This window comes from Perognathus longimembris, chromosome 12 (assembly GCF_023159225.1).
Source record: "Perognathus longimembris pacificus isolate PPM17 chromosome 12, ASM2315922v1, whole genome shotgun sequence".
Lineage (NCBI taxonomy): Eukaryota > Metazoa > Chordata > Mammalia > Rodentia > Heteromyidae > Perognathus > Perognathus longimembris.
This window is the reverse complement of record NC_063172.1, coordinates 1987489-2235453: the sequence shown is the minus strand read 5'-3', so window position 1 is coordinate 2235453 and position 247965 is coordinate 1987489. Positions and strand designations below refer to the sequence as shown.

Here is a 247965-nt window from a genome sequence, read left to right as displayed (position 1 = left end):
AAAAGAAGTAGCAATTGCTCACTGTTCCAGGATTCAGTTTTTCTGCATTAATTTTGTTCAACCATTTTATTGTCTTTCAGTTTTCCCATGTAAGAAATTTTTTATTGTTTTCTTATCACTATTTCATATATCTATAATTTTCTCTACTTTAATTAGCATAAATCAGTTGTAAAAAGGAATGCGATTGTAATATTTGCAACACATACACATTTAGATCAGGACTGAAAGTCGATGTCTGACACTTGCATGAAGTGTCTGCACTATACCACCTGAGACATGTCTCCAACCCCCAACACTTACTATTTTAAAGTAGAAGTGGCAGCTTTGTGCTTTCTGTCTCTCCCTGAGGCTCCCTCCGCCTCTGGAGACTGCCAGGGCGCTCACCAGTGCCAGCCTCTGGGGTCACCAGCAACACAAACCCTTACTCTTTAAAAAACCTTTTTCAGGGATACCTGCTCATCGTGGTGGATCTAGAACATGCAGAAAACCCCAGGTATGGAAATAAAAGATCACCCCAATTCTCACTGTCCAGAAATAACCATTCTCATTTGGCAAACAGCATTTTGGACATTTTGATCTGCAAACACACAAACAAGAACAGATGGGTAGAAACATTTTCACAGAATCAGATTTTTGGATACTATTTTTAATTTATAAGAATTTAACAGAAGGAAACAAGGGGAAGTTAATGGAATTGTCAAATTCACATAAAATATTTCCTCCGTATAAGAGTTTCCAAAAACCATCCCTGGGAGTCTAGGAAAGAAAACTCTGGAAACATTTACTGGTTGAAGTCATTCTTTTCAGAGCAGGGCCTCTATTGTTTGCATAGACGGACTTCCTGCTGCATGAAGTGACCTTTCAGGCCCCTCTGGTGACCAGGTTCAGTTCCTCAGCTCTCAGAATCCTTCCTCGCCAGCTGACCCTGGCCAGGCCTCTGCCGATCTCTCTCCCCAGGATCCGGGCAGATGGGTTCTCTGGACCTGTTTCCTGATCCGCCTTCTTCAACTACTGTCTCAACCAAAGGAACTAGCTCTGTTTTCTCTTTTTTTTTCCTTTTCTTTTCTCTCCCCTGTCCCCCCTCACTCCCCTTTGGTGCCAATTCTCATTCTCTCTCTCTCTCTCTCTCTCTCTCTCTCTCTCTCTCTCTCTCTCTCTCTCTCTCTCTCTCTCTGTCTTGGCTTGACCTCAAAATCTAGTGTTCTTGCTTAGTTTTCCCGCTTAAGGCTAGTGCTTTACTACGGGAGCCGCACTTGCAGCTGGTTGCTGGGTTAGAGATTAGAGTCTCCTGAAGTTTTCTGCTGGGGCTGCCTTCCAAGCCTTGAGCCTCCGATCTCAGCCTCTTATTTATTTAATTTGGCCAGTCCTGGGGCTTGAACTCAGGGCCTGGGGCACTGTCCCTGAGCTTCTTTTGCTCAAGGCTGGCCCTCTACCACTGGAGCCACAGTGCTACTTTCAGCATTTTCTGATTATGTGGTGCTGAGGAATCGAACCCCAGGGCTTCATGCGTGCTAGGCAAGCCCTCTACCACTCAGCCACATTCCCAGCCCACAGATCTCAGCCTCTTGAGTAGAGAGGATTACAGGTGTGAACTCTGTGTGTGTGTGTGTGTGTGTGTGTGTGTGTGCTTGTGTGCACAGCTGGAGTTCTACCGCTTGAGCCGCGTATCCAGGTGCACTCAGTTTTTGCCCACTTTATGTACAGAGAGCACGGATTCTCTGTGAGGCAAAAGGGATGGCAGAACAGCGCGCAGGCCCAGGTGACATTTGCGCTCTACTATGCATGCGGGCCCTTGCAGCTCGGGGCCCCTGACTCTTGCCAGCACCCAGCCCTGCCTGCCTAAGGCCTGATGGGAGAAGTCAGAGCGCATTGTCTGGAATCAAGGTATAATTACCTTGCTTTCTAATTGGCAGCAGATGCAGGGCCTGTGGGTATGGAAAGTCCCGGTGAGCTGGCACGGAATCGGTGGAGGAAGAAGGTGCCAGACTGGCACGCGCCCGGGCTGCGGCTGGAAGGGAGTGCGCTCCCGTCGGGCCCCGGACCTCAGGATCGCGGAGGGGCGTGTCCTCCTGCTCACAGAAGGGGAAACGGAGGCTCTGGGGTGTCCACCCCACCGGTGCCTGCGTCCCCGGCGGCAGGGCGGGGCACCGAAGGTGCGCTGAACAGACCAGCTTGGGGACTGGGGGGGCAAATGCAGCCCCACCGGTGTCATCAGAGAGGACCTAGGGTGGGAACCAGAGCGCCCTGGGTTCGAGTCCCAGCTCTGCCCCCTTGCCCTCGCAGCCTCATGACCATCGGTGCTTTGTGGAGCCTTGGCCTCTTCCTCCACACAGCCTGCGAGGCTGGGCCGGAGTGGGGTTTGGAGACAGAAGCAGCCGTCCTGGGTGGGCTTCAGCCACGCTCCCGGGCAAGGTCTGCGACTGGTGACACGGAGACAGCGTGAGATGCCCACTGTCTCTCTGCCTTGGGGTGCTCCTCTTTATGGTCCCAGGCGAGGAGGGGGGGTGCCTGTGGTGCGGCGAGTTCAGGGGTGTGCGTGAGGGGGTTGGTAGGATGTGATCTATTGGCCGACGTGACTGTTGATGGGCACAGGTGAACCGTGGATCACTCGGGCCTCCTCGTGGGCTGGCAGAGGGCAGCTGTTTCCCTGCGTGGGCGAGGCGGTGCGTCGTTCTGCCTCGGCACTTAGACTCAAGGTGGACTGGCTTAGGCTAAAAGCCTCCCCTTGCGAGCCGCAGTGGCCAGGGCCGGGCCCGGCCCCTTGGGGACCCGATGAGGTAAGGCAGGTGTGGCCCCTTCTGGATGACTGACGTGCCCTTGTGTACAGTTCAGCATGAGTCTGACTCACCTGTTAAGATGAAGGAGAGGCGGTGCAAAATGAAGGCACGGTGCCAGCCTTTTCTCCCGTTTGGAGGAGTTCGCTTTTTAGCACAAGGAGCGTCCAAGCCAGTCACGGGTGGCTCACACCTATAATCCTAGTTATCTGGGAGGTCTGAAGATCAAGGTTCAAAGCCAGCCTGGGAAGACAGATCCTAGAGGCTCTTTTTTATTTTTGTCGGTCCTGGGACTTGAACTCAGGGCCTGGGGACTGTCCTTGAGCTCTATCAGCGCAAGGCTAGTGCTCTACCACCTTCCGTTCCCGGGAAGTGGCTAATTCTCATGAACTTTTCTGCTCGGGCTGGCTTTGCACTGTGATACTCAGATCTCAGCCTCCTAAGTATCTAGGGTTACAGGTGTGAGCCACCAGTGCCTGGCCTTAAAGGCTCTTATTTCCAATTAACCAACAAACAGCCAGAAATAGAAGCATGGCTCAAGTGTAGGGCGCCAACTAGGAGTGGAAAAAGCTGAATGAGAGCCCTGACATCCGTAAAAACAAAACAAAACAACACACGCAAAAATAGGGATGCTGGTGTGGTAAAATGTCAATGTAACAAATGCAAGACCCCTGTACCATTCTCAGTACTGCCAAAACAAAAACAAACAACAGAAAATAGTATCTAGGTACCTGTTTCGTAACCAACCACCCCAGAGGGGCAGAAGGTTCCAGGAGAGAGCTTAAGTGGCTAAGGTTCTCTTCTTTTCCTTAAAAAAAAAAACAAACAAACAAGAAGACAAAAACAAAACAAAACAAAAAACATTTAGCTCCTTTAGCTGGGCTCCCATACCGCACGCCCGTCATCCTAGCTACTTAGGAGGCTGAGATCTGAGGATCGTGGTTCAAAGCCACCCCTGGACAGAAAAGTCTGTGGGACTCATCCCCAATTAATCACCAAAAAGCTGGAAGTTTGAGCTGTGGCTCAAGTGGTAGAGCGTTAGCCTTGAGCAAAGAAAGCCCAGGGACCGCACCCAGGCTCTGAGTTCAAGCCCCAGGACTGCCACAAAAATCAATAAATAAACAAAATTGGCTCATTTAATTGAACCAGGGAGTTTCCATTGGACATATGAATTCAGACAGCGCACCTTTACCAGACTCATCCTGCAAGGTTCACTCTTATTCCATTCAAAAAACGCAAATACAACCCGTGTGCTTGGTAAAACTCGCAGGGCCGTGGGGCTTGGGCAAGGGGACACCGCCCGCGCCCCGCACCCCGGCCCTTTTTGGTTTTCTGTGGGAAGCCGAGGAGGATACTTGTTTTCAGTGGAAAATTCCCAGAGCTAGCAGCCAGACAGGCCTGACAGGTTTGTCCCCACACTTGAGCTGGGGCCCTGCGTGCTTGTGGGAGGGAGGGTGGAGGGGACGGTTTGGGCGGGCCACCTGAGGCCCAGGGCGTCCTGAGCCAGGCACACAGCACCTGACCGGGCGGCTCGTGGTCCTCCCCGCCCCTTGCTCTCAGCTGGGCGCCGAGGCCCTTGCCCACGGTTCGCCCGCCCTTGCCCCAGCCTCCTGTGTGTTCAGAGTCCCGGGAGGTTGGACTGTCACTCTGAAGGCCACCAGGCCACCCATAACCCAAGGCGTCCCCAGACAATGGCCGAGCTGGGGCTGGGGGCAGAGGCGGGGGCTGCGGGAGGCTCTGGGACGGGGCTCGGCGGAGGCAGGGGTCTCTGGCGCCTTCCCTGGTCCGGCTCCCTGCTGACCGCTCCTGGCTGTGACCTTGGCCTTTGCAAAAGGAGGCCTGAACTTCTGAGGGCGTCGGGAGGGCGGTGCAGGAGCTTGGGATGCCTCTTGCGAACGCCGCCCTCCTCCTCCTCCTCCTCCTCTTCCTGGTCCTCCTCCTCCTGCTGCTGCTCCTTCTGCTCTTCCTCCTCCTCCTCTTCTTGCTGCTGCTTCCTCAGCGCCATGGCAACCATGCAGACGCTCCAGCCGCCGGTCTTGCCGGTCTGGGGCAGGACAGCTGGGGCTTGGGGTGCGGAGCGTGAGTGCCTGGGCCCAGGAGAGGTAGAGGACGGCTCTGTGGCTCCAGGCAAGTGCCCCCTCCCCCCCCCAGCCTGCTGGGGCAGCTGTGCTAGCATAAGGACACCGGCAGTGGGTGGTGACAGCCCACCAGGGAGCAGGCACGGCGTGGGAGGACACCGAGCGGCTCCTCCCCGGGAGGCAGCACCGCCAGCCAGGAGAGGACCGAGCGAAGCAGGGAGGGAAGGGCTGGGACCCGGGCGCCCCAGGAACCTGCCTGCCTGGGTGGGATCAGCCTCACTCCGTCCTGGCCAGGGGACCCCCTGGGCTGCAGGGGAGGAGGCCCTGCTAGAATTGGAGGTCTCTTCTCATCACCCCACTACCAAACCCCACCCTGGGGCTCGGGCTGCTTCTGGAACCCACGCAAAGCTCACATTCCCCACAGCTGTCGTACACAAATTTGCCACCAACTGACAGCATCAGTCCCGGGGGCCGGCAGGCTGGGGTGGAGGTGTCCGCTCCCCTCTAAAGCACCAGAGGAGGTCCTGCCGGCCCCATCCAGCTCCGAGGGCGCCAGGCCTTCCTCGGCTCTACCCCTCTGTGTTGGTGGCTGTTGGTTTTCACTAGCATGCCAGCCACGGGTCCCATGTGAGTTCGGTGGCACCCACACACCTGGCTATCTGGGGGAGGGGGTTGTGTGTGTCTTTGCCGGTCCTGGGGCTTGAACTCAGGACCTGGGTGCTGCCCCTGAGCTTTTGTGCCCAAGGCTAGCGCTCTACCACTTGAGCCACAGCGCCACTTCTGGCTTTTTTCTATATATGTGGTGCTGAGGAATCGAACCCAGGGCTTTGTGTATGCGAGGCAAGCGCTCTTGCCACTAGGCCATATTCCCAGCTCCCCCCCCCCTTTTTTTTCTTTTCTTTTCTTTTTCTTTGAGGGGCTTCATTGAGTAAGTAAGACAAGCGGGCAAGGAGACAAGTGGACACACAGACAAGCAGAAAGGCAGAGACACGCTCTAACAGAGTGGGGGTCCTCGAAGGGGGAGACGCCTCATCTGTGTTTCTTCAGCCAGCCTGGGAAATGGGCAGAGGACCTGAGTGTGGATGTCCACACTTCCTGAAGAGAGAGAGAGAGACAGAGACAGAGACAGAGAGAGACAGAGAGACAGAGAGAGACAGAGACAGAGAGTGCGAGCTTGAAGCTCACCCCTGACTGTCTGGGCGACTTCGGGTGGCCTTTGTTTCGGGGGCGCCATCTCCCCAGTTGGCTCTCATGCTTCCCAGCAGTCACTTTGCCAAAGTCCTTCTAGAAACTCATTTGCATGTACCATCTGTTTCCTGCCGCGCCAGCGACAGACAGACATCCTTGGGAAGAGAAGTGAGGAGAGGCAGAGCCGGGCGCTGAGCGAGTGGGGTCCACAGGGGAGTCCTCCGCTGTGCTCCCCCCCCCCCCCCGCCAGGCAGCCCCGGCCCACACCCCACACCTCAGATCTGCGTCCTGTCTAGTCACAGGTGTCTCGGCACCAGCGCAGGCCTCCCGGGCCCCGCCAGGGAACCCCTCGCCCTGCCATCGGCGCCCCTTCCCCCCACGGGGCCCCTCCCTCCATGACCTTGGGTCATGCCGGGTGGGGGCGGGGCGGGGCCCAGTGGGGAGCCCCCTGCTCCTCTCTGCCATCTGTGTGTGGTTTGGATTACAAAAGCCGTGGCTCATCATCGTCGGCGGCTTCTTCCCGCCCACCCGCCCGCCCGCCGTCCGCAGCCGATACTTTGTTTTGTTTTTCCACCTTGAAAAGCACCTTGATCTCGCCCGCCGCGGGCCTCCCGCCTGGCTTCCGGCGTCCACGCGAGCCACGGCCGAGCCACGGCCGAGCCGGGCCCACACCCGCCGAGGCCACGCCGGGCTCAGCGCCCACAGGTCCCCCCGCACCCTGACTGAACATGGGCCCCTCAAACCATCCTGTCACCCCTCACTCCACCAGCCTGGGGCCCCAAGACAGCCAGAGAGGGGCAGGGTGAGGGTGAGGGGCCCCGGGCGGGGACTCAGCATCAAGGGAGCCTTCGGAGCCAGGCGCCGCGGCCTGAGATCCTAGCTACGCGGGAGACTGAGGTGTGAGGATCGCGGTTCAAAGCCAGCCAAGGCAGGAAAGTCTGGGAGACTCTTATCTCCAATAACTCCCGAAAAGCCAGAAGTGGAGCTGTGGCTCACATGGTAGAGCACCAGCCCGGAGCAAGAAAGCTCAGGGGCGGCGCCCAGCCCCCCCCCCATGGAGTCTGAGCTGGCTGCACCCCGGCTGGCACAGGGGCGGGCAGCTGCGCGGCCACCGGGAGAGGGTGACCGGGACCGGGGCTCTGCAGGTCCTGGCAGAGCTGCGGGTCTGGGGAGACGCCTGGCGGAGTTCCTGGGAGTCTGGGTCCCTGCAGTGGCACCCCGAGCGGAGCAGACCACCTCCCCGGGCGGGGAAGAGTCCCGCAGGGCAGCGGGGGGGGGGGGGCGGGGGTTAGGGGTACAGTCTCTGTACAGCGGGTCCTGGGGGGGGGGTGTGGTGAGATGGAAAGCTGGCGAGAGCCTGCGCTGTTGGGGGTCGCTTGGCCGCAGGGATGGAAGGGTCGCTTTAGCTGTTCTTGGGGAAATAGGGTTTCCTGCAAAAGGAGGCGGAAGCGTCTGGAAGAGGAAGTAAATCCAGCCGGGCCAGGGGCCCCGTGGGACCCACGGAGGAAGGCCGCCCACGGGAAGGGGGCTTGGAAGGGTCAGCACCTGCCATGGGTCCTGCACGGGACCACGGGCGCAGCACCTGGGGCCCGGCCCCATCGCGCCTTGGGTTCGCGTCCAGCACACAGGGCAGGGCCCGTGACAGGCCCAGGAGCAACAGTCGCTCTCGGTCTTCGCTTGTCCCCGCAGCAGCCGGCGGGGTGCACAAGCTCCCCACTTTGCTCTTCATGTTCTGAGAGAGGGTCTCACCATGTGTCACAGGCTAGCCTTGAACTTGCAATCCTCCAGCCTCGGCCTGGGGGGGTGGGGGGAGGCGTGGTTCAGGGAGCGTCAGTTCTTGGGCAGTTTGATTGATGGGTGGAACAACCCGCAGCTTGGCGCCTTAGCTGGCGAGCAGGGCGGCGAGGCTGGCTCTAGGCCTTCCGCACAGCACGGCAGCAGGTCCGGTGGGCGGGTCCTCTCACAACCAGGGCATGTGGGCAGGGCAGGGCTCTTCCGGTCCCTGGGGTCCTCTCTCCAGGAGCCACCCATCCCTGCTCCGTGGCACCCATATGCCGGGCAGGTGCCGCGCGGAGGCGCACTCAGGAGAGATGGGCTCCAGCCTCCTGGGGCCACCTCCGGGCTCCTGGGGGGCCAGCTGTGTGGCACCCTTGGGGACACGCAGGCATCTTCTCTCTCGGTTGTCCTTCACTGGCAGGAGCCCCGACTGAGGAGCCAGTTCCCAGCAATCCAGAGGGCCCAGAACCTTCCGCTGCTGCCTCCCTGAGCTGGCCTTCCTGCCTGCCATCAGATCCCTCGTCAGCCCCAGGCACCTGTAACCTGACCACCTCACTCACTCCCCGAGACCCAGGGCGGCTTTCCGACGCCACTGGTCCCTTCCACCCGCTGGCTCCCGCCTCTGGGACTCCCCTTTTGCTCCTTTCGACCTGAGCGATTGCTCCTTGTCGGTCCCCCCCTACCTGGCCAGGAAGCCCAGCAACTTCTCTGCGCTATCCCGCACGTCACCCGGTCTCAGCCCTGCCGTTCACTCGCTCAGGCGTGCTCCCAGCCCTCTCGGCAACGTGTCTCCGTGTGCAAGATGCCCTCGTGGTCCTCTTGCTTCTCAGGGCCGAGGGGAGGGCTAAGTGGGCTCAACCTGCGCTCAGATCAAGAAGTGCCACGAAGCCCTGGGTCTCATTGCCGTGGGCCCCCCCCCCCCGGCATATCAGGCATGATCTTACCCAGTGCCGGGACGGCACAGTCTTTGGGGGGGGTCGCAGCTCCGCGCGGTGAGCTCTCTTCTTGGTCTCCCTGGTGGCCGTGCCGCGCCCCCTGCCGGCCAGCACGGTCTCTGCAGGGGGGCCGCGGCAGGCGGGAGGGCGGGAGGCAGGTGGACCCGGGCTGGGGCTGACCAGAAGCGGAGCCGGGACTCGGAGCCGGCACTGACTCTTGCCACCCTTGCTGCCCAAAGCTGGCCCGCACTCAGTAAAGGCCTCGGCCGCAGCGGGCTGAGGTTGAGCCAGGTGGCCCGTGGCTCCAGAGAGGGAGGCGGGGAGAAGCCAGGGGCCCATCCGGTGAGCAAGCCAGTGCAACGGCTGCGGAGTAAACGCGTGCATGGCAAATACGGGGACTCGGCGTCCGAGACCGCGCGGCCAAATCCTTAGTCAGGTAGGCAACTCTTTTTATTTTGTGCCAGTCCTGGGACTTGGACTCAGGGCCTGAGCACTGTCCCTGGTTTCTTTTTGCTCAAGGCTAGCACTCTGCCTCTTGAGCCACAGCGCCCCTTCCGGCTTGTTCTGTGTGTGCGGTGCTGGGGAAGCGAACCCAGGGCTTTGTGCATGCTAGGCAAGCGCTCTCCCACTAAGCCGCATTCCCAGCCCCATCAGACAACTCTTATTCATCCCTCAGAACCCCTGGCCTCTGCCAGTCAGGACAGGCAGTGGCTGGTTGTACTGGCAGAAAGCACGTGGGGGGCGGGGGAGGGGGCCTGGTGCGGGACGGGCAGGGCGGAGGCAGGGAGCCCGACACTGACATGGGAAGATGAAGATGGTGTGGTTCTGGGGCAGGGGGAGCCCCGGGACTGGCTGCGGGGAGGGGGGTGGGTACCCTCACTAGTGTTCCGAGGCCACGTGCCTACCGGGAGTAGTGCCGCCAGGACCGGAGGCTCGGGGAACCCCTCCTGCCACCTCCTCGTCCTGCACTCGCAGTCATCCCGGGGTCCCATGGCCTCTGGCTGTGCCTCTGAGCCCCACTTCCTCAGGACTAAGCACCCCGCTTCCCCCAGGGCCCCCGCCTTAACCTGATCCGAGTTGCCCCAATCCGGTTCCCAGTGGCTCCAGCCACGGGGTGTTGTCTGGGGCTCGGGCGCATCGTTGGAGGGGGGTCCCGGTGTGGCTCACCACTGCTGTGAGGCTCACATGGGGGTGACCCATTTCGGTCTGGAAAGTGGGGAGGCCTGCTGGGGAGCTCCGGGGGCTCAGAGGCCCTCCGGGGCCCTGTGTGGCACAGAGCTGTCCGCGTGCTTGGTTGCAGCCCCCCGGGGTGATGCTGGGGGCCTCTGACGTCATGTGGGGTGCATGCTTTTAAACTTGCTGCCGCCGTGGAGACTTGGGGTCTCGTTGGCTGCATGTTGCTCGAGGCTCCACGCTCCAGCCTTTTTTTTTTTTTTTTGGCCAGTCCTGGGCCTTGGACTCAGGGCCTGAGCACTGTCCCTGGCTTCTTCCCGCTCAAGGCTAGCACTCTGCCACCTGAGCCACAGCGCCGCTTCTGGCCGTTTTCTGTATATGTGGTGCTGGGGAATCGAACCTAGGGCCTCGTGTATCCGAGGCAGGCACTCTTGCCACTAGGCTATATCCCCAGCCCCACGCTCCAGCCTTTTTGGTAGTTAGTTGGAGAGAAGAATCCGGTGGCTTTTCCTGCCTGTGCTGGCTTCCAATCCTCATCCTCAGATGTCAGCCTCATGAGGAGCTAGGATCGCAGCCACGAGCCACCGGTTCCCAGCTCTAGCAAGTTCTCAGCGGAGGAAGTCGGAAGTCTCCAGTTTCATTCCCCGCCACCCCGGCCCGGATTGTTCTGGTTCCCTTTCATTTCCATATGTGACTCTCAATCTGTCTGAAGTCAGCTGGATTTGGGAATGGAGGAGATAGAATCTAGAGGTCAACACAGACATGTTTCCTCTTTTCTTGCTGTGGTCCTGGGATTAAAGTCAAGGCCTCCAGCTTGCCGGGCAAACGTTCCTCCACTTCAGCTCCTGAGTCTGGATCCTTTTGTGATGAGTTTGCTTTTCATTTGGGGTCTGGCTGTTTGCCTGGGTTGTCCTAGAACCACAAGCCTCTGCCTCCCGAGTGGCTGGGACGACGGGTGTGTGCTACCGTGCCACCTGCACACCTGTGCCTTGTGTTCCCCGCGTGCCTTTTCACCCGGCTACCACAGCAGGCAGTCCCCGAGAGCACGGCCGGGACGGGAGCTCTTTCCTGGAGACTGCCTGTAGCCACTGTGTACACACACACACACGCACGCACGCACACACGCACACGGGGTCGGAAGTGGCTGGGAACGCGCCTCTCCTCCACATCCCTGAGGCAAAGGCTGAGCAGCTGGGGTGAAGGAAATCCCCCCGCTTCCTTCCTGACTGGAGCGCTGCTTAAGGTCAGGCTCGGCCTCTTCCTGTCGGTCCCGGATGGGGCCGCCCCACCCTGCAGCTCCTCCTGGCAACGCTCTGGGAGACCACCTAGCACAGCAACCCGGTGTGGTCCGCTCCAGTTCACAAGGAACATGCTCACAGGCAGGGCATGGTGGGGCACACCTGTAGTCCCAGCTGTTTCAGACAGAGGCTGAGGCAGGAGCGTCACTTGGGGCCCAGGAGACTCAAGACAGCCTCCGTATCCGAACCCATGAAGCCTCCCCAGCCCAACAGTGACCCGCAAACCTGGCTCCCAACCTGTGGCCGCACGGGATGGCGGGGTTCTCCCCGTGGCTGTCCGAGGGTCAGCTCTCTCTCCAGCTCCATCGTTTCCCACGTGTGTGTGTGTGTGTGTGCGCGCGCGCGCGCGCTCGCAGACGAACCTCCACAGGAGTCTGCGGGGCCACGGTCCTGCTGGCTGACCGTCCCCAGAGCGTGCGGCGATGAACCTTCCAGACGGCCTGCAAAGAAGAGATGCTGAGAGATGGAGACAAGGTGGCAACTGTTCACCTAGGGAGCCAGAAGGTGGGGGGGGGGGGCAGCCCGGTCATTCCCCTAGAGTCCCCCAGGGGGCGCACGCAACCCACCGCGGGAAGACGGGCGGCCTCAGCCTCCACGGCTGGGCCCTGGAAGGAACGGCTGGAGGAAGGGGGTGGGGGGGACGGGACAGGGGGCTTCCTCCCTGTTGACAGTGGGAGAGATGCGAAGGTCCCGCCATGCTGTGAGCAGCCCAAGCTGTGTTCTTCTTGTCCGGTTTTCCCCTGTTCTTTACCCACCTGCATTGCCCTTCACCTGGGTTAGGGCCTCTTCCAAAGGTGGGCAGAAGGTGACCCCTGAGCCGAGGAAGGAGGGACCCCAGATGCCACTGCTGGTCCTGAGGGATGGGGATGTGGAAGGGGCCTGACCTGGGTGGAGGGGGTTGTGGGAGGGGCCTGACCCCGGTGGAGGGGATTGTGGGAGGGGCCTGACCTGAGTGGAGGGGGCTGTGGGAGGGGCCTGACCCCAGTGGAGGGGGCTGTGGGAGGGGCCTGACCCCAGTGGAGGGGGCTGTGGGAGGGGCCTGACCCCAGTGGAGGGGGCTGTGGGAGGGGCCTGACCCCGGTGGAGGGGATTGTGGGAGGGGCCTGACCTGAGTGGAGGGGGTTGCGGGAGGAGCCTGACCCCGGTGGAGGGGGGCATGGGAGGACCTGACCCCCGCCCGGGGGAGGACATTATTTGCTCCATCTCTCCTCCCGCTGGCCAGGCAGTCGTGGGGCCCACTGGGAGCTGGTTGTTGTGTGTCCCACCGCACACCCCGTCCAGGAACATCCGCGGTCATCCTTCACGTACACAGCGGGGCTGGGAAAGGGGAAGGAAACGCGGTGGTGGTCCCCTCGGGGCGAGGACGAGCGGGGAGGCCTGTGCAATCACCCCATCTGACCAATGAGGAAACGGAGTCGGCCGGAAGTGGAATGGCAGCCCAGACTCTGGGCCCCTGGCTCCGCTCCCCGGGCCTCTGTGATCCGCTCCCCGGCCGCCCCCCAGCCTGTCCTCTTGCGACTTAACTGATCGTGCCAGTGGGGTGCTCCTCATGGAGGAAATGAGCTGGACCAGGCAAAGCCCCAGCCCCGGCATCTGCCACAGACTTCCCTGAGCATGACCCCGTCGTGGCCGGGGGTGGGGGTCGTGGCCGGGGGTGGGGTCGTGGTGGTTACTGCTGCACTGCAGGGGCTGATTTCAGCCCACAACGAATGGTGGCTGTCTGAGCTTTAAGGTGTCAAAGTTTTAAAAGAACCGCTTTTCTCGTATTAGCAGTTACATATAAGTTCTGCTCTGTGTGTGTGTGCACGCGTGTGTGTGTGTGTGTGCACGTATGTGTGTTCCAGTATTGGGGCTTCAAGCGCTGTGGTCTCTTTGCTTTCCCACTCAAGGCTGCTGTTCTACCGCCTGAGCCACTGCTCTACTTGTGGCTTGTGGCTGGTTCATTGGAGACAGGATTCCCATGGTCTTTTCTGCCTGGGCTGGCTTTGAAGCCTCCTGAGTAGCTAGAAGGATGGTTGTGAGCCGCTGGTACCCGGCAGGTATTGGAATTAAAGTTCCCCGCGACCGTTGTGGCGTGCGTACCTGCCGGGCTAGGTTTACCTCCCCTGGCGCGGGGATGCTAAGCTTACTCTCTTATCTGCGCTCCCTTTCTCACCTTCTCCCCTGGCTTCCCGACCTGCAGGCAAGGCCAGGGTGGAGTGGGGGGCTAGGGCAGGCCTCAGGTGCACGTGGCCGAACGAGATCCCCTTTCCTCCCTCCTTACCCACGAAGGAAGCCAGGAGCACAGAGTCTCGGAGACAGCTTCAAAGAGCAATCTGGTTTAATAGGGGAGTGGCTAACAGTTAATATAGTAATGCTGACGAGAAAAGGAGTGATAGACCAGGAGCTGGCGATAGGCTGGCGAGCTTGTCTTAAGACCCCTTCATGGGCTAACGTCACTCCCATAGCACCACCCCTGGGCAAAGCCCGCGAAAAGGGGAGCACACGTGCTAGCTGGCGAGAAGTTGGGGGGCTGGTCACAAAGCTACCCCTTCTGGTTCCGGACCCAGAGAGGTATGGCCTGCTTCCGCACTGCCCCAGGGCTGGGGGAAGGGCAGCGTTTCAGGCTAGCTCTCCTTGCCCTTCCCCCCTCAAGACCAAAGCTGAATCCCCAACACCTACCCAGGTAGGCTGCCCCACTGCGGGCTGGGAGAAGTTGAGGCTTCCCCCAAGACTCTGGCCCCTGGGAGGCTGGCCACGTCACTTTCTGATGTCATGGGGGGGTCCCTCCCCAGCCCAGGTGCACCCCAAGACATAGCAGCGGGTGTGGCCAGATGCTTGACTTGCCTCTCCCCGTGCAGTTCAGGCTCTGCCCACCCCAGCCTGGAGCCTGAGGGGCCGGAGGGGCCTGAGGGGCCGGAGGGGCTGGAGGGGCCGGAGGGGCCTGAGGGGCCGGAGGGGCTGGCACCAGCACTGCGGCAGTGAGGGCCACAGCCAGGAGGCAGAGCAGACCCCGGGCCACAGCCCCCGGTGCAGATGAGGGAGCCACCGTGACCCCCAAGCTCTCCCAACACACACACACACCCCACACACGTACATGCATACACAGAGGTACTTACACACATGAACACACAGGCACACGTATATATGCATGCACGTCCACATCCACATATCCCCAGGTGCACAATCACACCCCCCCCCAGAAGTACTTACACACATACCTACACACAAATGCAGGGGTGCATATATACATGCACACAGCTGCACACAGCACACAAATGCAGGGGTGCATATATACATGCACACAGCTGCACACAGCACACAAATGCAGGGGTGCATATATACATGCACACAGCTGCACACAGCACACAAATGCAGGGGTACATATGTACGTGCACGCACCTGCACACAGCACACAAATGCGGGGTACATATGTACGTGCACACACCTGCACACAGCACACAAATGCAGGGGTACATATGTACGTGCACACAGCTGCACACAGCACACAAATGCAGGGGTGCATATGTACGTGCACACAGCTGCACACAGCACACAAATGCAGGGGTGCATATGTACATGCATGCACCTGCACACAGCACACAAATGCAGGGGTGCATATGTACGTGCACACACCTGCACACAGAAACAGACACACGTGGGCCCACAGCTACACACAGCAACACACATGAACCTGTATTTACATGTACGGTCACGCACGTGTATGCACACAGGTATACACGCAATCTGCATGTGCACCTGGAAATGCAATGCATACATGTACATGCAGGGGTATACACAGAAACCCACGTAGCACACACAACACAGGGACGCGCAGACGTCCCCCTGCCCGGTGCCGCCTCTGGCTCTGCTCCGCAGCCCCCTGGCTCAGAGCTGGGCCTGGAGCGGGTTGGGCTGGGTGACCCCAGGCAGCTGCCGCGTTCCTGTGCACCTCCGCCTCCCCTTCTGCAGACCAGCGTCCCCCCCATGGTGGGTGCTGTGGCTGCATGTGACTTGCTGTGAATAAATGCAGCGGCACCTGGCAGTCATTTTCCTTGGCGCTGCTCTCGCCCGGCGCCGGGCCTGCCACACGGCTGGCTCCCCCAGCGGCTCACGCTTTGCTGCCCCCATGCCCGGAAGGGCGCCCAGCACACTCGGCAGGTGCGCGGGCCACCCGCTGGGGCTTGAGCGGAGAGGGGGAGGGGCCCCTGGGGGCCAGGACGCTGCTTCCAGGACGGCAGGCCCTGGGGAAGCAGTTTCGAGATCCCTCCATTCCTTCTGGTGAGCCTGAGGTGGACCCACAATCAGGGAAGCCCCTGTTCTGGGGGCGCACCCCTTTGCTGACACCCCTGAAAGCTGGGCCGCAGGGCGGTTGCGCAGGCCTCCACCCTCTCGGGGCTCCAGGGAGGGGCTGAGGCTGGTGACAGCCCCCCTCCTGAGGGGAGCCCGCACCGGCTCGGGGCTCCAGCCCAGCTGAGGGCCTGGCAGGGACAGCCCAGGGGAGGGCTGGGGGCATCAGCTTCGAGAACCCCCATGTCCGCCCGCTCTGGCTGGGCGTTGCGGCTTGTCTTCTCTGGGTCCTTGGCCTGGGGTTGAGGGGGCCTGCTTCCCGGGAACCCCAGCATCTGCACCTGGCCTTCTTCTGAGCAGCCCCGCGGCGGGCGGGCGGGGCCGGCGGGGGTGGGGGGGGGCAGGTCTCTGGGGAATATCAGGCCACCCTGGTGCAACAGAGACCAGCAGGAGGGGAGGAGACAGCAGGTGTGGGGAGGAGGTCCTTGGGGGCCACACCAGGGGCTGTGGGTCCTGTCTGTGTGTGGGGAGGGGGTGGGGCTGGAGGGCTCTGGATGGTTTGGGGATGTTAGAGGGGGTGGGGCAAGCCCCTGGACTTGGGCAGCGGCTGGACCATGCAGTGTTTGGCCACAGGCCAAGGGGCTGACGTGATGGCCTCCCGGGGTCCGGGGGCTGTAGCCTGTCAGTAAGGGAACACGTCGCGTCCCCCGCGACTCAGGAGGCTGAGCTCCGAGGATCACGGTTTGAGCCCGGCTGGGGCAGGAAAGTCTGTGGGACTCTCAATGAACCACCAGAAAACCAGAAGTGGCGCTGTGGCTCGAGTGGTACAGCGCTAGCCTTGAGCAAAAAAAAAGCTCAGGGACAGCGCCCAGGCCCCGAGTTCAAGCCCCACGACCACCACCACAGAAAGAGAATGAGAGCCAGATACCGGCCCTCCGGTAAAGCAGACTAACGGTGCCGCCCAGCCTTAGGACTCAGGGAGTTATTTCAGGGCTGAGGGCCCTCAGGGTTGAGCCTGACAACGATCCCGGGCAACCAGGAGCCACGGGGGGGGGGGGGGAGGGCGAGAAACACTGAGCGGAGGCTGCCGTTGGCAGGGAAGAAGGGACAGGGCAGAGTACAGGGACGAGCCCATTCTCTGACGAAGCTACAGTGGCTGAGTTGTGGACAGTGGAGGCAGGGAGGCTCCAGGGGCGAGGCCGGTGAAGGGCCTTTGGTTGTTTCCAGAAATCGTCCTGGAGCGTGAGCAGCTAGTGCTGCCATCCCAGGACTGTCGAGTGAGTGTGTGTCCGGAAGCGGAGCACACAAAACAACCAGGAGATGCGGTTGCTATAGGATGAGTTCAGTTGTGTGTGTGTGTGTGTGTGTGTGTGTGTGTGTGTGTGTGTGTGCTGGTCCTGGGGCTTGAACTCAGGGCTTAGGTGCTGCCCCAGAGCTTTTTTGGTCCAGGCTGGTGCTCTACCCCTTGAGCCACAGCTCCACTTCTGGCTTTTTGGTGGTTCATTGGAGATAAGAGTCGCACAGACTTTCCTGTCTGGACTGGCTTTGAACTTTGATCCTCAGATCTCAGCCTCCTGAGCTGCTGGAATTACAAGCGTGAGCCACCAGTGCCCGGCTTAGGGCTGTGTACCGTGGGATGCTGAACGGAGCCCCGAGTTCAACCTACTCAATGCCAGGCCCCACCCATCCACCCAAGGCGATGAAGATGGAAGAGGTTTCCAGAAACTGCAAACTACCCCCAGGGACCTGATTCCTCCCCGTTGAGAGCCCCCGGGTTCCAGGAGCATGAACAGGGGGGGAGTGGGGAGACTGTGGCCCCTCTCTCAGAGAGGGTCTCTACCCATGGAGGGCCTTCTCCTCTCTAGATTCTGGGCCAAGAGAGACCAGCTGGCTCGGGACACCCCGGAGTTCAGCCCCCGCCCGGCACCTCTTGTACCCAGTCCTGGCTGACACCCGTCCTCTCCAGAGGCCCTGCCCCCTGCCCGGGCTTTGGCTACAGCCAGGACTGGGTGGTCAAACGATCTGATGTCAGAGCCTGTGACCCAAACCTTCCCAGACAAAGGATCCTGGAGCCAGAGAGGGACGCCCCCTGCCTGTGGTTCCTCGGGGCCCAGACCCCAGGCTACTGCGGGGCCATCGGCACCTCATAGGGGGCCGGGGGGCCACAATGTTAGTCCTGGAAGGAACCCCAGAGCACTGACTCAGGCCCCTTACTTCACTGCTGTGGAAATGGAGGCTTTGGAGAGAGTCCTGGCTAGTTAGACCAGACCTAGGATGTGCAGATTCCCGAGAGAGCTAGGACTTGCCCTTGAGCCAGGCATGGCTAAGCGCCTGCTATCTCCTAAGAACACCCAGGCTCTGCAGGCCCCACAGGGCAGACGGCGGTCAGGGTTGGTGTCCAGAGGTGTGAGTAACCCGTCAGGGAGTCCGGGGGCCCCTGAGGGGCATGGTGAACCGGAGGGAGAACATGAAAGGTAGGTGAGGTGCCAAGAATCTGAGGAGCCTGCCTCTGTCACTGTGGCCCAGCTACTGTGACCGGCTGCTGCGGGAGGAAAGCAAGGGAAACCCCTGCAGGGCCAGCAAGGCGCTCCCAGGGGAGGGGGGCCACCGCCCTGCCCTTTTGCAATGGAGGGAGGCGGGAACTGCGACCTCACCAAAGGAGGTAAACAGCAGGACACTTCCTCTTTCGCTTCTGCCTGATCCAGAAACTTCTCCATGCGGCAGAACCATGTCCTGTCCGGGCTGAACAGGGGCCCAGAGAGATTTGCTGGGCTGTGCCCCCTATGGGGAAGAAAGGGCTGAAAGCAAGCAAGCAAAGCAGTGTTGGAACTCCGGGACTGGCTGAGACCCCCCCCCCCCCATGCCATCCCGGGGCAGGTGGCTCAGGGCCCTGGCTCTGCAGTCCTTACGCCGGGCTTTTGGGAAGCCTGGAAGCTTCTCTGATTTCTTGTTGTCCTGTTGTAGACCTGGTGTTTCCTCTGACAAGCGCTGGCGTGGCTTGGGACCTGCTCTGTTAGGAGTCCACCCGGCCAGGCCGCACCTTCTCCCCGGGAGAGGGACTATGCGGCCCGCGTCCAACACCTGACACCGGGCTGAGTGAATAAGAGCTCCTGCCAGCCGCTGGGGACCAGGGGCTCACGCCTGTCACCCTGGCGACTCAGGGGGCTGAGCTCAGGACTGTGGCCCGGAGCCAGCGGAGCAGGAGAGTCCCAGACTCTTATCCCCAATAAACTACCCGAAAGAGCTGCAAGTGGTGCTGTGGCTCAAGCCGCTCCCAGCCAGCTATGAGGAGAAAAAAAAAAAGAACCTTTGGAAAGTAAATTAAAGCATAGTCCCCCTTTCTAACCGCAGAATGTGAGCTTAACTCCTTGACCGGAAGGAGGCACAGTTTAGACTGGGATTAAAAACTAGCCAACTGTGGCCAGACACCAGCGGCTCACCTGAGATCCCAGCCACGCAGGAGGCTGAGATCTGAGGAGCTGGGTTTGAAGCCAGCCTGGGCAGGAAAGCCTGTGAAACCTTATCACCAATTAACCAGCTAAAACCCACAAGTGGAGCTGTGGTTTACATGGTAGAGCCCTAGGCTTGAGCAAATAAAAACCTCAAGGAAAATGCCTAGGCCCGAGTTCAAGCCCCCTAATGGATAAAACAAAAACCTAGCGAGCCGTCTTGCCTGGTGTGCCTGCCTAGCTCTGGGTAGAGTAATGGTACTGTACCCCTTTGCCTCTGTGGATTCTCCTCTATCTCCTGTGTGTCTATTCATCCTCAGGAGAGTTGTTAGGAATCCAGATGTGGGTGGCTCACCACTGTGATCCTAGCAGCCTGCATCCTCAGGGTGAGCGCCGAGGATGACAGGTCAAAGCCAGCTCCAGAAAGACAAATCTGACATTCTTATTTCCACTCAGCTAATAAAAAAATCCAGAACTGGGGGCACGGCACCAGTGGTAGAGTCCAGCCATGAGCACAGAAACCCAGAGGGAGCATGAGGCTCTGAGTTCAAGTTCCAGTGCTAACTGATGCAAAGAAGAACGTGGCTGCTTGCTGCTTCTATGAGTGCTTTTCCCAGTTAGGCCATCAGTGAGCACTGGTCTCAACTCAGGCAGGGGCCGAAAACCTGGGTGTGGGGAGCAGGTGTCGAATCCCCACGATTAGATATTGAAAATCAAGTAGGAACAAAATGCTTTCAGGAAAACGAAGCCCGAGAACTTGGTGTCCATCCTCAAAGCATTCATCTCCTCGGTGAAGGCACAGGGACGGCCCTTTCCTCTTGGTATTATTCATTTACTCTATGGTTACTGCGGAGGTGATTTACAGAGGGGTTGCATTCACACAGTCAGGTAACAAAGGCATTTCCTTTTGCAGGGTGAGGGACAGCCCTTTCTGAGGAGCTTGAGGATGCAGAAGGTGGTGTAGGGATCAAGGACTGAAAACACTTGGGTTGAGGCTTACTTTACATAAACGGACTTGAGTCTAAAGAAAGATTTGTTCAAAGGGAGAGCAGAAGGACAGGATGTCTGGTACTTCATTTGCATTTCTTTAAGAAGCGTTCGGTAACAATGGGTCCAAAATGATTGTAAGGAAAACCCCACCGTAAATACAAAACCATAGAAGGCTTCTTGGTAAATCCTTCTCCCAGACTGGTCTGCCTTGGAACTGGGGTCGTGACCCCAGTGGGCCCAGTTTCCCCCCTTCAGCAGACCTCAGTCTGACCTAGAGAAGAGCTGTGGCTTGTGAAGGTCACCGGCTCGAGAAGGTCGCCGCATTGGGCCTGGCTCCGCCCAGCTCTGGGCTCTCCTGGTCCATCACAGTCACTGGCTGGCTCCGGAGCTAGCATACGGGGCTCCTAACCTGGGTGTGGCCCTGTGGCTCTTGACCCTGGGGTGTGGCCCGGAGGCGGCTACCTGATCCCTTGGGTGGCTGACCTGTTTCCAGATCATTGACCCAGAGAAGATGCTTGATGCATGACAGGTGAGGGACATGGAGAATTGATCTCTGAGGCTTTCTTTTCCAGAGACTCGTTAAATTCGGACGGGTGCTGCCCAAAAGATACAGGATTTGGCCACCAGTGCAATTCTAGCAACCATATGAGGTAAAAAGAAATGGGGTTGGGCACAGTTGCTCCTGCCTGAACATGAGGACGTCAGGAGGATGTTAGTTCAAGGCCAGCTGGGTAAAAAGTTAACAAAGACCCCCTCTCTCCATCAAACAACAGCTGGGGGTGGCGATGTGTGTGTATCATCCCGGCTCCAAGGGGAAGCCTAAATAGGAGGCTTGCTGTCTAGCTGACCTCCAGGACAGACAGTGTGGCACTGTGTGGTAAATAACCAGAGCTCAGGGCTGGGAATGTGGCCTAGTGGCAAGAGCGCTCGCCTCGCATACATGAAGCCCTGGATTTGATTCCCCAGCACCACATATACAGAAAATGGCCAGAAGTGGCGCTGTGGCTCAAGTGGCAGAGTGCTAGCCTTGAGCACAAAGAAGCCAGGGACAGTGCTCAGGCCCTGAGTCCAAGGCCCAGGACTGGCCAAAAATAAAATAAATAAATAAAAATAAAGTGCCTTCAGGCATCAAAATCTTAAAAAAAAAAATAACCAGAGCTCAAAGGTCTAGAGGATTGATTGGTGTGAGTGGCACAGTATCTGCTTCGTGAGCAAGAACCTGTGAGCTCGAACCCCAGTACCACAAAAAGGGAAAGAAAAAAAAACACATATAGCAAATGGGAAAAGTAACTTGAATTTTCCGTTTGGTTTCACCCCATATGTGAGCTATTGTCAGCTGGGCACCAGGGGCTCACGCCTTTAATCCTAGCTACTCAGGAAGCTGAGATCTGAGGACTGCGGCTCAAAGCCAGCCTGGGCAGAAGAGTCCTCTTAAGACTCTCATCTCCCATTGACCGCCAGGAACCCAGAACTGGCGCTGTGGCTCCGAGTGGTAGAGTGCTGGCCTTGAGTGAAGGAGCTCAGAGACAGACAGCACCCAGGCCCTGAGCCAGCGCAAGTCCCACGACTGACCCGAAAAGGAGATATTGTCATGTCACTACGTCATCGATATATAGATTAGTTGTGAGGTAGACTCTCTCTCTCTCTCTCTCTCTTTCTCTCTCTCTCTCTCTTTTTCTTTCTCACATGGTGTATGTTTCACCCACACCCACACATACTGGGCAGGGAAGGTCTCTCGCTGTGATCATTTCTGATTTTTTTTTCTTGCCAGTCCTGGGGCTTGAACTCAGGGCCTGAGCACTGTCCCTGGCTTCTTTTTTGCTCAAGGCTAGCACTCTGCCACTTGAGCCACAGTGCCACCTCTGGCCGTTTTCTATATATGTGGTGCTGAGGAATCGAACCCAGGGCTTCCTGTATACGAGGCAGGTGAACACTCTTCCACCAGGCCATATTCCCAGCCCCTCCCTGTGACCATTTGGCTGTGGTGTCGTGTGTGACTGGGCGGGAGGGGGCAGAGGAAGGTGGCAGGGATGGGGAGGCCCCCGGGCAGTGCCTGGCCTGGGAAAGGCAGGGATGCCTCCCCTGGGGATGAGGAAGTGGAAGCCCTGGGGGATGGTCCCTTGTCCGGCAGGTGGGTCAGGGGCCCACAGATGAGCTGACATGCAGCCACGCCAGGGCTGTGAGGGCCCAAGGGTGCCTCCTACCCCTCCCCTGAGCCCTGTAGCTGGCCAGTCAGCCAGACCAACCTGGTACCTACGCCCCTGTCTATCACTGGGGCTCCGTGGCTGTCTCTGTGTCCCAGAGCCTGGTGCAGCCTCTGGTCAGAGAAGCCCTGGCGGCTGCCGAATAAGTAGCCTTTGCCAACTGTGATTTACGCAAAATAATACAAGAATAAGACTCATCCACTCATCTATTCAGCCATCCGTCTGTCTGTCCATCCATCGATTCTCATTCTCCATCACAGCTCTAGACACACCCGTGAAGAAAGCCAAAATCAAGGTGTCCACGGGGTGTGTCCCCCGAAGTCTCTAGTGGATGGGGTTGTCGCCGTCTCTTCCTGTCTCTCAGCTGCTCTCCTGGCCCCACCTCGGCCTCCACACGGATCTCCGTGTGTCTCTGCATGTCCCCTCCTCTGCGAGGACTCACCCCTGCAACGACGTCAATCCAGTGTGCTGAGTCCCAGGAGCACCTATCCCTACCGTGGGTCCTCAGGGGCTTCCTTCCCCCTCGCTCCTGACCCCGACAACCTCACAGCCGCCCCCTCCATACACGGGTGCCTTCTCCGTTCACAGGTACCCCTCCATACGTGGCAGATCCCTTCTTGGTGCTTGCAACATGGAGACCTGGCTCAGTGTGTAGTGGGTGTCTGGGGGTGCAGGCTTGCAGGAGGTTAGGATGCTGAGCCTCAGGAGGGGGTGATGGGGTCCATGAGGACAGGATGTGTCCTGGCCTCAGAATCCCTGCTGGCCTTGACCTACTGTCCCTCACCAGCGTGGAGGTGTGGCTGGCTCCCTGAGGTAGCGCTGGGGGGGGGGGAGGTGCCCACTGCTGGGGGGGGGGGCAAGGAGGGAGCGAGGCCTCGTCCGCTGTGCCCTGCCCAGTGGGAGACCCGTCTCCTGTCATGGAAGCCACAGGGCACCCCGAGTGCATTCCCTTCTCCTTCCAGCCCCAACCCCCAGCGCAGGAAGGAAAGTTAGGAATAGCAAAGGCGGGTCCGAGCCGCCGCAGGGCGGGGCCGGGCTGTCTGTGGGGTCGTGGATGTGTCTGAGGCTCAAGGCCTCACTAAACACCAGCCTTCGTGGACTCTCCACTCCGAGCTTTTCCGTCTGCCCAGGGAATTTCTCTAAGGCGGAGGTGGCGGTCCCCCCTGCAGCCCCCCTTCTCCTGGCCTCCTCCCTCCCAGAGTTCCTAGAGGCACGAGGACGTGAGCCGGGCACAGTTCCTGGAAGGGCTGGCAGGACAGCTGTGGGAGCTGGCATTACCTGGGTGCCAGCTCGACTGCTGACCAGGCTTGGCCATCCACCCGGCCACCAGACCTCTGCTGTCTGCCGAGGGTCCTCCTGGCTTGGAGTTGGAGGCGGGGGGGGGGGGGGGGGGGGCGGGGCAGGCAGGAGCGCGGCTTGGGTGGAGGCTTTGGCTGCCGGGACTTCCCAGCTTCCCCCTTGCCTCTGGGACCCAGGGAGGCCAGCTCCCCGTGGGAACAGAACGGCCTTCGGGGCTCTGCCCAGCACTACCCCCCCCCCCGCAAGGAGGGACACTTCAAGGGCCCCCCCCCTGGCTGTAGGCTGGGCATATGCTGGCAGTGTGGGCCTCCCCAGAATCTAGGACCCCCCGCTGGAGCTCCCATTCCACAGGGCCAGGGAGGGGTGCGGCCCTTCCCCCTCCGCCCAGTACCCTGCCAATAATTCATGGGGACACAGTAGGGTGACTGCCACCCACTATGGGAATGAATCAGAGGAAGCTGCTTTGAACTTACTCTGGGCCAGAAATGGAGTTGTCTGAACTTGGGATGGCCGGACACTCCTTTCGAACAGTGACTTTCCAGTGTGAAGCAAGTCTTGATTATTTTTTTGTGCCGGTCCTGGACCTCGAACTCAGGGCCCGATTACTGTCTTTGAGCATTTTTGTTTCCATTTTTGCTCAAGGCTAGCACTCTCCACTTGAGCCACAGCTCCACGTTTGGCTTTCTGGTGATTACTTGGCGATAAGAGTCGCATAGAACTCCCTGCCCAGGCTGGCTTCAAACCTTGATTGGTCCTCAGATCTCCTGAGTGGCTAGCATCACAGGTGGGAGCCACCGGGAAGCAAATTTGAGAAGTCCCTGGGGGAGGGGTAACAGCACAGAGGCGGCGGGGGGGGGGGGGGGGGGGAGTGGTCCAGAGGGAAGGGCTCTGGGCACACCTGGAGAGGCACCTCTGGGGGTGCAGTCTAGGATTTCTGCTGTGTGGGGTGTGGATGGCTGTGTGCTCTCGGCTCTGTGGCTGCGTTGGCTGAGTGTCAGGTACCCCCTTTGTGAAGTGGGGCGACATGTCCTCGTAGGGCTGTTGCGCAGACCCGCGCGTGCCAGGCTCAGTGGCGTATGCCCGTCATCCTAAGCAGGGGGCCGAGAGTGAGAGGGTTATGGTTGCAGGCCAGCCTGGGTGGAAAAGTAGTTCGAGGGACCCGCTGTTAAGGGAAGCAGCTGGGCAAGGTGACATATTCCTGTCACTCCAGTTATCAGGATCGTAGGCAGTAGTTCCAGGTATAGGCCTAAGGGCGGGCGGGGTGGGGGGGGGGGAGGAAGCAAAATAACCAATGCAGAAAGGGCCAGGGGCATGGCTTAGCAGTGCAGCTCCTGCTCGGCAAGTTGGTGACAACTTCAACCCCCAAGGGAAACGCACCGCTGTGTGCGTGCAGCACCTTGCCTTGCGGTGGGAGCCGGAGGCGGGCCCACCAAGGCCTCCTGGGGCGGCTCCTCCAGCCCAGCCTCATCTCGAGGCTCCTGAGGGGCCCCTGGGCGCAGCAGAGGGGGCCTGGAGCACGAAGGGCTCAGGCCAGCGTCCCCAGCCTGGGTGGAGGAAGGAGGGTGGTCCACCGAGGTGCCCCGAGCCAGGGAGCCGTCCCTTGGGACCGAGGGGATGGGGTGCTCCTGCTGCAGAGAGCAACCTTGAATAACCTTGGGGAGCCTCCCGCGCGGCCTCCGTGCCCTCCTCTTTACAGCCAGCGGTCTATTTTTATTGGTCTTGGTTCCCAGTCCGGATGGACGAGCGAGTTCTCACCTCCGTCCTCTTCCTCTCTGATGGAGCGCCACGGCCCAGACAGACCGCAGCTTCCTGTCTCTCCTCACCCAGGGGAAGACGAGAGGGCTGAGGACGAGACGGGCCACCGCCACGCAGACGCTGACCCCAGAGCCAAGGCTGTGACGCACACCACAGGCCCCGCTGCCCATCCGAGCCAACTCCATTCCTAGACGTCTCTTGAAGCAAAACCTTTCCTAGGAGACAAAACCCTTCCAGGGGCCCCGAGGCAGCCCAGCCTGCGGGCTTCCACACCTGGGGAGGGGGAGGCCCGCCTCCCCGTCCGTCTCAGTGCTCTGTCCTCTGTAGCCCAGTCCCGTCGAGGTCATCTTCTTGGGGGTGGGGGAAGCCACATTGTTTTAAGCACAATAGGTTCCATAAATAGGTCTAACCACTGGCTGCCTTGACTCTTTATCCTGATAAAAAGAGTTCCTATTTACAAAGCCCCTCTCTGGCATTATGACACGAACACCCCTGACCCACCCACAGGAGGGAGCGGCCAGCGGATTGTGCCCTACACCCCGTCCCTCCCCACGCTGACACCCCAAACGTGTCGTGTTTCCCGTGATTTCTCTTCCTAGGTTCACAAAGCATTCATTTGTACTTCTGCACAGAGCTAAGCACAGGGAACCCACGGCCACTGGGGTGAAGCCTGGGCCGGGATCGCCCAGCTTGCGGGTGCAGCTGTGTCAACGTAGGTTCTACGCTCCTCAAGTGTAGCCCCACTGTGCGCTGGGATCTTCAGAGGCGAGCCTGGCGCACAGTGTAGACCCGAAGTGCTTGCGCAGCTTGCGAACGGGGACAGGAAGGACTTCGGCTGCACCCGCGACAGCACACGTCACCTGGGAGGCCTCGGGACCCTTGGGACTTGGGGTCCCAGTAGTTTGAGGCAGGGCCCGCAGCCATGTTGGGTGTAGGACCAACACATGCCTTCTTCCTAGCTGTGCTTGTCATACTTTTTCAGTACTGGGTTTTGAGCTCAGGGCCTGTGCTTGCTAGAAGAGCAGGGCTCTACCATTTAAGTCACACCTCTAGATTTAAAGAAATAAAAGCATTGTTATCATAAAGGTGATGTTCAGAGGGGTTACAGTTACCTAAGTCAGGTAACTTTTTGGATAATGTCACCTCTTCCGTCACTCTGTCCCAGTTTTTCCCTCCCATCCCCACCTACAAGCTGTATAGTTCATTTTCAATGTAGTGTCCAGTGAGTACCATTGCATGCTTTTGTGCATGTGCCAGTCCTGGGGTTTGAACTCGGGGCCTAGGTGCTGTCTGTCGCTGAGCTCTTTATGCTCAAGGCCAGCACGCTACCCCTTTGAACCACAGCTCCACTTCGGGTTTGTTTCCTGGTGGTTAATGGGAGATCGGAGTCTCCTGGACTTTGCTGGCCCTGGCTGTCTCTGAACTGTGATCTTCAGATCTCAAGCCTCCTGAGTAGCTAGGATTTCAGGCGTGAGCCACCAGCACTTGGCTCCTATTTTATTTTAAGAGAAAATAAGTTCTAACAAGTGGGGCAGGCTGGCGGCTGGTGCTCTTGGCCAGAGCCCACACGGGTTTCCCTTATGACTGTCTGTGATTCCCCCTCCTTTCCCACCACAGGGGAGGGAAGAGGCCAGACCTCCACGCACTCACACAGCTGCTCAGTGCACACACACACATACACACACACACTCACATTCTCACACACTCATGTGCACACATGAGCCCACCCCACAGCCCTGACCATGCGGCTTACCTGCCTTCCGGGCTTCCCCCCTACCTCACTGCTCCCCCATAAGATAGATGCCCCTCGCCCTTCATGGCTCGGGCCTCCTCCTCCCCCTCCCCCTCCCCCTCCCCCCTCCCCCTCCCCCTCCCCCTCCTCCTCCTCCCCCTCCCCTTCCCCCTCCCCCTCCCCCTCCTCCTCCTCCTCCTCCACCGCAGTCTCTAGCTTTCTATTTCTGTCTCTGAAGCAGCACTCTGGATCGGAACTAACAAGTCCCCCTGTTTTCTAGAGCCGGGAGGGGTGGGGACTCCTGGGGTTCTGTAGCCGGCCACCGGGCGCCGGGATGGATGCGCCGGTGAGCGCGGGCCGGCCCGGGGGAGGCCCACGGCCCACCCAGGGCGCGGCCTCCAGCTGGCCCCGGAAGGACCCTGCCCATCCTGCGTCCGGAAGCCGCCTGGCCGCCCCACTTCCCGCGGCCTTGCAGGCCGGCTCCCGCGGCACACCGCCGGCCTTTGGGTGGACCGGGTCGTGGCAGTCCCGCCCCCATCAGCCCCAGCGCACCGTCCGGGCGCGGGAGGCGGCAGGCTCGCCGAGCGGGGACCCCGGAGCGCTCCTAGGTGGCCGGGACTCGACCCGCCGAGCCCCAGGGGAGGGATGACGTGGCCGGCCGCCCGGGACCCCGCCCATCCCTCCCGCAGACCCGAGGGGGCGGGGCTCCAAGAGCCGAGCTCCGCCCGGCGCGCGCGACCCTGACCACGCCCTCTTGGGCAGGAAGGAGGGCCGCGCGAGGCCCCGCCCCGCCCCGCCAGCCCCGCCCTCGTCCCCGCGGAGCCGGCTCGCACGCTACAGGCCGCGCCCCCCCCAGCCGACGCTCGCCAGGCCCCGCCCCTTCAGGCCCCGCCCCCTGCAGGCCCCGCCCCCGCCGGCCCCCACCTCACGGGCGGCGCTAGTCGCGGACCCGGCCGGCCGGAGGCGGCTTCGAGGCTCCCGCGGGCTCCGCCGTCGCTCCGGCGTTGCTCCGCCGCGGGCGGTGAGGTCCCCGGGGGCCCGGGGGCCCCGTGCTCGGCGGGCTGCGGGGCGGCCATGGCGGAGGCCGCGCCGCAGCCGCTGTCGCTGCCCTCGGGGCTGCTGGAGCTGTGCGCGCTGCTGGGCGCCCCTCAGGACAAGCTCCGCGGCCTCGAGCAGGTAGGGTCTGCGGGGGAAACTGAGGCGGGGCTCGGGGGACGGTCGGAGAGCGGGGTCGGGGGCACCGCGAGCTGCTGGCGCGGGCCCCGGCCTGCCATCCGTCCGCGCTCGCTTCGCTGGCCGCCGGGGCGGACCCTGCGCGTCCGGGGCCGGGCAGGCCTGCCGGCTCGCCGGTGCCCACAGCGGCCTCGCCAACCGGTGCGGGGAAGGGGTCGTCCTGCGTTCCCGGGGCCCCCGGGGTCTGGGTCTGTACGTGGGGTCCTGGAGGTGGGGGGGCGAGTGCAGGCTGGGTCTGTTTCTGGGGTTCTGGGGGATGTGGAGTGCAGGCTGGGTCTGTATCTGGGGTTCTGGGGGACGAGTGCAGGCTGGGTCTGTATCCGGGGTTCTGGAGGATGTGGAGTGCAGGCTGGGTCTGTATCTGGGGTTCTGGGGGGGATGAGTGCAGCCTGGGTCTGTATCTGGGGTTCTGGGGGGGATGAGTGCAGGCTGGGTCTGTATCTGGGGTTCTGGGGGGATGTGGAGTGCAGGTTGGGTCTGTATCTGGGGTTCTGGGGGGATGAGTGCAGGCTGGGTCTGTATCTGGGGTTCTGGGGGGGTTGAGTGCAGGCTGGGTCTGTATCTGGGGCTCTGGGGGATGTGGAGTGCAGGCTGGGTGTGTATCTGGGGTTCTGGGGGGATGTGGAGTGCAGGTTGGGTCTGTATCTGGGGTTCTGGGGGGATGAGTGCAGGCTGGGTCTGTATCTGGGGTTCTGGGGGGATGTGGAGTGCAGGTTGGGTCTGTATCTGGGGTTCTGGGGGGATGTGGAGTGCAGGCTAGGTGTGTATCTGGGGTTCTGGGGGGGTTGAGTGCAGGCTGGGTGTGTATCTGGGGTTCTGGGGGGATGTGGAGTGCAGGTTGGGTCTGTATCTGGGGTTCTGGGGGATGTGGAGTGCAGGCTGGGTGTGTATCTGGGGTTCTGGGGGGATGTGGAGTGCAGGTTGGGTCTGTATCTGGGGTTCTGGGGGGATGTGGAGTGCCGGCTGGGTCTGTATCTGGGGTCCTGGGGGACGAGTGCAGGCTGGGTCTGTATCTGGGGTTCTGGGGGGATGTGGAGTGCAGGCTGGGTTTGTATCTGGGGTTCTGGGGGGATGTGGAGTGCAGGCTGAGTCTGTATCTGGGGTTCTGGGGGATGTGGAGTGCAGGCTGGGTCTGTATCTGGGGTTCTGGGGGATGTGGAGTGCAGGCTGGGTGTGTATCTGGGGTTCTGGGGGGGTTGAGTGCAGGTTGGGTCTGTATCTGGGGTTCTGGGGGGGGCGAGTGCAGGCTGGGTCTGTATCTGGGGTTCTGGGGGATGTGGAGTGCAGGTTGGGTCTGTATCTGGGGTTCTGGGGGATGTGGAGTGCAGGCTGGGTCTGTATCTGGGGTTCTGGGGGATGTGGAGTGCAGGTTGGGTCTGTATCTGGGGTTCTGGGGGATGTGGAGTGCAGGCTGGGTCTGTATCTGGGGTTCTGGGGGGCGAGTGCAGGCTGGGTCTGTATCTGGGGATCTGGGGGGGGTGTGGAGTGCAGGCTGGGTGTGTATCTGGGGTTCTGGGGGGGATGAGTGCAGGCTGGGTCTGTATCTGGGGTTCTGGGGGGATGAGTGCAGGCTGAGTCTGTATCTGGGGTTCTGGGGGATGTGGAGTGCAGGGTGGGTCTGTATCTGGGGTTCTGGGGGGCGAGTGCAGGCTGGGTCTGTATCTGGGGTTCTGGGGGGGATGAGTGCAGGCTGGATCTGTATCTGGGGTTCTGGGGGATGTGGAGTGCAGGCTGGGTCTGTATCTGGGGTTCTGGGGGGATTATGCAGGTTGGGTCTGTATCTGGGGTTCTGGGGGGGATGTGGAGTGCAGGCTGGGTCTGTATCTGGGGTTCTGGGGGGGATGAGTTCAGGCTGGGTCTGTATCTGGGGTCCTGGGGGGCGAGTGCAGGCTGGGTGTGTATCTAGGGTTCTGGTGGGATGTGGAGTGCAGGCTGGGTCTGTATCTGGGGTTCTGGGGGGTTGAGTGCAGGCTGGGTTTGTATCTGGGGTTCTGGGGGATGTGGAGTGCAGGCTGGGTCTGTATCTGGGGCTCTGGGGAGGTTGAGTGCAGGCTGGGTCTGTATCTGGGGTCCTGGGGGGGATGTGGAGTGCAGGCTGGGTCTGTATCTGGGGTTCTGGGGGGATGTGGATGCAGGCTGGGTCTGTATCTGGGGTTCTGGGGAGGTTGATTGCATGCTGGGTCTGTATCTGGGGTCCTGGGGGGGATGTGGAGTGCAGGCTGGGTTTGTATCTGGGGTTCTGGGGGGCGAGTGCAGGCTGGGTCTGTATCTGTGGTTCGGGGGGGTTGAGTGCAGGCTGGGTCTGTATCTGGGGTTCTGGGGGGGTTGAGTGCAGGCTTGGTCTGTATCTGGGGATCTGGGGGGGATGAGTGCAGGCTTGGTCTGTATCTGGGGTTCTGGGGGGAATGTGGAGTGCAGGCTGGGTCTGTATCTGGGGTTCTGGGGGGCGAGTGCAGGCTGGGTCTGTATCTGGGGTTCTGGGGTGGGTTTGGACTTTCCTGCTGGGTTTGGCTTTGAACCACAATCCTCTGATCTCAGTCTCCTGAGTAGCTGGATTACAGGTAGGAGGCAGCCGAGTTTCTTTTGAACCTTTCTGTGGCCCTCTTTTTCTCCAAGCCACTATGCCCAGGACACTGTCATTTTCCCGAGTGTTCCTAGTGTCCAGCCAAGGTATGTGGGCAAGTATTGCCTTCCTCTCCATGTAGAGGAAGGCCTGATTATTTTAGTGACCACTGCCTATCATTCAGATGAGCAATGGAGGCACAGGGGTTGACAATGAGAAAAGCTAAGCTACTCAAAATAACCAAATATTTGTTCATGTCCGGGGACTTTCTTCTGGTAGGTTTTCCTACAAAGTCAATTTTGACTTCAGTAAAAAGTGTCACTGAAGGTGGAAACGATTCTGCTTCTCCTTCCCGCCTTTCTTTTCCCTCCCACCCCATGTCAGCAGATCCCTTTGGGTCTCCTTGTTCTCTAGCCCTGGCCTTCTGGTTGGCCACTTGACCGCTGCCTTCTTTTTCTTGGAATAGGAAATCACCTGGTTTCGTGGGTGCCTCCTCGCTTTGTGCGCACTGCGGCCTGGCCCCGGCCCCCTCTGTGAGTTGTGTGTCTGAGAGAAGACAGGTGCATTTACAGTGGTGCTTTCCTCGCCTGAACAGGCTGCAGCCTACGTCCCCTAGGTCAAGTGAGCCTTTGCTCCTCTGTATTTAACTTTAATCCTCCTTGTTCTGCACTCTGATTCTGGTAGGGTGTTGGCAAAGAGTACTGAAAAAATAGTCCAGGATAAGGTAAAAAAAAAAAAAGAAAAGAGGAGATGGAATTGGTGGTAAACTACTTTTAAGACAACATCAACATTGCGATTAACTAAACACGGTTTTATCTTTTTAGTTTAATAATTGTTTTTGGTGGCACTTGGGTTTGAACTGAGGGCCTTGCAGCTCACTTGGTGAGTTTGGCTGGAGCTCTACTACTTGAGCCATTCCCCAGCCTTGCTTTTTTCTTGGCTGTTTTGTACATGGAGCTTCACAGACTTTTCTGCCCAAGTTAGCTTCAAACTTGAACCCCGTGGATCTCAGCCTCTTAAGCTAGCCAGCATTACAGATCTAAGCCACTGGCTTCAGGCTGAGATTTATTTCTTTAGCAATTCTCTTTGGAATGCCTAATTCTCTAAAAATAAATTTGCATGTTCCTGAAAAAAAAGCACACAAAACCGAAGAGCCCAGGTAGGAGACGTACTCAGCGTCAGGTTAAGATAGAGCCTCACTTACCTCTGTGTTTTCTTAGTTGTGGTCGTGGGCATTGAGACAGAATTCCAGAATAAGAGAGCCCCATGTGAGCTATTGAGGTGGGTTACATTTCCCCCACCTCCCCACTGTACGGGACGCCCTTTATGGGGACCCCCCATCGTCGCTTGCTGTCTCCTGCGTGGGCATCACCTTGTCCTGGGCGTGGCGGTGAGCACCGGGCTCTCCATTCTTAGGGCCGCACCAGCCAACAGGACATGGTGGATGGTGCTGCCCGTGGCCTCCCTCTGCCACGAACGCAGGAGCCACTGGCCACCTGGGGCCCCCCGAGACCTTGAGGCGTGTCTGCGTGCGGAGAAACCCTAAACCGTGTTTTACCTTCCACGGAGTTCTAACTGGTACACATCAGTACCCACGTGCCGCAGCCGTGTGCGGGGCGGGGGTCCTGAGCACCGAGAAGGGATGGATCTCTGTCGTATTCCACTAGTCATGGCCGATCCTAGATCTGTAACTTGAGTTAGGGTGTTGTGGTTTTAACTTGGTAATTAGGTCTTTATTTTTTTTTATTTTTTATTTTTTTGGCCAGTCCTGGGCCTTGGACTCAGGGCCTGAGCACTGTCCCTGGCTTCTTCCCGCTCAAGGCTAGCACTCTGCCATTTGAGCCACAGCGCCGCTTCTGGCCGTTTTCTGTATATGTGGTGCTGGGGAATCGAACCTAGGGCCTCGTGTATCCGAGGCAGGCACTCTTGCCACTAGGCTATATCCCCAGCCCAGGTCTTTATTTTATTTCAAGAAAACAGGAAAGCTGGATATTGCGGGGGGGGGGGGGGCTGGCTTAGTAAGTTAGCGTTTGGGTCAGAAGAGTCCTGGCTCAGGCTGGTAGAGGTGGCAGTTCCCGTGTTGGCACAGTCTGTGGGCAGCCGTGTCTTCTCAGTTGGAGGGTAAGGGCAGTGTGATGTAGGATGCCAAGTGATCTGTGAACATTATCTTTTTTTTGTGTGTGTGATACTGGCGTTTGAACTCAGGACTTTGTGCTTGCTAGGCAGGCATTCTACCACTGGGTTATTCCTCTAGCAATTTTTTTGTGTATTTGTTTTGTTTTTGTTGCCAGTCCTGGGGCTTGGACTCAGGGCCTGAGCACCTTCCCTGGCTTCTTTTTGCTCAAGGCTAGCACTCTACCACTTGAGCCACAGCGCCACTTCTGGCTTCTTCTGTGTATGTGGTGCTGAGGAATTGAACCCAGGGCTTCATGTATACAAGGCAAGCACTCTTGCCACTAAGCCATATCCCCAGCCCCTGCCTCTAGCAATCTTTAACAGTGGTTATTTTTGAGACACGGGTCTCACTTCCTGCTCAGACTGGAACCTGGATCGTGATCCTCCTATTTTTTGCTTTCCAACCTAATTGGTTTGAATCGCATGCACCCACACCCAGCTTCTGTTGAAATAGAGTCTCACAAACATTTCTGCCCTGCCTGGCCAGGAACCAGGATTTTCTCTCTCTTAGCTGCTATGTTGCAGCTATTGGTTGAGAAGGGGGTCTCAAATATGTGCCCAGTCTGCTCTTCAACCTTGATCTTCCTCATCCCAGCTTCCCAAGTAGCTAGTCACCGGCCTGAGTCACCGGCACCTGGATCGCCTCACGAACCCTCTTCCCGGGCCTTCCATTTCCGGGAAATTTGATGTTGGATAGATGGAGCTGTGTATTGGTGAGACTCTGCATTTATTTTGGTTAGTGTGAAGAGTCTTCAGAGCTACCCTGATGCCTTGGAAAGGGGATGGGGAGATGACTTCCTGGATTGAGACACCGCGAAGGCTACTTAGCAGTGAAAGGAGAACTCTGATGCCTTGGGAGCTGTTTTAAGTCTGCTGACTGCATTGTGAAAAAATGTCAGAAGTTTACATTTGCATAGAGAATGAGAGGAAGTCTCGGGGTGGGGCTGGTAAAGCCACCTTTGAGTCCGGAACTCAGGGGAGGGCTTTCCCATTCTGGTAGGCCTTTTCTTACCCGTGTACATTATTACTCTTCCTGGATGCATCTTTCTCCCCACCCTCAGAGCAGGGCTCCAGCTGCGTGCTTGGCTCATTGGCTGGGCGCCATACAACCTGAGCCAGGCCTTGGTGCCCGCTGGGGTGCGTGCTCTTTCCACCGGGGATGCCCCCTTGGGAGAGGATGATGCCCTGGCTCTGGGCGGGAAGCTCGGGCGAGGGGGAGCTGGGGGTCCTGGTTCTCCTGCCTCCTGGTTTGTCTGAGCCACAGGCCGGGTGGTGCTGGGTGTTTGGCGCTCTAGGCCCTGCGGGGCAGGGAGCTGGTTTGTGGGACTTGCTCTCTGCCCCGAGGCCCGGTGTACAGACTGCCGGTGGAGGTTGAGTTCCGGGTCTGCAGACGCTGTGGTGTCTTCTCCTGTGGAGAATCCGGTGGAGTTTTTCATTGCACTTTTAAAACACGAACCCAGGGCTGGGGATACGGCCTAGTGGCAAAGAGTGCTTGTCTCGTATACATGAGGCCCTGGGTTCAATTCCCCAGCACCACATATACAGAAGTGGCCAGAAGTGGCGCTGTGGCCCAAGTGGCAGAGTGCTAGCCTTGAGCAAAAAGAAGCCAGGGACAGTGCTCAGGCCCTGAGTCCAAGGCCCAGGACTGACAACAACAAAAACCACGAACCCAGCAGGAGCATAACCTTTGAATGACCGCGAGCCCCCGATGGGCCACAGGAGTGGGGCAGGCGCTGGATTCCTCTCATTCTTACTGACACCCTGGCTGGCCCAGGGCCCTGCGTTCCTCGAGAGTGCGGCTCTCCTTCCTCCCGTCTTCTCCTGTGCTGTGGACCCAGGCGATCCTGGCTGAGACCGTTCTGTGTTTAGTTAGCCTAGCATCTGAGCCATTTCCTTCGTTCTCATGAATGACATTTGGTTTTGATTTGAGACAGCCGGGTCTACTGTGGAGCCCAGGCTGGCCTCGAACTCCCCACCCCCCTGTCTCAGCTTCTTGAGTTTTGGGGTCACAGGTGTGTGCTCCCACACCGTGCTTATGGGCTTGCTGCATTTCCCCCCTGCTCATTGGAAAACCTGAAACCAGCAGGCAGTGCCGGTGCTCAGCGAGCACTGGGGACCCATGACAGCACCGTTGGCAGGGAAGCCGTCCAAAGCTCAGCCTTGCCCTCTACCTTCCCTTACTTGGGGAAGAATGAGCAGGCAGAAGGCTAACAAAGACATCCTGAGCCGCGCGCAGATGGCTCACGCCTGTCTCCTAGCTACTTAGAAGGCTGAGATCTGAGGATCACAGTTTGAAGCCAGCCTGGGGCAGAAGAGTCCTGGTGAAACTCTTTTCTCCAACTGGAAGTGGCTCTGTGGCTCAAGTGGTAGGGTGCTAGCCTTGAGCACAAAGAGGCTCAGGGAAAGTGCCCAGGCCCTGAGTTCAAGCCCCACAGCTGACCAAAAAAAAAAAAAAAGACAACATATCCCAACTTGCAGTTTAAGAGCACATCACTGAGTTCTCACTGGTTCTGCTGAGGCGGCTGTGTCTGCCCTGATGGGGACTGGATGTCATTGGAGGCACACTCTGAGGTGGGCACACAAGGGCTCTGGGCCGCTCTGTGGGCGGAGTGCTGGACCTGGCGGTCCTCCCCTGCGCTGGGCCCTGGTCAGGGAAGCTCAGAGCGCAGGGCGTCCTCCTGGGAGGACTGGGATCTGAACTCGGGTCTTTGAATGGCTTTGCGCTTGGAAAGGGCTGGAGGAGGCAGCTGACGTCCAGTCTCTGAGCAGCTGCATAAGGAAGGGCCCCCGCAAGTTCTTTGTTGTTGTTGCTGTTGTTAGTCCAGAGCTTGAACTCAGGGCCTGGGCGCCGTCCCTGAGCTCTTTTGCTCAAGTTCTACCACTTCAGTTTTTGAGTGGTTAATTGGAGGCGAGAGTCTCCTGGGGATCGTTCCCGCCCAGCTGGCTTTGAACTGCGATCCTCAGACCTCAGCCTCCAAAGTAGCTAGGATGGCAGGCGTGAGGCGCCGGTGGCACTCAGCTCCAGTGAGTTCTTCGGAGAATCTCCCCGCTGCCCTGGCCCCCTTCCCGGGCCCGTGCGGAGGTGGGGGGCCTGGGTGCAGGGCGGAGGCAGAGAGGGCGTGCCGAGGGTGCCCAGGTCGGGAGGAGGTCAGAGACCCGGAGCGGACCCCTGGCCAGTTGACGCTCCCTGCCCTTTTCAGGCCACCCACACGAGGGGAGTCAGAAGCCTCTCTTCCCTGGAGCCAGAGGTGCTGTCGGTGTTCGTGCCTCCCTTCACGAGCCGAGAGGACGGCCCGGCGGCGGGTGCGGGCTGCGGGACGCTGGGCAAGGGCCGGCTGCGCTCCTTCCGGAAGAGGAGGGAGAAGCCGCGGGCCGAGCCCTCCCGCGACCTCCAGGGGCACCGCCAGAGGCCCGACTCGGAGGATGTCAGCATCCCCGGCGGGGTGGACCTCCTGGCCCTGCCCCAGCTGTGCTTCCCAGGTGCGCTGCGTGGGGGTGGGGGGTGGGGGGAGGCGGCGTGGGGGCGCTGGCGCGGGGCGGCCTTGTGCTGGAGGCCCACGCGCGGAGGGTGGCCCGTCCCAGCCATCGCCCTGGTTCCTCCTGCGCCCGGCGGGTGGCACGGGTCACCTTGGGGGTCCGCACTAGAAGGGGCTTTGGGACCGGGAGGACGTCCTGAGGGGCCTGCGGGTGGTTAGAAGTTCGCCCATCTCCCCGGGGCGATTGGGCCTGGGGTGCCTGAGCCTCTCCCGTCCGGTGTCTGTGTCACTGGGACAAGCGCGGGGCCGCCTTCCGTCCCCACGCGGGCTTCCTGTCCTCCTGGTCTCAGGAAATGACCACGTGGCTGGTGTTGGACCTCAGGCGAGGGGTTTGGTTCAGAGGCCTCCCTGTGCCCTCTCCTGCCTGCAGGGCTGATTCTGGGGGGACCCTGGGTGGGTCTGCTGCCCCTCCCACGGGCACCCATCTGGTGGGTCTGGGCGATGGCCGTGAGGCTTCAGAGGGGGGTGGGGGAGAGCGCCCGTGGGCGTCCAGGGCGGACGGGGTGCGGGTGGGGCTGGGTCCGGTCCTCCCCTCTCTCTCTGCTCCCGCAGGGGGCGTGTGCGCGGCCTGGGAACCCCAGGAGGACCACGTGCACTTCCTGGTCCTCACCGACGTCTGCGGCAACAGAACCTACGGCGTGGTCGCCCAGTACCACCGGCCCCTGCACGTAGGTGGAGTCCCCCATTTTAAACTGTGTGAGGAGTCCAGCGCTTGTGTATTCACCATGTTGGGCCACCACTGTCGAGTTCCAGTTCTTTCTCTGTGTGCCAGTCCTGGGGTTTGAAGTCACGTACTGTCGGTTAAGCTTTCTTGCTCAAGGCTAGCATTCTCCTCCTTGAGCCATAGCTCCACTTCCAATTTTCTGGTGTTTAATTGGAGATAAAGGGTCTTTCCTGCCTGGAGTGGTTTTGAACCACGGTTCTCAGATCTCAACCATTCTGAGTAGTCAGGATTACAGGCATCAGCCATCCATGCGTGGCTAGCTCCAGAACATTTTTTATCACCCCTAGACCCCATGTTCATACAACCCTCACGCCTAATCCAACAGCCCCTCTCCCCCCCAGCCTGGGCAAACTGCTCAGCTGCCTCCTATTTCTGGATTATGTTCTTCTGGACGTTTCAGTATGTGGAATTGTACAGCATGTGGCCTTGTGCTGGTTTCTTTCCCTTAGCATTATTATTATTTGCCAGTCCTGAGCACCATCCCTGGCTTCTTTTCTGCTCAAGGCTAGCACTCTGCCACTTGAGCCACAGCGCCACTTCTGGCCATTTTCTATATATGTGGTGCTGAGGAATCGAACCCAGGGCTTCATGTCTACGAGGCAAGGACTCTTGCCATTAGGCCGTATTCCCAGCCCCAGTTCTGGGGCTTATCTGTGTCCTGGTATGCGCTGAATTCCTTTTTTTTATGGCTGAGTAATATTCTACAATGTGTGGGCCTCGTTTGGTTTCTGTTTCTCCATGAATGGGTGTCATTGATCCATTGATGAGTGTGCTTGGCTCGCATCTTGCCTGCTGTAACAAAGTGCTTGATTTTAGACTTTCAAGTGCTTTTCTTTCCTTACGGCTGAGGGTATTGTCTGGCCAAGGCTGTGTTTGCGAATCTGTCTCCTCCCCTACGCAAAGCCTCGAATAACCCCTTCTCCTTGGGCCAGCGGATGCGGGGACCCAGGCTGTGCTGTCAGCCAGGCTGGGATCCCCTCAGACGGCCCCAGGCACAAGTGGCCTCGGCGTGTCCCCTTAAGGTGGACCCTACCCAGCCCGGGGCGGTGTGCGCCTGGCCACCGGTGACGTGAAACCCCAGGCCAGGAGGTGGCGCTGTGGCTCAGAGTGGTGGAGCGCTAGCCTTGCGCCAAAGCGCTCAGAGACAGTTCCCAGGCCATGAGTTCAAGCACGGTGACCGGCCCCCCCCCCAAAAAAAAAAAAAATTAATGGGCTAGGATGCAGCTCAGCGGCAAAGCGTTTGCCTAGCAAGTGCAGTGTCTTGGGTTTGATCCCCAATACCAAAAAAGAAAAGACACACACACAGACACACAGACACACAGACACACAGACACACACAGCCCCAGGGCACCCACGTCCCTTGGGCTGGCGCGTGACGGGGCTGGCCTGTGTGGGGGTGACTGGGCGATGGCCGGCCTTGCTCTTCTTTAGGACGAGTACTGCTTCTACAGTGGGAAGACTCGCTGGGAGCTGCTGGGGCCCAGCGCGGGCCCCGCCGGCTGCTTCGTGCCCTTCGCCGTGTGTGTGGTGTCCAGGTTCCCCTACTACACCGCCCTCAAGGACTGCCTCTCCTGGTGAGTGTGGGTGGCGCCCGGGCCGCTGGAGGATTCTCCCCTGGGACCCGGGCTGCGGGCTGGAGAGACGGCTGCGACTTGGCACTGCAGGCGCTCGAACTCTCCTTCACCGAGGCACGCCCCGTGGACGGAACTGAAGCTCCCCGCTCCAGCATTCTGTACACGCTCTCAACACGCGTGCGTGCCTCCGTGGGACTCCCTGCTGCGGAGGAGGAGCGGGCTGGGCCTGTCCCCGGGGGACACCGCTCACCCGTTCACTCCCTCTTTCATTCAGGGGAGGGTGCTGAGCTTGCCAGGCAGGCACTCTGCCATTCTCCTCCCCCATCAGTTGTTGGCTTGAGACAAGATCTTGCTCTGTAGCCCGAGCTGGCCTCAAGCTCACGATCTCCCGCGCCCGTTCCGTTTCAAAGTCTTATACTTAAGTCAGGATGCGTTCTGGAGACAGGCTTCTTCTAGTTCTCGCCTTCAGGGTGGCCATGGTCTATTCCTTACTGAGGTCTTAACACAGAAAAGCACCATGTCCAGCCAGTGTTTCACACATTGAACAGACCCCTAGGACACGGACACACCTGCCCCCGGCCCTCACCCCACTTCAGGTCTCTCCCCCCTGGAGTCTTCCCCTGTAACTTGGGGAGGAAAGGCCCCTGGTTGTCCACGTAGACTTCATCCTAGTTAGCAATGCTGAGGGGCAGCGCTGGGAGGAGCTCAGCCGCCGAGCGGAGGGCGCGTGCCTGGCACGGCTCCGTCTCAGCCCTGAGGGTGACAATGGAAATGTTACTTGGAGCCAGGTACCCATGCCCACACCTGTCATTCTGCCTACTCAGGAGGCTGAAATCCGAGGATTGCGGTTCAAAGTTAGTCCAGGCAGGAGAAGGCCTGTGAGACTCTTATCTCCAACCACCTGCCAAAAAAACCCGGCAGTGGAGCTATGGCGCAATTGGTAGCGCACTAGGTCTTGATCAAAAAAGTTCAGGGACAGTGTCTAGGCCATAAATTCAAGCTGTAGGACCAGTGCGCGTGTGTGCGCATGCACACACACACACACACACACACACACACACACACACCTTTGATTTTTGACTTGAATCTTGTGTTTTGATTTCAGCTTATTGACGCATCTGAAACTCTGTAAAGACTTTGAAGTGGACAATCATATCAAAGATTTCGCTGCAAGGCTGTCGTTGATCCCCAGCCCCCCACCTGGGCCACTGCACCTGGTGAGTTAAACCTGGGATCATGTGACCCGAGTAGCTTGGGTTACAGGCATGAGCCCCTAGTGCCCAGTGGTTTTGCTTTTCTAAAAAAAAAAACAAACTTATTAGCCAGGTGCTGGTAGCTCAAAGCTGTAATCATAGGGTTACTTGGGGGCTGAGATCTGAGGATAACAGTTAAAAGCCAGCCTGGGCAGAAAATTCCATAAGCAGGGCTGGGAATATGGCCCAGTGGTAGAGTGCTCGCCTCGTATACGTGAAGCCCTGGGTTCGATTCCTCAGCACCACATATATAGGAAAAGCTGGAAGTGGCGCTGTGACTCAAGTGGTAGAGTGCTAGCCTTGAGCACAAAGAAGCCGGGAACAGTGCTCAGGCCCTGGGTTCAAGCTCCAGGACTGGCAAAAAGAAAGAAAGAAAGAAAGAAAGAAAATTCCATAACACTTCATCACCAAAACAACCAGCAAAAAGACAAGTGGCCAGTCTAAATGGAGTGGGATAAAGGAAGCCCGCTGCACTGTTGGTGGGCCTGTCAACTGGCATAGCCACGCTGGAAGGAGGTTTGGAGATGCTTCACAAAACTAGACATAGATCTTCCCTATGACCCTGCCATTCAACTTTTGGGCTTCCACCCAGATCATCACAAGTCAGGATGCGGTAATGACACCTGCACTTCCATGTTCATTGCTGCACTACTCACAACAGATGAGTGGATTAATAAAATGTGACATGCACACACACATACACACACACAGTGGAATTTTACTCATCCGTGAGACAGAATAAGCTTAAGAACAAATCACGCTAAGTAAGGTAAGCCAAGTCCAGAGAGCCAAACGGCACATCTAAAATCTCACTGGACACGATAACCTATAGGGGACTGTAGGCATTTACCTACGCTCAGACTAAAGGAGGATACCCTTAGGGGAGGAGCACAAAAGGTGTTACTTCTCTGGACATTTAATTATTTAATTATTGTCAGGCATCAGTGGCTCACGACTGTAATCCTAGCTATTCAGGAAGCTGAGATCTGAGGATCACGGTTTGAAACCAGCCCCAGCCCTTATGAGACTCTTATCTCCAATTAACCACTCAAAAACAAGAAGTGGCTGTGTGGCTCACAGTGGTAGAGTGCTAGCCTTGAGCAAAAGAAGCTCAGGGACAGTGCCCAGGCCCTGAGTTCAAGCCTCAGGACCAGCCACCCCTGTTGGGATATGACGGATCCCTTTCTCCCCGATCCCCTGGGGAAATGCTTGAACCCCAAAATCTATGAAAGAGCACTTGGCCTTGCCTTACGCCGGCAGAAGGCCAAGGCGTACTCTTATGGAAATATGCTAAGTTGAGGAAAGGTTGCGGAAGCCTCCCCTCCCCCCATCCCCTCACATGTCAGGAGCGGAGGCGGAAGAAGGCACCAGGGAGACGCTGTGATGGTTGAATGAGTCTCAAAGGCTTTAATTTGGGAGGGGGGTTTATATAGCGGTCATGGTGGGATTGGGAAGGACTTGGGACATTGGCTAAGCTGGGCTGCCCATCAGGTGATGTCATGAAACTTCCTTTGTGGGCTGGACAACCCCATCATGGTGGCACGCACGTGTTCGCCCCCCAGGGGCGGGGGACTTCTTTTCTGGTTGAGGCCAGAAGGTGGGTGGGGCTCCCTCCCACACTGTCCCAGGGCTGGGGGAAGGGCATCGTCTCGCTCTTGGTGCCCTTCCCCCACCAAGGCCAAAACTGAGTCCCCAACACCCCCCCCCCAAAAAAAAAGGACCTGTCTCAGATGTTTTGAAGTGTTTGATGAATGCCTAGTTTTGCTTTACTGGTCCCTTCTGGAAGATAGTATGGGGAAATCATTACTTTTTATTGTTATTATTAAGTAGTTGTACAAAGGGGTTGCAATCCCAAAAGTCGGGTTAGGGACCCGATGCTTTTTGGTCACTGTCACTCCTTCCTTCCTTCTCCCCCATTTTCCCCTTCGGTCTCCACCCACAAGTTACATAGCTCATTTTCTACATGGTATATATCGAATACCATGACAGCGCTTGTCTACCCTTCCTCCCTCCATTCCTGTGCCTGCCCTACGCCCTCCCCTCAAAACACGTGTCCCTGGGTCCACTTCCTCGAATCCCTTTGGATAAACAGTGCGTTAGCTGTCAGAGGCGTAGCGCCTAGTGGGGGGAGCCTGCCCCGTGGTCCGTCTCCTCTCCGGGCCCGGCCGGACGCCGACCCAGGAGGAGCCACTCGCCCCATCTGTCTCTACTGCACGGCATTCCGAGGAAGTGGAACGGAACTGATGAGCTATGTCAGAGGGGGATCACTTAGGAAAATAAGTCTTTAAAAATTTTTTTTCTATGTTGAAAATGAACTCTATAGTTGTGAGTGGGGACGGGAGGGAAGAAGTGGGAGGGATCAGGGAATGGGTGACATTGTCCCAAAAGAAATGCACTCTTTACCTGACTCGTGTAACTGGAACCCCTCTGTGCACCTCCTGTATAATAACAGAAATTAAAAACAATCTTTATAATACAGGTGCTCTACCACTACAGCCACGCCTCCAGCCTAAAGGTCTTTTTCAAAATGTTTTGAATGACAAGGTTTTTAAGGAACTTTGGCTATCTAATGGAAGATACTGATAATACGTAATTTTAATAACTATATGACATTATCATCCAGAATGCTTGGTTGTTGTTTTTTCTGGTGCTAGTCCTTAGGAGGCTTGAACTCAGGGCTTGGGTGCTGTCCCTGAGCTTTTTTTGTTCAAGGCTGGTTCTCTACCACTTCTGGATCTGGGGTGGTTAATTGGAGAGAAAAGTCTCAGGAACTTTCCTGCCCGGGCTGGCTTTGAACCGTGATGCTCAGACCTCAGCCTCCTGAGTAGCCAGGATTCCAGGTGTGAGCCACTGGGCCTGGCCCCAAGAACACTCCCTTTGAACCAGCTCCCTTGAGGACTCGAGGCAGTTGGCACACATGTGCGGGTTGGGGCTTGTTCTTGTCTTGCGATGAGCCTTGTGCTGGTGGGCCTCGGAGCTGGAGGGGTCCCGCCGCAGGGGCGAGGGCGCTGGGTGTGCCGGTTATGTGAGCCTTGGGGCGGCAGTGCCGCCTCTGGGGACGTGCTGTTCTGTGACGCGGCGGTGTGAATCTTCCAGAATGGTTCCACATGCGAATCTGCACCGGGTGGAGGGAAAGTAGGCATTTCGGCCTCCGCAGGGAGCAGCTCTGAACTGACGGTAGTCTTGGTCCTCGCAGGTGTTTAACATGAAGCCACTCCAGGTTGTGTTTCCCTCGCGGGCGGATCCTGAGAGCCCCATCATCGACCTGGACCTTCACCTGCCCTTGCTGTGCTTCCGGCCTGATAAGGTGCTGCAGGTAGGGGCCTCGTGCTGAGTGGCTTAATGGGGCATCAGCAGTGTGGAGCCAACCGGGCCTAGTAGGCCATGCCTGTAATCCCAGCTCTGTGGGAGGCCGAGTGAGGACAGGCAGACGTGAGAGACTTTATCTGGAAAATGGCCAAAGCAAAAGGGTCGGGGCTGTGGCTCAGGTGGTAGAGCGTGTGCCTGGCAAGGGCGGGGCTCTGAGTTCAAAACACCATTATTGCAGAAACACTCAAAACAACCCAACCTATAGAACCAAAATCTTGGAAATGTTTATTATTGCGTAGCGCCGCCTTCCACAGCTGCTTGCAACTAGCAGCTTTTAGCGCTTCATCTTCCCCTTGGGACTCAGCACCAGGCTTTCCAGTTCTCTGCCCCACCTGATCCCGACACCTTGTGCTTCTTGGTCCAGTGTGGTGCTGTGCTTAGTTCTGAGATAGGATCCGACTCTGCTCGGGCTGGACTTGGTCTCAGGATCCCCCCGTGTCCCAGGTCGCTGGGATGACAGGCCTGAGCCACGGTGCCCTGCTCTGCGTGTTCTGTGGGATCTGGGGGGGGGGGGGGGGCGGGGCGTGGTTTTGATGGTGGATCGTGGAGACCGGGTCAGACGGCGCTCTGGTCGTACGGAATGGTGGCTTACAGCGTTTTCAGTTCCTCGTGCCCGATCGGAAGGGTGCGGACGGCGCTGTCGCCCCCAGATCCTGACCTGCCTCTTGACGGAGCAGCGCATCGTCTTCTTCTCCTCCGACTGGGCCTTGCTGACGCTGGTGGCCGAGTGCTTCATGGTGTACCTGCACCCGCTGCAGTGGCCGCACACCTTCGTGCCCATCCTGTCCCGCCACATGCTCGACTTCGTCATGGCGCCCACGTCCTTCCTCATGGGCTGCCACCTCGACCACTTCGAGGAGGTCAGCAAGGTGAGCGAGCGCACGCGGGACCGGGAGGCCCCCGCGCGGGGGGTGGGGAGGGGGGGACGGCAGGGCCTGGCTCCTACCTAGTACCGCAGAGAAGAGGCGAAGGGAAGGGCTCTGCAGGGCGGGCAGCGCGCGCGTGCCCTCGATCGCTGTGGTGCTTTGGGTGCCCCGTGCACGCGCCGGGCCGTCTCCCCCGCCCCGGCCCCGCGCACACCCCGTGTGTGGGCTGTGCCACTCGTGCTCATGCCGTCCGTCCCGCCGTCCGTCCGTGGCGGCCCCTGCCCGGTGAGGAGCCGGGCTCCTGTCCTCTCTCAGTCTGCTTGGTGGTGGAGCCGCTCGGAGGGCCCCCGGGACCCCGGCGGGGACACTGCAGGCCCCGAGTCACTGCACGCTCCGAGTCCGCTGCCGAGTCCCCTGCCCGCTCGCGGTGTGAACGTGGGCCAGCTCTTCCCTCTACCCCGCCTCCGGGCTCTCGTCTGTGAGGCGCGGTGGGACGAGTCCCTGCACGCAGGGCTCTGCACTGAGGAAGGCCCCGCACCCCACGCGGAGCCAGACACAGGGCTGGGGGTCGCAGTGGCCGCTCCACCGTCATCGCGGTAAACTCCCTGGGGTTGTTCCGTTCATCTGCTGCAGTTGGTTGGCACCACACACCTTTTCCCTGGGGCCATGCTAGGGCTGCACCCTCCGCGCTCACAGAGATCCGTTGTCATGGCGACCTGTTACCCTAGTAGCCGTCCGTGTGTGGTGATCTGTTGTCATGCGGATCTGCTGGTTGTGGCTGTCCTGTAGTAGAGATCTGTTGTAGATGTGATCTGTCCCAGTGACCCCCTGTCTCCGTGGCCATCTGTTGTCATGGTGACCTGTTACCATGGAAATCGGAGGGTGTGCTGCTCTGTGGTGGAGGTGAACTGTTGGTATGACCGCTGTCTCCACAGCTGTCTGTCGTCATGGCAACCCGCTGTGGGTCCGTGATGATGTCAGCAGGTAGCAGGCACCGGGGTTGCTCTGCCTCTGGCCCAGTGAGGAACGGTGCCGTGGCCACTCGCAGACAGGCTTCGAGGTGCAGGTGGCCGAGGGCGGGGGCCGAGTGGGCTCCCTCACCGCGGGGCACAGCCTGCTCTGGGGCGAGCGGCCGGGCGCCGCGTTCCTGGGCAGCGCGGGGTGCCGTCGGGCTTGTCTTCAGTGCCAGCTCCTCCCCGGGGGCTGAGCGGCCGCTGCTGGTGGCTTGGTGGGTTTGCTTCTGGTGACTCGGCTGGCGAGCCTCTCTGCACCCTGGCCGGTGCACCCGGCAGGGGCGGGTTTGCTTGCTGCTCCCTAGAGCGGTCTCACGGCGGTGCCCAGGTTGGCCTTGAACTCCTGGTCCTCCTGCCCCAGCCTCCCGAGGGCTGGGATGGCAGGCATGAAAGACTATGTACCACAAACATGGAAGAAAAGAAAGGGAGCCTGTCACGCCCCGCACCTAGCGCAGCACCTGACTCCCTGTCCCCCCAGCTCCACTTCTGGGGGGGGGGAGGCTAAAGCAGCCCTTCCCCCAGGGGCTCAGAAAGGTGGCAGCTCCCGATGGCCCTGCCCTTCCTGCAGGGGACGGCGGATTCTCTGTTCTTGCCAGGCCGGTGAGTCAGCAAGGGACAGTGGCGCTCTCGGAAGAGGCCGCCGAGCCCTCCGTGGAGGGAGCGGAAACCGCCAGCCGCGTGCCTCGTCCCGGCTCCTCAGCAGGGGCACTGCCTTGGCACGTTGGATTAACCATTCTGGACAGCTGTCATGCAGGAAGTTCACTTAGTGATTTGTGTGTTCTGGAAAATTCCCCGAACGGCAGCTGCTCCGCAGTGGGAGCTCTGGGGTGTGTCTGGACGTTCCGTTTTTCAGGCTGATGGTGGGGTTCTGGGGGGAACCCGGAGTGGGGTGCAGAGTCCTGCAGCAGACACTTGCGCCTGGGTTTTGTGTGTCTGCCCCGTGCCGCACGCCCCGGGGGAAGCTGGTGTTTACACGCCGCCGCAGCCCCGGGGAAGTGCCCGCTCCCTGTGGCTCTTGCCACAGATAAGGCTTGATGAGTAGCCACTCGCATAGTTCTGGAATTCCACTTGTGCGCCGGCTTGGCCCGGGACCCTGCCTCTGCTCTGGTCCCGTGGGCTGTCGGGCTGGCCGGGCATTTGGGGGACACGTCGGGTGTTGAGTGTGGGTGGGGTTCCGGAATGTTTGCTAAGATTTCCCGAAGCTGTGTGCGCGGCGTCTGGATGGGGGTCACCGAACGCTTGAAGCACGCCTGAGCGGCGAGACGCGAGCAAGAAGGGCTGCGATGAGGACAGGGCTCACGTGAGCCAGCCGACGAGCCAGACACCGCGCCCTTCCACCCGGCGGGGCCCCCGGAGGAGTCCGCCCCTGGAGACAGAGGGGTGGCGGTGACCAGGGGCCGGAGGAGGGCCAAGGGGGCATCCGTGTTGGGGCGGTGTGGGGTTTCAGTGCAGAATCAGGAGAAGCTTCTAGAGAAGGTCATGGCGAGGGTCGTGCAGCTAGACGAGCGTAAAATGACTGCTGAACGGTGTCCTCAGACGGCCAGGGCCGTCGGTGGCAGGTTATGAGGGCCTTAACACCCAACGCAGTGAGAGAAGACATTTAGTCAGATGTGGCCACTCCTGTTCTGCGTACTGTAGTTGTCGCTGCGCGTGCACGCGCGTGTGTGTATTGAATTCAGGGCTTGGCTGATTCTAGGCAAGAGCTTTGCCGCTGGGCCCCGGCCCTGCCCTCCACTGTGCGTCTTGTGGGTAATGCGTACACACTACATGGGCGAGCACGCTCACGCCCTCCTGGAACAGTAAGAGGGCACCGGCGTGTGTCCCGAGGCAGCTCTCACGCCTGTCCTTGCTTTCTAGGAAGCCGATGGCCTCGTTCTGATAGATATTGACCGTGGGAGCGTCACCGGCCCCAAGACCCCGGACGGCAGCCTGGGCATTCCCGAGGTGCCGCTGGCGGCGGCGCAGGCGTTCATTCAGAGGTAACGGGAAAGGTGCGCGTGCGCGCGAGCATCCTGGCACACCCCGCATTCGCCACCGGGGGCCCCCTGTCCACTGTCACACTGCCACTCTGCATGCTTAGTTTGGACACTGTGGACATTTAAAAATAGATAGTTTCATCTTGTCTAAATATACATGGTGGCCCAACAGAGTCAGGGGACAGTCATGACCCCTGAGGAACCTCCCACCTTCGGCTCAGAATCCATACTGAGATGTTCTAGGCTCTTTATTCATTTGTCCATTCATCTATCCCTCTATCATCCTACCATCTATCCGCCCATGAATTCACTCGCCCACCATCCATTTTACTTACTCATCCATCCATCATCTGCTCACTCACTCATCTCCTCATCCATGCGTCCATGTGTCTATCCACTCATCCATCTGTCCGTCCACGCATCCACTCATCCTCCTGTCCATCCACTCATCTGTCCATCCACCCATCCATCCATCCACCCACGCATCCACTCATCCTCCTGTCCATCCACCCATCCACCCATGCATCTATCCACTCATCCATCTGTCTACCCACGCATCCACTCATCCTCCTGTCCATCCACCCATGCATCCACCCATGCATCCACTCATCTTCCTGTCCATCCACTCATCTATCCATCTACCCATCCACCCATCCATCCACCCATGTATCCACTCATCTTCCTGTCCATCCACTCATCCATCCACCCATCCATCCATCCATCCACCCATGTATCCACTCATCTTCCTGTCCATCCACTCATCCATCCACCCATCCATCCATCCATCCACCCATGTATCCACTCATCTTCCTGTCCATCCACTCATCTATCCATCTACCCATCCACCCATTCATCCACCCATGTATCCACTCATCTTCCTGTCCATCCACTCATCCATCCACCCATCCATCCACCCATCTACCCATCCATCCACTCATCTTCCTGTTCATCCACCCATCCATCCATCCATCCACCCATGCATCCACTCATCTTCCTGTCCATCCACCCATCCACCCATCCATCCACCCATACATCCACACATCTTCCTGTCCATCTACCCATCCATCCACCCATGCATCTACTCATCCACCCATTCTTCTCCTCATACATCTGTTCATCCATCCATCCACCCATTTGGTCATTGATTCCCCCATCCATCCCACCACTGTGCCAGACATTCGTTAAATACTGGTGTTGGCAGGGTCTATGCATTCGACACGGGCTTCTGTCGTGGGACGCCGGCTCTTTTCAGCTGAGCATTCTTAGTACTCTTTTTCTTCCCAAGTTCTGTAGCTGTTTTTGTTTTCTTCCATCTTTGGTACTCAGCTTTGTTGGCCACAAGAGGGCCTCAGCACAATGTTCCCAAGAAAGGGCAGATGACAAAGCGCAAAGAGCGTGAGGTCTGTGGGACCGAGGCCGGAAAGGCATTTGTCCCCCTGTGCTCTCGGGGGTGAATGAAGGGTGAATTGCACGTGGGGTGTGGCCTGTGCTGGGGCTCCGGCCACCCTGGCCCTGGTCCAGGCGGGGGCTGGGCTCCTTGTGTGGCAGTCACTCACGCTGTAGACCCGGCACCCCCTGCTGGCTCACAAGGTGCTGTTTTCCCTGGGACTGTAGTTTAAAGGGTAGCAGGAGCGATCCTGCTTTCAGTCCTCCGTGCCGGGGGTCGGAAGCCCAGTGAGCGGAGCTAGGGCCAAATCCTCGGCGCTCCAGACTCGGAAATCGGTGGAGCTCTTCATGATGCCACCGTGGAAAAGTTCTACGCCCGGCCTCCTGGGACAGGTCACACAGCAACTCGTGTCCCTCACAATTACCGTCAGTCTGTGTGTGTCCGCCATGGTGACACATAACCCAGAGTCGGCCTCCATTCCCGGGGTGTCTCCTGCCGCCCATCCGAGCGCCCAGATCTGACATCTCGTTTTGAAGCCCTTGGGGCCGCGGGCTCTATTTGTGGGTGGTGCTGGGGATGGAACCCGGGGCCTCTCTTAGGCAAGTGGCTGCCACCGGGTCACCCACACAGGTGCTGTGGTGAGCCCACACAGGGGGTACACACTTCCCCTTGTGTCAGCGTCCTAAAGACTTCGGGGGGCCCCAGACTGAGATCGAGAATGGAGAAGCCCGGGGCTCGCGTCAGGCTTCCCAGAGGGGTGCTTGGTCTGGGCTCTGGGCAGGCAGCTCTGCGAGGGACTTCCCTGTGGGCGAGTGGAAGGTGACAGGGACGTTCTGCTTGCCCGCTTACTTCCTGGTGAGCGGTGGCCGCCCCCGGTGCTCACGCATTCCAGAACAGCCCGGCCGCCTTGGGTGCACCTCGTCTGGTGGTTCTTTTGGCCGAGGATTTAAGCAAAGGCACACAAGGGCGGGGTTGGCTCCCCCTTTAGTGGGGCGCACCCCGGGCTGTGGTGGGGGTCCCCCTGCAGGTGAGGGTGTTTGGCCAGAGGGGAGGAGGCACGCCGGGTTCCCTGACCCTCACTTCAGGAGCTGTGGCCAGCTTTCGGTCCAAGCGATGGAGACAGGCGGGCAGCGTCCCGGCTTCCCAGCGGGGAACGAGGGGCTCCGCACGTGGGGCTGCAGGGGTTCCCGCGGCCTTGGGGACCTGGTCCCACCGCAAGTTCACTGCGCCCTCTTCACGGCCTCGGGTGCGGGGAGCGGGGTGCCCACGAGCATTTGCCTCTGCCGGGCAGGGCGTGTGAAGAGAGAGCCGGGAGCCGGGCATGCCCCTCGGGCGGGCAGCCGTGAGGGGGAGACAAGAGTAGCCGGAACCGGAAGCTCCCGTAGTCTTCAGGAAGGGAGTCTGCTCTCTGCAGGCAGGCCCTGGGGGGGGGGGGGGTCCTAAGCCGGGCGTCGGTGCTGTGACTTTTGGAGGTGGACAGCCTTGGAGTGGGGGGGGGGGGCTGGCCTCCTCCGTGGACAGACGTTCCCAGCCTCCTAGAGGGCCCCCCCTCCCGCCGCGGCCGTTCCCGCTGGGGAGCCCCCCCCCCCCCCCCCGTGTGCCGGGCCCTGTAGCCGCGCCTCCCCTCCGCAGGGTGCAGAGCCTCCAGCTGCACCGGGAGCTGCACCTGGCTCACCGGAGCGCCAGCACCGACCTCAACGAGGGCCGGGCCCGCCGGCGGGCGTGGCAGCAGACGCTCAACTGCCGAGTGCAGCACGTCGCCCTGCACCTGCTCGTCAGCATCTTCAGGTACGGCACGCCGCGCTCCGGGCCGCGGAGGGGGGGGGAGGCCGGCCCCGGAGCCTCGGCCGCCGAGGTCTCGCAGCAAACCCAGAGGCGCCGGCCGGCCCGCTGTAGTCGTTGCCGTGGTGAGCCGCAGGTGGCCGCGTGCGGCATGCGTGTGCGTGTGTGCACGTGCGTGCGTGCGTGCGCGCGCGCGCCGGCCACCGCGGGCCTCCGTGGGTCCTCGAAGGACTTGCATGGCACGTGGGGCTCGCTCGCTCGCTCCCCGCGCCCCACGCCCTGTCCTCTCTCTTCTTGCAGCGCCCTCTCTCTCTGCCTCCGCTTTCCGCTGGCCCCCGTCCGCCCGGCGGCGCTGCCCACGCCCCCGCGCTCTGCGTGGCTCTTTCTACACCGGATTGGTAGTGACTGTGGTCTTGGGCTGTCACTACTAACGTAAAGGAGACGGTGTGCTCCAGGCAGGTCTCCTTACCTCTGCTCGCCGTGGTGTACTGAGCGTGGTCCTGTTTGCGCGTGTTCTTGAGAAACAAATCTTCCATGACACGTTTGGTTTTGGTGTTGGTGTGTTTAAGCACTTTACAGTGTGGATGAGCTCATTAAAGAGCAAGAACGTGTAATTAGAGGGCTCCGAGGGCGTGGCTCCGTTGGTAGAGCGGTAAACAGTGAGCGAGAGTGGCAGGTACTGAGATTGAGTCCCAGTCTTGGACCTAAAAAAAAAAAAAAGAAAATATAATTACATTCCACCCCCTCCCCCCCAGGCCTGGGGATTGAACTCAGGGCTCCACACTTGCTAGGCAAGCGTCCTGTCACTGGACCCAGTCCACAGAATTCTGATGATCGTGGACTATAAGGCTTCGAGCTGGGAATGTGGCTTAGCGGTAGAGCGCTCGCCTTGCAGGCATGAAGCCCTGGGGTCGATCACTCGGCACCACACATATGGAAAAAGCTGGAAGGGGCGCTGTGCCTCAAGTGGCGGAGTGCTAGCCTCGAGCACAAAGAAGCCGGGGACAGCGCTCAGGCCCTGAGTTCAAGCCCCGGGACTGCCCCCACCCCCCCAAAGCCAGAATGATTTGCTTGCTTGTAAAAGAAGGGAGACATGGGGCTCACACTGACTACGTCCCATTAGGTATCACTCTAGACCTGGGAGGCTGCACCCGGAGACCCCAAGGTCTTAGCATCCTGTGAGGAGATGGGGCACGGGGCGGGGGAGAGGGGGAAACCTGTTGGGGTGGGCTGCCGGCCGGGGGTCGTGACCCCATGCCTCCCCTCGCGATCCACTGTTAGCACAAAGCAGACACTGCTCAGCAAGGGGAAGAAGGTGGCGGGCTGGGCTCCTTCGCTGGGGAGAGTCCTGTCTGACCGCACAGCGCAGCTCACCGGGCCGCGCCGGGGCTCCAGCGGCTCCCAGAGTGTGCATTTCCTGCCATTGTTCTCGCCGCTTATGGTTTTTTTTTTTTTTTTTTTTTGCCAGTCCTGGGCCTTGGACTCAGGGCCTGAGCACTGTCCCTGGCTTCTTTTTGCTCAAGGCTAGCACTCTACCACTTGAGCCACAGCGCCCCTTCTGGCCGTTTTCTGTATATGTGGTGCTGGGGAATCGAACCCAGGGCCTCATGTATACGAGGCAAGCGCTCTTGCCACTAGGCCATATCCCCAGCCCTCTCGCCGCTTCCGGAAGCCACGTGTTTGTCTTGTGTTCCGGCGTCTGGCGCTCAGGCTGACCTTGTCTTCGATAGGGAGGTGAAGAATCATCTGAACTACGAGCACCGGGTCTTCAACAGCGAGGAGTTTCTGAAGACGCGCGCGCCCGGGGACCAGCCTTTCTACAGGCAGGTGAGCGGTGCGCTCTGCCGAGACAGTTCTCAAATACAGGTTTTCAAGATCTGTCCATCGTTTGAGAAGTAGCTTGCTTTTCCAAGAAACTTGTTTCCACGCGGTTCCTTTTGATCTTGTTATGATCTTCCTTCTGGCGGTCAGGTTTGAACTTAGGGTTTGAGCACGCTTGCTTGGCTTGCTTGCTTGGCTACTCCCTTACCACCCGCACCACGCCTCCGGGCCAGCTTTTTGCTGGTTATCTTGGAGATGGAATCATCTCATGAACTTTTCCTGCCCAGGCTGACTTTGAACTGTGTTCCTCTGGAGCTCAGCCTCTCGAGGAGGGAGGACTACAGGCAGGAGCTACACGGCTCCGCGTCCCACGTTCTAAGTCTTCAGAGCAGCACGCACGGATGATGAGATAGGCCGTTTCCAGGGCACAGTGTCTTAGACTGCGGCAGGTGGGCTCACCTGTGCCGTGTCCTCTGGCGGGACATCCTTGCGTCGTGTCGCCTGCTCTTCCCTGCCACTGGGGCTGGAGCAGCCCATCCCTGGGGACAAGGTCGGCCCTCGGCCCGTGCCACCCGGCTCAGCGCCCTCGGGGACCGTGTCTCCACTTTGCCCGCACAGCCCACGGCTCCACAGCCGTACATAGATGTTCTCTGCTCTCCCTCCCTCCACCCGGGCCCGACCCCATGCCGTGGACAGGTCCACAGGCCATGAGAACTCAGGGTACGGCCCCCCAGTGCTCACACAATGGGTGCTGGGGGACCCAAGGAGACCCGTAAGAGCGCCGGGCAGAGCCCCGTCCCGCCCGGGCCTCTCCTCTGCACCATGCTCTTGATGGGGTCTTCCGGCCCCTCATGGTCATCGACGCCAGTCCATGTTGCCCCTTGCTGGGCCTCACACCCACCAGGCACCCACCAGGCAGGGCACACCTGTGTCCCGGGCCTCACGCCCACAAGGCAGGGCACACCTGTGCCCCGGGCCTCACACCCGCCAGGCAGAGCACACCTGTGCCCCGGGCCTTACGCCCACAAGGCAGGGCACACCTGTGCCCCGGGCCTCACACCCGCCACGCAGAGCACACCTGTGCCCCGGGCCTCACACCCACAAGGCAGGGCACACCTGTGCCTCGGGCCTCACACCCACAAGGCAGGGCACACCTGTGCCTCGGGCCTCACACCCACAAGGCAGAGCACACCTGTGCCTCGGGCCTCACGCCCACAAGGCAGGGCACACCTGTGCCCCGGGCCTCACACCCACAAGGCAGGGCACACCTGTGCCCCGGGCCTCACACCCGCCAGGCAGAGCACACCTGTGCCCCGGGCCTCACACCCGCCAGGCAGAGCACACCTGTGCCCCGGGCCTCACACGTGCCAGGCAGGAGCAGAGCACACCTGTGCCCCGGCCTCACACCCGCCAGGCAGAGCACACCTGTGCCCCGGGCCTCACACCCACCACGCAGAGCACACCTGTGCCCCGGGCCTCACACCCACAAGGCAGGAGCAGAGCACACCTGTGCCCCGGGCCTCACACCCGCCACGCAGAGCACACCTGTGCCCCGGGCCTCACACCCGCCAGGCAGAGCACACCTGTGCCTCGGGCCTCACACCCACCACGCAGAGCACACCTGTGCCCCGGCCTCACACCCGCCAGGCAGAGCACACCTGTGCCCCGGGCCTCACACCCGCCAGGCAGAGCACACCTGTGCCCCAGGCCTCACACCCGCCAGGCAGAGCACACCTGTGCCCCGGGCCTCACACCCACCACGCAGAGCACACCTGTGCCCCGGGCCTCACACCCGCCAGGCAGAGCACACCTGTGCCCCGGCCTCACGCCCACAAGGCAGAGCACACCTGTGCCCCGGGCCTCACACCCACCACGCAGAGCACACCTGTGCCCCGGGCCTCACACCCACAAGGCAGAGCACACCTGTGCCCCGGCCTCACACCCGCCAGGCAGAGCACACCTGTGCCCCGGGCCTCACACCCGCCAGGCAGAGCACACCTGTGCCCCAGGCCTCACACCCGCCACGCAGAGCACACCTGTGCCCCGGGCCTCACACCCGCCACGCAGAGCACACCTGTGCCCCGGGCGTCACACCCGCCAGGCAGAGCACACCTGTGCCCCGGCCTCACGCCCACAAGGCAGAGCACACCTGTGCCCCGGGCCTCACACCCACAAGGCAGGAGCAGAGCACACCTGTGCCCCGGGCCTCACACCCGCCAGGCAGACGCAGAGCACACCTGTGCCCCGGGCCTCACACCCACCACGCAGAGCACACCTGTGCCCCGGGCCTCACACCCACCACGCAGAGCACACCTGTGCCCCGGCCTCACACCCGCCAGGCAGAGCACACCTGTGCCCCGGGCCTCACACCCGCCAGGCAGAGCACACCTGTGCCCCGGGCCTCACGCCCACAAGGCAGGGCACACCTGTGCCCCGGGCCTCACACCCACCACGCAGAGCACACCTGTGCCCCGGGCCTCACACCCACCACGCAGAGCACACCTGTGCCCCGGCCTCACGCCCACAAGGCAGAGCACACCTGTGCCCCGGGCCTCACACCCACAAGGCAGGGCACACCTGTGCCCCGGGCCTCACACCCACAAGGCAGGAGCAGAGCACACCTGTGCCCCGGGCGTCACACCCGCCAGGCAGAGCACACCTGTGCCCCGGGCCTCACACCCGCCAGGCAGACGCAGAGCACACCTGTGCCCCGGGCCTCACACCCGCCAGGCAGAGCACACCTGTGCCTCGGGCCTCACACCCACCACGCAGAGCACACCTGTGCCCCGGCCTCACACCCGCCAGGCAGAGCACACCTGTGCCCCGGGCCTCACACCCGCCAGGCAGGAGCAGAGCACACCTGTGCCCCGGGCCTCACACCCGCCAGGCAGAGCACACCTGTGCCCCGGGCCTCACACCCACAAGGCAGGGCACACCTGTGCCCCGGGCCTCACACCCGCCAGGCAGGAGCAGAGCACACCTGTGCCCCGGGCCTCACACCCGCCAGGCAGAGCACACCTGTGCCCCAGGCCTCACACCCGCCACGCAGAGCACACCTGTGCCCCGGGCCTCACACCCGCCACGCAGAGCACACCTGTGCCCCGGGCCTCACACCCGCCACGCAGAGCACACCTGTGCCCCGGGCCTCACACCCACAAGGCAGGGCACACCTGTGCCCCGGGCCTCACACCCGCCAGGCAGAGCACACCTGTGCCCCGGGCCTCACACCCACAAGGCAGGAGCTCCGCCACGTGAGCCACGTCCCACCCTTTTGCTTGAGTTTACTGTCACACCGGCATCTGGGTGCTCGCGAATGTGGGGATTTCCCGCTGCAGAGCAGCCGCGTAGCTGAGACCCGCAGGTGGGCGTGGGTGGGAAGCGAGGAGCCCAGCGCGTGGACGCTCCTGTCCCTGGGGTTTCTGTCCCCGGGGGCCGGCGGAGGCTGCTGGGGTGGGAGCAGCAGGAGGAGGGGCGCAGGAGGCTATGGGGACCTCTTCTCGCCCCCGCAGGTCCTGGACACCTACATGTTCCACTCCTTCCTCAAAGCCCGGCTGAGCCGCACGATGGACGCCTTCGCGCGGATGGACCGCGACACGCGGCCGGAGGAGGACAGGTGCTCTGCCCCGGGGCGCCGCGCTCCCCATCTCCCTTCCCGCGCTCCCCGCCCCGGGCGCCCCGGCCGTGAGACCCGCCGGCTGTCCGTCCCCCACGACCCGTGGAGGTGGACTCGGTCCGCAAGGCCCCCCCCCCCCGTTAGGGAGGGACGGGGCGCGGTCTGGGAGTCTCCGGAGTCTCCCGAGGGCAGCCTGGTTCTCTCCCGCCCAGGGAGGACGGGGTGCTGATCAGCCCCAGGAGGCCCACGGTGGAGAAGATGGCGCTGCGGAAGCCGCCGGCCCTGCCGCTCGCCCAGCGGCGCATGGTGGTGAGCATGCCCAACCTGCACGACATCGTCCCGCCCGAGCCGCCGCCCCGGAACCTGTCGCTCCGCGTCACGGGCACCTCGGACGGCCGCGGCCGCAGCCTGGGTGAGCACGCCCGCGCGTGTGTTCACGGGCAGCTCACACCGCCTGGGCAGCAGTCCCGGTGGGGGGGGTGCGCGCGTGCCCAGGAACGTGTGTGTGCTGAGGTACATGATCAGGCGTGCAGATGCCAGTGAGATACGGCAGGGCCCAGCGAGTGCCCCCCTCTCCTGTGCACGTGTGGGGTTCAAGGCCGGGGTGCCGTGGGGTGGAGCCGGGGTCCGGAGGGCTCCCAGCGCAGGAGAGGCGGATGGAAAGGCCACCGTGCACGCTCACCAGCGGGAGGCCGGCACTGGGAAGACGTCAGCCCGGAGGCCAAGTGCACGTGGGGATGTGTGCACGCGCCTGTCTCATTGCCACGTGTGTGTGTGTGTGTGTGTGGTCCTGGTCCTCAGGCCCTCCCGTGCACTTCCCGGGTGCAGCTCTGCCCCATCCTCTGAGGACAAGACACGTCGCTAGGGGCCAGGACCCCTCGGAGGCCCCGCCTGGGGGCTTCGCGCGGCCGCTGGCCCTGGCGGAGGGCTCAGTGCCCGGGGCCCCGCGGCTGGCCATCGGGGCTGAGGAGGCTTGCGGTTCAGCAGGGCAGGGCGTGCAGCTGAGCGTCGGAGTTCCAGTGGGGGGGGGAGGAGAGCGGTGGTGCAAGCCCTCCCCCAGTTCCTTCTTGGCTGTGGGTGACCCTGAGCGGGTCGCCTGCGGGATTCCTTGCCCGCTTGGGGAGAGCCTGCTGCTGTCTGTGCCTCCCCAGGGAGCGCCCGGCCCTTGAGGGCCACACCACAGCCAGCGCCTCCCAGAGCAGCTGCTTCAGGGGCTTGGCCCCACCGGGCGCACGCACACGCGGCACGCGTGCCTTGGCCTGGCCAGCTCTGCCCTCAGGCCCTAGGGCAGTGGCTCAGCGTGGCCTTGATAGTTTTACAAATTCAGTTGCCGAGTGGAAGCTAGCGCGTCCTACTCCGGAAGGGGAGTGAGGGGCTCTTGGGTACTCTCGAGGTACACAGAACGTTCTGGAAGAAGTGCTGTGTTCTGGATTCAGGACCCGGGGAAGGGATGACAGGGCCGGTGCACACGTTCATTTTGAAGGTCGTGCGAGTCACTGCTTATTGCCCCTCCCCTTTTCAGCCTTGCACGTGGCCCCCAAGTCCACGTACACCTTCAAGATTCCCGAGATCCACTTCCCGCTGGTGCGGCAGTGCGTGCAGGCCTACTACGCGGACTTTGCGGGGCTGCTGAGCAAGGCCATGGGGCTCCTGGGCCCCGACAGCTCGCTGCTCCTGGCCAGGTATTTCTACCTGCGGGGCGTCGTGCACCTGATGCAGGGCCAGCTGCTCGGCGCCCTCCTGGACTTCCAGAACCTGTACAAGACGGACCTGGGCATTTTCCCGGCCGACCTGGTCAAGGGGACAATGGCGGCCTTGTCCACGGCCGAGCGTGCCCAGGCCGAGCGCACGCCCGAGCTCAAGAGGCTCGTCACCGAGGTCCTGGACAGGCCCGGCGACGCCCCGAAGGCCGACGACGCCGTCAAGAACTTCGAGCTGCCCAAGAGGCACATGCAGCTGGAGGACTTCGTGCAGCGGGTCCAGGAGTCCGGCATCGTGAAGGACGCCGACGTCATCGGCCGCCTGTTCGCCGCGCTCACTGTCGGTAAGCTCGCCACGCCGCCGGCCTCCGGGTCGAGCACAGGCGCGGGGTGTGGCCCGCCATGCTGCTGGCCTCTCTGTGGAGCACAGGCGCGGGGTGTGGCCCCCCACGCCGCCGGCCTCTCTGTGGAGCACAGGCGCGGGTGTGTCCGCAGGTCCGGCGTCTGCGACTCAGCTGCACGCCGCAAACAGTCGATGTAAAGAACCCAGCACCACACAGGAAGAGAAGATGTATTCTAAAATATCGTGTGTGTGGGGGAGGGGGGTATAGCTCAAGCTGTAGAATATCTTCCAGCACATTCAAGGCTCTGGGTTCAAGTCCCAGTACTGCCAAAACAAAGATCCCAAACTGCAGCCATGCCTAGAGTGGCTTGGCCTGCTGTGTCGCTCGCCCCCGGAAGCCCAGATCTTCGGGATGCCGGAGGGACTCGGTCCCAAGCCAGCGGCGGGCGAAGCCGTGCCACCCCGCCCGTGACATAACTGACGCGGAACCAAAGGGTGGGAGGTGTGTCTCAAGCGCCCAGCATGCCTGCCTGGCGAGCCGGAGGCCCTGAGCTCAAACGCCAGGACCACCACCGAGACCCCTGCGTGTGCTCACGCGAGCGGCATGCGGCCCCACGGCGCCCGCCGGGGTGAGAGGGCAAGGGAGACACTGTGTGTGTGTGTGTGTGTGTGTGCGTGTGTGTGCGCGTGCGCGCGCGCAGCTCGTTGCGTCTGAACAGCGCGCGGGTCTCGTCTGTGGGTTGGGTGGCGGGGTCTGCCAGTTCTCACTTTCGCCTCATTCCTCGCTGATCCGAGTTTCCCCGTGTGTCCTGTGGGCCGGCCCGGCAGCGCCCAACACTGGAGACCACGCAGCGGCGTGGCACGTGGCCTGGGCGACCGCGGTGCCGGAGTGCGTGGGGGGGCATGTGGCCCCATCGCCGGGGAGGGGCGTCAGTGAGGTGGGGCTGTGGAGGCCTGGCGCCGGTCCCCACGGGCACGGCGAGCAGTCACTCCCCCCCCCCCCCCCGTCCCAGGCTCTCTCGAGTGAGACGCCACGTCCGTCTGGCCAGGTGGGGGGGCACGCCCTGTGCAGGCCATGCCGGACGGGGGCCAGCGGTCAGGCGCAGGCAGCACGATGCTGGACAGAAAGCCCTGGAGGCGTGGGGCTCCGGGGCTCCCGGGACGCGCCCCCCGCACCTCTGCAGGGCTGGCGCCATGAGACCAGGCTCCCGTCAGCCATGCTGCCCGCGCGCGGTCACCGGACGGGCAGGGTGTGCAGGAGGGCACCCGCAGACCTGGCCAGCAGGGGACCTTCTGTGGTCCCCACCGCCCCTGCCGCCCCCCCGGGCCTCGCTTACATCATGGATCGGGCCAGAAAGGCTGTTCCTTTGGGCGCCCGGGTGCCCGAGGCCACCGGATAGAGCAGTGTCTAATCTGTGTGTTGGCCAAATGGCTGCCTGTTGAACAATCTTCAGTGCCAGACATCCCTGGCTTAGGATAAACTCGTAAAGGCTGCTGGCTCAAGTCTGTAGTCCTTGCTGTTCGATTCCGTGTCCCCCTCGGGCCATGGCTGGGGGCAGTGGTGTATGGGGGGAGGGAGGGGGCACAGATAGGAGGGCGGAGTGCGATTCCTGTGGCGCAGTGGTGGCCACCAGCAGTGGGGCTGTACGGAGGTCCCAAACCATGCTGATCCCCACGGTTAGAGCTGGCTGGGCTTCAGTGGGGGGTCCCTCTCGCCCCGGGGCGTGGCAAGTACTTGGTGCTTGTGATCCTGCCTGCAAGCGAACGCGTCATTCACTTACCAAGAGCAGAGGAGGCTGGCTTCAGGCAGGGCGTGATCCTAATTTCCCTGGGACTCCGGGCCAACGGTCTCAGCACCACAAGCAAAGCGCCCTGAAGTCACCGGTCCCGCTCAGCCTCAGGGTTACCGTGACAACCCATCCCCTCTGCTGGCGGGGAAGGCCAAGGTGGCGAGGTCGGAGCGCCAGCGCCACCTGCTGCCCGGAGGCCGTTGCGCTGTTTCTTAAGGCGAGGCCTGTGGCCCGAAGTCATCTTTTCTTCTTCCCACCAAACACAGGCCAGCAGAAGCAAATTGACCCGGAAACATTCAAGGATTTCTACACCTGCTGGAAGGAGACCGAAGCCGAGGCCCAGGAGGTGAGCCTGCCCTCGCTGGTGATGGACCACCTGGACAAGAATGAGTGCGTTTACAAGCTGTCCAGCTCCGTGAAGACCAGCCGTGGCGTGGGCAAGATCGCCATGACCCAGAAGCGCCTCTTCCTGCTCACCGAGGGGCGGCCGGGCTACGTGGAGATCTCCACCTTCAGGAACATAGAGGTGAGCGGGCCCGGGGCGGCCCGGGGTGGGGGCTGAGGCTGGCCTTGCCGCCTCCCAGGGGCCCGGGGTGTGGTGGACAGGGAGCAGGCCCAGCCAGGCCCGCCGCGCCCTCGGGGGAGACGGGAGCTGGCGTCCTCACGGCGGCGGGGCTTCTGCCCGCACAGGAGGTGAGGAGCACCACGGTCGCCTTCCTCCTCCTGAGAATCCCCACCTTGAAAATAAAAACGGTGTCCAAGAAAGAAGTGTTCGAGGCCAACCTGAAGTCCGAGTGTGACCTGTGGCACCTGATGGTGAAGGAGATGTGGGCCGGGAGGAAGCTAGCCGACGACCACAAGGTCAGCCGCTGGGGGCTCAGGGCGTGCGGGGTGCGGGCCCGGGGTCCGGCCGCCGTCCTGGGGTGGGGGTGGGGCTCGGCGTCCGGCCGCCTCCCCGGGACCAGACGCTGCTGTGCCCCTGGCCTTCGGGAGCCTGGAGAGGGGGGTGGCGGAGCGCGAGGCTGTCCGCCAGCCTGGCTGGGCTGCGCGGCCCTGTCCGTGTAGGCGGATGGGTGGCCTCAGCCTCCCACATCATGGGGTCAGGACCGGCGTGGGGGTGGGGCTGGCGTTGCCCTGAGGACCCAGTCACCCGAGGGCGGGTTCACAGTGGCGAGGGGGCTGGGCACCGAGGAAGCGGGTGTGGGGGCATTGTGTCATCCGCCGGGGGTGGGGGGGAGCCGGGTGTGGGCAGCACAGTGGGGGGAGGCTGCCCCCCCCCCCCGGCACACACGGGGTTTTGTAGCATGAAGCTGTGGGTGGGGCCTGAGCCCGTGGCGCCCGCGGCTCCGGGAGGCCTTCGTGACGGCAGACGCGGTGCGGTCACAGCCGCGGCGCCCCTGCCTGGCTGTCCACACAGCGCGTGACCGTCCCCCCCCCCCCCCCCGGCCGGCGCTGAAACGCGGCTTCCACGCAGGACCCTCAGTTCGTCCAGCAAGCGCTCACCAACGCCCTGCTCATGGACGCCGTGGTGGGCGCGCTGCAGAGCCCGCGGGCCATCCACGCCGCCTCCAAGCTGTCCCACTTCGACAGGATGCGGACGGAGAGTAAGAGCGCCGCCCTGCCCACCCCAGCGTTCTTCCCCCCCCCCCCCCCCGCCACTTCCTTTCATTTGAGGCCGGGCCTCGCTCTGTAGCCCATCCTGCTGCCTCAGTCTCCCGAGCGCTGGGCTTACAGGCACGTGGGGCCGCACCCGGCAGTCCTCCTCCCTGCTCCTCCTGTCGGGCTCGAGTCGCCTCTCCCGGCGTGGGGATCAAGGCTCAGCTAGGTTTCTTGCCACCCCTTTTCTCATCCTCTCTCCTGGTCACCGGGCCGGCAGATAGCCAGGATGGGGCGGAGGGGTCAGTGCCGACCTCACGTGCGCGCGGCCTAACGAGAACGCCTGCCCACCTCCTTACCGGTGAAGAAAGCCAGGCGTACGCGAGTCTCGGAGAAGCTTCCAGAGCAATCTGATTTATTAAGGCGGGGGTAAAGGGAAGTGATAGCGAGAGAAGGCGATCGCCAGGACGCCGATAGGCTGAGAGCTGTCACCTGATCCCCTCTTGAGCTAATGTCACTCGAAAGCGCCGAGCCAGGGCGAGACTGGGAGGCGCCTGGGCTGGCGAGAGTTGGGGGCTGGGTGCAAAGCCGGTTCTTCTGGTTCCGGACCCAGAGAACCGTAGCCTGCTTCCGCATTCCCCTAGGGCTGGGGGAAGGGCGTCAAGTCCAAAGGCTGGATCCCAACACTCCTCCTCCTCCCCAGTCCTTCCTCCCCATCCTCTCCAGTCCTCCTCTCCATCCTCCCCATCCTCCTCCCTGGTCCTCCTCCTCCCCAGTCCTCCTCCGGAGGCCAGTGCTGACTGTGCGTCTTGCGCCCCAGTGCCCCTGGCGGTCCCCAAGACCACCGCGGAGACCCTGAAGCACAAGATCAACCCGTCGGCCGGGGAGACGGCGCCGCGGGCGGTGGACGCCCTGCTCTACACGCCGGGTGAGCCGCTCCCGCCGCCGTGGGCAGGCGGACCCGGGGCGCGGGCCGGTCCTGCAGCGCAGCCCGGATGGCACGCGGGGCGTCCCCGCCCGGGACGGGGCCTCGCGCACCGCGCTCTCGCCGAGGGCCATGGGAGGCGCTGAGCCCGGCCCGGGGGGCGGGGGGGGGGGAGGGAGGGGACGTCTGCGGGGTCACAGCCGTCTGACCGCCGCCGCTGGCTCTCAGGGCACCTGGACCCCGCAGAGAAGGCGGAGGACGCTCACCCCAAGCTGTGGTGCGCCCTGGGCGAGGGCGAGGTCATCGTGTTCGACGCGTCCTCCTGGACCGTGCACCGGCACTGCTTCCGCGTGGGCTCCTCCAGGGTGGTGAGTGAGCCCGGCCGCGGGAGGCTGAGCGCGTGTGCTGGGGCTGGCACTCCCCGCCTGGGCGCGGGAGGCTGAGCGCGTGTGCTGGGGCTGGCACTCCCCGCCTGGGCGCGGGCCCGGCCCGGCACGCTGCCCCTTGAACCCGACCTGGCCTTTTCTGTGTAAGTGGTGCTGAGGAATCGAACCCAGGGCGTCGTGCGTGCTGGGCAAGTGCTCTACCACGAGGCCACACTCCTGGCCTGCAGGGGGAGAGGAAGGGGGGTGTTCGCGGTTCCATTCCCACTGCCTGCGTTGGCCTAGGACACCTGACGGGTGTCCTTTTCGGGGCACAGTGCGCCCCCCAGCTTCTCATGTTCTTGTTGGTGGTTTTACCTCTTAACATGGGCCAGGTGAGGTTGTGCACGGGTGCAGTCCCAGCCGCCGGGAAGGCAGAGACTGGGAGGACTGGGGTGCGAGGCCCGCGCGGGGCGGGTGTCACCGGGGCTCCTCCCCTAGAACTGCATGGTGATGGCGGACCAGAGCCAGGTGTGGCTGGGCTCGGAGGACGCGGTCATCTACATCATCAACGTGCATAGCGCCGCCTGCAACAAGCAGCTCACCGAGCACCGCGCGGCCGTCACGGGGCTCGCGGCGGCGCCCGCCGGCGGGGGGCCCAGGTGCGCGGGGCGGGGCCGGGGGCGCGGGGCGGGGCCGGGGGCGGGGCCTGCCGACGTCAGCGCGGACGGCGTCCCGGCGTGGCCCCGCCCCCTCCCGGGTGGGACGCGGCGCGGGGTGACTGACCGCCCCACCCGCAGCGAGGTGTACTCGTGCAGCGCGGACGGGACGGTGCTGGCCTGGGACGCGAGCCGGCTGCGCGTCACGCGCCGCTTCCAGCTGCCCTGCGGGGGCCTCTCGGCCACCAGCCTGCACGGCGGCCACCTGTGGTGCTGTAAGTGACCCCTCGCCCCGGCCCCCGCCCCCCGCAGTGGGGTGCCGCGTGCGCACGCGCGCTCCTGCCCGGCCGGGGCTCGAACCCAGGGCCCCGCCACGCGAGCCCCCCCGCCCCCCTCTCGTCCACTTGGGGATGAACTGGAGGGCCTGGTGGCCTGGGCCCGCACCCCTCCGTCCCAGGCCTCTGTCCCGTGGCCGGGCCCCGGCGCCCGCTGAGGCTCCTGGCCGTCACACGGGACAGGGGACACGCGCGGGGCCCTGGCAGTCCCCAGGACCGGGGCCACTGCAGGGCACGGGGGGCCGCGGGGGGCCAGCGGGGTGGGGTCAGGAGCGGCCCCTGGGCCTCGCGGGTGAGAACGCGGCCTGCGGCGGGCGCCCCTGTGCAGGCGCGGGGAGCAGCATCGTGGAGGTGACGGCCCAGGGCGCGCTGCGGCAGGAGCTGAGGATCGACGGCGGCCGCGGGGGGGCGCAGGCCTCCTTCCTGGGCCTCCAGCTCCTGCCCGAGGTACCCGGGGCGCGCCGGGCGGACGGGCGGGCGGGCGGGGCGGGCGCCGTGGGCACGGCGGCACGGCGACCTCGGTCCGTCCAGCAGGAGCAGCTGTGGGCGGCCTGCGTGGGGCGCAGCGAGGTCTACATCTGGAGCCTGGGGGACCTGGCCCAGCCCCCCGAGATCGTCCACCTTCCGGACTGCTCCGAGGTCAGCTGCATGATCCGGGTGAAGCGGCAGGTGAGGCCGGGCTCCGCCCTCCCCTCGTGGGACGGGCGTGGGCCCCCGTGTGACCGTGGGGTGCGGGAGCGGGTGCCCCCCGGGCGTCGCCGCAGACCGCCGCCGCCTCCGCCTGCCCCACGGAACCTTCCTAATCACCGGCCCGAAGCCGCCAAGTTCAAATCCCAGGGCGGGCGCCGTGGGAGACCCTGCCCGCCTTTCTGAGAACCCAGTGCTGCCCACGACCCCGGTAGCGGGCCGGCCCCCGAGGAGACGCGGGGAGGAAGGGGGAGACGCGGGGAGGGAGGGGGAGACGCGGGGAGGAAGGGGGGAGACGCGGGGAGGGAGGGGGAGACGCGGGGAGGGAGGGGGGAGACGCGGGGAGGGAGGGGGAGACGCGGGGAGGGAGGGGGGAGACGCGGGGAGGGAGGGGGGAGACGCGGGGAGGGAGGGGGAGACGCGGGGAGGGAGGGGGAGACGCGGGCCCTTGTGCGCCCCTGTGTTCCACCCGATGCTCGGCCACACCTGGCCCCGCCTGAAGGCCACAGCCGCGTTCTCGCGTGCCCCGCGTGCGTGCGTGCCCCGCGTGCGTGCGTGCGTGCCCCGCGTGCGTGCGTGCGTGCTCCTGTGGCTGTCCTCTTAGCAGCCCCCGGGCCCCGTCGGCGGGAGGCCCTGTCGTCCAGGCCCGGCCCGCTGGGCCGCAGAGACCCGGCCGGGAAGGACGCGAGTTCGGGGGTGTGCTGCGGAGCACGGGGCGCCCCCTCCCTGCTGACACCCCGTCCCTCCTGCAGATCTGGGTGGGCGGCAGGGGCCCGTGCCAGGGGCGGTCCTGGGGGAAGATCTACGTCCTCGACGTGAACCGGAGGACGGTGGCCAAGGAGCTGCTGGCGCACGCGGACTGCGTGCGGACGCTGTGCTCGGCCGAGGACCGCTACGTGCTGAGCGGGGCGGGCCCCGAGGAGGGCAAGGTCGCCATCTGGAAGGTGGAGTGAGCCGCGGCCGCCCCCGCAAACCCCGCGAGCCGCGCGCGGGGCGAGGCCGTCGCCCGGGGCCCGGCGTCTGGCTTTCCTCTCCTCCGCTCGCTCACCGTCCACACACTGCATCTCCCCGGGCCGCGGGGCCGGCCGTGTCCCGGCAGCCCTCACCGAGGGCACCGAGGCCCTGGAACTTTCTGTGAGAGCGCGCGGGAGCACCGCTGTGGTGCCGTCCCCGCGGGGAGCGCGCGCCAGGGAGGACGCGGCGCTTTGCTGTTACCCGGCACGCTGACACCAGCGTGGCACCAGCGTTGCACGGTGCTGACACCAGCATGGCACCAGCATTGCACGGTGCCTACACCAGCGTGACACCACTGTGACACCAGCATTGCACGGTGCTGACACCAGCGTGACACCAGCATTGCACGGTGCTGACACCAGCGTTGCACGGTGCTGACACCAGCGTGACACCAGCATTGCACGGTGCTGACACCAGCGTTGCACGGTGCTGACACCAGCGTGACACCAGCATTGCACGGTGCTGACACCAGCGTTGCACGGTGCTGACACCAGCGTGACACCAGCGTTGCACGGTGCTGACACCAGCATGGCACCAGCATTGCACGGTGCTGACACCAGCGTGACACCAGCGTTGCACGGTGCTGACACCAGCGTGACACCAGCATTGCACGGTGCTGACACCAGCGTTGCACGGCTGACACCCGGGCTGCGGCAGGAGGAGGCTGCTGGCTGCCGGGTGTCGCGAGGGCCCGTGCGCGTCCCCGGGGCTCCCCGTGGACTCTGCCCGCAGTGGGCGGGACTCTGCAGACCCAAGCGGAGCTGCGGGAGGACTCACCCTGCGGGAGGACTCGCCCGGCGCTGCCCGTCCCTGGACCAGGCACTCAGTGCCCGCAGGGGGCGCTGCGGGCTGTGGACGGTGCCTGTCGCCCACCCCTCGGGGCACCCTGTAGCGCCAGGGCAGCTCTGTGCTTGGGGGTGCTCCTGGGCGCATGGGGCCCCCCCGCACCGCACACGGGTCAGAACTCACACAGAAGTTATTTAACGCCAGTCCACACGTCCCCAGAACGCCCAGCAGCCCCCCCCCCCGTCCTCGCCGCAGCCCCTGCGCAGGGCCGGTTGAAGCGCTCGCTCCCTCATCGCGTCACTGCAGGGCCGGCTGCGGGGCTCCCCCCCCCCCCCCGCCTTCCCAGCAGCGGAGGCAGCGCTGCCACCCGAGCCCCCGGGAGCAAGAGCCGTGCGTGTGGACTCCAGAGTCCCCCACGCAGGGCCAGTCTCAAGCAAAGATGGATTTATTGGGGAGGCAAAAAGCGGGCTGAGCGGCCAGGGACGCAGCGCAGACTGGGGCGCTGACACTGTGCCCCCCAACAGCCCTCGAGCTGGGGTTTATAAAGGTAAACGCGGAGCACAGAAGTGGGGGTTGGCGCAGGGGGCAGAGCACGCAGCAAACAAGCCCTTTACAGAAGCAGAATTTGGGGGTCAGGTTGACCTAATATTTAGCTTCATTTTAACAATTGCCACCGTGTTTCCTAATCAAGATGGAGTCAGCTCCGCTCCCCACAGCACCGCACTCCGCCCGAGCCACCCCTCCATCCTAGCCTTGCTCCTGGTCCGCTGGCCATGGCGCCTCACGGGCCGTTCTTCTTGGGCTGGCTTTGAGTTGCCATCCCCGGATCTCAGCCCTGGAGTGGCAGGCGTGGACTGAGCTCTGGGGGGTGGGGGCGGTCCCCTGGGGGGGGTCAGCTAGTGAGGCCTCCCCGCCTGTGGGGGGCAGGGGCGGTCCCCTCCGGGGGTCAGCTAGTGAGGCCTCCCCACGCAGGAGCACGCCTCTCAAACCCAGGAAGCCGCTGAAGAGCTGGAAGTAGAGCTGCGGCTCAAGTGCGAGAAACCCAGATTCGAGCAGAAAGGCCAGACAGAAGCACGCGGCTTGTGCTCTAGTCACACACACACACACACACACACACACACACACGAGTTTAGACTTTTTTTTTTGGCCAGTCCTGGGGCTTGAACTCAGGGCCTGAGCACTGTCCAGCCACAGCGCCACTTCCAGCTTTTTCTGTGTATGTGGTGCAGAGGGATCGAACCCGGGGCTTCCTGACTACTTGTTAAAAGATCAAAGTACCTGGTTAAAGTACTAGGAGCTCCCGAGGCGAGCCTCCTGCGGGCACACGGAGCAGCCGCTGGCCCAGGCCTGCACCATCCTGCAGAGCCAAAGCCAGGACCCTCCTCATTGCCTGGAGTGTTCAGGGGTAACGAGCTGCGGCAGCGCCCCCAGGAGGCGGGACAGGGAAGCTCAGCCTTCAGCCTGTACAACTTCATTCGAGGGGGCTCACAGGCCTCACGGAAGCCACAGGGTCAAGACCCAGCACACCACGACACCTCTGCAACCTCGGTACAACCTTCCTTTTCTAGACAGTGCAAAAGCACAACACCAAGGAAAGTGCTTAGACTTCATTGAGAAAATAGGAAGCCAAGGACAGCATAGCATGGCAAGCTCAGGAAGACGGGGCGGTGTGGATCTGCACGCACCGCGTGCGTGTGCGGGAAGAGCACACGGAAATCCCCTGCTACGGTGAGCAGACACCGATTTTAAAAAATGGAAAAAGGAAAGAAAGCCTAGACGAGGGCAAATCCTACATCTGTAAAAATAAAGGATTTTAAAGGAGCGGATTTTGATCCAAACTGTACTAAGAGCTTCCACGCACCACGGTAAATACGACAGACAGCTCAGGTCACGCAGGAGGACGGCTGCAAAGACACAACTCAAGGTGAGACCCACCTCTTCATGCACACCAGGCCCCCTCCCACACCAGAGAGACCACCAAGAGCTGCACAGCTGGGTTAAAATAAACACAGCACATTCCCCTCCCCCCCCCAGCTAGCTTCACCATTCCACAGCCACTCAGGCACCACAACACTGGCAGCGGTGTGCACGGTGCCTCAGCACTTCCACACGCGGAAAACATGCGTGTTCAAGAGGGCAACATGTGTGCACGCTCACGGTGGAAGGTGTGCAGCAGTGAGAAGGAACACGGCTCTCGTGGCTCCGAAACAGCGGTGCTGGGCAGGGCCAGGCAGACACAAAGCTGTGAGCTGCCTGGTTCCATGCGTGGGAAGGTCAAGGTCAAAGCTGACCTAACTAATCCCTGACAGCGGCTGCTTGTTTGCGGGAGGCGGCGGGCCGGGTGCCGGTGCTACAGCTGCGCACATCTGTCAAATCCCACGGGCACAATACCTGTTCCTGTGTGACGTGGAAAGTATCCAGTCCAAAAACAACCCAACTGGCTCTGGAAGGGGTCCCTCCAATCGGGAGAAGGGGAAGGGACTGGAAGGGGGGCCCAGCCTGTGGCCTAACCCCATCCCAGCTCCTGGTCACTGGAGCCAGAGGGTCTTCAAACACGTGGGGTCTGGGTTCAAATCCCACTCAGCTGTGTGACCGGTCCCTCGTCTCCACTGCCAGCTAGCTGTGATGGCAACAGGGTCTCGGCAGGCCACAGTGGCCCAGGAAGGCAGGAGTGACCTCAGCTTCTCTGGGGCCCCGTGTGCGGCGGGCCAGAGCCCCTCCTGTGCCTGCGGTGGACGCCAAGTGCCCCCCCCCACGTAACCACACTCGGTGACTCCCCAGCAGAGTGGGCATCCTCTCCCTTTCCCGCCTCCAACAGGTCGGGCAGGGCCGGCACCAAGCCACCTCCAGGCAGGACCGGCGGTGGGGGCCCGGGGCCCAGGTTTACGGTGGGGGACGAGGGAAGTCGCCCTCCGCGCTGGCGTCCAGGGCCGCCGGCCCTTCGCCTCGGCTTCTCGGGGGATCCCCAGAGTCCCTGGCTGGCGCAGTCTTAGACTCCTTCCCCGGGGAGGGCCTGGAGCCTTGGGGTGCGGGGGGCGGGCTGCGGAGGAGACAGCCACGGCCTCCCCCTCGCCACGCTCGGCTGCCCCAGTGCGTGAGTGCTGACTGCGAGCCAGCGAGACCGCGCTCCATCCGGATGGGCCTGGTGGGGGTCGTGCCCCCCCCCGCCCCCCTCCAAGTCTGGTCACAGCTTAGGCTTCAACTCCCGGGCAGCACAGAGACCGGCGGGGTCCCCAGGGGGCAGGGGCCGGGCCCACGCTCCACTCCCCACCCCCGCCCCCACCCCGCACCCCACCCCGCGCCACGAGGGGCAGGCGGCGCGCAAGCCCAGCCCCGAGGCCTGCCAAGGACAAAACAGCCACGTTCCACATCCACAGAAAATTCAAGTAATTTATTTAAAAACTGCGTCGTTTCAGCTTGAAATATACGTATGTATACATTTATATAGATATTTGCTTTAGAATGACCATATTGCAGCATGATTCTCATGCATATTAAAGTTCTTTGTTTAAGAAACATCACGTGGAGGCAGCCACAGTGTTTCAAGGCCTGACTTCGTGGGGAGGGCGGCCCCGCTCCTCCTGAGCCCCCCGCGGGCTGGACGGGCGGCCCCCCGAGGGTGGGCTGGAGTTTGGAGCGGGACGTGGCGGCCGGGCGGCCTGCGCGCTCGCTGAAACCCACAGAACTCGGGGCCAGGCTCTGGCGGGGCCCCGGGCGGAGGGGCTCGCCTCGGGGTGCGCGTCCGCTCCCGCAACCGGCACGGGGAGCCAAGGAGCCCCCGGAGTTCAGGTGGGGTCCAGTTCGGGTGGCCCCGTGTGGCAGAGAGGGGGGCCCTCGGCGCCCCCAGACCCGCTCAGGGGCCTGGTCCGCCACACGTGCGAGGTAGCCTGGCGGCAGGACTCGGGCTCCGGCGCCTGCCTGGAGCTCTGGGCTCCGGATTCCCAGCAAACGGTGTAGAGACAAAGTGCAAGTGAGAGTGGGGGGGCGGAGCGGCCCTCCCGGTGCGGGCGGGGCCTGGGGGGCGCGCGATCACCCCTCCTCGGGTGCTGTGGCGCCACGCTTGCCCGCACACAGCCCCCCCCCCCCCCCCCGCTTTGGTGTGTGGCCGCCCGGGCGCGGGCCCGTCCAGCGCTCAGAGGGAAAGACGAGGCGCCGCCCTTCCGACCGAACCACAGGTAGGAAAAAGAAAACGCTTCTAAAAGAACCAGAGGGGGCGCTGCAAAGGCCGAGCGAGCGGTGCCGGGCCCGGGGCGGGCGGCGGGCGCTCGGGCCCCGCCCGCGCCCCGCGCCCCGCCCGCGCCCCCCCGCACAAGCCGCCGGGGACGGCCCAGGTTCCGCATTTTCCATCTCAGAAATGCAAACTCTTCTTCTTTTTCTCTAAATTGCTTACTGAGTATACTGTAAATGTCTTACAATTTAAGAACATGCAGAATAATACACCTGCGGAATAAGACAGGAGTTGAAATGGAAAGATTTTTTTCAATTAAAAAAAGATTTCAAATGATTTTTTAATTGTGGAGAAAGTAATTAGTGCGATACGTTGCCTAACAGCTCAAAGCTACCCTACACCTACGGGGCCCGGCGGGCGGGCGGGCGGCGGGCCGCGCCTCACACCACCGACTCGGCCTCCGCGGGCCCGGGCGGGCCGTCCTTCCGAGACAGCTTCAGGACCGTGGGCTTCTCGCTGCCCCTGCGGCCGCCCTTCCCCTCGTCCTTGGCGTCTTCTGGCGCTTTGGGGTAGATCACCAGGAAGGTGGCCGTGAGGAAGCCCAGGAAGGAGCCCACGGACGCCACCATGGGGATGACGCGCACCGTCCGCACGGCGTCCACCACGCCGCCCAGCGCCGACGCCACCAGGATCTGCGAGACGTAGACCTGGCAGGAGAGGATGGCGCAGTCGATGCCGAACCCGCGCTTGGAGCTGCCGGGGCTGTGCTGCACGTACTGCAAGAGAGGGAGACCGGCGTGAGGGCCCGGAGCAGGCCCGTGCCTCCCCGCCCCTGCCGGCAGCCGGGGTTCTGGCTCTGCAGAGCCGGGAGCAGAAGCCACTCTGCATGCTGGCCAGGGCCGAGCGGGGACAGCCACAGGCTCAGGACACCCAGCTCAGGACACCCAGGCTCAGGACACCCAGCTCAGGACACCCAGCTCAGGACACCCAGGCTCAGGACACCCAGGCTCAGGACACCCAGCTCAGGACACCCAGGCTCAGGACCTCAGGCTCAGGACACCCAGGCTCAGGGCCTCAGGCTCAGGACACCCAGGCTCAGGGCCTCAGGCTCAGGACACCCAGCTCAGGACACCCAGCTCAGGACACCCAGGCTCAGGACACCCAGGCTCAGGACACCCAGGCTCAGGGCCTCAGGCTCAGGACACCCAGGCTCAGGACACCCAGGCTCAGGACACCCAGGCTCAGGGCCTCAGGCTCAGGACACCCAGGCTCAGGACACCCAGGCTCAGGACACCCAGGCTCAGGGCCTCAGGCTCAGGACACCCAGGCTCAGGACACCCAGGCTCAGGACACCCAGGCTCAGGACACCCAGGCTCAGGGCCTCAGGCTCAGGACACCCAGGCTCAGGACACCCAGCTCAGGACACCCAGCTCAGGGCCTCAGGCTCAGGACACCCAGGCTCAGGACACCCAGGCTCAGGGCCTCAGGCTCAGGACACCCAGGCACGGCAGGGTGGCGGGGACTGCTGGCCCTGGTGTCCAGCAGGGGGCAGGCGAGCACAGTCTCAGGTCCACGTTGGCCAGCTTGGTGGCTTTCTGGTTTTGTTTGGCAGTACTGAGGTTTGAACTAGGGCCGTGTGCTTGCCCGGCAGATGCTGTATCGCTTGGGCCACACCTCCCACGCTTTCTGAGCTTGTCGTTTTTAAACAAAGGGGCTCACACACTTCTGCCCAGGCTGACTTGACTGCTACCTTCCTGGCTAGACTCAAACCACGATCTTCCTACCTCGGCCTCACGTGTGGCTAAGGTTACAGGTGTGAGGTACTGTACTTGCCTTGTGTTTTTTGAACAAGATACAAAACAACACCAGTGCTGCTACGTCCCGTCTGCATAGAGGCCGCGGCCCCCCGGACGCGTCCTCTGGGCACGCACCTGCTCCCCAAAGGCGCCTCCCGGAACTTACAGACCAGAAAGCCCAGCCAGGCGTGCCCTGCGTGCCAGAGGCACGGTCGGGACTCATCAGCGCACTTGTCATTTAGGACTCAAAATTGAAATCATGAAATCCCATCTTTTGCTGGGACTCAAAGTTAAGATGCAACACGTGGTAACTTGCAGAGGGCAGCTAACGGTGCACAGAGAGAACAGGTGGCTGCATATGCACACGGCAGGCTGAAAACCCAAGATATTTGAACACAGCCAACGAGTGCGCAAGTGCCGAGGGGGTCCCCGAAGGGGTGGACAAGCAAGTGCACCAGGCAGGGCGACGGCTCCCAGACGGCTCTGCACCCGCAGACGGCCCTCAAGGAGCTCGTGCCCGCACGAGGGGCAGCCGGGAGAACCAGGTCTGTTATACTGGCTCAGAAGGCAAAACTATCAAGAATTTTGGGTCATGAGTCTAAAAGTTCCCCAAGTCCCGCCCCAAAGCCCGGAGCTGCGGCTGCAGTGCGAGGGGGGCAGCGGGCCGAGAGGAGCCTGGGATCCGAGCTCAGGAGGCCGCAGTTCCAGGCCAGCCGGGGCCATGGTGCCCCATCTCAACTGCAAGCCCGGCACAGCGGCACACGGGGGGCCGGGGCCCAGGCTGGGCCGGGCAAGAATCCGGAGACTCCGTCTGAAAAGCAGCCGCAGCAAAGACGGCGGGAGGGCGTGCCGTGGGTCAGGGCGCCTTCTCCCGGGCTCCGGGTCCCGAGGTCACATCCCCCAAACGCCAAAAGTAAACCCAAGCCCAACAACAATCGCGAGCACAGCGGAGGACCAAGCCCGCACGGCGCGCACGCAGGCCGCAGGGGCGGGGCGCAGGGGCGGCAGCGCGCATGCGCGGGGCTGGCGCGGGGCGGGGCGCGGGGCGGCAGCGCGCGCACGCGCGGACGCACCTCCTTGATGTCGTGGTAGTGGCCCAGCAGGGCGTAGGGGCAGTAGGAGACGCTCATGGAGACGACGCCCATGGTGCTGATGGTGACCATGGCCACGTAGACGTTGGGGAACATGGCCATCACGGCCGTGCCCACCGAGAAGCCCAGCGTCCCCAGCACGTAGATCACTCGGATGCTCAGGTCGTAGTGGTCCAGGTACTTCTGCAGCAGGGCTGCGGAGGGCGGCAGGCGGTCAGCGCCCGGCCGGGCTGCACCTGCAGGGGCCCGCCGCCCTCCCCGCCCCGCCCCGCCGCCCCCGCACAGCTGCCCCCTCGCGAGCCCCGGGGCGCCCAGGGAGTCCACGGCCGGCTGCTGCGCCCCACTCCTGGGGTGCCCCGGTGCTCTGCAAATTCCCACGAAGGCGGCGGCAGGGGCGCCACCCATGCGTGCGTGACCGGAGGGCGCTCGTCCGGCCACACCCCTGCCGGGCCCCGCTGTGCTGCCCCGGCGGAAGTCCAACCACCTCCCTCCGGGCGCGCGGGCCAGCCGCTCCACCCATGCCGGGCAGGGCACGGGCGCCCCGGGGCTCCAAACACCGCTGCCCCGTGGGCCCAGGAAGCCAGGCGCCATGGGGTGCACATTCCCTCGCCCTCCCCACTCGCTGATGGCTTGGGCTGGAGTGCGGGGCTCGCCCGGGGGTGCGGGGCGGGGCTTGCCCGGGGGTGCGGGGCGGGGCTCTCTGACTGGCACTCCTTACCTGAGCAAATAGCACCGGTAGCAGCATAGATGACCAGGCCCCAGCAGCCCATCTTCACGCCGGCGTTGTAGGCGTGCCAGGCGGTGGAGTTGGAGGACGCCTGTTCCGGAGGGGGGGCGGGGGCGGGGTCAGCGGGCACTGTCCGCACCTCAGGCAGAGGCTGCTGTGTGCCCAGCATTCTAGTGGGAGGGGTCAGCCCCGGGTCCCGGCCTGTGGGGGGGGACCCTCGCGGGCCGTCTCCGGGTCGTGGCCGGACCCGTGGCCCTCCCGCAGGGGCGCGTGACTACTCCACGAGGACGGGAAGAACGGCCCGCACACCCGCGCCGTTCCCCGGCTGCGCGGCGTCTCCGGGGTGCGAGCCCGCCGCCCGCCGCCCTCCACGCGCCCTCCCCCACGGAGGCGGGGGCGGCGGCGCTCACCTTGGGGTCCCCCTCGAAGATGACCTGGCCCATGAAGTCGGTGTAGAAGACGGCCTCGGCGATGACCGAGAACCAGGTGAGCAGGTGGCAGAGGCACAGGCGCGTCAGCTCCCGGGGCATCTTGAGCATGGACAGCCACAGCAGGCGCACGGTGGTCTCGCCCTCGCCCTCCTCGCTCTCCGTGTCCCCGCTGGAGGTGGTGGCCCCGCTCTGGTGGCGGCGGCGGCAGCGCCGGCGCTGGCGCTGCTGCAGCTCGTACAGGTCGCTCATGCTGCGGGACGGCTTGATGAGCACCACGGCGTTGGCGCGCCGGTAGCGGTAGCAGTGGGAGCCGATCTTGCCGTAGTACGAGAAGGTGCTGGAGGCCTGCCGGCGGAACGTGTGCCGGCGCCGCCGCACCGAGCCGCCCGGGGCCGGGGCCTTGGCCGCCGCCCTGCCGGGGCCGCCCGGGGCCCCCCTCGGCGGGGAGCCGCTCCCGTTGGGGACCTGGGCTTCCTTCAGGTGACCGTCCAGCAGGGTGTCGTCCTCCCCGGCCTCCCTGAGGCAGGTGGACAGGCGCGGCAGCCGCGCCCTCGGGAGCTCCTGGCTGGTGCTCCGCGGGGTGCTGGGGTAGGAGGCGTCGTGGAAGATGGAGGGCTCGATGTCGTGCAGGAAGGGCAGCTCCGGCTCCAGGTCCAGCGTGGCGTCCGGCACGTGCAGCACCGAGTCGCTCTTGCTGCGCACGATGTCCACGTCCAGGCAGTCCAGGGACAGCTCGTGCTCCGACTGCACCTCGTCGGGGAACGGGGCGCGGCCGTCCTGCAGGGCGTTCAGGGCGCTGGCCCGCCGGGCGCCCGGCGGGGCGGGGGCGTCCTCCGCACCGCGGTCCTGCTGCGGGCTGTACTGCTCCTCCTCGATGCTGGAGAGGTGCAGGGCCACCGACACGGTGAAGATGATGGCGGCGAAGAAGAAGAGCACCTGGTTCTGCGTCCGGAACCAGCCGCCCAGGAAGGTCTGCGTCCAGTCCAGCCCTCCCAGCACGTAGCCGATGGCCCCGCCGAGGCCTGGGGGAGAATGGCGGCTGAGACGAGCAACCAGACCCATTGGGGGGGGGGGTCCCCACCGCCGATTCTCCGATAGGTCAGGACACGGGGTTTGGGGCTGAGTCCTGGCCTCACAGAGTCCCCACTGAATCCAGAGCAAACGGACCCCAGGCCCGATGCGCCTGCCCGCGCGCCGATCCCTCGGTGTGGCTGGAGGCGTGGTCACTGCCACACGGGCCACACCCACCGGCAGGCAGGTCCCCCGGGCAGCGCTGACCCTCCCTGTCCTGGACCCTTGGTCCCTGTGTCCTACTGGTCTCGATGGTGGGCAAGGGCTGGTCACCAGACCTGGGGGGGGGGGGCTGTGTGCTCTCCGGGGGCCCCGCACGTACCTGCCGAGAAGGCGTGGATGTTGAGGGCCATGTCCTGCTCCTCGCTGTCCACCACGTCCAGCAGGTAGGCGCGGATGGGCCCCTCGGTGGCGTCGGCGCTGAAGTCCAGCACCACCACCCCCAGCACGGTGAGGACGATGCCGATGGGCTGCTGGGTGGGGACATCGCCAAGGGCCAGGCCTGCGCAGAGCGAGGGAGGGGGCGGCTGTGAGCCCGGCTTCCCCGCGGAGGGAGGGCCAGCCTTCCCACCCCGCGTCTCCGTCTCCCTGCCCCTTCCCGCCGCACACCCTCGCTTCTTCACAAACATGGGTCGACCCCCACAGGCTGAGGGCCTGCGGGAGCCGGGGGAAAGGGCAGCCCAGCCTGGCCCGTGCACCCCAACGAGGGTGCCCCATGGCTGCCAGAGGCAGATGCAGCGGCACAACGTCCGCTGCTCAGGGGAGTCCCACCTAGGCCTCGGGATCGAGCGTCAGCCCCAGCACAGCACGGCCCGGCCGGGGCCTGACTGCTCAGGGGAGTCCCACCTAGGCCTCGGGATCGAGCGTCAGCCCCCGCACAGGACGGGCCCGGCCGGGGCCTGACTGCCAGCAAGAGGGCCCGCGGCAGCCAAACACAGGCCTGAGGTGGCAGGCGTGGGGCAAGCCCGGGCCCGGGACAGGGCTCCCAGGCTGCGCCCAACTCCCGCGAGGCCCCGCTGGCCTCAAGCCCGAAGCCGGGGCTCCCAGGACGCAGGGGCCCCGAGGAGCCGAGCGCTCTCCACGCGGAGGGTGTTTTCTGGGCGCTCTCTGCAGCACCCCTGGCTTCCCGGGGCTCCGCGGCCCAGGGGCAGCTCCCAGGCTCAGCTCCCACTCAGGCCGGCTGAGGTGCCAGAAAACCAGCTCGGATGGGCGCCTCAGGGCAAAAATACTCCCCCACCCAGTCACTCCAACCCCAAACACAACAACAGAGAAGGGCCAAACCACACACGGGCCCGGGACCGGGAACACACCCCACGGGCCGCGCGCTGGACGCTTCCAGGACCACGGCTAAGCAAAGGAGGAAAAGAGAGGAAAGGAAAGCTAATCGCTGGGCTAGAGCTGGAAACAGGACGTGGTGAGAGATCCGCGCTGGCCGCGGGCGCGCACAACAGGAAGCGTCTGCCTGTGAACGGGTTCCTGCGGCGTTCCCACGTGGGTGGCCCTGCGCCCGCCGGACGCCTACCGATGGCCGAGCCGTTGAGGAACAGGGCCACGCCGAAGAGCACGCCCACGCAGAGCGCCAGGATGAAGGGCCGGCGGCGGCCCCAGCTCAGGGTGCAGCGGTCGCTGGCCGAGCCGATGAGCGGGGTGAAGATGAGGCCGAGGATGGGGCTCAGGAACCAGGTGAGGCTGTAGTACTGCTCCGGGAGACCTGCGGGGACACGGGCGTTACCGCGGAGCCCAGGCACCGCCGCCGCGGGCCGCTCGTCCTCCGCACGGGCCGGGTCACGGGGGCGGGGCGGGGCGGGGCGTCAGAGCCCGTGGCCGCGGGCCTCGCCGGTGAAGGCCCGTCACGGCGGTGCCGGCCCTCGAGGGGCTCGGGCACCCCCAGACGCGGCTGCACAGCGGAGGGGAGGCGCGAGCGGGGCGTCCAGCTCGAGGGCTGCAGCCTCCACGCCCCCTCTCCCACGGGGCCCTCCTCACTGCCTGGGGAGGTGGGGCGCCGAGGACTCGGGGCGCCAAGCGACCTCCCCCACCCACACAGGGAGGGGTGGCGGCCCCAGAACGTAAGCCCAGGCAGCCGGCGATCAAGGTCAGCACCCCCTCATTCTGCACACTGCCCCCCGGCTGGACAGAAGGTGAGAGAAGGACCGGCGGGAGGGGTGGCGGGGGCTGCGTGGACGGCGGGGGCCGCGTGGACGGCGGGGGCCGCGTGGACGGCGGGGGCTGCGTGGACGGCGGGGTCTGCGTGGACGGCGGGGGCTGCGTGGACGGCGGGGGCCGCGTGGACGGCCGCGCAGAGCCGCGGACGGCGAAGGCTCGGGAAGGCTCTGCGGCCACCACTGGGTGCCGCTCAGGCCGCGGCTCTGGAGGCCGATGGCGGCCCGGGGTGTGGACAGGCGGTGGACTTAAAGCCTCAGCCGGCCACGCCTGTCATCCTAGCTACTCGGGAGGCCGAGATGGGAGGACCACAGCTCGAAGACAGCCCGGGCAGAAGAGTCCACGAGAGTCTCAGCTCCCACTAACCAGAAGCGGCGCCGTGCTCGTGAGCACAAAGAAGCTCAGGGACAGTGCCCAGGCCCTGAGTTCAAGCCCCGTGAATGACCAAAAAGAAAAAGGCTCAGAGGCTGAGAGCTGAGGATCACAGTTTAAAAGCAGCCTGGGCAGGAAAATGCAAGAGACTCTTATCTCCAATTAACCACTAAAAAGCCAAAAGTGGGGGCTGGGAATATGGCCTAGTGGCAAGAGTGCTTGCCTCGTATACATGAGGCCCTGGGTTCAATTCCCCAGCACCACATATACAGAAAATGGCCAGAAGTGGCCAAAAGTGGCACTGTGGCTCAAGTGGTAGAGCCTTAGTCTTGGGCGAAAGAACTCAAGGACAGCATCCAGGCCCTGAGTTCAAGCCTCAGGACCAGCACAAGAAAAAAGAAAAGGCTCAAATGGACAGGAGGGGGAAATGCGGGGATGCGAAAGGAGCGACGTGGCCCGAGATGCACTGTATTTATAACCTCACTCGGCACTGCAGCCTATTCGTATAACTCCTTAACAAATTATGAAAAGAAGAAAGGCTCCGTCTGGCCCAGCACCTCATCAGGCTAGCATTTTACACTGCTAAAGGCACTGGAAAAAAAAAACAAAAACGGTGTTGTGTGGAACTGGCAGGAAAAATAAACTTGTGTGGGAGGACACAGTACACACGTGAAGGAAGCACCTGTCCAAAGCACGGCTGCTCCGCTGCCCGGGCCGGGCAGGCCAGGAGACACGCCCGCCCGTCAGTGCACTGTCCCGGGGGCTCAGCTCCACCAACAGGCGCGGGGCGGGCGGGGGGGGGGGGGGGGGGGGAGGACTTAGCTGCTGCCATCGGCCCAAGCCCAGTGTACTCCCTGAGAGGTCTTGGTCCGAGCTGTCTGGATTGGGCCACAGCTGGAGGTGCAGACATATGGATGCCACTGCCCCAGGCCTCCCACACCCACAGGGCTGGGTGTCTTCAAGCCTCTGCCTCTGAGTGGGGGCCCCGGGGCTTCTTGGTGAGTGGTCCTCCTGGGGCTCAACTCCTGGTAGAGAGGGAGGAAGGGCCAGTATCCACCAGCCAGCTCATGATTCTGCCTCAGCACAGGGGGAGACCCTCAGACCCCAGGCCCCCACGGGGCGTCTGCATTACCGGGACCCCGGAGCCCAGGCCCCCACGGGGAATCTGTGTTACGGGGACCCCGGAGCCCAGGCCCCCACGGGGAGTCTGCGTTACCGGGACCCCGGAGCCCAGGCCCCCACAGGGAGTCTGCATTACGGGGCCCCCAGAGCCCAGGCCCCCACAGGGAGTCTGCGTTACGGGGACTGCAGTTCCAGGACCCCGCAGACCAGACTCTTCCCTGTGAGGTGGCAGAGCCGCCCCGCCGCAGGGCCTGGCTGTGCACCAGCCGGCATGTCTGCCGTCCCCGCGGCGGGTCCGGCCGCCACCACTCGCCTTGCACTTCTTTTGAAATCTGTTCTTCCTTGCAGATCATTCCTGATTAATTTCAAAGTCCACAGACTATTCTGTCATCTCCAGCGGGCTCTTAATCAGTTAACCTTTTATTTTCATAGTGTAATTTTGAAGAATTTCCACTTCCAGTAGACTCCTTCTTCTTACTACTGCTGCTATTTACTACTTTTTTCCTTCCATGCTGGAGATGGAACCCAAGGCCTTGCCCAAGCCAGGTAATCGCTGTACCGCCCTCGAGGGTGTGTGCGTGGGTGGGTGCGCGCGTGTGTGTGGGCGCGTGCGTGTGTGTGCGCGTGTGTGTGTGTGTGTGCGCGCGTGTGTGTACAGGATCTCACTGTACACACAGCACAGGCTGTCCTAGCGCTCACGATCTTTCTGCGTCTGCCAGGGCTAGCGTTACGGGAGTGGCCACCATGGCCGGCGGCGCGCCTTGCTTGGTGTCCCCAGTTCCTTCAGATAAGATTTGCTAAGAAGCTCCCCTCGAGCCGCCATCCGCGTCAGTCTCAAGTCCAGGTCACATCATCGTTTCTCCTCTCCTTTCGAGCGTCTGGTAACGGAGTACGGTGTGAAGGAGAAGCAGTTTGAGTGGCGGATCGGAGGCTAGCCTCGGCTTTTCCCCGGAGTGTCAGTTCTGGGCGCTCTACGCCATGCTGCCCGCCCCCTGCACACGTCCAGGAGTGAGCCCCCGTGAGGCGCTGTGCGGGGGCGGCCTGCCCCCGCAGTGGGAGGGCAGCTGGCCATCAAGTCACAGAGAGCAGCGAAGGAAAAGCTCCAGGCCGAGAGTTGTAATAGAAAAAGAGAGCAGGATGCAGGGCCCGTTTCTGTGACCTTAGCACGGAAGAGGCTGAGGCGGGAAGATCCTGAGTTTGGGGCCGGTCTAGGCCACGTCAGGAAACTCCGCCTGGAGGGTTGTGGGGAGGGAGGCGGTGAAGAAGGGAGGAGGGCGGGGAGACGGAGAGAGGGCTGCGTGTTTTACGTGCGTGCGCTGTGTTGTCGCCCCCAGCTTTGCTGTCCCCAAACGTGAAGACGACAGGGGCGTGTGGTGCCCTGCTGTGACTTCACGAGGAGCGGGAACCGTGCAGTGAGCCCCCCGAGTCCTCCGGCCACTGCCCTGCGCGCTGGCGGGGGGGCGGGGGTGAGCGATGGGCAGGCAGGGCGAGCTGGGCATGGCATGGCGAGACAGAGGCTGGGGCGGGCACAGCTCGGGGTCCCACGCGCAGGCGCCCTGGCCACCGCCGCCCAGCCTCCCAATGCCCCTCGGGGGCTGGTAATCCGGTACGCGCGTCGCGGTCTTCTACCTCTCATAGTACCTCAGACCTCTACCTGTGCTGCGGTTCCACTTCACTGGCGAGGGGCTGGCGACTCAGTCCGATGACAGTTACTAGTGACTGGCCACCTGACGGGCTGAGCCCAGATACTGCCTGCGCCCTCCCCCTCCACGGTATCGCAGGCCCAGGGCGGCCAGCTCTGGGTTCGGTCCTGTCCCTGCTCCTGGCTCCATGGCCTGCAAGAGGGGCCGGTGGCAGCTCCGGGGCTGGCGAGGGTCCTGGGCTGGGGTCTGAAGGCATCCTCTGCTGCCCAGCGAGGCCTCCCCTGTCCCGCTGGCCTCCCAGGAGCTTTGAGACCTGCTACCAGCTGGGACTTGGAGCTAGGAGCAGCTGGCAAGACAGATGGAAGAGGTTCGGGCAGGTGCTGCCTCGGCGCGAAGACCTCCAAGGACCCAAGGACACTCCTGCCGTCTCCTGACCCAATTTTCCCGGGCGCCCGGCCTCACAGGTTCACGAAGAGATGTTTCAAGCACAGAGAGATGGCCCAGGCCGGGGTCCCCAGCGGCCTACGCCCACCGTGAACGTCAGCAATGCCACCCCAGCCAGCGTAGCCAAGCGAGAGCTGGTCACAGCGCCAAGCCCTTCAGGGCCGAAGTCACAGGGAGCACCTCGCTTGGTGTTCTTTTTTTTTTTGGCCAGTCCTGGGGCTTGGACTCAGGGCCTGAGCACTGTCCCTGGCTTCTTTGTGCTCAAGGCTAGCACTCTGCCACTTGAGCCACAGCGCCCCCTCTGGCTGTTTTCTATATATGTGGTGCTGGGGAATTGAACCCAGGGCCTCATGTATACGAGGCAAGCACTCTTGCCACTAGGCCATATCCCCAGCCCTCGCTTGGTGTTCTATCTGGTACAGCAGGTGCCATAAGCACCAGTCAGTGACAGTGTCCTGGTGGGTGGGTCCTGCTGTCCCCCGTCTTCCCGGGAGGAGATTCCCTTCCTCTTCCCCCCTCGCACTCCCAGCTTTGCATGGGGCACAGCAGACCGTCGTGGGCCTGGGATTCTGCTCTGCTAAGTACTTCCAACTGGAGGCTTGCTCTCACGGGAAGCCTGGACCCCGACATCACCAGCGGATCCGTGCTTGGCCGCCTGATCTCCTCACTCACCATCTGGGGCTGGGGTGACCTGCTCAGTTACCTCGGTGTTCAACAGCCTTCGATGGCTCCTCCTGGTCTGACACTGGGACTTCACTGGTCTAGGTGGCAGTTACTGGGGTTTGAACTCAGGGCCTCTGACACTGGAGCCACCATCTTAGCCCCAACTCCCCACGCCACGCGGAGTCTCACGTCACCCTCCTTCCCTGCCTGGGGCACTGGAAATCAGAGAGAACCCAGGGATGCCACGCCGCAGAGCCACCCGAGGCCACCGGTGTCAAGAGACTGGGCACACCTCCACGCAGGGCTGCGAGCCACCCATCCCTTCCCGCGGCAGGGCTTCAAACTCCGCGTGGCCGGGCGCGCTGCTGCCCGTGGTCCCCGCACTCGGGAGGCTCGGCCACAATCAGCAGGGGGGCCCAGAGGGTTCAGACCTGCCCCACGACCTAGTGGAACCCCACCTCACACGCAAGCCCCGGCAGGGCGCCGGCGCCTCGCACCTGGAACCCTCGCTACTCAGGGGGCCGAGATCTGAGGACTGCGGCTAGAGGGCACCCGGGCAGGAGAGTCTGCGAGGTTCTTACTGCCAACTCACCGGCAGAAAACGCCAAGTGGCACTGTGGCTCAACGTGATAGCGAGCTGGCTCTGAGCAAAGAGAGAGATCAGGGACGGCACCTGGACCCCGAGAGGAAGGCCCTACGACTGCCAGAAAAGAAAGGAAAAGCAGACCCCGCAGTGGGCATCCGCCAACCCTCCCAGCGCCCCGTCGGGCGGCGCCCTGAGCTCGTCCTCCTCCAGGGCCACACGGCGGCCACTCGGCCTGGCCGCGGAGGCTGTGCCCCAACCACGTGTGGCGCCCACCATGACACGCCCCCCCCGCCCCCGCCCCCGCCCCCGCCCCCCCCCCCCCCCCCCGTCAGGGCCCTCCCAAGACCCGGCTGCCGGGTCCTGCCAGGTGACTGCTACGCCAGCACCCAGCCGACGTCTCTGCCTGCCAGGGGCGAGGGCCCGGGGAGGGACAGCCACGGAGAGAGTGCTGAACACCTGCGCACGTGCGGGGGGGGGGAGCGGGGTCGGGGGGCTCCCCTCCCACTTGCTTCTCCTCGCTGAGGAGCTCACTTGGGCAGTGCCGTCCAGTCACACGGGGGCAGACCCGGAAGAGCCGCGGAGGAGCTGGCGACAGTGCTCTTTGTTGTGAAACGTTGGCAAGTCAAGCAAGGACTTCCCTATCACGTCTCCAAAGCAGGTCCCCCCCGCCCCCCCCGCCCCCGGCGGAGCTGCCCGGGGACAACCTGATCGGGCCATTCCCAGCCCAGGGCTCAACAAACACAGCGCTGGCCCTAGTAAATAATTTTTGTTTTCTTCCAGGCCAAAGCTGAACAACAATGGTGGGACCCGGAAGACTCCCCGTTCACAGGAAATACTCGCTGTGTCACCCCGCGTCCGTGGGTGTGAGGTCACGGCGACGCTCCATCACAGGCATCGTAAGCCTCTATTCACAAGGACACTTTTGATAAAGCGGCACAGGGGGAGGGGCAGGGCACTGGGAAAGCGGCCTGTGAACGTGGAACAAAAGGCCCGCGGTGGGAATAGGAACTCACATTCTTTCTCTCAATGGACAAAGCCGGCCCGGTCCAGATAGGTTTGTATGCTGGGACAATTCATGACAACACAAACTCCTGAGAACAGAAGCTCCGAGTTCTTGGTGGGAAACGCCGGCGTCCTTGAGTGACCTCTGCAGAGATGCACACCGTCTGCGGGGGGGGCGGCCCCTGGAGCCGCCTGCGTCGGGGTGCAGGGCGGGAAGCCCGAGGCTCGTCTCACGGCACTGGCTCTGAGCACGTCTGCCCCTCATGCAAGGCCGTCCCGGGACGGAGGGACCGGGTGGCACCCCGCCTGCCCTTTTGGTCACTGCCACACTTGGCCGCCCACTCGGGGACCACTCGCAGCGTACCTCACCCTCATCCAAACCGGCCCCCCACCGCCTGTACCGACGCCTCCCGGCGGAGGTGCTGGGGAGATCCGCAGCGGCCCCCGCGGGCCACCTGGTCCTCGAGCAGCTGCAGCAGAAACCTGAGATGGCCCGACACGCTTCGGGCTCTGTGCTGCCTCCACGCGGGCCGGGCGGCTTCATTCCGGGCCCACCCACCCCCTTTCCGGACACGGCAGCGACTCTCCCCGCGTGCACCGGCACGGCTGTCCCCGTGGACGGCCCGCCCCCACAGCCGGCCCTCCTGAGCGCGGAGGGACCGGCGCACCGGGTGCTTCCACGAGGCCCTCAAGGTGAACTCTGCCTCACCTCCAGCCAAGGCCAGACGAGAGTGCAGGTGACACGCGGACGCCGCGCTGGGCTTCTCAAGGTCACCGTGGGGTGGGATGCCCTGACCTGCGACAAGCAAGGAGGGGCACTGCCTGACCCCGTGGGGCCCGCTGCCGATCCCGAGCACCTGAGGAAGGCGGGCGAGCGCTGGGGGAGGGCCACTGGCGGCAGCAGAGGAGCACAGGGCGAGGGGGCGTGGAGCCGCCGCGCGAGGCCGCCAGGCTCGGCTGGGAACGGGGAAGTGTGTGGGGCTCAGCCCCAGCACGGCAAGAGGAAGACGGGCAGGCACCGCCCCAACTTCCTGCGCAAGCTCCCTTCTTTGTGAAGGGAAGGAACAGAATACTGCTTCTGAACCTCTCTAGACAGGAGGGCGCCCAGCCAGCTCCACCACCTTTGCCCAGGGCCCAGACAGTAGTAGTGCCCAGCACACACAGCCCCTCCACCCTGGCCAGGGGAGCGGGGGAGGGCCGGGTTCCCACTCACTCCTTCCCCTCCCGAGAACCTGCCCAGGCCAACGCGCGAGCCCCGAGCTTCGGGCTGCCCCTCGACCTCCACAGCAGGCAGGTGCTCGGTGAGGAGAATAGCCTGATTCCTTGGGAAAGACGACTAGTGACATTGTTTGTAAAGTACAAGGATCTGAAGGAAAGGCAAGGAAACCCACACTTCCCAACCCAAACAACATTGTGCACAAGCAGCTGACCACTGTTTCCAGCGCTGCCTTTCTCTCCGAGCACTGCACCCCGGCCCTCCCGGTGGGTCGGCCCACCCTCGGGGTCAAATGGTGAAAAAGGAAAAGCTCCGGGTAGGAAGCCTGTGGGTGCCCCACAACACCGGGCCTCTCTGGGCCGGGCACGGGGCTGGGCGTGCTAGCCCGGCCCTCACACGGGGTGTGGAGTGCAGCAGGGCAGAGATGATTCTAACTTAAGAGCTCTTTCTGCCAAGAAGGAAACGGTCTGAGCTCTGGGGTCTGATTTCCCTTCCTTCCCTTGATTTCTGAAATTAAGTTTGTGCGGCTCAGTGACCGCATGCTTTCCTGACACACAATGAGGCACTGGTTTGATTCCCAGCACCACAAAGACAAAGAATGTTAGCTGGGGGAGGGAGGCTTCTTGCTGTCCAGGCTGGTCTTGAACTTCTAGACTCAAGCAATCCTCCCCTGACTCCTGAGAGGCTAGGACCATGCAGAAGTGTGCACCCAACCAAAATACACAAGACAAAAATACAAAATCTGTTTTGGGGGAGCTCTGGGCCTGACACTCAAACCACACGCGTGCTACGCGGGTGCTCTACAACCGAGCTGCACCTCCAGCCTTGATTCACAGGTAAACAAAGCAAAGGCTGTTTGGCGCCTCCGGACAGGCCCAGATCAGCTCCCGGGTATCACCCGGGGCCCTTGAAAGGCGTGGGGGGCGCTGTGGGAACAGGGTGTGCGCCTTCTGCAGGACCACAGTGTCCCCCAACCTGGCCAGGCCTCTGCGCTCCACCCAGGCCCCAGTGCCCAGCCGTCACCATGGTGCCACGGCATGCATGTCAGTGTGCAAGCACACTCACCTACTTTTAGGGCCACTCTAATGCAGACACAGACACGTTTCTCAGTTCTCCCCAGAGGCCTGCCGTGGAGAGAGAGAGAGACAGACAGACAGACAGACAGACAGACAGACAGACAGACAGACAGACACCCCATTACTGGGGCGTAAGTCAAGGCCTGACACTTGCTAGGCAGGCACTCTAAACTTAAGCCAAGTCCCCAGCAGCAACAGATGCTCCGCCGCTTGCACCCAACCATTACCCAGGTGTCTCAAGTGCAGGGGGCAAGGAGCTCCCCCGCCCAGGAGGTGAGCGGACAGTGTGCACAGGCCCGGTGTCCCCCGGCGGTGGCTCAGCGCCAGGCTGCCGCACTAGCCGATCGGCACCCTGTTCCTGGCCATCACCCGTCCCCAAGTGACCTGGGAGTGGGGGTCCCACGTGAAGAAGAAAGGGGGGCATCCAGTGACCACTCAGGAAGCTGCCTCAGAGTCAGGTGTGGTGTGTTTAACCCAAGGGCCATTTACAAGGTGATGCAGCAGCTTTGTTCCTCTGCCCCGGCCACCCCTGGGGATAGAGGACAAATCTGACTCCCCCACGGGTAGATCCCAGGACACCCCTGCCGGCTCCTCGGTGCCACGGTCGGGCCTTCAAGAGGATGGAGCAGGCGGAGCAGGTAGGATCCCACGCTAACCCAGCTCATTCATGAGTCAAGCCCAGAGAACAAGAGGCACCCTTTTCCTCCGTTATCTCCTCTTCCTTTTCCCTTGAGAGTACTTTCTGAGCCAAGAGGGAAACAATAAACGGGAATGGAAGGCGGGACTTCTCCTTCCCAAGGGAAAACCGCGACATGGGAACAAAGCACGGGAGGGCGCCCCACAGGGTCCGGCCTGGTGACTCAGCCGGCTGGCTCTTCACGGGGACGTTCTCACAGGGCTGGGGGCGGCTTCTCAACCTTCCTCTAGAAGGGTGGACCAGGGCAGCGGCGCTCACTGGGCACTGTGGAAAACGACTGCCCCCCCGCCCCCCCCCCCCCGGTTGGACCAAGGCAGGAGAGGTGCTCACTGGGCACTGTGGAAAATTAACTATGCAACTGGTGGGTGGGAATGGGAGGGAAAAACTGGGAGAGAGCGAGGGAAGGGAGCGACTGTCTAACAAGCAATGGACTCATTACCTGACTTCCGTAACGGTAACCCCTCGGCACATCGCCTTTACAATAACAATAAGAAGGCCCCCATGGCCTTCTGCCCCCTACGGTGATGGCACAGAGGTGGCATGGGCGCCTGCCACCCGCCACGGAAGGTGGGCGGCACACAGACCTCCCAAGCTCGGCGCCTCTGCTCTCCCCAAGGGGCTGCCATGTACCAAGGCCTCCATGAGCTGGCGCCACGCCATGGGACCTGAGGACCCGTCTCCCCTCCTCAGCAGCGCAGTGGCAGGGTCTTACCACTGAAACCATGCTAGCCCTAGGATTGGCCACCCCTACTTCAAACTTGGAGCCCGGGTCTGAGATACCATACGCCCTTAAGAGTCTTTCCCAAGTTAGAGCTGAAATGCACTGGGATGTGACAAATGCTACAGGACTGTAGATTGGCGCGCACGGTGAGGTCAAAAGAGGGTAGGTACTCTTAGGGCAGAATCACCACGGTGCAGTGCCCAAGTCCTCTTCACCTTTGTATAAAATAACATACATGCTGAAGTGAATGCCAGGTATGGAAACAAGCCTTGAGTTCTTTACCTTTTGATGATTCTGTCTTCTTTACCTTATGCATGATGTGTTCAAGTGTACGTCTTTGGAAGGACCGGGGGGGAGGAAGGCACAGAACTCAAGGGGAAAAGGGTGAAAAAGTGCAGCAGTGGAGCCCACTGGCCACGGGTGGAAGTGAACTCTACAACTCGTGGGTGGGGACCGGAGGGAGGGGCTGGAGAGAAGGAGGGAAGGGGAGACACTGTGCGAAAGGAAGTATGTAACTGCAATCCCTCTGCGCATCACCTCTACAATAACAATAAAGCACTTTTTTTTTTTTTTTTTTTTGGCCAGTCCTGGGCCTTGGACTCAGGGCCTGAGCACTGTCCCTGGCTTCTTCCCGCTCAAGGCTAGCACTCTGCCACTTGAGCCACAGCACAGCTTCTGGCCGTTTTCTGTATATGTGGTGCTGGGGAATCGAACCTAGGGCCTCATGTATCCGAGGCAGGCACTCTTGCCACTAGGCTATATCCCCAGCCCCAATAAAGCACGTTTTAAAAAAAAGTATTTTCTAAAAGTTGAACTATTCAACGAATGGTTGAAATTTGGAGCCTAGTGAAAGGAGTAAGGAAGCAAGAAGCAGAGGATCTGAAGGGAAGAGAGCCTCATGCAGGACAGCCAGGGGCGCCCGGCAGGACCTGTCACCCAGCAGATGTGAGGCTCCCGTCAGTCCCCTGCCTCTCCACCTCCCCGCCCCCTGCACGCGCACGCGCACACGCACGCACATGCGGACGAAGGGAGCATTTCCTCCCCGCCACGCGCAGCCTGACAGATGCTGGAGGAGCGGTGTAAAGGGCAGCTCTCGGATCTAATGTGGAGTCAGCTTAAGGTCTGTTGGGATGCTAAGAGACAGACACAAAGATGCTTGACTAAGAGATGCTCCACGTAGGAGCCAGGAGCAACCGGGACAGAACCTGGGTGCCTTGGAGACGAGCGGGAGATGCTTCGCTGTGCGCTTGCAGGCAGCTGATGAACGGAGTGGAAACACTGTGGAGTTCGGAACACAGCGCTGGCAGGTGAGCCCTCCCCCCCCGCAGGAGGGCCTGGGGAGGGCGGGCGGGCACCCCATAGGCCGGGCCAGGGCTGCTCTCCCTCCAGCTGGGTGGACTGTCCCTGCTTCCCAGCACCCTGCTCCCCTCCCCGGCCTTCCTGGTCCCCAGCATGCGGAAGGAGCACTCTCCACAACACATCCGCCTCCTCTCTCCCGTCACGGGCTCCTCCAACACCAGCGCAGACAATGCCGCTGCCCGGAGCTCACCAGGGGCAACGGAGAGGGAGCCCGCTGCCGGGCTCAGCGGGCAGCAAGAGCAAGCACCCATCCCCCAGGGCGGAGACGGCAGCCCCAAAGCGTCTGGGAAGCGTCTGGGTTGGGCAGACACAGCCGGATTTCCACTCTAAGACCAGAGAACAACGAGGTGACCTGCCGCTCCTATGCGCTGAGCACCCGCCCTGGAGCTCCTTCAGATGATGCGAAAATTAGGCAAAACATATGAGATTTATACACTGCCAGCTACAAAACATCACTGGGAGAAATTAGAAAAAGCCGTATTAAGGAGACATGCCACAACCAAATATTGGAGGGCTTAATAATATTACAATTCTCTTTAATCCTCACTGCAGTTTTTTAAAAAAGCTTTTCCATAGAAATTGGTAATTCTAAAATGCATATGGAAATGTGACCGGCTGAGATAACCACAAGAGGAACTCAAGTAGAGGAATCAGTTTCCTAATTCAAGGATGCTCCACCCAGCTAGGCGAGGTATCACCGCCCTGGCACATGCATGGCAGAGCGCCACTGACAACACAGACTCACAGGTGGGAGTAGCGCAGGCCAATAGGGGCCACGGAATTCACTCAGTGGGAAAGGGCGGTTCTTTTGAAAAGGGATGAAACAACTGGGCTGCAGGCACATGCAAGGGAGAGGAACTCCTAATTCGCATTATATACACAAATTAATTCAAGACGCATTAGATCTAAAACTGTAAAACCTCTTGAAGAACGTCTAAGAGAAAAAACCCATAACCTTGGCCTCAGCAGCTCTAAAGCTTACTGTATAAAGAATAAAGGGAAACACCGATAGGCCAAATTTCATCAAAGTTTAAAACTTCTTTTTGAAAGATACTGACAAGGAAAACCACAGGACCGGGGAAACGTGTGTACACGTGAGCACATGGTGAGCACTTCCCACAGGGTGGAGGAGGGCTGGCGGCTGCCATGGCTCGCCGGGCCGGGCCGTCAGTGCTGCTCCATCCTGCCCTCCACGTTCAGCGATGCTCTGCCCAAGCTTGCGATTTGACAGCAACATGGGAGGACAGGCCTTCCGTGCTGGGCCGCACGGGCCGGGGGAGAAAAGGGCAGGGCAGGACCCTGTGTCTGGGCCACTCGGCCCCAGCCCCGCCCACAAGAGGCGCACTTACCAATCTGTAACAGTACAGGTGTGACCAGCGCTGTTTCCATGGCGTAGCAGAACTCCCTGCCGAACATCACCGCCCCGTGCATCACCCAAAGACGCACGGGGATCCTGTCGATGGACCCCTCGCTGATGGTCTCGTCGCGGTTCTCCGCCTCCGTGTCTCCGGGTTTCTGCGGGTCTGGCAGGGGCACGGGCAACTCCTGAACTTGCATAGATTCTGAGTCGGCATTCTGCGGAGCCATTTTCATTACCACCAAAAATATATATATATTTATTCTATCTATATAAATAATACTATCATCTCTCTTCAGTGATAAATTAAGACGTCTTCTTGTTCTGCTTCAGGTGCGCGTGCCCTCCTCGGCAAGTGACACTTATATTCCTCCTTGTACTTCTCACAATCGCAGGAGACGTGCAGCAAAACAGAAGGGATTTTGGTTGGACTGTAAACATATGGCTTGCTGGCTCACTGTGAGTTAGAGTTAAAAATCCATAAGTGCCACTCAGTTAATACCAGTTTCGTCATCATGACTGTGGAGGCGCGGCAGGCACTTCTCTTGCTACAGAGAGGTGGGAAGGTGACACACACAGGAGGTGCTTGGTGAATCCCCATCGAGTGGCTGGAGGATCTGCAAGACAGGAGAGACAACCCGGCAGAGTCAGGTGCGGCCTCGGCGCGCTGCTGCTCCCGGCTGCCCCCCGGGGGCTCCGGCCTCTCTAGACTCTCGGCCCTGGCTGGTGTGTCTGTGACCCTGGCTCATGGGAAGTTTAGTCCTGGGGATGGATATGCATGGGACTGGCAAGGGAGGCAGAGCAGACACGAACGCTTGGCCAAGGCTAATTCCATCACCTCTGTCTGTCAGGTGCACGCACCAGGAGCGCCCTTCCTGGCCGGCGGCATGGTGGTGGTGCGGAAAGGTGGAGGTGGTGGAGGCTGAAAGAGAAGCGCAGGAAGGACTCTTTGGTCAGCACCTGGACCTTGGAAGGAAGGTGGAAGAGGGGAGATAGGTGAAGAAGGGCTGCGCAGTGGGAAATTCAGAGTCTGTCCTGACACTGGGTCTCTGTCAGCCTCTCCGGCAGTGGGCTGGTTAGAATACACACTGGTGATCACGTGGAGCTACAGGCCCTGTGGAGTGGGAAGGATGCTCATCCATGCCAAACAATGCCTCTAACGCGGAGTCCACAGACCCCCAGGGGGCGAGGGAGCCCATAGCACCAGTCCTAAAATCTGCTCCAACCGTGCCGGAGCAGCCAGCTCGGGACCGGTCTCCACCCAGACAAACACACCGCAATAAAGTAACCAGCCCCAGCCCCTTCGGAATGCCCTGGGCAGCTGGGCGTGGTGACAGGTGCTGCAGTCCCACCACTCGGGAGGCTGAGGCAGGAGGCTTCTGAGGCCAGTCTGGGCTCACATCTTGTTGCAAAATACAAAAAGGAGGGGAGGGGAGGAAGGGAAAGGAAGGGAGGGGATATAAAAGGAGAAATGCTCTAAGAGAGTGAGGGCAGTGGTCCCTAACACAAGGTAGGACCTGGGTTGTGTGGCACCCCATCTTCTTCTGGAGGTGGGTCTCCAAATACTGGGCTCCACCGCAGTGCTTTAAAGGAAGGACTGAGAGCCCGCACTGGTGCTCACATCGTGCATTAAGGCAGGTCTAGGGGCTGATAGCTTAATGGAAAAATTTCAACTGCTTTTGATAAAATGTTTCTAGTAATAACCACTTCACCAAAGATGAACTCTTACTTAGCCACGCCCTCCCTGGGAGAGAGGACAGAAACGTCTCCATTCTTCCCTCCCAGTCCCCAAAGGGCAGGGATAGCACAGCTTCACAGACAATCACCCGGCTGTCCCATCCCCGCTCTTGCTACCTCCACCGTCAGCTGAGCCGAGTCCCCGTAGTCCAGGCCCCTGAAATGCTTCCACCACACCACTGTCCTTTACCCTGCCAGCTTCTCCGCCACAGCAGGCCCTAAACTGTGGCCCGCCTGCAATCTTCCTTCCAAAGACCTTATTGCAGAATTGCTTCCCACTGGGGAAGACCCAAGGAGGACACCTCCCTCACCCCACACCCCAGATCCAAGGAGGACACCCCACTCACTCCACACCCCAGATCCAAGGAGAATACACCACTTACTTATGTCCTCATCCTTGTCTTTACTGAATCATTGCTGAAACCCTGTTGATACCACACCACAGTGGTTGTCATTTTACTGCCTTCTCCCACCTGACCAGAGGGGATTCCCAGGAAACACAGCCACAGGCCTGTGATGGAACAGCGGCCACTCACTGTACAAGAAATCCTAACAACATCATTACGAAGAGCAAACCCTTTCCTCGGTCCAGCCAACCCTCCGTCCCACCCTGTTGCTGTCCTGGGAGACTGACTCTGAAAAGAAGACCAAGCCTCAGCTCCAAGGCACATTTCAGCAACAGCTAAAAACCAGGCAGTAGACAAGCAGACCTGAGCTACTCCACGGCAGTGTCCTCAGCCAGGGGCAAATCCAACGGTCACGGCTGGAGGAAGAGTTGGTCTAGGAAAGCTGCCCAGCACCCCCTGTGCATACCACAGCCCTGAAGCACAGAGTGTCTGGCCTCGAAGGCCAATAGTCGAAAAGCCGAGACAGTCTGCTCTAAGGTTTTGCGCCAAAGTGCTCAAGTCCTTGGTTCTGAATGTTCTGAACCAGTCTACCAGGCAAGACGTGGCTAGTTTTCCCACCAAGGTACATGGTAATGGCTTAGGCTCTGAGTCACGTACAGTCTGCGCTGGGGATGCTCCTGTCTGGTTGCTTTGTGACCACTCTTAAAGTGTGAAAACTAGCTGGGCGTCGGTGGCTCACACCTGTAATCCTAGCCACTCAGAAGGCTGAGATCTGAGGATCAAAGCCAGCTCCAATTAACTACCAAAAACCCACAAGTTGCGCCGTGGCTCAGATGGTAGAACACTAGCCTTAAGCAAAAAAGCTCAGAGACAGCACTCGGGTCCTGAGTCTGTCAGGTCTCAGGAATGTCGTGTGTGCATTAGCACATGCACACACACGTACGCACACCAGCCTGCTGGTCAGTCCAGCCAATCCAGGGCTCAGAGCTGGGTCGCTGGGTGAGTGTGCCAACCTGTGCCCTGGACGGGGGTGAGGGAGCAGCTTCCTTTGTAGCTGTTCAGATGGGAGGGCTGCCAGGCTCCCAGCACCCACCCAACCTGGCCCCGCCCCCCAGGGGCAAGCCACGTGCTGGCAGAGAGGCAGCCCGAGGACGGCTGCTGGAAGGGGTGCTGCAGACTGGCCAGCCCTGCTCTCCCCCAGCACAGCTGTTCCTAAGCAGCTTTGTGGGAAGGCTTGCTGGGAGTCAGCAACGTGCAGTGGTTCCTGTACAGAGCGTGGCCTCTGGCCACAGCCGCCTTCAGGCCTATGGGGTTGGCTTCAGCTGTTTGGGAAAGGCCAGAGTTTGTGTGTGTGTGTGTGTGTGTGTGTGTGTGTGTGTGTGTGTATGTGTGTGTGTGTGTGCGCCATAGCAGTGGAAGTGTGTGAAGAAGCGGGTTCCAGGCAGGGCACTGTGGAGTCTTCTGATAAAATGTCTGGACTTGGCCGGCTGTGGGGCAGGGAGCACCCCAGGCACTGTGTGTGTGTGTGTGTGTGTGTGTGTGTGTGTGAGCACACACACACACTTGGGGCTGTGCGCTAGGTGCGGCCTCTGAGGCAAAGGGCCTGCTCCCTCTTCAGATGGGAGCCCCTGGGGGGAAGGGCCCCACAGCAGCGGCACCTAAGGCCCTTGGAGGCGCTGCCAGGGGATTTGGCCTCCCTCAACTGGGTTCTCTCGGCCCCTCCCCACCCCTGGCCTCGTGGTGGGACTGGACTCAGCCAAGCCCAGTGAAGTGAGGAGCTGCATGAGCGGGTGAGGACGCCCAGCTGTCTGCCCTGGGAAGCTATTCCCACCCTGATCGGCCATGAGCCGCGAGCTGGGGGCAGCACAGCTCACAGGCCCCTGAAGTCCTTGTGAAGTGAACGGTGTGCATGCGGCGTGGCTGCCTCCCTTTCTGGAGCAGCACACCGAGGGCACACACGGACAGACTTCACGTGGCACGCTGGCTGTCGATACTGATGCCAGTGACATGCACCTTCAGGGTCGTTCTTATGTAAAAGCCTGCCCGCGTCCCTTGCCTCTGAGAAGTCACCTCCGGGACACTGGGTGGAGGTGCTCCTACCACGGAAGTGATGTCCACCACAGGCCGGGCGGAGCTGAGGCTAACTGCCAGGACAGAACCAACCTGCTCATCCTCAGGTGCCTGAGGTTTGGTTTGAGCCATCGGTACAGTCACAGGCCCAAATCCAATTTTTTGCAAAGCTCTGGGGAGAGGGGCACAGAATAACATACAAAATTAAGCTTACATATCTTACTCCCCCAAAAAAGGTCACAGCACCTCATGGAGGACTAAATACGGGGACCTAGGATCTAGACAGAGCTGCAGAGGGAGGGAGATGAGGGAAGCCTGCATTCTCAAAGGAGGGCTAGCGGCTCCAGCTGGCACGTGACCACCGTGGACACTTCTGCTTTGGAGCAGAGGTCAAAGGATGGGTGCCTAAGACCACAGGGTCAGGGAAGAAGGGTCAGCAACTGGACACATCCCAGAGTATTACAAGGGTGTGCTGCATAAAGACTTGGGTCAGAAAATACAGAACCTGCTACGGGGTACGTGACAGGGTTGGCTTCCCATGGAAAACCATGCGGATGATTTTAGACCTGATCTATATTCTCACACTTGGCGTGAGGTAAAGGTGCCTTTTCATCTTTTCTTGGCAGCCACTGGGAGCTTTGTAGGGCTGGTGCCCCCCACGTGCCTTACCACACACCAGGTTGTGATGCTCGGGGCTCTTCCCCGCTCCCCACAGGTGTTCACTCGCGTCCGACACACCTGCTGTCAGCAGCTGCAGCCGGAGAGGGGCAGCCTCTGCGGGCTCAGCACTGGCTCGCCACCTCCGTCCCGCGCAGCATTTCCCGAACTACCCTCCCATGTCCCAGGAACTTAAGGAGCGAGTGGAAGTAGGGCAGGGTGCCCAGCTCGGGGACGCCAAAACGTCCTTGGTATTTTTATGAGATTCCATTAATTTTACAAACCGGCACAGAGAGTGCTGATTGTAAGGTCCGCCCGGGAGGGCTCCATGCAGATGCCCCCCCACCTGGCTAAGTCTCCACCCAGTTACCTGGGTAACCCACATACCTGGAGGCAGTTCCTCCCCCTTCCCCGGGGTCCCATCCTAACCCCCCTGCAGGGTCGCCCCTTCTCTCCAGCCAGGCATCACCTGGGCCGCAGGCCAGCAGCAGTTTGGTAATAAACTTTCTCTCCTGCCTGAATACCGCGTGGCGGTCTCCTTTATTGGTTACCTACTGTAAAAACCTAACCCTGCTCTCCAACACAGCTGTGTCCTGTTGTCTTCTCTGCTGTCCAGGCCGCCCTACCTCCCAGGGCTCAGCAGGAGGCCAACATGGCTTCTGCACACTTCCTTGTTTCTTCCAGGCAAACGTCTGACCACCAGGCCATGTCCTTGCCCGGGGTCTGCGCCTCCAACCTCTTCATCTCTCGTCGTGGTCACACTAAACAGACTTTCTCTTTCCTTGTATTTTTAACTGGTCAGTAGACATTAGGCAATCGTTGCCCATTTACTCTAGTTCCTGAGTCCCTCCCCAGCTCATTTTTATTTTCATGTTTTAATTTGTAATCTAATCCTTGTGTCTGAGAATAGACAAAACTATAAACTGACAGCAAGTCTCCTATCCACTACCAAAACATGGAGGGCCCCACACGAAGCTGATGGTAGATGGTGCCCCCAAGCTCACAGGCAGAGAGAGCGCTGAAGACGTGTGGTCTTGTCCTCCAGACTGAAGGCAAGCTCAGGGCTCGTTTGGGGACTTGGGCAAAGCTCGCGTGGCACAGGGCTGTGCCTCTCCTGGGCACCCTGACCTGGAGGGTTCAGACTCTCCTTTCCGCAGCCACCTCCCCCACCCCATCTCTGGCGTCTCATCAGAGATGGAAAGGTAGGAAGCCATGAGAAGAAAAGGAAGAAGCCAGAGGGGCAGGGCTGGCGCCCGTGGGGTCAGCACGTGCCCATCAACTGACCTCGGCGGGCGTCCTCGCGGGGCACGTCTACAGTTCCCTGAAGGAAGCCTGACGCGTGGCGGGGCCCGTGCACGTTACAGGCTTCCTCTGAAGGACCCCGTGGAAAGCTCCTGAGCCACAGCAGGACGCCCCGTGGGAAGCGCAGGGAAGGACAGCCTGCTCTGGCTCCGGCTCCAGGCAGACAGTCCTGCATTCCTGAGCGCCCCCTCTGGGCCGCTGAGAACATGGAAAAGCAAGGACCTCTCCAGCTTCTGCCCCGCTCAGGCTGCCAGCGAGGGGTCCCGCACAGGTTTTCCCCAGCAAAGAAAAGCCCGTGGCCTTGGAGCCTCCTCCAGCAACGCGGAGCACTCAGACAACACACCACGTTGTTAGATCTGCAGATGCACTCAGACAAGTGCAATGACCATTGTTCCGACCAACAACTTCCTCTATTGTCCTGTTTCTAATTCGAGGGGGACGGATGCCAAGACACGTGACTTCCTTCAAGCTGTTGTGTGGGAATGCCGGCCGTGCACCAGTCTCCTCAAAAAGGTAATGGACAGTGACCGCTGACTAGCCCTCCACGCCCGGGCAGTGACTGCTCCCTGGCACCCCGCGCCCGGCTGCGAGCTTTAGGCGGGCGCATCGTCCCAGTACTCAATGGCAACACGAGCTTGGCAGAGGAGGATCTGACGGGCACTGGCAACCCACGCCGCCCTTACAGTGAGCCCACGGCCACGCAGACACGCTGCGCACGTGCGCAGTCCTATGCTCCACAGCCCGCACACGTGCTCCTGTACACACTCCCACACGCATGCACACGCACAAAGCACACGCACGAGGGGGCACCCACGTGAAGTAAGGACTCTGAGTGATGACGACACTAGTTCCAGGAAAGGGCACCCACCATGTGCTACAGGGTTCTTACAGGGCTGATGGGGGGGGCTGTGTGTACTCAGGGGGAGTACAGGAACTCTCGGTACTGTCCTTTCCATTTTGCTACAAATCTAAAAGTGTTCTAAAAGGTAACGCTTATTAAGCTTTTGAAAATCCATCAACTATCATTATATTCAAAGTAAGTAAGTAGTCTGATGACATACCTAGAAACAACTAAAAGGAAACGGAGGTCCAGAACTAACAAGGAGGCACAGGACAGCTGCACAGTGGCCAGCGTTCACTTGGCTCACACGGGTGACAGGTCAGGTGTGGACTTCTCCACCCCTGGGTGCTAAGCGGGTCACTTGTAGAAAGGGCACCCCTAGTTCAAGACATAACAAACACAAATTAGGCATGTGATTCTGTGGTCTCCCCAGAATTGTCACTGTTGATGAGGAGCAAAAACCGTTTTGCTAAAAATAAAAAAATTTTCCCCTGTGCTGTGTGTAACTGGAACTCAGGGCCTTGTGCTCTCACTCAGTTTTTTCATTCACAGCTGGTCCTCTACCACTTGAGTCACATCTCTACATCCAGCCTTTTGCTGGTTAACTGGGGAGTCTCTTGCTGAGCCTGTCCAGGCTGGTTTTGTTTTGTTTTTGTTACCAGTCCTGGGGCTTGAACTCGGGGCCTGAGCACTGTCCCTGGCTTCTTTTTGCTCAAGGCTAGCACTCTGCCTCTTGAGCCACAGCGCCACTTCCAGCTTTTTTCTATCTATGTGGTGCTGAGGAATCGAACCCAGGGCTTCATGTATACGAGATGAGCACTCTACCACTGGGCCCTATTCCCAGCCCTCCAGGCTGGTTTTGAAGTGAGATCCTCAGCTCCTCAGCAGCTCCTGAGTAACTAGGATTATAAGGTGGGAGCCGCCAACACCCAGCTTTCTTTATTCTTCCCCCAGTACTGAGGTTTGAACTCAGGGCTTCAAGCTCATCAACCGCACTACCACCTGAGCCACACCCCCTGTCACAGACTGTCAAGGACACTTTAGCCGTGGACTTGTGACATCCCTCATACCTGCCCCGACTCCAGTTCACTCAGCTTGTGGACCTGGAGGTGGAGGAGGCCGGGGTAGGGTGGTGAGGGCTGGATGTGTCTGCCTTTCAAGCATAAATAAAACAGGGCCCACAGGGACTTCCAGGTACCCTCGTGCCAAGAGGGAGCCCTTCAGGGTCTCCATTGCTAAGAGTGGTAGGAGTCCTGCCTGTCCCTCCTGCAGAACCAGTTATGTGGCGTCTCCACACCCCGCTGCAAGATGGGAGCCGGCTGCGGACAGAGCTGTGACCTGCCACCTGGGTTCAGCAGAGCTGAGCTCATGGAGCCATCTCTCCCCCAACACAAACCCCAGGCAGGGTGCCACAGGGGACCCATGGACGCCAGCCTCGTGGAAAGGCTGAGCCCCTCTGGGCACAGCACGCCCGCTTCCCCTACACATCAGTGAGCCCAGCCTTTTACTGCCCGGGAACCTGGGGTTCTGTGGTGAAGGTGAGCCTGCTGGCTCACGTGCATGCACACACGCACGCACACACACACACACACACACGCACACACCTATACTAGACGGCCCTGCACACTTACAGACTTGGCCAGTGTCTCTTTAAACCTTTTCATGGATTCCCTTGTCTGCCACAAAGATGGCTAGGAAGGCTGCTAAGGCTGGCAGGGAAATCCTCAGAGCACCAAGGCCAGAATCTCACCTGGAGTTCACCTGCGACTTGTCCATCAGCTCACCTGGGGTCATAGTTGAGGTCCTGTGGGGCCCTGTCTTCCAGTCACTCAGAATCCTACAATGCCCACCACCTGTTTGACTTTGTCCCACACCACCTGGCCCCAGCCTCCCTGCCAGGTCAAAGCAAATGCAGAATATACTCATTACCCGACTGACTTTCAGTGGACTGCTTGCGTAAGAGTAGATGTCAAACCCGAGTACTTTCTTCTCTACCTTTTAAAAGACAAGCCAGGTGCAAGGTGCACATACCTGCGGTCCTGGATATTCGAGAGGTTCAGGCGGGACGCTCACTTGAGCCCACAAATCTGAGACAAGCCTGGGCAACACAGTAAGACACCATCTCTCGAAAATAACAAAAACAAACAAACAAACAACAACAAAAATACGGCACTCAAAGAATTTAGGGGACAAGGATTTAAAATGAAATTCCTTTTTTTCTTTGAGATAGTCTTACTAACCAGCAGGGGCTGGCCTTGAACCCACAATTTTATAGCTACAGGCTCCCAAGGATGACAACATCACTTAAAATAGAACCTTCTTCATGTCCTACTAAAACAGTTTCCCAAATATCAAGGGGAGCAAGGTAGCCTTAGAGAGCCTGCAACAAAAGCTCACTTACAATGAAATGATGTCAGAACACAGTCAAATGGCCCCCAAGAGAACACGCTCTGCGCCCATGAGCTTCCTTACCTCGGGTCTTCTCAAGCCTCTGCCACCCCAGCAATCACTGAATAAGAACGACATTGTTCTTTACTTAATTGGAAGGCAATGAGGGGGGCTTTCCTCACTTTCCTAACTGTTCCTAGCACCAGTGCTTTTGCTGTTTGGGCCACTGGAGTCAGAATGCAGCTCTGGCTACCATGGAAACAGCAGCGAGCTTGGAATCCAGGCGAGCCCAGGAAATGCCCGTTGCAGCTTCCGTTGACAACGCCAGTGGGCATCGCAGCCTGGGTCCTCAGCGGGGCAGCGCTCTGCAAGGCTCGCCACCCCCAGGCAGACTCAGCTCCCACGGACTCAGCCTCTCTCATCCACCACACACCGCCAGACAGGGACACGTCACAAGCCACCTAACGCCCCGAACAATCCAAGGGGCTAAAAATGAAACTCCCCACTCTGCACAGAGCCATTCGGGGGCTGATCCACAGCGTGGAGTAGGACTATCAAAATGGGATGAAGTCCTTTGATGGGGGCTTACACAAAAAATAAAATCAAAGTGGTTTTCAGGTCCTGAAGGATTCAGGGCTACAAAAGTAGAAATGGAGATGGGATTCCTAAATTACCAAGCACACGGTGCTTTCACAGAGGGGAAACGTGGGGTGGACACCAGTCCCTTGCCATCAAGGGACAGATCTCAAGACACGGGGTTTACATGCATGGCTCCTTCCTATTGACATGGAAACTTTCACCATCTAACCTCATGGCCTTTTCCAAATTTGGCACATGTGAACTGCCAATACAATGACCTATGTTTTGGGGCTACTGTGAAGGACATTCAAGTTCCCACGATCAGGAGCGCTGTGGTACTGCCAGTCACTGACCACTGAGGAAGTTAGGTGACTCACAAGTGGACATCCGAGTGTGCACACCCTGGACAAAGAGGACATGAGTGCAAGTGGGAAACGGGGAAGACCAGATTTCACTGCACTACTTGGAAAAGTGCACCATTTAAGATATTAAGTTTGGGGGGAGGTTGGTGCTGATTCTAGGGCTTAAATTCAGGGCCTGGGTGCTATCTTTTAGGTTTTTGCTCACAGCTGGTGCTCTACTACATGAGCCGTAGCTCCACTTCCAGCTTTTTAGTAGTTAACTGGAGATAAGAGTCTCATGGACTTTCCTGCTTGGGCTTCAAACCAGGATCCTCAGATCTCAACCTCCTGAGTAGCTAGGGTTACAGGCATGAGCCACAGGTGCCCAGCTTATGGATTGTTCATTCTGGAATTTTCCCTTCAGTATTTTCAGACTTTGGTTGATGGCAGATGGCTGAATGTGTGGAAAGCAAAGCCATGGAGGGTGGGTACTACTGTGTTAAAAGTATTATTAAAGTCAAATATAGTCTGAAAAAACTCAAGTTTAGACTGATGAAGAAAACTTACATATGGTTATCGCCTAGAGCTAGATCTGCTCTCATTTCCTTTGTCCAATAACAAAATAACCCCCCCCACACACACACACACAAACTACCAACAAAAGGCAGCCACCAGCTCCGGTATCACACGCCTGACAAGGTGTGACTTGAGCCGAAAGCCCAGGCCAGAGAGTGAGGACGCTGGGGCCAAGCAGCCTGCCACTGCCAGCGCCCCGTGAGTCCACACAGCCCTTCCCAAGTCCAGGCCCCCCTACTTCCTCGCAGGACCCCTCATCCCCCCCACTCCCAAACCCGCCCAGCCAACCCCCTGCAGCAGGGAACAGGGGACACACAGCTCTCCAGGACAGACACTTTCCCTGCCCTGTGGACAGTGTGGCTTGCTAAGGCTTCGTTTCCTGGACTTCCAGGGCGAAACAAAGCCACAGGGAGCCACCCGAGGATCCACTGGAAGCTAGCTGAACTGTGGCATGTCCATATACAATCATGCTGAAATACCTGACGCTGGCTGTGAAAGTCAGATGTACACTGTGACCATACGAATGGATTTTTAAAGGCAGATTCACAGAGATGTGACTTGGGAACAGGAGTGTACCTAGGTAGGAGAGCACAAGGCACTGGGGTTACATTCCCATGGGATGTTTTTTCTGCATGCTTCATAGTTCTGTTTCCATACTACCTAACTACTTTAAAGTAAACCAGGAAATTATTTTTAAATAGAATTTTTTGTTGTTGTTGTGGATGATCCAATCCTCCTCCCAAGACCCAGAGTATGAGATGACACTCTGGAGTGGTGAGTCCCTTCGTGAGCACTCTTTCCTAGCCTGAAATCAGCACTGCTCTACAATGCTGCCCAGAAAACAGCAGGCTCCCCCCGAGTGGGGGGCCCATGGTCTCTCTTCCGCTAGACCAAGGGGCTGCTCGGCAGGACCCCGTGGCCCCGACGGTGCCCTGCTCCCTGCTTTCCCCCTAGACCCATGGAAGCCCTCCACTGGCGTTCTCCTCTGCATGCTTACCAGGTTTTCCCACAAGGCCCTGCACTTGTGAGTGTCCAGGGTCAGCCTAACTGCAAGGCCTCAAGCCTACAAAGAGGCTCTCCTCCTCCTCTCTCCTGTCTAGTATGCAGAAAATAGACAGAGGAGGCTGTAGCTCCTGTGTCCTGGACGGGACTACTTGTAGTCGAGAAGCACGACTCAAGCCCTGTGGTTCCAGCCTGGAGCCTGAAGCACTGACTTCTTCAAGGCCAGCCTGAGCTACATGTCTAGACCTTGTCTCAAAGAAAAAACAAAATAAAACAACAAACAAAATCCAAAAATGCAGCCCTACTTGTTTGGGTGCCGTTCAGCTTACTCCTGGCCTGAGGCCCACAGGTGGATTAGATTTCTCAGCCAAAGACATCAGTAGGTGCTTTTCCAGTTCAGTAACTCACGGATACTGCCTCGCAGGACCCAAATTTCGGCCTAGGAGCCAGTGAATAATGCTGCTACCACACTGCTGGCCAACCAGCCATGAGGCCAGAAGGCCCAGCCACCTCCAGCCCTGGGTGGGCATCGGTGGCAGGGCAGAATGGCTCATTACAGGCCAGAGGCCTTCCACAAAGCTGCACAGTACACTAGGAATGTGAAACTACCTGTCAATCGCAGGTGCAGAAACATTTCCTCCGCTGTTCTGGAAGGCTGGGACGGCTATCAAATCCTCCACATCTGAAAGCTTCATATAGATCCAGATAGCTATCAGAGGGCTGGGGACATGGCTCAAATGATGTAACACCTGCCTAGCAAGCACAAGGCTTTGGGTTCAAACCCCAGTACCATCAGTAAATAAGTAGGATCAGAGCACAGCTAATAGATCATGATCCATTTCAAAGAATATCAACTGAGATTTGTCCCTGTATGAAAACCCCTGTATGAAAACAGAAGCATAAGAATCCTTAAAACCCAGAAGAATAGGTGACCCAAGCAGCCATGGGCACAGCAGGCCACTCTCATAAATACACCATACTTTCTGTAAATATCCAGACAGGCCCTGTGTGCTAAGGTGAACATGAGTGGATATGTTTGTATTTAACTCTTCTGGAAACAAAGGGAAACTCACTGCTCTCAGATACAGCACTTCTGCCCAGTCCGTCAGGCCCATAGTACCCTGGGACACAGGCGTAGCTCTGACAATCCTTCCTGGGCGGTGGGCCCTGTATGCTAATGGTCCTGTACCATGGGGGGCGGGGGACGGACATGCTTTCCCGACTACAGGAGCTCAATACATTGCAAACACAGCCTATCAGGAGTTTTACACACAGGCTGTGGTGTCCACCTGGGGTCTCACACACGGCGGGGGGTGGGGGGGGAGCCCACTGGGGGACTATAATATAGCATAGCAGACATAAACACCTGTAGGGGGGTTGGGGGGTTGGAGGCAGGCCACAGGGCCTCTCACACAGCCCCAAGCTACAGAAAACCAGCTCAGGGTGCAGTGCAGGCCACACCTCACGGGATGGTGGGGGGGGGGGGAGTACATGCCCAGAAAACAGTAGAGTCAGCTGATGAAAGAGGAAGTCCCGGCATTCCTCACTAAGGTCTCCACAGGGCACACACACGTTCCACACACCCGAAAGTCCAGGCAAGGGGGTTGTGGCTTCTCTACTGCACCAGGCTGGGCCCCGCCACTGACCCCTCACGGCCAAGGCACCGAAGGTGGGGGCCGCGGGAGGAGGGGTTCTAGCCTCCAGCACGGCCACCTGGGCCCCTGGCTGTCCACGGGCCCCTCCCTCACCCCGCCCTGCACCCTGAGCCTAGAGAAAGCAAGGGCTAGTGAAAGCAAGAGGGTGGTCCACGGGCACGGAAGGCAGAAGGCAGCTCCTGCTCCACACCTGCTCAGAGGGGTGCAGCCAGGCGAAGACAAGGATTGGAAGAAAGCCAGACGTGGCTCCTTGTACTGCACTTTAGAATCCTCAGCCAGTACTTTCAGTTGCTTTACGGTTGTTTTGTGAGGTTTGTTTTCGTTTTTTGAGACAGTCTCACTGTAAACTCCAGGCCGGCCTCCAGGTAACATTTCTACTGCCTCAGCCTCCAGAGTGCTGGGATTACAGACCAGTACCGCTGTACCCGGCGCCCTTGTTTCTAGGGAGCAAGTTGACCTCCAGCCTCTCTCCTGCACATGCTCAGGGTGCCCCAGCCCACCCTGCCGGGGCCGCCTGCTCACCTCCCTGGCTCCTGCCTGCTCCCTCTAGAGGAAAGTCCCTCCAGCTTTAGCGGGGGTCATAAAAGGCAAGCCAGGGGCTCCCAGCACAGCAGCTCTGCATTCCTGAACACCCACCCGCCCATCGGAAGGGAGTGACACCCAACTGTGTCTAAGGAGGGCCACACCTGATCCTGGCCCACAGCAAAACCCACACAAGGAAGGCAGCTTTTACAAGAACAGCCAGAACAATTCCATCTGTTAACAAAAACCAACTGTTGAATTTAAAGGCTGTGAATTCAAACACAATCTGGCTATTGTAAACAGGGCCTCGGTTTATCAAAGTAACAATAATCTTCTTTCAAAGACTCATGAAGTTCTGCACAAGTACTGTGCGTGCCAGCATTTTTAGGATACTTTGCAGCATAAATATTAGCTTAGGACCTGCCTACATGGGAAGTGAGAGCCGCCAGAGCAGCAGTTTTAGAAAAAAAACAGAAGCTGCAGCACTGTTGCAGGGCGTCGGGGCGCCCGGCTGGGCTGATGACAGCCGCTGCCGGAGGGGACTCCCTGCGCCCGCAGTGCCAGGCCCCTGCCTCGCCCTGTTAAATCTCAGCTCACTGCCGGCAGGGCAGCCCCCCGAGCCCCTGCCCACACAGTCCTGGCCGCTGTCTCCCGGGGTGAGCTCAGCACCAGCCGCTCCACAGATAAACCAAGCAGGAGGAGTGGAAAATGGAGTTAATTAAAAGGAGAGATTTTAAGGTGCTTTGGGGGGATCAATGGAACTTGGGGGCCGCCAGGCTTTCTGTTGCAGCTCATTCTTGAAGGGCACTTAGCGGCAGTACCCAGCACCGTGGTGGGATGGGGAGCACCAGCCTGGCCCCCTGCACCGTGGCTGGGGAGGGAGCCACCTTCTGCTGTCCTCAGCAGCCCCAGCGCTGACTCCGCACAGCCAGGCTGGTGTGCAGATCTCCACTGCAACTTCACCTGCAAGTTCAAGACGTAGCTAGCTCACAACTCAAGTGGGAACTGCAGACAGCCAGGTCACACTTGGCTCGGTGGACCAGTAAGTCAGCGTGCTGAGAGCAGCTGTCCTGACAGGGAGGCCCAGGCAGGCCCTGTGCATGCAGCTTGCATCTCATGGCGGGGGGGAGGGGGGGCTCAGGCGTGACTCCTGAACCCTGTTCTCCCCACACCACACTGCTTGCTCCTAACACATGTAAACCAGGTGGGCTCCTGAGAGTTTACTAGGGAACACACTGGACATCAAGTGCAAACAGGGGCCCCGTGCATGGCCTCCATGACAGCTGAGGCCCAGTCAGCCCCAGTCCTTGGTCACTGAACATACAAATGGGACCAGGCCCACGGCAGGGCACCCTGGGAACCCACGAATGCCCTCTGACCAGCTGAACCGTGTCCCAACTACGCAGAGCTGCAGCCACAGCAGAGCACAGACGGGGCGGCATGGCGGCTGCCTCCCATGACAGCTAAGCTGAATCTCCTTAGGCAAGTCCAGCCAAGAGATGCAAATCTAGCTGAAAAGGTAACAATGACTGCAACTGGTCTGTTTATTTAAATGGCCAAAAGGAATACAAGAGGAACAATGGCAACATCACTGGTTTCGTGAGGATTTTTACCCAGTCTGATTTGAAAACACGGAAGCTGCAGGACGTGTTCTGGACCAGTTATCAGAAGCTAAGTGCAGGTGACGTCACGAGGTCCATGGACACTGGAGTGCTGCCCGTGCTGCACTCCAAGTCCATCAGGCCTTGTGCTGCCAGCTCCTCCCTCCTCCGGGGCAGGGAAGGGGTGGGGCGGGCTTCTGCAGGAAAGCCAACCGTCAGCCAAAGGGCCTGGGCCCATCACGGACAATGGAGTGCCCTACACACCTCCTGCTCTGGGCACCTGGCGCCGTGGGAGCCCCACCCCACCCAGCATCCCAAGACACAGCCTGCCCTCAGCTAGGATCTGGGGGTAAATTGCCCTCAACATAACTTTTGCTACAGAACTACCAAGTGTGAGCTGGGCGCCAGTGGCTCACACCTGTAATCCTAAGGAACCAGGAGGCTGAGACCTGAGGATCGTGCTTCCAAGTCAACCTCGGGGGGAAAGTATGTGACTCTTCAATTAATCGCCAAAAAGCAGAAGTGGAGCTGCGGCTCAAGTGGCAGAACTCTTCTAACCTTGAGCAAAAAGGCTCAAGGATAGTGCCCAGGTCTTGGAGTTCAAATCCCAGGACACGCACAAAAAAAATCGTTTTTTTCCCCAGAACCCATATGTACACTTGGAAGTGCCAAACCATCTCTTCAGGAACAGAGCAGGAAGAAGAGGAAGAGGAGGAGAGGGGGAGAAAAAGGAGGAGGAAGAAGAGCCATCTCAATTCTGTCTCTACCCCTCACTCCTTAACCCTAGGCGGGAACATTCAAACTCAATACTTCTCTGTCCCTCCACCACACAGTAATCCTGTGGCCCAGGTCAGGCACCATGGACTCTTGGGGGACCACCATGTCCCAGGAGGCAGCAATGCCTGGAGGACTTGGAGCAGGGTCACAGCCTGCCATATTCCTCTAGGGCCTGCACTGGCTCCCTATCCCCCCGGACTCCACGTCTACTTCTCCAGTGGGCAAGCCTAACGGCCTAGAATCAGAGGGCAGGTCCAGGCCCAGTCTACCAGGAAAGTGATCCCCAGGACAGGGCTCTCACAGACCACTGGCACCGCTGCCAAGGTCGAGTCAGGGGCAGAAGTGGGGCCAGCCCTGTGGGTCTAAGGAAGCAATAGTAAACCACCCATCTCCTGGATTTGTGTTATTGTACACAGCTTACTGTGTCCAAAAATGCAGTTCCTGCCTGTCTTATCCCAGGGCCTCCTTCAAAGGTCATCCTATGCCCCAGCTATGTGCTTCCTGGAAGCACAGTGCTTCCAGGGAGCCAAGGCCAAGACACTTCACAGCAGGTGCTCTGTGCTGGAATGAGCTGTGCCCAGTCCTTCCTCTGTGGGGAAATAGCTGGGGGTGCCCTCAGGGCTGTGCCTGGCTTCCCCTGGGAGGACATTCCTCCTTAGCCTGGGGTCCCAGACCCATTTCTTTGCTTCTCACTAGGGTTCTGGGACGTGCAAGGAAAGGTCGAATGGAAGAAAGATGAAGATGCTCTTGAACACTGCCTCCTCAGATGTTTCAGCCTGCATAACAACTTCCATATGTCTATGTCGGCTCCAGCTCAGCCTCACTTTAGATGGTCCCAGACCAAGATGCACCAAGGGCACCAAAAGGGCACCAGCTTTCTGCCACCGGAGTGCACAGCTTCAGGACTGGCCCTAGTCATTGCTGGACAGCCTTAAAGCACAAAAGAATTGGCAATAAGGTCGCAGGTGACGACATGCTTCCACTGGGGTCTAGAACAGATCATATAAACGCTAAGCCGGCTTCTCTGGTGCACATACCACTGACAGAGACTCACGAAGTCAGACAGGCTGTGTGCCAGTGGGTCATACCTAGAATCCTAGCTGCTCTGGAGGCCAAGATCTGAGGATCGTGATTAGAAGCCATCCTGGGCAGGAAAGTCCATGAGACTCTTACCTGCAATTAACCATCAGAAAGCCAGAACTGGAACTGTGGCTGCTGGGGGCTAGCCTTGAGTACAAAAGCTCAGGACAGCGACCAGGCCCTGAGTTCATGGTCCAGAGCGGGCACCAAAGAAAAGTCAGAGATTGACCTTGACAGTGTGACCCTGCTGTATGTAACGCTGGCCAAACTAACAGCTCCGAGGTGGACGGTGCTTACCTCCAAAACTGCATGATGACACCTGACTGTAGCCAAGTCAGAACTCTAAGTCTGTGACAGAAGAAAAGGAGTTCAAGGCTGGCACCGTGGCACTGTCTGGGCAAGAAGATGGAGATGCAAGCAGATTGGTGTGCTGGAGCAGCAAGGACAGCCCCGAGTCCTAGACGTCTGCAGCTCCTCATGCCAGCCCAGGACGCACTCCAGCCCCTCAGAATGGAAAGTTGGCAAGGGCTGTCTGGTGTCTATAAAAATGTTCCTCCCGGGAGACTGCTGGAAACAGACGCTTCCAGATACTTTCATTCTTTTCCTTATTTGCCACTCTGAAAAATAAGCCATTCTTCCTATTCTAAACGGGAACACAGGTCAAAACCTTCTGCAGTGAATAGCGGCCCAAAGAGAAAAATCCCCAAATCCAAAATATTCCTCATTTGGCCAGTGGCCCCCAGTAACCCAATTCTGTTTACACGCTGAGAGCAGAACTCGCCTGGAGATAACACCTAATCCCATGCCTGGTCAGCTCATGGCTGAGGTGCGCCAGAGGCAGGCTCGTGTGTGGCAGCTTCCCTCCTGCCCCCCACCCAGACCTGCAGAGGAAAACAACCCCAGGGTCCCTATCCCAGTCTCCTACTGGTCATCCCTCAAGAGTGATCACTCCTGGTCCACCATGGCATACAGAGTGCCCAGCACTTCTCCAGAGCCCTGGCCATGGCCACCAGCCAAGGCTGACCCACCATGGCAAAGGCCAGTGCAGAGCCACGCCCAGCCGGCCTGCTCCAGGGAGGTGCCCGCCCACAGCACGGCCCCCCTGAGCTCCCCACTTTCCCCTGATGGAGTAGGGCCTCCCCTTGCCTTTGCTCCAGGCTGTCACCACAATCACAGACCAGCCACCAGGACAAGGAGAGCCACTCCCACCTCCGTGGACCAAGACTGGGTCGGGCACTAAGGCCCCAAGGACCATTTCCACACATCCAGCTCAGGCTGCACACAGGCAGTGCGCCTAGTTTCCTCCCAGTACATAGGTGATTAACTTCGCCAAACCAATACTGAGCCCCCATTCCATGAGATCTGATGGGCCATTGTCCCAAGGCCACTCCTGGGTACATGGTCCCCAGAGCAGCCTGCCCAAACAGACTCATGATGAACACCACCTCCAATGAAAGCCTTCCCTAGGACCTGTGCCTAGTGAGGTAAACCCCGGAGGGCAGGCCAACAACCAGGATAGAGGCAGAAACAGACACACGGGTGGAGTGGCCAGGCCCATCTTTCCCCAGAGAATTGTAAGGAGACTAAGTAGGGGCTCATGCCTGTAATCCTACGTGTCCCCCCACATTTCCAAGCCAGCGAGGGGCTTCCAGACTGCAGTGCACCTCCTAGATAGAAGGTGGGCCTGGGTGGACTGCACAGGTCAGTGAGCAGGGCACCTTGTGGCTTCTTTCTGGCTGAACACACACTGACTTTGGTGGCCAAGCCACCTGGGAGCTCTCCATCTGGTCCACCCTGATGATCTAGTGGTGGCGGCTTCCAGGAGCGACAGAGGCACAAGGGGACACTTCCCTTGGGAGCCCACTGTGCCCTCACTGCCACCCCTGTTTTCCAGGAGGGTGGCTCAGAGCTCATGGCTCCTCTCCCTACCTTCCTGCCTGAACTGTGGGTAAAGAGTAAGTGGCAGGGTTTATGGTCTGTTCTGGAAAGCCTGCTTCTGCACACTGTACCTCCAGCGAGGGTACAGGCCTGCAGAATGGAAAGAGCCCCTGTGCTGTCCAAGGCTAGAGGTGTCCTCAGCGTATGGGAAGCCAAGGCCGCACAAGGCAGCACACAAGCCTGCACACAGATCCCAAATGGGCCCTAAAACACTTTAGGGGGCTGGGGCTGTGGCCAGTGGTACACTAGAGCTTGTCTAGTATGTGTGAGGCCGCGGCTTTGGTCACCAGCACTGCCCCTAACGAAACGATTATAAAGAATGGCTTTCCAATATATTCTCTCCTCAAACCACCTGCTTTTTGAGACAGGGTCTAGCTAGATAGCAGAAGATGGTCTTGAACCCCTGATCCTCCTACCTCAGCCTCCTCAGAGCTAGGGTTACAGCTGTGTGGCACCACTCTGGCTTACTCCAATCACTTTCAATCCTTCCCAGAAAATCCAAGTCCTCTTTCAAAAGCAAGCACTTTCCCACACAGCACACCTCAACACCAACGACGACACTGACCTACACTGGTTCTCTGTTCCTGTTCATGGGTCTTTGGGGGCTCCCCTATACATGAGCCCCTCCACTCCTGTCCTCTGCCTTGGCCTCATCCACCCTTCCCCAGGGGGAAAGGGGTAGTGCTCTTTACAACCTCCCGCCTGTGCCACCCCCCCCCCCAACCAGGCCAGCAGGACCACCAGCAGGTCCTGTAGCCACTGCAGACCTGAGCACGACTGGTACAAGCCGAGCAGCTCGGCAAGGCCCGATCTTCCCAGCTGGACCTGCAGGGCCAGGCAGCAGGCCTAATAGACAGTTATAAACTCAACACCTCACTCTCTTCTCAAAAGACTAATTTTAACAGGAAGAAAACATGACCACAACTAACAAAACCTCCCTGGCAGATCCTGATTCATAACGGAATGACTCAGCCACCCTGGTGGTTGACAGGTGAGCTCACTTAGGCACGGAAAGGGCTTTCTAGGAGAAAATCGCCGGTCAGGACAGAAGAGCAGACTTGCGCTTCGCTTGTAGAGGCGGGGCAGCCTCCCACCCTGACCAGCCCTTCTGTAGTGAACAGCCCCCACCGTGCCAGCAAGCTGCTGGTTGTCTGGTTCAGGCAGTGGACCAGCTATGTTAAGTCAGACAATTACTAAGGGGAACATTATTTATTTCGTCGAAGACTGTCATTAAAGACACAAGGATAAAGGTGCCTTTCACCCACCACCTTCCTGAAGGACTGCCATGGGTAGGAAGGCTTCCTGTGGGGCCAAAGAATGCTGGCGGGGCACTTAGACTGGTGGCCAAGTACTACTGACCTCTAGAGGCTCTGTCCATGGGCCCTGGCGCAGACCTGTGACGGCAGGTGGGGCTGACTGCCAGCACTCCCAGGGTACAGCCTCCAAGGCTTCATGAAGTAGCACTGCCTAAGCCAGGGAAGGAAGGAGGTCACGAGAGAGACTGCCTAGCAACAATTCCCATTTCCTCCTCTACAGGTGGGCTCCTCCAGCCAGCCCCCATTTGGTTTGCTTGTTTGTTGCCAGTCCTGGGGACTGAACTCCGGGCCTGAGCACTGTCCCTGGCTTCTTTGTGCTCAAGGCTAGCACTCTGCCATGTGAGCCACAGCGCCACTTCCAGCTTTTTCCATATATGTGGTGCTGAGGAATCGAAGCCAGGGCTTCATGTATAGGAGGCGAGCGCTCTACCACTAGGCCACATTCCCAGCCCCCCCATCTTTGTTATTGTAATTGTTCCCAACTCCTCCGACCCTTCCAGGTAGGGTGATCCCTCTCCTGCTCCGGCCCCTGGACCTGGCTCTGCACAGGAGGGGCCCAGTGCACCGATGAGGTCCCCAGTAGCACACGTCACCTGCTAGAACAGGTGATCGACCACCTGTGTCCTCCTCGTGGCCCACCTACTTCACCAGCCACACACTGGGCCCAGCCTGCCGCTCCCCCGATTCACTCTGGGACACACAGTTCAGAGTGCTCAGTTCTGCCCCTGCTATTCCAAGCCCTCCTGAAACAGCCATTCAGAAGCCTCCAGACAGTCACAAGTCACTCCAGGTCTCATGCTCTTCTGCTGTGAACAGCAAAGCCTTGTGTTTGGGTGCGAGTCTTCAGCTCTCTGTAGACACCGCCTATTAAGCTGCATCAAGTGGGTGTTCAGCAACTGTAGCTGAACTTGCAAGGCACTTCCTATGAGCCAATTTCAATTCTAGAAACTGCATCCATATTAATGCATTTAACAATCCAGTATGGAGGAGGGGATCTTATTAGCTCCATTACAGATGGAGAAACTGAGGCAGGAAAAATTCAAGAATAGAACCAAGGCAGTCTGGCACCAGAGCCCCAACTCCTCATGTGTCTCCATTACCCTAGCAGAAAAGCAGGCAGCCTGACAAGTGCAGGAGAGAGAACTAGAGGAAAAAACTGTCAGGCCCTCATTTAAGCCCTGCTGCATGATGAACTGAACAGGCACAGACAGGGCCTGGTCTGGATTCTCCAGCAGCCTTGGCCTTATGGGTAAGAGGACAAAGTGTTTCTAAAGTACTTCAGAAAGGATAACTAAAAAGGGCGGGGAGTGTGGAGAAAGGGGAGGGACAGGCAGTCACAGAGCCCAGCCCCTTCTAGAGTTGCCAGGACATCTCAGTCAGCAAGCAGTCACTGTGCACACAGGAGGCAGACTGCTACAAAGCAAGAAAAGACCCAAACAGACCCAAGCAGCACACAGTGGGACATGGCTGGGTACCGAGGTCTGCCAATCTAGCGGATGCTATCATACGTAATCCCCAGCAGAGAAGCCCTCTGGCTGCTCACAGCCACCAACAACAGAGGCCACAGAACACCCTTAGCCAAGGCGGCACCAAAAGACAAATGGCATGAGCCCTCCCAGCCCGTCTCCAATGGCAGTGGTGCTGGCTGGAAGCCTTCCGGAAAAGCTGATACTAGGAACCAGTCACAGGTGTGGAGGAGGAGCAAGTGCTCTTAACAGTGTGCACATAAACCTTGGCTACACCCAGATGCCACTTTACATATGCCCAGTGACCCCGCTGCCATAACAAGGCTTTGTCCAGGGTGCTACAGCTCTATGCCAGGGACACCTCAGTCCCTCTCCCACCCTGCCCACCCAGCAGGAGTCCAACAGGACCACCCGTAGGCACGCCTCTGTGCTCAGCACAACAGCAGCTATCTACTGTTACAGTTGGCTTCTGGCCCCAGCCCTCCTCAGAGCAGCACGACTGCTGCCTGGCGTCCAGGCTAGGTACCCAGCAGGAACTAGGCGGCAGTTCTGCCCCTGCGATGCCCATGTAGCTACCTATCACAGTGCCACTGCTGGGCAGGGGAAGGTGGCAGGAGGGTGGGACACGCAGGTAAGGTGTGAGCTGGACGTAGGCACCAGAGTATCAGGAAGCACTGTGGCTGCGGTGAGCAATCTGCCCAGTGACCTGCAGGCGCGAGCGAGTCCTGGGACAGAGCGGCAGAGGTTAGAGGGAAGGCACAGGCAATGCAGCTGAGGTGGCAAGCAAGGAGACACTAATGATCCCCAGAAAGGTGGCTTCACAGAGTGGTGCGTACAGTGGCCAAAGCCAAGAGGATGGAGGGTGCAAGGCTATGCAGGGTCTATCCATGATGCTTCTGAGATGGGTGACCATGAAGGAAGGCCGCCCTGGGCTGCTAACGACAGCCGTACTCTTGCTCTCCCACAGAAGACCATGCAGAGCAGGGTCTGAATGCAGGAAGACTCAAGACAAGGAAGCCTGTCTCATCATTCAAACCAAGTTCCACACACAGGGCCACACTCTAGGCCAGACTGCTGCAAACCCATGATGGTCCAAGCCAAAGCCAAAGAGCACAGATCTTTGCGGGGGGGTGGGGGGTGGGGGGGTGCGGGGGAGAGGGGCAGTACTGGGGTTTGAACTCAGAGACCCAGGACAGGTACTCTACCACTTGAGCCATGTTTCTAGCCCTTCGTGCTCTGGTTATTTTTCAGGGACTATCTTTCAGTTTTGCCCCTTGTGCTTTAATCCTCCTGTCTACTGTCTCCTGCACTCTGGGATTGCACGTGTAAACCACCATGCTCAGCCCTGGAGAGGTGATCCTCGTTAATAAGTGTGACCCTGAGGTTCTCTTGGCCTCACAAGAGCTGGGCCAGGCTGCTGAGAGGCCTGATGTGACATCAGTAGCAGCCTGGCTGGACAGGATCAGACTTCCTGTCTCAAGAGGAACTCAATGGCCATATGCCAGACTTTGGGGCTCCCCTAAGCCGTGGCCTCTGCAGAGGGGCCTCGAGGGAAGCTGGTGGTCAACCCTGGTGAGAACCAACAGCCCTCGAGTCCTCTGCCCAGCCAGGGAAGTGGCCACAGTAAGCAGCACCTGCATCTCTCCAACTCCTGCACTGTGGGAGCCAGCCAAGCACCAGCTGTGCCGTGCGGGCTGGGCTGGGGCCTCCAGAGGGACTCTGGGCATGGCAGGCTCAGATTCCAGGTCAAGAGTCCACAGCCTTCCCCTACCAGCCCTCCACAATGAAAATGAGCTACTGCAGAACTCGAACCCTAACAGCCAGACATTCCCAAGGAACTTCTTAAACAAGATGCAGAATGTAATCATGAATCATACCCAGTCAGTACAAAATACTACATGTAATAAGATGCGACTATACACGCATATACACGACATAGTGTACAACGTGAACCATATTACACAAATGCAAAACACAGTCTACATCTTCTGTGGTAACATCATCTTCATCATATGGTTTCACACTGTGTATAAAGGGGTGCTTGTACAGTCGGGCCTCCATATTCCTGGGTTCACATTCACATTCACCAACTACTGACAGAAAATATTTAGAAAAAAATGCAGAGTACTGCAGCGTCTGACACATCATTTACACTGCATTAGGGTTTTAGTGGTCTAGAACAAGCAAAAGCAGGACCTACGTGGGTTCTATGCAACCACAACATTGTACCCAAGGAACTTGGGGCCACAGGGGTCCTGGAAGGGCCAGCTCCACCTTTTGGGTCTCAGCATGCTCTGTGTGGACATGTGGCAATGGGCAGCCTCACCCAGGCGCCTCTCCTGGGGCCCAGGGCCTCACAGCCTGCAGCTCCAGGCCGCCTCCCACCTGGCCCAACGCGGCTGCAAATTCCACCCGCAGCTTCTTTACTGCCAAGTCTTATCTCTGCCACATTTTTCAATGTGACATTGCCTAGTTCTTTTGGACAACCTTGACTTTCTGTGGCACTCACTGCTAATTTTAACTCCTCTACTTTTCTCAGCAAAGTAAGTTTGAGACACCAAAGTGACCATCACCACAACCATCAGCAGTCATTCTGTGTTGTGGTAGATGCGGGAGCGCCTGGCGCCAATGCCAGTAAAGACAATGACAGTAAGAACAAAGCCACCCTAAAAAGCTGTGAGGTCAGCTGCCTGGGAGGTTGAGTTATGATGGGGCAGCAGAAGCCCAGCCCCAGCACACAGAAACCCTCCAGTGGCTCAGCAGCTAGGTTCAGCAATCACCAACTAGCCAGCAGGCACCAGCCCTAGACATAGAGCCTCACCGGCAGTTCACGGGCCCAGAGATGGGGTAGCAGGCGCCTCCCTGGTGGGTACCAGGACACAACCCTCTAACATGCACCCAGAAATTATGAGACTACACTGCGGAGACAGGGGCATAGAGCTTTCTTTTAGCAGAAGATCCCACCTGCCTGCAGGAAGGCCATGCAATTAAAGGAGTTTTTGTTGCAATTCAGTTGTGACATAATCTTTCTATGAATTTGGTAATGTGGGCCCTACCTTTTGTTACTTTCTTAGGACTTACTGGAACAATTTAGTTCATACAAAAAAAAAAAAGACACAAAATGGCAGGAGAAACATGCCAAGTGTAATGGCAGGCTGCCTGGACACAGAGGGGGACACTTGATCTCAGGAGCTCAAGACCTAGGCAACAAAACGGGGGGCGGGGGGGGGGGGAGAGGGACCAGCCTGTGGCATCAGAGCAGAGAACCCTGTCTCTCAAAGCACATATCCTTGCTGATGGCAGAGATTCTTGGTCAGGCCATATTTTCTAGAACTGACTCCAGAGGAATGGACGTGTTGTTCTATCAAGTAAGACAAAGACTGTAGGGCAGGCAGAGGAGCTGGCACTGGCCCTGGCAGAGGTTAAGTGCTTGGCAAGTGGGGTGATGGTGAGCCTGCTTGGGGTCTGAGTCTGAGCAGAGACCCTGAACAGACCCAGTGGAGGAAGACTGCGCTAGCAAAAACAGACTCAGCAAAAATCTGCTTTCACATTTCATAATCAACACAAGCCATATCCAGATAAAATGCTCATCTAATCGATAAGTGTAAGCACCGCCTCCTTCCCAGATTCCAGAAGGCAACCCTGTTCTGTCCCGCTCTGAGAGCCCTAGGTGCTTGGGGCCACACTGAAACCCTCCCAACAACTGCTCCCCGGTCCCCTGCCTCTCACTGCCCAGCACTGCCCTGAGGAGCCTACAGGCCCCTTGGGGTGTGCTCTCCAAACACACACATGGGGACCTGGAACCTTCCCCGTCACCAAACCCTGGGCTCTTCTTTTTCAGCTCTCCTGGCTGAGGCAGTTCCCTTCTGTCCTTCCCAGAACCACAAGCTACCATCAATGCAACTGGCAGTGGAGTCAGCTCCACCAGGCAGGAAGCCCACTGGGAGGGGGCAGGGCAGAGCCCTCCCGTGCCTGTCCAGGACAGCCAGGCAAGGCCACCCCGCCTACCTCACCACTGCTGATGGCCAAGCCCTTCTTTATTGGGTGCATGGTGGGAGCTCCCTACTGCCGGGCACAACCTGAGCTGCATGCGGTGTTCTTGACCACATCCCTAATCTGCCAGTCCCTTCTCCTGCTCCTCTGTTACCTTTCCTTCTCATCCTTCCACCTGCAGGTGTTCTGTGCAGCCTGGAATCGCCAGGGGCTGTATGACATAGCAAGGAGCAGACCCACACCACCACCACACCTCCCACACAACTGCTAGTGGGCCTTGATGCTGCCGTGATTAAAAACTGCAACCCAAGGATGCCCACTCTCCCCACTTTTTTTCAACATAGTGCTGGAATCCCTAGCCATAGCAATAAGGCAAGAGGAGGACATCAAAGGGATCCACATCGGCAAGGAAGAAATCAAGCTATCCCTATTCGCAGACGACATGATCTTATAGCTGAAGGACCCAAAAAACTCAGTCCCCAAACTCCTATACCTAATAAACCATTTTGGCAAAGTAGCAGGATACAAAATCAATCCACAAAAGTCAGCAGCTTTTCTGTACACCAGCAATGTACAAGCAGAAAAGGAAATTATGGAAACTATTCCATTTACAGTAGCCAAAAATAAATAAAGTACCTAGGGATCAACCTAACCAAGGATGTGACGGACCTATTTAATGAGAACTATAAAAATCTAATAAGGGAAATCAAAGAAGACACAAGGAGATGGAAAGACCTCCCATGCTCATGGGTAGGCAGAATCAATATAGTGAAAATGGCCATATTGCCCAAATTGTTATACAAATTCAATGCAATCCCTATCAAAATCCCAGTTACATTCTTCAATGAAGTAGAGAAAGCAAGCCATAAATTCATATGGAACAGCAAAAGACCTAGAATAACCAAAGCAATTCTAGGCAAAAAAAAGCAGTGCAGGAGGTATCACAATACCAGACTTCAAGCTCTACTATAGAGCCATCATAACAAAAACAGCCTGGTATTGGTATAAAAACAGATTGGAAGACCAATGGAATAGAATTGAAGATCAAGAAATAAAACCGCACTCTTACAGTCAGCTGATATTCGACAAAAGAGCTAAAGACATACAATGGAATAAACATAGCCTCTTCAACTACTGGTGCTGGGAGAACTGGGCAGCCATATGCAGAAAACTCAAAGTAGACCCAAGCCTATCACCATGCACCAAGATCAACTCAAAATGGATCAAGGACCTCAATATCAGACCTGAATCCTTGAAACTACTGAAGGACAGAGTAGGAAAGACGCTAGAACTTATAGGCACAGGAAGAACCTTCCTGAATAGAGTCCCAGGGGCACAACAAATAGGGGAGAGACTCGACAAATGGGACTACTACAAATTAAAAAGTTTCTGCACAGCTAAGGACATAGCCACCAAAAGAGAAAGACAGCCAACCATATGGGAAAGAATCTTTACCAGCACAGCAACAGACAAAGGCCTGATATCTGTCATCTACAGAGAACTCAAAAAACTAAGCCCCTCCAAGCCCAGTAAACCAATTAGGAAATGGGCAAAGGAGCTAAAGAGAGACTTCACAGGGCTGGGAATATGGCCTAGTGGCAAGAGAGCTTGCTTCATACACATGAGGCCCTGGGTTCGATTCCCCAGCACCACATATATAGAAAATGGCCAGAAGTGGTATTGTGGCTCCAGTGGCAGAATGCTAACCTTGAGCAAAGGAAGCCAGGGACAGTGCTCAGGCCCTGAGTCCAAGGCCCAGGACTGGCAAAAAAAAAAAAAAGAGAGAGACTTCACAAGAGAAGAGATAAAAATGGCAAAGAAACCTATGAGGAAATGTTCAACATTCCTGGTAGTAAAGGAAATGCAAATAAAAACAACCCTGAGATACCACCTCACTCCAGTTAGAATGGCCTATACTCTGAACTCAGGCAACAACAAATGCTGGAGGGGGTGCGGGGAAAGAGGAACCCTTCTCCATTGTTGGTGGGAGCGCAAATTAGTACAACCACTTTGGAGAACAGTATGGAGGTTTCTCAAAAAGCTCAATATAGACCTACCCTATGACCCAGCCATACCACTCCTAGGTATCTACCCTGAACAGCAGGTCCCAAGATATCAAAAAGACATTTGCACTTCCATGTTTATTGCTGCACAATTCACAATAGCCAAAATATGGAATCAACCCAGATGCCCCTCCACAGTTTAATGGATCCAAAAAATATGGTACCTATACACAATGGAAGACTACATAGCGATTAGGAATGGTGAAATATTGTTATTCGCAGGGAAATGGTCAGAACTTGAACAAATAATGTTGAGCGAGACAAGCCTAGAACACAGAAAACAAAGGGGCATGATCTCCCTGATATATGACTGTTAAGATGGGGTAAAGGGGAGACAGTAGAGACCAGGTCTGTGAAACCAAAAACTTCTTGTCAAATGGTATTTCCCACAGGATTGGGTCAGCGACCCAACATTATGTAACTAAAACCAAACAACTACTCAACATATAAAGGTCAAAAATTGACCTCTCAGTGGAATACAATAGCTCAAAAGCTATGTATGTACGTTCATATAAGACTATTGTCGACATATTGTCTAATGTCGACATTACATTTAAAGCCCTAGGCGAATTTTCTTTGGCGTGGCCACGTGGCTACTGTATATGTTCTTATTTATTTATTAATTTATTAATTTATTTTTATTTTTTGCCAGTCCTGGGGCTTGGACTCAGGGCCTGAGCACTGTCCCTGGCTTCTTTTTGCTCAAGGCTAGCACTCTGCCACTTGAGCCACAGCGCCACTTCTGGCCATTTTCTGTATATGTGGTGCTGGGGAATCGAACCCAGGGCCTCATGTATATCAGGCAGGCACTCTTGCCACTAGGCCATATTCCCAGCCCCTGTATATGTTCTTGATACATTGTGTATTGTATATATGTCTACCTGACCTAGAGAAGGGAGAGAAAAACAGGGTGTAAGATATCACAAGAAATGTACACACTGCCCTACTATGTAACTGTACCCTTTTTGCACAACACCTTGTCAAAAAAATTGTGTTTAATTAATAAATAAATTACAAAAAAAAACCCAACTGCAACCCAGCTAGCTGTGGCCGGGGCGCAGGCTTATAATTCCACCACTTGAGAGGACAGTGAGTCTGAGGCCAACCTGGGCAATACAGCAAGACCCTGTCAAAGATAGACAAACAGAAAGGCAGAAGAGAAAGGGAAGAAAAAAAGAGCTGGGCACTGTAATTCTAGCTGTTCAGGACAGCAGCTGAGATATAAGGATAAAGGTTTAAAGGCAGCTTGGCCATCATCCCCAATTAGCTAGCAAAATGCCAGAAGTGTAGCTATAGCTCAAGTGATAGAGTACCAGCCTTGAGAAGAAAAAGCTAAGCAAGAATGAGAGCCCCAAGATGGACACACAGATGGAAGGATGGAAGAGAGGAAGGGAATGAGGGAGGGGAGGGGAGGAGGGAAAGATTGAAAGAAAAGAGAGAGAGAGAGGAAGAAATGAAGGAAGGAAGAAAGTAAAAGAGAGAAAGAAAAAGAGGAAGGAAGGGAAGGAGGAAGAAAGAGAACAAGAAAGAAAAGGAATGAAGGGAGGGAAGATGGGAGAAAGGGAAAGAAAGAAAAGAAAAGCTGGGTACTGGTGGCTTAGCTACTCAGGAGGCAGAGATCTGAGAATTATGATTCAAAGCCAGCCTGGGCAGGAAAGTCCATGAGACTCATTTCCAATAAACCACCGGAAAATCAGAAGTGGAGTTGCAGCTCAAAGTGGCAGAGCACTATCCTTGAACAAAGAAGCGCAGAGACAGCACCCAGGCCCTGAGTTCAAGCCTCACAACCGGCAAAAAAGGGGGGGCGGGGTGAACACACTGGTGGCTCACACTGGTAATCCTAGCTACCCAGGAGGCTGAGATCCAGAGGATCGTGACTGAAAGCCAGTCAAGGCAGAAAGTTCTATAAGACTCATCTCCAAAATAACCAGCAGAAAGGCTGGTTTAAGTGGAAGAACACCAGCCAAATGAGCAAGCCTATCAAGCACAATGACCTGAACTCAAACTCCGGTACTGGGTACTTTAAAAAAAAGAAGAAGGAGATAGAACTTACAAGTCATCTTCTATTGGCAAAGAAAAGGCCTGACATTCCAAAGGTGGCAACCTGCCCACACGGGGCAGGGTAGGGGCTGTGGGTTGGTACAGGGCCTCAGGTCAGAATGTAGGTGACCACCAGAGGCCCACAGGGTTGTAGAGGAGTAGGAATGCTTGGCCATAGGCTGTGTGCTCTCTGAAGGCCAAGAGCTGAAACAGCTTGGGCAGAAACACAGAGCCCCAGAGGCCTCAGGGAGAGGTACCCGAGTCCAGCCACTGCGAACCTCCAGCCCAGTGGGCACCAATGGGCACGCCCAAGGCCCGAGTCAGGGCCACCACTTAGGTGATGAGGAGAGTCCCTGATCCAGGAACAGAGGGGATCTTTTGCATTAAACCTGGGCACAGCAGCTCACATTTAGGCTGAGATGCTATCACAAATTGCAGCTGCTCGATGCAGGTGATGCCTAGGTGAACAGAGGTACAGTGGCACCCATCTGCAGACCTTCCACCTGCTCTATACATGGAACCAGACACTGCATCACAGCCCCCTGCTACGCTCAGAAAGAAGAGCTGTCAAGCAGCCCCACTTTCCAGTCTAGTCTTCTAAGCTGCGGGGGAGGGGGGGAGACTACAGCATGGGGATGAGAGAGAAAGCAGCACACTCACTGTATGGATCGCAATGCTAGGATGCACTTGAGTTAGGCAGGAAAGGCCCCCAGGATGGAGATGCTGGGCTTGGGTGACTGACTTGGGATGTACTGCAACTATTCTTCGAGGGCTGTTCCCAGGTTCAGATCTATGAACAAGCAGAATGAGAGGCTGACTAACTCTCCACACTAAATGCCTTCGAGCCCCTGCAATGAGACCTCTTAATGCTCAAGGGGTCTCTCCTGGGGCTGCACAACTGTCTCCAACACAGCCAGGCACAAGCTGTGGAAGGCTCTTGGAGCAGGGCAAGGCCCCCACACGCAAGCCAGGGGGCCTGGGACCTGCTCAGTCTCTCCTGGTATCTGGCTCTCAGGCAGGTACTCCTGAATCACGTGACAATACCCAGGCCTGGCCCTGAGGAAAGATGCCAGCCAGGCCCTGCCCTCCCTGTTCCAGCTCCACCTTTCTGAACAGCAAGTGCCTACGAAGGTGCAGTCCCATAGTGGCTCAGCTTGACCTGGGTTTTGTTTCTTCTTGAGTCTCAAATTTTGAGAAGCCCTCCCTGGCTGGCCTCTTTACAACCGAGGAACAAACCAACAGCTCTCGTCCATGTGTACCCTCAAGGTCAGGGCCGCGTCCTCACCTCCGCAGAAGCGGCCTCACGGCTCCCCCTCCCACAGGCCAGGCGTGCAGTGCCTTGAGGGTGCTGAGCCTGTTTTCTCATTCAGCAATGTGTACACCCAATCCACAGTGTGGTCGTCATGCTCACAGGCTCATTCCAGCCCACGTGGCACAGCAGACCTGCTCAGAGAAGCCCTTATTTACCAGAGCCGGCTGGAGCCGCATGGGGATTTCTGAAGGGCTCCATACAGGAGAGAGATAATTTCAAGGTATACTCACCCTCTAAGTGCAGCACCAACTGGGCTAACAGTGATTAAACCACCACAACTGGTAATTACTGAGTACTGTGGTCTGAATGTGTCCCCTCCAGCCCACATGCTGAAATCTCACCTCCCAAAGCAGAGGAACTGGCAGGCGACTCGATGATGAGGAACCAGAGTGGGACCAACACCCTCATGAAAGCGGTGGAGAGAAGGCCCTGCCCAGGCCCCTACGTGCAGGCCAGCGAGCAGCGGTGTCAGTGAGGCAGACTGCAGGGTACAAAAGGCCTTCTGGCCTCCAAGCCCCCAAGTCTATGGTGTTCTGCACGGCAGCCTGAGCTGCCACCAAGTTGGGCAGGTGCACTGCTGCAGAAACGCGCCCGGCTCACCTGAAAGGCCTCGGCAATAAGAATCACTCACTGCAAAACCATTTGGTGTAAACCAACTGAACAACTCATGGGGGGAGAGGGAAAGGGGGAGGGGGGAGGGGAGGATGAGGGAGGAGGTAACAAGCAGTACAAGAAATGCACCCAAGGCCTAACGTATGAAACTGTAACCTCTCTGTACATCACTTTGATGATAAATAAGAAAAAAAAAGAAAAGAAAAGAATCACTCATGATCGCCAAGACTCTGACCACAAAGGGACAGAGGAGCAGCAGGTGTTCTGAGGTGAAGGCAGGCCGGAGGTCCCAGCCAAGTGCAAGGGACCCAAGACTAAAACGGGACCACAAAGGCAAAGGCAATCCCAGGATGGGTAAGCACTGAGGAGAGCACAAGAAAGCCCACATTGAAATGTTGAAACCCTATTTCCCCCCAAACTGTAGCATGCCCAGGGAGGAGCCACAACCTGCCCTCTCTTGGCTTCCAGACTCTCATCCTAGACCCACAGAACATAATCAGAAAACTATCTGGACTTGTCACCCCAAACCGGTAACTCCCCCAAGAGCCTTATCGGCTTCCAGCCGCAGAGATGGTGCAAACCGTCAACCTGACCGGATAACCGGCCAGAGACAATGCCACAGGCTTGCCTGCGCCCATCACAGAGGCTTGCAGAGCACCGGGCTCTCCTCCCTCACCTCCTGCTTTCACACACAGTCATGGTGTTAGAGGGACACTTCAAACTGTGAACAGGCCTGGGATGCAGCTCAGTGATTGAGCACTTGCCTAGCATTCTGAAAACCCCGAGTTCCAAGTGTGGTAGCACACGTCTGTAATCTCAACATTCAGGAGGTGGAAGCAGATTTGAATCCAGTCTGGGCTACAAAGACCCTGTTTCCCCACACACACGCCCTACCCCCTGCAAAACAAAAACAAAAACTGGTAAGAACTCAGAGGCCCTCCACACTGCTGGTCCCACTTCACCCTGAGAAGAGGCTCCCAGACTGAGCACTGAAACACGGAACACGGGAGGCCAAGGCCCAAAGGCAAACCCTGTCTAGACTGCTCCTTGAAGAGCCAGTGCAGACTGGAGGCCTGTGTGCCAAACTGAGAACACGGGGCAAGGAGCCTGGGATGACCCTACCTTACCCCATGTCTGAAAAGATCTGTAATAACAAGTCTCAAGACCCTCTGATCAGCGCAGGCAACACCTGCTTGGCATCTTTCAGGACTGGCACCGAGTACTTGGGAACAACTCCAAAGCAGAGCAGGGCACAGCCCTTCTTTAGCTCCCAGCCTGACTCCACAGCCAAGGCTGAGCAAGCCCACTGACCCACGACACACAAAAGGAGGGAACTAAGGCAAGCAGCGGCACTTCTCCCTAAAGCTGCAGGGACCAGAGGAAGCGATTCGAGTGCTGAGCCAGTGGCGGGGTTTGTCCTCTCATGTGCCTGGCTGGGGGGTGAGCCTGGGGGTTGGGGGGCTAGGGATGGCAGCTCTGGTGGCAGAGCCTCCAGCAGCCAAGCACCGTCAGTGAGACCCATCTGGTGCGGACTGTGACCACAGAGGAGCCTCTGGGTAGGACATAGGGACGAAGGACATCTCCACATTTCTCCAGGTATCTGTAAGGAGCAGGGAGGAAGTGAGCAATGTAGTCTGTGCCCCGGGCGTGCTGCAGGCCTGGCCACCTGCACACAGCCACCTGTCCTTGGGGGCTCTGAGAGCTCAGCACTGTGTGAGCGGCTCTTGCCACTGTTCCTCAAGGGTCCAGTGAGGGCTGGAGACAAACACCCATTGTACTGCTGCTATACCACGCAAAGCTCTGGCAGTGGCAGCTTCTAGGCCAAGGTCACAGAGCCAGGGATGGCTCAGCGGAAGTATGACACTCACTCCCTGCATGGCTGGGATCTGCTCTGCTTCCCCTGCCCCTTTACCCCTACAGTCCTCTTAACATTAAACCCAAATGGCTCTTCAGAGGCTGCCCGCAACAGCACTGCCCTCCAGAAGGCCCTGCACTTGCTCCCCCAAAGCCTGCCCAGGCCCCGGTCCTAGGGCACCCACTCCTGTCTGCACATCTGGAGTGAGGAATAGGATGACCTCCACCACCGGGGCCCGACTTCCCTCCACCTGGACTTTCTGGGCAGCTACGGGTGGAGGGAAGGGCACTTGGGGCCGGATGGGGCACTTCCTACTCCAAGCTTTTAATGCAAACGCTTCTACACAAGCACTATGAAAACCAGAACGGATTTTCCCAGGATTCCTGCCCCATGCTGCCCGACCAAGCCTGAAGGAGATTTGCATGCTGGGAATGCCCACCCCACCCCACTGAGCTGCTCTTTCAACAGAGTGCTTCTACCATGCTCCAGCGCCGGCAGCTGCGACTTCACACCGCTGCCCCAATGCCATAGAAATGTAGAAAAGGTGGGCAGGCAGCGCCGGAAGAGCCAGGACCTCTGCCCGCTTGTCCAGTCTGTTCTCTGTGGTCCATATGAACCACGGGCTTCCCTGAAAAGCCGAGACTGGGTTCCCATCTTCACGTACCCCAGGACAAAGGCAAGCCTTGAACTCAAGGACACATCCCCTCCCTCCCTACACACGCTCACAGCCATCCTGTCCAGGCCCACTGCCTGACCTCTCTTCACTGGGTCCCACTCTCCAGAGAACAGGGAGAAGCCCCAGGGGGCCAGACTGCCCACAAAACTGAACCCTACCAGGGACCCCTGGGTCCTTAAGCTGCCCTGAGGTCACAAAACTATTGAGCAACACCAAGTTCTGCTCTGTAGCCTCAGCCTGCTGTTTCTGAGGGGTGAGATAGGACCATTTATTTAATTACTAAACTTTCTTACCAAATTCCTTTGACTTCTAAATTAAAAGCAGCCAATGTTAGCGGCTCAGACAGGACACCCAGAACTGGCCACCAAGTGTGTGCAGATGCTCCTGGCTCTCCCAGAGAAGCCTCCTTGGCACCCCTTCCTGGCAGGATGCGCTTACCTGCCCAGCCTCCCCGAGGCCTCGCCCAGAGACTAGCAGACAACCCCAGGCTGCGCCACCACCTGGGAGACAACACCAGTCTGGGCTTCTTACACATCTTCCTGGCAAATTGAAGTTTAACTCAAGGCACAATTCCACAAGCTTACATTTTAATCCGACCACATAGAAATGCACAGGCCCAACAGAAGCAGGCCTGTTCAAGACATCCATCGTCTTTTTGCTGTTTCACAGCACATTTAGAAAGCAAGCAATTAAATACTAAAGCTAAGATGGAGCAACGGTGGTGTCGTAACTTGGGAGCACAGGGCTCTACCACTCAATGTCAGAGAAGCCCCACACACAGGCCAACAGTGACAGCTCAGGCTGCCACACAAGGCGTCCCAGAGGCTCCCAGAGGTGGGCTATGCACAACCCCGAGTTCCCACACCACTACACACACAAACTTTCCTAAAACTGAGCTCTCTGAGAAGTCACCGTGGCCCAGTGCCAGTGCCCCGGAGGTCCCAGCCACAACCCAAGGTCACCTTCACTCTCCTTCCCTATCTAGAGCTAAGGCAGGCTCTCTACTGGGAGAGTCCTGGCCAGAGCTATGTGCTGGTTCCCAGGAACAGGTCACAATACCTTTCTCTGAGACACCTTAAACGGACCCCACCCAGCCTGGAGAACTCCTGGCAAGGCATTTTTTTACTTTGTGCTTTTAGTAACAATTTATCCAAATCAATTTCCTACGAATAATTCTGAATAGGTAATAATTGTGACAAAACTATTTTCTGGATCAAATTAGCATAGCTTAATGATTACAAAAATATTGTAAATGACAAATTCTGTTACGGAAAAGAATGAAGAATAACCAATGAAAATATTTTCAAGCCAGTGGCTCATGCCCATAATCCTAGCTACTAAAGGACAGAGCCAAGTTCAACTCTCAGAACTGGTACCAACAACAACAACAAAAAGGCAAAAGAGCAGTTACTTTTATTGATTGTTTTAACAGTTATTTTTAACACTAGAAATTAAGTCTTTGGGGGTGGCATACTGAGGCTTGAACTTAAAGCCTCACACTCTCACTTGGCACTTGGGCCTTTTCACTTTACTACATGAGCCACACCTCCACTTTCAGTGTTTTGCTTAACTGTATATAACTGAGCCTCAAGGACTTTTCTGCCCTCACTGGCTTCAAACCACAATTCTCAGATCTCAGCCTCCTGAACAGTTGGGATTATAAGTGGCCAGTTAGAAATTAAATCTGTATAGTTATTTACAATTAGAACAAAGAGTTTGAATGTGCCCATAATTTTAAATGTGCCTAGAGTGCTGCAAAGTAACTTCATGGAACACATGAGCAAAAACATTGTAAAGCTTAACAGACTAACTCTAAAGCTTTCCTAATTTAGTCCACTAGGACTATGCTAATTTAGTTGCAAAAGATGGTTGTCACTGATAAGAGCTGCCCCTTCTGGCCCTCAGTTAGTCCTCCCCTTAAGTCTAACACATTTCTGAAAAGTGATTTCATCTCCTCCTTCCCAGTGGTACAGCATACGTTCACCAAACACAAGCTTATCCCAGCCCCCAACACCCCCCAAAAAATAACTGCGGGGGGGAAAATATTCCCTTCCCACTACAAACAAAGCAATCACATTCTTCTGGATTAATACATTTCCCTCAAATTGTGACTTTACAAAGAAGAGCTTATTTACTATTGCCTTTTGGCAGAGAGGGGACTTAAACATCTAAGTGATTGCACGGAATGTGCACGGAGATTCGTGGTCAGGACATAAGACACATGTCTCCATGTCTCCCCACCCTCTAATGCAGGGTTTGCTGCGTACTTCGCATTGGAGGTTTCCCTTGCTTTCAAACAGGTAAGATGTGCTTGCTGACCAACTCCGGTGGCTCAGGGTTCAGAGGCTGAACCTGACGCGCCCAAGCCACAAAATTCAAATAACAGTAGAACCCCCGGGATGCAGGCACTGGCCCTCCCCCACTCCTGGGCTGGGCTGGGGTTCAGGAATGCGGCTGCCACTGCCAGAGAACCTGTACAGGTCTGGGAGGATGGAAACAGCAAGGCCTCCATGGCACTGGTTACGGTCTGGTCAAACTTAAGGCCTGAGAAGGATGCACAGGATTCCAGGTCCCCACTCTGGACTGACTGGCACCCTCTGAGTCCTGCGCCGGGGGTGGGAGTGGCAATGTTCAGCACCCTCCTCGCATCCCTCGCTGTAAACCCATGTGTCAGCGTCCTTAGTAGATAGGGTGAAACCCAAATCCCAGCTATGAAAGAGGCAGGAATGGATAAGAGGTGAGAGCCTGTCTCAGAAAATATTCCTGCCACAAGGATGAATGCCTGTAGTTCTTGATACAGAGGCATAGTAAGTAGGCAGGAGGACTGAAGACCAGAGCAAAGGGAGCCCAGCTCAAAAGCACAAAACTCCACCTGGAAAATAAAGTAAATAAGAGAAAAGGGCTAGGGGCACAGCTGAAGTGGTGGAGGCCCTGAGCTCAAACTCCAATACCAAGAGAGAAACAATAAGAGACCCCCACTTTCTTGCCGAAGGACCCAAAGCCTCACGGCAGCTGAGCTAAACTGAACTCAGGTCTGTCTCCCCAACCTCAGGGCGGGGTTGTTTCCCACCACCTCTCTCCAAAGCCAAGCAGTGGACCTCAATTGGGGTGGGCCTTTGAGGACCCAAGTGTTCTGGGCCTTATCACCCAACCCTGGCCGGCCAGCAGTACAGAGCGGTCTGGCCCACTGCCACTGCTCAGGGTCTCCAGGAAAGGCAAGTAAGTACAAGAGGAAAGCACAAGCCGGGGACACTGCTGCCCCCTCCCCCACCCCAAAGTCTCTACAGGTTTTCATTCGTTGAGGGGAAGTTCTTGTAACAGTCTTCCTCAAAGTAGCCCAGGCTGGCCTTGTGCTATCTTCTGCCCAGCTCTCCCCAGTGCCAGCATGCGCTCATCTCATTTAAATGTCATCCTCTATGTCACTTGCTAAAGGAAGCCACTATGAGAGCACTACCAGGCTTCCACCCACGAGGCCCGGGGCTGGTAGTGCCTAGGGGTCATCTATTCTGGCTTCTGGGCAGGAGAGGACCCTCTGGGTTCTTTCCATGTGTGCCTAACTGGGAAGGGCACTGAGAAAAGGGGCCACTCCGTGCGGGTCTTAGAAGTCTATGTTTTAAAAGCTCCTTGTTCACTGATTTTGGTGGAGAAGCTCCGCTAATCCAGACAAGGGGCGCTTGTCTGGGAGTGCGTGGGGGAGGTGCAGACTTCTGCCTGCGGGTCCTCCACCCCCTAGGTGGCTGCTCTTCGGCTCCTGGCTTGGGAGTCCAGGCGCCCCTCTAATGGTCTCTCTTAGCACACCCTCATCCACATAATTATGCAAGATAAAAAATTCTGAGGAACCACAGGAGGCTAGCACAGAGCAGTGTCTTCACCCATCCTTACCAAGAGCATGACTTCTAGCATGTTCTGGCTCCACAAATTACAGACATAGCTCTGCCAGGGGTGTTCCCTCCCAAGGGCACTGGCAATTTGGGGCTGCCTGTCACCTACGGCGCTCACCAGTAGCCCTCACCCTGTGCCAGGGCGAGAGGCTGTCACAAATCGGCTGAGAGCTACCCAGAGCTGGTTCTTGGGCTGAGCAAGAGGGCGAGGGAGGGGGTCCATCAGTCAGAAAATGACGATGACAGCAGCCAGAACCTCAGTACTGTCCCTCCCTGGTCCTCCCCCCCAGCACTCCCGACACCGTGGATGAAGTCAATTCAGCACCCAGACACGTAAATGTCAGCTCAACTACCTTGCCGGGCTCCCTTCTTCCAGGAAGGATGGGAGAGCCTCTGCTGTGGCTGCCTCCGCCGCAGCCGCCGCCAGCCGCCCGCCCCCCACTCCCCTGCAGATCTGCACGGAGGCGGGATCTCCTGGCTCCAGAAAGGGCAGAAACTGGTTTACTGCTATTCTCTGCCCCTCCCCCTTTCCCGGCCACCAATGAGCAAGTTAGAGGGTGTTAAAAGCTGCAAGCCACCTTGGAGATCACCCAGTCCAATCTCTGATCTGCTTTTACTATGCAACCAAAGCTAAAGCTGCGGGCACAGCATCTCTGCAAACAAATCTCCACGGCCCGGGCAGCTGCCCTCTTCTCCCCCCCCCCCCCCCCCCCCGGCGAGGCAGGCTGGACAAGCCCACCTCCTCGTACCAATGGGCTTCTCAAGCCTTGCAAACAGGCAGCCACAGAAACAACCAGCCTGAATGAGACCCAAGCCCTGGATTTTAAGAGATGACCTCTTTCTCCCCACCCCCCAGCACTTGATTTGTTCTGCCAGAGTCGCCTTCCACCTGGAGCCCACATGGCTCCGGGCCACAACCGCTGCCTCTCTCTATTCTGGGGCTTCTCAAAACCTCTCCAGAGTGCTAAACTCTACTCACTCTAATTTAATACATAATTGAGACCTAGTAGATATGCGAGAAAATTATTCAAGACTGGTGGGCGTTCCTCATTCTGATATCCATTTGTCCTACTTCTTAATCCATAAAGCAGTCCTCCAGCTTTTTTGGGGGGAGGGGGTGGGGGGAGATGGTCATGGGGCTTGAACTCTGGGCCTGGGCGCTGTCTCTGAGCTCTTCTGCTCAAGGCTAGTGCTCTACCACTTTGAGCCACAGCTCCACTCCTGGTTTTCTGGTGGTTAATTGGAGATAAGAGTCTCAAGGACTTTACTGACCAGGACTCCGGCTTCTATGCTCTACTACTATTCCGTAAGAACAAAATAGCCGAGGGAGGGCTTCCTATGGCAGCCTACATGCTCACAGTCCAGGGAAGGAGCGCTGGTCGCTCTCCCAGGGCTGGGAGCTGGGGGCTCTGGACCCATGATGATCACTGGACCTCTAAACAACTGCTCACCCCGCAAGTCCTTCTGCTTCCCAGGCCACCCCAATTTCAAGGAGCTACTAGCTCTGCCAGCTAGCGTCAGTCAGCGGAGGTGCCGGATGGGGGCGGGGCTCGGTCCTGTAACCTGCAGCAGCACCCCCATCGGGTAAACACAAACCCCAGGCCCCCACCCCCACCCCGAGAGACCCGGTGCCCTTTCCTCCCTCCTAGAATATTAGGAGGGACTAACCGGCGGGCTGGGGCCCCACTTACCCTTACCTCCCCCGGCCAGGGCCCTCGCTGGAATGTGCTCCGCACGGAGCGCAGCGCACCTTGGGGAGGGAAGGGTTAAGCCGGAGGCCCGGGGAGGGCGAGCGGGCCCGGAGGGGGGCCAGGTGTGCAGAGGTCCAGGCGCAGGGACTTCTCCACACCAGAGGCCCCGGGCCCCGCAGCGCTGATGCCCGGTCCCCCTCGGGGAGGGACAAGGGGGGCCCCGGGAAATAAAGGCGTCTTCAAACGGACACCCTGGAACGGCGCCCCGGACCCGAGGGGCAGGCGGGGGGAGGGGGGGCTGGGAGAGAGGGCCACGGAGAGGTGGGAAGTTAGAGATGGCGGGCCGGGGCCCGGCTGGGGGTCCGGACCGAGAGGGGCGCGGACACGGAAGGGCAGGTGCGGCCGGAGGGCCGGGAGCCCGCGCAGGCCTGGGGGGGCTCGGGGGACCCGGGGACCCTCCCCGGGGGGAAGACGCAGGGCTGGGGAGCAGCCGGCCGCGCGGGGTGGGGGGGAAGGACAGGTGCCCGGGTGCGGGGCCCCCTCAGGTGCGGGGCCCGGCGGCCGCTCACCTGTCTCCTCCGGCCGGGGCCGCGGGCGCAGCGGCGGGGCGGCGGGCCGGCCGGGCGGGCGGGCGGGCGATGGGGGGCGCGGGCCCCGGGCGCACCGGGGAGGCGGCGGGGCGTCCGGGCGGCGGCTGCGCCCTCGGCGGCCGGCCGGGCGGACGGTCCGTCAGTCAGCGACGCGGGCGCGGAGAGAGCGCTGCGAGGCTGCGGCCGGCGCGCGGGGACAACGCCGCTTTATCGGGTCGGAAACAGCCGCTCCGCGCCGCTTCCGCTGACGCAGCGCCGGCCTGCGCCTCATGACTATGCAGCGGCCGCGGGGGCGGGGCCTGAGCCCCGCGCGCGGATTGGCCGCCTCCCGCCAGGCCCCGCCCCGTTCGGGCAAGCCCCGCCCCCGCCCCCTCCCGTGGCCCCCGGGGCGCGCGTCTCCCCCCCCTCCCCACCCCACCCCGGCGCCGCTGGGGCCCCGAGCCCCCGGATCCCCCCGCGGGTCCCTCTTGGTGGGTGGAGCCCGCTCCTCCCATCTCCCCTCCCCACCTCCGTGCAAACGCCCCGCGGCCCTCCTCCCAGATGCCCGCCTCCTCGACCCCGGACCCGGGGCAGACACCCCTCCTCCCCGCGGCCCCGCAGGCCCCGCCCCCCGGAGGCCGCCGGTCCCCCGTCCCCCCCCCCTCCAAGCTGCAGACACTTCTGACTCCCCCAGGCCCCACCTCCACTCTGCCCCCACCCTCACCCGGCCTCCCGCTCCCTTTCCCGGACGCCTGGCTCACCGAACCCCTCTGCAGCTGGGCCGGTGCCCCCGTGAGCTGGGCAGGGTGCCAGGCCCGAGAGTCTCCCAGACAGACCCGTGCCCAGGGCACCGGGGGAGCCAGACCCACCTATCCTGTTTCTCCCCATATGCAGAATGGCTTTGACCCCTAGGAAAGGTTGGAGAAAGGGGTTGGGACAATGGATGGACCGAGGTCTGTTCAGATCCCAGCCTGAGCCCTCCCTGCAAGGGTGTAAATGGCTTTGGACAAAGTACTTCCACCTCCCAGTGCCTGGCTCTATAAAACGGCAATCATCAGCTGCCTCCCCAACGGCCCTGCCTAGCCTCCTGACCATCCCAAGTGCTGGCACGGATTGGGATGGGGAACTCTCTGCTGGTGGGATGCCAGAATCATAGCCACCCGGGACTTGGGAAGGGTAGGGACGGCAGTGACTCACTCCCGTGATCCTAGTTTTTCCGGAGGCTGAGATCTGAGAATTATGGTTCAGAGCCAGCCGGGGCAGGAAAGTCTGTGAGACACTTACCTCCAATCAGCCAGCCCAAAGCTGGAAGTCGCGCTATGACTCAAGTGGTAGAACACTAGCTTAGAGTGGAAAAAGCTCAAGGGCGGTGCCCAAGCCTTGAGTTCAAGTCCCAGTCGGGACGGACACACACACACACACACACACACACACACACACACACACAGCACCTCTCTCTCCTAGAGGCATACCTGGCATCACCCTGGTCATGGCTACACTGTAGCCTCAAACTGGACACTACCCAAGTGCGCAACAGTCTGGAAGGGACACGTAAAAAGCAGTGCGTTCACTAGATGGTGTGACAACAGTGACAATTGTTGACAGCTTCATCAACAATGTGAATGACTCATACAGATGAGCTTGTGCAAAAGGTATCAGACATACAAGAAAACGTGAATGTTTCTGCATTTGTAAGGTGGCCAGCTGTGTGTAGTTGCTGTTAGGAGTTGGGACAATTCATCTCCAGGGAAGGGGCCGGGGTGTATGTGGAGGGTATGTCTGGGGGGTGGGTGGGTGGGTGGTGTTCTGCGGCCTTGTTTGGGTGCTGGTTACCCAGGGTGCTGAGTTGTGACATTTTCTCCAGCTGTGTAGTCAAGATATGTATCTAGTACCTTACGAGCAGGCTAGACGGAAGCCAGTGGTGTGTAGACCGAACCTGGAGCAGCGCCCAACGATTGCAGGCGCTCCTCACGCTGCCTCCTGTGGGTTTTCGTTCTAGTTTTGTTTTGTTTCTCTTTTTGTTCGTGTGATGCTGAGGGTGGAGCCTAAGGCAACACCCTAGCCCTGGAATTTGTTGGTTTGCTTTTTATAAAAATATTTTTTTCTGCCACTTCTGGGGCTTGAACTCAGGGCCTGGGCACTAGCTCTGGCTTCTTTTTGCTCAAGGCTAGCACTCTACCACTTGAGCCACAGCGCCACCTCTGGCTTTTTCTGTGTATGTGGTACTGAGGAGTTGAAGCCAAGGCTTCATGCGTGCTAGGCGAGCACTCTACCACTAAGCCACATGCTCAGCCCTGTTTGTTTGTGAATTGAAATAGGGCCTCACACTGTAATGAGGCTGGCCTCAAACTCATGATCCTCCAGATTCAGTTTTCCAAGTGTTGGGATTACAGGTGTGAAACATCATGCCTGACTCTCCCCTGTTGGTTTTTTATTCTCGTGGCCCAAAGGTGGAAGCAAAGCAATGCAAGCAGTGCAGTGTGAACTTTCCTGAGTCCTCATGTAGAAGCAAACATTCTTTTTGTTCTGAACTGAGGGCCTGGGCACAGTCCCTGGGGTTTTTTTTCCACTGAAGTCTGGCTCTCTGCCACTTGAGCCACAGCTCCATTTCCAACTTTTTGGTGGTTAGTTGGAGATGGGTTAATTGGGGAGTCTCACAAACTTTCCTACCCGGGTTTTGAACTGGGATCTTCGGATTTCAGTGTCCTGAGCAGCTAGGATTGTAGGTGTGCTCCATCAGAGCCAGGTGCAAACATGCTAATATACCAAGTTCTGGTTGTCATGAGGAGTAAGCAAAACAATAAAATGATGTCATATAAAATGGCAACACAAGAAGGAAGCATCAAGTAAGGACTGGGTGATGTTTAATTGCTCACACACATTTGGTACTGATGGGACACTTTTTCATTCTCACTCATCAGCAAGCAGCTGGTGAGGGGCACGCATGCCACCTGTGCCAGGCGCCCTGCTGGCCTCCCGCCCTGGGGAGGTGCCGACCCACCTAGAGGCAGGACTGCATCAGTAGCTGCTGGGCCATGGAGCCCAGGGGAGGCCCTGACCTGTGTGGTAGGTGCGCAGACACATTTCTCCAGGAGTTCATGAAAGCACACACATACACACACACACACACACACACACACACACACACTAGTGTATGCCTCCGTTCTTCATGTGAATGGAGTTTGGAAGGGAGTTGGTTCGCCTGGCTGTGGAAACCTCTGGTTGACTTGCTTCTGTGATTTGGGGTTAGATTCAGATGTGAATCAGCTTAAGGAAAAGGATGCTCCCATCCCCCAGGCCCTTCAGCACTAGGCGTGTGCGTGCGTGTGCGTGTGTGTGTGTGTGTTCGCATGCCTAGGTACGTGTGCCTCCATATACCGATGTGCATCTATGCACGAGAGGCCTGACTGTGCCACCCAGGGCCTCATCCCAGCCATGGCCAGCGAGGAGAGGAAAAGGCCTAGGAACGGGATTCCCAGTCCCCAGATGGCTCCTCCTATTGCTCCTCCCCCTCCTGAATGGCTGGGCCTCCCGTCGGGAGAGAGGAGAGGCCTAGGCGCCGGGCAGCCATCTCGCCCAGGGGTCAGAAGGCCCTACATCTGGCGAAGCTCCAGAGCAGGGTGTGCCTAGGCTCTGAGCTGTCTTGGGTGTGCACCTGAGCAGTTACACGGGCCCTGTGGCCAAAAGAGATTGCGCTGCTGACTTCAGATGTTCAACAGTTTGTAACCAGGATTCCCCGCGCCATGCGGCAAATCCCCTTCCTGGTTTGTAAGGCATGTTACTTCTCTGAGGCTGGGGAGGAACGCGGGGGTCTAAAGACGGCTCCTTCGCTGCCTGGGCCTGAGGCCCATCTTCTGCCCGCTCGCCTGGGGACACTTGAGCAGCCAGGTAGATCCGTGCTGCTCTCAGCCCTGGCTCTGCAAGATGTGCTTCCTGAGATGGGCACACACCGCCTGGTACAAGCTACCTGCAGCCTGCCAGGCCCCCCGAACAGCTCTATGTTGAGGAAGCGTGACTTCCGCCTCCGGATCCCATGGAAACCCACGGGGGCCCGGGTGGATATTCAGGACACCTCGTGTGTGCAACAGAGAAGGGGGGGCCAGTGAGCCACTCATCGGCACAACGCCTGCCCCCCCACCCCGGCCTCCATTGGCTACAGAAGTCCCAATGCCACCCCATTCCACAGGCAAAGAAACTGAGGCCCAGAGGGGCAACTGTCTTGTCCCAAACAGCAGTCCGATTTAGGAAAGCAAAGGACCATGGCCCCAGGGTCAAAAGGTGACAGGGATGGGGCTGGGAATATGGCCTAGTGGCAAGAGTGCTCGCCTCGTATACATGAAGCCCTGGGTTCGATTCCCCAGCACCACATATACAGAAAACAGCCAGAAGTGGCGCTGTGGCTCAAGTGGCAGAGTGCTAGCCTTGAGCAAAGAGAAGCCAGGGACAGTGCTCAGGCCCTGAGTTCAGGCCCAGGACTGGCAAAATAAACAAACAAAACAAAACAACAACAAAAACAAAACAAAACAAAAATAACCTCAGGGATAGTGCCTCAGTGGAGTCTAAGCCCTAGTACAGGCCCGAGAGACAAACAAAACAACAACCCCACAGAGCTCCATGTGTGCAGGCCAGTACTGGAGCTTGAAGTCAGGATGCTCTTGCTTAGCTTTTTGTTTGTTTTTTGCTAGTCCTGGGACTTGAATTCAGAGCCTGGGCGCTGTCCCTGAGCTTTTGTGCTCAAGGCTAGCACTCTACTCCTGGTTTTTTGGTGGTTAATTAGAGGTAAGAGTCTCATGGACTTTCCTGCCCAGGCCACACACCTGCTCCGGTGTCTTGGGCAGTGCGGGCTTCAGAGCAGGCCTGGGCTGGGGTACCCACCATATTAGGACTTGCGATGCTGAGATTGGGGTCAGCAAGCTTCTGGGTCGTAGGGCTTCTCAGGGTCCCAGGTCACGTGTGTGTGTGTGTGGGGGGGGGTTACATGGTTGCTTGAAGTTGCCTAGGGAGTCCCGTGGACGCCTTGGGTCCCGTGACTTTCTGCACAGGCCTCGTTGACCATTTCGCCTTTGTGCAGGCCCTAGGTGGGCTAGCTTGGGACTGCCCCAGGTTTCCTCATCGCCTCTGTTCCCACAGCCCTGCAGGATTCCGTGAAGAGAGGACCTGCCAAGACCCGCGAGTGGCTTGGGCAGTGGCCCCAGCGTGGGGCCGGCAGCAGACGTTGGAAGGCCACCGGGAGGACAATCGCAGCAGTCCAGGGGGCTGAGGCAGGAGGATGCCCACGTCCAGGCTGGCCTGACCGCGTCTTAAGGCCCTGACTCAAGAAAAATTCGCCGGGTGTCCATGCCTCGCACACGTAATCCTAGCCACTCCGGAGGTGGAGACCTGAGGACCACGACTTGAATTAAACTCAAGCAGGAAAGTCCAGCTAACTATCAAAAAGGCGGCGGCGGCAGTGTGGCTCCAGCGGCAGGGGACCAGCCGGGGTGTGATAAGAGCTAGGGAGAACACGTGGCCTTGAATTCAAGCCCGGTACTGGCACAGAAAGAGTGGCGGGGGGTGGGGGGGGAGTAAAAGAGAAAACTGAAGCTTCCCTGTGGCGGAGGGGGCGGGGGGAGCCTGAGGCAGCTCCGGACAGCAGACGCCAGCAGGGCCTGACTGGGCCTGAGGAGAGGCCATGAGCTGGTGGCAGACTCTCACAGCGGAATCTTCCAGAAGAGGGTGACCTGTTGATAACCGCGACACGTTGCTCAGTGACCATCCTGTATCCCATAAATAAATAACGCGGTGAGGCACCCGCCTTCCCTCAGGGTGGGGAGGGAGGGGCTCAGAAGCCGGCCTTGTAACAGGAGTGAGGGGTTGTGGGTACCGTAGGGCAAGGTAGCCACGGGCTGGGTGCGCAAGCGAGACGCCCTGGCTACCCCTGGGATCCCTTCTCTTGCCCAGGGCCCCTTTGGCGCTCAGCACCTTGGGTAGCAAGTCTCCCTTAACAGCCCCCCCCCACTCTGCCCCTCATCAGGGCACAGGAACAGCTCCTTGCGCTCTGTCTCGCCCACGATACCCCACAAGCCCAGTGTGGTGGTGGTTCATGCCGTTCATCTCGCTGACCGGCAAGCAGAGTCGGGAGGGTTGTGAGTCTGATATTCAAGCAAAGCAAGAATATTATTGCCACCTGCGGAAGGGGAAACGGAGGCAAAATAGAGACGGCAAGAAGCCTGGGATCGTGCAGAGGGCGAGTGGACGAGCTGGGACTTGAACTCAGGTTGCCTAGCTCTGAGTCCCTGTGCGTCTTCTTACCCAGGGTTAGGGGCTAGGAGGCTCTCCGGGGCTGTGTGAGCGGGGACGGCTGTCGCTCTGTGTCCGGGCCACCTGTCTGGATACCCGGGGTAAGGGACAGGGCCACCCCCCTGCGGCCAGGCACTGGAGCCTCAGACATGAACCAAACGGCCAGGCTGACCTGCACAAGAGGCAGGGAGCCAGCCACCCACAGCGGGTGACAGGGCGGGGGCAGCTGGCGTGGCTGTAAGAAGGAAGGGTGAAGACAGGCATCAACCAGGCAGGCAGGTCCCGGGGTGCGTCTCCCTCCCCCACGTCCCCACAGGGACACCGTCTCCAGACTCCCACCTGGGCCAGGCGCGGCGGAACCGCCCAGCCCTCGGAGCTGGCTCCCCGCCCTCTGGCTTTTGCTCGCATTTTCTCCTGCCTGCGATCCCTCCTTTTCCTCGGAGCCCGACTCTCTGTGGGCATCTCCTCCCGGCAGTGCCTCTCCCCTGCAACTACCCCAGCCATGGGAATTCCTGCCTCCTCGGGCACACTGTGCAAATAAGCCGGGGAGTGAGGTGTGGTGGAGGACAGACCCCGGCCGAGGAGGCCAATGGGTGAGGGGCATCTGAGTCTTCAGGATGCCTGGGGAAGAAAGAGGGCAGGAGGGGCTGGGGGACGGAAGCTGTCCCACAAGGGTTGAGGCCTGAGGAAGGGGGGGACCAAGCAGAAGGGGGGCCGCCGGCAGTCACATCGGCCTCCCTGTGGGCGGCCCTCCCACATGCCCCGTCCAGCACACAGGCTCTCCAGCCCTCTCCTGTTCCTGTCCATCTGTCCTGCCTTCAGCCACGGGCTCTGTGCGGGATGGGGCCCCGGACACCTCATTTTTTCCTGGTCTCTGGTGTCCGCTCTGGGCTTAGCACATAGTCCGTAGCGCAAGAATGGAGGAGAGCTCGGCACCGGGGGCTCACACCTGTCACCCTAGCTACTTAGGAGGCAGAGATCTGAGGACTGAGGTTCAAAGCCAGCCCAGGCAGGAATGTCCATGAGACTCTTATCTCTCCAATCAGCAAAAAGTCAGATGTAGAGATACGGCTCCAGTGGTAGTGCACCAGCCTTGAGTGGAAAAGCGAAGAGACGGCATCCTGGCTCTGAGTCCAAGCCTCAAGAGTGGTACACACACCCCCCCCCCCAAATAGAGGGGAGCGTGGGTGAGTATGGGGTGAAGGGCAATTGGGAGACCTCACCTCTTCCCCCTGGCCAAACAAACAGGACCGAACCCTGTGGAGAGCGAGCCAGGAAGCCGCAGGCCAGGCCGCCCCTGGCTCCGCCCCGCCGTGACCACACTGACATGGGCTCCTGTCATTGGGCCCTGTAGGCTGGGGCTGGAGGAGGGCTGGGGCCCGCCGGCCAGAACCGGGCCCTCTCCTTGGTAAACACCAGGGCTGCAGGTAGGCCAAAGCCAGGGCGGGTTGCACAGGCGTTCCTGAACCTCACTGTTCTTACCTGTGAAAGGGGGCACCAGCCCGGCCGCCCAGGCTGTCCGAAGCAAGCCAGAGGAAGCGTGGGGCCGAGGCCGCCCTCACTGGCTCCGCACAACCTCCACAGCTCCATCGGTGCAGCCCACGGCTCCCTCCCGTCCCGGGGACACGGTACCCCATGGGTGCCAAATAAGCGATAGCTTAAAAAAAATAAAAAAAGGCGAGGCTCGGGTAGCTCGTGCCTGAGACCCTAGCTCCTCAGGAGGCTGAGATCTGGGGCTCCTCACTCAGCAAGAAGCCAAAGTAGAGACGTGGTTCAACCGGTTAGAGCACCAGCCTGAGCAGAAAAGGCCAAGCAAGAGTGCAAGGCCCCGAGTTTACGTTCTTAGTCGTGTGCACACACGCGCACACATACACGCACTCTCGCAGACAGTGAGGAAAAGGAACTCTGCCCCTAAGGGTGCCGCCGAGAGCCCGGTGAATAAATGGATCCAGCAGAGTTGGCCCCATCGGGTGGCTGCTTGTGGCGGGGCGCGTACTGTCTGGCCCGGAGGCGGGCGGGACGGGAAGTTGCCGTGGGCACTGAAGTCTGGGGCCAAGAACGGCGGCCGGCCGTGGAGAGGGTTGACCCTGTCTCCCGGGCAGCGGTGCCAGGCTGTTTTCCATGGTGACTACAGAGGACTCCAAGGAGCTCCGAGGGTTTGGGCCAGGTTCCCAGGTCACCCCCTGGGCAGCGTGCTGGAGGTGGGGAGGGCCAGCTGGGAAGGGTGGAGGCTGCCAGCCAGTGGGATGGGCTCAGGCCTCCGTAATCTGCGCCCTGCGCGCCACTCCCTGACCCACCTCTGGCTTGGGCAGAGCTGGAGGCTGGGGTGTGAACTGAGCTGGGTCCTTTCTCTAGACTGCCTGTGAAAGATGGGTGGAGCAGACACAAAAGGGATCACAACCTAGTAAACAAGGGCAGGTTTTCCGGGAGAGGACCCGGGCGGGGCTCTGCCTGTAAGAGTAGAGTCGGTGTCAAGTCCAAAGAAGGATCGGGGTTTAATGGATAACCAGGGTTAGGTCTCAGATCGAAAGCAAGACGTAGGCAGGGCTCCGAGGGCATCAGGTTCAGGCTCTGTCCTAAACTAGGGTCAAGGCTTAGTCTGTGATCAGAGCCACAGCTGAGTGTTTGACCAGGGCTCAGCATGTGTCCAGGACCAAGGCTTAGTGTGTGAAGTGGACCAGGGCTCAGTGCATGAGCAGTACCCGGGCTCAGTGTGTGTCTAGGATCGGGGCTTAGAGCTCAGGGTGTGAGCTGCCAAGAATTCAGTCTCTGAATCAGGCCCAGAGTTGAGCATATGACCAGGCCCAGAGATGAAGAGTCTGAGTAGGGACCAAGGTAACACCAGGACGAGGGCTCAGAATGTGACCAGGCTTGACACGCGGTTTGTAATCAGGGCCAATACTCAGTGCGTAACTAGGCTTGGGATTTCATCTGAGCAGGGACAGGGCTCAGTGAATGAGGTCCAAGAATCTCTGTGTGAACAGACTCAGGGTTCAGTGTGTGATCAAGGACAGGGCCTAGACTCGTGGTAACCAGGCTTAGGATCCAGTGTGTGACCAGAATCAAGGCTCAAGGGAGTATGAGCAAGGCTCAGTGTAATCAGGACCAGTGTGTGGTGTGGTGCGTGTGTTGTCAGGCTTATGGCTCCCTGTGTGAGCATGCTCAGGGCTTCATATGTGTTTGGGCCCCTGGCCTAGGGCTCGGCATGGGAGGGAAGGAGCTCAGGGCTCAGTGTCTGTGCCGAGGAAAGCGCCGCGTGAGCAGAGCTGGAGGCCAGCCTGTGACCATGTGACCTGGGCCTGCAGTTCTGTGTGGAGTTGGACTTGTGCTCTAGGGGCTGGTATGAGTGGGATACAGGCTTCCTGACGGGTGGTCGGACACAGCTTGAGGCCCAGGTGACAGGCCCAGGGTGCATGGTCGTCTCTCCTCCCGGTTAGCCCTCTCCATCTTTGTTTTGTTTGCCTTTTGTTTTTGAGATGCAGTCTTGCTCTGGGGCCAGGCTGGCTGGGAACACGCATTGCCCCCCCCCCCCCGCCCCCCAGCCTCCTCCGTGCTTCACCTTGCCACGCCCTGCTCCCTTCACCGTGCTTTCTCCTTTATTAAAGAACCACCTCCTCCGAGCCTGGCACTGTCCAAGGTGCCTGAGCTGTTGCTGGTACGAAGGCTTGAACTCAGGGCTTGGGCTCTGTCTCCCGGCTTTTTCTCTCAAGGCTGCTGCTCTACCACTTGAGCCATACCTCCACTTCCAGCTTTCTGGTAGATAATTGGAGATCAGAGTATCCAGCGCTTTCCCGCCCAGGCTGGCCGTGAACTTCAGTCCTCAGCTACCAGCCTTCCAAGTAGCTAGCTAGGATTGCGGGCGTGGGCCACCGATGGGCTTTTGGCCAGCCTCCCTGGGTTAGGAGGGCTGGCGTGCCTTGAGCTCAGAGATGGCCCCAGCCAGTTCCCGCGGCTGGCAGGGATTGCCTTAGCAGCTGGTGGGCACTCCCTGGCCCAGAGGCTGCCCACCTGGGGTGGGACAGCATCAGAAGACAATGGGAAGGGATGAGAGTGTGTGAGGGAGACGGAGATGGCTGGCGGGAAGGGGGCGGAGGCCTGGAGGGTGGGTGGAGGCCCCGGCGCACAGCAGGTGAGGGGGGGGGGAGTGCCCCGGGAGGAGAAAGGCCAATGGGGGCACGCGGAGCGGTGGCCCTGAGGGCACAGCCGGCTCTCAGCGGCGCCTGTCTCCCGAGTGCCGGCTGACCGCGGCTGGCTCCCGCGGCCCGGAGGCCCGGCGCTGGGGCTTCGGCGCCCGGTGGGCACAGCCCGGTGGCTGGCTGCCAGAGGGCAGAGCTGCCTGACTTCGGGCTTCGGGCCTCGGCTTCCCAGCTACTCCAGGCTTCAGTCTTGTCATGGGGTTTGGTTCTCTTCCTCCAGCTCACCTTCAGAGAGCTTCCGGGACCATCTTTTTCAAATATGGCAGACCACTTCCTCCCTCTTCTGCCCCTGGGTTCTGGACCTGGTGACTTGGCTCCCCGTGAGGTCCCTCGGTCCCCAACTCCTCCACAGCCCCTCCTCTCCAGCTTCCTGTCCCAAGACCCCTGGGGCCACAGTGGTCGGGGTGGGGACTGGCTAGAGAGCTGGGGTCAGGGGAGGGAGGGCTCGGGTCCAACCGAAGGGAGAGCTGAGAGTACAGGGACCACACACACACACACACACACACACACACACACACACACACACCCCACACTCTGCAGACAGCAGCTCCAACTTCAGGGGCTGAGTGCAGCCAAAGCGCTGCTCTCCAGTTCATCGCCCCAGGCTGTCCTTAAGGCCAAGAATAAGGTCACCCTCTTGCCTGTCCCGCAGGGGTGGGGTGCCAGATGGAATGAGGCCCACCCAGTTCTCGCTCTACCTGCTAGGTTGGTTCGTCCCGGCCGGCACCCCACGCTGGAGGTGGGGGGAGCCCCCGGGGGCTACGCCCTCCCCACCACCGCGCCGGGAGCGGGGACCGGCCACGGCGGGCGCTGAGTGCGGGCACCGGCCCTGGGCTGCCCTCGGTGGTCTCTGCAGTGCACTGGGTTCAAGAGCTAGGCCTGGCTCCCCCAGGGGGAGCCTCGGGTCCCCCCCCCGCCGCGGGGAGCGTGAGCCAGCCCCGAGGCAGGTGTGCTGGGGGCGTCCGGCCTCCGTGTCCACACGGGCAGCCTCGGGTCCTGGCTCCCTCCCTGTCCCAAGAGGGTGAGGGTCAAAGGGCACGAGGATCAGCCAGGCCCACTCTACCCGTGGAAGCTGTGAGGTCGAACCCCCTAGTTCCTCTCGCCATGCCTCAGTTTCCCTAGGTGTATGGCGTGTGGCCCTGGCATGGACGGTTAGTCTCCACAAAAGCCAAGGTCATCTCTTCCCATTCTCCCCCGGGGAATCCTCCACAACATGCCAGCTGGCAGACCCAGGGCCACCCACCGGAGCCTAGCTAGCACCCTGCCAGGCCTCAGGCTGGGCAGCCTGGGTGAGCCCCGCCCCCCACTTCCTGGCTCTGGTGGCCCCGGGCCCCTTGTCTGGCCCCAGAGCTGGCGAAGCCCCTTCCCCGATCCCGCGCCCCCGGGGACTCCATCAGCCACAGAGGAGGAAAGCGGACACACCTGTAGCATGGCTGTGGCCGTTGGCCCTCCCGAGCCTCAGTCTCCCCTTCTGTACAGTTGGGATGCGCTCCAAGCTCCTCAGCCCCAGGCCACCACACCCCTGAGACACAGACGCTTCCGGAAGCTTCTCAGATACCCCGAAATCGACAAAGACGTTGAAGTGCTCTCAGCAGGCCACACCGCATGGCACCCTGGGAAGGCGCCGCCGGTGGCTTGGGCTGGGTTCCGCCCTCCTGGGAACACCAGGGGTCCCCCGTGTCCACACAGCAGGCCTGGAGAACAGGAGGAAAGTCGCCGGGAAGGTCAAGCAGCCTGGTCTCAAGCCCCGAGCACCCGAGGCTGGCAGGGTACCCAGGCCCACGTACTGTCTGCCACAGCTGGCTCTGATTCATATGGAACCCCAGTCCTGGCAGGTGGGGGGGGGCTCATGAGGAAGGGGACCCCATCAGTCCGTGGTGGCACCTGGCTACCTCGAAGAGTGACATGGCACTTGGGGCTTCCGTTTCCCCGTCTGTGAAATGAGACAGGATCCTAAAAGACCAGTCTCTGTGTGTGTGTGTGTGTGTGTGTGTGTGTATGTGTGTGTGTGTGTGTGTGTGTGTGTGTGCAGAAGCCAGTGTGGCAGTTCTCTGGAGTGGAGGCCATGCAGGGCTGAGGGGCCTTTGGGCCCCAGGCTGTGTCAGAGCCAGGAGGCTAGGGAGGCTCATGTGGTGGAGGAAATAGCAAAGCATCTCTGGAGAAGGGGCAACATGTAAACATGCCAACCGAGCTGGGTATGGTGGTGCACCCCTGCAGTCCCAGCCTGGGGAGACTGCGACAGGAAGATGGCGTTTGAGTCCAGCTTGGGCCGTCGAGACCCTGCCTCCAAAAGAAGTCCATCAATGAAGCCGTCCCGGTCTGGAGATCTGCTCAGGGCCAGCAGGCTCTGGGGAGAAGGGATGCAGAAGCCCGGCAGGAGGGGCCGGATCGCCAGGGAGACTTGGGGTCCAAGGTCAGCCTGTGCACCTGCTCTTGGCCCCTCCCACTTTCTCCTTGTGCCCCACCGAAGGCTTCCTCTCTCAACACCTGGATTCCACAGCGGGGAGAGGGGGTGGGGGAAGATCAGCCCCAAACTCAGATGCTGAGTCAGCCTGGCTGCACGTGCTTCCCCCTCCCTGGGGACGTGATTCTGCGGGCTTGGGGGGGGGGGGGCGGGGAACGCGGCTTGGAGCCAGAGAGGACCTGAGGGGACCTGGGAATAGAACCAGAACAAAGAGCCGGTCAGGCCCGGGCCACCAGAAAGCCCCCCCTCCAGCCCCGCTCTGCCAGGCCTCTGCAGATCTGCTGCTTCCTCTCTGGCAGAGCTCCTCCCAAAGCGGCAGCCCCAGGGGAGCTCAGCAGAGCCGCGATGGCTTGGAGGGTCCTAGGAGCTCACCCCGCGCCCGGCGGCGCTCCCTCCAGGGCTCAACCCTGCCTCCTCCTTTGGGGTCCCTGTGGCAGGCACCTCCCGGGCACTTGCTCCTTTCCATACCCCCTTTACAGATGGGTAAACTGAGGGGGGCTGTCTGCCTGGGCCACCTGTTTGGACAGCCGTGCGCTGAGCTGCTGGACGGAAGGTAAGTCCCAGCCCCGGGTCCCGGGTGGGGCGGCCAAGCCGATGCCCGGGTGTGCTCCAGGCCGGGTGGGGCCTGATGGAGAGAGGTCGATACCCAGTGGGCGCCCACGACCAATTAGCGGAGGAGGAAGAGGATGAGGAGGTTGCTGCAAGAGCCCAGGGTTTTGAAATTTGGTTTTGACAACCACCCTGGTGAACTTGATTCACCCCAGCGGCCTGGGACGCACCTCGTCCTGGTGACTGCAGCGGCTCCCAAACCTACGGAGCTCAGGCACTTCTGTGAAATGGGGTGATAAGCCCCCCCGCCCCCCGCCACGGGATTGAGTCCTCCCCCTTCACCTGTGGAAATCCTAGCCCCCGGGATGTCAGGCTGAGACTTGGAGACAAGCGTCTTTACCCATGCAGGCTGGGCCCTGATCCCAGATGACCCAGGTCCTCATTAAAAGGGGAAGTGTGGAGGAGACCGTTGACCATGTGAGTCTGGAGACCCAGAAGAGAGCCCGGGACTCAACTCCCCCAGGGGCACCAACCCTGGGTCCTCTGATGGCCCACCGCTGCAGCGGGCCATTTCCAATACTCGGGGGAATGTCCACAGGAGCAACCGGGCGGGCGTGAGCCCTCCAGTGGGAATTCGTGACTAGTCGGGAGCTGGTGCTCACGCCTGGAATCCCAGTTACCCAGGAGGCTGAGCTCTGATGATCACAGTTCAAAGCCAGCCCGGGCAGGAAAGTCTGTGAGATTCTTATCTCCAGTGAACCACTAGAAAGCTGGAAGTTAAGCTGTGGCTCAAAGTGCTAGCTTTGAGCAAAAAGCTCAGGGACGGAGCCCAAGCCCTGAGTTCAAGGCCCATCACAGACAAAACAAAAACAAAAGCAAAAGGCGTGTGACTGCGTTGACATCAGCAAGCAGCCGTGTCCTCCCCAAACAAAAACAGCTGCCCACGTGTTCAACTTCCTGGCCTCCCTCCCAGACTACCTCCAGACCACCTACCTGCCCAGGGGCTGTGAGGGTCTCCCGAGGCGGGGCTGGAGAACTTTCTGGGAAGGGCTCAGGAGTGTAGCAACTCCCCAGCTCCGAATGCAGCCTGGAGTCATAGAACCACATGGCGGGGGTTGAGGGCTGATGAAACTTCACTTGTGGACACCGAAGGTTGAATTCCACATCGTTTTCGTGGATCTATGGAGTATCCTCCTCCTTTATCTTTAAAAAAGGATTTCAGAGGGGGAAAGAAACCCCTCTTGGCCCGTATGGGAAGCGACGGCTGGGGAAGGGGGGTGGCTCTCGCAGGCAGGAAGGGAGGCTGTGGGGTTTGCTTCATTATCTTTGAGGAGTTTCCAGGAAACAGTTTTGAAATTTACCAGCTCTATCCAGGCTGACTAGGTGGCCTTCCCCAAAGTTACCTCTCCAATCCAAGGCTCCTGAATGAGCACTTACTAGTTTGTTTGTTTGTTTTAAGGGAGGATACCAGAGTTTCAACTCAGGGCCTCTTACTTCCTCAGCTTGCTTGCTCCGATGGTGTTGTACTACTTGAACCATGCTCCCAGACTGACTTTTGGCTGGTTATTTTGGAGATGAAGTGTAGTTAAATTTTCTGCCCAAGGCTGGCCTTGAACCGGGATCTTGCTGATCGCAGCCTCCTTAGTAGCTGGGCTTACAGGCATAAGCCACCAATACTATTTGCTAGTCACAAAATAATTTTATAACATTCATGGGTATGAACATGTACCAGATGCAAACAAACCAGTCAGTGACTTGAGATGACACTTTCAGTCACTGTAAATGGAACACCACGATATTCTTCTTTCTTCGCTGCTGCGCTAGCCCACCGGACCCCATTTGGGGCACTGATTTTTGTAGCAAATATATATATATACACACACACACACACACACACACACACACACACACACACACACACACACACACACACACACACACACACACACCCAGAGACATCAGCTTCCGGAACCCTGCGGAGCCCATGTACTGGGCTACAGTTCCCTTGTTCCCCCAGGGCTTAGACTTAAAACGGCTCTGGCCTGTCCCAGAGACTTTCTGCAATCAGAGTATTTGCAAAGGCACTTTTGTAGATGAATATTCCAAAGCACAGCCTGCCTAGAGGCCTGAGCATTCTATTGTAAAGAGGAGAAAAAGAAGTCTAAAGCAGAAATGGCATATATATCAAGTGTATTGTTCTTTTAGATGATCGACACAGCCTCGAGCTATTTCTGTGTTTCATGGGACCTTGCTGTATAACCCAGGCCAGCCTCAAACTCTTGATGCTCTTGCTCCGGCCTCCCAAGAGCTGGGAGTGCAGACGTGAGCGCACGATGACCTGAGTGAATGAACACTTGGGTGACTTTGCCCAAGCAGTCACTCCCGTTTGTACAGGTTAGCACAGCACCCACTGAAGCTCAGAGGTAACTTATTCAACATCCCGAGCCTGGCACCTCATGGGGCCATACCAGCAGGGTAGAGGAGGGGCTCAATGAGGATGGGGCACCAGGGAAGAGCCAGGCAGTCAAAAGAGCCAGGCTCTGGGGGCTCACGCCTACACTCCTCCCGGCTCAGGAGGCTGAGATAGGAGGACTGTGGTTTGAAGCCAGCTCAAGCAAGAAAGTCCATGAGACTCTTATTTCCAATGAACAACTTAAGCACTGGAAGCTGAGCAGTGGTCACATTGGTAGAGTGCTAGTGTTGAGCAAATCTCCTCAGGGACAATGCACACAGGCCCTGAGCTCGCGCACAAGAACTAGTGTGTGTGTGTGTGTGTGTGTGTGTGTGTGTGTGTGTGGCGGGGGTGGGGGGTGAAGGAGGGATCTCTGTTGGGTTTAAGAATTAAATTCCAACCACTTCAATAATTTTATATTATTTTTTTCTGTAGTCCTGGAGTTTGAACTTATGTTTGCTAGGCTGGCATTTTACCACCAAGCCATACCTCCAGCTTGAGTAATTCTGAATTTCCTAGTGGCCATGTTAGAGAAAATACATGAGTACGATTTAATTCTATATATATATATTTGCCAGCCCTGGGGCTTGAACTCTGGGCCTAGGCTCCGTCCGTCCCTAAGCTGCTTTTGCTCACTGCTAGCACTCTACTGTTTGAGCCCACAGTGCCACTTCTGACTTTTCCTGTGGTTAATTGGAGATAAGAGTCTCACAGACTTTCCTGCTTGGGCTGGCTTTGAACCACGGTCCTCAGATCTCAACCTCTTGAAGTAGCTAGGATTACGGGCGTGAGCCAGCTTAATAATATACTTTTAATCCACGATATCAAAAATGTTATTTCGGGGCTGGGGATATAGCCTAGTGGCAAGAGTGCCGGCCTCGGATACACGAGGCCCTAGGTTCGATTCCCCAGCACCACATATACAGAAAACGGCCAGAAGCGGCACTGTGGCTCAAGTGGCAGAGTGCTAGCCTTGAGCGGGAAGAAGCCAGGGACAGTGCTCAGGCCCTGAGTCCAAGGCCCAGGACTGGCCAAAAAAAAAAAAAAATGTTATTTCAACATCCAGGGATAGATTAAGCCATTCATGAGCTCTCTCCCATCGTTTTCTAGTACCAGGCTTTAGAGATGAGGTGATTGGTGGACGCTCTCGCCGTCAGTGGCCCAGCAGACACTGGTGACCACCGTGTTGGAGACCCCACAGGGGTGGGTGTCAGGTGTGGGGTGGAGGCCGTTTTCTAGGAAAGACCAACAGTGGCTGGCCTGCAGCCGAGGGTGGACTCCGGGCCGGCCCTGGCAGGACCGGGCGGCGTGCGAGGCCTGGGTACCGAGCGGGAGAATGGCCCGGCCCCGGCGCACAGGTGTCACCCACAGAGTCCTTGTCCCCAGCTCGCCACACCAGCCTCCCCCGCCTCCCTCCCCACACTGCAAACGAATGGGCTTCCTGTCCCATCTGGAGGGTGACCCGAGGCCTGACCCCCCGGCCCCAGCGGAGGAGCCGGAAGGAAGGCCTCCCGTCCGCCTGCCTCCAGCACCGGCCGGCGCCCGGCCGGGCCTCCCTCGGGAAGCACTTCACACCCAGCCGGGCAGCCGGCCAGCGCAGCCCCCGCCGCCGCCTGCTGCCGGAGCCCGGCCGCTGGGCCGGGAGGTCCAGAACCCGACGCCCAGGCCCTCGGGGGGGGCCCACGGCATCCAGGCTGAGGCAAAGCCGAGGGGCCCCAGAGGCGGCAGAGCTCTGTCTAGACGCCCAGGGGCCGCAGGCCGCCCCCTGCCCTGGCCGGGCCCGTGGCGGGATCAGCGGGAGGCCGTGGGGATGGGGCTGGGCAGTCAGCAGCTGGTTCCCGCCTGTCACCCTAGCTACTCAGAGGCTGAGGTCTGAGGACCGGGGTTTGAAGCCAGCCTGGGCAGGAAAGTCTGTGAGACTCTTATCTCCAATGAGCCACCAGAAAAGCTGGAAGTGGTGCTGGCCTGCCCTGGAAGCCCCCTCACTCGGACCCAGGCACTGGCTTCACTCTACCCAGAGGCTGACCACCTGCTGCCCGCTCACCGCTCAGTGCTCCTCAGAGGACCCTCCGCTGTCCACACTGACCACTTTCTGTGCACCCCAGTCTGCTTGGACCTGGCCGCCTCCGTGAGGTCTCCCAGGACGGCCCTCTCCTGCCCCACAGGCTGAGGGAGAGAAGCGACGGGCGTGGCCCCAGGTCCTCTCCCCTCCGAGGTTCCGCCGGGCCTGATGATGCACTGAGCTGCGACGCGGTCAATCCATCCGGTCACCCATGCCCGGGCTTCAGTGGATCAGGGAAAGTGAGGCCTAAACAGAGTGACCGAGCCGGTGCTGGTGCTTCATGCCTTTAACCCTCGCTCACCAGGGGGCTGAGGTCGGAGGATCTTGGTTTGAGCGCATCCTGGGCAGAGAAGTCCCCATGAGACTCTCGTCGCCAGGTACCCACTCAGAGAAAACCGGAAGTGGAGCTGTGGCTTGAAGTGTAGCGTGCTAGCCTTGAGCAAGAGAGCTCAGGGACAACACCTAGGCCTTGAGTTCTAGCCCTAGGACGGACGGACGGACAGACAGACTGACAAAAAGAGTGACCAATGTGTGAGCAGGGTCAGGGCTAAGTGTGTGAGCAGGGTCAGGAGTCAGGGTGTGAGCAGGGTCAGGGGTCAGGGTGTGAGAGAATCAGGGGTCAGTGTGTGAGCAGGGCCAGGACTCAGTGTGTGAGCAGGGTCAGAGGTCAGTGTGTGAGCAGGGTCAGGGGTCAGTGTGTGAGCAGGGTCAGGGCTCAGGGTGTGAGCAGGGTCAGGGCTTGGGGTGTGAGCAGGGTCAGGGCTTGGGGTGTGAGCAGGGTCAGAGGTCAGTGTGTGAGAGGATCAGGGGTCAGTGTGTGAGCAGGGCCAGGACTCTGTGTGTGAGCAGGGTCAGGGTTTGGTGTGTGAGCAGGGTCAGGGCTTGGGGTGTGAGCAGGGTCGGCCAAGTGTGTGAGCAGGGTCAGGACTCTGTGTGTGAGCAGGGTCAGGGCTGAGTGTGTGAGCAGGGTCAGGACTCTGTGTGTGAGCAGGGTCAGGGCTGAGTGTGTGAGCAGGGTCAGGGCTTGGGGTGTGAGCAGGGTCAGAGGTCAGTGTGTGAGAGGATCAGGGGTCAGTGTGTGAGCAGGGCCAGGACTCTGTGTGTGAGCAGGGTCAGGGCTGAGTGTGTGAGCAGGGCCAGGGCTCCATGTGTGAGCAGGGCCAGGACTCTGTGTGTGAGCAGGGTCAGGGCTGAGTGTGTGAGCAGGGTCAGGGCTGAGTGTGTGAGCAGGGCCAGGGCTCCATGTGTGAGCAGGGTCAGGACTCTGTGTGTGAGCAGGGTCAGAGGTCAGTGTGTGAGCAGGGTCAGGGGTCAGCGCGTCAGCAGGGTCAGGGGTCGGGGTGTGACCAAGGTCAGGGTTCATGTTGTGGGTAGGATCCAGGCTCAGAGCGTCCTGGTCAGATCTTGGTAAGTACACGAAGCCGAGGGGTTGCCAGGCCTTTCTGCTCGGTGGAAGGCGGTGGCTGGGGTTAGCTATGGCATGGTGGGGGGGTGGGGGGGGTGGGGGGGTCCGTGAGACCCGTCGCCGCCGCCTTCTGTGGCGGTGGGCCAGGTGTGTCCCACCCCTGTGCCCCGTCCCGTCGGGAGCCTCTTCACGCCCGCGTGGAGCGCCATCCCTCCACCCATGGAGCACGCCCTCGGCGGCCAGGCCAGGGCGCGGCGTGCGGGGGCTCGCGAGAGCCCGCGACACGGGGCTCGCGGAAGAGTTCTTTTCATGGTCTCTCCTGCTTTCAAGCGAATGTGTTCTGACTGCTGTAGACATCTTCCTGTCCTTTAATTCTTGAACAGACGGAGAGAGTGCATGGAACCTCCGAGGGTATCCAAACCAGGGTGCTGTCTGGGACTCCAGCGGGGCGGGGTGTCTCCCGCGGGTAGGGTGGACCCAGGCTAGAGGTTCATCTCCACCCGCGCCCTCTGCGGGGACCTCGAGGACGAGGCCGGCTACCCCACGCACTCGAGAGGATCTGGAAAGGGACGGTCACGCAAGCCCGTCCTGCGTGTCAGCTGCCCTGCCCGGGCGCCTGGCCCGGGCCCGGTGTGCCCTGGGCATGCTCCGCCTCCTTCCAGTGCTGCCTGGCGCGCGCACACCGGGGCTGGGAGGTGGACAGACAAGGACAGCTGTTGGGGGAAGCTGGGAGGTCGTCCGAGTGCACGCACACACCTGTGTGGCCGAGTGCTCACACCGACTTGCTTGCACGCAGGTGCGTGTGTGTGCGTGCGTGCGTGTGTGTGGTGGGGGGAAGGCAGTCCTTTGACCTCAGCTTGGGGCTGGCAGGCGGGGTCAAGGGGGATGGGGGACCTGCTACGATCCATTGAAGGCTTTGCCCGGTGTGACCATGGCAGGTCCCCTCTCTGAGCCTCAGTGTCCCCTCTGTGGCTCTTTCTGAGGGCGTCCAGTGCGTGAGGAGTGTGAGGGAGACCCTCATTGGCTGACACCGCCCCCCCATGTCCTGCCGGCTTCACTTCCTGACTGCCCTGGAGCAGCCTTGGGGTGTGAACAGCGGGGCGGGGCGGGGGGGATAAGCCAGGAGTGCTCCTGCTCCAAGTGCTCACAGGGCCACGGAGGGAGCCACGGGGGGCCTAGAACTGGAGAAGCTTCACAGGTGAGAAGTGGCCAAGCTATCCCAAAGGGTGGATGGGAGCCTGAGCAGGGAGAGGTGGCCCAGAGCAAACAGACAGCAAGTGCAAAGGCCCAGAAACGGGACGGTGGTGTGTGGGGGGGGATCAGGAAGAGAAACACCAGGCAGAGGCCTGAGGAGCCCCCCTCCCCTCGGCCACCCTCACCCCACAGCAGAGGGGGCTGCCCGCAGCGCTCGAGTCCCGCCTCCTCCCGGGCCAAGAGGCCAAGGGCTCTTCCACCCCGCCCTGGGCTACTTCCAGTTGTATGTGGAGCCTCAGCTCCACTTCCATCTTCTTTTTTTGGGGGGCGGGGGGTCAGTTTACCGGAGACGGGAGCACCACGGACTCCCCTGCCAGGACTGGCTCTGGACCGCCGTCTCCGCAGTGGTTAGGAGTTACTGAGCCACCACCTCCTGGCGCTACGTCTGGTTTTCGGAGGGAGGGCAGCCCGTAGGCCCCGGGTAGGCTTGCCCGGCTGGGACATCCGCTGGCTCACGGGCTGCCTTGTTTACCTGCCTCCCCTCCTTTCCCTTCCCAGCAAGGCTTGCCTGGGCAGGGCAGAGGTGAGAAGAATTAGAGATAAAGAGCACCTTGAGCCTGAACAATAGCCAGCTCTGTAATTAACATTTAGCAGCTTGATACCATCGCCTCCCATCACTTCCCATCTCCCAGTGACTCCACCGGCCCGGTGAGCCCCAGGGGTGCCGTCCTCACGCCTGGGCGGGAGGAGACTCCCCGGGCCTTCTCCCTTCCCGTCCGCCCCGCGCTGCTGACATCCAGGAGCTTCGGATCCAACCGGCGGTCTCGTGTGAAAACAACGCCGTCAGCCATGGACAGACAGCGGGTCTCGAACGCTGGTTAGAAATGAGGAGCGCGCCCCAGATCAGAGGCTCACAGCACCCGCTTGGTCTCCAGGCTCCGGCCCCGGCCTGGGGCCTTGTGTCCTGCGGGGCGGCCGCTCACCTGCCGAGCCATGTCCCCCTTCATTCTTGGGGACAGAATTTCACCCGGAAGCCCACGTGTGATCCAGGCTGGGCTCCCGACGGCCTGGCCTAGGGCTCGGGGATGCTGCCCTGTGGGGCAACTCCAGATGCAATTTCCCAGCTCCTTTCTCCTTGTCTGGAGGTGGGGGCTCCCCGCCTCCTCCCGGGGTGTACATGAAACCCCGACTCTGCAGGAGAGACAGCCCTAGCCGTTGCCCAGGCAAGGGGGGGGCAGCTGGCCGGGCCCCAGGCTCACGGCCCCAGCCCTGTGGGTGCAGGCGGGCTGTCTGGCGGGCTGGGGGGGCGGTGGCGGCCCCTGGCAGGAGCCCCGATGTTCTCATCTCTGAGTCAGCAGAGATGGGGACATTAATTGGCGCGAGAGTGCCGGCGTGGCTGAGGACTCCGAGGACCGGGAGGCTCGGGCGCCCGGCGGGGCCCGGCTGGTGTTCGGGAGCGTGCCTTCGAGGGCGCCTGCTCCACCGGCTGGGCTCTGCTGGGCGCTGGGGCCGCAGGGGGCACGTCCGCTGAGCCCTGTCCGAGTCCTACCTGCTGGGATGGGTGTGTCCGAGGTGGAGTCCCCGGCCCTCCGCATGGCCGCGGGTAGGATGGACACTCGCTCTGTCCTGCTCTGCGGGCTCCCAGACGGCGTCTGGTGCTAGAAGAAAGGAGGCACTTCCCCCCCGGGGCTTCCCGAAGCCGCAGCCCCGCCTGCCACTCGTGGGCCTGGTCTGACCGCAGGGACTGTGCCGAGTCGTGGTGAGCTTGAGGGCTTCGCCGCAGCGGGCAGAGGAAACCCACCGAAGCCTCCCTGCGGCCACGGGCCACCCCAGCCCGGCCGCCCTGGCCGAGCCCTGATCGGTTGCTACGTCAGAGTGGGGGGGGTGGGGGGGGGCAGAGGGCCCAGACCCGAGCTCGGTGACGGCTGCACAGGCCGGAGCTGTCTCTCACCTTCACCCATGATGCCACTGGGGGGGGGCTGGGCTTGAGACCCCCCCCCACCCCGGTCCTGCCCGGGGCGGCTCTCGGCCTCCCCCCACAGTGCGCTGGGACTCGGGCAGCGGGCGGGGGCGGAGGCCCGCTGGTCAGTCTCCTGAAGGAGGTGAGTGCGGTCCAAGCGTGACTCACGGTCCCATTTCACTTGGCTGGCCCACTTGCTGGGGGGGGCTGGGGGTGGGGGAGGGGAGAGAGCGCCCCGCTTAGGGTTGGTTCACCGAGAGTGCCTCACAATCACAAGCCGTCCTCACCCCCCAGGGCGCTCGCGGGGGGCTGGGCGCTTCCTAATCGCTTTTATGGAAGCGTTTGGAAGCCAACAACCAGAGGTTTCTATCCACAGACAGGTGCTGTGCAGCCCGCCACCATTACAGAGCTCAGGATATTCCCACGAGGAAAGGCCAGTGCCTTCCCAGCCCTTCCAGCCCTCCCAGCCCCCCAGCCCTCCCCCAGGCCCCCCCAGCCCTTCCAGCCCTCCCAGCCCCCCAGCCCTCCCAGCCCCACAGACCCCCAGCCCCCAGCCCTCCCCCAGCCCCCCCAGCCCTCCCCCAGACCCCCCAGCCCTCCCCCAGCCCCCCCCAGCCCTCCCCAGCCCCCCAGCCCCTCCCCCCAGGCTCCCCCAGCCCTCCCCCAGCCCCCCCAGCCCCCCCAGCCCTCCCCAGCCCCCCAGCCCCCCAGCCCTCCCCCAGCTCCCCCAGCACTCCCCAGCCCCCCAGCCCTCCCCCAGCCCCAAACCCTCCCCCAGCCCCCAAGCCCTCCCCCAGCCCCCAGCCCTCCCAACCCTCCCCAGCCCCCCCAGCTCTCCCCAGCCCTCCCAGCCCTCCCCAGCCCTCCCCAGCCCCCCAGCCCTCCCCCAGCCCCCAGCCTTCCCCAGCACTCCCCCTGCCCCCAGCCCTCTCCCAGCCCCCCCCAGTCCTCCCCCAGCCCTCCCCCAGCCCTCCAGCCCTCCTCCAGCCCCCAAGCCCCTCCCCAGCCTCCCCCAGTCCCCCCAGCCCTCCTCCAGTTCCCTCAGCCTTCCCCCAGCTCCCCCAGCCCTCCCCCAGACCCCCCCCAGCCCTCCGAGAGTCCCGTGGCAGGCCTCCTGGGCGTGGTGGTCCCTGTGGCTCAGGCCTGCAGGAGGGCTGTCTAGGGAAGGCGGGGAGGAGACGGGGCAGGCTGGGTGGCCATCAGCCAGGCGTGGCCGCCCGGTGAATGCAGGAGGCTGGCACTGCAGGTGGCCTCCCTGCCTGAGCTCCTGCGGGGACAGAAGTCCCGCACGGACCGGGGCGGGTTCTTGAGAGCTAGATCCCTACCAGGAGCCGGGCGCTGAGGCTCCAGGAATCCTCTCTGGCCACCGCCAGCCTCAGCCACGTCCCGGAGGCAGAACTCAGGCGGTCAGCAAGGGCCCCAGACAGGGGCTCAGGGTGGCAGACGGGCCAGGGTCAGGGGCTTTGTAGAAGTACCCCCTGGCCCCTCGCTGGGCTGGTGCCCCGGAAGACAGCTTGCTTAGTGAGGCCACTCGGGCCAGACCCTCCCCCCCAACCTTCTTCCCGGGTTCCACAGTGATGGGCTGACGGCACACAAACAGGGGAAGCTAGGGTCCCCGAAGGAGCCTCGGGCCCTGACTGGCTGTGGTGGCGGTGGGGACATGGCCGGGAGGCCTCCGCCACCACGCTGACATCACGTGGGCTCTGCCGTGTCTCCTTGGGAAACCGGGCCTGGACGTGGCTGCTGGACCCGGGGGTGGGGGGTGCTCAGCCTGGCCTTTCTGGGGAGCGGGGCAGTTTCTGGTCCACGTGCAGCTGCTCCAGTCTCCCACCTCAGCCTGGGAGTGGGGACGGGGGGCGGGGTGGGAGGGGGGCGGGGTGCTGGGGCTCAGCTCTGTCCTCTGTGGGAAAGAAGAGCTCTGGGCCTGCAAATAGCCCAGGGTGGACAAAAATAACCCCGGCCTCCAAAAAAGAACATGGAAAATTAAACAGGGGACATTAGCAGTCGGCCAGCACGTACCAGAACCAGCATCTTATCTGGGGGTGGGTGTTTATATCCTCCTTTAGAAGCAAGGCAACCCCCCCCCCTGCCGAGCTACTTCCCCTGGCCCGCCGGGCCTAGGGCCACCCATGCAGCCCTGACCGAGGTGGCCCATCTGTCTCCACGGTGCCTGCTGCTACAAATCCCCGCGCGATACTTTCTCCCAGAGGAAAATTCCTACACACCCCTCAAAGCCCAACCAACGCAGCGGCGCTGCCTCCGGAAAGTCTCTCCCGACGCTGCCGGGCAGGCAAGCCCAGCGCAGAGTTCTGCCGGGACCCTTCTCTCCGCACGGTGAAGCTGAGCGCCTCCAGGGCAGGGGTGGTGTTGCATTTGTCACTGATCTCCCCCCCCCCCCGTCCCCCAACCCATTCCACCTGGCAATGCTCAGTAACAGTTTGCCCCGTGACTGACTCATCGAGGGCCCAGCCATGTGCGCACCCATGACTTGAGCTCCGTTCCTGGAACGGGAGGAATTAGCAGCATGACGCCCGCTTTCCTGATGAGGAAATGGAGGCTCAGAGCGGCGACATCTCCTGCCTATAGGACACCCCGGGTAATGGCTGGACCTAGGTTTGATCTCAGCCCCACAGTGCCCCTGGGCTGGGCTGGGGTCTCCTCGAGGGGGGACCTCGCAGCCTTCCCTCCTTCCTCTCTGCGGAGCAGGCCTTGTCTTGTCTCCGACATGGACTCGGAGCCTCAGGCCTGGGGACACGCTCTTCCCAGAGCACCCCAGAGCCTCAGCAGGGGGCCTGTGAGGGGCTAGCCACCCCCATCCTGGGTGACACACACACACACACACACACAGGGGTGCACATGAACTCGGGGACCTGGGAGGTGGGGGCGTGGCCCGAGCGCCATGGCAGGGGTGGGCAGACCGGCACGGTGGCTCAGGGATTCCGGAACCCTGAGGGCCAGGCCTTTTCCACCCCTTCCTACCCCTGGCTTCCTGTGTCGGGGTGCAGTGGAGGTGTGCTGATTAGGGCAGAAGGATAGGTGGAAGGTTCTAGAGCTGTTGCAGCAAAAGGCATGGAGCAGGGATTTCAGGTCCGTTGTGCAGTCAGGGTGCAGCGTGCAGCCAGGGTGTCACCTCTGGCCAGGGAGTGGGGCGGATGAGAGGTGCTCTGGGAAGGATAGTGGGGCTGTGGAGGAAGAGGGAAGGAAGAGAGAGAATTGGGGAACTGTGACCCCAGAGGGTGGGCAGAGCCCGAGCCCCTCTGGCCTCTCCAGGGTCCTGGGCCCTGGCAGACCTGGTTGGGGGGGCCTGTGGCTGCCCTCTCGGCCATGCTGCCCCCCTCCGCGGAGTGGGGTGCGTACGGTGTGGCCGTGGGCCAGGTCTGCTGGTCCCTGTGTCCCTACAGGTGAGGCCCGTCTCCTCTACCTTGTCTCGGAAGCCAGGGCCCGCTGAGTGATTCACACCCCGGCCGTTGCCTCCCGGCGTCTGTCTGTCCGTCTGTCTGTCTGCAGCTTCCTCGCCGCCTGGCTTGGGGCAGGTGCCAGGGCGCTGTGGTTAGAACGGTCCGGAGCCGTCTGCCAGCTCTCCCGGCCTCGGCGTTTCTCTTTTCTGCCCACACAGCAGGCTCGGCGGCGGGCCTCCGTCCTCTCTGGACTCTCGGGGGGTTGCAGGAGGCTCCTCACCCGCTGACCGGGGGGCTCTGGGCAGGTCCCATGGCCTGCACGACCAGAGGGAGGGGCTGCCTCCAGGCCCAGCCCTGCTCCTGGGGCGACTGCAGGCCAGGCTCTCGCTGCCCCCACCAACTTCTCCCCCTGGCCGCCCCCGAGAACACAGCACTGGCTCAGCAGGGCAGTGCAGAGCAGCTCTGTCGTGCCCAGCACTCGGCGGGGCTCAGAGGCGGGGTGATCACTGCCCGGGGTGGGGGGGGCGGGCCTCGAGAGGCTGGAGCGAGCCGACCAGCCCGGCAGGTGGGAACCGGACTGAGATTGCCGCGTCGCCCGGGGGGCTTCTGCCTTCTTGACGTGGTGGCACCGCTGGTCTAGGGGACCGGAAGCCACAGCTCCACTGAGCAGTCTACCGGCCGAGCACGGCTGGTGAGGGCGGGCGGCCTCTGCCAGCAGCGCCACCTGCTGGCTACGGACAGCTCTGCGCAAATGGCTTTGCCAGCCCGGATGCCGGGGGTCCTTGGGCAGCCCTTAGCCAGTCACTCAGCTCCCTGCGGCCGACGGAGGATGGGGACCTGGATCCTGATGCCAGCCCGGAGCCCAGAGAGTTCCCCTTAGCTCTGTGCCCCTGCCCTGTGAAGGTGCAGAAGCAGGACCTACCCCGGGGGATGGTCTCCACCACCGTGATCTGTCCCAGTGAGTGTGTATGTGTGTACTTGTGTGTGCACCTGTGTGTGTGTGTGTGTGTGTGTGCGTGAGCAGGTGTCCCATAGGGAGCCCTCATCCTGTGTCAGGCACACAGCATAGGCGAACAGTGAATGAGTGAATAAACAAGTGAATAATGAACGGAAGCTTTGCTTTCCTTAAGAAGCTCAGGTGAATAATCACTACGTGATTATTAATTATTATTAATTATAATAATTAATGTGAGACATGCCCACATGCATAGACCCACATATGCACACACAAAATACTCGAGAGACATATGTACATAGACTCACACACACAGGTATAAGGCTTACACACATATATACATTCCCAGACCATATACATGCACACATACATAGGGACAGACTCACAGACACATAGATCCACACACGTGTGACACGTACACATGCGCAGACTGAGGTAAACATATGTGTCCCCAAAGGCACGCACATGTACTTACAAATTCATCCTAGGACTGGGAATATGGCCTAGTGGTAGAGTGTTCACCTTGTATACATGAAGCCCTGGGTTCGATTCCCCAGCTCCACATATATAGAAAAAGCCAGAGGTGGCGCTGTGGTTCAAGTGGCAGAGTGCTAGCCTTGAGCAAAAAGAAGCCAGGGACAGTGCTCAGGCCCTGAGTCCATGCCCCAGGACTGGCCAAAAAACCCCAAAACCAAACAACTTCATCCTAGTACAGAGTGTGTCAATTGTCCCCCTGGAGAGAGGGGAAACTGAGGCCCGGGGGAGACAAGTAACTTGGCTGGAGGTTGGAGAAGCTGAGTGGACAGGACTGGCAGGTGGGGGACCCACTCATCCTGACCTCCCACCCTGGATTTTGCCCCCTCCAGGGCCTGGGACCCCAGGTGACCTTCCTGAGGGCTCTGTCCTTGGTGGCCCACAGCCTTCAGTGGCTCCTATCTGGAGGTCTGGGGGGAACCCTAGCTGTAGCTTTGGGTAGCACTGGCGGGGGGGGGGGCGTGCCTCAGTTTCCTCCTTCATGAACTGGAGCAGAACCAGGGGGGTGGGGGCATGTGGAAGGTGATGGTCCCCTCACTTCCTGCTGGCCTCCCCCACGAGGTGGGGAGTTCGGGGAGCCCCGGCATCCAGGTCCCGCCTCCAGGAGGGGCGCGAGAGTGTGGGGGACAGCGGGGGACGGGGTGGGGGGCCGCGGCTCGAGCCTGGGACGCATCAGGTCGGGCTGTGCGTCCAGCTCAGACAGGGCCTCGGGCGCCCGGGGCCTCCAGGAAGTGGGGGCAGGCGCCTGGGGTGACATTTCCTGCTATTAATGGTGGGGAATCTAAACAGGCCCTAATATTTACCTCTAGACGCCTCCGGCCGCTGAGGGTGCCAAACTGGGAGAGTGATGAGCCCGGCCCGGCCGGAGCACCCCCAGCCAGAGCTCTCCATCCAGAGCACCCCAGCCAGAGCCTCTCCACCCAGAGCACCCCCAGCCAGAGCCTCTCCACCCAGAGCACCCCCAGCCAGAGCCTCTCCACCCAGAGCACCCCCAGCCAGAGCCACAGCCGGGCACCAGAGGCCCGGGCGGAGCCCCTCCCAGCCGACCCCCACCTCTGGCCTCCCAGGGCCCGGGGGAGGGGGTGGCGACCCCTCCCCCCCCTCCGGATCTGGGGCGGGCTGGAGCGAGGGCCCACTGCGCTGCCTGCCGGGTGCCCCGCCCGTCCCCTCCCCAGGCCGCCCCCACCAGCCCCGCCGGGCAGCCCGCGAGCCTGAGATGTGGGCACGGAGGGGTAAACAGCATTCACTCGGGACCAGAACTTGTGGTGAAGGATGTTGTTTACAGCGGATATAAATACATACACCATTTCACGTCACACTGGCCTTTTGAAGAGCCGGGCTGGAGAACATGGCCGGAAGAGCCCGAGACTCAGGCCCTGGTGTGCGGGGCGCGGCCTCGGCCTCAGGGCCGGGCTCTGGGGCAAGTGTCCTGGCTGGATGCCTCGCCCTCCAGGGGCGAGGCTGAGGACCGGGGGAAGCCGTGCCGGAAGAGCGTGGGAGTCCACGGCAGCGTGGAGGTGCCCCCGCTCCCCGCCCCCCCCGGAGCGGGTGGCTGGAGGGCGGCCGGCTCCAGCCTGGATGCCCTTTCCCTGAGACCCTTGCCGTCTGAGAGCCCGTCTGGGCCCCACAAACCCAGGTCGAGCAGGGGGGTTGGACGTTTGGGGACGAAAGAGGACTTGACTCATTTACCTCACTATTTTGTGTGTGTGTGTGTGTGTGTGTGTATGTTTGCCGGAACCGGGGCTTGAACTCCGGGCCTTTTCTAGTCAAGGTCACCACTCTACCGCATCAGCCACAGCTCCACTTCCGGCTTTTCGGTGGTTACTTGGAGAGAAGAGTCTCACAGACTTTCCTGCCTGGGCTGGCTTTGAACCGCGATCCTCCGATCTCAGCCTCCTGAGTAGCTGGGCGCTACTCAGCTGGTTCTCTTTAGAAACGCACTCTAAGGGAATTCGTTGCAGAAAAGTGGCAGCCTTTCCACCTCCAAGCACGGCCCGTCAGCCAGTATCCGCCATTTGCTCTTTAGCGTGAGTCCAAATGCTGACCCGCGGAGAGCCAGGGCGGGGGAGCTGTGTTGGGGGTGGCGGAGGGACGGGGGGTGGAGGGGCTGGCGGGGCAGGGCACACGGGCGGAGGACGGGCGTGAGCCGCAAAGGGGGCCTGGACCTGGCATGTCAAGCCAAAGTGGCTGGTGCAGTCCTGGTCCCTTACTGTCCCCCGGAGCCCACTGGCGCCCACCCTTGCCCAGGCTGGGCCCTCTGTCTGGGCGTCCCTTCCTGCTGTCCTCTGCCTCCCGGTGCTCTCAGAGGGCACAGGGGTCGTCTTGGGCACTTGGGTGGGCACAGGGAAGCTGTGGTCAGGCTCTGGGGCCTCGAGGCTCCCCTGGGGGGGCGGGAGCAGAAGCAGGCGGAGCCCTGAGAAGAGGCGCCCGGAGCCCTCAGGGACTGGGGAGGGGTCGTGGCTGGACACAGGCAGTCAGACCCCGAGACCCCCGATTCCTGCCCCTCTGGCTCTTCTGGGTGGGGTGAGGGGACTCCGGGCAGTCCTGGGACAGACCCTGGCTGGGGGGGGGGGGGGGTCTTCAGGCTGTGAGACCCGGTGAAGACGCTCCGTGGGCTAGCAGACTTTCTCCAGATGTCCTCTGCCCCCGGTCCGGAAAGGGCTCACTGAGGCCGTAGGGGAGGCAATCCCGGAGCCCAGCCCAGAGGAGGGGATCCAAGTCCCGGCCAGAGCCATGTCCCCTCCTGCGAAGGCACCGTGCAGGGCAGAGCTGCTGGCCCGGTCCCCTCTACTCACGGAGGAGACAAGCAGGGGCCCCTTGGCTGGCAGGCGTGGGTTCGGCCGTTGGCATGCTTGTTCCTAGTTTCCTCATCCGCAGCAGGGCCGGGCGTGAGCCCCGTGCTCGGGGGACGGAGGGGCGGCCCCCACACGATTCCTAGGCAGGGGCTGGGGCCCAGGCCGTCTCCACGGAAGCTGCAGAAGGAGGAGTCGGGGTGTCGGAGGAGGTGGGGGGGGGGGTCGGGCTCTAACCCTGCTGTCCAGGGTGACACTTGTGTGTCGCTTCCCCCTCCGGCACCAAGAAGCAAGTGAAGGCAGCGCCTCAGGGCAGCCCCGCCAGCCCGGGGCCCGGCAGAGGGCCCTGCGGTGCCCTGCGGTGCCCCGCTCACCACGCGGCTCCAGAGGCCCGCGGGCTTTGCAGCTGCGACACCACGCACGGTGTTCTTCCTGTTCTCGTCGTCCGGAGGTCTGTCTGTCTGTCTGTCGGCGTGTTAGGGCGCCTGTGGGTCTCCAGGTTGCTTGTGAACCCCTGGGGAGTCCTTAGGAGCCGGGCTCTTTACTCCTTTGCCGAGGACGGACGAGCCGGGTGAGGAGCGGCCCCGGGGTCAGCTCCCGGCCGCCTTCTGGGTTTCCACCGGAGCCCGCCTGGGCCCCCAGCCCGCTGCGCCCCATCGGGAGCCCACGGCAGGCGCCGCCAAGCAGCCGCCGCTCAGCGGCCGCGGGACGGGGCCCCGGCGGCACCGGGGACGACCTCCGACAGATCGACGCCCCCCGCCGCCCCGGCCCAGAGCCTCCGCGCGGGGCCCCGGCAGGGCGCGGTCACCTAGGGCTCGGGCCCATGGGTCACGGGCTGGGCGAGGGCGGGAGGGCCAGCGCCGAGCCGGAGCCGGGAGCCGGAGCCGGGGTGCACGCCCACGGCGGCGTCCCCGCCGCCGGGCTCCGGCCCCGCGCCGCCGCCCGCCCGGCCGCCGCGGCGGAAGAGGCCGCGGACGGCGGCCCGGAAGCCGCTGGTGACGAAGCAGTAGACGATGGGGTCCAGGCAGCTGTTGAGGCTGCTGAGGGTCACGGCCACGTGGTAGAGCACCAGGCTGGCGGGGCGCGGCACGCCGGGCCCCAAGCCACGGCCACCTGGCGGGCGTGGAAGGGCGTGAAGCAGACGAGGAAGATGAGGAGCACGGTGAGCAGCAGCTGCACGGCACGCACGCGGCGCCGGCGGCCCTGGCGCGGCAGGCCGGCCGGGAGAGCGCGCACACCGCGCGGCCCGTGAAGGCGGCCAGCGCCAGCAGCGGCAGCAGGAAGGCCAGCGCGGTGAGCGCCAGCAGCCGGGCCCGGGGCCGCGGGCCCGCCGCCGCGCCCCAGCGCCGCCAGCGTCACCGCGCCCGCCGCCAGCCACACCCGCCGCGCACGCCGCCCGCGCCGGGGCCGGCCGGCGGCAGCGGCGGGCGCCGTCGGGCCGCACGATGGCCAGGTAGCGGTCCACGCAGATGCAGGTGAGGAAGAGGGCGGAGCAGTGCATGTTGAGGAAGTAGCCGAAGACGTGCGGGAAAGGCGCAGCGCGCGCAGCCCCCGGGCGCCGTAGAAGACGGCGAAGCGCGCGGGCAGCGACAGGCCCACAGCAGGTCCGTCACCACCAGGTTGAGGGTGTAGGTCACCGAGGGCGTGGCGGCGCGCGTGCGGCAGCAGAACAGTACAGCGCCAGCCCGTTGAGCGCCAGCCCGGCCAGGAAGATGGCGCCGTGCGCCGCCATCAGCGCCAGCCACAGGCGCGGGAAGGCGGCGTGCAGCTCCTCGTCCAGCGCCGCGAACCGCTGGAACAGCGGCGTCTCCGCCCCCGCCGCCGCCCGCCGCCCCCGCCGCCCGCGCCGCTGCCGTTGCTCCCGGCCGCCGTGGCGTTGGGGGCGGACGCGGCCCAGGGCCCCCCGGGCGCCGCGGTGGGCATGGCGGCCGCCGGCGCTCGCGCCACCTGCAAGCGGGGGAGCGCGGTTACCGGGCGCCCGCCCGGCACTCGGGCGCCCACGTGTGCCCACCGGGCCCCCCACCCCCACCCCGGCCCGATGCACCTGCTGTCTCCTGTCACTGGGACCTGTGGTGGCTCTGTGTGCGTGTGCGTGTGCGTGTGTGTGCGTGCGTGCGTGTGAGTGACAAAACATCAGGGCCTCAGCTGGGCCCTGGTGGCTCACGCCTGGAATCCTAGCTACTCGGGAAGCTGAGATCTGAGGACTGAGGTTCAAAGACAGCCCGGACAGCAGTCTCTGGGACTCTTATCTCCCAGAAATTAACCAGAAAAATACCAAAAGCTGGAGCTTCGATTCAGGTGCTAGAGCACCGGCCTTGCTCAGGAGAAAAACTAAGAGACGGTGCTCAGGCTCTGAGCTCAAGCCCGAGTACCAGCCGGCACACGCGGGTTTGTGTGCCTGCACACGCAGTTTCACACTCTGCCCTCGCTGGCCGGGTAGACGCCTGCCACGCCGGACGTGCCCCCACGCTCCAGCCCAGCCTTCAGAGCTGGAGCCGACCCTGGCTCTTTCCCTTGCCCGCCGTGCACGTCGTTGAAATGCTCCGTGCCTTGCTCCCGACCCCGCACTCGAAGATCCCCTTGCTCCCGGAAGGGGACTGGGCTCTGCTGGACCACCAAGGACGCAGGGATGTCTGGCTCACAGAGGGGGCCTGGAGAACCCTGCTCCTCCCCCCCTCCCAGGGCCTCTGAGCTGCTTGCCCGGCCTTGCATCCCGTGGGCTGCACCTGTTCTCACCTCCTCCCTGTAAGCTCTGGGCGTTGCGATGCCGAGGAGGCTCATAATCAGAACGTGGGCCGGGGAGGGCTCACAGCCCCCCCCTCAGCCCCCCGAGTCCCCTGCCTCCCTCCTCCAATACAGGGTGCCTTGCTGCGGCTGTGGCTGGAGTCAGCGCTCAGCCGACAGCTGGCCAGGCGGGCTGGTGAGGGTCAAGTAGACTCGGGGCAGGGAGGCTGGCGTTGTGCGAGCCCCGGCCGGGCCCACGCTGTTTATGTTCCTGCCGAGGCCTGTTTAACTCGGCCCAGATTTATTCCCTTATTTATAAACGAAGGGTTATGGGATCCCACCCCCACCCCAGTGGGTGCACCCTCCAAATAAGGACATTTCTGGCTTTTTCAAGAGAAAGGAGCCTCTGGGGCGAGGCAGGCGGAGGGGGGCACGGGAGAGTCCAGTGCGCAGCGCCCCTTCGCCCTGCAGGGGACAGGAAGACCCTCCCCTCCCCCTCCCCACGATCGTGTCCCACCCGAGGGACAGCGAGCAGGACCTGTCCACTCCCGGGTACAGGCTGCGAGGCTTGGGGCAGCCCCCGCCCCCGGCTGTTCCGTTCTGTCAGTCCTGCCTCCCCCAGGACGACGGGGTCTCGTGCCTGGGCTGGCGGGGAGGGGCCGCATGCAGGGCGGGCTGGCTGCCGAGGGCACCGGGCAGGCCAGGCGCCACGTCTGTCCTTGGGCTCAGAGCCGTGCACCTGCTGAGGTCAGCAGTACGGCTTGTGCCTCTCCACACCCCTGCCCTGGTGTCTGCCATGAAAGGCTGGCGGCAGGCGCCCAGGGCTGTCCAGTCTGTGCCCGGCCCCCCCCCCCCCGGGTCCCCTCCCAGCCCTCTTACCCCCCACCCCCCCAGACAGGGCTGGGTGACTGCTCTGCTTTAGCCCTGTGGCACTGATAGAAGGCGTGTGGTCTGCGGGTGTGCGGGGACCTGGGGGCCGGGGGCTGGGGGCTGGGGCCCGACGGCTCTGCCTCGGCGGCAGGAACACCCAGCAGGCCCCCAGGAAGAAGGCTGCATCCTGCAGGTCCAGGCTTAGTACTGACCAAGTCCTGCAAGGAGAGACCCAGGCGGGCACCCAGCTGGGGAGGGACAGGATCTGGGTAGATGAGGCCTGAGACTTGGTTTCCCATCTTGTCTGCCCTGGCCTGGGGGGTGAGGGTGTGTCACCATCAGAGATAGACCGTCTCCTCGGAGAGCCAGGCCCAGGGTGATTCTGGTCTCAAGCTTCTCTCCTCCCCTGAAACTCCTTGGGGCTGGTCACGCGTGCACCCGCAGTGGCACCGAGATGCTGGGGCCCAGACCCAGGCAGTGCCCTTATGGGGTCTCAGGAGTCGGGGTGGGACATCCCGACACCCCAGAGGCAAGACAGAGGTGGAGAGAGGAACTGATTCCCAGCTCCAAGAAACTGAACTCCAAGAGACTTGATCTCAGAGCTGAGCCCTGACCGGAGTCAGGGGGCCTGAAACTGGTATACTGAGCCACCATCCCAGTAATTCCATGAACCTGGATCCCTATTGTGCTCTAAACCCGGACTATGGTCATGGACTGAGCTCGGACCCAGCCAGACACTGAGCCCTATCCTGGCCGCATACTGATCCTGTATCCCACTACCACATCTTCTTGATCCCTTTCTAGTTGAGCCTTGACTCTACTCATGGACTAAGCTCTGACCCCAGCACCGAACCCTGATCTTGGTTACACACTTACCCATGAATCTCATCACATTAAAAAAAACACAAAACATTCTTGGTCAGTTGAGGAGCTTGAACTCCGGGCCTGGGCGCTGTCCCTGAGCTTTTTTACTCAAGGATACTCCTCTACTACTTTGAGTCACAGCACCACTTCTGGCTTTCTAGTGGTTAATAGGAAATAAGAGTTTCATGGACTTTCCTGCCTGGGCTGGCTTCAAACCATGATCCTCAGATGTCAGCCTCCCGAGTAGCTAGGATGGCAGGTGAGAGCCACTGGCCCCTGGCTCCTTGTCAATCATTCTGAGCCCTATTCTAGTTACACCCCACACTCTAATCTTGGTCACACATATTCCCCATCCAGCAACACAGCGAGCCCCAATCCCTGGCATGCTCTGGGTCCTGACCCTAGGTAGCACAGACCCTGGGTTCCGCTCACTGAGCCCCAATCCCTGGCATGCTCTGGGTCCTGACCCTAAGTAGCACAGACCCTAGGTTCCGCTCACTGAGCCCCAATCTCTGGCACGCTCTGGGTCCTGACCCTATTCATGCACGGAGCTCTGACCCAGGTCGTCAGGACAGTCCCGTACCTGCTCCCCGTCTCTGTCCGCGGAGCCTGGCTCTCCTGCCCCTCCCCCAGCCCCAGTGCTCCTGTCGCTCCTCCGTGTCTCCTCTCAGTGGCTCGTGGCTGGTTTAGTGGTAGGCGCCCACCCTCTGGAGGCTGAGGAGCCCCTGCTCGGGGGGAGGAGGAGGAGTTCCTGGAGGGTCCTTGGTGAGGAGCTGGCAAGGACCTGGTCCTGCAGCGGGGGCCGGGGTGGGGGGGCGAGTTTGACTGCCACCCTCTCCCCCTGGGACCTTGGCTGAGCCTCTCTCCTCTTTGTTAAATGGCTTCGATGCCGCCTGCAGCCAGGTTGGGGGGGGGGGCTGGGCCCCGGAGGGCCCAGGCTGGAGGGGAAGCAGGTTGTCTCCCCAGCTCAGAGCTGGGGCTGGGGACAAGGCCCTGTCCCCCCTCTCTCCCCTTTCCTGGCGGGTGCACCCTGGCCGGGATCAGCTGGCTGAGGCCTGCACCGTGTCCGCGCAGTGCCCAGCTCACGGCTGGGGCTCCGGGCCTGGAACCTGGGTCCAGACTGGGCGAGCTCCGCCCACGCTCGCGCCCTTCCCTCTGCCGGCCTGGGCGGGACTCTGGGCCGGACATCCAGGGCCACCTGCCGGCCCCCCCACCCCAACGCCCGGCACCGCCCCAGAGCTTGCTGGGGCTCAGCTTCACACGCAGCAGCGGCGGAAGGCCAAGGACCCCGCACCCCCTCTCCCCCCCCCCCGCCCCCCAGCTGGTGGGTGCGGGGCAGCGTGTCCTGACTTTCCTCAGGCTCCCCTCAGACCCACCCCGCTGCCCGTCTCTCCCAGAGCCCCGGCAGCCTCCTGCTGGGTGGCAGCCCTCCCCGAGCCCCCTGCTGCCCCAGGACCCTGGGGGGGTGACGCCGGTTGGGGGGGCCAGGCACGGGAGGCCCGCGCGGGCAGCCAGTCTGGGGGCTGCCGTGTGTCCACACAGCTACCCCGGCCACCCAGGGCGGCTGGGTCCTGACGGAGCCCCCCCTCCAGCTGCAGGGCTCAGGCGGCTACTGGGGGGATTACGCCCCCCCCCCCCCCCGCCCCAGCGCTCTCCCTCCATTGCCCTACCTGAGCCGAGACCCTGCCCTACCCAGGAGGGCGCTGCTACACTTGGGGGCCTCGGAGACCCCTAGCCCAGCTCCCCCCCCATCTCACCTCTACCCTGCACGCCCCCAGCCTCCCAGGGCCAGCAGGGCGGGCGTTCCCTGAGGGCGCAACAGCCCGGCTGCTCGGTTCTTCTGCCAGAGGGTCTGCAGCTAGGCGCTCTTGGCCTGCACACATGCTGTTCCTTCCTCTGACACACCGTTCCTCTGCCCGGAGAGTCACCTCAGACGAGCAAGTGAGCACAGGCTGCCGGCAGGTGTTTGGGGTCTGCCCTCCCCTGGACGGGCATGCGCGGAGCGCGGCGGTGAGGGCAGCTCCCGGGGGAAGAGGGCCCCGCGGTGACCCACTGAGGATGGAACTCGGGGCACCGGGGCAGGTCCGGCCCCCTGCCCTAGGCCGAGCGCCGTGGCGCGGCCTGCCTTCCGCCCTCAGCCCCGCCGGAGGCCCCCAGCTGCTCCCCGTCTGCCCCCGCCAGGCACGCTGGCCGGCGGCCAGTTCCCATCCCGCCTGCCCCCTCGGGACCCCGCTCCAGCCGTCTTCTCACAGGGCGGCTCTGCCCGGGGAGCCCCGCCTGGCAGTGCCAGACCGAGGCCCCTGCCCAGGGCTGAGCGGACCCGCCCACCCGGTGCCTCGGTTTCCCCACCCCGAAAGGGTAGGGGAAAGGTCAGGGCTGGGACAGAGGTCCTGAGCCGCAGGTGGGCAGGCCTGGACCTTCCCCCGAGCCCAGCCCCCGCCCCCCCGCCCTGCCTGGGCCTCGGGGGGCTTCCGTGGGGGTAGAGCTTGCTGGGTGCCTTGGGGTCCTGCCCGGCCTTGCCCTGCCCTACAGGAGGGGAAGCGGAGGCGTGGCCCTGTGGCCGGCGTGGAGCTGAGAAGTGTCCGGATGCATGAGCAACATCAGGGCTCCCCGGGCTCCCCGAAGGCCCTGTGAGCAAGTGGGGTGCAGATCTGCGGGGAGCAGGGGGTCCTCCGAGCCCCCAGGCAGCCCGACCCCTCCGCCTACCCGTGGGAGCTCAGTTTCTCCCTCCGTACGACAGCTCCTGAGGTGTGTGTGTGGGGGGGGGCTTTGAGCTCTGTTCTTTCCAGATCTGGGGGGTCAGTTCTCTTCACCCCATCCTGCCTGGAGACGGGAGACCCCCCTCAGCCGCCCCCCCCCGGGGGAATGAGAGGGAGCAGCCCGCTGGGAACTCACCGCGCCGCCCGCCCGCCCGCCGCCTGGCCGAGCCGCTGGCTGCAGGCTGAAGCGGCAGCTCCTCCGCGCACCCGCCGGGACGGGGCAGATGGACGGACGGACCGGCCTCCCCGCCTGACGTCACACCCGCTGCTTTTGGGCAAAGGCTGTGGGCGGGGGCGGGGCCGCGCCCTGCCCCGCCCCCGCCGCCCCCAGGAGGAACCGGGACCAACTGTCAGAGAAGGGAGGCACGCCCCCCCCCCCCCGCCCCCGCACACACACATCGGGGGGCCTGGGGCTGGGCTAGGGGAGGGCCGAGGGAGGGCTCTGGTCACGGCTGCTTCCTCTGCTCCTCCAGGGTCGCAACCATCCCATAGCCCTGGAGGAGGCCGGCACCCGGGGGGCGGGGTGGGGAGTGGGGGGTGGGAGTGGGGGGGGCAGCACTGGCTCTCGCGCTGAGAGCGGAAGGCTCTGTGGGTTCAATCTCGTTCGTGTGGGGCGGGCCTGGGGGAGGTGAGGGGGAGGAGGGGGGGGGCTGGAGGCCCAGCCAGCGAGGCTCGCCCTTCACACCTCCAGGCCGGGGAAGCGGTGGCAGCTCAGGCGGGCGGGGGCTCTTGGTGGTGGGGCCTGGGGTCCTCTGGGGTGTCAGGGAGCGGGTGGACAGGCAGGTGAGGATCGCACCCTGGCTGCCCTGCCCAGCCGTGGCTGGTGGCAGGGCAGGTGGCTGGAGTCAGAGCTCAGACGGTGCCCGGGCCACCCGCTCGCCCCCCCCCAGACGGTCAGAGCGTGGAGGACTCTAGCTGCTAGCTGAGCGACCGGGCCACCCTGGGCAGGAGGACAGGGAGCGTCCTCCCTGAATCCCCGAGGCATGGCTGCCCCCGGGGGGGCCAGGATCTCCCGCCCTGGGGACCCCTTAACCCCCAGGCCCTCCCCCACAGCCCCGAGGACGCAGGGCAGGTGTGGGGGCTGGAGCTGGCAGGAGGGAGCCTGGTGGCCCTGGCTTCTCCTGCGGGAGCGGAAGCTCCCAGTGCAGCGTTCGGAACCCGGCCTCTGCCGCTCACAGGCCGGCAGGTGCTGGGGCGCGGAAGCCACAGATGGCGGAGCCCCTTGGGGGCGTGGGGGGCCCAGGCCAGCAGGTCACCGTCCGGGTCTTAGTGTGTCGTGGGTGCCGTGAGCGTATACACACACAGCATCCGGGCCCTGGCGGCTGCGCCCGGGGCGCGGGGGCCCGTGGAGGAGCAGAGCCCGGACCGCGCAGGGGGAGCCCGGAAGCAGGTGGGGCAGGGGCCGCCCAGGGCCCGCAGGGAGCGGGGCCCGAGCGGGGCCCTGGGAGGAAGCCGCATGGGGGGGGCTGCCCCCCTCCATCTTCCCGGTACCCCGCGATGCCAAGCAGGGCCAAGCAGCCCACCAGGCTGACGGACGCGGGGGGCACCTGCCCTCTGAGAACGAGGACTGGAGTCTGACACCCAGCCCCACGGGGTCCGCTGCCCCCCCCCCACGGGTCGGGCATGGGGTGCCAACCCTGGGGTCCACTGGCAGAAGAGGAACTTCAGAGAGGTGGGGTCACCTGCCCTAGCTCACACCTCTGCCTTCTCCCTGGGGTGTCAGGAGCCACCGGCCCCCACCTCCCAGGGCAGATTTGGGGTTCCATTTTCCGCTGGCCACCACCACAGGCTGGGGGAGGGGGGGCCAGGAGCCGGCCGCGTCCCCCCGCAGGGCTGGGACCTGCGTTCCATTTCGGTCCTGCCGGGCCTCCGAGGGCCCCTGGGGGACCGGAGCGGCGGGGTCAGCCTGTGCCCAGCCGGCCCCCGAGGAGCCCGGGCACCGCCTCCGGGCAGGCAGGCGCAGGACGCGGGCGTGGCCCGGTGCCCTGGGGGGGTCCCTGCGGAGCGGCCGCGGCCCCGGCTCTGGTGCCCACGCACCTGCCCGCCCCCCCAGGGGCCCGCGGGCCCAGGGCTCGGTGTGGACGGCAGGCCGGGGGCCTGCGCGCCTGTTCAGCACCCCCATCTGCAGGGAGGGAGCTGCTGGCCGGCCCCTCTGTGTGCGGTCGAGAGGGCGGCGAGGCAGGGGGGCCTGGCGGCGGCTTGCACGCCCCCTGAAGCCCCTCCAAGACCCCGGCCCCAAACTGCCCCGGGAAAGGGAGCCACCGGACCCAGCTGGTGAGCGAGGAGGGGCCCCGCCTGCCCTGGGGGCCCACCGCGCCCTGTCCTGAGGCTCCCGGAGGGAGGCGTCTGTGTGATAGAGGGCGCGGCCAGGCCTTGGGGGTCCCCCACACAGCGCAGCCGGATACGGCCATGCACGCGACCCCGTCTCCAAGCTGCCCGGGCCTCTCACGGTCCCCCGCAGGCCGCCGGACTGGAAGGGGGGCTCGTGGCTGGCAGGCCCTCCTGGGGGACCGGAGGCCCCCGCCTCACCGCCCAACCGCAGGCCTGGCGAGGGGCGCGGCGAGCCCAGCCCCCAGCCCCCTGAAACCTGCCTGGGCCACCTTCGGGATGCCGTCAGGGACCTGGCTCTTCCCAGACTCCCTGCCCAGCCACGGTCAGCCGCAGCCCGGGCCTCACTCAGTCCTGGGCACAGGCCTCGCGACCCCGCCCCCTGGGTGCGGGAGGGGGGGAGCCCTCCCCCCCCCATCCCGTTCTCAGAGGGCAGGCAGGTCCTCAGAGGTCCTCGGTGGGGACGTACCTTTCCCACCTGGAAGGAAGAATAAAGATGTCTTTTCAAACCAGCTCCCGGGGACACGTGAAGAGTGGGTGAGCAGCCCGGAACTAGTCTTCATTGTGCCACCAGGGCCAGGACTCAGGCTCCCAGAAGAATCAAGGCCCAGTGTGCAGCGACCAGTCCAAGATCAGAGCTCTGGGTGTGAGCAGGGTCAAGGGTTAGTGTGTGAGCAGAGTCAGGGGTCAGTGTGTGAGCAGGGTCAGGACTCCGTGTGTGAGCAGGTCAGGGCCGAGTGTGCGAGCAGGGTCAGGGCCGAGTGTGTGAGCAGGGTCAGGCCGAGTGTGTGAGCAGGGGTCAGGGCCGAGTGTGTGAGCAGGGTCAGGGCTGAGTGTGTGAGCAGGGTCAGGGCCGGGTGTGTGAACCTGGTCAGGGCCGGGTGTGTGAGCAGGGTCAGGACTCCGTGTGTGAGCAGGGTCAGGGCCGACTGTGTGAGCAGGGTCAGGGCCGGGTGTGTGAGCAGGGTCAGGGCCGAGTGTGTGAGCAGGGTCAGGACTCCGTGTGTGAGCAGGGTCAGGGCCGAGTGTGTGAGCAGGGTCAGGGCTGAGCGTGTGAGCAGGGTCAGGACTCCGTGTGTGAGCAGGGTCAGGGGTCAGTGTGTGAGCAGGGTCAGGTCCGAGTGTGTGAGCAGGGTCAGGCTGAGTGTGTGAGCAGGGTCAGGGCTCTGTGTGTGAGCAGGGTCAGGGGTCAGTGTGTGAGCAGGGTCAGGGGTCAGTGTGTGAGCAGGGTCAGGTCCGAGTGTGTGAGCAGGGTCAGGGCTGAGTGTGTGAGCAGGGTCAGGGCCGAGTGTGTGAGCAGGGTCAGGGGCTGAGTGTGTGAGCAGGGTCAGGGCTGGGTGTGTGAGCAGGGTCAGGGCCGGGTGTGTGAGCAGGGTCATGGCTGAGTGTGTGAGCAGGGTCAGGGCTGAGTGTGTGAGCAGGGTCAGGGCTGAGTGTGTGAGCAAGGGTCAGGGGTCGGTGTGTGAGCAGGGTCAGGGCCGAGTGTGTGAGCAGGGTCAGGGCTGAGTATGTGAGCAGGGTCAGGGGTCAGTGTGTGAGCAGGGTCAGGGCTGAGTGTGTGAGCAGGGTCAGGGCTGAGTGTGTGAGCATGGTCAGGGCTCTGTGTGTGAGCAGGGTCAGGGGTCAGTGTGTGAGCAGGGTCAAGGCTGAGTGTGTGAGCAGGGTCAGGGGCCGAGCGTGTGAGCAGGGTCAGGACTCCGTGTGTGAGCAGGGTCAGGGCTGAGTGTGTGAGCAGGGTCAGGACTCTGTGAGCAGGGTCAGGGCCGAGTGTGTGAGCAGGGTCAGGACTCTGTTTGTGAGCAGGGTCAGGGCTGAGTGTGTGAGCAGGATCATGGCTGAGTGTGTGAGCAGGGTCAGTGCTGAGTGTGTGAGCAGGGTCAGGGCTGAGTGTGTGAGCAGGGTCAGGGGTCAGTGTGTGAGCAGGGTCAGGGCCGGGTGTGTGAGCAGGGTCAGGGCTGAGTGTGTGAGCAGGGTCAGGACTCTGTTTGTGAGCAGGGTCAGGGCCGAGTGTGTGAGCAGGGTCAGGACTCTGTGAGCTGGGCCAGGGCTGAGTGTGTGAGCAGGGTCAGGGCCGAGTGTGTGAGCAGGGTCAGGGCCGAGTGTGTGAGCAGGGTCAGGCTGGGTGTGAGCATGGTCAGGGCTGAGTGTGTGAGCAGGGTCAGGGCTGAGTGTGTGAGCAGGGTCAGGGCTGGGTGTGAGCATGTCAGGGCTGAGTGTGTGAGCAGGGTCAGGGCTTGGCGTGTGAGCAGGGTCAGGGCTGAGTGTGTGAGCAGGGTCAGGGCCGAGTGTGTGAGCAGGGTTAGGGCCGTGTGTGTGAGCAGGGTCATGGCTGAGTGTGTGAGCAGGGTCAGGGCTGAGTGTGTCAGCAGGGTCAGGGCTGAGTGTGTGAGCAGGGTCAGGGCTGAGTGTGTGAGCAGGGTCAGGGCTGGGTGTGTGAGCAGGGTCAGGGCCGGGTGTGTGAGCAGGGTCATGGCTGAGTGTGTGAGCAGGGTCAGGGGTCAGTGTGTGAGCAGGGTCAGGGCCGGGTGTGTGAGCAGGCTCAGGGCCTGGTGTGTTAGCAGGGTCAGGACTCGGGGGTGTGACAAGCATTATCATTCCTCCTCTTGTAGAGCCAGCATTCAGGGTGTCCACCTGACCTGACATTTTCGCCTGCATTTCTTGGGGAGACTCTGGGACACTTCCTGTCCCCTCAGTGTCCCTTTCCGCCCCACCCCGTGGGAGCACTCTCTTTCTCCTGAAGGATGAGTTTTGAGTCCTCCCCGCTCCCCCTCGTCCCTGTGAAGAAGGGGTCTGGGCCCCACCAGTCCTGTCCCGGCTGCTTGTCCAGGCAGGTCACACTTCCTGCTGGGGGGGGGGGCTACTGGGACCACGGGGAGCAGGCGGGGGGCCGGGCATCGCTGGCGCTGGGCAGGGTGGGGCCTCCCGGCTGGGGAGACGCCTTTCCGGGCTGCCAGGGGTCTGTGGGTAATGAGGGCTGCTTTTGAAGGCCAGACACCTCTGCTCTGGAAGGACAACGTCTGGGCCGTCGAGACCTCGGTGGGAATCTGCAATCTGCCTCTCCCCCCAAAATCGCCCACCACACTTGCCAGCCTGCCACCGGGGTTGAGCCTGCTGTGGAAAGCAGAACTGAACCGCCGCGATGGCCTCTCTCTGCAGTGAGGATGACTTTGAAAACGCAACTTTAACGCAGAGAGGGTCTCTGGATCGCAGTGAACGCGCCTGCGCTCCGGTGGTGGGGACCGGTGTCGACGGGGCGAAGGGCCTCCGCTCCTCGCAGCCCGGGCGGGCACCGCCGGTCGGCCTCTGGCTTCCTGGGCTGACAGCTCCCCCAGGCAGCAGGCCCCGGTGCCCGGTGCAGCCGAGGTTGGATAGGGTTGCGTCCTGAGTGCTAATTTCCTGGTGAGAGCCTGAGGCCAGAGGCGAGGGCATCCCCTGAGTCCCAGAAGGGTAGAGAGCAAGGGTGAGCCTGCCCTCCGGGACTGTGGGCCCTGGGCTCCCTTGCATCTCATCTGGGGTCCACAGGGTCTGGCCCCGGAGCCATCTGGGGACCCACAGCCTGGTGACATCCTGGCGGGGTGGCCCAGGAGGCAGCCGCCAAGCCCGCAGGGACCAGGCCCACCACAGGGAGCGGCAGCTCGAGCCGAGCCTCGAGACCAGGCTCTGTGGAGCACCCCTGATGGGAAGACGGACTCGAACCCAGGCCCCGCTCCGGGACGCGGCCCCCTGCCCGTAGGATGGGGGTGGAGCCCCGCTGGGCTCGCGGGGCGGCCTCCGTCCTGTCCTGGGCGTCCCGATCTGACGGAGGGAGGCACCCGCCGCGATAGCAGGTTCAGCCCAGCCGCCCCTGACCAGAGGGCAGGTCCGCGGCCTCCTGGCGGTGCCTCAGTTTCTCCAAGTGCGCAGCGAGGACGGCAAGGTCTGGGGAGTAGAGAGGAGCGGTTGTCCACGCCGCGTGGATCACCTCCGTCCAGGGCAGCTGTCCCTGTCCCCCCGGGAGTGTCCCTGCGGACGCCAGTGGGCGTCGTGACCCCCCGCCCACTTCCCCGATGCCAGTCAGACACACGGAACCCTGCCGTGCTGGCCTCCCTCGCCCCGCCCCCCGCGTCCATCCATCCATCCATTCACCGGCCTCCCCCGCCGCAAGCCTTGTAGATAATTATTTTCCTCTCTGTAAACTCAGCGGGACTCAAATCCCGTGTAAATCCTCCCGCCCGGGCCTGCGCCTCCTCTCCCGGAGCAGGTTTGTTTAAGGCCGCTGACACCCTCCTCCTCCCGTCACCCCAGCTGTTTATGCAGTTGTCGGCGAGAAGCCGGGGGACAGGAAGAGGCCCCCCAGGGCGCCCTTCCTCCCGGTCCGTGCGAGGCCAGGGGAGGTGTGGCCCCGGGTCCCCCCCCATCCGCTGGGTGGAGGCGGCGGCACCCACCCGGGTGGTGGTCAGCGTGACCCGCCGAGCCCGGCCCCGGCAGAGGTGCAGCCGCGGGGCGGACCACGTGCGGCGGGGCGCGCGGGGGACCCTGGTGCGAATCCTGCCTGCACCTGCTGGCTGTGTAGCCCGGCGCGCTCTCTGACAGCTCCTGTCTCTTGCCGCGAGGTTCTCGGGGTTGTCACAGGGGTGGCGACGCGATAGCGCGGAGTTTGGGCTGGCAGGTCCTGGAGCTGGGAAGGTTTCTGAGGCTTTTCGGGGTCTTTTCTGCACAGCGGGCTGGGGCGGTGGTGGGGGTGGTGGTATACTGCTACCCTCTGGCCAATCACAGATCACGTCTGCTCCCTCCTGGCCGATGACTGGCCGGCGGTGGGCAAGCTCACGCTGGTGTGGGCCAATGAGAGGCGACCGGAGACTCGCCCGTAGGCGCTGTGCTGGTTTGCCCGCTGGCTGCCCGGCAGCCCTGTTGTGAGCAGGAGGGTAGACTGGGGGGAAGCTCTGCTGGAAACCCGGCCGTCCTGTGCTAGAGCCCACGTCCCCCTGTACTTCTGAGACGATGCACCCGCTTCGGGGAAAGTCAGTGGAGTTCCAGGTCCCGTCAGCCCTCGCGTCCTAAGGTGCCCTTCTCCTTGTGGCCTCGGAACGTCTTCCTAGAACGTCACCCCTCCTCCCCCCCCTCCCCCCGCGCATTGCTTCCCGCTGAACGCGGTGAAGGGCGCCAACCCCTCTTGGGTGGCAGTCTAGTGCTCCCCAGCCTCCTGTGGGGCCTCGAGACTTGTGGGTCCCCCCAGGGTCCCCAGCCCTGCCCCAGGGGTACCCCCGTCCTCAGGAGGACTTGCCCAGAGATACCCCCCCCCCAAGTCTGGGTGGACCCGATTTTCGGGGCTGTGGGGAAGCAGCACAGCCCTGGCACGGAGGAGAGCGAGGGTCTGGGCTCGGCCCCATGGCCTTGCAGCGGGTGGGGGAGGCCCGGGGACCCCGTGGCCGAGCTTTGCGGTCACTGCCGTCTCCACCCGCGGCTGTGGGGTCCCTGTGGGAATCCTCCCGGCCTGCCGTGTGCGTTCTGAGGGCACGCATCACGCGTGGCCCGGTCCCACGCCTGCCCCGGGGTTCACAGTTCCCCCCATCATCCCGCCTTCGCCCGGGAAGCGTTCCCATCCCCCCCTCCCCCCCCCCCCCCCGCTGCTTCAGCCCTGGGTCCGAGGAGCAGCGACACCCACTTCCCCTGCCCCGGCCCCCCCGGCAATCCGTCCGTCCCCGCAGCTCGTCGCCTGTTCCGGGCAGGTCGTATAAACGGAGCCGGACGACTTGGGGTGTGTGGTGTCTGGGTTCCTTCAGCGGGCTGTCACGCTGCAGCGCGCCGCAGACGGAACCCCGAGTGACAGTGGGTGACGCCGCGTGCATGCACGCGTGTGTACGCGTGCGTGCGTGCGTGCGTGTGTCCACGCATGTGCGTGCCCCAGGGTTTTCCCGCTCTGTTCTTGTAGGCGGGGGTTCAGGGGCCCAAGGGTCCCGGGCCAGGATTCCCATGGCCTCCAGCCTCTCACCGTGACCTCCAGTCCCTGGTCCGCCCCGCTCCGCCTCCCCAGTCTGTGACTGCACCCCGCCCCCCCTTCAGGGCCAGGCGCGGGCAGAGGGACCCCGGGCAGGGTGGGCTGGGCAAGGTGGGCTGGGGCCCACCCTGCGCCTTGCGGTTCTCGTCACCCCGTGTTCCCTGAGAGCGCCCCGGTGGATCTGGAGCCCCCCGGGGCCGTCCCCGCTGGCGTGGTTCACAAGAGGGAAAGGCTCAACGAAAGGGGTGACTGTCAGCCGGGCACAGGTGGCTCACGCCTGTCACCCTAGCTGCTCAGGAGGCTGAGATCTGAGGATCGCAGTTCAAAGCCGGCCTAGGGCCAGATAGTCTGTGAGACTCCTATCTCCAGTTAAACACCCCTAAACTGGAAGTGGCACGGTGGGTCAGCCAAATGGTAGAGTGCTAGCCTTGAGCAAAAGAGCTCAGGGACAATGCCCAGGCCCCAAGTTCAAGCCCCAGGACCAGCACGCATGCGCGCACACACACACACACACACACACACTCACACACAGAGCAAGTGATGAATCCCACACTTGGAGGTTCTGCCCGGGGTCAGCAGCTCGGCCTGCTGCTGGGGTGCGTGGGGGGCTGTGTGTGTCAGGGCCACGGCCCCTCCCTGTGGGCTGGGGGAAGATGGGGGGGGGTGCCCAGAACAAAATGCTGCGCTTGGACTCAAGGGAGGTGGGCTGCGCCAAGCCGGTCCCTCCGGTGCCTCGTAAACCCGAGGAGAATTCCCCAAAAGGACTTCTTCTTTCTTTCCGCTTTCTGCTTTCTGTTTGGATGGGATCTCACGATCGAGCCCGGGCTGGCCTTGAGCCTGTGACCCTCCCACGTGCTGGGGCTCCAGAGCCCTGCAGCTTCCAGCTGCCCGTGCAGGATCTAGCGGGAGCCCGCCCCCCTCCAGCCCCGGCGCGGCCCCTGTGCTCCCTGCTTCCCTGGGTCGGGCGTCGGGGAGTCCCCGGCTCGCCTCCCTTGCTCGGTTTTCTGTGTTTGCTGTTGCAGGTCCTCCCTGCCCAAGCTCTGTTGCCTCCTTTGCTGGATGAAGATACAGTGGGAAACCCCGCTGGGCTGCCTGCACCCCAGAATGCCCCGCGACTCTGCCCCTTGGGTGCTGTGCCCTGCTGAGCCGTGGCCCCCCTCGCCCTAGTGGCTGGCAGCCTCTGCACGGCCAAGGCTCAGGGCACCTAGACCAGAGCCTGTCACTGCTGGGAGGGGGAGCCACGCCCGCGCCCCCCCTCCCGGGGGCCCCTTCTTCGGCCCGGAGGCGAGGCCCAGGCGGCTCGGGAGGCCTGCGCCCGCGGTAGCCACGCCGCCCCCCACGCGCGGTCTCGGTGAGCCTCGGTGGACACCGGGAATCTGTAAACGGTGGCTGCCGCGCGTGGCCCCCAAAGGTGTGCATCTGTCACCCCCGGCACTGGGGGGGGGGGGGTCACTGGGGGGAAGGGCGAGCCTGGTCTCACAAAGAGAAAAGAAGAGGCTGGGGTGACTCCGTGTGGGCCTGGAGTTCCCCGGGGCCGGGCTCCCTGCCATGTTCCTGGCCACGTGGGACTGAGAGCTTGGGGTCCACGGGGGGCGGCGGCCCGAGGGGCAGTCCCGGCCCCAGGGAGGTGGTCTGCGGGGTTCCCGGGGGCTCCCTCCTGGCTCCCGAGCGCCCCCTGGTGGCCACCGCCCCCAGCTCCCAGCCCCCTCCGGCTCCGCTTGGCTGCCATTCTGCCCGTGGGCGGCCGGTGACTCGGGAGATGGGGGGGCCAGCGGACATCAGGACCTGGGACGGCTTGGGCCAGGAGGGCCGGGAGACACAACCGGGGGGAGGCCCGGGGTGGCTCCTCTGCTCCCCGACTTCTGCAGCCATGCCCCATGGCCCGAGGCCAGGCTTCCTGCCCCGCGGTGCCACGTCCTCAGAATCACCGCGGCGGGGGGGGGGCTCCTGACCTCAGGGCTTGGGGTCACCTGTCCCGTGACCGCTCTGCTTCCCCACTGGGATCCCCAAAGGATGACCACGGTGCACCGAGACGGGGGCCCGGGGGGTCTCATGCGGAGTCTCGGCAGCCCCGGCAGCTGCGCCCGGGCTCTCCCCCGGGGTGTGTGTGTGTGTGTGTGTGTGTGCGTGTGTGTGCGTGCAAGGGCGCCTGCGGCCTTCCGAGAGCTCCCGGCCCCGAAGCGGCCGGCGCGGTGCCTTCGGTGCCTCGCGGGCTCCTTTCACGCACAGCAGGGGCGAGGCCCCGTGAGCAGGTCCCTCTCTTACCCCTGCCACTCGTTTGTGCTCCCTCCTCCCGGCCCCACTCTTCAACCCCAGGTCCGAGACCTTTCTTGAATCTAGGGAGGAGGGCAGAAGGCCGCCCAGTCTCAAATCGTGCCCCCCGCGCCCTCGTGTCGGGGGTCATTCTTGGGCTGAGGATGTAGAGGGGCTCTCCCCGCTGTGGTGTGGCACGGTCTATGAACCGGGGCCCGTCAGCACCCAGCCCGGAGGGGCACAAGAGCTGAATGAGGGCAGGCAGGAGGCAAAGATGGCGTCGCTGCCCCCAGCCCCGTGATTTTTCCTGCTCTCAGTGATTCCCCGGCGGAGGCCCGGGGCTGCATCCGCCACGGAGGAGGGAGCATCGGGTTTCCGATGCTTTCTGAGCACCCGCGGGTAGCGCGGGGGTGGGCAGGCTCACAGGAGCTGTCTCAAGGTCTCGGGGACAGCCGCCTCCCTATCCTTTACTTCCTCTCGTCCTTGTGCTGATGCCCGAACTCGGGGCCTGGGTGCCGTCCCTGACCCCTGTGCCCGGGGCCGGCCTGGCTCCACAGCCTTGAGCCGCAGCTCCACTCTGGCTTTTTGCTGCCTAAGGGGAGAAAAGTGAAGGGACTCTACTGCCCAGACTAGGAGGGGCCCCCGCGTGAGCCCCAAGCCCTGAAGGGCTGAGGGAGACGGAGCGGAAGCCGCTTCCAGGCCTGGCCGGGCGGATGGAAGGACGGGGTGTCCCTGCCTCTGTCGCCCACCCCCAGCACCTGAGGAAGAGCCCCCTCCCGGCGCCGCCCGCTGCGGGGCGCTGGGCGCTGGGCGCAGCCCCCACGGGGCCTGCCCTTCCCACAGGCACCACCAGGGGCGCCCACAACCGCACGTCCGTGCCGTCCCCGGCTCCGGGCCGCGTCCCCAGCCAGGGCAGCCTGGGACGGAGCTCCTCCTAAACTGTCGCCTGTGGAAGCCGGAGCCCGGCGGGACTCCTTCCTCCCGCCTGTGGAAGTTCCGACGCCACCTGCTGTGGCAGTGACGGGAGTCCCGCTCGCGGAGCCGGGGACGCCCCTCTGTCCCTCACGGGGATCAGCTCGTCCTCCTGCCCGGGCCGCACCTGCCCAACCTCCCCGCGCCGTGACCGGCTGCTCCCCCGCTGGGCTCTTCTCCGCAGCTCACCTCGAGGCCAGGCCGGAACTCCCGGCCCCCGACGCGTGGACGGACCCCTGCGTGACGAGCACGCCCCCTCGCCGGCACGGCCGCGTGACGGGGACCTGGAGCGCAGACCCGGCGCACCCCCCCCCCCCGCCTCCGCCCAGCCTCGCTGCCCTCCTGCCCCATGGGCCGGGGCCCGTCGGGTCCGGGGCTGCTCTCTGGGGTCTCCCGCCTGGGGCGGGACCTGGCTGAAGGTGGTTCCTGGGGCGGGGGCGGGGTAATCCCCGGGAAGATCAACCCTCCAAGTGCGTGAGACCCGGCTGCTCCCGCCTTCTGGAAGGTGTTGCAAATGCCCCAGGCTGGCTGCCCGCAGGCCAGAGGCTGGGGTGTGCAGTTGCGGGGGGGGGCCCCTACTGGCGGGCTGCTCCCTCCTCCTCCTCAGGACGGAGTCGTGGCCCCGTGGGTGAGGCAGGCGCGGGGGGCAGAGAGGAGGAGCCGGCCGCCCAGAGCCCAGGGCCTGCGGCTGCTCCTGTTCTGCTCCTGCGGTCTGCACCTAGCAGTGTTCAGCGACGAGCTCTTTGCTCCTTTGCTCATGCCTGGCCCGCACGGCTTGGGGGGCTTGGGGGGCTCTGGAAGGGCACTCCTCACCGTGGCTGCAGGCCTGTGCCCTGCGTCTGCCAGCGCCAGCCGCCGTGACCTTCCTCCTGGTTCCCCGGGGTCAGCCTTGCGTCTGGGGTGTATTTACAGACCAGGAAAAGGAGCCAGGTCAGAAGCTTAGTCCTGAGGCTTGGTGATGGGGGCTCAGGAGTCGCCACCAGTGCCACGGGCCCGCCCCGCCCCTGGGGCCGGGTCCTGGCCCCCCAGCGGGGACCCTCCTCCATGGCTCTGCTGGTGCGGGGCCAGGGCCCGCTGGCCGGCAGCGGCGGGCCTGAAATCCACTTAGCATTGACCTTGCTGCTGTCCTCCAACCAGCTAATCTGCTGATCCGGCCTCCCCAGTGGGCCCGGGCTGTCCGCATCTCCTGTCTGCAGCCAGGGCCTCGCCCGGCTTCCGGCTGGGGGCGGGAGAGGGGCTGTCTGAAGACTCAGAGGAGTGGGCCCTTCCTGTGGGGTAGCACCAGCTCCCCGGGAGGGCTGGAGGTCTGGGAATTTGGGGCACCAGGCCTGGATCCAGTCTCTGCCCTTTCCTAGCCCAGCCATCCCTGCTGCGCTCCGTTTTCTCCTTCGAAGCCCCGTCCCGCCGTGATGCCACGTGTTCCTCTTGGCTTCTAGTCGCCCAGGGTGCTGGCTTGGCTGGACCCGGGTTCCAAGCTCCACTGCCTCCTGCTCTTTGAAACAAGGTGGCCGGGCTTCCTCTGCAGGGCACTGTGGGGCTGGGGGGTGGGGTGGGGCAGCATCCAGCGAAGGCCTAAGAACCACATGGGCGTCAGGCAGGAGGGGCTCTGTGCCCAGTGGAGCCCGGGAGGGTGCCGAGAGGAACCCCAGAGGAGAGGGCAGGGATGAGGATCCCAGAGGGTTGGGCAGGAGAGCAAGACGAAGTGGAGAAGGGCGCTGTGTGGCCCGGGGTTAAACTAAACACGTAAAAAAAAAAATTAGGGATTCCAATGGACCCACACAAAACGGAAGTGAGCTGCCCAGATGGGTGCCGGGCCCCAGGGCAGGGGCAAGCTTGAAGAGCGTGGGGTTCCCCCCCAGGACCTCAGAGCTGGGGCGACCCCGCAGGATGGCTCTCGAGCTCCCCAAGGGGTGCTGACAAAGGAGACTGGACTTCGTGGGTACCCGTGGGAGTCCCGGCTTAGCCCGAACCCCCAGCTTGGCTGACACCCGGCGTAGCTTTTGTGTCACATTTGCACACCGGGGCGGGGCAACGAGGGCTGAACACTGCGCAGGCTGTGTCGGGATCCGAGGGGATGTGGCCAGGTATCACCTTATAATCCTCCTCAAGAGCCCGGGATCTGGCAATCGAAGGTTCAAAGCCAGCCCAAGCAGCAGGGTCGGAGAGACCTTCACCTCCCGTTAACCACTGGAGGCCCGGCTCAAGCAGGCAAGCGAGGAAGGGCAGAGGGCCAGAGTCCAAGTCCCAGTACGGGCGTTCACACGCACACACACGCACAGGGTCGGGTGTACATGCATGTGCACACTCACACAGGGTCGGGTGCACGCACACGCGCACACCTCACACGCACTTGCACAGGGTCGGGTGCACACGCACGCACACACTCGGACTGGGTCCTGTTCACACGCACGCACTCGCACAGGGTCGGGTGCACACACACACTCACACTCGCACAGGGTCGGGTGCACACGCACGCACACTCACACACACTTGCACAGGGTCGTGTTCACACGCACGCACTCGCACAGGGTCGGGTTCACACGCACACACACTCGGACTGGTCGGGTTCACACACGCACACACTCGGACTGGGTCGTGTTCACACGCACGCACACGCACACACTCGCCCAGGGTGGGGGGGCTCTGGGCACCCCCCTCCTGTGCGCCCATGCTGCTCCACGCGTGCCGGCCTAGGACGCGGCCTCCGGGACACCCCGACTCACCCCCCCCCCACCCCGGGGAACCGCGCCCCTCCGGTGCCGCCCCGGCCGGGCCTCGGGCCGCGCGCGCGCCCCCGCGGGCGCTCCCATTGGGCCGCGGCCACGTGACCCGGCGGGCCGGGAGCGCGCGCCCCGCCGCGCCTCCGCACGCGCGCGCGCCCGCCCTCCGCCCTCCGCCCTCCGCCCGCCGCGCCGGCGCCCGGACCTCCAGGTCAGTCTCCACCGCGCCCGCTCGGGCGGGGGGCGCGCGGGGCGCGGGCGCGTGGGGAGGGGGGCCCCGTCCGCGCGCGAGCCCGCCCTCCGCCGCGGGCGCCGCCTCCGGCCGCGCCGCGAACGCCCGCCGCCGCCCGCCCGCCCGCGCCCGGTGCGCGCCCGCACCCCGCGCCCCGACTGCGGCTGCGCCGGCGGGAACGCGGGCCCCGCGCCCGCCACGTGCGGAGGGGGGGGGCCCAGCCCGGGGAGGCCCGGGAGCCCTCCCTCCCGCCAGCCGCCGGACGTCCGCGGGAGGGACCGACCCCTCCCGTCCCAGGGGCCCGCCTCCAAGCCTCAGTTTCCCCATCTGGCACGGTGTGGGGCACCGAACGCGACGGGCCCCCGGGGAGGGTGTGGATGGCACGAGGTCGCCCGCGGGGCCAGGTCCCCGGTGCCACCCGACCTCGTCCCGGTCACGACCCATCCCGCGCCCGGTGGGGTGTGGTGCCCGACCTCGCCAAAGCTGACGGAGGCCCCGGGCCGAGCCCACCCGCCGCGGTGGGCTGGGGGGCACCGGGCCTGGCACCGCCGCGGGGGGCGGGTGGTGGAGGGGCCGCGGGCCTGCGCCAGGCCTTCCCTCGCCTGCCCGTGGACGTGGGGGGTCAGGCGGCATGTGGACTCCGGAGGAGCCCGCGCCCCAGGGCCGTCGGCTGGGTGTAGGCCGCGGAGGGTGCCCGTGCTCCCCCAGAGGGAAGCCCCTTGGCCGAGGGGTGTGGGCCCAGGCCCCTCAGGTGAGGAGGTGGAGGCCGGCCCAGCCCTCACCCGAGCCTTGGTTTCCCCGCGCTGTGCGGGGCTCGCGGGAGAGGTGACCCGGGGCGTGGCCCCGAGCGGAGCTGGGCCTCGGGGCCCTCCCTGCCGCGCCGGCGCTCTTGCTGTGGTGCTGAGGGAGCTGTCTCCCCTCCAGATGTTTCCTTCCTCTGGTACCTCCAGATGTTCACCTCACGCGCCTCCTGGGGCAGGCCTGGACACGGGGGAGCCCACTGGCTTGTGGGTAGAGCAGGGGTGGGTGGGTGGCCTCCGCGTCCCGGGCACCCTGTGGTGGGCGGAAGTGCAGGTGGTGAGGGTGGGTGCCCCTAGAGCCAGGCTGTCCTGTGCCCCCCAGCCCCCCCCCAGCTCAGGACTCGGCTGGGGTGTCCAGGGGTGAGGGCCCGAGCCAGGAAGAGAGGCACTGCTGACCTGCCGCCCCGGCTGCGTGAACAACGGGGGACTCCCTTCCCTTCCGCCTCGCTCAGGCCTGCGGAGCGCCGGGCAGGGCCGGGCGCGGGGTGAGGGGGGCCGTCACCCCTGCAGGGGTGGGGCTCCGGCTGGAGTGGCTGGAGCTCGGTGTCGGGGGGCGAGTGGGCGTGGCGGTGGCGAGCCCAGGGGTGCTGCAGGCTTGGTGGGAGCTCACCTGGCAGAAGCCGAGTGTCCCTCTCATGGTGCTCTCAGGGCAGCGCTGAGACCCTCGTCCGTCCCCCGTCAGCCGGGCGGAGGCTGTGGGGGGGGGGGGCCTGGCGCTGGCGGAGGCGGGGTGGTGGGCACAGTGGTGTGGCCCAGGGCGCCTCCGTTGCTTGGTGCATCTCCCCGAGGTCTTGGCGAAGGGGTAGGGCCGTTGTCCTGACTTGTAGCGGGGTGGGGCCTGGGGGCAAGGGGACCCGCTCGCCGGGGCCTCTCTGCTGGCGTGAGGGCGCACGGTGACCCCCCGGCCCTCTGTGCCACTGCCTGTGCCCCGCCATGAGACCATGCCTGCTTTTGGGGCACGGGGGTGGTGGCGGGGGACTTCCTGTGCCGTGGGGCGTGGTCCTCGGGCAGCTCGAGGGTCACGGGCGTGTGCTCCCAGAGCCCGCCCGGCGTGACCACCCGCGGTGCACCCGGCCCCCCTCGGCCCGCGCGGAACAGCCCGGCCCGAGAACCGCAGGCTTCCACCCTAGGAGGATGGAAGTCACTCCCGCCACGAGGGAATGGAGTAGGCTGGGGCCACGGGTGGTGCAGGGGGAGGGGTGGCCCACTCGAGGGCTGGCAAGGCCGTGCCGGCTCAGGTGTGCGTGGGAGGGACGGGGGCTGCCTGGCTGATTGCATCCCCACGAGCCGTGCTCCCCTGGGCCCTGGCTTTGGGTGACAGGTGTGCTCTGGTGGCTGGACAGTGGCTTTGGGTGACAGGTGTACTCTGGGTGGCTGGACAGTGGCTTTGGGTGACAGGTATGCTCTGGGTGGCTGGGCCCTGGCTTTGGGTGACAGGTGTACTCTGGGTGGCTGGACAGTGGCTTTGGGTGACAGGTGTGCTCTGGGTGGCTGGAACCCCAGCACTCCCCGTCGCCCCGTGCCAGGCCCGTGTCCTCTGAGGGCCAGAGGGTGGGAGGTCGCGTCCAGTGTCGCTCCAGCCCCTTCTCCAGCAGCGGGGGTGGGGGTGGGGGGTGCCTTCTGCCGTGGCTTCGTGGAGCGGCCAGGGTGAGGGCCGGCCTTGCAGGTGGGGAGGCTGAGGCTGTGGAAGGGGCTTGGCCCCTCCCGGCCCCGTCCTGGTGTGCGGTGCCTGAAAGCCGGCCAGGGAACGGAGCTGAGCCTGTGGTGGCCCGGCGGCTGCCTGCCTCAGTCTCCCCAGCGATGCAGGCCTCCGCAGCCCCGGGGATCCTCTAGTGGATGACCCTGGCCCGCAGCCGGTTCTCTTGGGCTCCGTTTCCCCACGGTGTAGGCCTGGGTGCGCACACTTGCCGCCTCCCCCGTCTCCGCCTCTCTCGGGAGCTGGGGGAGCCTTGTTCTCACGGCCTCGGCTTCCCCCGCCGCAGAGCCAGGGCCCGGGCCCGCGGAGGAGGTGGGCCGGTGGGGTGGGCCTGCCCTGCCCCCTTCCCACGAGACTGGGACTCCCTGGCCCTGGGGCCTCCTGGGGCCTCCTGGGGCCCGAGCTTCCAGGAAGAGGCGTGGCTGGGCCTGGTGGATCCTTACCGGGCCCCGGGTCCCCGCCCCGCACTTGCCCTGCAGGCGGTGAGCTTCGTCCGTGCATCCACGCAGCCCGTCTGCGGACCCGTGCCCGGGGCGCCCTTCCTCCTGGCACCCCTCCCCGGCACCCTGTGCCGGCGACCAGAGCCCCGGCTCTCCCTCGCCTCGAATGGACCTAGGGCTCTTGCCAAGGCAAACGCTCTGCTCCTTTAATGTCTGCGGCCGGGGTCAGCGCCGGGGCCCCTCCTCCCTCGCCAGGGCCCCGCTTCCCTCTGGCCGGCCGCCCGGAGGCCCATCATCTGCTGGGAATCGCCGTTCCCGGCTCGGGGGGCCCCGGGGGTGCCCGGGGCTCCCCGTTCCCACCTCACGGCGACTCCCCTGCTTCCGCTCCCGGGTCCAGGCTGGGCCAGCCTTTCTGAGAGACCTTGGCCCCTCCCTGCTTCCTAGCCTCAGTTCCCTTACCTGGAAACACACACAGCAAGGAGCACAGAAGCCAAGGCCCCGGTGCCGGGGAGGGACGCGGACGGGAGCAGCGCACCTGCTGCCCCCTGCCGGGCCTGTGGCCCCCGGAGGAGCCTCCCTTCCCTTGCCTGCCGGGTAGCTGCTCCTGGGGTCCCCGAGCTGGCGGGGTAGGGGTGGCTAGAAGAAGCTCATTAGCGTGGTTCTCGCTCTGGAGTGATCCCAGGACCCGGCAGCCCAGCCTGTGTCCCCAAGACTTCAAGGTGTTGGTGCGGCAGAGAGAGAACCTCCTTGCCCGTGGTCAGGTGGGCTTCTGGGAGGAGGAGGTGGTGGCGGGTACGAAGGGTGAGTCGGGGTGCCGTTGGCTCCTCCGTGGGCGGACGGGGGGGGGTGTGAACCCTGGCAGAGCCGCTCCCTCCCTCCCGTCACCCCTGGGGATGACAGGCAAGTCTGGGTCGCCCTTGGTCCTGCTGCTGCCTTGGCTGGAATCTGCCTGCCGGTGCCTCAGTTTCTCTTCCGGCAGTGGGGCCCGAGGGCCTCTCCTGGGGGGGGGGCGGGGAGGCCTCCCCCCGCCGCCGTGGCCTCTTCCCACGCTGCCTCGCCTCAGGAAGCCATCTGGAGGGCTTGTTTACCTTCCCACCCTCCCTGCAGGAAGTCACTGGGAAGGACATCCCAAGGGGGCCCCGGCCGGAGAGGACAGCCAGCAGCAGGGGCAGAGGGCACGGGGTCAGAGGGCTGGAGGACGGGGCTGGGTGGGGCTGGGAGCCGGGGCACGTGGGTTGGAGGGGGCCTGAGCCATACGTGGCGTGATCTGCCGGTCAGGCCCCCCCCCCCCCCCACCCAGAGGAGGCCCCGTGGCGCTCAGCCTAGAAGCACGGCCTGGAAATGGATGAGGCCCCCTAGGCTTCAGCCCGGGGGGGGGCGCAGGGTCCTGGAGGTGGGGGGTGGGGCCTGGTGTCACACAGACCCCCCCCCCAGCAGGGCTGGAGGCAGGTGGGGGGTCCTTGGGGAGGGCAGGGGCTGGGGGGGGGCAGAGGCAGCGTTAGTCCCAGTGGTTCTGGCTGTGCAGAACCCTCCCCCTCCAGGGTTCCCCCTGGTCAGTCCCCGGTCAGTCCCCGAGTCTGGACGGGCCCCCGGCGGGCGCGTCGCTCCCGCGGGACGCATCTCTCGGCCCTGGCATTCGTCGCAGCCCCCCTGCCCGCTGGGTGGCGGAGCGCGGGGCCCGGGGCCGTTCCATGGACCCTGCCAGCTGGGCCTGCCCGGTCCCTGGAGGGGCTCTGGCCCTAGGGAGACGCGTAGCCTGTGTTCTTGGCCGCTTCGTCTGCGTCCGGGAGTTGGGTGGCCCTAGGAGGCTGAGCCACAGCCCCTCGGCCTCTGACCTCCCCTCCCCCCCGCCCCCCCTCCCCCCGGTCATCTCTGGTTCACGGCCGCACCCGTGCGCGCAGCCCTGTCTGGGTTCGGGCTAGGGGTTCCCCAGATGAGCGTCCCCCAGCTCGTGCCTCAGAACCACTCCCAGCAGAGCGAAGTAGAGCCGGGGAGCCGCACCCTGCAGGCCGGTACCCTGAGCTCCCGGGCGGCCTGGCCCTGCTGGGCTTGGAACGGGCCGAGCCGGTGTCCAGGGTCGAGGCTGGGTTCTGCCGCCCTGCCGCGGCCCACGCTTCCGCCTGGACACCGGCGCCGAGCTTCCCTGTCCTCTGTGTGCCAGGTGCCCCGGGGCCCCGGGGTCTCAGCAGAACAGCCTCCTGAGGGGGGCGTGGCGCGTCCCTTCAGGGAACGGAGCAGTGCCACGCTAGGGCGAGGGGGAGCCTCGAGCCGTCACACTGTGAAGGAAGCCAGTCGCGCAGTCCACCCGCGTGATTCCGCGTGGATGAGCGTGCAAGGGGGAGAGACGCAGCCGGGGAGACTGGGGGTCACCTGCGGGTGCGGGGCGCCGGGAGGGGGAGGGGAGGGGTCACTGCTCTTGTGGCACGAGGGGTGGACCCCGGGGCCCGGTGCACGCTGGGTAAGTGCCCTGCCACCGAGCTGTACCCCAGCCCTTTCTAGTTTTGTACCCTGAGTCAGGGTCTTACTGTGTCGGCTGGCTTTGAACTTGGGGTCCTTCCGCCCGGTGGTGGGGTCCCTTCAGGCGATGAGCACGTGACACTGCGGTGCTGCCACCGAGCGTGGGTCGCCCATTTTAAGGCGTTTAGAAGGTCGATTTCACGTCACTGGACTTTTCTCTCAGCCTGGGCCGAGCGGGCGGGGCGCCCTGCGTAAGGGGAGGGGGGCCCCCTGGCCTCGCTCCGAGGCTCTGGGGCAGGTGCTGCGGGATTTATGAGCTGCTGGGGAGCCCCTGGGAACGCGCCGGTCCTGGGGCCCGGGCTTGGGGCCTCCTGAGCCGATGGGGCCGAGGCCAGGGACCTTGCGTCCAGCGCCCCTCCGCCCCCCCCAAAGGGTGACCTGTTTTCCTTGTTCCTTTGGTGGTCTGTCCCATTGCTGTTCCCCCTGGGCCTCCAGGGCCTAGCGATGGAGGACCGCCAAAGGCTTCCACGTCCCCGCGGCGCAGGGCAGCGGCTGCCGTCCCGAGTCCTCGCCCGGCCCCATCGGAGGCGGCCTGGGAGCTCCGGCTCGAGGGAGGGCCCCGGCCTGGCATCGCCAAGCGGGTCAGAGTTCCCGGTCTCAGGAGCCGAGCCCGCGGGGCAGACCCCGGCTCCTCCGGCCCTCCGGCTCCTCCAGGTCCTCCGCCTCTTCTAGACAGGATGGGAAGGACGCCCCCCCCCCCCGTCCTCCCACCCCGTGCCCCGAGCCACAGCGCCTGTCCTGCCCTCGGTTGGCTCCGCACCCACGCGCTAGGCCCAGGTCGTCCTCCGGAGTGAAGCCCGGCCTGCCAGGGGGTGGGCGCCGGGCGTGGCACCGGATGGAGGGGGCGAGGCCGGGAGCGGAGGCCGTGGCGTAGACCCCGGTACCCCACGGACGGACGCGGGCCCACGTGGACTCTCCACCGTGCCCAGGCACCGCCCCGCAGGGCCCCGTGGCCCCTTGCTGGCCGGCTCGGAGGTGCCGGGGCTGTCCCTGCACTCCACACAGGCCAACCCCAGAATAGCCGCGACCTTCCCCCGCGGGCTCCGGGGCCCGCACCGGCTGTCTCACCGGGCCAGGCCGGCTATTTGGGACACGGCCTCCCGAGGCCGGGTCAGAGCTCGTTCCCGGGGCTCTTCGGGGCCCTGTGACGCGCATCCCGGGGCCTCGGCCCGTGGTCCCGTGACCCCGAGCCCCGTCCCACCCGCCTGACTCCACGGGTCCTGGCTTCGGGGAGACGGGGGAGGCTCCCGGGACTGGGGCACTGGGTGACCCGGAGCCTGCGACGTGAATTGGACCCAGTGTACACAGAAGGTGCTTCCTGGGTTGGGGCTGAATCCCGCCCAGCCCCAGAGCCGTGCCTCAGTTTCCCCGTCTGTAGAGTGGGGCTGCTCTGGGCACGGTGCCGGGCTGTGGCCTGGGAGGGCCGTCTCCTGGGTCTCCTCAGGCCTTTCCTCCTCTCACAGGGGGGTGGTCCAGGGAGGGGTCGCCACAGGGTGGACGGGACTTGGGGACGGAGCGGCAGCCGACCTTGGATCACAGGCAGCACACGGGGGTGGGGTGGGGACACAGCCACCATGGCCCCCTCTGCTGCAGCACAGGTGTGTGCATCGTGGGCCTGCCGGCATCTGGTACAAGTGACCCCCACGCCGTGACGTCACCCAGGTCCGGGAACCTCTGCAGGGACCCGCCCCAGCCTCCAGGCGTCTCAGCCCCGGTGAGAGGCAGCTCTGGGGGAGCACCACCTCCCAAGTCTGCACATGACAGCCTGGAATCCGAGGCACCCAGTGGCGTCGGGCCTCTTTGAGGGAGCCCAGGGGTTTGGGTCCGGGGCTGAAATGAAATGGCCCCTGACTTGGTAGTGATACCTGCAAGGGTACCCCTCTCCCTTAGAGCACCCCAATATCGTAACCGTGAGGTCCAGCCTACAGCAGGGGGCCGGGGCAGGCAGGCGCAAAGGGCCTGTGGCCTCCTGGTCCTCCGCTCGCGTCTTCCCCGTCTCCGAGCCCAGCTTCGCGCCCGGCCTGGGAGGCACCAGCACACACTTGTCAAGTAGTGCCGGAACGCGGACACGCCGCCGCCCGCCTCCCCTCCTCTTTGGTGGGGTCCTGAGGTCTCTGGGAGGGGGTCTTCACTGCAGGGGGACGGGAGACCCCAGGCCGCGGCTGAGCCAGGCTGCCATGGCCAGGCTCCCCGCAGCTCTGCTTCCCGTCACAGCCCAGACCCCCTCCCACCAGCCGGGGCTGGCACTCCCTCGGGGGGGGGGGCGCCTTCCCTCCCTGGAAGTCTGTCCATTTGCAGAGTGGCCGCGGACCCCGCCAGGCGCCGGGAGCGGCGGGCGCGTCAGGAGCGTGACCGCCCGCCCGTCGCCTCCGCCTTCCCGACCACCCTGCCCGGCGGGCACCTCGGTGGCTGCCCGGAGGCCTCCCGCGGGACCCCTTTCTGCCGTCCTGCCCGAATCCAGAGGCCTCGGCCCGCCCTGGGCTTCTCGGGGCCCCCAGCCCCCTCCTTGCAGGTGGACGGGCGAGTGGAGCGGGGGTCAGGCGGCAGGGTGACCTTTGAGGCTCCTCAAGGGCGGAGATCTCGTGACGGCCTCTGGATGCGCCCCCCATCTGGACCTGGGCCCGGAACGTTGGGTCACTTGTTCCTCCCACAGACAAGTGGGGGCCCGCTTGTGCCAGGGCGCCAGGCCTCAGGGCCTCTGCCCGGGGGGCGGGGGGGGGACGGGCTGCTACACAGGGCTCGGCCAGGTGGAGGAGGGCCAGGGGTGCTGGGCCCTTGGGAGAGCACATGCCCTGGGGCCTTGGGTGCTCGTGGGCCAGGCCTGCTGGCGTCTCCCCTCGGGGCCCACAGTGACGGGCTGCCCCGGAGGGTTCCGGGAACGGCTCCCGCAGAGGTATAAATAGACTTCTCCGAAAGGCCTGGGGCCCTGCCAGCTGCAGTAGGTGCCTCCCGCCCCCCCCCCCCCCCGCCCCAGCCTGGCCGGGGTCTCGAGGTGCACGGGCACGCGACGGGAGAGCCTCTTCTTGGCCCAGCCGCGCTGTGAGCGCCGCCTCCTCGGGCAGCCGCACCCCGCGGGGCCTCCCCGGTGATGGTGAACAGGTGGACGGCGGCACCCGCGGGGCCAGCTTCCCTGCTGGAGACGGGCGCTTGGGGCCCGCGGGGTCCCTGGGGCTCCGGGGATATCGGCTTCAGCTTTGTGCTGGGCGGCTTGGGCACGTGGCTCCACTCCTCTGGGCTGCTGAGTGGGGTGAGGTGCGCACCGGCAGGTGGTTAAGGTGGGAAAGGAGAGCGGTGGTGTCCAGAGCTCACCCCGCTGGGGCTCCGGGGATGTGCGGCTGTGGTAGGGGTGGAGAACACTGGCAAGGGAGGGAGGAGCACTGGCAAGGGAGGGAGGAGCACTGGCAAGGGAGGGAGGAGCACTGGGAGGAGAGGGAGGAGTACTGGGAGGGGAGGGTGGAGCACTGGGAGGGAAGCTAGGGCCCGCAGCTGCCCGCAGCATTCCTGGTGGCTGGCGTCGCGTTGCCGGGGAGCCCTGGCGTCCCTGGGCCTGGCCTCCTGGCTGGCTGGGCTGGGCTGTCGTGGTGTTTCTGGGTCCCTCCTTACCTGGGGGGGGGGGGCGGTGGCAGTGAAGGCGGGCGCTGCCAGTCTGGGGAGGATGTGCTCTGCTGGCACCCGGCCAGCCCCGGCCTGCCCTTTGCCCTCCCGGGCTGACCTCCCGTCGCAGGGGCCGGGCGTCTGTCTGGGAGCCAGGCTTGGAGCTGGGTTCCCAGCAAGGCAAGGCCTCTGGGGACCCTGCGTGCTGGGGGCAGCCTGTGCCCTGCCCCCACCTGTCCAGGGGCGGGGGGGGGGCAGGCAGGTACGGCGCAGGCCTGGGGAGTGCGGGTTCCTGTGGGCCCAGGTGCAGGGGTGGGCACGGTGCCAGTCCCCTCCCCAGATCCTGCCTGCCTGGGTGACCCCGGGCTCCGTGCCTCAGTTTCCTCAGCTGTAGGCCGGTTGGAGGAGACAGGAGCTGGGGACAGGAGCCCCCACGGCCGAGGCCTTGGTCGAAGAACAGCCGCGCCCCGCCCCGCCCCGCTGCTGGCCGGCCCGGCGGCCCCTTCCTCCCCGGCGGGGGTCTCCGGGCCGGCGGCCCGGCCCTTGGGGGAGGCTCGGGGCGGCCGGCCTCTCCCTTCCTGCGCCTGCCGGGCTTCCTCTTCCCCGCGCCCGGCTTTGTTCGCCGGGCCGCCGCGCTATCTTTGGGCGGCAGGTGCGGAGCCGGGGCCGGGGCCGGGGCGCCCGCGGGCCACCGCCCCCCCACGTGACGCCGGGCGCTATAAATAGCGGGGCCGGCGCCCGTCCGTCCGTCCCGAGCGAGCCGGCGAGCGGGCTAGCGAGCGGGGCGCGGGGTGAGCCGGGCGCGCGCGGGCGGCGGGGGTGGGGGGTGCCCATCTCCTCCGGGGATCCGGCCCCGCCCCGGGGAGGAAGGAAGCGTGCGCCCCTGCCGCTCCCCAGACCCCCGCCTAAGGCTCGGGGACCCCGGCAGCTCAAACTCCTTCACCAGACCCGGCTGGGCCCGGAGGGAGGGCACCCCTCCCCCGAGCTGCCTCCCAAGCCCCGCGGCCCCCCGGCTTCCCACACCAGAGCCCCACGCCTGGGGGTCTGGCCTGTGCCTCTGGCGGGCAGGTGGGCGGTTCAGGGACTCCCTGGGCTGCGGGCCGGCCTCCCAGAGGGGAGGGCCTGGGGAGGGGCCTGTCCACGTGGTGGTTGGCCAGACAGGCCCAAAGGGCTAGACTCCGGAGAGCAGGGCCCCCGCCACAGGCGCGCTCGCCCGGGTCTGGCTTCTGCCCGCACCCCGAGGTACGGGGGTTGGGGGGCGGATGGCCAGGAAGCCTGCGGCTGCCCACGTGGGGCCGCGTGTTGGGGGGCCCCGTGCAGGCCGGGATGGCCCGCAGCCTTCCCTCTCTCCTTCCTCGGGGACCGTGCCGAAGCGCGGGGGGCCCCGAGGGGCCCCTTCGGGGGCGGTGTGCTGGGGCTGGCAGGGGCGGGGGGGGGGGCAGGATGCCGCTCTGCTGGGTCCCAGGCTGCGGGGGTGGGGTGGGGAGGGGTGGGGTCAGACACCCCCGTGCTCGCCCTGGCTCAGGCCCTGGCGTGGGCTCTGCTCCCGGCCCGTGGCCCAGCCCCGTCTCCGTCCGGGTCCCCCTCCCTGTGCGCCCGGAGCCCTGTGGGCCTTGAGGGACTGGCATGGGGGGCTCGGGCACTGGGCAGCAGAACTAGGGCCTTGTGGCCCATGGGGGGAGGGGGAGTCTCTTTGGAGGCTTCTAGAAGCTCAGAGCTTCCTCGGGCTCTCGGCTTCATCGTGTGCACGCACGAGGTGTGTGCGTTCCCGGCACGTGCGTGCGTGCGTGCGTACGTGCGTGCGTGCGCGCACACCGGGCCCTGCCTTCCCAGGGGCCCCGGGTGTGTGCGCAGGCCGCTCCCTCCCCCGCGGCGGGACAGATGTTCCGACTCCAGCTGCAGTGTGGGGACAGGATTCCTTCTCGCCGTCCCTTCCTCCCTTCCGGGGTCGCCCCCGGCCCCCCCCCCCCCCCGTAGTCCTCCGAGGGCCTGGGTGGGGGCAGGGAGCTGTGCGGGGCGTGGGGAGCCTCAGCCAGCGGGCCGGGCCCACAGCTGGGTGCCGGAGGCCAGCGTGGCCCCCCGCTGGGCGCCGGAGCGGGAGTGAGGCAGGGTGGGGTGCTCCCGACGGCGCCCCTAGGGCCCTGTCGCGATGTGACCCCTCTCTCGGCCACCCTTGCTCCTGGCTGCCGGCCCCGGTCCGTGGCTTGCCCGCCGGGCGGCTCCTGGAGGGCGGGGGCCCGTCTGTCTCTCCAGCCTGGCCAGCCACGCGGGGGGGGGGGGGGCGGCCGGGGCCGGGACGGCAGGCGGACCCAGGCGGCTCAGACTGCCCCAGGCTGTGAGCGGGACACCCGTCCCTCGCTCCACTCATCGCCCTGGGCCCCTCTGACCGCAGTCAGCTGCTCCAGACGGCCCCCGCTCAGGAATCCCGAGAGAGGGGCCGCCGCCCCGGGGGGTGACGGGCGGCCGCGGGGTAAGCGCGACGCCAAGGGGGCGAGTGGCCTCTGCTGCCTGCTTGTTGGGGTTCAGAGTGCTTCGGGGGGAGGGTGTCCCCGACGCCCTTCCCTTCAGACTCACAAGTGGCTGAAATGGCTGCTACCCTACCAGCCCAGGGCCAGCTCTCCTCGTTCACAGAGGGGAAACTGAGGCCCAAGGCAGGCCACTCATTCTCTCCCCTCCCCCCCGCCCCCCCGCAGTGCCCGCGATCGATGGACGGCGAGGTCTCGGCGGGCCGGCTCTGAGCCCGGCCGCTCCCGACATCGCAGCTGCGTCCGGCGCTGAGAAGCCCCGGGTCCCTCGGGCCCGCGCCGCCCGTACCGTCGCCCCGGCCTGCCGATGGCGTCCGCTGCCAGCCCCGGGACCCGCTGACCCCCCCCCCCCCCCCGGACTCGCCCCGCCCCCATGGGGCCGCGTGGCCCAGGCCCCGCGCGCCACGGGCCGCCCACCCCGGCTGCTGGACTCCGCTTTCCTCTCGCTCCTCGGTGACCTGGAGCCAGCGCCGGGCCCCGGGGTGTTGGCCGCCCCCCGTTGGATGCTCAAGGGGCTTCACAGACGCCGCCGCCGCGCTGGACCCCGCGGGCAGCCCCGTTCACTTTGGGCCTTTGGGACTCTTTTAAGTCCCCTCCCCCCCCCCGCCCCGAAGCTTTGGTTTTTTGTCCCCTTTCCCCCCTTTTATAATCACCAGCTCTGACACAGGAGCTTGAAACTGCCAGTTTGCTGGGGGGTGGGGCGGTGCTGCTGTGTTCCTTCTCCGGTTTGATTTGATTTAGGGGGTGTTTTCTTTTGATGACCTGAGCGCACGGGGCAGCTGCTTCTCTCCTCTGCCAGGAATTTGCACAATATTTGTGTGTGTGTGGGGGGGGGGTTGGGGATGAGATTGTAACAAAAGTCATCCTTTTGGTTTTGCCTTCGGACAAGCACGGGGGTCTCCTTCGCCTCCGTGTGGGGGTCAGGAGGGGCTTTGCGGGTCGGGGTCCCTGCCTGTGTGCAGCCCCCGGCCGGCCGGCCTCCTGCCCGGCGGGAGGAGGCATGGCCCGAATGAACCGCCCCCGCCCCGGTGGAGGTGAGCTACCGGAACATGCGCTTCCTCATCACGCACAACCCCACCAACGCCACGCTCAGCACCTTCATCGAGGTGAGCCCGGGGCGGGCATGGGGGGCCAGGAGGAAGGGCGGGCCAGGGGCGAGCCGTGGACTGCGGGCTGGGAGGGCCGGAGACAGTGAGGTCCTGCTGGGCTGCGCAGAACGCGGGCCCCCATCTGGAGAGACGTCCCCCCCCCCCCCAGGCGCACGGGGGAGCAGGTGGCTGCGCACCCGGCCCTGTCCCGCTGTGAAGGCCTGGGGCTCCAGAGGCTTCCGGCTAGGCCAGGCTGGGCAGTGGCCCCCGGCTCGGACGTCGGTGTGAGGACCCGGGTAGGAGTCACCGGGCCGCGGGCGGGGTGGCCTGGGCATCCCGGCCCGCGGCCCCACGGATGCGGGCAGATGTGTCTGCGGACGCTGCGCTGGGGCCGGCCTCCGGCGCCGTCAGCCAGGCCCCGCGGAGCGGCTGCCGCGGGCGCCCGCGTGGCGCTGCCCGCACGGCCTGTGCAGGGGCCCCGGGGGCTGTGTGCAGGGGCGCCGTGGAGCGGGTCACCTTCAGAGCAGGACGAGGAACCGGAGGGAGGCAGAGGCACCCTGCTCCCGGGAAGCCTGGCCCCGGCCGGTGAGCCGAGGCCCTGCCGGGGAGGAAGGGCTGCTCCTCCCGCGGACACCCTGGGAGTGACTACAGCAGAGCTCACCCTGTCACAAGGAGCGAGGCTCGGCGTGTGACAGGCCAGGGCGCAGAGTGGCACCAGCACCGGGAGGCTCAGTGCGTGAGCAGGGTCGGGGCTCGGCGTGTGAGGAAGACCAGGGCTCAGGGTGACTAGGCTGAAGGAGCAGAGTGAGCAGGGTCAGGGCTGAGTGTGTGAGCAGGGTCAGGGCTGGGTGTGTGAGCAGGGTCAGGGCTGGGTGTGTGAGCAGGGTCAGGGCTGGGTGTGTGAGCAGGGTCAGGGCTGGGTGTGTGAGCAGGGTCAGGGCTGGGTGTGTGAGCAGGCTCAGGGACCAGCGTTTGAGGAGGACCAGGGCTCAGTGTAACTAGGCTGAATGATCAGAGCTAGGGCTCAGTGTGTGAGCAGGGTCAGGGCTCAGGGTGTGAGCAGGGTCAGAGGTCAGTGTGTGAGCAGGGTCAGGGCTGGGTGTGAGGAGGAATCAGGGCTGAGTGTGTGAGCAGGGTCAGGGGTCTGTGTGTGAGGAGGATCAGGGCTGGGTGTGAGCAGGGTCAGGGCTCGGTGTTTTCCTCTTCTGAAGGCCAGGGAGGTCAGGTGCCCTGTTCCCTGCATTCTCCGAATACTTGGGCTCTGGCCTTGCTGTGTCCTGTGTCTCTGTCGCATGATTGGCAAGGCCGGAGATTTCTCACCACTCCCAAATACCAGCCCGGAGCAGGTTGGGTGGAGCTGGCCCAGGCCCCGGGTATAAATACCCCGTGTCTGGCTGTGAGCGGCCTGACCTTTTGCTTTGGTGCGGGGTTCCCCGGGTGAACCCCTGCGGTGGCTGCCGGCCTGTTGAGGCAGGACTCGGGGGCGCTCTGCGGGGCTGTGCGGGGCCAGGCCCTCCGGCGGAGCAGACACAAGGCCTGCCTGTGGGTGGCGTCCTGGTGCTGCTGGGACCCCAGAAGCCTCTGGAAGGGAGAGCCTTGGTGGGGGTCCTGGGCACCCCGGGGTGGGCCGTGCGGTCACCGCGAATGTGGGTGGGTGGACAGGACAGCAGCCCCGGCCGTCGCCCTGCCCGTCACCGAGCCTCCGTGACCAGCACTGCCGGCCCGCGGGCCTTCTGTGGCGGAGGGGACGGTTCCCTGACCTGGGGGTGCAGGAGTGGGGGGCGCAGTCCTGCCCTGGGCCCTGGGGGGGGGTGTCCCAGCCTCGGAGCCCCTGCCCAGCCCCCTCCCTCCTTTCACCCCACCAGGACCTGAAGAAGTATGGGGCCACCACCGTGGTGCGCGTGTGCGAAGTGACCTACGACAAGGCCCCGCTGGAGAGAGACGGCATCACCGTGGTGGTGAGGGAGGGGTGCGGGCGCCGTCCCCACCCTCTGGGCGAGCACGGGCAGCCCCCCCCTCCGGGCTGGGGCGGGTCCCGGGGCCTCCTCTCCACCCCGCCATGCCGGCTGCCGAGGGTCCCCCCGTAGCCGGGCAGCGGAGGGCGTCGGGGGAGGCCCCGGGCGGGGGGGGGCGGCTGTGGGGAGGGCCTCTCGGGCGCTTTCCCTGGCGCCCACGGCTCTGGGGACCCCGCGGAGGACAGGGTAGCGCCGTGGGGTGGGCTGCAGGCCCGGCGATGGCGGGCGGGCTCTGCGGGGCCGGCCCCGCTCTGGCCGGGCGGGTGGCGGCTCCCTGGTGCAGGGCCTTGTGTCCCCGGCGAGAGGCCGGGTGGGCCAGGCCCGGGCAGCAGTCCCCCCCGCCCCCGGCCCAGCCTGGTGCCGAGCCCCTCCTCCTGAGCAGGGCCCTCTCGTAGTCGTAGCCGGTCACCGCCGGCGGGGCGGGTTCGAGTCCTGCCGGCGCCCTGGCTGTAGGACACGGCGGCTCACCGAGCCTCGGGATCCTGGCCTCGTGTCCGGGAGGCAAGCACCCCGGGCACAGGGCGGCCCTCCCTCCCCCGCAGCGGGCACCGGCACGGCAGGGAGGGGCTGGGGTGCTCCAGCCTCATCAGGCGGGCCAGGTGCCCCAGCTCACGCCGATAATCCCAGATCCGAGCCGCCAGGAGCCTCCCTCTCCCGCGGCAGAGCCCGGCCCGGAGTGCAGAGGCTCAGGGACGGCGCCCGCGCCCGGGGGCTGAGCTCGAGCCTCGGGATTGACACCCCTTCAAAAAACGAACCCCCAAAGCAGAGGCGGGCGACCAGGGGGCTCGAGGGTGTCCAGGAAGGACCCCAGAGGACGAGAGGGAGGCAGGAAGTGAGGGGGGCCTGGCCTGGGGCTCGGGCTGCCCCCCCGGGGGGGGCTCTGCTTCCTGGGGCCCCGGCACCCCGCTGCCCCCGCAGGGCTGAGCGCGGCCTCCTCCCCCTGCAGGACTGGCCCTTTGATGACGGGGCACCCCCGCCCGGCAAGGTGGTGGAGGACTGGCTGAGCCTGCTGAAGGCCAAGTTCTGCGACGACCCAGGCAGCTGCGTGGCCGTGCACTGCGTGGCGGGTCTGGGGAGGTGAGCTGGGGGCGTGGCTCGCGGCAGGCAGGGCGTGGCGGGCCTGGGGAGGTGAGCTGGGGGCGTGGCTCGCGGCAGGCAGGGCGTGGTGGGCCTGGGAGGTGAGCTGGGGGCGTGGCTCGCGGCAGGCAGGGCGTGGTGGGCCTGGGGAGGTGAGCTGGGGGCGTGGCTCGCGGCAGGCAGGGCGTGGCGGGCCTGGGGAGGTGAGCTGGGGGCGTGGCTCGCGGCAGGCAGGGCGTGGCGGGCCTGGGGAGGTGAGCTGGGGGCGTGGCTCGCGGCAGGCAGGGCGTGGCCGTGCGCTGCGTGGCGGGCCTGGGGAGGTGAGCTGGGGGCGTGGCTCGCGGCAGGCAGGGCGTGGCGGGCCTGGGGAGGTGAGCTGGGGGCGTGGCTCGCGGCAGGCAGGGCGTGGCTCGCGGCAGGCAGGGCGTGGCGGGCCTGGGGAGGTGAGCTGGGGGCGTGGCTCGCGGCAGGCAGGGCGTGGCGGGCTGGGGAGGTGAGCTGGGGGCGTGGCTCGCGGCAGGCAGGGCGTGGCGGGCCTGGGGAGGTGAGCTGGGGGCGGGCTCGCGGCAGGCAGGGCGTGGCCGTGCACTGCGTGGCGGGCCTGGGGAGGTGAGCTGGGGGCGTGGCTCGCGGCAGGCAGGGCGTGGGGGGGGCAGCGGTCAACGCGCCCTGGTGCTGGGGTTCTCACAGATCCATCCTGGCTTCCTGGGCTCTGCCTCGCCTGCTTTCGTGGGGGTCCCGTCATCTGGCCTTCCCAGAGTCAGGGGTCCACATTCTAGGCTCCCAAGCAAGCCCCCGCTGAGCCTTCCACGCTAGTCTCACTCCCTCCTCTGTCCCCCCTCCCCCCCCGTTCCTCCCCAGAGTCCCCCGCCCCCTGGACTGGGCCAGCAGCGCCCTCTGGAGGAGGAACAGGACCTGGCTTGGTGGGAGTGGGCTGGGAATGGCCGGTTACCGGGAGGACCAGCAGCGCGGCGGTCTCCCCTCCCCGCCCAGGTGCTGCTGGGCCGGGGCACGGGTCTAACTGCTCACGGGGATTTACCCACAAGGCACCGAGGCCGCAACCAGGCAGAACCCTGCAGGAGCCGGGATTCGGTCCCAGCAGTCGGTCTGGCCTTCATGGGGGGAGCTTAGGGAAGCGGGGTGCACCATGCCCGTCGTCTCCAGGGGTGATGTTGGGGGTCACGGGATACAGGGACGCGACGGCCAGCCCTTGTCCCATGCCTGCAGGGCTCCGGTCCTGGTGGCGCTGGCCCTCATCGAAAGTGGGATGAAGTATGAAGATGCAATCCAGTTCATCCGGCAGTGAGTGCCCGGCGGGGGGGGGGGGAGGAGGGGAGACTGAGGGCCTGGTGCAGGGTCCGGCTCTGCCGTCCGGTGGGCCATCCCTGGCCTAGCCTGCCTCTTGGGGGGCCTCCTCGAGGCCTCCACCCTCGGGAGCTACCCAAGACCCCTCCCCCCTTGGTCTTCTCAGCCCCCGAGCAGCCACCAGCTTCTCAGCCTGGCTCGGAAGCTCCTAGGCGTGGTGTCCCGTGGGGGTGTGTGTGCGTGTGTGTGTGTGTGTGTGCGCGCGCACACGTGTGTGACGGGCATGGGGAGGGGCTGGGCCACCCCGCTGACCCCTCTCCCCGTCTCCCTCTGCAGGAAACGCCGCGGGGCCATCAACAGTAAGCAGCTCACCTACCTGGAGAAGTACCGGCCCAAGCAGAGGCTGCGGTTCAAAGACCCGCACGCACACAAGACCAAATGCTGTGTGATGTAGCCCGGGCCGCGGGTGGGGAGGGGGGGACGCGGGGGGGGGGCGCCGGCCGGGCCGGGCGCTGTCAGGGCGGCGCCCAGCGAAGGCGCCTGCGTCCCAGGAGGCCGTGGCGGTCCCAGCTCCTCCACCCGCGTGCCCGGCGCCCAGGGCTGCCTCGCTGAGGCCGGGGTGGGGCGGGCGGGGGGCTCCGCCCTGGACTTGTGGGCCCGCCCCCGGCAGCAGGCGGCCCCCTTCAGCCCGCGTGTGGGGGTGTGTGTGTCTTTTTTAACCACTGGACGCTCCCTGTTTGGTGACCCCCTCCTCTGCCCTCGTTATCAGATCCCGGGGTGTCAGATGCTCTGGACGTTTGAAGGCAATAAAATGGGAGCGGTGGCTGTGGTGTGGATACTGGGGGCAGGGCCGGCGGGGCAGGGCTGGGCGGGGGCGGGTGGCCCTGGGTCCCCCCCTCCACCCCCACCAGGCCACTGCTCTGTCCCCCTGCTCCTCATGCTAGGGCTCCCGTGTGGTACCACAGCGCCCCCTGGTGGCCAGGCCCAGCCCTCCAGGCCTCGGCTGTGTGGGATGGGCGTGCCGTTTGCCCAGGGCCTCTGGCCCTGTCCCTTCCCCTCGGTGGCATTTGAGCCCCTGGACCGGCGCAGGGAGCCACACATCAGTCTCTGACTGCCGATCGCCCTGGGCACTTCTGTCCTCTCGCCCCACCCAGCGACGGCGTGGGTTGCCAGCCCTGGAAAAGGGCCCTCCGAGCCCCTGAAATCCCCATGCCTTCCTCTGTCGGCTCATGCAGCAACAGCCTGTCCCCGGGGCCTGGGGGGGGGGGCTTAGGGGGGCCTGAGGAGGCTGCAGCCTTCCCATGGTCCTGGAAGGGGACCCAGCGGGGACACAGGCCCCCCTTTCCAACCCAGGCCCGGCTTGGCCTGGTGTTACTGTGGGTATCTGAGCACCTACTGTGTGCCAAATCCCCAGAGCCTGCCTGCCCACGCCACGAGAGCACACCGGGGTGCCTGTCTCAGAGCCCGAGGGGCGTGTTCAGCCACGGCCAGGCTTCTGTGAAGTGTGACTCCAGAATGGTGGATTTGGAGGGACCACGGGTGGCCTGCCGCCCATGGCGTGGGGGGGGAAGAGCGAGACCACTCCGCGAGACCACTGCTCCCTGCAGACAGAGCCCCGGTACCTGCCGCCCCCGGCCCACCAGGCCGGATATAGGAGAGACCCCGGCCAGGCGTCAGCCCCGGGCATGGAGGCCGCGGACGGGCTGGGGAGCCGGAGGCTCCCGGAAGCTCTCAGGCAGCTCTGTGCCCGCGTCTCCGGGACCGACGGCCCTGCCCAGCCGGCTAATGGGTCCAGCGCGCCCCGGGAACTCAGGACGGCCACGGTGTGTGTGTATTGTCCAAGCTCCAGGGCCCCCGCTGGGAGTGCTCAGCACCCCCGTGCCGTGGGGAACCTAGGGTGGTGGAAGGATGGGCTAGGGCTCGGTCTGTGCGAGGTGGGGTGCCTGGATTCTGGAGGGGCCGGGGTCTCGCTAGGGGGAGCTGGCCGGCCCCTCTGGTGGGGTCCTTGGTAGAGGCCTGGGGCAGGGCACAGACGAGCGGGAAGGCCGCCGCTCCACACAGCCGGAGGCCGGGGCTGAGGCCCGGCGCCCTCCCGGCCCGCGCCCCTGTGCGGGCTGAGCCTCGGAGGGCTTCCTGCCCATGTTACGGACGGGGCTGCCGGGACCCGGACCGACGGGGCCGTAGTCTCAGCCACCCGGGCGTGGCTGCCAGCGCCCGGGCCAGCCCTGACTGGACTCAGGAGGCTGGAGGGGGTCCGAGAGGTGACCCAGGCTCACCCTTCCCCACCAGCCGCCTCAGCCTCCACGAGGCTCCGAGATGGAGGCAGGCCCGAGGCCAGCGCGCCCCGGGCCACTCCTGACCTCGTCTCTGGAGTGGAGGGGCTGCCACGGGCTTCCTACCCCGCTGCCCGCCCCCACTGCCGGCCGGAAGCCCTTGAGTCCCTACCGGGGCCCCTGGCGGCCTGGCCACGGCCGAGGGGCCACGGACGGTACGGTGGGGCCACGGGCGAGCGCGGACAGGGTCACCGTTCTTCGTTGAATCTAGACTTTTCTTTCAAGGGGAAAAATGTTATACAACCAAGCTCGGCGAGCGTCGGGGCTGCTCTGCGGGCGCGGGTGGGGAGGCGGCTGGACGTCACTCTGGGGCCTGGCTGACACCTCCCGGAAGAAGGACAGCAGTCTGCTGGCAAATTCCCGGATGCCTGGTTCTGGGTCTTTTCTGAGGTCCTCGAAAGCTCCACGGAGGGGGGAGAAGGGAGGAGTCAGAGGGGCCCCAAGGCGGCCGGGCGGAGGCAGGGGTGAGTGGCACCTGGACCTCATTCTCCACTAGCCGGAGAGGGCTGCCTCGCGGTTACCAGCTCGCCCCGGGAGCCTGGGCTCTGTTGGAGGGGTTCAGAGGGCTGGGCACCCCCCCACACCCCAGGTGGCCCGGCTGGGGGGTGGGCAGGGCAGGAGGCCCGGGTCAGGCTGGGAGCGGCTGCAGGAGCCTCTGGTGTCTGGGGTCTCGGTGTTGCCATCTGTGAAGTGGGTCTTCCTGGGACGGGAGCCGCTTACTGCAAAACAGCAGCTTCCATCGATGTCATTGGTCATCTGGGACACGGCCTCGGGGTGGTAGCAGGTGGTGTACCCTGGGAGAGAGACCGCGGGCAGCTTTCGGGGGCCCGGCCCGCCCGGTGTCCCCCGGCCCCGGGGCGCCTCCCGCACCCGCTGCCCACCTATGAAGAGGGCCGCCCAGGTCTTGATGTGGCGGTGGCGGCTGTGCAGGTAGCTGAGCGCCTGGCTCAGGTGGATGCCGAAGTCCTCCTGGCTGCGGGTCATCTGGCCACGGGGAGCCCGCGCGTCACCACCGCCGGGCCGGGGCTGGCCCGGCCTCCGCGGGGCGGGGGGGGGGGGCGGGTTCCCCACACCCGGCCCGCCCGGCCCGCCCCCCGGCAGCTCACCAGGCAGGTCCAGAGGAAGTGGCGGGCGCTGAGGCCGCGCTCCCAGGCCAGCGTGCAGAACAGCGTGTGCTGCAGCGGCCAGCGGAGCAGCACCGCGCAGCGGTAGAAGGCGAACTTGGCCTGCTGCGGGGACACGGGGGGAGGGGGGGGAGCTTCACCCTCGGCACGGCCGGGGGGGGGGGGCGGGCTGTGAGCCCCACGTGCGCAGGCGCGGGGAACGGGGGACACGGGCCCGGCCCAGAGCCGGCGTGCGGGAGGGGGAGCGTGCCTGTGCGTGCGCGCGTGCTCGCTCGCGCCCGCCCCTGCGCGTGGACCCTGGCGGGAGGGCGTGCGCGCGCGGCCGCCCCGGCACTGACCGTGACGACGGCCGGGCACTGGTCCTTCAGGTGCAGCAGCAGCGGCAGCATGCTCTGGCACACCTGCGTCCGGAGCCCGCGCAGCTCCCGGCCCGCCACGGTCGCCACCAGCTCGCCAAACAGGGCCATGGCCGCCGCGCGGATCGCGTCCCGCTCCTGTGACACAGGGGCGTGGAGGGGGCGGGTCCCGGCGTCCCCTCCCTGGCCTCGGAGTCCCCCCGCCGTGGGAAGGGGAGGGCCCCCCCCCCGGGGGTCCGGGGAGCAGCCGGGAGGGCCGTGGGGGACGCACCCGGCCCCACCTGGCCCCGCGCTCACGTCATCGAAGAAGGAGCGGGCGTTGATGGCGACGCTGAGGCTCGGGGCCCCCGCGCCCTGGGCTCCGAGGCGGCGCAGCACGTCGGACACGGTTTTCATGACACCCACCACCATGGACTCGCTCTTGTGGAAGAAGCCGGCCAGGAAGGGTGGGATCTGTCTGCGGAGCAGGCTTCTCTGCGGACCAGGGGTGAGGGTGTGGGGCTGCTCCCTCCTGGAAGGCACCGGCCCTGCGCCCGCAGCCTCGCACCCCCATCCCTTCCCCATCCTGGGCCATCTGCCCACGGGTCGTGGGAGCCCTGTGTCCTCCCCTGGGCGCCCCCTCTGGGTGGCCTGGGGGCTGGTGCGGTAAAGGATGGGTAGAATGGATGGGTGAATGGATGGATGCGTGGGTGGATAGATGGGTGGGTGGGTGGGTGGATAGATGGGTAATTAGTTGATTGGGTGGGTGGATGGAGGGGTGGGGGTGGGTGTATGTATGGAACGTGGGTGGGTGGATGGAGGAGTGGGGGTGGGTGTATGTATGGAAGATGGGTGGGTGGATGGAGTGGTAAGGGTTGATGTATGTATGGAAGGTGGGTGGGTGGATGGAGTGGTGGGGGTGGATGTATGTACGGAAGGTGGGTGGATGGAGGGGTGGGGGTGGATGTATGTATGGAAGGTGGGTGGGCAGATGGAGGGGTAGATGGGTGGATGGGTGGATGGATGGAGGGGTGGGTGGATGGACGGATGGATGGAGGGGTGGATGGATGGAGGGGTGGATGGATGGACAGATGGATGGATGGAGGGGTTGATGGGTGGACAGATGGATGGACGGAGGGGTGGATGGATAGACGTGTGGTGGATGGAAGGCCGGAAGGGTGGGTGCTCAGCTGAGCAGGTGGACGGGAACACGGATGCGCACACGCTGTCTCCAGCACAGTTCTTCGGTGGCCTACTGTGCAGTGCCCAGGGCCTCGCGGCCTGGGACCCTAGCGATGGGCTCCTCTACTCATGTGGAGATCTACCATTCAGTGCCAGCGGCAGGAGCCAGGCTGAGGGTCAAATGGCTTTGGGTTCTCTTTGGAAATGTGTCCCCTCTGTGACTCCTGCAAGCCCAGAGGACCCCGCCTTTATAACGGCTTCCTCCCCAGCCACAGACACAGGCTGGGCACGTCTCCCCCCGACAGCGGCCGCAGGGGCAGAGCTCGCCCTCCCCCCTGCCAGGGAGGACACCTCTGTCTAGCTGGCTCTTGGCACGTGAGGGTCCCCTCTGTGCCACGGTGCCCGGGGCGGCCGAGGGCTTGAGGGGGACCGCTCAGGTCCCGTCTGCCACAGAGAGGCGGGCAGTGGGTCCCCAGCCCTGATGCCGCGACCGCCCTGCTCACCTTCTCGGGGTGGAAGAGGATGTTTCCCGAGGCCCTGCAGGCTGACCACGCGGACCTTGAGGCTGGGGTCCTCCAGGCCTTGCGCCAGGATGGTCAGCGCCTGATATCTGGAAAGCACCTCGAGCAGCGTGGGGCTGTAGAGGAACTGGGGTCCCGGAGGACAGGCGGCTCAGGCTCGGCCCTCTCCCCCAGGAGGCCGCACCCCTCCTCGTGGCTCTGGGGCCGGTGTTTGGGTGGGTGGGAGCACTGGCAGGCACCCCCTGGCCTTACACACGCTGGCCATCTACTTGGCTCACTCTTCCAGGCACCCCTGGGGGAACGGGCCCCGTCTGGGGTCCCCGGTGAGGCCAGGGCCGACTTGTGTCAGCAACTGGCTCGCGAGCACCCGGGAGAGGCTCGCAGAGGGTGGCCCAGAGCCTCGCGGGCCGGTGGCGGCTGGCATGGGGCTCGGGCCGGGGCTAGGGGCATCCGGTCACCGGTGGCTGTCACAGAGGTGACCCTGCCTCTCAGCCCTGCGAGTGCCCAGAGCCCTGGGTGGGTGGCGAAGCTGGCCACACCCCGGCTCCTGCCCGCCTCCCGGGACGCCCCCCGGGCCCCCCTCCCGGCCCAGGGAGGGTGGTAGCCAGCCACAGCAGGGCATCGTCTGCTCTGTACCCCGAGCTCCCGGGCTGGGGTGGGGAGCAGGTCCTCAGGTCTTTGCGGGGGGCGGGAGGGTGGATAGTAGGGAGACAGGTTCCCCAGGCTACGGGGCTGTGGGGGGGGCGGTGGAGGGAGGGAGGGTGGATAGTAGGGAGACAGGTTCCCCAGGCTACGGGGCTGTGGGGGGGGGCCGGTGGAGGGGGCCTGGGCCAGCAGCCCGGCGTGCGGACGGCTGCAGAGCTGGAGGCGAGGGGGGCCGAGGGGCAGGCGGTCTTGGGCAGCCCCTCCCGTTGGGGTGACGTCCAGTGGGGGCTTGTCGGAAGGCCCCCCCCGCCCTGGCCCCCCCTCACCTCGATGAAGATGAAGATGGCCGCTTTCCTCTCCCGCTCCTCCCGGCTCTGCAGGCGGGGCAGCAGGTGGCCCAGCAGCGCCTTCACCTGCCGGCAGTGGTTCTGCACCATGGCCCTGGGGGAGCGGGGGACCGGCCTGCAGCCCTGCCGTCCCCCCCAGCCCCCTCCCCCGGGGGGGGAAGGCCCGGGGGCCACCAGGGTCCCCACCGAGCGGCCCCTGCGAATCTTGCGAGGACGTCCCCCTCCCTGGTGCCCTACTTGCCCACTCTGTGCCAAGGCCGGGCCAGGCCCGGGGCAGAGGGGCAGGCGTGGGAAGCCCCTGTCCCCGAGGAGGCCGGGGCGGGGGGGGGGGGAGGGGCTGAGCTGGGCCCTGGGCGGTAGCCCCTCTGCATCCCATAGGCAAGGCCGATCTGAGGGGCGCAGTGGACACACAGCCCTGTGGGGGCGCCAGCGGTCCACACAGCCACATCCTCGGAGGTCTAGAGCGGGCTCCCGCCCCCCCCCCCCCGTACCTGGCCAGGAGGCCCACGCCCTGGTCGTAGGTATGGATGGAGGTGAAGTACTCCCAGGTGTCCTGCAGCTCCAGGTGGGCGAACTCGTGCCAGTGCCCCGTGGTGGACAGCAGGCTCTTCAGCGCCTCCACGGACGTGCTGCGGGGGTGGGGGGCCCAGGGTCTGTCCAGGCCGCAAAGCTGCTCCCCCGGGGCCCCCTCTGCCCCCGGGCGCAGTGCCCCGGCCACCGCCGCCTCCGTGCTTCCTCCCGGTGGGAGGCAGAAGGGAGGCAGGAGGGCGCCGGGCACGGACCCCCAGGCCTGGCCGAGCCTGGGCCCTGCTTGAGCCCTCGCGGGGGAGGGAGCGGCCCGCCCGCCCCGGGGCTCAGCACTGGCTCGGGTCAGCCCACCGCGGGAGAAAGGAGAGACCCTCGCGGAGACGGTGGTGGGTGAAGCCTAAAGCCAGGGTGTTCTTGTGAGCCGGGCGGCCACACAGGGGCCCCGTTGTGCCCTGCCGGGGGGAAGGGTGCCCCGCCTGACACCTCGCTCCCAAGCTCCGCGGGCGGCTCGCAGACCGGGGCTCAGGAACCATGGGAGCTCAAGACAAGTCCCACCGGCCGTGTCCTGGGCACCACAGACGACCGGCTACTCAACCGTGGGGACCCAGCCCCCCTCCGCGACCCTCCCCAGGGTGCCGGTCACCCTGGTAAACCGGAGACACTAGGCCATGACACACTGAGTGGGGTCACGCAGCCTCTGAGCCCAGAACGTGGCCCAGGGGCAGCTTGCTTTCACCTGGGGAGGGAGGCCCAGGCCCCTCTTGGGTTCATAGGAAGCCAGGGAGCCAGGCCAGCCCAGTCAGAACCCCCAGTGCTCCTGCTTCCCCGGGATTGGTTCAGGGGTGGGCATGTGACCAGGGCTGGACCAATCAGAGCCCAATGGAGTGGGGACGGTCCTGTGTTGGGAGACACCTACCCCTAGAGAAGCCCCGGGAAGGAGGCAGGGCCAAGATGGACCGTGGGGTGGGGGCGGGGGCATTGATATGGCTTGAGAGTGCTCAGCCAGGCCCGAGCAGAAAGCCACCCATGGGCCCCAAGAAACAGAGGTGCCTCTGATAAATGTGGGGAGCCCCAAGCGAAATAGGTATCACCAGTATTTGGGGAGACACACAGGCATCTCTGGAATGTTGGACATCCCTGCCCTTTAGGACCTTCAGTTGTTGTTGGGGTACAGGCCTGGGATAAGCCAAGATAAATGGCCAGGATGTCTGGTGTTAGCTAGCGATGGCACCATGGTGGGGGCGGGGAGGGAGAGGCTATTTATTGAGAACTGGTCTGGGGGGGTTCACTCAGCAGGTGGGCAGATACCTGAGCTCAGCAGGCACGGGAAGAGCTTTGGGAAGGGCGGGCAGCAGCCAGAGAGAGGCTGCTCTTTGCTTTCTCTCAACCCGCCCATGCTTTGGGGAGGAGAACGTTTTTATTAGCTTATTAGGGAAGATTCATGCGTTTTACAGAGTTGCTCTGAATAAAAAAAGGAACTTCCGTGCACACTGGAATTCCGAGGCAACGGAGAAGCAGTGACATTCTTTTCAATGACAAGCCTTGGGGAGAGCTGTTAAGACTGACAAATTGCACGAAGCACCTCATAATACAAACAGATGAAAAGCGCGGGCCCCAGTGGTTTGAGAGGCTTGCTTATTGGATTTCAGGAAATATGACGGGGTGCTCGGGGACGCGCAGAGAGTCTGCCCTGTTCCAGGAGAGGCTGCCTGGGCCCCCCCCCCCCACTCTGCTCTGCCCACGCCGGTCAGGAGGGCCGGGGCCACCACTGTGCACGGCACCGCACACAAATGTGCCCACGGCCACCTGAGGAGCCAAGACGCCTGCGGCGGGCCGAGTGCGTGCCCGGGGGGGCGCCCCTGGGGTCTGGGACACTCAGGCCCCGACGCAGAGGGAGCCACGGGCAGCAGGGGCTGAGGTGAGAGCCTGGCTTCCAGCAGCCCATCTCCAAGGACGGCCCGGAGCCCCCAGGAGCTCCCTGCGGGCTTCAGATCTAGACACCGGGCTCGTGGCTGTGGCTCTGGCCGCTTGGCCCCAGGCACGTCCGCGGGCCTGGCTCGGGGCTTACCTCTGGGGGCTGGGGGCGGCCTCCCCTTCCGGCTGCTTTGCCAGGGCCTCGGTGGGCAGGTTCAGCTCCAGGACGTAGTGGACCTGGGTGAGGAGCGCCAGGAACAGCTCGGGGTAGGCCTCCCGCACCGCCTTCTTGAACTCGCGGGCAAACTGCAGCTCGTGCAGCGTGTTCATGGCCTGTGGGGAAGCGGGGGGCGGGGGGCGCTAGGCCCGCGCGGCTTGGCCAGGAGCGCAGAGCCCAAGCCTGGGATTGGCCATGCGCTTCCCTCGTGGCTCAAACGTCCAAGGGAGCGAGTCCAAGTGTCCAGATGACATTCCTGCCCGGGGAGGGCCCCCGGCACCTGCGCACCCCCACTGGTGTGCCCCCCCCCGCACCCGTGTGGCCCCAGACTGGCCCTCTCTGCAAGCGGCTGGACCCGCTGCCCAACAATGCTGTGTTCCCTGGCCTCGTCCCCGAGCCCGGCCAGGGCACCGCGGAGCCCCAGGGCCCCCTCCGGGACAGCCCGACGGTGCCCTCTCCCCCGGGATGCCACGCCCGGTGGCCGCCCGGGGCGCGCTCCGCTCGGGTCTGCCCTGAAGTGGGGGTCCCGTCCCTCCTCACCCCGCTGTGCTCAGCTCCACAGCAGGGCTCTAGGGAATGGCTGCTCCCCAAACAAGCGACCCCACCCCCACCCCCACGGCAGCTAGACAGCCCCCGGGGCCATTTGGTCCAGAATGTTCTGGGGTGGAGGTGGGAGACAGGGCTGGGCATCGCTGGCAAGGACCGGTGGGGCTCTTGGACTCAGGCAGCTTGTGGGGTTGTGTGGGCTAGCCTGGGTCCCCTCCCAGGGGGCTGGTGGCCCCCGGGCAGGCTGGCTGCGGTTCTGCTTCGGGGCTCCAGGTGGCTGTTTGTTTGGGGGGGGACACTGCTAGGGAAGGGGCGGCTGTGGGGTGCTGGGAGCATGTGTGCAAATCGCCGGGAGGGTCAGGCACAGCTGCCCCAGAGCCCCAGCACACGGTGGGGAGGGGGTTATGGAAGGGGCTCCCCCCCGCCTGCACCTGGCTCCCAGGACCCTCTGAGACTCCCTGACACGGTGTGTGGCCCACACTGGGGCTGAGTCCCCTCACGGGCCCCGGGGCCGGCCGGGTCGGGGAGTGCTTGCGTGCGGACCCAGGGCCGGGGCCCAGAGCCCTGGCCGGGAAGTGAGGGCCGCGGGGATGCCTGGCCCCGGGTGGGCCCCGGCTGGCTTCGGTAGCCACTGCTGTCCGCCGCCGGGGGCGGGGCCGGGGCCTGGCAGGGGCGGGGTCAGGGCGAGGTCTATGGGGCGGGGCCTGGGCGGGGCGAGGCCGATGGGGTGGGGCTGGGGCCGATGGGGCCCGGGCTGGGGCGGGGCCTGGAGGGGGCGGGGCCGGGGGCGGGGCCGGGACTCACCGCCAGGGAGCGCAGGTAGGTCATCTCCCTGGGCAGCGGACTGCCCCTGGGGCTGGAGGGCAGAGGCCGCACCCGCAGCCAGGTGAGCAGCACGGCCAGCACCAGGCTGCTCACCGGCTCTTCGGCCCCGAGGGCTCTCCACAGGCGGAAGGCGTGGCTGTGGGCAGAGGGGCCGTGAGGGCCGAGCCCTACCTGGGCCTGCTCCCCGGGTGGGCGTCTGGGTGCCGGGCAGCGGCCCTAGGGTTAGGGCTGCGGGGCCTGAGCTGCGCGCAGAACGCTGTCTCCGTTGCCCACCTCACAGGGGGGCTCCCCCCATCCAGCCCTGCCTGGATTCTGGGCCAGGCCTGGCCAGGGGGACCTTCCTCAGGGCGTGGTGCCGTGGGTGGAGGTGGGCCGAGGGGAGGAGGGCGTGAGGCTGTCCTGGGACGCAGTCCCCGCCATGGGCCCGGGGGTCGGGGTGCCGGGCAGAAGCTGCCGGGGCGCGGGGGTCAGGGTGGACTCTACCGGAGCAGCGGAGAGCGCGTTAAGGCAGACCCCAGCCGGCACCCCGGTCCTGGCGTGCTGAGCGAGCACAGGGCTCGGACCCCAGGAGAGTGGACAGGACGGCCATGGCCTCAGGACACGGGGGTGGGAGGTGGGGGTGGGGGGGCTCTGAGGTCCAGAGGGGCTGGGCTGGAGCCCCGCTCTGCAGCCCCCTTCCCCGGCTGTGTGATCGTTTGTAAGGCACTTAACCCCTCTGAGCCTCAGACTGCTGACCTCGAGCGTGGGGGGGGGGCGACCGTGGCCTCACAGGATGGAGAGGACGACCCATGGGCACTGGTGTCAGGAGGTGACATCCTGTCCACTCCCTGGGCCTGCGCTGAGGGCGGAGCCAGCAAGGATCTCTGGCCCAGTGGGGGTGGCAGCCCCCCCGCCCCCTGTGAAGCTGGGGAGGGAAGAGGGGGAGAGAGGAGGGAGGAGAGAGGGGAGGGGAGGCAGCAAGAGGGTGGGGAGAGGGGGCCGAGGCGGCAGGTCCTCTCGGGAGAAGATGACCGGCTGTGGGCAGAGACCAGCCAGAGGCCTCGGAAGCAGAGGTGACCCGAGTGACCAAAGCGTGAGCCAGGCTCACGGGGAGCACAAGCTACACGTCAACAGCCGGACGACAGTCGGCCCAGCTCTCGAATGGACCAAGGGCTTGAACAGACATTCTCCCCACACCGCTCTCCAACGGCGCCGGCGCCGTGTCGGCGGGCAGCGGGCATCAGAGCGGCGCGGGCCACGCGTGGCTCCCAGGACAGCCACCGTGCGAGGAACGGAAGGGCTCGGGGGAGGCGGGCCGGGCCGGGCTGGGGCTGGGGGGAGCGGAGACGAGGAGAGGAGGCTGCCGCGACGGCGCTCAGCGGTGCCCGAGGGAGTCGGACACCCCGAATAACTAGAGAGCAGACGGCTGACAGCGGCCGCTCGCTTCCGGGCCTTCCCTTGGGCACGGGACTCTGTGAGCTGTGGCACCGTCCACGCGCTGCCCGCGTGGCACGCAGCGCCTTCTATGTACAGCATAAGATGTGTCCTTTGGACCGGCACTGGTGGCTCACGCCTGCAATCCCAGCTACCGAAGCCAGCCCGGGCAGCAAGGTCTGTAGGACTCACCTCCAATTAACGACACTCCGAAAAAGTCAGAAGCGGAGCTGTGGCTTTGAGCAAAACGTGGAAGTCTGGGACAGTGCCTAGGCCCTGAGTTCAAACCCTAGGACCAGCGAAAAAACAACAGAAGCCTGTCCTTTGAATCACTCCTAGGGTACAGTGCCATCGCTTACATTTACAATACTGCACAATTGCCACTAATCCCAAACCTTTCTCATCACTCCAAACAGAAACGAGCTGGCGGCTCACGCCTGTAATCTAGCTACTCAGGAGGCTGAGATCTGAGGATTGCAAGAGCCGAAATTAAAAATTCAGCAGAAGAGTTTACCACCTTATCAGATTCGGCTGTAGAAGTGGCGAAACAACAACAGACAACAACAACAACAAAACAACGCCATCAGCCCTTTCCAGAGCCCCAGAATCCCAACACACGCACGCACGCACACATGCACACACACAGAATCATGTAGCAAAGACTAAGGACAAGGCCACCGAGTGTGACAGCTGACCTCGCAGACGCGGTGGCAGCCAGAAGACAGCGCAGTGCTGCAGGTGATGGTGAAGGAACTGCAGACGGCCCCCCTCCCCCCCAGGCGAGTCACTGGGGGCGCGTGGGGTGCCCGCACCCGGGCACTGTCACCATGCTACGCAGAACAGCACTCCACTGTTCTTCCCCTGGGACTTGCCACCTGGCGTGAACGGACGGGGGTTGACGGTGGGTGGCTGATGACACAGACGAAGAGAGACCACTGTCACGGAGCCACGGAGTTGTGCACCTGGTGACACACTTCCCAGGCCCGAGGGGGGAAGAACTCCCTGAGCATTGCTCGCAGCAGGCCCGGAGGAGGCCTGGGGGAGGTGAACGTCAGCTGGGGGCCGATGGGAGCGGACGGAAGGTTCCAGCTTCCTAGAGGAACCAGGAGCAATGCAAGCCTCTCCAGTGGGTGCCGGCCAGAGGCCTGCGGTGGCGTGCAGTTCAACAGCAAAGGCGTCCGAGGGGACGGCAGAGACGCGTGTGAGGATCTGAAGGTTCTTGGTGGTTGTCGTTTGGAAAGAGAGGAAAGCACCTTTTCAGCCGTATTAGCTGGGGATGGATACGCACGGCAAGCCGATGAAGAGTGTCCACCCGTCACACACAACAGAGTTGGGTTGACAAGTGAAAACTTAGAAACACAAGAATTTAGAGACATTAAAGGCAAAGGCCGACGCCTTGGGGTCTCACTCCCGCGACCTCTGGAGGGCTGGGACTGCGGGGGGCAGGCCAACAGGCCTCGATGGTACCATTTCTATGGGGAGATTTTAACACTCTGCCAGCCCACGACTGGTCAGGTGCAGAAGACCCAAGTAACACGATCGACAAGACGGGCCATGTGGATGTATACAAACGCCACGCCCTGACGGCAGGAAGGGCACCGAGGGACCCACGGGCGCTTCCGATGGGGCCGTTAAAAGATCCGCCGACGCCACAAAGCGGGGGTTCCAGCCCGTTACACTTGTAACCCGGGATGGCCGAGCTTGGTGAAGACGGAGGGCAGGGTGGCGTGGGGAGAGAGATCCAGGGGGAGAGTGCCATCGTGACAGGGACACTGAGGGACAGGGTACGCGGGTGGCGGGCCACATACGTGGGGACGTGGGATGGATTTGGGGCTGGGGTTTTAGGGAGGGGCCTGCGCCTGCCTCTGGCTCAGGGTCTGTGAAGGAAGGCCAGTTCTTCCCCTCCCCCCCCGCCCCCGCAGGCTGCCTAGCTGCAGGACGGCTCTAGGAAAGCAGGAAGAGGGGGGAGAGGAGAGGAGGAGGCCACGGGAGCGCTTCATGTGAGAGCCCCCCAGGATGGCGGTGGGCAGAGCCTCGGGTGCCCGCTCCAGGAGGTCTGTGCCCCCACGAGGGCGGGCAGGCTCACCCCCCCCCCGTTTGAGGGTCTGGGGCGGGGGCAGGAGGGCGGGCAGGGCCGGGCACCTGTCCAGCGGGATGGAGAAGTCGAGGAAGGCGGCCACCAGCTCCGGGGTGTGGTTCCGGGCCAGCAGGGTGACGGCCTGCAAGGCCTGCTCCTTGGCTGGGGCGTTACCCATGGTGCACAGGTGCTGGTGGATGGCCTGGCCCATCTCAGCCACCTGTGAGGGCAGGGAGCGACCGGATGGGGGAGGCCCCGCCCTGTGTCCCGGGAGAGGCCCTGGACTAAAGGGGACCCCTCGTCTGAAGGACACCGCAGCCCCGTGGCCCGGGCACGGCAGGGCTCCGTGGGGGTGCCTCCGCGGGGGGCCCTGGGGTCCCCACCCTCCCCTCCTTCACTCCACTGGCTGCTCGGTACCATCTTGGCCCAGAGCAGGGCCCTGGAAGCTGCCTGCTCCTTTGCTCTGCCTCCCTTGCCCCGCCCCCCGCCCAGCCCCGGCCGGGGCCCCAACCCCTCACGGTCTCCAGCTTGTCTCCATGCTCCTGGATGACAGAGAGCAGCAGCTGGGCGGCCGCCTGCACGCGGAACGGGCCGACAGAGCCCAGGCCGTCGATGACCGTCCAGACGAGGTCCGTCAGCTCCGCCATGGCCAGGCGCCCTATGAGCACCTGTGGGCGAGGGGAGGGAGCCGCCGGCCCTCAGGCCCTACGCCCTGCCACCCTCTCCACGCTCACCCCTCTCCTTTGCCCAGCACCCCACGGCATCACACGGGCCCACACTGATGACATCAGCCTCTGCCCCTCTCACACGGGTGCATATTGATGACATCAGCCTCTGTCCCTCTCACACGGGTGCACATTGATGACATCAGCCTCTGCCCTCTCTCATGGGCCCACAATGATGACGTCAGCCTCTGCCCCTCTCACATGGCCCGCACTGATGACGTCAGCCTCTGCCCCTCTCACACGGGCCCGCACTGATGACGTCAGCCTCTGCCCCTCTCACATGGGCCCGCACTGATGATGTCAGCCTCCGTCCCCTCTCACATGGGCCTGCACTGATGACGTCAGCCTCTGCCCCCTCTCACACGGGCCCGCACTGATGACGTCAGCCTCCGTCCCCTCTCACATGGGCCCACACTGATGAAGTCAGCCTCTGTCCCTCTCACATGGGCCCACAAAGATGACGTCAGCCTCTGCCCCCTCTCACACGGGCCCGCACTGATGACGTCAGCCTCTGCCCCTCTCACACAGGCCCGCACTGATGACGTCAGCCTCCGTCCCCTCTCACATGGGCCCACACTGATGAAGTCAGCCTCTGCCCCCTCACAGACTTGCACTGATGACGTCAGCCTCTGCCCCCTCTCACACGGGCCCGCACTGACATCAGCCTCTGTCCCTCTCACACGGGCCCACAATGATGACGTCAGCCTCTGTCCCTCTCACACGGGCCCGCACTGATGACATCAGCCTCTGCCCCTCTCACACGGGTGCACATTGATGACATCAGCCTCTGCCCCTCTCACATGGGCCCACAATGATGATGTCAGCCTCTGCCCCCTCTCACCTGGCCCGCACTGATGACGTCAGCCTCCGTCCCCTCTCACATGACCTGCACTGATGACGTCAGCCTCTGCCCCCTCACAGACTTGCACTGATGACGTCAGCCTCTGCCCCCTCACATGGCCGCACTGATGACGTCAGCCTCTGCCCCTCTCACGCAGGCCCACAATGATGACGTCAGCCTCTGTCCCTCTCACACGGGTGCACATTGATGACATCAGCCTCTGCCCCTCACACGGGCCCGCACTGACATCAGCCTCTGTCCCTCTCACACGGGTGCACATTGATGACATCAGCCTCTGCCCCTCTCACGCGGGCCCGCACTGATGACATCAGCCTCTGCCCCTCTTACATGGCCCGCACTGATGATGTCAGCCTCTGCCCCTCTCAAACGGGCCCACAATGATGTCAGCCTCTGCCCCCTCTCACATGGGCCGCACTGATGTCAGCCTCTGCCCCTCACAGACTTGCACTGATGATGTCAGCCTCCGTCCCCTCTCACATGGGCCCGCACTGATGACATCATCCTCCGTCCCCTCTCACATGGGCCCGCACTGATGACGTCAGCCTCTGCCTCTCAGCAGTAGGCTGCTGGAGCGCCTCCCCCTCCCAGGTGCTGGACGCTGTGCCCCGGGCAGCCCAGTCACTTCCGCCGCGGGCCCCCGGGGGCTGGGGGGCAGCCGGGTGAGCCCTGTCTCCCTGGCCTGCCCCGCCCCAGCCCGGGCTCTCCTGCGTGGGCCCGGCCTTTGAGCGCCTCGTCTCGGCCGGCCCGCCGCAGCCACAGAGAGCACAGGGCCCACGGTGACCGGGGACCGGGCTGTGTCCCGCTGCGGCACGGGTGACCCTCACGCACAACCGTCTCAGCTTGGCTGGGTGCCACGGGCACTTCCTCAAGACCGGCTCCGCCCGCAGATCCTGCGCTAGGCGCCGACCCCCAGATCCCGCACCAGACTCCCCAGATGCTGGGGTCTGCCTGGCTCATCGCCCTCCTCCCCAGCCCTACGGGCATTGACCTTGATGGCATGGGATTGACCTTGATGGCATGGGAGCTGCCCAGCTGGAAGACGTGTTCCTTCTGGGGAGCCGTCTCCTGGGGGACCAGGGTGGCGGCCCCTTGGTCTCCATTGCTCCAGAGGGTGGCTCTGTCGGCCTGGGTCTGAGAGGGCTCCTGGGCGCTCGGCCACTCCACCTGGGACGGCTCTTCTGCGGGCCAGGGCAGGGGAGAGGAGACCGGACAAGGAGCGGGGCAGCAGCGTGAGGACGGGGTCATTAGCCACCGGGGCAGGCGGGCGCGCCCCTTCAAGACGGGGGCCTGAGGGCAGAGGTCATCGCAGGGAGGAGGCTGAGGCGGGGCTTGCGGCAGGGTTGAGTTCGGAGGTGCTGCTGGGCTCCGCCTGAGGTGCTGGCTGAGACGGGGCCGGGGGGGCTGTGGTGGCCCGGCTGCTCACCTTCCTGGGGCGTCAGGAGCTGGTAGAGGTGGCCCACCCCTTCCAGGCTGTGGTACTGGGTGGTGCCATCCGGATCCTGGCACAGAATCCCCAACATGCCCACCAGCTGCCCGATCCGCTCGAAGTTCCCCTGTCGGCGGAGAGCACCGAGGACCCTGGGTGGCGGGGCCTGCCCAGGCGCCCCCAGGACCCCCCAGGATCCCCCAGGGTCACGGGCGCCCAGCGCAGCCTGTCTGGGGTCCCCGGCACCCCACACCGCCCCCTTCGAACCGTGTGGCCGAGCTGGGACTAGGGAATAGCAAGGTAGGATGGCGCCTCAAGAGCTTGGCGGTCAAGAGAGATCGCGTGACCGATGCCATAGTGAGGACAACACTGAGCCCGGCGCTGCCGGCTCACCCACCGTCCCGGCTACCCAGGGGGCTGACGTCCACAGACGGAAGTTTGAGGCCAGCCCGGGCAGAAACCTTCGAGCAGCCAGCCCAAAGCCAGACGGGAGGGAGGCAGGGCCCAAGCGGCGACGCCCCGCCCAGCAAGTCAGCCGAGGAAGTGGGACGCCCCGCGTTCCCGCCCCACAGAAAATACGCACAAAACCCCATGAGGAGTCAAGCGTGGAAATCGTTAAGTCAAGAGCGACCTTCGCTCCACTGACCGTCACACCAGCTCTGCTTGCAACAAAACGCCTATTTACAAGAAGCAGCGGCCATGGCGCTCGTGCGCCGCCGTCACGTAAATCAAGCACTTCGTTAATCACGTTGGATCCGGATTATCCACCTTGATGGAGTTGTTTTGCTCTCCCATAAAGTCTGGCTCCAACGCCAGTGCCCTCATTTGCGCGCAGTGCCGGGATCTTCCACCCCCCCCAGACCACGATGTACCCGGCCCGGGGCCCGGGCAGCCGCTGGTCCCCTCCCGACCCCGTCCCCCGAGCAGTCAGCCCGAGCTGGAGGAGGACACCCTGGCGGCCAGGGCTCCCTCTCGCTGTAGGCCCCAGGGCGTCCACTGCCGTGGGTGAAGGCCGCAGGCGTGGCCTCGCTCCGTGTGCGGCTAGGTCCCCAAGCCCATCTGCCGGGCTGCAGTTTACCCTCCTGTCTTCAGGCTGCCTCTCCTCCTCCCTGTCTCCGCCCCCCGCCCCCATCTGCAGATGAGAGGCAGGGCTGGGGATGAGGCCTGGGCCTCCAGCCCCGTGGACACCCACAGCCGGGGCTGTGGGGTGCTCAGGACCCCCGTACGCCTGGTAGACCCTGGCTGTAGGGCAGGGCTGGGTGCTGGGCTCTGGGGGCTCCGGGCTGATGGGGTGGGAGGCCGGCACTCACGTCCAGGTAGTGGTTGTGGTTCACGAACTCCAGGAGGCACACGCAGCTCTGAATAGCCCGCTGGCGCTCGTGCGTCTTCTCTGAAGCCAGCCACACGTAGATGTGCTGTGGTGGGGGTGGGGAGTCAGGGAGGGGTGCGGGTGGCCGGGCGCGGGGATCGGAGGGGCATGGTCAGGGGTCCCCAGATGTCAGGGAGGGGTGGTAGGGCCCTTCCCTGCCCAGGGATGGCCTTCATCCCCCTGGCCCTGACCTCTGACCTGATCTGGGTGGAGCCAACCTCCCCTCTGGGCCTGGGGTGGGGGTGGGGGTCCTGCTCCCGGCCCTCACCGACAGCAGGAGGTGCAGCTCATCTGGGGTGGGGTTCTGCGTGAAGAGACTCTGCAGCATGTGGTCCAGGGCCTCCGTGGTCTGCCGGTACAGGACCTGCGCAGGGGACGGGAGGGTCAGCTGCACTCCAGGGGTAGAGGGCGAGGGTTCGAGTCTCCACAGCACCCACTGATGGAAGCTGAGACGTGAGGATCACGGTTCAACGCCGGCCTGGGCAGGAATGTCTGTGAGACTCTGATCTCTAATGAACCACCTTAACCCAGAAGCGGAGTTGTGGCTCAATGTGGTAGAGCACTGGCCTTGAGCACAAAAGCTCAAGGACAGCGCCCAGGCCTGAGTTCAAGTCCCAGGGCTGGCACACACAAAACTGGCTCTTAGGCAGTCTTAACACCAAGGCCCAGGTTTTCCCTTCGTGCTGTGCCCTACAGACACTGCGGCTGGCTCTGGGTTCACCCCCTCACAAGGCCCTCTTCCGCGCCCCGCTCCTCAGAACTCCCCGTCTATGCTCGGATTGCATCACCAGCTGCAGAGCCCGGGACGCTGGCCGTTATCTGCCTGGGGGCCCAGCGGCCAGCTTCATTCACCTCCTCAGGCTAAGTTCCTCCATAGGGGGGTGACAGAGAGGGTTGGGAGCAAACAGGACCCCAGCTCAGCGCCTCAGTTTCAGTGCTGACCCAGAGTCCGATGGCAGGGTGTTGGGGTTCAGCTTTGGCCTTGAGGGGGAAGGGCAGAGGAGAGCACTCCTGAGACGCCGCCCTTCCCCCAGCCCCGGGGGAATGCGGAAGCAGGCCACAATTCTCTGGGTCCGGAACCAGAAGAACTGGCTTTGCGAACAGTCCCCCAACTTTCTCGCCAGCCCATGTGTCCCCCAGTCTCGCGGGCTTTCCCCCTGGGGTGGCGCCATCCAGGTGACGTTAGCTCATGAGGGGGTCTTATGACAAGCTCGCCAGCCTATCGCCAGCTCTCTGGTCGATCACCCCTCTTCTCGTCACCCCTACTATATCAACTGCCAGCCACTCCCTTAATAAATCAGATTTGCTCTTGAAGCGTCTCCGAGATCCGCGCACGCCTGGCTTCCTTCAAGGTTAAGGAGGGGGTAAAGCGATCTCGTATGGCTGCGTGCACCTGAGGTCTTTCCTGAGCCCCCCACTCCACTCTGGCCTTACCTGCGGGTCGGGTGACCAGGGGAGAGGGTGAGAAAGGGAGCGATTAGAGTAGAGCCAGGGGAGGCGACCTGAGCCCGGCATTTTGGCGGCCCAACGTGGGGCACAGAACCCACTCGAGGAAGTCCGTAGCTCCCGTTAGACCCTCAAGGAAATTGGAGTGGAAACTCTGGGACGCGCGGTCCTCCCATCCGGGTCATCAAAGACGATGGGACAGATTCAAAGTAGGCGAAGTAATTCGCCCCTTGAAATCCTGAGGTTCACCCTCCGAAACGCGGGGACGAATATCTCAGAACCCTGTGCCATGCTTATTTGGCAGGAGCTAAATCTCAGGGTCCCGTGGTTCACTGGGGCCAACCCACTCTCGTGGGAAACTTGGGACCGGCTAGAGCGGGAGCTGGAGACGGAATGGGGAGAAGAACTCCCACTCGTGGCCCTGCAGGCTATTAAGACCCACAGGGCTTGCTTCTCCTCGGACCCAGGGGAGAGTCCCTGGACTCAGGAGAGGGCAGTCGGAGGGAATTTTGGTCCAGAGGGGGCCCCGACGCCCCGCTCCGAGAGGCCCAGGGACGAGCGCGCGCTTAATCCCCGGGACCCCAACCCAGACGCCGCTTCCTCAGCGGCTGAGAGGCGTGAAACGCTGCCGGCTCGCTCCCCCTCCCCGCCGGAGGCCCGGCTCGGCTCCACACGTATGCAGATTCCGGGAGCCCCGCTGAGCGGCCGCTTCACAGCTGCGGCGGCCGCGGTGCTCTGCCGCCGAGCGCAAACGGCCCTGCCCGTTTTAAACTGGGAGCCCTTACCACTTCATGGGAGTTGCGGGAAACTAAAGATTTCCGTGAGCTCAGGAGAGTGGTCCTTGAGAGAGGCGGGCCGAACGCGCCCTGGGCGGAACATCTGCTTTACGGCCCGACTTGCCGATTCTCCACCGACCAAGACAATAAGCGGCCCAAGGCCCCCTGGGCAGTCCCAATGGTCCCGGAAATGAGGCCAAAGACACAAATTATTATATCTGGAAAGAGGATCCGAGTCTTAATCGATACAGGAGCAGATCGGACCATATTAAAGAAGGAACTAGTGCCTCCATGGTGGGACAACCAGGGACTGGCTCCCCTGGGATGACATGAACGGTGGAAAGGGGGTAGTGCGCCCCTTAATAATGACAAACTCACCAGATAACCTGTTGGGACGGGATATCTTGGGAAGGATTAAGGCCGCGGTCATCACAGGCCAGGACCTGTCAGGCGGCCCTAGAGGCTGCCAAAAAGCGCCTCCCTCTGAGGCCTCCTAATTAGGAGCAGGAGGCTCCTAATTCTTCTACAGGGCCTCACCCCCAATCCTAAGGGCCACTGTTCCTACTGTCCCTGCCATTCAATGGCACCCAGGAGCCCCAATCTGGGTGGAACAGTGGCCTATTCCCTCAAACAAATTAGAAAAGTTAAAGGAAATAGTTTTAGAACAACTGTCCCTTGGGCATATTAGACCTTTGCTGAGCCCTTGGAACAGCCCTGTATTTGTTGTACGAAAGGCCTCAGGTAAATGGAGGATGGTACAAGACCTAAGAAAGATTAATGAGCGGATAATCCCCCGCTGGCACTCCTTTAAGGGGGCTGCCATGGATCCCCTCTATTCCTTGGGATCTTAATTTCATTATAATTGACATCAAGGACTGTTTCTTTTCCATTCCCCTTGACCCCCAGGATTGTGAGAAGTTTGCTTCTCCGTGCCCTCGGTTAACTACCAGGGGCCAGACCAGAGGTATGAGTGGGTAGTCTTACCTCAGGGCATGGTTAATAGTCCTGCCTTCTGCCAACATTATGTGTCACAAGTTCTTCAACCTCTTAGGAGCCAGCCAGATATTATTTTATATGTTTATATGGATGACATCATTATTGGAGCAGCAGATGTCCAAGTGCTAGACTCTGCCTATAGCAAGCTACAAACCCTCCTACAAGGAGGAGGACTGCATATAGCCAGTGACAAGGTTCAGAAAGTGTACCCCTTTAAGATCTTGGGGGCAGACTTAACTAGACTCTGTGTGTCCCCTTAAGCCCCAGTTATCCTTCCAGTCATCTTATACTCTGGTGGAGATGCAAAGACTGTTAGGTGAGGTTAACTAGTTAAGACCCTGGCTTCACCTGCCTACAGAGGAGCTGCTTCCTCTCCATGACTCTTTGAAGGGTAAAGCGCCCACTGATGTTATTACAATAACTCCATCACTTCAAACAGCCTTCCAGAAAATCCAAATGGCCCTAAATATGGCACAGCTGGCATGCTACAAGCCTGAATGTCCTCTTTGCCTTTGGATCCTCCCTGGATCAATCTCTCCTCAGCTGCTATTACCCAATCAGGCAAGCCTCTTCAATGGGTGCACGCATCAGTGGGAGGAGCTCCCAGAGTTTATTCCCAGCTAGACCAGCTAGCTGACTTGGTAATTAAGGGCAGGGGTACTTCCCTGAGACATTATGGGCGAGATCCCGATGTGCTAACCATTCCCTACCGGCTGTCAGATTTTGAATGGGTCAGAAGGAATAATGCACGTGTGTCCAGTGCCCTGGAGGGCTTTATGGAAAGGTAGATTGCCACTATGGCACCTCGAGGTGGGTGACCTCATTTTCCAGGCTACAATGGACACCTCCTGTGCTTTTCTCTACCAAGCCTCTTGTCAAGGCTGCCAATGTTTTTACAGATGGGGGAAGAGTGGGGGTTGCCGTAGTGGTACGCTCCACCTCGCCCCTGCCGGTGGGGGGGAAAAACACACCCATTACTTTGAAGCAGTTACTGGATCTGTGCAGTTTAAGGAACTGTACACAGTCGCCCTGGCACTCACCCATGTCAAACAGCCAATGAACTTGTTTTCTGATAGCCTGTATGTGGTTAATTTGCTACCCAACCTGGTATTCTCATACATTAAATTAGATGAAAACCCAATCACCCCTCTGATGATCCAAGTCAGGTCTCTGCTAAAAGAGCGGGCTGAGCCTGTATTTTTACAGTACCTTCGTGGACACCAAGGATTGCCTGGGGACCTGCACAAGGTAATCGTATGGCAGACCAACTGGCCACTAATGGGACCATTATAGCTCTGGCCATTGTACAACCTCAAAACCTTCAAATGTCCCAAGGACTCCATGAGCGTACTCACTTAAATTGGAGAGGGTTACATCAGAGATTTCCTTCAATTCCTATAAAAGGCTTAAAAAAGATTATAAGGACTTGCAAATCATGTATGCCCTTCCTGCAAGTCCCTCCCCTACAATCTCCTGGTGTTAACCCCAGAGGCCTAAAGCCCAATGTTATCTGGCAGACTGATGTAACCCACCCCACGCTCCTTTTGGAAGGCTAAAATACATATTTATGTCTATTGATACACATTCTCATGCCTGCTGGGCCTCTGTGCATGCGGGGGAAAGAGCACGGCATGCTGAAAGCCACTTCTTACAATGTTTTGCTATCCTAGGGCTTCCTTTACAGGTGAAGACAGATAATGGACCTTGCTTCACCAGTAAGCCTTAACAGGCCTTTTTCCAAATGTGGAATATTAAACATACCACTTGAATACCATACAACCCAAAAGGGTCAGGCCATAATTGAGAGGCTAATAAGACCCTAAAGGCTCAATTATTAAAACAAAAAAGGGGGGGGAAGCCCCCATGACCAGCTGAGGACAGCGATGTTTACATTGAATATTTTCAATTTCTCTAAGGACCAACCTCTGTCGGCTTTCAGAGACACTGGTCAAGCCAAACACCCTACTTAAAGGTGGAAGTCCGTTGGGAGGACCCCCTCACAGGGGCTTGGCGAGGCCCAGACCCACTTATCAGTGCGAGAAGGGGCTTCGCATGCGTTTTCCCAACCGGGGAACCGAATCCAATCTGGATACCAGCTAGAGACTTAAAATATTGTCATCAGAATGACCACCCAAGGGCACCTGCCCTTGAGGGATGTCTCTCTTTGTTTCCTCTCAGGAAAGCAAAGACCGTGGTTGATTTTTCTATGGAGAAACGGGAAAGCCTGCCTGTACCGGCGATGGACCCAGTGTCGGCCCTGTTTCTTCCCTGGACCTTGCCTAGTGCCCTTGGAGTAATGTTTGCTGTGGCAGCGTGGCCCACAGCCTTGCACAAGGACCAAAGGGAAATTTGCACACTGTTGTTCCTCCCTTCACTCCCCCCTTTGCTGCTTATCTTAGGGGCCCCCATTGGAGGGAAATAGGAGCTAAAGGACTTGGACACCTTAATGTTTTATGATAAATGTTTACAATAAGCAAGGGATTGGCACCTTGCTGCAATGTTACTATAAAGTGTTTACTAACCTCAACCATTAGTTACCAGCACCCTGGCTGCCAATCGCCAGGGCCTGAACCTACCTCTACCTCACCATAGAGGAAAGGGAGAGCCATCTGCACTACCTTGAGTGACAGCAGAATGGACCAGGATTCCTCTATTTCCTATGGACCAAGCCAGATAAGAGACCCTCCATTGCTTTGTGCCTGTGTTGTAATTGCTCATGTGTTACAGTTGTTCATGTTTGCATTTGCCTTGTATTACAATTGCTTATGCTCATGTCTGCTTTATGCTCCCATTTACATTATGTTTACATTGCCCTGTGCTAGACACATGGGTCTCTTATATTGTAAGCGATGGGCCAGAGCTGTCTAGATAACAAGCGGCCTTTGGCCTTTTAGCCATCTAGGAACCCCATGAGGCTCGTCACTCGACCATTAGGACCTGCTGCTCACTGAGGTCCGCTGGCATGAGAGAAAATTATCAGGGCTTCTTTCAAGTGCCAATCCCACTCTCCCCGAGTCCCCTCATCGGGCTGGTCAGCCCGGCAGGCAGATAGATTAGCATGAAGAGCTAGGGCATGGCCAGGACGGGTAAGACTCCCCATGGGGGGGGCAACCTAAGACATGGCACGCCCTCGAGTAGGGTGCCTCTGCTGGTCAAAGAAAAATAAAAAATAAAAGTAAAGGGGGCAGATGTTGGGGTCTGGAACCAGAAGAACTGTGGCCTGCTTCCGCATTCCCCCAGGGCTGGGGGAAGGGCGGCGTCTCGGGAGCGCTCTCCTCTGCCCTTTCCCCCTCAAGGCCAAAGCTGAACCCCAACAGCAGGGTGCTCTGGCAGATTTGGGGGGCATACATCATCCTCTGGGGCTGCCTGGGACGGAGGGACCTCACTCAGTCACTGCCTCACCCCATGCCTATCTGTCAGACCCAGCTTAGACCCAGCCTGGGGTGGGGGGGCGCACATGCCATGGAGGCCCGTGACGAGGGCCGGGAGGGGCCGGCGTCAGTCCTGGGGCAGGGGAGGTGGGAGAACATCGGCAGAGGACTTGGCACCCACTGGTGGTCACATGACTGGAGGTCATGTGACCGCAGTCACATGACAGGCGGCCAGGGGCCCTCCCACTTCCTCTCAAGTGCACAGAACAGCAGACAGAGCTGGGGGAGGGGGCCCACCTGTATGTTGTGTGCCTCCCTGGAATGGCAGGTGTGCTTCTCTAGGGTGTCAGACTGTGGAAGGACAAACACACTGTGGAGGCAGGCGGACAGCAGCCGCGACTTCCGGTCCGTGTCCATGGGGGGCCTCAGCTCACTGTTGGGGAGGCAGAGGGCAGCCGTCGGGGACGAGCAGACAGGGACATCTGTCAGGGAGACTCCCCCCAGGTGTGGGGACCCCAGGTGTGGGGACCCCGGGCCTGAGGCGCCAGCCTCCGACAGGCAGACCTCAGGTCCCTGCCTCTCACACTGGTGCGCGTGCACCTGCTTTGCCGGTCCTCGTGCTGCCGGCCACAGGGCCTTTGCTCTTGCTGACCCTCAGCCCGGCGCGTGCAGGCCTCCCCCTCTCATCCTCCCGGGACGTCTCCCCCCAGTGCTGTCTGGGCAGCCTGACGCCGTGTGGGGAGCCTGGAGGAGCCCTGGCTCGTGGGGTACCCAGCCCACTCAGCTTGGTTGGCTTGGTGCCGAGTCTCAGGGAACACAACGCGGTGACCATGTCGGTCCCCTCCCCTGCCTGCCTGCCAGCCTCCTTCAGCTGCGTCCGCAGCCCGGGGCGTGGTCTGTGTGGGGGCCACTCCTCCCCAAGGGTCGGGGGACAGGGACAGTCCTCGCTGGCCCGGACCTAGGCCCCCGGTGGATTAGGAGACGGGCTCGGGGAGGCAGAGCGGAAGGGGGGTCAGCGGGGTTTGAACCCCGTCCTGGTGGATCCAGCTGCCCCTGCCGTCTGCCCCGCCGCTGCCTGCCTGCCGCCCTCTGCAGTCAGCGCGTGGGCTGCTCTGGGCCTCAGGTTCCAGGTGGCCCGGTGCTGCCCCCCTCCACCTGCCATGGAGAGCGGAATGGGGGGGGCTGCCTCCCCGACTGCGGGCCCCGAGAGCCGGAATTCAGGCCTCGCTGCTCCCCGGGCCCTGCTGGGGTCTAGACTTGGGGTTTCCCTGTCTGTCTGTGCAGCGGGGTGCTGCCCGGCTGGTGCTGAGCTTCGGGGAGCCGCTGCTGAGAGAGGGGCTGGGTACAGCCGGGCGTGGCGGGGCGTGGCGGGGCGTGGCCCACGCAGGGGGGGCCTACCAAAGGTTGGTGATGATGGTGATGGCTTCCTGGCGGCTGTGGCAGCACAGCGTGTCCTGGGGCTCCTTCTCCATCAGGACCTGCAAGTCCCTGCGGGGATTAGGCCTGCCTGCTCTGCTGGGACACCGTTGCTCGTCCCTGTCCCCAGGCCCCAGGGCCCCGGGTGGCCTGGTGCTCCCCGCCCCTCCCCCGCCCCCGGCCTCCCCCAGCACGTGGTCTTGGGGAGTCCCACGGGCCGGGTCTGGTGCTGGCCGCCGCGTGCCGGCCACCAGGGCTCGCGAGCTGCCTCGCGCCTCGTCACGCCCACCGCCCCCGCAGGAAGCCGGCTGGACCGGCGCCCAGGCCTGAGGGGCGGGCGGGCTGGGCCACACCCCCGCAGGGGTGCAGCCAGGGGGGTGACGGCCTTTACGAGCCTCGGCGGCCTGGTCTGTAAGGCCGGGCTCCGGGCCGGCTCAGGGCCGCGGCGAGAACCCTTCACTGGGCCACGGAGGGCGGGGGCAGCCTTCCGCCGAAGCCCTCCCCGCCGCCAGCCCCAGCCCAGGAAGGGGGCCCTGCGCCGCCCCGGCCCCCGCCGCAACCGTCAGACACTCGAGGAGCTCGCCGGTCTGGGAGAACTCGTAGCTCTGGGCGCCCTGGCTGCGGCAGATGGCCGCCAGCAGCATGGAGGTGGCGGTCAGGAAGCTCTGCTTCAGGATGTCGTCCTGGGGGGGGGGGGGCCGCGGCCGGGGGCGGGTCAGACCCGGCGGGAGCACGAGGGATGAGCTACGGCTTAGGCAAACCCTTCCCGCGGGGGTGAGGCCTGGTGAAGGTCAGGGCGCCGCAGCTCCACGCGGGACAGCAGGGCCTCTGCCCACCCCAGCGGGCACAAGTCCGGGCTTTCCCTGATGAGAGGTGGTGGGGGGCGGGGCCTTCATGAAAGCCCAGGGGATTCTGGGAGGAGGGGGACTGGGCCGGTTGTCACTGGGGAGGGGGCTCCCGGGTCTCCCCTCTGTCCTGGGGGGGGGCACCGTACCCATGTGCTGCAGCGGAAGTAGAAGACCATTCTGGACAGGATGTTGTCCACCCAGGGGAGGATGTGGGTCCTGGCCTTGGCGGCCACCTGGCCGTAGGCGAGGAGGAGGGTGCTGCTGGCCCACTTCCACTGGGGGTCCTCCAGCTTCTGCACGGGGTGGGGGGGGGGACGTGGCCGTCAGGCGGCCGGCGCGGGCACCCCGAGGGGGGCGACCTCCGTTCACCTCGGGAAAGCAAGGGCGAGCGCAGGGGCTGTGGGGGAGGCGCCTCCCGTTCCGGGGGGCATTGCCGGGGGGGCATTGCCGGGGGGCATTGCCGGGGGGCATTGCCGGGGGGCATTGCCGGGGGGTTGGCCGGGCTGCGCGCGCGCGGACCCCGACAGCCGCGGGAGGTCCCTTGTGCTCCCGGGGCGCGGGGCCCCCCGGGGAGCGGCCCTCGACCCCGTGCCGGTCGGCAGGGGCTGCCGAGGGGGCGGGGCAGGGCTGCCGCCAGCCATGGGCTGTGCCCGGCCGCGTCTGGGTCCACCAGAGTCACGGGTGCGAGGACCGGCCTGCGCCCCCGGCCCTGTGCGGCAGCCGGGTGTGCGCCCGGCTCTCGGAGGCGGGGGTGGGGTGGGGTGGGGTGGGGCGGAGGGGCCACGCGTCAGGAGAGGGCTGCAGGTCGGATGGGACTCAGGGCCCACGGGCCCGAGGCCAGGCCTCTGGCTGTGTTCCCGCCCCCACCCCCGCAGTTTGGGGCTCTGGCTTTTGTGGGGGGTTGGGGTCCTGGTTACCCCCCCCCCCCCGTCCCGGCCCCGGCGGGCACCGTCGAGGAGAAGCTGTGCAGGCTCCACTTCATCGGCGTGCTCTGCCCAAACTGGTCCAGGATGGCCCACACGTCATCCAGGTGGCGCGCAGCGGCCAGGCCGGTGGTGAGGGCCATGCCCTGGGGGGGGAGGGGGGGCAGGCGGGGGTGAGGGCCATGCCCTGGGGGGGAGGGGGGCAGGCGGGGGTGAGGGCCATGCCCTGGGGGGGGGAGGGGGGGCAGGCGGGGGTGAGGGCCATGCCCTGGGGGGGGGCAGGCGGGGGTGAGGGCCATGCCCTGGGGGGGGGGAACGGGGGGGCAGGCGGGGGGTAGGGCCATGCCCTGGGGGGGAGGGGCAGGCAGCGGGGGGGGGGTGTGTGTGAGGGCCATGCCCTGGGGGGGAAAGGGGGGGCAGGCGGGGGGGTGAGGGCCATGCCCTGGGGAGGGACGCGGGGGGGGGGGCAGGCGGGGGTGAGGGCCATGCCCTGGGGGAGGGACGCGGGGCAGGCAGGGGTGAGGGCCATGCCCTGGGGGGGAGCGGGGGGGGTGCAGGCGGGGGTGAGGGCCACGCCCTGGGGGGGGACGGGGGCAGGCGGGGGTGAGGGCCATGCCCTGGGGGGGAGCGGGGGGGGGGCAGGTGGGGGTGAGGGCCATGCCCTGGGGGAGGGACGAGGGGCAGGCGGGGGTGAGGGCCACGCCCTGGGGAGGGACGTGGGGCAGGCGGCTGTGCGCTCGCTTGCTCGCCCGCCAGGGTCCCCGGGCTGCCTCCCTGCCTCCCACTGCCCACCCGCCCACCCCGCAGGGCTGCCACCTCCCAGCCATGCCGGCTGCAGGGGGGGGGGGACCGGGGACTGGCTACGACAGGGTCAGGGAGCGGTGTGGCCAGGGCCGGGGGTGGGGGGGGGTCTCGGGGACGGCGTGGGCTGGGTCCTCACCTCCCTCTGCCTGGGCCACTGGTGGGACGATTGCAGGAGGGCCCACAGGTGAGTCCGGATTTTGGTGCTGTCCTCCTCGGCTTGCAGGATCAGCCCGTAGTAGGTGAACAGAAAGGCCTGGCGGAGGGCCGGGCGCCCCGTCCTGAGCAGACCCGCCGGGCCCGGCCGCCGGGGTGCCTCCCCCCCCCCCCTGCCCACCCGAGGGTGCAGTAGGGGAAATCGAGTCCTGCTGCCCGGGCCCCGCCCGACTCTCCCCTAGCCCAGTCCTTTCTGGGGGGCTGCCTGGGGCGGCTCACCTTCTCTGGGGACTGCTCCTGCTGGCTCCAGCCAGGCCTGGACAGGGCCTCTAGCATCTCCTTGAACCACATTTCTGAGTTCAGTAACCCCACGGACTTGAGGGCTATCTGTGGGCAGAGGGGGGCCAGGCCTGGGTGCTCTCTCCCAGCCCAGTACCCCCATCTCTGACACGTTCCTCCGGGGCTCTGGGGTCCAGCCCTCTTGTCTGGCCCTCGGCATTCGACTGGCCTGATGGATACGTTTGGGGCGTGCAGGAAACCCGGAAGGTGCAGGCCAGGTACTGACCGACCAGGTCCCCAGAACTGTCTGGACCCCCACACTGGACAGACGCCCCCCCCCCCAATGGGAGGCGCCGAGAGGCTGGGCTGGGCTTCCACAGAGCCCGGCGAGCGTGGGGTGAGCCCTCTGTCGGCATTCCTAATCAGCAAGCGAGAGGTTGGAACGCGCGGTTCTGAAAGCGCTGCCGCTGCGAGATCACGAGCTTCGTGAGGAGGACGGCCAGACGTCTCCATTTCCAACCTTCCCGGAGTTCACGCACCTCAGGTCCACGTTCCCGAGACCCCTGTGCTGCGTGGGAAGCCGCCGCGCATCGGAGAATACCCACGGCTGTGGTGACGGACGTCTGGGGACGCTCCTTGAGTTGAAAGACAGAGGTGTCCTTCCTTTGCCATCACCGAGCGCGGAGGCTGACCGTTCACTTACAAATCGCCGAGAAGCAGCCAACCAGCCCCCCGCAAAAGGATGGGGGCCGCACACACCACGGAGAGTCCACAGCAGCCACTCCGCCAATGCTGAAGGTGTCAGCAAGAGCCGACGCCTGTGATCCCGGCTCCTCAGGGGGCTGAAGTCCAGAGGACCCGGGTTGGAAGCCAGGCCCCGGCAAGAAAATGGTCCCGAGACTGCAAACGCCAGGCCGGAGGTGCGGCTGGAGGAGCAGCGCGGTGCCCGTTGGGCGGGCGGGGGTGTACAGGCTTGGCGAGGCAAAGGCCAGGAAGTCAAGGAGCGTGAACGGATGCGGCCGTGCGCGACGTGATGACGCGGCAGCGGAGGCCTCGTCCTCCCGGGCCCGGCCAGGCAGCGTCCGTCCGCACGGTTGGCGGTGAAGCACGCGACCGTGTGCTCCAGCCCTGTCCCCGGCCGGCTGGCAAGTGCGATTGTGTGCAGCACGCTATCGGTGTATGCGTTTTACTGTTCTTTTCTCTGAAATCAGTGTTTTAGGGTGGACTCCGACTTACCAAAAAAAAAGAAGCTCGCCGCCAACCCAGTCCGTGCTTGCCGGCAGTCACTTCGCGCGTCTTAGCTCGCCATCTCCTGGCCACGTCGGGAGGCCGCGCTGGAGGCCGGCCGGGCTCTCTGGCTGTGCTCTGTGTTCCTGTCCTGTACCGCCGCCCGGCCCCCCGCCTCTCAGAATGACCCCGACTTCCCAGGACTTGAACAGCCGGGCCGTGTCCTTGGCTTGTCTATACACGGGGCTGGCTTTCCCGTTTTCTTTTTTCTTTTTTTTTTTTTTGGCCAGTCCTGGGCCTTGGACTCAGGGCCTGAGCACTGTCCCTGGCTTCTTCCCGCTCAAGGCTAGCACTCTGCCACTTGAGCCACAGCGCCACTTCTGGCCGTTTTCTGTATATGTGGTGCTGGGGAATCGAACCCAGGGCCTTGTGTATATGAGGAAGCACTCTTGCCACTAGGCCATATCCCCAGCCCTCCCGTTTTCTTGATACCCAATGGTGAGCAGAAGCTTTCATTTTGAGGAAAGCCAACTTGTTATTGGATTTTTTTTTTTTTGGTAGTGATAACCAAAGTGACGGTGATGACGGTGATGAAGGTGATTATGACGAAGGTGGTGCTGGTATATGTTAAGACAGTGGAGGTGACATTGGAGATGACAATTGCCCCTTGGGTGTGTAAGCCTGTCGTCTGGGGGAGGGCTGGGGTGGGGCTGCCCTGACGATCCTGGGCTGTGGCGTCCTGAATCTGCCCGGGCAGCTTTCTTCCTTCGCTGTTCCAGCCTGGGCTGCCCTGGTTGTGTGGTCAGCTCCAGGATGGGGGGAGGGGGAGCTATTTGTGTTGGACATTTGCTCTGTGACAGTGTCTACAGACTGAGATTCAGATACCACGCTCTCCAGTGACCATCTCTTCCCTGCCGTGCTATTTGTAAACCTCCAGTCTGGGGGTCTGCCTTCCTACATGGCTCCCCTCTTCCCCCCTCTGATTCCCTGCTCCCCCCATCCCACCCCACCCCCGCCGCGTCTCTTCCTCTCTCTCCCCTTCTTCCCTTCTCCCTATACTCCCTTCCCTTCCCTTCCCTCCTCCTCCTCCTCCTCTTCCTCCTCCTCCTCCTCTTCTTCCTCCTCCTCCTCCTCTTCTTCCTCCTCCTCCTCTCTCCTCTCCTCCTCCCCTCTTCCCCTCCTCTTCTTCTTCCCTCCCTCCGTTCTCCCTTTCCCTCTTGGTCCTGCCTTCCCTCCCTTCTTCCTCACTCCTGAGCGCAGCACTGCCCTCTGCTTGGCACTGCCCTCTACCAGGAGGCCCCGCTTGGGGCCCTGCTTACCTGCGCCAGCTGCTCTTCCCACTGTTTCCTCTGGTCTTCATCCTCTGTGGGAGAAGGAGGGGTTAGGGGGTCACAGCTGACGCAGGCAGTCCTCACGCCTACAGTCCTGGTGTCTGCGGTCCTGGTGTCTGCAGTCCTGGTGTCTGCAGTCCTGGTGTCTGCAGTCTGGTGTCTACAGTCCTGGTGTCTACAGTCCTCACGCCTACGGTCCTGGTGTCTGCGGTCCTGGTGTCTGCGGTCCTGGTGTCTACGGTCCTGGTGTCTGCGGTCCTGGTGTCTGCGGTCCTGGTGTCTGCAGTCCTGGTGTCTGCGGTCCTGGTGTCTGCAGTCCTGGTGTCTGCAGTCCTGGTGTCTACAGTCCTCACGCCTACAGTCCTGGTGTCTACAGTCCTGGTGTCTACGGTCCTGGTGTCTACGGTCCTGGTGTCTGCAGTCCTGGTGTCTACAGTCCTCACGCCTACAGTCCTGGTGTCTACGGTCCTGGTGTCTACGGTCCTGGTGTCTACGGTCCTGGTGTCTGCAGTCCTGGTGTCTACAGTCCTGGTGTCTACAGTCCTCACGCCTACAGTCCTGGTGTCTACAGTCCTGGTGTCTACAGTCTTGGTGTCTACAGTCCTCACGCCTACAGTCCTGGTGTCTGCAGTCCTGGTGTCTGCAGTCCTGGTGTCTGCAGTCCTGGTGTCTGCAGTCCTGGTGTCTGCAGTCCTGGTGTCTACAGTCCTGGTGTCTACAGTCCTGGTGTCTACAGTCCTCACGCCTACAGTCCTGGTGTCTACAGTCCTGGTGTCTACAGTCTTGGTGTCTACAGTCCTCACGCCTACAGTCCTGGTGTCTGCGGTCCTGGTGTCTGCGGTCTTGGTGTCTGCGGTCCTGGTGTCTGCGGTCCTGGTGTCTGCAGTCCTGGTGTCTGCAGTCCTGGTGTCTGCAGTCCTGGTGTCTACAGTCCTGGTGTCTACAGTCCTGGTGTCTACAGTCCTGGTGTCTACAGTCCTGGTGTCTGCAGTCCTGGTGTCTGCAGTCCTGGTGTCTACAGTCCTGGTGTCTGCAGTCCTGGTGTCTACAGTCCTGGTGTCTACAGTCCTCACGCCTACAATCCTGGTGTCTGTGGTCCTGGTGTCTGTGGTCCTGGTGTCTGCAGTCCTGGTGTCTGCAGTCCTGGTGTCTGCAGTCTTGGTGTCTGCAGTCTTGGTGTCTGCAGTCCCGGTGTCTACAGTCCTCACGCCTACGGTCCTGGTGTCTACGGTCCTGGTGTCTGCGGTCCTGGTGTCTGTGGTCCTGGTGTCTGCAGTCCTGGTGTCTGCAGTCCTGGTGTCTGCAGTCTTGGTGTCTGCAGTCTTGGTGTCTGCAGTCCCGGTGCCTACAGTCCTCACGCCTACGGTCCTGGTGTCTGCGGTCCTGGTGTCTGTGGTCCTGGTGTCTGCAGTCCTGGTGTCTGCAGTCCTGGTGTCTGCAGTCCTGGTGTCTGCAGTCCGGTGTCTACAGTCCTCACGCCTACGGTCCTGGTGTCTACGGTCCTGGTGTCTGCGGTCCTGGTGTCTGCGGTCCTGGTGTCTGCGGTCTTGGTGTCTGCGGTCCTGGTGTCTGCGGTCCTGGTGTCTACGGTCCTGGTGTCTGCGGTCCTGGTGTCTGCGGTCCTGGTGTCTGCGGTCCTGGTGTCTGCGGTCCTGGTGTCTGCGGTCCTCATGCCTACGGTCCTGGTGTCTACGGTCCTGGTGTCTGCGGTCCTGGTGTCTGCGGTCCTGGTGTCTGCGGTCCTGGTGTCTGCGGTCCTGGTGTCTGCGGTCCTCATGCCTACGGTCCTGGTGTCTACGGTCCTGGTGTCTGCGGTCCTGGTGTCTGCGGTCCTGGTGTCTGCGGTCCTGGTGTCTGCGGTCCTGGTGTCTGCGGTCCTGGTGTCTGCGGTCCTGGTGTCTGCGGTCCTCATGCCTACGGTCCTGGTGTCTACGGTCCTGGTGTCTGCGGTCCTGGTGTCTGCGGTCCTGGTGTCTGCGGTCCTGGTGTCTGCGGTCCTGGTGTCTGCGGTCCTCATGCCTACGGTCCTGGTGTCTACGGTCCTGGTGTCTGCGGTCCTGGTGTCTGCGGTCCTGGTGTCTGCGGTCCTGGTGTCTGCGGTCCTGGTGTCTGCGGTCCTCATGCCTACGGTCCTGGTGTCTACGGTCCTGGTGTCTGCGGTCCTGGTGTCTGCGGTCCTGGTGTCTGCGGTCCTGGTGTCTGCGGTCCTGGTGTCTGCGGTCCTGGTGTCTGCGGTCTTGGTGTCTGCGGTCTTGGTGTCTGCGTCCCTGGTGTCTACGGTCCTGGTGTCTGCGGTCTTGGTGTCTGCGGTCCTGGTGTCTGCAGTCCTGGTGTCTACGGTCCTGGTGCCTACGGTCCTGGTGTCTACGGTCCTGGTGTCTGCGGTCCTGGTGTCTGCGGTCCTGGTGTCTGCGGTCCTGGTGTCTGCGGTCCTGGTGTCTGCGGTCCTGGTGTCTGCGGTCCTGGTGTCTGCGGTCCTGGTGTCTGCGGTCCTGGTGTCTACGGTCCTGGTGTCTACGGTCCTGGTGTCTGCGGTCCTGGTGTCTGCGGTCCTGGTGTCTGCGGTCCTGGTGTCTGCGGTCCTGGTGTCTGCGGTCTTGGTGTCTGCGGTCCTGGTGTCTGCGGTCCTGGTGTCTGCGGTCCTGGTGTCTGCGGTCCTGGTGCCTACAGTCCTATGCCCACAGTCCTCACATCTCCAGTCCCGCTTCTGCCTGGCTCCCGGCAGCAAGTGGGCAGGAGAAAGATGACCAGGACTGTGGCCCTGCCTCCCTTGCTGTGTGATCTCAGGTGGCGGCCTGTGTTCCCACCCCATCCTGGGGCTGTCCAATTCCCTGGGCTCTGCCCAGCACCCACTTTTACACAGGGTGTGAATGAACACACAGTAGTGGCAGAAGCTGGGGGTTCAGATACTTGGTGGGGGGGAGGGGCTGGCTGGCCCTGGCTGAGCTGGTCTGGTCTGCCCTGGGGGGGAGGGGGCTGGCTGGCCCTGGCTGAGCTGGTCTGGTCTGCCCTGTTCCGGTTGCTGCGGGGGGGGGGGGGGTGTTCCTCCCAGAGCACCCTGGGGTCCTCTCTGGAGCGTCGCCTCCCTTCCGTGCCAGCACACACCCTGCGACGACAGTTTGCTCATTGCATAGATGAGGCTGCGGTGCGGGAAGGGGCCGCTCAGGAGCTGCGCCTCCAGCTGCTGGGCTACCGTCTTCCAGGAGTGCCGGAAGATGGCCACCAGCACGTTGCTGGCGGCGTCCTGGTAGGTCTCCTCCAGCTCCTGCACGGGGGCAGAGGCCACCAGGAGGCCACAAGTGAGAACAGATTCGCATAGCGTAGCAAACATCAAACCATCCCTTTGGAGAGAGGAGGCGGCTGTGGGCACTCTGGGTCTGTGCTCAGCCAACAGCTGGAAGCCTTGGGCCCAGGGCGCCTCTCCCGGGCTGCAGGGGCCTGGTCACATCCTTTAGTCCCTCGTGTCACCGAGACTGCCTGCTCACACCTGTCGGCCCAGACAACCCGCTTGGCAAGGCTCCAGCGCCCTGCCCAGCGGAGCAGCTCCTGGCCTGGCGGAGCCCCCTCCGGCGTGCCCTGCGTGGCTGCGTGGCCCTGCTCTCGGAGAGCACGCTGGTGTTTCTCCAGCTCCTTCCCCGTGGTGGGGGCCGGGGGGAGGGGCAGCGGGCTCCCCTCCCACGGTCACACCCTCCACCTCAGCAGTGTGGCCGCAGGGCTGCTTGTGGAGATGGTGACTTCAATCTGATTTTCGCTTTCCAAAAGCTCCCTCGTCCTCTCAAGTCTACACTTAGAGCCGGGCGCAGTGGCTCACGCCTGTCACCCTAGCTACTCAGCCGCTGAGATCTGAGGATCGAGGTTCGAAGCCAGCCCGGGCAGGAAAGTCTGTGAGACTCTCATCTCCAATCAACCACCAACAATCCAGAATGGGGCTGTGGCTCGAAGTGGTAGAGGGCTAGCCTTGAGCGAAAGAGCTCAGGGACAGCGCCCCAGACCCTGAGCTCAAGCCCCACAACTGACAAAAACAAAAGTACCCTACATTTAGATTTTCAAAAGGGACCCTGTGGTCATATACTGGAAGCCCAGTGCTAAGCAAGCAGCAGGAAGGGCTGAGAGCCACCCTCCCCCCCCCTACAGGGGAGAGAAACAAAAATGAGGAAATGGTGTGCGTCCAGTCCTCTGCTGCCGCTCACCCCCAGGCCTCTCTGGGGCTCGGGAAACTGGTCACACCTGCTGTTTACCAGCTGGGGCCTGCCGCCCACAGGCAAGGTCTCCACCTGAGCCTTAGTCTCTCAGTAAAGGGAGAGCTCTGCCCACCTGTGGGGAAGGCCTAGGAGGCCCCTCCGGCATTCCCTGCCCTGACACCTGCTGCTCCCACAACGGCTGCTGAGTGCAGCCAGAGAAAAGGGCCCAGAGCCATGCCCCTTCCCTCAGAGCTCCTCTGGTCCCCAGACCAGCTGGGGTCCCCTCAGTGCTCCGGGACTTCCCTGCTCAGTGGCTGCTCATGACCCTAAGTCTAGAGGCTTTGTCCAGAGTGTCCACTGCCCCTGCTCCTCCGTGGCTCCGTGGGCTGTGCACTGCCCACACCTTGGGGGCCCGTCCCTGGATGGGGTGCAAGGAAGCTCACCGTGGACTTGGTCATGTTCTCCAGGGCCAACTGCGTGAAGTGTTTTTCCCAGGTCTCTCCTAGGGAGTCACTGGCTCCAATGACAGCCTCCAGGACCTGAAACAGCCGGAACTTGTGCCGGTTGGAGATCTGTGGACAGCAGAGGGGTCCGGTGGTGCAGGCGATGTCACAGGAGCATTGGTGTGAGGGGTTCGGGAAGGCCGGAGGAAGGAATCACGGGGGCTGCGATCGCCATTCCCTCAGTGGTAACCCGTTAGCCCTGCCTGCCTGCCTGCCTACCGGCCTGCCTTAGCGTCTCTCTCTTCAGAGAACTGTTATGGATTTAAAAGAACTGCACCTTCAAAGGCAAGACATTCATTTGTCCATTCATTCATTCATTCATTCATCCTCTAAAGCTTAGCAGATCTTTCCATCCATCCACCCATCCACCAGTCCACCATCCACCCGCTCAATCTCCTCTCTCCTGGGGGATCAGAGCCTCTGTTTCGAGTGGTCTGAGCGTAGCCTGGCTGGGCTGGCCCACCCTCCTCCCTTCCCAGCCCACCCGAGAGCACAGGAGGAGATGACCGATTGCCCTCCCATCCCGCAGCTACCCTCTGTGGGAGCCGGGGTCTGAGCCTACCCGTGGATTGTCTTTGAAGTAGTCGTGGATGGTTTCCATCACCAGGTTGGGAGACGCCTGAGCCATTTTCTTGATCTTCTTGATGATGTACTTCAGGTGCAGAGGATCCGAGCTGTTCATGTCCCGGAGCATCTTGTAGCAGATGGCTGTGTGGGGCAGGAAAAGCATGGCGGGGCGGGGCCACGGGGAAGGCGGCCCAGGGAGGCCGGGCACAGAGCTGGGCAGCCCTGGGCCTTTGCCCAGGCCGTCCTCATGGCGTTCAAGACGAGAGCAAGGGCAGACTGCGTCTGTCTCGGCAGATACAGGCCGGGCCCCCCATTCCCAGCCACTCACAGACCCACCCATATCTCCACCCACCACCCACTCACGTAGCTGCCCGCCCACCCACGCTTTTGTCTCTCCAACGTTTGTCGACCAACCCAGCTACCCATCCACCTGTTTGCTCCTTTTTATATCCACCCACCCCCATACTCCTAACCCATCCACCTCCCACCATACATCCATGTTGAAATCAGTCTATCACCCACCATCCATCCACCCACCCACTCATAAATCCATCTGTATATCCCTATCTCCATCCATCCGCTTTTGGATCCTTCCACCTTCTTCCAGTCGATCATCGAACTCTCCTTGGTGTTTGAACAAAGAGCAAAACATCCCCGGGGGCGGGGTGGGGGCTACACTGGGGTCCCAGGCACGGAGGCTGGGGGATGGGGGGAGGTAAGGAGCCTCCACAAGCAGGGCCACCCCGAGAGCGTGCAGGAACCTCTGCTGCAAGCGTCCCTGAGGGCCTGGGGGGCCCCCTGCAGCCTCCCCCCTCCCCCCCCGGGACCCCAGCCCCAGGGCTGGTGCGCACCTGCGTTGTAGGCCTCCGCCATGAACTTCCGGTGCTCCTGGGGCACCAGAGCTGCCTGGCTGCTCCGAGACTTGTTGAGCAGGATGGTTTTGGGTGGCGTCCGCCTGTCCCAGCAGATATAGTCCTCGGGGAACCATGTCCTGCCTGCTGACTCCCTCCCAGAGGGGGTTCTGAAACCAAAGAGGGCCCTTGGGGTCGGGGTGTGTGTGCACCTGTGTGTGCAGGGGGCACGCAGGGGTGGCACCGGCGTGGGGGGGCACGGCACTCAGGATGCCGCCGCCCCCGCTTTCCCTGGCTGCCCCGGTGTCCGGGAAGATTGCTCAGGGGAGAAGAGCTGTGGGAGCAGGCGGGCAGGGGCGGAGGGGGGAGCTAGACCTGTGCCCCCCAACCCCCAGCTCCCCGCCTGAGAATGGGGGAAAGGACCCCTTGGGATTGAGAAAGGGGGCCACCGGGAAGCTACCGCGCTCAGCTCTTACATCGCCTGATCCTAGGGGGATGGTGTTGCAGGAACACCTGAGGTACACCAGCGAACGCAGATGAGGAGACTCCACTGGGAACCCTGTGCCTCCCACAGGACAGGCCTCAGGCCCCGCCCCCAAGTCCCTGACCTCCCAGAGGACAGGCCTCAGACCCCGCCCCCAAGTCCCTGGGCCTCCCAGAGGACAGGCCTCAGGCCCCGCCCCCAAGTCCCTGACCTCCCAGAGGACAGGCCTCAGACCCCGCCCCCAAGTCCCTGACCTCCCAGAGGACAGGCCTCAGGCCCCGCCCCCAAGTCCCTGACCTCCCAGAGGACAGGCCTCAGGCCCCGCCCCCCCACCCTGACCTCCCAGAGGACAGGCCTCAGACCCCGCCCCCAAGTCCCTGACCTCCCAGAGGACAGGCCTCAGGCCCCGCCCCCAAGTCCCTGACCTCCCAGAGGACAGGCCTCAGGCCCCGCCCCCAAGTCCCTGACCTCCCAGAGAACAGGCCTCAGACCCCGCCCCCAAGTCCCTGACCTCCCAGAGGACAGGCCTCAGGCCCCGCCCCCAGCCCTTACCTCCCAGAGGACAGGCCTCAGACCCCGCCCCAAGTCCCTGACTTCCCAGAGGACAGGCCTCAGACCCCGCCCCCAAGTCCCTGACCTCCCAGAGGACAGGCCTCAGAAATGCACACACGTGAGCTCCAAATCACATCAAAACCTATGAGAAGCTAAAGTCCTTAAAGAGCCTAAGGGCGAAGGGATCGAGAAGGCAGACTGGCTCTTGAGGGAACAGAAAGGACAGGAGATTATGGTGTGGACACCCAGAAAGGGAGACATCCCAGCCGCCTGCCACGCCCAGAGGAAACGCCCTCAACACCGCAGGAGGGACAGGATGTTTCCTCCTGGGGGACCCCCTCAGAGTCCACCCCAGACCTGCCCAGAGGCTGAGACTCCCGGTGCGCATAGGCAGCCACACTGAGAAATGGTGAATGCAAAACATTTCTCATCGCCCTCCAAGCAGAAAAAGAAAATAATAATAGTGCTGCAACAAATACAGAGCCACAGTAGCCCCAGACCAGAGAGACACTGACCTGAAATGTGAAGATTCTTGCGCCCTAAGTGGCGCGGCCCAGCGCTGTGTGCTATGAAACCTAAACCAATGGCCGGGAAATACAGCCACCCCATGGGAAAACAGGTACAGACCCACCAGAGGACAGAGATGGAGACGAAGCATATGCCAAGTGCGCCACTGTAACTACAAGTGACTCCAGGCCACACACAGCAAGAGCCCAGTGCCCCCGCGGATAAGCACGATGCTCAAACCGCACACACGGTGTCACCCCTGCAGTCCCTGCACCGAGAAGGAAGATCTCGGGTGTGGGGCCGGCCTGGACTCCCAACAAGCAAGACCTTGTCCCATCCATCAACAAGAGAGCAACAGCAACCACCACCCAGCCGCACAGTGGGCACCGGGTGGTTAAAAACAAGAGGCTGGAAAAGGCGCTCACGCACCGTGCTAACCACCACCTTGGAAAACTGGCATTGCTTTGTTCACATCCTGGGAGATATATTTTAGATTAAATACTAGGGCAGCAGCAAAGGAGTGATTTGTCAAGGTGACAGGATCGTCATAAAGACTGTTGTGGCGCTGTCTAACAGAACCTCACACTACACAAAGCGGCAAGCCCGGGTCCGGAGGAGAAACGGACAGACACCACCCCCCCCCCCCCCCGCCCCGGCGGGAAATTTCAGCGCCGCTTCCCCGCCAGTGGTGGCGTAGGTGAAGAGATGACCCGAAAGGACACGGGCGAGAATACCGCGTCCTTTTGGATGCTTGGCACACTTATGGATAGGCCAAATTCTCTGCCATGAAAAGGGCATCCAAGTTTGTAAAAATTAAAGTCAAGTAAGAACACGATTTCCAACCTCTGTGGAATTAGAAGTCAGTAACAGAGAGATGGGAAGTTCCAAGGACTTAGAAACAAAATATGCCATATTTTCAAATAACCCGAAGGTCCAGAAGAGGTCACTGGGAGGTAAAATACCTTCAACAGGACAAAGTGGATACCAAAGTTTCCCCTGGAGGGAAACTGATAGTCTCAAACACATATTACAAAGAATAAAAGTCTGAAAATGATGACTTAGGATTTCACCTTTAAAACAAAACAAAACAAAAAGCAAATTAAACTAAAAAAAAAAAAGAATAAAAAGTAAAGCAGAGATCAATATAACAGAAAACTGGAACAGAAAAACCAATGGAACCAAAAGCTGATTCTTTGCAAAGATCAATACATAAGATCACCTGCCAGCAGCATTTACTGGGGCAAAACAAACAAACAAAAAGAGATAAAACACTAACCTAAGACAAGAGTGCTCATTATTGTAATAATAAGGAAACATTGTAAGTAACCCTAGGGCAAAAACATTGACAACTTACACTCAGTCCTTAAGGCTACAACTCGCCAACCCTCACTGAAGATTCAGGTTGCAAGAACAGTACTAACATGACTCTCAAAAATGACTTGTGGAAACAAGTGGGTCTGGGTCTTAGCAATGGTTGGAAGAAGAAAAAAAAAATCACACAGATCCTACAAAACTCTTCCAGAAGGTCCAAGGGGAAGGGACGACCCCAGGTCATGCCACGAGGCAGACCTTCCTGCCGCCGAAATAGCAGCCATGTCGTGAACGAGGCCCTCGGCAGACGCGCTTGTTTGCTTGTTTGCTTGTTGGTTTGTTTGTGGTGCCGGGGATTGGCGTGGGACCTCCAGGACGTGGAGGCAATCGCCCTACCCTGAGCTGACTTCCGGCCCCACACACTTTATTTTTGTGTGGGGCATTGCTGGAGTTTGAGCTCATGCTTGCTAGGCAGGTGCTCTTCCCCTTGAACCACGTCTCTAGGTCGGCATTTTGCTGGTTAATTGGAGGGGGAGTCTCCCAGATTTGTTTCTGCCTCTGCTGGCTTCAGACCGTGATTATCCAGATTTCAGCTTCCTGAGTAGCTGGGATTCAAGGCGTGAGCCACTGACACCTGGGAGGCCACTCATTTTGATAAAGGTGAGGAAGAAATCAAATTCCATAGGTCGTGCCACAACAACTGGCTATACACGTGCTAGAACATGCCCCCAACTTACCCCCTGCTAACACGCGGAGGTTCACGGGAACTACAGCACGCAGCGGAAGGAAAAACCTACGCTTTGGAAACTTCCGGATGGAAGCAGGAGAGAAATCTTTGTGATCTTAGTGACACAAAGAAGCTCTTAGACACGACACCGAACGCATCAACCATTAAGGAAAAGAATGAGTGCGCTTGATTTACCACACCTTTTTAACACAGTGTGTGTTCTGGAAGAGGCAAGCTGTGGGCTTTGAGGAAATGTTTGCAACTCACACACCTGATAAAGGATTAGATCCAGGACACACGAGGGCTTCCCAAAGCCAGGCTAGCCGGGCGTGGTGGCTCAGCCCCTCCTCCTGGCTGCTTGCAAAGTCAGACACGGTGGGGGTCATGATTCAAGGCTTGCCTGGGCGTCAGCGTTCGCAAGACCCCATCTTAACCGACGGTGGGGCATGGAGGCACGCTCGTGTTAGCCCAGCTGTGGGAGCAAGCACTGGGCGCTCTCCTGTCACCCCCAGCAGGCGAGGGAGGCCCACATCCGACACTGCGGCCTGGGCATTGAGTGACACCCAAGACAAGTGGCTGCAGGCACCAGGAGCTCACGCCGGGCATCCTAGCTACTCAGGAGGATGAGACCTGAGGAGCGCAGTTCAAAGCCAGCCTGGGCAGGAAAGCCCACTTAACCAATTACCTCCAGTTCACCACGGGAAGCGGAGCTGCGGCTCAACGTGGGAGAGGGCTAGCCTTGAACACAAAAGCTCCGGGACTGGGCCAAGGCCCTGGGTTCAAGCCTCAGGACTGACGCAGAGGCAAAAAGGAGGCGTGGCTCGAGCGGTAGTGCGCCGACCTCATAGGCACAGACCTCGAATTCAACCTCCAGTGCTTCTAACAACCCACACCAGACCAACCCAAACCACACCAGCTGAGCAGACCCCGCGCGAGGCCACGCGGAGACGCCCACCGTGACCCAGGGCGTGCGTGGGCTTCCCACGCGGACCTGGCAGGGCTTCGCGGCCCCGCCCTGGTGCCAAGTGCTTGCAAGCCTCAGCCGGGCGCACGCTCGGGCACGCGCGCGTGGGTACACGCTCCCCGCACGCAGGCTGAGCGGAGGCTGGGAGGCTGGGGTGTCCTTCTGTGAGCTCGCCGCGCCCCCCGACACCCCCAGAATGGCCACGGAAACAAACCACCGGCCGCACAGCCCGTCCTCCTCGAGTGTCCCCCCCCCCAGCCTCGTGCTCTGGGGTCCGGGAACGTGGCAGCAGCCGTTCCGACGTGCCGGGGCGTCACTGAGGAGGCGTGGCGTGGGGACACCCCACCGCGGCGGGCGCTGACCTGCAATTGGGGACCGTGGCCGGCGAGGTCCTCTCGGCCGAGGCGCGGCTGGGCGGCCTCTTAAAATGCTGCCTGTCCATGTGGGGCGCGCACGGGGGGACCCACAGAGCCCGACGCCAGCCTCGTCCTCATCCCCGGCGGGCCAGGTCCAGCTCTGGGCGCCGACCCGCCTTTGCCCTGGCCGGCTCTGACCTCACGCCGAGCTCACAATGGCTCCAGTACCCATGGCACCTCCCCCTGGGGTGGGGGGGCCCCACGGAGGCCCCCCCCCGTCCGCCGCCGCCTCCTCTGGGCCTCAGCTGTCCCTGGCTGAACGTAGGAGGTGTGGGGCCCCCTCTGAGTGCCCGCTTTGCTGTAGAAATGGGAGTGAGGGCTTGGGGGGGGGGCTGCACAGGGCAGTCACCCCGAATCACACCCAGCCCACCGTCTCCTGCCTCTGTGACCTGGTCCTGGACTCGGTGCCTCACCCGGACTCCCCACCTGTAAAACAAGGCCCAGCTGCCAACTCCCAGGCTGTGTTGAGGCCCAGTGTGTGTGTGTGGGGGGGTGGGGAACCCCAGCAGTGCCCAGCAGGCGGGGCGGGGGGGGGCGTTGTGGTTCCGGCGCCAGCCCAGGGGCAGGCACGGTGTCCTGTCCCAGCCAGGGCGGCTGCGAGGGGACCCCACCATGTCGCGGCGGGGTGACGGTGTCATCTGGAGCCGTGACGAAGCCGAGGCCCGGGGCTCCTGGGTGCGGGGGGAGAGGCGGGGTGCCCAGGGGGGCCGATCAGGATGTGGGAGGTCCCGAGGGAGCCGGGCGCACGCCATGCCCAGGCAGCCACGCCGGGCGGGGGGCGGGGGGCCCTGGCCACGGTGGCGAGGGGACCGGGTGCGGCCCCCCCCCCCCCGGCCCGGGCCCTGCGGCGCGGGGGAGGCCGCCGTGGGCAGGGGCGGTGGAGGGCAGGCCTGGCCCGGTCAGCGCCGGGCCCCGACGCCGAGTCCCGCCCTCCCGGGCTCCCCTGTGCGGCGCCCCACCGTCCTGCGCGCCCCGAAGGCAGCTGTTTCCCTGGGATTTAGGGGTGTGGCTGGGAGGGAGGCTCTGGGCTAAGGTATAGTTAGGGGAACGATTCATTGCGTCAAAGGTGCAAAGTGGCTACACATTGTGATGACTGGTTTTCTGAAGTTTTCGTCTTTCCTTTTTGACAGTGCTGGGGCTTGAACTTGGGGCCAAGGCCCTGTCGCTGAGGTTATGCGGCTCAAGGCTAAGGCTCTCCTGCTTGAGCCCCAGTGCCGCTCTGGCACCTTCTGGGCGGCTTACTGGAGCTGTGAGTCTCCGAGACTCTCCGTCCCGGGCCTGGTTTGGAACAATGATCCTCAGATCGCTGTCTCCTTGCACCAGAGGCAGGTGAGGGTTTGTGACGTTTTCCTTTTAACCTAGGGACTCCTCCCTTAGGGTCCTTAACTGCAATCCGGGAAACGAATTTCTGGACAATTCACAGCGGTAAGGAAACTTGGCTGTGTTCTACTGAGGAAGTCAGCAAGCCGGTAGACAAAAGGCAGACAGAAATGCAGAAAGCAAGGGCACCCTCTTAACAGAGTGGGGGTCCTGCCTTGCAGAGACGGGAGACACAGTCCCTTGGCTGGTGAGACTATTGATATGGTAAAGGCAGGAGGTGTGACTTCAACTTTATGCCAGGATAGGTGTTTTCTCCTTGAGGCGGATCTGCTGTGAGGTCACCTTGAATCCTGAGGAAAGTGCGTTGTCAAGTCAGGAGAGGCTTCCAGTAAGTCACAGGCAGGCAGGCGGGTGGAAGGTCACCGGCCTGCCCGGCTCCTGGGGAGGATGGGTGCCAGGGGGCTTCACGCATCCTCTGGGGCAGGTGGGAAGGGGCCGGCCTCAAGAGGCTGCGGGACTCCGGCTGAGGCCCTGGTCCCCTCCCTTCCCTCCCACCCCCCCCCCCCCCCAAACGCAGCGGTTCCCCAGGTGAGGAGGAAGCCCAGCCCAGGCCACGCCGCAGTCCGGGGTGTGTGTGTGTGTGTGTGTGTGTGTGTGTGTGTGTGCAAGCAGGACCCAAACTCAGCCCCCTAGGGTGAGAACTGGGCCCCGGAACCCTCTGGAACCCCCCCTCCCACCCAGCCTGGCAGCCCGCTCTCCTCCCCGGCCGCCGCAGGTGGCGCTGTGTGCCCAAACAGGGCTCGGGCGGCCGAGGGCGTGGGGGGGGGTGGGGAGGTATGGGCCGGGGACCCCTGTGGCGACCCAGGGGTGGGGGGCCCGAGGTGGCATCGTGGGCCGCAGGCCTGGCATCCTGCCCCTCAGGGTGGGCCCTGGAGGGGCCGGGCACTGGGGTTGGCTATGGCGCCTGGGCACAGCCCTGCCCTCTCCCCACGCCCCTCGGGCAGTGCCCCCCTCCGCCCTCCCCCCCGAGGAGACTCCTTGCCCTCTCTTATTTGTCCCTGAGCCCCGCCTCCTGGAGGGCACCTCCTCTGTGGGGCCCTCCTGGGCTCCTCCGGGCTACTGAGGTGGTTATTTGGGCTGAGGGTCCTTGGGCTGTGCCGGGCCCCCTGGGGAGGGAGGTGGAGGCCCTGGCCGCAGCCGCTGGGGGTGACGGGAGCGGCCGATGCGAGCCTGTGTCCCTCCGGCAGCCCGTCCTGCCACCGACGCCTCCCCGGGGGCACGAGGGTCCCCACAGGCCTAACATCAAGACCCGGAACTCGCTCCTGGAAGAAGACCCGGAGGGAGAGCCGCCCCGCACTGCCCTTTGCCATCGCTTCCACTTCCATTTTGATACGAAACCCAAAGCATAAGTGAACGCGGCAGAAATACGCGTGCAAGGCCACGGGGCAGGGGACCCGGGAGGGGCAGTGCCAAGCCCGCCTCCTCCAGGCCCACGGGGGGGCAGCGCCAAGCCCTCCTCCTCCAGGGCCCACGGGGGGGCAGCGCCAAGCCCGCCTCCTCCAGGGCCCACGGGGTGTGTGTGCAGTGCCAAGCCCGCCTCCTCCAGGGCCCACGGGGGGGCAGCGCCAAGCCCGCCTCCTCCAGGGCCCACGGGGTGTGTGTGCAGTGCCAAGCCCGCCTCCTCCAGGGCCCACGGGGGGGCAGCGCCAAGCCCGCCTCCTCCAGGGCCCACAGGGGAAAGCAGAGGATGCCACGCCTCACCAGAGAGAGGCACAGGGACCCAGGCGGGCGAGGGGCAGGGCGGGCAAGGGCAGAGTGGGCGCCTGGGCCATGGCCCTGGGCTCAGGGGTGGGCGTTGCGTGGCCTGGGCTCAGGGGGTGGGCGTTGCGTGGCCTGGCTCAGGGGTGGGCAGTGCGTGGCCTGGGCTCAGGGGTGGGCAAGTGCGTGGCCTGGGCTCCGGGGTGGGCTGTGCGTGGCCTGGACTCCGGGGTGGGTGGTGCGTGGCCTGGGCTCAGGGGTGGGCATTGCGTGGCCTGGGCTCAGGGGTGGGCGGGTGCGTGGCCTGGGCCGTGGCCCCGGGCTCAGGTGCGCTCAGGGTCCTCAGGACACACGAGGTCACGGGACGCGGGGCAGGTGACTTCCTGGTGGGCTGGAGGGGGGCGGCAGGCCTGGAGGCCTCCCGGAGGCAGCCGGGAGCCGGGTCTGGCGAGCATGCGCTTTGGCGGCCCGGCAGAGCCCTGCGCAGGGCGTGGAGGTGTGGGACCGAGGACCGGGCAGCCCCGGTCTGGCACAAGTCCCCTGCCCACCGCAGGCCGCAGTATCAGTCAGCGTGGCTGGGGTGACAAGCCACCCCAGCAGGGCGGAGGGCCCCGTGCCAGGCACCGAGGCCGGCCACAGCCCCTGCTTTGCTTTGGTTCTCTTCCAGGCAGGGTCTTCGGTGTGCCAGGTCTAGCCTCAGGTGGTGATCCTCCCGCCGTGGCCTCCCGCACAGCTGGGATCCTGGGTGCGAGCGGCCACGCCTGGTCCTGGGTGGGGTCCCTTTAAGCCAAGGTTCTTTTCTCCACAGAAGGCCCTTCCGGTCTCCGGGGCAGCCCAGTCAACAGAGGCCTGGACGCCCTCCCTGCCGACATGGCTTCCCCCTGCTCTGGGGACCTCAGCCCCACAGCTCTGCCCCCTCCTCCCATCCCCACAGGTGAGGCGCGTGGGCAGGGAGGGGGGCCGGGGGCATCTGGGTGAGATCAGCCCTCCCCCCAGCCCTCCCCCACCCCCCAAGCCCCTCCGTCCTGCCCGGGAGACAGAGTCCTTCCCCACCTTGCTTCATGCCCATGGCTCAGACCCCAGGTCCCCAGCCTCCTGCAGACCGACCTCCCCTCCCTCCCTCCCTCCCTCCCTCCCTCCCTCCTCCCTCCCTCCCTCCCTTCCTCCCTCCTTCTCCTGGCTCAGGCCCCTGGATTCACTTCCTCCAAGACTCTCAGCCCCAGAGCCCTCGGATGCAGCTCCGCCCGCACCCCCCAGCCCAGCCCCCTCCCCCCCGACACCTGTCTGGCAGCCCCCAGGGCCACCACCCTTGCCCGCACCTGCGCAGCTGGCAGAGCCGGCTTGGCATCTCCACCCGAGCCGCCATTCAGAGACGGGGGCTGCTGAGCGGGGCGGGCAGGGGGGCAGGAGGGGCAGGCCGGTGCCTCTAGATCAGCAAGGAGAGGGGCACCGAGGGCAGGTGTTGGGGTCCACCTTGGGAGACAGTCCTGAGGGCCACGGAAGGGGGTGATGCCGCGGAGGGGGAGGGGACAGGAGGGAGATGGGGGAGGGACACAGCTGGGGCCGCTGCCCTGGCCAAGCCAGCCGGGCGGTGAGGAGGAGGCGGGTGGCACAGGCGTGTGTGCGTGTGTGTGCGCGTGTGTGTGTGTGTGCGGAACACCCCGGAAGACGAAGGGGAGCTGGTCACGAGCTGACGCTGGTTCTCATCGGCGGAGGGCCTGAGCGCTGACCCTGGCCCCGCGCGGAGGTGACCCCGGTGACCTTGCCGGGAGCCGCGCTGGGGCCGGGCTGGGGAGGAAGGCCTGATTGGAGCGGGTTCAAGAGCAAATGGGAGGAAGGAACAGGAGCAGCAAGGACACGCGACCTTTTGGCGAGCTTTGCTCTAAATGAGGAGCAGGGAAGTAGGGCAGGCGCTAAGAGGGACGGGGTCGCGCGAGGGGACCGGCGAGCTCTTCTGCTGATGGGATGGCGGAGGGAGGGAGGGCGGCGGGCGGCCAGGCCGGCCGGGCGAGGGACGCAGGGAAGCGGGCCTCGGCCGGGAGCAGGCGGGCAGGCGGGGCGTGGGGTGGCAAGGACGGAGGAGGGCAGCCGCGTCTTCCACGCGCCTGGGCCCCGCTCCTCACAGCCCGCACAGTCCAGCCTGGAGAGGGAGGTCGGAAGAATTCTCCCCCCCCCCCCCACTGCCCTCCCTTGCCCTCCCCTAGACCGCTCCCGAGGCTCACCGGCTTCCTGGCCGCCTCCCCCAAGAAACCTCTCGTGCCAGGGCTGGGATGGGGCG

The 247965-nt window shown here is 62.5% G+C and overlaps 6 protein-coding genes across 10 annotated transcripts in view; 3 read left to right on the top strand and 3 right to left on the bottom strand.

The window, feature by feature from the left end:
- Nucleotides 1–27896: 27896 nt before the first annotated feature.
- Nucleotides 27897–65174, top strand: Dennd3 (DENN domain containing 3). Of its 3 annotated transcripts, none has more exons than XM_048358441.1 (23): nucleotides 27897–28096; nucleotides 36092–36371; nucleotides 36980–37095; nucleotides 38583–38725; nucleotides 39831–39942; nucleotides 43175–43294; nucleotides 43998–44216; nucleotides 47084–47205; nucleotides 50222–50377; nucleotides 52102–52198; nucleotides 55702–55805; nucleotides 56018–56217; nucleotides 57328–57849; nucleotides 59905–60164; nucleotides 60329–60499; nucleotides 61113–61242; nucleotides 62055–62162; nucleotides 62388–62527; nucleotides 63023–63183; nucleotides 63322–63455; nucleotides 63844–63962; nucleotides 64050–64184; nucleotides 64955–65174. In XM_048358441.1, the coding sequence occupies exons 1-23, from the start codon at nucleotides 27995–27997 to the stop codon at nucleotides 65153–65155; spliced, it is 3852 nt and encodes a 1283-aa protein (XP_048214398.1). In that variant the 5' UTR covers nucleotides 27897–27994; the 3' UTR covers nucleotides 65156–65174. The 3 variants fall into 3 exon arrangements, with proteins under 3 accessions (XP_048214398.1, XP_048214396.1, XP_048214397.1); XM_048358439.1 differs by having other exon boundaries at nucleotides 64047–64184; XM_048358440.1 differs by having other exon boundaries at nucleotides 27897–28100; nucleotides 36096–36371; nucleotides 64047–64184.
- Nucleotides 65175–70492: 5318 nt separating this feature from the next.
- Slc45a4 (solute carrier family 45 member 4) lies at nucleotides 70493–130836 on the bottom strand. Of its 3 annotated transcripts, none has more exons than XM_048358442.1 (8): nucleotides 130592–130836; nucleotides 89697–90321; nucleotides 76809–76997; nucleotides 75609–75788; nucleotides 74195–75237; nucleotides 73776–73875; nucleotides 73040–73251; nucleotides 70493–70946 (listed from the first exon to the last, which is right to left on the bottom strand). In XM_048358442.1, the coding sequence occupies exons 2-8, from the start codon at nucleotides 89938–89940 to the stop codon at nucleotides 70611–70613; spliced, it is 2304 nt and encodes a 767-aa protein (XP_048214399.1). In that variant the 5' UTR covers nucleotides 89941–90321; nucleotides 130592–130836; the 3' UTR covers nucleotides 70493–70610. The 3 variants fall into 3 exon arrangements, with proteins under 3 accessions (XP_048214399.1, XP_048214400.1, XP_048214402.1); XM_048358443.1 differs by lacking the exon at nucleotides 130592–130836 and adding an exon at nucleotides 130023–130278; XM_048358445.1 differs by lacking the exon at nucleotides 130592–130836 and having other exon boundaries at nucleotides 89697–90582.
- Nucleotides 130837–161639: 30803 nt separating this feature from the next.
- Nucleotides 161640–162754, bottom strand: Gpr20 (G protein-coupled receptor 20). Its single transcript, XM_048359255.1, is given in 9 exon segments — nucleotides 161640–161927; nucleotides 161930–162048; nucleotides 162051–162171; nucleotides 162173–162211; nucleotides 162213–162379; nucleotides 162382–162432; nucleotides 162435–162503; nucleotides 162506–162647; nucleotides 162680–162754. Coding segments are annotated over 9 exon segments (1071 nt in total).
- Nucleotides 162755–192748: 29994 nt separating this feature from the next.
- Ptp4a3 (protein tyrosine phosphatase 4A3) lies at nucleotides 192749–200410 on the top strand. The gene is given in 7 exon segments (XM_048359092.1): nucleotides 192749–192819; nucleotides 194271–195120; nucleotides 195122–195208; nucleotides 197056–197148; nucleotides 198152–198282; nucleotides 199510–199584; nucleotides 199924–200410. Coding segments are annotated over 6 exon segments (522 nt in total). The 5' UTR covers nucleotides 192749–192819; nucleotides 194271–195102; the 3' UTR covers nucleotides 200042–200410.
- A 1717-nt stretch (nucleotides 200411–202127) lies between these two features.
- On the bottom strand, nucleotides 202128–242635 carry LOC125361039 (maestro heat-like repeat family member 5). The gene is given in 31 exon segments (XM_048359254.1): nucleotides 202128–202321; nucleotides 202637–202714; nucleotides 202802–202904; nucleotides 203027–203149; nucleotides 203383–203538; nucleotides 203698–203874; nucleotides 205065–205091; nucleotides 205093–205209; nucleotides 206054–206168; nucleotides 206566–206707; nucleotides 208669–208849; nucleotides 210084–210240; nucleotides 213660–213814; nucleotides 214113–214262; nucleotides 216190–216359; nucleotides 216605–216734; nucleotides 217912–218022; nucleotides 218245–218340; nucleotides 224863–224998; nucleotides 225964–226043; nucleotides 226542–226664; nucleotides 226976–227122; nucleotides 227779–227898; nucleotides 228693–228809; nucleotides 228989–229096; nucleotides 231535–231578; nucleotides 234652–234811; nucleotides 236171–236299; nucleotides 236793–236938; nucleotides 237649–237818; nucleotides 242556–242635. Coding segments are annotated over 31 exon segments (3942 nt in total).
- A 3922-nt stretch (nucleotides 242636–246557) lies between these two features.
- LOC125360483 overlaps nucleotides 246558–247965 on the top strand; it is a gene marked incomplete at its 3' end in the record, with an annotated part of 2320 nt that continues 912 nt past the window's right edge. The window contains 1 exon segment of the mRNA XM_048358447.1: nucleotides 246558–246628. Coding sequence (XP_048214404.1) covers nucleotides 246558–246628 — 71 coding nt within the window.

Excerpts from the sequence above, each read along its gene's own strand:
- Slc45a4 (XM_048358442.1), bottom strand. The coding sequence starts at position 89,940 with ATGAAAATGGCTCCGCAGAATGCCGACTCAGAATCTATGCAAGTTCAG. Across the intron at positions 76,998-89,696 it reads ACCTGTACTGTTACAGATTG|GTCTCCCGGAGCAGTACTAC; the intron begins GTAAGTGCGCCT and ends GTGTCCCCGCAG. Across the intron at positions 75,789-76,808 it reads CCTCAACGGCTCGGCCATCG|GCCTGGCCCTTGGCGATGTC; the intron begins GTAGGCGTCCGG and ends CGCTCTGCGCAG.
- Dennd3 (XM_048358439.1), top strand. The coding sequence starts at position 27,995 with ATGGCGGAGGCCGCGCCGCAGCCGCTGTCGCTGCCCTCGGGGCTGCTG. Across the intron at positions 37,096-38,582 it reads AGTACCACCGGCCCCTGCAC|GACGAGTACTGCTTCTACAG; the intron begins GTAGGTGGAGTC and ends GCTCTTCTTTAG. Across the intron at positions 60,500-61,112 it reads AGCTAGCCGACGACCACAAG|GACCCTCAGTTCGTCCAGCA; the intron begins GTCAGCCGCTGG and ends GCTTCCACGCAG.